Here is a 226,878-nt window from a genome sequence, read left to right as displayed (position 1 = left end):
GGATTACAACCACTATAATTGAGTGCCCACTGTATACCAGGCCCTGTACTGAATGCCTGACGCCCACTGGTTCATCAAATCCCACTCACCCCACCCCATCCCACCCAAGAAGTCAGTACCTCTCACTATCCCTGTCTTATCTTTCTACTTGGTTTAGGGTCACCGTCATAAAGATGATTTTTCTTTTTAAACCACCAAATCTGTCTTTTTCTTTTATGCCTAACTAAAGGATTTCTCTGCCTAAGGCCATATATTTGCTTTTCTATATTTTATTTTATTTTATTTATTTATTGCGGCTGGCCGGTAACAGGGTCTGAACTCCTGGCCTTGGTGTTATTGTCACCATGCTCCAACCTAGTGAGCTAACCGGCCAGCACTGTATTTCATTTTAATGAACACATATCTAGGTCTGTGGTTTGTGTGACTGGTGGCAGGGGAGAGGAAATTGTCTCCTCAGATATCAATCTTCTGTCCTTCCCCACTGGTGTGTGAGCCCACCTTTAGTTTAGACCTGGGAGTCTTACCAAGAGCAATTGTGTCCTCTGGAAAACTCTGGACATATTTTTGATCGCCACAACTGGGGGGTGGTGGGGAGGTCACGGATGCTGCTCAACACCCTGCAATGCACGCGAAAGACCCCAGAGCAGAGACGAATCCATCCCCAAATGTCATTAGGGCCGAGGCTGGGAAACCCTGTGTTAGACAAGTCTCATGTTCTTTGGGTCTTTCGAGGCCTCTGGATCTTCTCCAATGACCTGTTTGTGTATTCAGGGGGCGATGGCACGCTGTTGTCATTGCTGTCGCTTGATTAGACGACTTGGTGTCTGCGAGGCCTCCCTGTTTTTCTACGCCAGAGGAAACGGAAGCTCAGGGAGAGGTTTGCACAGCTCTGTTACCGGCGGCAGAGCCCCGCCCCCTACGTGCCCTGATTCGCTGAGCCGTGATGACGGACAGGCGCTGAAACCAATGAGGCAGCGGATCTCCCCAAGTCCCTAAACCCGTAGAGCCATTTGAAGAAACAACTTCTAGAAACTTAGAGACCGCCTTCCCCCCTCCCCTCCCTACCCACCCCAAAAACCCGGACCGCAGACATCAAAAGCAGCATCTCACCAGGATGGCGGCTAGGGATTTACTTAACTTTCTGCACACGTGCATATTCTGAAGCCTCATAGCACTGCTGGGAGATTGGGGTTATTCTCATTTTATAGTGGAAGAAACAGGTTCAGAGAAGCAACTCCAGAAGGCTGGGGTTGCACAGCGATCCCGAGCAAGGCTGGTCTCTCACTAAGTCACACATCACCCCCCGTCGGCCCCTTGAGAGCCTCACCCTCCCCCCTTCCCCGAGATTTTCCACCCGGGCCTCATGCAGAGCTCCAAGCCTCACACTTTACCCACATGACCTCATTGAACCCCTCCCATGACCCACTGAGGTAGAGAAAACTGAGGCTCAGGCAGATAAAATTACTGGTCCGAGGTCCCAAAGCCGGGAATCAGCAAACCTGGCTCTTTTTTGGTTTTTGGCAGCTGGCTGGTACAGGGATGGAACCCTGGATCTTGGTGTTAACAGCACCACGCTCTCACCCACTAAGCTAACCGGCCAGCCTGAACCCGGCTCTTGAGCTGGGCAGATACATTGCATGTACCTGAGGAAGCCTCTGTCCACCCCTCAGTGGAGGTCCAGTGTCTGGGAGATAAAAGTGGACTCTCTCCACATAGAAGCAGACTGCCAAACCACTGGAGCGTTCCAAAGCACCTTCTGGTTTCCCACTTGGCCTCCTCCCACGATGGGGAGCTCACTACCTTCCCAGGAGTACCATATTTAACAGCCTGAGGGGGGGATCTGCCCTGGTGCTCCCTTTGCACACGTACACATACACACACACACACACACACACACACACTCACACACAGCCCCTTCTGAAGCAAGAGACGAGGGCTGCTCTCAGCACGGGGCAGCTGGGACCTTTAAACACCTGATCTCTACCCAGGCTGGACAGCCAGTTCCCCAGCACTCAGCCACGAGCCTGGATGTCCTGGGGCCGCAGTTCTCGCTCGCCCTCGGCCAGGAAGACACGGAGGGCGCGGTGCAGCAGGTGCACCCCCAAGCGCTGCCGCCGAGCAGGTGACCATCCTGCCACTACTCCATAGCAGTGCCCTTGCTTCTGGTTGGTCAGTGTCTGGATCCCTGGAGAGATTGGGGGTGGGGTCACAGGGAAAGCTTTGGGGACCCCCCCGCAGCCAGAGTATGTGACAGCAAACCCACTGTGTATTGGCCTCAAGGGGATATAAAACAGTGGATCAAAATACATGCATGTGCAGGTACAGACTTGGTGCTCAATAATTGCTCACTGAACAAATGAACAGCACTGCTAGGGAAAGGGTGAGGGAATTGGTGGATCAAATGCCCCTTATGTGACAAGCACCCCACATGCCTGGCACCCACCTAGGGCATCCACAAGACACGCCTCTCGTGTATAAGCCTCCACAGCGACCACGTGCTGGAAGCAATGCAGGGAGATGACACCACGACCACTGGCCCAGATGTCCAAGATCCGTTGCACCTTGGGGCAGGCCTGGTGGGGCAAGGGCCAGGTCAGGGGTTGGCTCCCCAATCCCTCCTTCCTCTACCTGTGTATGGCCTGGTTGCCCCTGCCGGACCCTGACCCTTGTCCTCACACCTGTTTTGCTGGCTGCCCACGATAGCCAAGGGCCTCCCAGAGGTGGACGTATGGCCGGGCCCGTGTCCCCTTTCCCACGTAGAAGACAGCACGTACGAAAGTCTGAAGGCACTCAGCCAGGGTCAGTGAGAAGGCTCGGGCTGGCAGGTCCTGAGTCTCCCTGAATGAAGTGATGAGTGTCCTCAGAGGTAGTCCCCAAAGTCACAGAACAACCTGAACCCATGTCCAGTGGCCCTACTTCACAGGGCCTGACAGAGTGGCTGCTCCCCAGGGACACTCAGTAGCTTGAATTAGGTCCAACCACCTTTTGTAAAGAAGCTGATGACCAGAGAGGGCTAGTTTCTTTCCTAAGGACACACAGTGAATGAGAACCAACCCCCAATATTCTAGCTCTCACTTCTAGGTCTTCCCTGCCCTGAGTACCTGGGGTCCAGCAGCAGATACGTGAAGCTGGACTTTGCCACCCCCTCCCGCCACCTCCTGGCGGGATCCGGCTGCTCAAACTGCTGGGCGAGTGCATCCTCATCTGCCTGGGTGTCTGGGATGTGGCCTGTCTGCAGGGCCTTGGCCAGTTCTGTGCTGTGCCCTGAAAAGTCTGGGCCTGGGAAGGGAAACTGAGTCAAGGGAGACAGAGGAAGGGGTGCTTCTCAGGGATGAACAGAGACATGGGACTAAGAGCTAAAAGCTGTTTGGATGGTTCCTGGAGGCACCTTGCACTCCGATGCCCAGCAAAGACTAACCAGGAGCAGCCTGGGTTTCTTCCAGCCGTTGGAGGTAGTACCGCCGGGTAAAGGGCGTGATGGGGGCAGGGCTCTGGCCAAGCGCTCGTAGTTTCTGCAGCAGCTCCAGGTCAGACACAGCGGGGGCTTGCAGGTGACAGCAAGAGGGGACAGAGTCCCTGCCTCCTGTGTAGCTAGCCTCATCCTCCTGACGGAGAGCAGCTATGTCACTATCAAGGGAGGTCTGGTCATCTGCCAGGAAGCAGAAGTCAGAGGATCCAGGCGGTGATTTCTGTGGGTGGCTATGGGCTGGACTCCCATCCAGGAGGGACGGGGAGGAAGCAGAGGACTGGAAGCTGGCAGCATCTGGCGAGGTCAGAGTCAGGGCCTGCAGACAGGCATTTAGTTCTGCCTCGCTGCCCACCGTGATAGTTCCATGTGCCAGCTGTGCGGCACCCAGAGACCTACGTACACCAGGCAGAAGTCCCTGCCTGGTCTGGGGCCATGACCCAGCACAGGGGGAAGTGTCTGGGGCTGGGTCCTCAGCTCCAGAGACCTCAACTGCGGTGACAAAGGAGTCATCTGAGCAGCAGTCCCGGCACTCTAGAGGGGACGCTGGGCTTCCATCCTTGTTCACAGCCTCAAGGGAGGCAGGGAGGCCGGGGGGTCCCAGGCCAGCCTCCAGGCACATGTCCCTGCTATCACCTCTACCCAGCCGTGTTTGGAGTGCTGTGGATTCCAGCGTCACATCGGGAGTTCCAGAGAGGCCTGGGCCTGGAGATGAGATGGGGTCAGGGAGGAAAGGGGGAGGGAGTGAGAGGCAGAGACGGGAAGTGGGTCACACAGAGACACTGGAGCCACAGGGAGAAGGGAGAGTCCGAGGCAGAGCGAGCCATCCAGAGACAGTAGATGGGTGACAGTCAGAACCGGTGGGGGACGGTGGGTGCCAGAGACAATCAGAAACAGCTGGGAACAGAGGGAACACGCAGAGAGAGTCACTCCAATATGGTCCAGAAGTGAAGCCCCTGCAGCCGTGCAGGCACTACTCACGGGTAGCCTCAGTCCCCGGCTTCTGGGTCTCTGCCCCAGTCTGGGTCCAGGTCCGGCTCTGGGTCCGGGTCCGGGTCTTCGTCCGCGTGTCGAGCTTCCGCAGGACGGACGCACAGTCCCCGTGTCCCTGCTGCATGGCCAGGTCCAGCGGCCGAAGTCCGTCCTGAGGCGGAACGGTCAGCAGGGGGCGCCCGAGGCCCTCTCCCTCCCTGCCTCCCTCGGGAACCCCCCCCAACCTGGTCGCGCAGCTCGGGGTCCGCTCCTTGGCTCAGCAGCAGCTCCAGGCCGCAGCGACACCCCCAGGCGGCGGCCACGTGCAGCGGCGTCAGCGCCTCGTCAGATCTGGGGCCGGAGCGCAAGAAGGGTCACTAGGGACACCGCCCTCGGACAGGACCCACAGCCTCGGCTCTGAGCCCCCCATCTCCGCCCTCCGGCCTGGGACAGGGCCCTCGGTACTTCGATCCTGAGCCCTCCGGCCGAGACCCACACCTGTGCCATCCTACCCTAGAGTTCCCACCCCCAGATCCGAACCCTCGATCCCTACTTTGGTCCCAGAGCGACCCCATGCACCGCCTTGGGTCTGGTACACCAGCTCCTCCCTCAAACCTTAGCCCCAGTCCTTGGACGCTCAAGCTCCCTCTCCAAGACCCTCGAGCCCCACCCTCGGGCATCGAACCCCCGCCCTCGGCCCGTGGGGCGCCCTCTAGGGTTCCCACGCCCCGGCCTCGGAGACCCTGCCCCGTGCCCCGTGCCTCACCGAGCGTTGGGGTCCCCGCCTCCGCGCAACAGCGACCCGAGGCAGAGCAGGGCGCGAGGGCTCCGGGCTCCGGCCGCCAAGTGCACGGCCGCCGCGCCGTCCACTAGCACCAGGTTGGGGTCGGCGCCGCGGCTCAGCAGCTCCTCCACGGCCCTGCGAGCAGGGGGTCAGAGGGGACCGCAGCCATCGCCCCTGCCCCCGGCCCCTGCCCGCCCGCCCGGGGCACCGCGCTCACCGCGGCTCCTGATCCCGCAGCGCCCCCCTCAGCCGCAGCGCCAGGCCGGCCGCCGAGCCCGAGTCCGGGCCGTCCCGCAGCCCCATGGCCCGGCCCGCCGATTTCCAGCTTCCCGCGGCGACCTTGTGCGCACGCGCCGCCCCGCCCCTCGGCTCGGGTCCCCGCTCCCCGGCGCAGCGCAAGGTCCCCAGCAGGGTTGACCCGGGCCGCAGTGGCGTCCACATCGGGCTTCCGGAGCTTCGGTGTCCCTGGCCCCGCGACACCGAGTGGCGCTCAGGCAGGGCCTGGTCTCCCCGATAAGGGCCCGGGCGCGGGGAGACCGCCGGGCGTGCCATTATCTCATCCCAAAGCAGGGGACACGAACGCACCCCGCTGGAGGGGGTGGGGCGATGAGGTGCTCACAGGACATAAAGTCCCGTGGAACCCTCTGCCGATGGCCGATGGTCTCCATTAGCGCGCACAACCCTGTATTAGGAACGGCTTCAATCCTCAGCCACAGCCCGCCTCCAGCTGTGTCTGCAATCCAGCCGAGCTGGGAGTCCGTTACTTTGGAGGCTGGGCTTTTGAGGGCCTTGTTGTCCCCATCTGCAAAATGGAAGAATAATCCTAACGAGGCAGGTGTAAGGACTGAACAAGCGTTTCAGCACAGGGGCCTGACACACAGTAGGTGCCCAATGAATGCTCACAGGAAGGGAAAGCAGTCGCTCAATAAAACTATTTTCGTTTCATACGGATCTGAGATCTAGCTGGTAAACTTTTATTATTAACTTCTCGATATACATTATAGTTGGTTTTCATAACCCTTGACCCGTTCCTCTTCCCCCCTCCCTCACTCCCCTCCCCCCCACATCATATCTGTTCACTTGCCTTAGCAAGTTCAAGGAATTATTGTGATTGTGTCTTCTTCCCCTCTAGCTGGTAAACTTTTTTTCACAATTGCTCATTATCTGGAAAGATGGTTGAATGGTGGACCTCTTGTGTCTGCCTCCACTTCTCTGGGGGGCACCCACAGTGTTTCCTGATGGATCTGTTTATCGCCCCTCAGGGACAGGTGTGATCCAGGCTGGGCCAATCACAGTGTCCTATGAATGGCTCAACAGGAGACCATATGAACCAGACAGGTCCAATCATGTCAGGGTGCTGAGAGCACTCATTCCACCTGGCTTGGGGTTTGGGGAGTGGTCTGGAGCCTTCTCACCCCTTTCCATGGGTTGGGGGAAAAGCTGGACACACCGAACACCAAACCCAATGGCCATGTTGTCCAAGCACCTGGATACAGCCTGAAGCTGTGACCTTGACTTCTCATCCACAAGAAGCCATTCGCCTCTGTTTGATCAGAGGGGGAATTTTCTGTCACTTGCAACCAAGATGATCCCAATTAACACAAAGAGATTGTTGTGGCCTCGGGTTAGGGATTCTCAGATTTTTATTTTTATAACAAAAATTATACGAGGAAAAACAAAAATTGTAATTGACAAACTAGGAGTGAGTGTGGGCTGGAAAACACTGGAGATAGGTGCCCAGAGGTCCTGGGATGCCTCCTGGAATCCTGGGTTTCTTCCCAGGGCCCCCCAGGTGCCCTAGGTACACCTCCTGGAACCCCCAGCGGTCCCACAGAGACCAGTTTTGAGAACCAGTACTCTAGGCCAAGGGTTTCATTGTATGAGGAGTTTGAGATGTACAGGGATGGTTCAGACAGTGGCCTCAACCTCGGTGACTTCATCGTCCTCCTCCAGCAGGCTGTAGGAGGCATGGCTCTGGCAGGGCCGCTGCAGTGGGTGAGCCAACAGCTTTGCCATGCAGTTGTGTAATTCCAGGGCTGGCCCAGCCAGCGCCACCTCGTACTTGTAGCTGGTACCCTTGGTATCCAGGCTGCCCATGAAGGCAAACATATCCTGGGGGGCCAGTGAGGGGTTGTTCAAGCAAGGGTTACCCCAACAGGCTTTCCCTGTCCCTGGAGAGCTTCCCAGGAGTAGGGACGTCTAGGGTGGGTTCTAAAGGTTGAAGAGAGGTTTGCCAAGCAGAAAACATTCACACATGCAACAAACATTCCCTGCCACCCACCCAGTGTTGGGGACCCCAAGAGGTATCAGTCCTGGCCCTCTAGGGGCCCCCAGTGTGAAGAGACAGAGTCGGATTCAGACACATCCCCAGCCCCTCGCTGATCTTTCTTGAGAAGCAGGGAAGGCTTCCCAGAGGAGGGACTTTTGATTTGGGTATTGAGGTACGAGTAGAAGCTGGTCTCAACTCCCTTTGTGCATACTTGGGTAAACTGAGGCACAGAGAAGTAAAGGTCCCACAGCTAGTTGGGGGCTGGGATTTGAAGGTCAAGTAGAACCTAGGGAGGTTGGGAGGGAAGGGTGCTCCAGGCAGAGGCAGAGCAGGGCAAAAATGGAAAGAAAGAGGGGCAGGGTCACTGGGGATGAGATAGGCAGGACCCGACATGCTTCCTGGGCCACCGTCCCTACATCTCCTGCCTCATTCAGTCACCACTAGCTCACAGCAGCCATGTGGGAAATGGGTGTTGAATGACTGAACGGCCATGATCCACGTGGGCCAGGGCTCCAGGGCTTCCCAGTGGAGATGGAGACCCCCAGGCCCAGGGCAGGTGGGCTATGGGACATCCCATCTACACCCACTGGCCACCCACACCTGCTGCGGCCTCTCACCTTCCAGCTCATCTCCTCCTCCTTCTCATCCACGCCATTGTGGATGTAAACAACGTCAAAGAAGAAATATGGGCACTGGAACATTTTCTGCAGAAGAAAAGAACACCATCCTTGGGTCGCAGGACCATAACTTCCCAGCTTCTGCCTCAGACTCTGGGAATCTAGGCATCCCAGCCCCTGTGGCTGGGAAGTCCCTCCTGGTGTCTAATCACCACCCTGATGGCTGCAGGCATACCGCCCTCTCCCAGGCCTCACCCACCTTCATGGGCTCTGTCAGAGAGAACTGGGGCTGGCGAGGCGGACGGCTGTAGACAAGGATGGTGCGGACCACGTATGGGGGTGGAATTGTCTGCACGTTCTCCGTGATCGGCAGCTCAGTCTTCTGCTGGCTGCAGAGCCGGAAAGGGGAATGGGTCAGAGCACATTCTGGGGGTCTGCCCCTCTTGTCACTCTTGGAGATCCCAGCTCCTCACTGGGCATGGGAGGCCCTGCCTGACCCCTCCCAAGTTCCCTCTGCCCTGAGCACTTCCCAGCCTCGCCCCTCTGATTGGCTTCTTCTGCTTCACCAGGGAGGCTTCACTGGTCCTGAGGCTGGAACCTGCTCTGGCCACTCCCAGTGCCCTACGTACCCCTCATTACTGCCCTGAGTTAAACCTGTCTAGTGGCACACGCCTCCCCACCAGACCAGGAGCTCCTCAAACAGGAACCAGACCTCAAACGCTAAATCAGTGCCCACTTCCCCACAGCCACAGACAGGTCTCACAGGCAAAGGACACTGAGCAGACAGAAGTCTAATGTCCTTTTTTTTTTTTTTATTTTTATTTTTTAAAGATGACTGGTAAGGAGATCTTAACCCTTGACTTGGTGTTGTCAACACCACATTCTCCCAAGTGAGCTAACCAGCCATCCCTATATAGGGATTCAAACCCGTGGCCTTGGTGTTATCAGCACCACACTCTCCCAAGTGAACTACAGGCCGGCCCCTAATGTCCTTAATATGTAAAAAGCAAATTTGATCATCAACAAGAAAAAAGGTGACAGTCCCCACCCCCAACAAAAATAGGCAAAGGCCATGAATAGACAAATCACTGAATGAATGTTAAATGGGTTAAATATACACAAGAAGAGCCCTAAAGAAAAGCACAGGACAGGAATATTCAGTCTCTTCCCATGTTTTGGAAGGGCAGAGTTGTCAGCAGCACCATCAACCCCAGCGTCGGAAGAGGTAAACAGGGTTCATTTACTAGGAAAACGCAGTTGCTACATTTTTAAGTGGTTAAAAAAAATCAGAGGCTGACCAGTTAACTCAGTTGGTTAAAGCATGGTGCTGATAACACCACAGTCCAGGGTGAGATCCCTATACCAGCCAGCTGCCAAAAAAAAAGAATTCTATTTTGTGACACATGAAATAGGAAATTCAAATTTGTGTCCATAGTTTCATTGACACACAGCCAGGCCTATTTAACAGCAGAGTTTAGTGGCTAAGACAGAGACCACATGGCCCATGAAGCCGATAATATTTACTACATGGCCCTTTACAGAAACAGATTACCGATCCCTGGGTTATAACAATGAGGGTGGAGGACCACAGGGCAGTCACAGGACTAACGGGGAAGGCAAGATGCTGGGAATGATGTCTTTTGCAGAAAATGCTCCCAGACAGGGCCGGCCCGTGGCTCACTCGGGAGAGTGCGGTGCTGATAACACCAAGGCCCTGGGTTCGGATCCCATATATGGATGGCCGGTTCGCTCACTGGCTCAGCGTGGTGCTGACAACACCAAGCCAAGGGTTAAGATCCCCTTACCGGTCATCTTTAAAAAAAAAAAAAAAAAGAAAAAAAAAAGAAAATGCTCCCAGACAGATGAATGAGTAATTGTTATAGGAACAGGCTGGGAGCAAGGAGGCTATATGGCTCCCAAAATTATTTCCATGCTGTTTGGAGAGTCTACCCAGAAGGGGTCCTTCTCTTTGAAGGTAAACGAGCATTACTTACATGAGGCTGAAGAGACCTTCCAGATCTGGTGGGGATACTAAGGAGGGTACTGGCAGAACACAGGTGGGCAGAAGCAGGCAGCTTCCCTGATCCTGATGCCGGGAGAGCCCAGGCACCACTGGAGAAGTATTGTGTGACCATGGCTAAGTCGCTTGCCCTGAGCCTCAGTTTCCCTTCTGCACAAATCACAAAATAGGGTGCTGGCATTGGACACCTAAAGACGCTTGGTGATTCAAAGCTCCCCTCTCCCTCAGGGCTGGAGCCCCTCTCCTATGAAAGGGCCATGGTGTCCCTGTCCCCTCCCCCCAACACTGACCACTGTTTTCTTTTTAACTCAAAGAGATCATATTCTATTTACGTTCTGGGCCACCCATGAGCCTTTAATGTTCAAATTAGCATAAAATGTGCTATACCCAGGCTGAAGGGGTTGTAGGGGGCAATTGTGATTTTTCAAGCACACATTGCCTTTTATCGAGCACTGACTGTATGTCGGGCCCTGCACGAAGGATTCCCCACGTGGGTGCATTTGGACATCCTTTATTTTCATAGCAACCCTATGGGATAGGCAGTTTTGCACCTCCCATGTTACAGATGGGGAAACTGAGGCTCAGAGATATGACATGCCCAAGTCTGTCATGGCAGAGCTGGAATATGAACCTGAGCCAGCTCGAGCCAGCCCTCTCTATAGTTCAGGCTTCCCAGGCTCCGGGGACCACAGGGAGGGCCAGCCCTTCCATGGGGCACCCCTGCCAGGAAGGATACTGAAGGTGGAACAGGAGGCCGTCTCCAGGTCATAGAGGCAGCTGCAGAGCTCGCGGGGGTCAGAGGTCAGTCCGGACAGCTGCGGGGAAGCACAGACCTCAGCAGGGTTCTTCCCAGTCCCCTGGGACCTGAGAGCACCCAGTGCCTGCCCCAGCCTCACCCAGGCAGTGTCATCATTCACCACAACCAGGGCAAACTCGTGGCTCTTGTCAATCTTGTGTTTTGTCCGCACAAACATCTCGATCATCTTCTGGGAGACGTTCAGGGCATTGGTTTTGGAGCTGGGGGGGCACAGAGAGTGGGGGAGGGTGGTTAAGGCTCCTTCACTCACCCATCTCAGGATACTGCCCTGGAGGTGAAGGTCATACAGTAGGAGGTGGCAGAGCCCAGCCACACACCCAGCCCTGCCGTTCGCTGAGCTCTCGCCCTCTCCAAATGGGTCCCCTTGAGGCCCTGCTGGAACTTCCCCCAGCCATGGGCGGTCGTGGGTGCCAATGAGGGAAAGGAGGCCTCATCCTCAGCATCTCCCAGGAGCCCCTCTGGCCCTATCCAGGCTCTGCAGCTTGACCCCACAGAGACCCAGCTGCTGGGAGCACATGACTCCAGGCAAGGGCTTCAAGGTCAGCCAGGCCTGGGTCTGAATCCTGGCTCTGCTCAGTTGCCACGAGACCTTGGGCAAGTCACTTTGTTTCTCAAAGTCTTCAAGTCATTGCTGTGACACAGGCGGCGTGTGACAGCTCTAATGCACATGGAACAGAGTCTCAATGGGCCCCAGCTATGTCATTATCAACTACTGTTGCTACTCTGACACTGCCAGGCCCGAGGCCAAACCACGCTGGTGCGAGTCTCAGAGAGAGGGCCCATATTTTTTAGGGCTGGCCCCTCCCAGCCGTGGCTGCATGTTCAAACCTCAAAATGTCCTTCTCACCCGTTGAATGACTCCAGCTTTGGCAGCGACATTTCCTCCGACAGGTCCAGGCAGATGATCTGCAAGGAAATTGGAGGGTGGTGAGGGGCACTCTGATGTTAACACCGTACCCCACAGCACTCGGCAGGCCCTCTCCAAGCAGCCTGGTATGAAAAGGTGGCATAGTGACTGCCAATTCCCAGTGAAGCCATCCACTTTGGAAGGTGATGGCTCAGAGAAAAGAGCACTGGACTGGGAGTCCAGGTTGATGAGCAAATGAAGGAACCAGACAATATCTGACACAGAAACATGGAAAAGGGGGTATAGTGGGTTGAATTGTGGCCCCCAAAAGACATGTCCATCCGGAACCTTGGACTCTTATTTGGAATTAGGGTCTTTGCAGATGTAATTCAGGTTAAAGGTCTTGAGATAAGATTATCTAGGTCCAATGAGTGTCCTTAGAAGAGACAGAAGAGGAGGAGACAAAGAAAAAAATAAAAAATAATTAAAAAAAAAAAAGAGAGAGAGAAGACACAGAGACAGAGGGCAGGCCATGTGAGGATGAAGGCAGAGATCGGAGTGATGCAGCCACAAGCCAAGGAATGCATGAAGCCACCAGAAGCCGGAGAGGCCAGGAAGGATCCTCCCCTAGAGCCTGCAGAGAGGGCATGGCCCTGCTGCCACCTTGATTTGGGACTTCTGGGCTTCAGAACTGTGAGAGAATCAATTTCTGTTGTTGTAAGCCACCAAGTCTGTGTGGTAACTTGTGGCAGTCATAGAAAACTAAGACAAAGGAATGTCTGCAGAGTGAACTCCAAAGACAAGAATGTTTTGTATTTTTTTTTTAAAGATGACCGTAAGGGGATCTTTTTTTTTCTTTTCTTTTCTTTTTTGTGACCGGTAAGGGGAATGCATCCCTTGGCTTGGTGTCGCCCGCACTGCGCTCAGCCAGTGAGTGCACCAGCCATCCCTATATAGGATCTGAACCCGCGGCGGGAGTGCCACTGCACTCCCAGCACCGCACTCTCCCAAGTGAGCCACAGGGTCGGCCCCCATAAGGGGATCTTAACCCTTGGCTTGGTGTTGTCAGCACCACGCTCACCCAGTGAGCTAACTGGCCATCCCTATATGGGATCCGAACCTGTGGCCTTGGTGTTGTCAGCACCACACTCTCCCGAGTGAGCCACAGGCCAGCCCCCAAAGACAAGAATGTTTAACTCAAGTTTCCCAAGCACCTCACAGCCCCAGGCCAAGCCCCTACTTACCACTTTCTCTGGACAGTTGACCCTTGGTGTCCGAATCTGGATCTCAGGGTTTGGCTGGGGTACCTGCCAGGGCTTGGGGCCAGCTCCTGGAGGGTTGGGGGTCCCATTGTCAGCACTGGCGGCCTCACCCTCACCCTCGCTGCGGCTGCCCACACTGGCCTGTGTGCCCAGTGCCCGGTCCTCAGCCCCCTCAGGGTTGGAGCGTGTGCGAGGCCGGGGCTCAGCAGACTGCTCCTCTTCTTCCTCCTCCTCCTCAGTGGGGCTGCTGGGCTCGGCCACTTCCATGGCTCCTGTGTGGCTTGATGGAGCAGCGATGGGGGAAGCCAGGATCCTCCTCTTGGGGGTTTTAAAAACATTTGGTTTCTAAGAAGGAAGACAGGCCTTGGGCCACTTACTGATTATAAGTCCCTCCTCTCAGGGACTCAGTTTCCTCAGCTGTAGAATGGGTGACTTTTACACCTATCAGCCCAGCATCCACTCTGATGTAATAGTCTCCCATTTTTTTCTGTACAGCTAACCTCATCTCTCCTCCCCACTTGGCAAATGAACACATCCCGGCTCTCTGGCCACAAAAGCTCAGAGATAGGCACATGACACAATGCAGGACAACGAAGGGCAGATCAGGGACTTCCAATAGTGCCATTAGGGAAAAGAGACTCCTGTTTTGTTTTTTTTTTTTTAAAGATGACCGGTGAGGGGATCTTAACCCTTGATTTGGTGTTGTCAGCACTATGCTCACCCAGTGAGCTAACCGGCCATCCCTACATGGGATCCGAACCCATAGCCATGGTGTTATCAGCACCACAGTCTCCCAAGTGAGCCACGGGCCGGCCCCAAAAGAGACTCCCATTAGGGTTGCAGAGCTGGGACAGAAGTTGGGAGCTTCCAGGAGCGCCTTTTGCCTCTAAGAGGAGCAAGTGATACCCACCCAGAAAATGGCAGATCGACTTCTGAGCACCCGGATCCTGCTATGCCCGAATCTAGCCACAGGCTAGCCACTAACTTCCCTTCCTTGTTTAGGCCAGATCGGGTATTCTGTCACTTAAAACTGAAAAAATATTGGTGAATAAAGCGATTACGATCTCTGGGATGGTCCCTTAAGCTCCCTGGAGCCCCCACTCCTCTAAGGAAAACAGATTTAGCTGCAGCCAGAAGGATGGAGGCTACAGCACAGGAGAACTAGAGCTGAAGGCGGAAGTCCCAGGGAAGATGAGTGGCTGGACCTCTGGGGCAAGAGGAGCTGGCCTCTGGGGACGGGCCCCACACATTTTCACTACCCTACTTCTGCTCACCGTAGCCCGAGCCTCCCTCCAAATTAGCCTCCGACTCGCCAGGAAGCCGCCATCTTTACAGCCGAAAATGGTACGACACGGCCGCGACGCCTTCTGGGAAATGTAGTTCAGGAGTCCGCAGAACGAGGGGCGAGACCCACCAGGAGGAGTTGGAAGCTGATAGGCTGGGACTGTGCTAGGGGGTAGGATTTGGGCATGTGATGGACTCCCACCGTGATAAGCTGGGACGCGGCAGAGGGGCGGGGCTTGCAGTGCAATAGGCTCGGAGGCCTGAAGACCTAGTTTGCAGCGAGGTCGTCCGAGTGGAGCCGAGTTAGGCCGGATTTAGAAAAGGGGGAACTGATTGGTGATTGGTGGAGCTGGCCAAGGCCTCAATGTGAGCGGGTTTTCCCGGACAGAGGTGGGCGTGGTCTGGCTCCAAGGCTCCTCCCAATTTCTTAATTCTGCTTTGTATTTTACATATATTCGCATTAATCAAAATACTAAGCCAGAGCCATTTTAAACCTCCCTTTTTTTCTTTTTCTTTCTTTTTTTTTTTTTAAAAAGATGACCGGTAAGGGGATCTCAACCCTTGGCTTGGTGTTGTCAGCACCACGCTCAGCCAGTGAGCAAACCGGCCATCCCTATATAGGATCCGAACCCGTGGCCTTGGTGTTATCAGCACCGCACTCTACCGAGTGAGCCACGGGCCGGCCTAAACCTCCCTTTTTTTCATGCACATTTCTCCCCTGAGCCTCAGACCCTTTAAAAACCACCCTGAGCCTCCGTTTATTTGTAAAAGAGTCAGTCAGGCCTGTCCACATGAGGCAGGCTCTGATTTAAAGATAGACAGAACGAGATCAAGAATGAAGAATTTGCCAGAAAAACAAGAGGGGGAGAGGTATTCCAGGCAGAAGGAACCGCCTGGACAAAGGTTTGGAGGCTTGAATGAGCCTTAGAGTAGTCCTAGAGCCTCTAGCAGGTTAATAAGGCTGGAGGAGAGGCTCAGAGTAAGGAGTTAGATCACCCCAGGTACCCCCCAGGGAAAGAATTGCAACTTCTCTCCCCACCACCTTTGGCTTTTGCTCCCTGGGAGACACAGAGGCGGGTAGAGTCAGACTCCAGGCTCTGCACAATTTAAAACAAGTGCAAACAAGAAAGAAAAGGGTGTTTCAGGTAGAGGTTACAGCATGGCCAAAGGCCCCAGAAATGTGAGAAATTTGGGAACCTTCCACTGTCCATGGGGGAGATCATCGTGGCTAGATACCAGAGTATGCATGGGAGCGGGCAGCAGGAGGCTTGAATGCCAGGCTGAGGAGCTTAAAATGTCTGCCAAGGGCAATGGGGAGCCATGGAGGGTGTGTGAGCAGGGGAGAGGAACATTGAGATCTCTGTGGGTGGGGAAGGAAGTGGACGGAGGGCCAGAGAGCCCAAAGAGGGAAGTGAGCTGGCATCCTGGTGGGAGGAGAGATGCCTGGGCTGTGACTATAAATGGAGACAAGGAGGCCCATTAGCAGTGGGTGCAGGAAAAATGGACAGGATGTAGGAACCATCTAGACTCTGGGGGATGAAGCATTTATGGAGGAGAAACTGGAGCTGGCAGAGAAAGCAGAGATAGGGCAGTGAGAAAAGTCGTAGGGGAACAAGGAGGGTGTGTTATAATTTGGTTCACCAATGGTGCCCGGCCATGTGCTACCGCTTGTTAAAACCCTCGTGTCTAGAGCTCAGCCTTGTAACACCAAGGTCACAGGTTCGGATCCCTGCACGGGCCAGCCACACACACACACACACACACACACACACACACACACACACACACAAACCATGACATTGTGAGTAAAGTGTTATAATTACCCATATTTTATTTTTAAAATTTTTTTGGCAGCTGGAAGTACAGGGATCTGAACCTTTGACCTTGGTGTTACAACACCACGCTCTAACCAATCAAGCTAACTGGCCAGCCCCTACCCCTATTTTAGATACAGGGAAAATGAGGCTTGGGGTGGGGGACATCACCTGCTCAAGGTTACCGAACCAGATCTGTCTGTGACTGATGTGAATGATAACTGTGACATCACACTGAAGGGACAGGCAGAGGAGAAGCTCACAGGGGAGCCAAATGAAAAGTGTCAGCCCAGGGAAACATTCTGGCTCTTGAGAAATAAAATCCAGGGTCAGCCCATGGCTCACTTGGGAGAGTGTGGTGCTGATAACACCAAGGCCACGGGTTCAGATCCCTGTATAGGGATGGCCGGTTACCCCACTTGGGAGATCATGGTGCTGACAACACCAAGTCAAGGGTTAAGATCCCCTTACCAGTCATCTTTTAAAAAAAATAAAAATAAAAAAATAAAAGAAATAAAATCCAAGGGTTGGAGGTGGAGGAGCCATGGGCTTAGAGGCTGAGATGAGGAGGGGCTGATGTCTTGGAGCTACACATGCCTCCCACTGGGGCTGGAGGAAGCTGCTGTCCTAGAGGAGGAAACAGCACAATAACAAGTCACATGACCAGGGGAGGGGGCTTCCTGTTTCCCAACCCCTCCCAAGCCAGCCTTGGCCAGCCCAGACGTGAGAAGGCAGTGGCCAGAGTGACCCCAAGAATGTCCAGGGACTCAGGCCTCTGATCAAGGTACCACCAGAGGAATAGAGAGGAGGAGAGGAACCCTCAGGATTGGGGGCTTCTGATTCACGAGGGCCCTGGAAAGGAGAGGAGACTCTTGAGGTCCTCATCCCAGGCCCACGTACCAAAGGGAGGGGAGCACAGAAGTAATGAAAGTACAGGAGGCAGAGGAGAATGGGGAGGTCAGAGCAGCCTCAAGAGGTAGTGAGCTGCCTGTCAAGGGAGGCATTCAAAGATGCCAAATCAGCATTGACAACTCAAGATCCCTTCCAGGGGAGGATTCAAGGCCCCATTTCACAGAAGAGGAAGTTGAGGCTGTCCTGAGGCCCAGGACAACAACGGCAAGGGCTGAAAACAGACTGTGGTTTTAGGGGGTAAGGAAGGAGGAAGATTCACAGGGCACTGATTTCTGGACAGCAATGAGTGTCCGGGCCACGAGGCCCCGAAGCCGGCGAGGGAGGCATGCTCCACCTGTAAGTGTCCCCCACTCCCTTCCTCAACCAGCTCCATGGGACCCAGAGGTCCAGCCCTGCCTGGCTCAGAGCTGGGCCCTGGGGGTCACTTGCAGGGTGAACTGGACCCTGTGGCTGAGAGTTCAGAGGAGGCCGAAGCAGCCAGTGGGAGCTCCAAGCCCAGCCCTGTGCCGCCTCAGGAGAACTTTGGGCCAGAGCTGCTGGACCATGTGGCAGAGGCCAGTGGGCAGGCCCATGGGAGCAGGTAAGATCCATTTAGTCTGTGCCCTCCACTCCAGCCTGGGCACATCTTTACCTTGCAAACTCCAGCTCATTCTTCACCCTGCTTCCCCAGCCTCAGCCCCACTCCTAGACCACCATCCAGCCTCCTCCCTGGGCTCCCCGCCTCCCAGTGTCACCCTGGGACACCAGCCCCAGAACACACAGCCTTTGACAGCTGTCTGCCCTGCTCATACCTCCCAGGGTCCCCAGAATCCCCCGCCCAGCATTGGGTGGCTCAGGTTCCTGGGTTGGTATCCACAGGACTGACAAGGAGACTGATGGGGAATCCTGTGGGGGACTGGCCTCAGCCCCTGAGGGGCCCCACGAGCCTGCAGTGGAAGCCCATCCAGACCCAGAGGCAGCCCGACAGGACAGAGAGATTGTCCCCTTCTGGAATGGGGCTCCCAATGTGTTTCAGACCCTGCAGCATGCTCTGAGCTCCCTGGAGGCGGCTGCTGCTGCCTGGCGCTGCCGGCCCCCAAGCTGTCCTGGGCTGATGGAGGCAGAGGGCAGAAGCAAGGGGGGGCCAGGGCCAGGTGGGAAGCAGGAAGGGGCAGGGGGGTGCCAGCGGGAGGCAGCCCGCCTGGCCGAGAGGAATGCCTGGCTGCGGCTGGCCCTGGGCAGCCGTGAAGATGAGCTGGTCCACACGCAGGCCTCCCTGCAGGTCATGCAGGCTGAGAAGGAGACACTGCAGAGAAAGGTGAGTTGGGCAGTCCTGAACATGCCACCCTCTAGGGCACCCTGTCAGTGGAAGGGGGCAGGCAACATTCATTCATGTGTTTGTTCAAAAAATCTTTGGAGTATTGACTGCTGAGCTTAAAAACCAAACCAGACAAAGGTCCCTTGCAATATTAGTTAAGGAGATCAGAGAGGCCCAGCAGGGAGGAGACACTTGAATAAAGACCAGAGGGAGATGAGGGAGGAGCCATTGAAAGATCTGGGGGAAGAGCATTCCAGGCAGAGGGAACAGCATATGTGAGGGCCCCAAGGTGGGAGCAGGACTGGTGTGTTCAGGGAACAGCGAGGAGACCCGTGTGGCTAGAACAGAGTGAGTGAGAGGGATAGTGGGGGGAGATGAGTGCAGGGAAGCAACAGGAGCCGATTGTGCAAGGCTTTGTGGGCTGTGGGGAGGACTTGAGCTTTTGCTCTGAGATGGGAGCCATGGAGGGTTCTGAGCAGAGGAGGAGTGTGCCCCAATGCAGGTGTTCACAGGTGCCCTCTGGCTGCTGTGGGAGGGACAGTCTGTGGAGGTGACAGTGAAATCCTGGAGATCCTGGAGGTGACCTCAATAGTCCAAACATGGGATCAATGGTGGAAATCATGGAGATGGCGTGAAGTGGGCAGGTTCTGGGTGATGTTGAAGGTGGAGATGACAGGTGTGGGAATGAAAGCCAGAGAGAAGTCAAGGACAGATCCAGGGATTGGGGCCTGAGGAACTGGAAGAGTGAGACGGGGAGGATGGGGGAGGAGCAGGTTTGGCTGGGGAGGGACCAGGAGCTGTTTGGCACTGATGAGCTCAAGATGCCCATGAGACATCCTCATGGGGCCATCAAAGGGGCATTTTCCATCTAAGTCCTGAGCTCAGACATCAGGACATCCTCAGCATGTAAGTGGCCTTTAAAGCCATGTGGGTGAGAAAGATCATGGGAGGGAAGCCCTTGTGTTGGGCTGGCAGAGAGGCTTGGGGCTGTGGGAACCCAGCACAAGGAACGGGAAATCCATTTCCCTCCAGAATGGGGCCCATTTCTCTGCTGGGAAAGATAAGACTTGAGGAGCTGAGAGATATGCCCAGGGTTGTATAATGAGGGATCTGGTGGGGTGAGTTTCTGGGGCCCCTACCTTCCAGCTGGGGCTCTTGCCACTACCCCAGGAACAGGCCTTGAGGAGGTCTGGTGGGTGGTTGGAGCTCCCAGGCCTAACATTCCCCATCATCTCCCTCTCCAGGTCCAGGAGCTCCAGGACTCCCTGCTGAGGCAGGACCCCTTCCCACCTCCCTCCCACAGCCAAGCTGGTGGCTCAGGCAGTGGTTCCAGCAGTTCTGGGGCAGATGGGGAACCTTGGGGGACTCAGGTGTGTGTGAGAAGCTCAAACCCATGGTCCTGATGTCCTTAGCATTCAAGGGGCTGAGACTCAAATCCTGGTCATGGGATCCAGTAGCTTGTGGGATTGGAAAAGGTCTAAACTCATAATCCTGACCTCTTGGTGACTATCAGTATGAAGAAAGTCACCTTTTCCTGACAGGACTCCTTCTCCCTGGGTCACCCCCTGCTCCAGCATCTCAGGAGTGATTCCAGCACCCAGATCCTTGAATCTCTCTCCACCCATCCCCTTGCCCCTGAGATGCACATCATGGAAGTCCACAGGGAACAGCTCCAGGGGTAAGAGCCACAAATGCTGAGCTCTTAAGGGCACCAGTGCCTCCCCCAGGTGGGCTATAAACCCAGAAGTCTGGAACTGGAGTAGGGGGGTAGGAGGGAGGAAATTGGGCCCTGACTGCCCCAGGAGGCCTCTCACTTTCCTTTTTCTCCACCTTTGGAGGCAGAAACATTGAGAAGCTCAAATGCTTCAATCGTCTGTTGTCAGCTGTGCTCCAGGGTTACAAGGGCCACTGTGAGGGCCTCAGCATGCAGCTGGGCCAGCGGGAGGCTGAGACTACAGCACTACATCTGGCCTTGCAGTACAAGTCAGTGCACCCTGCAGATGATGTCACTGGGTGGGGAGGGAATGGGCTCTCCAAGGATGTCTCCGATCCACAGTGGGAGACAGGGCCCTTACAGAAGAGCACCTTCGGGGCCAGCCCGTGGCTCACTCGGGAGAGTGTGGTGATGATAACACCAAGGCCATGGGTTTGGATTCCATATAGGGATGGCCGGTTAGCTCATTGGGTGAGCATGGTGCTGACAACATCAAGTCAAGGGTTAAGATCCCCTTACTGGTCATCTTTAAAAAAAAAAAAAAAAAAAAAAAAAAAAGAAGAGCACCTTCCCCCACCACAGAAATTAATTTAAGGCAATTTTAGTCCAGGGGTGGTGAAGAAGTTGGCATGCTTCCAGGGCAGAGGGCAGGAGGAGAAGTTAGGTGTCCAAGAGCAAGTGGGGACTGGGACCTACAGTACAAATGGGGCTGGCTGTCCCGAAGTGCTCAGAACCAGTTTTCCACAGTGAGCAATGTGAGGAGGCATACAGGGCTCTGCTTGCTCTGTGGGAGGCCGACTCCAGAGCAGGGGATGAAGCCCCCATGGGTGACCTGGAGGCAGCGGAGAAGGAAGCATGGAGGCTGCTGACACAAGAGGCAGCTGCCATAGATGGAGGGACACTGCAGGATCCGCAGCCAAGGTACCCCTGGCAACCCTGGAAACTGTGCTGGTTAGTAAGTGAGGTCCTGATTGGGGAATGGAGCTCCCAGAGCTGTCCACATTTGGGGGTTTAGTGTGGCTGTGCCCAGTAAGGTTGGTATTGAACTGACTGACCATGATGGGTTGGCATGAGGCCTGACTGGTCTTGTCCTGTTGCTAGTTGGCAAGGCTGGCCTGGTTGACAGCAATTGGGATTGGCATGAAGATGGATGATGGTGACCATTGATTAGAACTGGCATGATAGAGGGCCAGCCCATCGCTCACTCAGGAGAGTGTGGTGCTGATAACACCAAGGCCATGGGTTCAGGTCCCTATATAGGGATGGCCGATTAGCTCACTTGGGAGAGCGTGGTGCTGACAACACCAAGTCAAGGGTTAAGATACCTTACCAGTCATCTTTAAAATAAATAAATAAATAAATTAATTAATTAATTAAAAAAAAAAACTGGCATGATGGTGCTTAATGGGGTTGGCCTGATGTTTGATGTTACCCACTAGAGTTGGCATAATGCTGCCAGAGTTGGCATAATGCTGCCAAACAGTTGGCAAACTGAGTGATGGTATCTATTGAGTTGACATGATGGTGCCCACCACATTGGCATGAGAAACGGTGCCCATTGTGTTGGTGTAATGGTGCCCACCATGTTGTCTTGATGGAGGATGGTATCCACTAGGATATCCACATTATGGTGCCCACCATGTTAGTGTGACAGGGCCCACCACAGATGACATAGAATCCATCATGGTCAGTGAGATGGAAGATGATGGAGCCTACCAGGGTTGGCATGAAGTTAGCACAACCATGCCTGCCAGTGTTGACATAGGCCCTTCTGTTTTCTGTAGCGCTGAGGGCAGAAGTGTGGATAAGCCCACACCACAGGAAATGGCTATCCAGCTCCGAGGCTATATCCAGCATCTCCGGGAGTGCCGTACTCTGGTGAAGATTCCCTCAGAGCCTGGCCCCACCTTGGCACCCATGCCCACTGTGCTCCATGCAGAAGCCATGATGCAAGCCATTCTGGGGACCCAGCCTGGCCCAGGACTGCCCCGGCTGGAGAAGACACAGATCCAGCAGGACCTGCTGGCCACACGGGTATGGATGGGCTATGGTCACTGTGTCAGTCTTTCCTGGTGGGACAAAACCCTTTGCTAAGGCTGAGGGGGATGTGATTGGGGGACCAAGGGGCAAGGGAGAGTTCTGCTGGGCTGGAGGCAGGCTTTTTGAAGGAAGGAGAATTGGAGCTGGGGTTTTGAGGGATGAATAGGAGTTTGTCCTATGGGATTCAGTTTCTCAATAGCTCCAAATCTAGTGTTCCAAAATGCCCTTCCTTAGTTAAAGATGGGAGCAGGGAACATATCTGGGGTTTGTAGCCTGTCATGAAAGACCTAAGGTTCTGGAGTTGGAGAAACTCCAGAGCTTTCACTGAGCTGCTACTTGACCTTGTCTAATATACTTGACCTCTTGGAAAAACTACTTCTACATACAGCTGTAGCTTTTATGGGTGGAAGGTATTTCTACCTGGCAAGATCATGGTAAAGATCAGAGCATTTTGTTTGTTTGTTTTGGTCGCTGGCTGGTACGGGGATCCAAACCCTTGACCTTGCTGTTATCAGCACCACCCTCTAAACAACTGATCTAACTGGCCAGCCCTAGGTCAGAGTTTTTGCCTAAGCAGCCCCCAGTCAGTGCCTCCTGGGGCCTCAGTTTCCCCAGCAGTTGACCCTAGAGGCACATATTCTCTGCCCTCTCCTCGATCCCTCAGGAGTCCCTGGTGGACCTGATGCTGCGACTGCAGCTGGTGCGGCAGGAGAAGCGGGACCTGGAGCTGCGGGAGGCTGCCCTCCGAGCCCAGGGCCCAGCCCACATGCTCCTGCTGGAGCAGCTGCAGTGGGAATGGGCACAACTCCAGGCTGGCAGGGCAAATAGCAGTGGCGGAGACAGCAGCGGAGGTGGGAGCAGTGGGGACGAGCAGGAGTGGTCCCAGGTGAGCAGCCCTGTCTGGACCTGGTAGGGACAGCAGTATACTACTGGCTTTGTGGCCCTGGTCAGTCACAGCCTCCTCTGAGCTTCATTTTCCAATTGTGCACAAGAAGCAAGGGGAATCATTAGGCTTCACATATCGAAATTTACACCTGCTATTTCCGGTTTCTTTGTTTGAGGGTATTGAGCCCAATAAATCTCGGGGGTTTAGCATCTTCCACTCAAAACTCCATTTTTTCTCACCCCCAGGCCTAGCATCCCCACTCTCCATCCCTCACAGCCCCAGCCAGAACGTCGTCTATTCCATGATTTTGGCTCCCGCCTCCTCCCTGAGGCCTTCCTTTCCTCCTTCCCTGTCTGATCATGTTTGTCCTCTGCATAAAGCCTTCAGTGGCTTCCAGAACCCTCCAAATCCAGGCTTCTTAATGCAGCTCTTGGAGTCATCTCTCCCACCTCCAAGGCTTTGTAGGTGCTCTGCCCTGCCAGGAACACTAGTCACTTCCGTCTCTGCATAATAAAGTCCTCAACCTCTTGGAGATCTGAGCTTAGACATCACCTCCTCAAGGAAGCCCTCTTGGACTGCCTTTAGATGAGGTTCCCTGTTATTTATTTCCCTTGTCAGGGAGTAATTTTACCCTCGTTGGGGTATCTCACCTGACTGGGGGCTCTGTGAGGGCAGAGACTGTGGCTCCCACTGTCTGGGTAGCTTTGGTATCCAGTCTGAGCTGAGCACACACAGGCGTAGGCAAATGTCACTCTCCTCTCTTCTTCTTCCCTTAGGGCTCTCCTGCTGTCCCTGGTGGCACCAGTGGCATTGATGGAGGCCAGGTTTGCAGAGTATGGGACTCAGAGAAGTTAGCCCAGGAACTGGCAGCGTCACTTACCCGGTGTGTGCCTGGGTCCTGGGCTGGGGGGTGGGTGGATTAGGGTGGGGGACATATGTGAGAGCCCATGAAGGTGTCATGTGCAGCAGAGGCCAAGATGTGCACCTGTGTACAGGTGTATTCACATGGAAACACCATGGGCAGGTAGGTGGGAGAAGGAAAGGGAGACAGGATTGGCTGAAGCCCCTCTCTCCCCACCCCTGTGCCAGGTCCCTGGACCTGCAGGAGCAGCTGCAGTCTCTGCGGCAAAAGCTGGAAAAGGTGGCTCAGAAGGGGCGAGCCAGACGGGCTCAGAGTGCTGAGCTGAACAACGATTTATGCAAGGCTCACAGGTGGGCCCCCCATCCTGTACCCTCACTGGTGATCTCAGAAGCAGCCCTGGCCCTCTCTGGGCCTCAGCTTCCCCCTGTAAGATAGGCAGCAACTTCAATCCATCCCACACCTCCTCGGCTGTCTAATGTGTGCCCAGCCCGGCTGAGAGATGCTGGGACCCCGGGAAGACCCAATTTCAAAGAGCTCCCAGTCCGGGAATGGGAATACATAGCCCCAGCCTTGGGCAGAGTGGGTGGCTGTTTCCTAGCTCAGCCACCCACCCCCTCCAGCGCCCTGGTCCTGGCCTTCCGAGGAGCCCACCGGAAGCAGGAAGAGCAACGGCGGAAGTTGGAGCAGCAGGTGGCACTAATCGAGGCCCGGCAGGCCGAGGAGCTAGCAGCCCTGGAAGCCACCGCCAGCGCCCTGGGAAGGCCCAGGCCTCCCTGCCCTCCTCCCTAGCTGGGGGAGACCATTCTTTAGGCTCCATACCTGGCCGTGTCTAGACGTGCCAGACAGTTGTAGCAGACTGTGTCATAAACTGTCCTGGAGTGATGTTATGTCATGTGGAGTGACTGCGTGTTGGGGCGTGTTTGGTGTAATGGGGGCTGATGAACCTGGGTGTCCAGGGCCTGTTGGGGGGTGGCTGGGCATTTGAGACTCAGTGTCTTTGGCGTGGCACTGTTTGGGGTATAAACTTGATAAGTCAGTAGGGTCGGGCCAGAAGCATCCTGGGCTGTGGGGACAGGGACAATTTGGGGTTTAGTGAGGTTGCATAGCCAAGGCTGAAGTTCCAACTCTCATTGGTTTCCAGATGCCCAGGGAGGTATCTGTGGGGACAGGACACACCTGCTCCTGCGCATCCCCTTCCAGGGAGATGCTGAGTTTGGCCTGGCAGATGATCACAGAGGCAGATGCCTGTATCCCAGAAGGGAGACTGAGGCTGGAATGGTTCAGGTTCAGGGTGTGGGATGTTAGCTGAAAGAGTGTTGCTCCCAGGCTGGAGGCGAGTGCAGGAAGAATTGGAGATGCCTTTGGAACTTGCATTCAAAGAAAGGGTTTCTGGATGGTGGCACTGCAAGGGTAAAAGCCTGGAATTTAGGGGCTTGAGGAAGTCAGAGTAGGTGCCGGTGGTAGGAAAGGAGGACTGGCTGGCCCAGTTCAGCGTGAGAAGTTCCAGCTTTCTCCTCCTGGGGACGGGAGCTGTGGGAGGTGTCTGTGCCAGGTTGATAGCAGGCATCTGGTTAGTATATCATTTGCATAGGCCACACCCCACTCATCTATTACAGGCTGGCTGGGTTGGGAAAGCGGGGCTAGGAACCACCCAGTACCTCTGGGATTAGGGGCCAGCTGTCCCCTCATGGGTGGTAGCTGAAACCCAAGACAGGGATTAGAAAGGTTTTCATCCCCAGCTGGGGGGCGGGTGCTCCAGGCCACACCTGTGCAGGTGTGTGCTGGTTGCTGTCTCTCCCAGAGAAGGGCCACACCTGCCTGAAGTCTTCAGTAGCCTGGACTCAAACTTGGTCCTTCCCACTCAAGAGGCAGAATAAGGGGTGGGGAACACAGACTCCTCTGGCAAGCGCTGGGGCTAATAACCTTCGGACCTGCGCCTGCTCTTTCTGACCCCAGGCCAGCTTTGAAGAAAGCAGGGAAACTGAGGTGGGCCACCTTGCCCTTGGGAGGACAAAGGAACTGATTTTCCTCCCTCGTGACCTCCCTCCCTCCTCTCCAAGAGTCTAGGAGTGACCTTAGCCCCTACGTCCTACCAGGTTGCCCCTGGGGTTGCAAAGGGAGCCAAGGTCACCTGTAGGAGGGGGAGCAGGGGCAGGTTCCCAGACTGCCGGAGCAGGCACTGGCTGTTCCCATGGACGCCACCGTGGCAGATGGGCCCAGGCCCCTTTGTCCCTGGTCCGCGGCCGCCACAAGGTCAAATGTCACCGCGGGGCTGCGGGCAGGGGTCAGGGGGCGGGACCAAAGCTTGATCCTTTCCCCAGGGGGCCCCAGGGGGCAAGGGGCGATGGGGCAACTGGGAGGGGGTGATGCTGGAACAACTGGAGGTTCTGGGATCTGGGGTGCCTCTTCATCTGTCTCCCACCCAGCCCCAGCCCCTTGCTTCTGTACCTTTCTCCAGACTTGTTTCCCTTAAACCCAGTTCCCTGTCCCCTACCCTCCCCATCTCACCCCACTCCCTTCCCTGAGCCTTTTCTCCCTTCTAACTCACCCTTTTTGATCCCTTTTTGGAACCCATCCTCAGTCTCCACCACCCCCAGCTAAGGATCCTGGCAGATCCAGGCCAGGGGCCTAGGGCCCCTGTCCTCACCCCACATAACCAGCCAGCGCCCTCACATTCCCACTCAGCCCCAGAACAAAAGGGTTCTCTCTGCCCACCCAGGTTCCCCTCCCTCAGAAAGGTTTGCATCAGGCTGCAGACAGAAGTCCACTGCAGACCCATGGGAAGTCCTTGCTCATGTCTAACCCTAGTCCTTCCTGCTTTCTGTATTTACTAAGGTATCTTCTACCTTGCACCCAGCCAGACCTTTTCTGGGAGTTGAGCGGCCCAGGGCTGGGCATGCCTGGCTCTCGCTGAACCTCAGCTTCTTTTTAAGTGTTGCATGATCTCCAAGCATCTTCCGGGTGCCCCCTCGAGTCTCATCTCGGGAGGGGGAGGCCTCTTCCCAAGCGGGGAGGCATTAGAGCAGGCAGAGGCGGAGAGACTGCTGTCCTGCCCACACCTCTCAGAGGCCTCCACATGCTCTTATGTCCAGCTCTGGGCCCAGGGCTGCAGGGGAGGGGGGCCGAGGGGGGAGAAAAGGCTGGGGGTGGCAGGAGTTGCCGGACTCCAAGGTGAAAGGTCACCCAAGGAAAGGCTTTTCCAGCCGGTTAAACCAGGTTAAACGTTAACAGGCCCAGAGCCAGAGGCTCAGACTTCCCCTGCTCAGAGGCCCGGCTTTGCATACTAAGGGTGCTTAATAAATGCTGATCGAGCCCCTGCCCAGGTTCTAGAGTGGGGTAAGGGGAGTTGCAGGCAGGGCGGCAGCTGGGAGGCTACAGGGAGCCTGGAAGAGACATCTGCAGTCCCGCCGGCCGCTGGGCCAAGCCCTTTCTGTAAAGCACAGAAGGAGGAAATTAAAGGGGAAAAGGACAGGCCCCGCAGAGGTGGAGGGCACTCCCGCCGCCTCCAGCCCCGCTGGGCGGGTGGGCGCCTGCCCAAGAGGCTTGAAATGCTGGAGACGGGGCCCCCTGACCTCGCGTCCCTGGCCAGCCGGCCTCAGACCCCGTCCTTTCCCCCTGGAGATTCCGGGCCCCAGGTGTTAACCCAAGCAGAGAAAGGGTGGGGTGGGGGTCGGACGCGGCGACTTTCTGGAAGAGGTACCAAACACAATCCATCAAGCAGCCGTGCAAGGCAATGCCCCAGGGTGTGTGTGTATGTTGCGCAGGGACGCGCCCCCGGGTGCAACTGGCCCCCCATTATTGCTTCTGCCGGGAATGAGTGTGTGGGGGGCTCCGAGGGGCGCCTCGAGGGCAGTCGAGCGACGCAACGTCCAAGGCCGGCGGTGGAGGGAGGACCTTGGAGAGACATCTCCTCGAGGCTTGAGGAAGGGTAGAGGGCGGCCGCGACTCCGGCCCTCGCCGCGGCCCGGCAGGGGTTAAGCTGGAGCCGCGCGAGGGCTGGGGTCTGGGTGGAGGGGGAAAGAGGGGGGGAGGGGGGAGGGCCGGCCCCGCGGCCCTGCGCCCCGCCCCGTCCCTCCCGCCGGCCGGGGCGCCGCGCACGGCCACCCATGCCCTTATAAGGGCGGCCGTCGCCCGGGCAACGAGCGCCCGCCCCCAGCCCGTGGCGCGCGCCCCCGCCCCGCCCGCGGATGGAACGCCGTGTGTCAAACCGGCCGCAGCGCGGGGCCGGCGCGCGGGGTCGGAGGCGGCGGCGGCGGGAGCGGGAGCAGTTTCGGGCCCAGGTGCAGGCCCAGGCCAGGCGGGCGCGGCCTCAGAGGGGGCGTCAGCTCGGGAGTCGCCGGCCCGCGGCCCTGCAGGCCCCGAGCGGCCGCCGCGGGCGCCTGGGGACGCGGGGGAGCCGGGGGGCGCGGCAACTGGCCCGGGCGCGCGCCCGCCGCCCCTCCCCCCCGCCACGGGCGGCCGCGCAACTTGCGGCCAAACTTTCCCCCCGGCTTCCAGCGCTCGGATGGCGGCCCTCTGAGTTGGCCGCAGCCCTCGGCCGAGCGGCGGCCAGGCCGGAGGGCGTCCCCTGCGCAGCCCGGTCCGGGCCATGGCCCGCACGCCCCCACCGGGGCCCCCGGGCGGTGGGGCGCGAGTCCTCGGGGTCCCGGGCCCGCGTCTCTAGCGCGCCTCCCCAGGGCCTGGGCCCGGCCCCGCGCACGCGTGGGAAAGTTGGCCTGGAACCGGCCCGACCAGTTCCGCCCGAGCGCGCGGACCGGCCGCAGGAAGTTGCTGCAAAACTTTTTTGGGGGGTGCAGCCTGTGCCCCCCGCGCGCCGGGCCCGGATGCGCGCCGGATAGCGTCCCCCGGGCCAAGAGGGCTGCCCGGAGGGAGGATCGCGGAAGGGGCGCCCCGGCCCCGCTGCCCTGGGGCTATGGCCATGGTGACCGGCGGCTGGGGCGGCCCCGGCGGCGACACGAATGGCGTGGACAAGGCGGGTGGCTACCCGCGCGCGGCCGAGGAAGACTCGGCCTCGCCCCCCGGCGCCGCCAGCGACGCCGAGCCGGGCGACGAGGAGCGATCGGGGCTGCAGGTGGACTGTGTGGTGTGCGGGGACAAGTCGAGCGGCAAGCACTACGGCGTCTTCACCTGCGAGGGCTGCAAGAGCTTTTTCAAGCGGAGCATCCGCCGCAACCTCAGCTACACCTGCCGGTGAGTCCCCCAGCAGCGCACCGCCGCTCTGCACCCCGGCCCGGCCTGGGACGGGCTCTGACCCGCTCGGTCACCTTGGGCCTGGTGCTGACCTTCCCTGGGCCTCCACTCCCCTTCCGAGATAGGGGCACAGCACACCCCTCCGTGCATTCCATTCCTGGGGTGTGTATGCAGTTGGCGCTGCATCGATGCACGTCCCCCCATCAGGTGATCCCTTGCGGCTTCCGCCCCAGATACTTCTTCCTCCTCCCTCCCTTCTCTCAGGGGTCATCTCCGTGAGGGGAGGGGTTGGGGGTGCTGTCGGGGTGCAGCTCTGACCCGAGGGCACCCCTTCTCTCGGGGATCGCGGCGTGCGGGATACTCCGCGGGAATCGGACGTGGAACTTAGGCCGTGCAGCTCGCAGCGTCCAGGGGCCATTGTCTGCGGCCGCGCGGATCGATACGGCGCGCCCTTGGGGTCAAATATCACTTCCAAAGTCGCTCTGGCTACCGAGGCGGCGGCGGCGGCGGGAGGGAGGCTGGCATGGCACAGGGCTGCCTCCTTCTCACGAGGGGCCCCGCGGTTGGGGGGGAGCTGGGCCTGCCCATCACGGAGGAACCCCCCTGGGCTCGCCCCGGGCCTTGGGTCACCGGAAGCCGCCACTGGAGGGGCGGTAGGGCCACCGGAATTGACCGCACCCCCTCCCCCTCATCCAGGGGAGGGTGCAGACCTGGAGCTCCTGGAAAATCCCTTAAACTTTGGGGCTGCACTGAGACGGGATGGGAGTGAAACGTTTCCAAGAAGGAGCCCTGGGCTGTCCCAGGTTGGAGTCTCTTGGGGCAGGGTGTGGCCTTGCTAATGATCCTGGTTGGTGTTGGGGGAAGGCCCCCTGGGAGTTGGGGTTGGGGTTGTCCCGCCCAAGGGCCCCTTTCCCACCACTCTTCCGAGAGCACCCTTTCCCTTCACTGACAAGCCCCGACTCTGCACCGCCCCCTCCTCCCCCGCCCCCAAACATGCATGGTCTCAGCAGAGCCAGAGCCAGAGGAGACAGTCCCATTTTCCAGATGCACAAAATTGAGGTCCAGAGATGTCCTGATGTCCTGGTGCCTGTCCCGGGTCACATATCGAGGGACCCAGCTCCAGTTAGCAGGGGTTTAGCAGGAGGAACTGTGGGGCCTGGAGGGTGGTGGCTGAGTCAGGGTTACGGCATCCCTGGGGAGAGCTGCAGTTGGAGGGTTTGTTGGCTAAGGCCATTGGGTGGGGCCCCAGGCACCTGAGGCTGGAGTTTGGCCCCAGGTCCTAGGTCTGGGCTTGCCTGGGGTGGCCATGTGTGGGAGAGCTGGCCTGCTAATTGTGCTAACTGGGCCACCAGACTTTGGCCTCATTCTTGCTGCTCAAATAACTGCCTGCTTTCTGGCCCTGTCTTTGGGGATGGCAGCAGAGAAGGGGGCTCAGGTAGTTTGGGGGTCCCAGAGGCTCCCTGAGGTTGGGGTCAGGGAGCACCAAGGGGCGGAAGTGTTTGGGGCTAGCAGGTTCTTCAGAAGCTCTATGCTATGTGTGTGTGTGACCTAGTGAAGTTGCTGTCCCTTTCTGAGCCTCAGATTGATTCAGCAGAATTCCCCTGGGGCCCAGCCTTGGTGGTTTAATGCCAGTCCCCCAGAGAGACCCCAGGCCCAAGCCCAGCCCTCAAGGAGCCCCCACTCTGTAGGAGACAGTGAGACACAGGTGCCCCAAGCCTGTGGGGTCTGGGGTCCCAGGGAGGGAGCACGGGGCTCTGCTTGGGGGTTAGAGAGGGCTGCCTGGAGGAGGGCCTTGAAGCGTGAGGGGTTTGGCAGGCAGAAGAGGGCAAAGGGCACTTCTGAGTGTGGCCCAGGCAAATGCTTAGTGGCACACTGGGGGAGCTGTGTTGTAAGATGAGACCACTCAGGCATGGCAGAAGTTAGAGCTAAATTGGCCTAAAACACTGTTCTGAGGTCAGTGGGGAGCCATGGCAGGTGTGTGAGCAGGGGAGGGCTGTGGTCCAATTAGAGTGGAGGCCGGAAGCCCAAGGAGGAGGCTGAATTGGGCCACAGGGGTGGGCAAGCTAGTACGCTTTAGGTGGGATAACAGGAAGAACTTACTGTTTTACTATCTTGGGCAGGGGGGACAGATCTGTCCTAATTCCACAGCTGGGGAAGTTGAGGCAGAAGATTCAGAGGTCAGGGGGCCCTGAACCAGGCCCCTGCCTGCCTGCCTGCCTGCCTCAGGCCTGGCTGTTTCCACCCGACTGCCCTGGATCCTCCCACCGCCTGTCGCTGGGCTTTGTTCTGGTTCTGCCTGAGCTTCCTCTGCCCTAGTGGGGCCTCTTCTTAGGGCCTCAGCGGCTGGTGCTGTGGGACCTGGGCAGTTGGAGAGGACCCCCAGAGCCTCAACCTTCCTAATCCTGCCATTGGGTTCCCCAGCTGAGACCTGGGTCTTTATGTCCTCCCCCAGAGCCCCTTAGACCCAGCACATCCCATATACGGTGATGTCTGGCATCCCATTTCCAGATGAGGAAACTGAGGCTCAGTGGGGAAGTCTCTGCCTGAGGTTCAGGATTGGGTGTCTGCAGCTGGGATGCATTTGGTTTATTCCCCTAAGTGTTTCAGTGTTTGTTTTGTTCTGAGACTGTGTCTGGGTGTCCTCTTGTGCCCAGCTGGGACCCCAGGGGTGTCTGGCCCCAGATCTTGGAGAGTCCCCAGCCCATGGTGGAGAGAGACCATGGGAGAAAAGGAACGTGGGCCAAGGGGAGAAGATTCTGGGGACATTTGAAGAACAAGGGCCTGAACGTTCCTGCTTGGGGCTGACCCTGGATGGGGAGCTCACTGCCTCTCGGGACAGGGCCATCTGGAAGAGACAACAGTAATCCCCAAGGATTGAGGAGAGGAAATACCTTTGGGGTTGGATGGTCTTCCCAGAGGAGGGGATGTGGGTATGGGGCCTTCAGGAGAGAACTGGAGTTCCTTCCTTCCTTCCTTCCTTGCTTCCTTCCTTCATTCCTTCATTCCTTCATTGGTGCTGGCCTTGTGCAGGCAGTAATGCTGAGGCCCCACAGTGCTGTGACCCTGTAGATGACTGGCTCCTGGCCTGGCCTTCAGTCCTTTAGTTAACTTCATAAAGGCCAGCTCCCTGACCATGTTCCCCTCTGCCTGACAGTGACCAAATAAAATGAAACATTTAGGCCTCCATATTTCACATTTCAAACCTCTTTCTTGTGCTGCACCCTCTGCCTGGAATTGCCTCTCCATTCACCTGGGGAACTCCTCTTCATCCTTCAAAACCCTTTCCCAATGTGCCCTCCCTGGTGTGCTCATCTACTTTTCCATAGGCTTATTTGTTTGTTTGTCCACCCTGATTGCCCTTTGCTCTTTGTAAGCCTGCAGGCTGAGTCCCTGCACCCCCTTGGGCCTACTTTCCCAGTCCGTGCCCTTTGCCCCACTTCCCACTGGTGTTTCTTAGGGGAAGCCTCTAAAGGTGGCTCATAGGGTGGGTCAGGGAGGATGATGTGGGTGTCATAGGGAGCCCTGGGCTCTGTGTATCCCCAGGTCCAACCGTGATTGCCAGATTGACCAGCATCATCGGAACCAGTGCCAGTATTGTCGCCTCAAGAAGTGCTTCCGGGTGGGCATGAGGAAGGAGGGTGAGTAGCTGCTGCGGGGCTCAGGCGGGGTAAACACACAGCCTCACCTTTCATTCCCTGTCTCTGGGGTCTGGCGCCTGCTAACCTCATTACCACCGATCCCTTGATCCCTTTGGCCGCCGTCTGGCCCTAGGCTGGAGGAATCCAATTATGATCTGTGGCCATAGGACGCCCTGACTTGGGCCCATCTTAAGACTTTCTCTAGCCCCCTCTTTCCCAGCACCTCCCTCCCCAGATCCCCCATGGCCCCAGAGGCTTGTTCCCTGGCCCTGACACCTTGGTGATCTCCTTGTGCCCTCACCTGGCTGCTGCTTTCTGAATAAGGATATATATTTCTGTTTGATTTGCTTTCCTTCTGCCCTCCACCCCCTGTTCTCTGTTTGCCCAAGGCAGGAACTTGGCCAGATTAAGGCAAAGGGCAGCTTACCCTTCCTCCTGACCCAGGGCAGTGGGAGCCAGAGGAAAGCCCAGCCTCCTGTTTCTGCCCAGGAGACTTGGGTGGATGGACACATGCTGGCCAGCTGGGCCTAGAACTCTGCCAAACACTTTCAAAATGGAAGTGGAACCCAGAGATTTCCATATGGAGCCCTGGGGTTCTAGGAGCAGAATCTGCCCTGTGGGATGAGAGCCCCCATGCTGGGCTTCGTGTCCTTGCCTGGACTGCATGATGGGCCAGGCTGGTGGTTCTTCCCAGCATCTAACCTGATTCTCTCCTGCTTTAAAGTTGCTTTCACTGGACATCTGTGGGAGAAGCTGGGAAAGGCTGATCAGAATCTTTCTCTTAAAACTGATCACTCCCTTCAGTCCTTTTAACTTTGGGAGTGACTCTCTTGTCCCTCCCCTCCACCTAAATTTTGCCTCCACTCGTGCATTTGACCTAAAATCCTGATATACATCAGATCTCCAGAGTCTCAGGGATGGAAATATTCATAATCACTAACATTCTAAAGCATAATCCTACCTCAGGGCCTTTGTACAGGCTGTCTCCTCTTCCTCCAGATATCTGTATGGCTCCCTGCTCACCTCCTTCAAGGTTTGCTCAAACATCAGGTCCTCAGAGAAGCCATCCTGATTACCCTCCCCGCACTTCACTTTTATTTCACATCATCTACCTCATTGTTCAGTTTACTTACTCTGCCACCAGGATGTCCATTCCCTTGGGGCAGGGATTTTGTCCTGTTCACTGATGTGTCCCCAGCACCTAGACAAGGGCCTGGTTTACAGTAGGCACTCAATAAATGATTCTTGGCTTCAACTGCCATCCATTTAGCCCTTCCTGTGTGGCAGGTACTATTCTAAGGGAGTTACAGAGATTTTCATTTAATTTAGTGGTTGGTCATCATCATCTGCATTTTATGGATGAGGAAACTGAGGCACATAGAACAGATCAGTAAGGTCATTTGCCAGGATCAGAGAACAATAGAATTGTGGTTGGGATTTGAACCTCCACAATCAGGGCTGAATGATGAGGAAGAAGAGCTGGGAAGGGGTTTGAGGAAGCGGGAACAGCATGTGCAAAGGTCCTGCAGTGGGACCACAGTTTGGTGAGAGGAATGGGGGTGGGGCTTACCACCCAGAGAGCACAGGAGGAGAAGGTCCTCCTGGGAGGGCCAGGGGCCGCTTTTGGGCCTTGTTCAGCTTCACCCATTTGAGTTGACCCTGAGACTCAGAGATCATGTGGAGCAGGCTCGACCGCAGGCCTGTGCTGCTCAGCCCGGCTCTGCTAGCCCTGGCCCCTGCCTGCACCCCCTCCTCCCTCTCTTCATCCGGGGTTAACCTGGAGTTGACAGAGGTGATGAGACAGGGTGTGCTGGCTCATTAAAGTTCATTAATTTGGGCCGGCCTGTGGCTCACTTTGGAGAGCGTGGTGCTGATAACACCAAGTCAAGGGTTAAGATCCCCTTACTGGTCTATCTTTAAAACAAAAATATTAATTCATCTCTGCCTGGCACCCAGCCCAGTGTGCCCCTCCACTCCACCCACCCTGGCAGAGGCCAGGCAGGCATGCAGCCAAATGACTTCCTCATTGTGCCTCAGTTTCCCTCTTCTTTCCCACCTGGTCACTGGGGACATGGGCCCAGGCCAGCAATGGGTCTTATCCCCTTCATAGACAAGGTTACTCATGGCAGCTAATGTTTATTGAGGACCACCTGCATGCTGGGACCCCCAACTCCGGCACCGGTGCCTCCACAGGGACCCTGACAGACAAGACCTGCCCAGGGAGCCCAGGTCTGGTAGGGAGAGGATAGAAGGTAGACAGATGATCCCATCTGCATAGGACAGAGCTGGGGATGGCTCTGAGCTGGGGTGTATTGATCGCTTGCTTTGTGGACCGGGCTGGCCAGGAATCCCAAGACTTCCTTGACTCCATCCTCAGCTCCTGGACCCCCGTGATTGACAGATGGTGACATGATTGACAGATAGAGCCTCCATGGCCTCTAAGCCGAGGTCATACAGTCCAGCAAGAGGGAGACAGGCATGAATTAAATTAGCCCTCATCCAGCTGTCCCGTTCCCATCCAGAGAACATGCTCCCGCCCCCAGGAGCTGGGATGGGGGCCCGAGAGGTGATTGGACATGGCTCAAGCTGGAGGAGACAGGGCAGAGCTGGGTGGGGATGGGGATCCTGGGGCCCTTGGAGGGGAGGGACTCAGTGACCCTCTGATGACTTTTGTCTCTGTCTCTCCTCCCTTTCATCCTCCGTCCCTCCCTGCCTCCATGTCTCCCTCTGGGAACCCTCTTTGGTCCTCTTCCCCTCCCCTCCTCCCATCTCCTGTCTCGCTGCCTCTTCCCCTCTCTGGTGTCCCCACGCCCCTCGGTCCCCTCCCTTTACCCTCCTGTCCACCTCCCCCCTGCAGCGGTGCAGCGAGGCCGCATCCCACCCTCGCTGCCCGGCGCTGCGGCCGCCCCCGCGGGTAGCCCTCCGGGCTCGGCGCTGGCGGCAGCGGCTGCGGCGGGCGGAGAGCTGTTCCCGGGGCAGCCGGTGTCGGAGCTGATCGCGCAGCTGCTGCGCGCTGAGCCCTACCCCGCGGCGGCCGGGCGCTTCGGCGCGGGCGGCGCAGCGGGCGCCGTGCTGGGCATCGACAACGTGTGCGAGCTGGCGGCGCGGCTGCTCTTCAGCACGGTGGAGTGGGCGCGCCACGCGCCCTTCTTCCCCGAGCTGCCGGTGGCCGACCAGGTGGCGCTGCTGCGCCTCAGCTGGAGCGAGCTGTTCGTGCTGAACGCGGCGCAGGCGGCGCTGCCCCTCCACACGGCGCCGCTGCTGGCCGCCGCCGGCCTGCATGCCGCGCCCATGGCCGCAGAGCGCGCCGTGGCCTTCATGGACCAGGTGCGCGCCTTCCAGGAGCAGGTGGACAAGCTGGGCCGCCTGCAGGTCGACTCAGCAGAGTATGGTTGCCTCAAGGCCATCGCGCTCTTCACGCCAGGTGAGTGCTGAATGAGGGGGAGGCCGGGACCCAGCCCCCGCTGCCCAGATCTGGCGCCCTGCACGGGCCCACCAGTGCTGGAGGGGAGGGGGCGAGGAGTGGGTGCAGGCAGTGTGATGCCCTGACGCCTCTGCTCCCCATCCCAGCACTCCCTGAGGACTCGGCGCCCAGCCTTCTAAACCGCAGGCTGGGCCTGGACCTGTCACTCAGGTCCCCGTGGCCTCTCTTCCGATTCCTAGGCACCCCGAGACCCCCACCGCCTCATCAAAGTGCCCTTCGTACCCAGCGAACACTGACAGCAGAATGGGATCGGGGAAGGAAGGGACGCGGGAGGGGCGGTCCCTGACACCTAGTTCTGGTCCCCTCGGTTCCTCCCTGCCTGATTCCTGGGCCCTAAGACCGCTGAACCAGGCCTCCAGGGCAATCTCCAGGTGGCCAGGACGGCACTGGATGGGGTAGGGGCGTGGCTCAGAGGCCTTCCCACTGGGGTGGGGCGGAGCCGGGTCTGAATACCTTCCTGATAACCCTCCAGCAGTCCTTTCCCCGCAGTATTCCAGTCGGCCAGCGACTGGCGGCGCAGCTAGTTCTGTTCTTTGGACAAGTCTCCCCAGCCTGTCCCCCGGGGGTTACTTCACCCACTGGAAGACTCCAGACCCCACCAGATGCGTCCTCAGGGCCAGGGCTGCTGGAACCAGACCCAGGCCCCCCTAGGAGGTGGCTTTCATTCGATAAATACAGCCTAGCCCCTCCCTTCTTTTTCCAGAAGACTTTCTCTGCCTCTCTCCTCCATGGGTCCCCCTCTAGACACTGTCACATTCAGTCACACCCCAGGCTCCTCTTGAGTTTCCATCTGGGCTCTGCCTCCCCAAATCCCCAGTCCCACCTTCCTGGTAAGCTTCATTAGAACTTGTCTCCCTAGGGGGCTGGCAAGCTCAATTGGGAGAGCATGGTGCAGGTAACACCAAGGTCAAAAGTTTGGATCCCCTTACTGGCCAGCCGCCAAAAAAAAAAAAAAAAACTTAAAAAAAGAACTTGTCTCCCTGTCACAGGCTTCAGTTGGGAGTCTCAGCTACCCTTGAAGCATCACTGCCTGCACCCTTGTCACTCTCCTCAGATGAGACCATCTCAGTTTCTCTTGAGAATCCACAGTGCTTTCAATAGCCCTGTTTGTGCCCCAGAGCCCCATCTTCTACCTGAGACCCCCTCAGTACCCACAGCCCTAAGTGGTGGCCCCCAGTCACCCTGTGGACCCTGAGTCTTCTTGCTGTGTCCCACCCCCATCTAACTCGCTCTTGTCCCTCCAGATGCCTGCGGCCTCTCAGACCCAGCCCATGTGGAGAGCCTGCAGGAGAAGGCGCAGGTGGCCCTCACCGAGTACGTGCGGGCCCAGTACCCATCCCAGCCCCAGCGCTTTGGGCGCCTGCTGCTGCGGCTGCCTGCCCTGCGTGCCGTGCCCGCCTCGCTCATCTCCCAGCTTTTCTTCATGCGCCTGGTGGGCAAGACGCCCATTGAGACACTGATCCGCGACATGCTGCTGTCGGGAAGTACCTTCAACTGGCCCTACGGCTCGGGCCAGTGACTGTTATGATGCTGAATGGCTATGGCCGGGTCTGCAGACCTCAAGGGACATGGATGCTGAGGCCTTGAGGGGGTGTCCCCCACCCCGGGCAGAGTACCCTGGCTTTTCTTCTCAGACTCCTAACTCCTCTGTTTTTTAAAGACTGTGAAATGTTTGTCTTTTTTCTGTTTTTTAAATGATCACAAAACCAAAAAGAGACGATCGCCCAGAACCTCTGGCCAGGTTGCGGGTGAGGGACGGAGGGTTGAATCCTGGGACAGCCTTGTCCCTCAGTGTCCCAAGCATGAACCCGTGGGACAGTGGGGTTGGCTTCTCTGACATGATGGACAAAGGCCTGGTGTCTGGACCAGAGGGGCAGGGGTAACGTGCACCAGGCGGTCCTCTGGACATGTGACCACGTTGGACACTACATGAATAAGTCAAGGCCAATAATAAAGATGTTTCCTACCTGCACAGCCTCCTTCGCCATCTTTTTGAGGGGAGGGGAGGGTGAAGACCCCCACCCACAACCACAATCTTTCACCTAACAACAGCCCAATTAACTGTGTGACTGTGTCTGTTTTTGAAGGACAGATGGAGAAACTGAGGCAGGTGGAGAAGGGGGCCTGAGATTAGCTAGTGAGTCTGCAGGATTTGAGCCCACAGATGGCTCTGGCTCAAGTTCAGGCTCTGGTCTGTGAAGGTAAACCTCATGGTTGTTAAGAGTCATACATATCCTGGACCAAACACCTTATTATTTTCTCTGGTCAGCTCTTAATCATGGTGTCTGGGCTCCAATGCCCTCGAGAAACATCTGGGGCTTGGCCACAGTGTTTGGTTCATGGACAGCATGTGACTCAAAGCTGGCTAGTGAGATTCGATAGCAGGATTTGGAACTGGGAGGATACAATTAAAGCAAGGCAGAGCTAAGAGAGGACTAATTTCCCAAGATGCCTTTGGAGCCCCTGGATCAAACCATACCTGAAGCCCTTTGGTATTTAAATACAATGAACCCAGATTTTCCCTTTTGTGCCTGAGCCAATTTGAGTTCAATTTTTTCTTACACATAATTTAAAAATTCCTGTTTATAGATTGGCACTTGGAAGGTGGGGATCTGTAAGGATAGACTTTGAAATGGGGATTTAATTGAGTTGACATGCAGTGGTACAGGGCACCAGGGACCGAGTCATCCTGGCCATGGGGGTTTGTGGCCCAGCTCTGGGTGGGAAAGGCACCTGTGGGGTTTAGCACCTGGGAGGTAGCTCTAGGAAACTGGCGGAAAAGGTCCGAATGGTGGTGGGGGTGGCGTCTCTCACTGAGGCCTGACAAACCCTCCATCAAAAATGCCCTTCTGGGGCCGGCCTGTGACTCACTCAGGAGAGTGTGGTGCTGATAACACCAAGGCCACAGGTTCGGATCCCGTATAGGGATGGCCGGTTCGCTCACTGGGTGAGCGTGGTGCTGCAAGTCAAGGGTTAAGATCCCCTTACCAGTCATCTTTTTTTAAAGAAAAGATGCTCTTCTGAAAACAGCAAGGGCCGAACTCAGGTCTCACCCTGCAGGCCAGGGCAGCCTGTCCTCCAAAATCCTCCCCACTGGCCTTTCCCGTGTCCATCTTGGAGGAAGCCTTCTGCCACTTATTGTGGAATAAATGAGGGCCTCTCATGTGCATGCCTTGTCCTCCGAAGGGGACGAGGTAGGAGTGGGAAGGGGAGGACATTGGGCCCCCACTGGAGGCTGAATTGGGCTCGGCCCTGGGTCAGGGTCTTTCATGATGTCCTGTAAATGGGTATATGTTCACTCCATACTGAGGGCTGGACAGCAACACCCCATTTCTCAGATTCACAGGATGATCAGAACTGTACAGGACCATGGCGTCTGTCCTGCTGTCTGGTGTCCAGGCCAGAGACTTGGATGTCCGTCCAGCCTGACCACTGAACTCCTACTTGCCCTACAAAACCCCACCCATATTGCCCCTACTGCAGGAAAACATCTCGAGCCTCCCTGGTTGTTAAGAATCTGCTATCCAGCCTTTTATTACTGGGCCCAGGGCCATCTTTCCCAGCCTAGGGGCTTCTTGAGGACTAATCCTGGTGGCCTGGTAGCTGACACTGTCTTCCCTGCCTGCATATGGCCTCCCTGTTGCTCCTGTCTCCTGTGGCTCCCCTGAGAGACCAGGACTCAGAGAGGGCAGCTTCTGGTCCATGGTCACAAGCCCCACAGGGAGCCTGGCCCTGCCTGTACCCCACGCACCTCACCCAGAGCCTGGCATGTGTCAGTCGGCATCAGAGGACCCTCTCCCCAGGCCATGTGTATGAAGTGTGCCCACACAGTGCCTGGCATAAATTGCTGTCCAGTCTCAAGTGCCCAGGGAGAAGTGGAAAGTGGAGGGACCCACTTGTCTGGGCTGGGGTCAGGGCCCCCTGCAGGGACCCTGGGCTGAGTCTGCTGCCTTCAAGTGGTCCCCAGCATCGCATCACGTGAATATTTCAGGAAGCTGCCCCGGCAAGACTCGGGTCCTCTGACAGTCTTGCCTCCATGAATGGACCTGCACAAGCTCCTGACCACAAGCCTGGCAGACAAGGTGAAGATGGATGTTGGCCCTCATCTGACGGCAAGGCCACTTCAAACTCTTGGAGGAGTGGGAGCCCCCTGGACAGATGAGGGTCAAACCCCATCCAGAGATCCTGGACAAGTCCCTTTGTAGTGGATGGAATTGTGTCTCCCCAAAACTCACTGAAGCTTGAATGGTGTCCCCCAAGTTTTACATATTAGAAACTTAGCCCCCACTGTGACTGTTAACAAGGTGGGAAATCCTATTATGATAATTGGAAGGTGGAGCCTTGAAGAGGTGATTGGATTGTAGGACCGTGCAGTAGTGAATAGATTAAAAATGGTGGTCAGGGGTGTGGTTCTGAGGGCTTTTAGAAGAAGAGGAGAGTCTATCTCTTGTTCTCTCTCTCTGCTTCCACCATCTTGCAATATGAGACCCCTGGGTCATGGTCACCACCACCAGATGGACTTTGGACCTCCCGGCCTCAGAAACTGGAAGCAATAAATTTTGTCTGCACCACACTCAGCCAGTGAGCGAACCGGCCATCCGTATATGGGATCCGAACCCGGGGCCTTGGTGTTATCAGCACCGCACCCTACCGAGTGAGCCACGGGCCGGCCCGTAAATTTTGTTTTCTTTGTAAATCACCCAGTTTCCATGTATTTTGTTGTAAGCAACAAAAACGGACTAATACACCCTTTTTTGGAAACTCATTTTTTTCCTCTGGAAAATGGAAAAACAACTTTTTGGTGACAACTGAGCGAAATCAGGAGTGTTCAGCTGTACACGGTAGGTGTTTAATACATGTTTATTCCACTGGGATGGAGAGCAGAACCTGCTCCCAGGGGACAGGTGGCGATCTGGAGTCCCCATGGAGCCAGGTCTGGGGGTCCTGGAGGGGGGCCTGGGAAGGCTTCCTGGAAGAGGGGCCATCACAGCCGAGGCCTCTGTGACCAGGGAAGCTACTCCAGGCTGGGGGAGGGGCACGAGAAGAGGCCTGCAGGTAGGAAGAGAAGCAAGGGGTCCCTACCCACACACGTCTGCCAGGCCGCTCAGAAGTACACAGAGCCCTCGCTGTCTCTTTGGTCGTCAAATTTCTGGATCTGGTTCTTGAGATGCCTCAGTTTACCCTTCAGGTAGTGACAACGCACCTGCTTGTCCAGGAAGCCAGGGTCCTGGACAGGGTAAGAGCCGGAGAAGTCCTTGTGGTAGTCTAGCCTATGGTCTCAAGTTGCTCGACCCTGTGCCTGTCCTCTCTGAGCCTCAGTATTCTCTTCTCGAAACTGGGCACAAGCATCCCTGCCTCATGGGAGTGTCCAGGTGCAAAGGCCAAGCAGTGGGACCCAAGGGTCACTACTCACTGTTCGCTTCTTCTCAAACTCCCTCCAGACACGGGCTGCAACTTTAGCTTCCTTCTGCAAAGAGAGGAGGAGGAAGGGGCTCAGGGAGAGCTGGACCCATGGAGTGAGGGGGAAACCGAGACTCAGATAGACAAAGTGGCCCATCCAGGGAGGACCTCAAGGGCTGACCTTGGTCATGTGTTGTGGCACCCATCTGGCCTAAAGGAGGAGCAGACCCAGAGATCTAGACCCAATGGAGGTCCCAGAGGCTTGGGTCAGGGCACCCAGAAAGGGATGTGGGGCAGGGATTTCTGGTCAGTGCTGACCTGGCTTTGGGGCCGGGGCAGCGAGCTCAGCAGGGCTTCCAGCTGTTGGAGCTTTGCCTGTGCGGATCCCACCTCCTGCTGGAGCTCCAGGAACTCTCCATATTGGTCCTGGAACACTGCGGCATAGCGGCTCCGTTCCCTCTCACTGCTCACTGGTGGGTATTTACTACCGGGTTCAAGGGGTCGGAGGGTGAGTATAAAGATCACTTCCTTTCCCCCAATCCGTATAATTTGTTTTTCTTTGCCTATACTGGGCTCCCTACCCCAAACGTGCTTTTTCTCTTTTTACTATTTGGTAAACTCTTATTCACCCGTCAAAGTCCCAGCCTCAGTGCCCCTTCCCTGTTCCCAGGCATCAAGAACCACACGGGGACACTCACAGCTCATAGTCAGGCACTGGGGGAGGCCTAGGCATATGCCCCCTGGGGACGGCTCCAGTAGGCTTCTTGGCGCCCACGAGGGCCTGGGAGGGCAGCTCATCCTCAAATACAATCTTCTTGGGCCTTGCCTTGTGGGCTCCCAGCAGGGGCTGGCACAGAGGGCGGGGGGCGCCGGTTTTGAGACCTCCTGCCACTGGTCGCTGCAGACACCGCAGGAATCACGGTTTAGGGTTCACGGGGGAGGGGGTGGTGGTTGGGAAACCGTATCCCTCATTCTGGGGGGACTGAATCCTCTGCCTAGGCCTGGCCTGGGCGCCCACCCCCGGTCACACTCACCGGGGACCCAGGGCCAGGAGGGCGGGTCTGCGGGTTTCCCCGGGAGCAGCGAGTCTTGGGAGGCTTCCGGGTGTGCATCGGACTCGGGGAGGCGCCACTTGGTGGTCCCTGGGCCGGTGGGCGGGCCCTGCGGGAGGTGTCGTGGCCCGCGCGTGGCGGGGATGGCCTGCGGGCGGCCTGAGGACATGGGGGCAGAACGCGCTGGAAACGGGGCAGGCGGGAGCGCGCGCGGGGAGGCGGGCCCAGGGCGGCCAACTCTCCACCTGCGCGCGCGCTCCACGGAGCGCCGCTATTTGCATAGACGCACGCGATTAGCCTTCAGAGCTCCCCAGACCCCGCCCCAGGAAGCGAAACCCGGAAAAAAGCTATGCAAACGAGCCATGACGTCACCCCACAGCCTGGGGCGGAGTCCAATTAACCCCCTTGCTGCCGGAGCCTCGCCCTCTAGGGGGCGGGGAGCCCACTGACACTGCCCCCGAGGAGCCCCCTAGGACCTCCGCCCCGCCCGAGGGCCTCACGGATTGCTCCCACCCCGGGTCACCTGTCCCAGCGTCCGGGGCTCCAAGCCTGGGTCTGCTGCCGCAGAGGCACCTGAGTCCCAGTTGTGTGTTAACTGCAAGCTGCACCCGACTGGAGAGGTCGATCTGCGGGACGGAGACGGGGCCTGGCGAGACGGGGCGGGGCCTGGCGGCCGAGGGGCGGGATCTGACCTGGCGGGCCGGGCTACCCACCCTAGCCACCCAGGTTCGACTCCGACCTGCTGTTTTGAGAACTGTGATCCTCAGTTTGTCTGAAAAGCGCGGTGGTTTTCGTGAACTTGCACGTGTTTATTTACTCTGCAGATATGTTTTTAAAATATTTCTTTAGGGCCCGTGGCTCACTTGGGAGAGTGTGGTGCTGATAACACCAAGGCCGCGGGTTCGGATCCCTATATAGGGATGGCCGGTTCGTTCACTTGGAGAGCGTGGTGCTGACAACACCAAGTCAAGGGTTGAGATCCCCTTACCGGTCATCTTTAAACAAAGAAAATTCAAACAATAGAAAAGGCGAATAGGACAAAAGTGAATTTCTCACCAAACCCCGTCCACAGGCTGCAGTTAATTGTGTCTCCTTCCAGAAAGATCCTAATTCGTGACAAACAAATATAAGTATTTTCCTCATTGCAAACGATACTGCAAAAATATGTAAAAATTTCTTGGGCTGGCTGGTTAGCTCAGTTGGCTGGAGTGTGGTACTGGTAACAACACCAAGGTGCAGGGGTCGATCCCTGTACCGGCCAGCCCTCCTTACCAAAAAAAAAGAAAAAAGAGGACCGACCCATGGGAGAGTGTGGTGCTGATAACACCAAGTCAAGGGTTAAGATCCCCTTACCGGTCATCTTTTTAAAAAAGTAATAAATAAAAACTAACTAAATAAAAGCTGCCACTAGAGCTTTAAAAATCTATACCAGGCGGTTTTGCACCTGTGTTGTTGGGGGTCCACGTGGGCATCTCTACGAGTGTCCCCACAGTGCCTACCCATGCTCCCGTGGGACAGATACTCCAAACACCTGTCACATGTTCACTCTCCCTCACTGAGCTCCCTTGGTCACCCCCCTTTCAGGTTATGCCCCCGACATCAGGAGTAGTGGTGAGCAGAGCCCAGGACCAATGTTGCCCCAGGATTCTCACTCGACGACCCCTGCCAGGGTCCCAACTCTAGTGGCCACCTAGATCTCCTCTGAAATGACCAGACTGTGACCTGGGGAAGGGCAGGGTCTCTGCTGAGCCCTGTACACGACCCACACGTTTATTGACTATGTGAAGGATCTGCAGTGTCCTGAGAACGGAGGCTGTGGCTGGGCAGAGCCCTGAATTATTGCCTTCAATCTCAGGGAAGGCCCAGCATCAATGCCCCCTCCCCCATGCTGAACTCCAGGCATGGCCCCATTTTTCCACCACCCTCCAGCCTCACCCTAACTCCACAGCACTGAAGGCACTGTGTTTGGCTCTGACTGACAGAGAGTTCCTGGGGAATCTTGAGGCCTGGCCTTGTCTAGCGTGGGGTGGGCACCAGGAGAGAATAGAGGGGCATCTGCTGAGTCACTGCCCCCAAAGCCTCCCTGTTCATGTACTCTCCGCAGCTCTCAGGAACCTCTCAAAGGGTACCCCTAGATAGGGGTGGGGGGCAGAGAACAGACAAGGTGAGTTGGGGTTGGTCTTTATTTGAGTTTGGGCATAATACGAATGAAGAGGATCATGCTAATGAAGATGAAGCAGACGATGATAAGCATGGCCCAGAGCAGCCAGTTGACTGACTTCTGTGTGTGCTGCTCCAGCCGCTCTGACTCTGTCTTCAGCTTCTCTAGGTTCTGGTCAGCCATCTTGAGGGAGTGCGACAGGGTCTGTGGGTGAGGAAGGGAGGGTGTCAACAGAACTGGGGCCAAGCCAGGCCTCTTCTTACCGCCCTGGGGCAGGCCTGCACCTCTTGGCCCTTGCTGGTGCTGTGTCTTCTGCTGGAAATGCCATCTTTGCTTTCTACCAAACTCCTATTCATCCACTAAAACCTCAGCCATAATGCCCCTCTGCTAGGAAGCCTTCTCTGATGCCCCAGGGCAGAGACTGGAGAGTTCCCAGAGTCCCCACACCTGATTGTCCTTCTTGATGACGCTCTGAGCAGCCAGCGTGTTGGTCTTGAGGCTCCGGGCCAGGCCTAGCATCTCCTCTGCCAGCTTTTCCTGGAGGTCTTGATGTCGCTGCAGGATGAAGTCTAACTCGGCTGCCGACTGCTTCTCGTCTGCTGGCCTGGACCCTCCCATCCCACTGATCCCACACATGGGTGGACAGGAGGGGATGAGAAATGGAGTGGGGGAGGGAAAGAGGCCATCACATTCCTAAGGAACCTAGAGGTCATGGCTCCAGTCATTGCCCTGCTTGAGGGGGCTCGGTTTCCCCTTCTCTGCTTTTACTTCTGAGAAGAGCATCTCCAGAAATGGCTTCAGATTAGTGGTTTAGACCGTTGTGGTGTCACTGCAGTGGCCCATGGTTTGTCCAGCACTGCCCCCCCAGCCAGCCTCCCCTGTCGCTCAAGGACTACAGACACTCACATTCTCTTCCTCACATCCAGCTCAGGCTCTGAAAGTGAAAGAGGCCAAGCAGGGAAAAGAGAGGATTGGTTTCCAGTTTCCAGCCTCCCAAATTGCCTGTGCTGTGTCCGCTACCCAGAATGTCATTTTCCCAATGTGTCTACTGTCTAGTGGGTTCCTGAGCATGCTTCAAAGCTCTACATTGGACACTGCCTCTCCTAGGAAGCTTTTCCTTCTCCTATCTGGGCTCCCCAAAGCCCCAGCTCCCGCTGTCTTGCCTAGCCTTAGCTCCATGGACTGGAGTACCCAGTTCTATCACCTCTGAGGGCCACTTCCTCTTTCCCAGCTCTGCCTCCAGGAATAATTCTGTGATGCCTCCTGGGTGACACGCTCCCTGAACTGGGGAAGACTCTGTGGGAGCCAGGCTGGACATGAGGGATGTGGGGCATGAGGGATGTGGGCAGCAGTTGTCTTGTCCCAGGCAACTGGCTCTCAAGTCCTGCTCTGTTCAGGGTGACTCACCTCCAGCAGAATCCTGTGGGAAGAAGGGAGAGGCATGAAGTCACCTACCCTGTCCTGTCCCCAAACCTGTCCCTTCTGCTCTCAGAACCTCCTCACCCTCAATCAGGGTCCCGGGAAAATGCTGTGACAGCTGAGCCTCAGTTTCCTCATCTATAAACTGATAAGGACAACAGCTCATATTGTGAGGGATTGAGATGATCCACGTAAAGGGTTCAGAAAGGCACCTGTCCTATTTCATGGATGGGGAAACTTACTCATCTTGTGGCAAGTGGCAAGCCAGGAACCAAACCCTGCTCTGGGGCCAACTCTGGGGAATAGCCAGACATGTACTATTTTTGCTTTGTGCCAAACTCCTATTTATCCAGTAAAGCCCTGACCACAATGCTCCTCTGTTTGGAGGCCTTGTCTGATGGCCCAAAGCAGAGGCTGTTGGGCCCCTTAGGGTCCCTGTACCTGACAGTATTGTAGTTCTGGCCTCTCCCTACTCTCCCAGCATTGAACCCCTGTTCCTGCACAAGGGGTTCCCAGGGACCAGGAAGCCTTACCGTGCCTAAGAGCTCACTCCGCATCTCGCTGGTGTATCGCGCCCGTGACTGCAGATGCACGGTTTTCGTGGCTGGTACTCGCTCTCTAGCTGTTGTCGGCACCCGGCCAGGGGCCAGGAACTGGTTGGCTAGTGCCTTCTCCGCGGAGGAGGTCTGCAGAAAAGTGGGGAGAGGGGTCACCGGAAGGGTGGGTCCTGGAGGCCCAAGATGAGCATGATGGGGGTTGAGAAGGCAGAGGCGCCCTTGCTCACTAGCTTCTCTGCCTGCAGCATCCCCTTCAGAAAATCCACTTTGCGGGAATATTCATTGATCACTTCAGAGGCCGGTTTGCTGGAAGAAAAGAAGAGGGAAAAAAAAACCCTGCCCATTGTCCCCAGCTCAGGAAAGGGTCCCAGCTGGGACTGGAGTCGAGGAGGCCTCAACAGAAACCCCACACCTTGGATTTGAAAACCCTGCAGCCGCCTGCACTCACCTAGCTTGGGCCTTCAGGGCTTGCAGCATGACCTCCAGGGCCCCCACGTACTGAGAAAGGAAAGCAGGCTGTCATACCTGTCCCTCCCAGGTCCTGCTCACAAGAGTCAGAGCCAGGGAGGGGGCGGGGGCAGGACGGGGCGGGGCTGGCAAAGAAGAGGCAAGTGGAAAGGAGGCGGGGACAGGGGGGGGGCGGAGCATCAGGGACGGGGGCGGAAACGGCAGGTGAACGCGGCGTAATGACCGGAAGGGGCGGGGCCAGTGGCCTATGGCGTGGGGGGTGTCGGGCCGAGTGGCCGCTAGCCCCGGGAACCACCCTCCGGGAGCCAGGCTCTCCGCGGCAGCGCGGGACCCCCTCACCTTCTCCAGACGCCACTCGTCTGGGTCCCTCTTCTCTGATGCCATAGCCTCGCAGCGGCACAGCAGGCGCACCAGGTTCAGCTCCAGCCTCGACGCCGCCATCATCGCTGCGCGGTACCCCGCCTCTTCCGCCGGCGCCATCTTAAGGGAGGGCGGAAGTGCTTTCGTCTGGCCTTCTTCCGGTCGGGCGCACCTCCTTCCCCGTGTTCGCCGGCCCATGGTAGTTTGGGGCGGATGTAGTAGCTTGTTTGAAAGAGAGGCGCCATCCTGTTCATGTGGGAGCAAGCGATAAATCGCTTACTTTTCCTCGCGAAAGTCTTAACCGTTCGGAAGGGGTTGCAAGGTCTGGGTCCTGTGGTGTCAGACCCATGTGCAGCGCGTCCTGTGCTTATTCCGTTTGCTCATAACTCGCACTCTTTCTTGGATTCTCCCCACGCTGAGCTCTTTCACATGCAGGCAGCCTTCCCTGATTTCTCTTGGGGAGAGGTCCTGACCTGGGACTTTGAAATCCAAGTCCCGATCTTTTATTCCCCCACCCTGATTTTATTATTTGTCAGAGGGGCTCGTCCATACTTCTGTGGTTATGAGCTTCTGGGTCCCACCTCTGACTCACTCCACCCTGGGCTGTGGTCTTGAACGAGTTTCTTAGCTTTTCGGGGCTTGTCTCCTCCTCTGGGAAATGGACAGTTTGACAGTGCCCGCCTCAAGGGAGACACGAGCCACTCTGGGAATGAGAGGTGGGGCCAGCTCACCCGTAACGCCTAAATCCCCATGGAGAGAACCCAATCCCAGCTCACTTGGGTCCCCAGGAAGCCGAGGTCCCCCCAAGCCTGCAGATCCACTCTCATGGAGTGGACAGGGTGAGAGTAGGGATTTCACAGGGACCAGGGCCTGTCATGCAGCCTTTATCTACCTCCCCACCCCTCAGGTCACCTGTGCCTTGATCACACCAGTGGGCCTGGTGTCGTTGCAAAATACCACAGAGGAGACCAAACCCAGGGCCCATAAAGGGGACCTCTAGAGGCTGACAGGGAAGAGTCGGAATCCCAGCCCTACCCGTTCCCAGCTGTGTGGTCTTGGACAAGCCCCCCAACCTCTCCGGCAGGTGTGGACTTGGGTTCCTCATGGTTCCCAACTCCACCTGCCAAACAGTTCCCACAAGTGCCTGTGCCATTGCAGCCTGGGAGCCCATCTGTATGTAGGGTGTTTGCTCCTGACTCTTGGGCCCACCAGGAACTGGCTCCTCTGCAGGGCATGTGGCTGCTGCAGCTGACATTTGAGCCCCAGCTGGGCAGAGGCTGGGTGCTGGAGCAGGGAGATAGGAGATGGCTCCCAGGACAGTAGGCTCTCCCCACTGAATGAGGCTCTTCTGGGGGCTCCTTGCTCCGCCAGCTTTCCCCGTCAATAAACAGGCACCTCCAGCAAGCCCATTTCCCTTGTATGAAGAGTCCATGTGAAATTCCAACAGCAGCGTTTGCTAGAGGATCAAGGCAGGTCCTCCCAGACCAGGGGTGCAACCCTTGCCCTGGACCCCTTTTGGCTGAGGCTGCAGGGCCGATGCCCACCCACCAGCCCTGCTCTTCCAACCTGAAACCAGTCGGAACAGGAATTCCATGCAAACACTTCTCAGGCACTTTTTCTTTATTTCACATGTTGTGCGGGTGCACCCATCATTCCAGACCTGTGACCATGTGTCCAAGTGTCTTGGGAGTGGGCTGAGCCTGAGAGACAAGAACCCCACTCTGGAGACACCCAGGCTGTTGCTGTTGACCTACAGGGACATACAAGTTCAAGGTTGCCCTCCCCACCTGTGAACAGTCCTGAGTCACTGGCTCCTGTTCTGTCACACAGGGCGGGTAGTGCCAAAGGTGGTGTCCTCCAGCCCCCAGTGTCCAGGGCACAGTGGACAGAAGAGTGATGACCACACTGAGGTCTCCCTGGAACGCTGCAAGGTCTGTGCTGACTCGGGGTGGAGGCTGTCCCCTGACTCATGTCCTGGCTCCAGCCAACAGCCTCGACCCCCCACGGAAGGCTCCAACGCTGTCTGCAATGCACCTCAATCAGGTGGCTGCCTGCTGGAGACACTCGTTGGAGACAGGCTTGGGCGGTCAGGTGCCCCACGTGTCCAAAACCCTTGTGCAAGGTCCCAGCCTGCTGACTGCCCTCCAAGTAGACTGCAGTCTGAGCTTCACAAGCCCGGTGGCCGAGCAGCCTCAACCCTGACGACTCATGTCCAGATTACAAGGGAGACGCACAGCGTTAATGTAAAAGTTTGTACATACACGTATAAAAAACAATTTGGTCTTCCGTTAAGGCTGTTACAGTTTAAAGTTATGTAAACCACGTACAAAGAGTTACTGTAAAAACGTACAAAAGGGGAGGGGGGGGCGCAAAGCCGCCTGCTGCGATTTGGCACTCTGGGCAGGCGTGTCAGTGACTTGGGGCTGGGCAGCAGGGTGGCCTGGCCCCAGCCAGCCTCTCCCTGCCTTGACTCTGTGCTTGGAGCCGGTGCCCACCCAACATCACTCTTGGAGCTTTTCATTGTGGATCCTTTGAGAGCTGAATGCCAGCTCTGCAGCTCTGGCGCCCAGCTCCAGCTCAGGCTGTCCTTGGACATGCAGACTGTGCCAGCCATGGGCTCTCAGCTGTTGGCCTGGCCCGAAGCTGAGGGCAGGCAGTATGTTGGGGGGTCCGAGTACCTCCGCTTGGCCCCAGGCAGCCGGTCATCCTCGTCTAGGGGCTCCAGAGTGCCCCGCACAGGCAGGTCTGCCCCGGGTGTGACGTACACGGAGTGTACCTGGTCCGTGCGGCGGGCAGGAGGCTCTCGGCGCCTCACTGGGGCAGCGGCCTCCTGGACTCTGGGTCCCCGGCCAGCCAGGTGAGAGGGCAGGCCAGGTGGGAGCTTGATGTTGGCTGTGGGCATGATGGGGGTCCGCCGGGGGGTCTTCACTCTGACCGTTATGAAGGAGGATGGCCTTCGTCGTGGAGGTGCAGCAACCCTGGGGAGGGGGCTCGGGGTGGGTGCGCCGGGGTAGGGGAGAGCAGGTGCGGGGGGCCCTTTTGAGAGACAGACGGCAGGGTTACTGCAGCTTTGGGGAGGCAAATGGACCCTTGTCCCAGGGCCTGCCGGGGATGAACGGGAAGGAGAAAAGCAGACGCTACCTTAATACTGACCTTCCAAGGCCCCCCGCCCGGCCCGCTCCTCCAGCAAGCTCTCAGTGCTGGCCGAAGTCTCTGAGTCCACATTCTCCTCGTCAGAGCCCCGAGGGTCCAGCTCCGGCAGCCGGTAGGTGATGTCCTCCCTGGGGAAGAGAGAATCAGGTGTCTGAGGCCACACCCATGGTGAAAGATCACCCCATGGAAAGTGCCAGGCCGGCACAGAACAGAGCAGCTAAAAGTGACTTCCTGTTTCCAACCTACCCCCTCCCCAAGCACACCTGGCCTGAAACACCCCTGGCCCTCTGAAGCTCATCAGAGGGTGTCAAACTGCTTCGGGAAGCCTGGGCATCTGGCCCTACACAGAGCTAGTGATGTGCTCCCGCCCGAGGGCCTTTGCACATGCTGTTCCCTCTGCCTGGAACACCCTCCCCTGGTCCCGAGACTAAGAGATACACCACTTCTTGTGGCATTAATTTTTTTGACAGCTGGCTGGTACAGGAAAACCCTTGACCTTGGTGTTACAATACCACGCTCTGACCAGCAGAGCTAACCGGCCAGGCTTCCTGCATTCATTTTTAACAGCTCCACCTTTCACACTCACACCTTGGCTGGATGATAAATTCGTCAGTCATCCTTGCTAAGACTGACTTCAAGACCAAGTTGGGCATCACCTCTGTCACCCCCCTTTCCCTGTGGGCCACTGTGGTCCCCTGGGGGAAAGCATGGGGTTTAAACAGAGCCCGCTATAGCATTCATGGTCAAGTTTCAGGACAGCAGTGTCCCACGAGGTGAGTATTGTCTGCCTGTATTAGGGACGATGGGACTGAGCCCAATGAGACCAAGCTAATCACCAGGGATTGAACCTGCTCAGTGGCCTCCTAATCCCATGCCCTTTGCTGCCCAAGGTGCCAGTGGATGGGGGCCGGACAGTGGAACCCAGGGAGAAAAGGGGACAGAGGGACACTTGCTTCTCCTCCTTGATAGATTGGATCCGCTCAATGAGGATCTCCTTCTCTCGGTCCTCATCGCCGCCGGCTGCCTCCTCCTCCGGCAGCACCTCCAGTTCCTCCAGGCTGCCATCCTGGCTCCCCCGGGCTTTGGGGCTCTTGTTCTGGAACACAAAAGCTGCAGGTCTGACTGGTGCCTGCAGGTGGGTGCAGGTTAGTGCTGGTGGCTGGTGAAAGGTTGGGGAGTTATGTGCAGTTCCTGGGGAGGTTAGTTCTGTGCACGTGCTGGGTTTTTAGTGAGACTTCTCCAGGAATGCTGCAGGGACAGAGTGGCTGGCACTCGGCTGATTGGTCGTCCTCAGCACAGATGGTGAGCAGGCAAGGGACCTCCCCCAGCATGCACTTCCGAAAGGTTAGGACATGCTCAGTCTATCCTACGAGAACCCCAGCATGCACTGCACCAGGGGACATGCACTGTGGGCCCACCGAATGTGTACATACCAGGACCCCCTCATTGGGAGATGAAAACCCCAGTTTGAGAGGCCAGGGCTGGGGGAGAGATGAACACAGGGTGAACACACAGGTCTTGACGCAGGTGTTGAGTTGGGGGCACATCTGATAGCCAGCACGAGGACAGGGGTTTCCTGGTTCCCACAGGAGCCCAGGACCCACTCACTCCCCACTCACACCCCCTACCCGCTTTGCTATGGGAATATTTCCCTGTGGGTGGGGCCCAAGTCAGCAAGGGTGGAAGCTGAATGGATGACCTGAACCACCACCAAGTGAGTGATGGGTCCAAAGTTGAGTGTGGACCTTGGTCTTTTGATCAAGGCAGGAAATCTGCTTTTACCTGTGAGGATGCGAGGTCCCAGGCCAGTCTGCCTGTTGCTGTGGTGTGCTGGGAGTGGGCATGGGCCCAGAGGAAGGGAGACTGGCCCCACTCCCCACAAGACCACACCCAACTCCTGCCACTGGATGTCCCGCCCACCTGCAGGCCCCTCCCACCCCAGGCCCCAAGGCTCCTCTCATACAAGGCCCCGCTGACCCACAAGACCACGACCCCGCTGCTCTGGAAGCTCACAGCATTTTGTCGCAGGAGCGACAGCCTGCGGAAGGCGATGCTCTCTGCGGCCTCTAGCTGGTTGATCTCTTCCATTTTGACTCTGTACTTCCTCATCTGCTCCTTGATCAGCATCTCCACGCACCTGCGGAGAAGGCCCACGGGAGGGGCGACTCAGTTACTTACCGGGAGGGAGGTGCTGGCTGGAGACCAGGGCAGGCGGCAGCTGGGGTGGAGAGCCCCAGAGACCAGGCAGAGCCTCGGACTCAGCTGTGGCCCCTGGCTCCTGTGCTGTGTGACTTCTGGCAGCTTACTTACGAGCCTGACTCCCCCGCCTCTGTAAGCCTCCTCGTTTGAGGAGGAAGTACATCGTGGTGGGTCACAGTGGACTGAAGCCTGTCACCAGCTGGTGGGGGTTATTCTGCCTCCCAGAGAAGTCCAGCTGCAGGGAGGCTGGGCAGTTTGTCCCAGGGCCAGCAGGCAGCCAGCCCCGAGTGCTCCAGAACGTGCTCTGACCCACCACCAGCCCAGAGTGGTCAATTCCAGGAGGAGGGGGAGGGGAGACAGGAAGTCAGACTGGACTGAGAGATGGTCCTGACTGAGGTTTCCCATGACCCTGACCACGTAAGGAAAAACCCAAAAAGTCTGCCAGAAGAGACTGGATGCAGATCTGTCACCACACCACCTGGGTGGTGTCAGGGCCTCCTGCTCCTTACTGCCTGTTACTCTCAATAGCGATGAGTGTGGCCTGGGGGACCCACTGTCAGGCGGTCCTCTTAGGCCCTCTTCATGTTTGCCTTGGGAAGCCACCTAGGGTGACAGGCTCTTATTTTCACAACTCTAGCCTAAAAAAGGCCTCTAATTATTGATGTCTGACTGTCTTCTTCTGAGTTCTTGTGAAGAACTTTCAGAGAATACTCCAGGGGAAGAAGAAACCTCTAGAAGATTGTTTACCAGGGAGTGGAAAACTTGGGTTTTACCATCTGCCTCTCCCCCTGCAATGAAGGATGAGGGATTCCTCCTTTTCTGTTTTCTCAGTCTCAAAAAAACTCAGAAGTAATACCCTCCCTGCTTGAGGAGAGACGCAAGGTCGTGTCTTTGCCTGGGTCTGGAGGTGCGTGAGCCCTGCCACCCGTGGTGCCACCTGCAGGGGGGCAGCTGCTCAGAAGGGAGAGGAGCCCCCACTGGGCACCATCCTGCATCCAGCCTTTGTTAAAACTCCCATTTTAGAACAAAAATGGTGTGCTCATCAGGGCACATTCGGAACAAAAGGAGGGTAAAGACACCAAACGAGGCTTAATTATTACCCCAGTCCCCCCCAACTTCCAGGGCCATTGCTAGCTGCGTACTGTCTTCCAGACTTTGTTTTGGTGGCTAGCTGGTATGCAGATCCAAACCCTGGACCTTGGAGTTATCAGCATTGCTCTAACGCACTGAGCTAACCAGCCAGCCTGACACACAGTTACATACAGCTGGGATGGAGCCGGCGTACATTCTCGATCGGATCGAGACCTGTTTCACTGTGGAACCCTGGCTGGGCTACCCTGGCTGGGCTGCCGCGGACACACATCCCTGGGTGGAGCCAGCCCCGGTGACACTCACGTGGTGATCTTGAGGACATCCTTCATGCTGGCCAGCGGGTCTGAGCTGTCAGGGCAGCGCAGGAGGCAGGGTGCAAAGATGATGGCCAGTGCGCCGGGTGACATGCGGTTCACGTCTTCGAGCAGGGCCACCCTGCACGGCCACCAGCAGTTAGGGAGTGGCCACAGCCAAGGGAGGGAGGTCTCAGGGAGCCCCAAGGCTGGAGTTTAGGGCCTTGGGGTGGCTGCTGGGAAAGGAGCGCTGCGGCCCGGAGGTGGGAGACACTCCGTAGCATGGAGAGCTTCCACAAGGACCCGGGCAGGCTGGGCCCCCTACCCGAACCCCCATCACTGGCTGTGTCCTGGTTCAAAACCATCAGAGAATGTCAGCCCAGGTCCCACAGGGAAATGCTGCCTTGGGGGTTCCTGATGGGGACCCCAGAGGGTGGGCGGGCACATCGGGAGGCACTTGCTTGACCAGATGGAAGATGAGCCGCTCCAGAGAGTTGTGGTTGGCCTCAGGCAGATGCTCCAGGGTGGCGTAGATGGCGGCCAGCTGCTCCTGCTTCTCTGGCAGCTCTAGGGAGGCCAAGGGTGTCAGCTCCCCAAGGACCCCCAAGAACACTGTCACCCGACATGCCCCAGCCACCCTCCATGTGGTGCTCAGCATTGGTGTGTGGCAAGGATGAAAGGTCACAGAGAGGTTCCAGCCCCACCCCAAATTGGGGACCCACGGCTGGATTGACTACTTTGGTTTCTCAGCTGTGAGCAGGTGGTGCCACCTCCCCTGGCTGGGCACAGCTCAAGGCTGTCTCCTGACCGTGGCCACCCAAGGCTGGCATTGCCCGTTGCTGCCCACACTGCTGTGGCGCTCACCGACGGCGCGGAGGAAGTCACCATACTGGGCGAAGGTCATGAGGGGCTCGGGCAGCTCCCGCAGCCACTGCTTCAGCACGCCGGTGATGGCGTGGATGGGGAAGTTCTCCAGCTTGACCGCCGTGGGGTCTGCGGGGAGGGCAGGGCAGGGCTGGTATGCATCTGATAGGGTGCCCACTGCCCACATCATCCACCCGCCCACAGTACCCACCTGTCTGCAGCGCCTGCCGGAGCTCCCTTGTGCGGTTGGCGGCTCCCGACTTCCGGTAGAGGCCCTCAGTGTATAGGCCATGCATCTCTACGTGTTCCAGAAGCTTCTCCAGCACAATGGGCACAGAGGCCTTGTCGCTGGTCAGGCTATCTACGCACACGCCAAAGTGGCCTGGCTCGGCGCCTGCCTCACTCTGCAGGGCGGGGGTGGGGAGTCAGGCCTGGACAGAGCTGTCCTCCCCACTGCACCTCGGGCTCCTCCCTCCTCCTCCATGAGGACCACCTTTGTGGGCTCCATCCCTCCCTTCCCCTTAGTCCCCTGGCACGGCTTCTGGGCTGCTGAGGTCAGCCTGATGGCCATTGGGCAGGGCTCCCTACATGGAGCACCCATGGGAATGGGGGTCCTTCCTGGGGAGAGGCCTACTCTCCAGCCACCCACAGCCCCCTCAAAGAAGTGGGTCCTGATTCCTGCTGCACCCGAGCACTTGGGATCCCCACCTTCTCACTCACAGAGTCAGGAGGCTTCCCTCTGCCTGGCCTGAGGCTCTCCCGGAAGGAGAGATGAGCAGGGCCAGGGTCTGAGAGGCACACACATGCCCTGCCCCTGCCTTGGGGGCCTCAGACACAGAACAAGGGGGTGAGGGTGTGTTCTGCTGCAGAATAAGAGGCTGTGGCCCCTCCTGCCAGCTCCCTGCACCTGCCTAACGTCCTTACTTAGTCCTCAAACCAAGCATGGCCTCCCTCAGGCAGCTGGCGCCCTGGGCAGTGTGTTGTTTGAGAAAGTTCCAGGCCTCGCACCACTCACCTTCCTCCCACACTTGTAGGTGCAGTAGTTCTGAATCTTGTGCACACACTTCTTGTGGCAGGTCATCTTGCACACTAGGAGGTGTGAGAGGTCACAGAAGGTGCATCAGGGACCCCATGTTCCCGGGGCTGCTCACCCCCCTGACCAGGGGCCCAATGACTGCCTTCTAAACTTGCATCACATGAATCCCTGCCCCAATTCCCACGACAGGAAGCCATGTAGGTAGGTTTTCATGCTTCACGGTGACCAGTGGTGGCCTCAGACCCAGCACGTCCAGTGGGGCAGAGAGGATGGGTTTGGAGGGAACTGAGACTTGAGCCAGGAGGTGGCCCTGGGCAACTGGTGCATTACAGGGGCATGAAGGATGCAGCTTTTCCCTCTTCCACCCACTCTGACCCCTGGACTCCCCAGCTGACAGCTTGGAGAGAGCAAATCAGCTATGCTAAAAAGAGGGAGACACCTGTCACCCTCCAAGGAGGGACAGAATTGGGTAAGGGGTTGGGCTAAGGTCAAGTTGTCCTGGGACAGTGACAACTGTCTGGTATTTAAATGGACGTGAGGTGGTGGGCTGCTCTTCACACAGGGACCACAGGGCAAGTGGAAACCCAGGGCCAAAAAGACCCAGGCGTGGCTGGTTCTGGCAGAAAAGTACGAGCATTAAAGGCCACCTGATCCTGCTGGGCCTCTGTGGCTGACTCGCTTGGCCACTCCCAGCTACATGACCATGGGCCAGCTTGGTCATTAAGGTCCACACATATCTCAGGGTCCCATGGGGACCGACTGGCCACACCTGTCTCTCAGGATTCCTGTGGGGACCTGTTGGCTGCACCTGGCACACAGGGGAGGGATCCAAGGAGGAAATAACATTCAGGCAGTGGGAGCAGCACATACAAAGGCCCAGAGGTGGGACACAGCATGACCTGCCCAGGTGTATGTAAAGAGGGCAGGTGCAGAGGTGGGTGGGGACCAGCCAGTGGGGGGCCTCAGGGCTGGCTAAGAATTGGGCTCTGCTGGGGGTTAGTGGTGGGTGGGAGGGTGGAGCATCTGAGCAGGTGAGATGTGGCTGGTGCAGCATTCCAGAAAGATTTGCCCTGAGGCTGGGCTGAGCAGTGAGAGGTAGGGGCTGGGGTGTGGTTGTGTGCGGGGTGTGGGGGCACTCACCACTGCACAGCAGGGCCTTATCCATGAGCCAGATGTAGGAGAGGCACTGCTCGCAAGACTGTGGGATGCTCACCTGGTAGCTGGCAAACACATGCCCGTTGTGCTCCTGGACCTGCAGGGGCGGCAGAGGGTGCTGAGGGGGCTCCAGCCCCCACAGGGTTGGGGTGCTCAGCATGGACAAGGGCATTTCGGGGAGGGTCACCCATTCATGCCCAGGGCTCCTTATGTGCTGAGGGGACACATACACATGCAGATGCGCACATGTAGCATACCCTGACACATGTGCACACAAGCACACAGGTGCACACAACCACAAACACATAGGCGCCTACTCACAGCACGTTCCTGCTTCCGCTTCTTCTTCTGAGCTTTGCTCTGCTGCCAGGGACACAAGGAGGAGGTGTATGTGGGGATGCCTGGTCTACTTGGTCCCCTGGGAACCCCCCCAGGTCCACGGCCACAGAGGCGTCAGGGCCCTGTGACCTCTCCCTCACCTGAAGCGGCACCCTCCACCCAAACGCCCTCCATCTGCCCTAGTTGGATACCCTAACCCAGAAGTGGAGCCCTGTGGAGTCCACCCCCACCACGGTCTGGGGGGAGGTGGGCATGGTGTGGCGGAGGTGGGTGTGGCCGGCATAGGCGGGCGTGGCTTGAAGGAATGGCTACCTACCTTTGTGGGTTCGAAGTCATTCTTGGTGTAGCCACGGGTGAACTCGTCCAGCAGCGACTGGAATAGGTTGAGGACCAGGTTGGTGTCCTTCTCGCCGCGCTCAGTGGCCAGGTTGCTGACGACGATCTGGTAGTTCTCCATCAGGTCCTTGTATCCGACGTGGATCTTCCCGTTCTGCAGGAATGCCAGGCATCACCCCATGCAACTGGGGGGGGAGCCCAAGCAGATACACGGGGACAGTCTGGGAGAGGGAACAGGAAACGCCGAGGGCTTGGGGCTGCCACCACCACGTACGGGGACAGAGTACATGGTTTTGATGTTGCTCCTGAACTTCTCAGTGGCTTCAATAAATAAGCTCTCGATGGGAGTCTTCTGGGAGCGCAGGTCATTTATCTGGAAAGAGAGAGGAGTTGACCCCATGTGGCCTCAGTCCTGGGGACCTGTGTGCCTGAGGAGGCTCTAAGCCATCACCTCTGCCCTCTCCCATGTCCTCCCCTGGGCTCACAGGGTAAAATTGGCCCCTCCAGCTAACCCTGGTCTCTCCGACCCCTTCAATGCAGTTAAAACTACTGACATGTGGGACTGGATCACCCTCTGCAGTGGAGACCATCCTGTGCCCTGTGGGGTGCTAACAGCATTCCTGGCCTCCACCCACCCAATGCCAGTGCCACCCCTGCCCTCAGTCGTGATACCGCAAGATGTCTCTAGACATTGCCAATGTCCCTGGAGGACAGAAATGCCCCTGCTGAGAACTGCAGATTTAGCCCAGACCCTTCCTGCTGCCCCACACAGGTGCTCAATGTCCGGCCATACCCCAGGATCAGGTTGCCTCAAAAAGCTTGGTTATTTAGGGCCGGCCCATGGCTCACTTTGGAGAGTGCAGTGCTGTTAACACCAAGGCCATGGGTTTGGATCCCTGTACAGGGATGGCTGGTTAGTTCACTTGGGAGAGTGTGGTGCTGACAACACCAAGTCAAGGGTTAAGATTCCCTTACTGGTCATCTTTAAAAAAAAAAAAAAAAAAAGCTTAGTTATTTCAAGATGGTTTTGCCCTTGGCAGGGTCTCTTGACCCTTTGGTGTCCCTGTCAGGCCACCACCCCGTTTGCTGTGGGATCGCCCCTAGCTGGGGCATGAACACTCCAAGTGCAAGCCACGGCTCATTCACCTCCACCTCTGCTGTACAAAGTTAGTGCTTAATCAATGTCTGCCGTGAGACTGCATGAATTTTGTAAAAGCGTAATCTAAATACAGTAGGAGTTCAGGCAGCAGCTGTGCAGTCAGACAAGGCCTGACTGTGGGACCAAGGGGTTGCCTGGGGGGTTAATCTGAAGCCTGGTGCTTCCGTTTCCTCATGTGTACAAGTGGGACAGTCGCCCCTACGGGGTGCCGTCGGACAACATGTGAAGTGTCTTCTAATAGCAGATTTTGAACTTCCTGGGCACAGGCCATAGGAAGAAAACTTGTGCTTGGCATCCAACCTGAGCACATGCACGAGACAACGTTGACCTCGCCATGTGGAAGGTGTTCTGACACATGCTGCAGCTCATCACCCAGAGCTCTCGGGGACAGGTGTCTCAGGATTCTGACTGCTTCAGATACAACGCAGCTTTCCACGTGTCCTGTGCACCCCATAGTAACATTCGCTAAGATCTTGCAGTGAAACATAAATATCTGTGCTGAGTGAGAAAAACGCAGACTACAATAGTTCCACATGGGCCCAGGCCAGGTTTTGCAGTAAACAAGGTGATGTCGGACCTAGGTTTCTGGAACCTTCTGTGTATCAGGACTGTGGACTTGGACTTCCTATTCCTGACCTGCTAAGGACTGTGGTGGGCAGTTCAGAAAACTGCCCAGTGGTGGCAGTTCCCCGGGGAGGCCCAGGTCTGACTCTTGCCATGTGTCCCACACCGGCCATCTCCGCCTGGCACCCCGGCCGGCTGCTGGGCTCACCTTGTTGAGCAGGAACTCATCCAGGTACTTGAGCTCATTGGCATTGGTGATCTTGCGGAACACCGACTCCCGCCACTTCTCCGACACCGTGATTTTGCCAATCTTGAGGTTTCGGTTCCTTTTCCCTTTGCCTCCTGGCTCCTTGGTGTGCTTCTCGCCCGCTGCGTGGCGCTGCTGGTGGCCGGAAGGAGCTGTGGGGAGGAAACAGCTGGTGAGGGTGGATTTCGCGTAGGACGCCTTGCCGGGCAGTCAGAAACCCCCTGAAGCTCTGTGCCCAGGGCTCTTGGGCCGACTCAAGGCCCTATTCAGGCTTGCTCAACATCCCTGGGGGCCCTGGTGGCTCTGCCGTCTGTCCCTGAGGCTGCAGGCAACCAACCTTCTAGACCCTTCTTCGTGGTGGTGGCTTCTAGCACAGTGTGCCCAGACACCGTGTTCTCCATCTCCTCCACGCCCTCCAGGCTGTATTTTTTATCCTTGGTTTTATGCAGGAAAAGTCTCTTAAATGTGGATCTGCAGGAGAAAGTAAGTGGTTTCATTTAAGCTTCAGAAAATGAAAATGGACACGAAGCCCAGCCTTCCTCTGACTGGGTACATGGTAAACACTCTGTAATTGCCTGATTAAAAATGGGTCTTATTATAAGGAGAGCCCTTTTCTTCATTATTGATGCTACTAATGCGAAAGTCTATTTGTATGAACTGACAGGGGAGTAATGGGAAAAAAGCAAGATGCTGAACCGAAGGCACAGTTTGATTCCGTTTTCACACTGAAAAAATAATAACACTCCTGTCCCCCTCATATGTTTTTATGGGCACAGGGTTAGAAAAATCAGGAAGAATTTGGTATTTGCCAAACCATGGACCATGGTTGCTGGGCTCAGGTGTAACCCTCAGGATCTGTGAGCATGACCTTACTTGGAAAAAGGGTCTTTGCAGACGTAATTAAGTGAAGAATCTTGGGAAAAGATCATGCTGGATTAACCAGGTTGGCCCTAAATACAATGTGTCCTTATAAGCGACAGAAGAGAAGACACACGCACGGGAGAGGGGACAGTCAAGGGAAGACAGAGGCAGGGACTGCAGTGATGCGGCCAAAAGCCAAGGATCGCCTGGAGCCCCCAGGAGCTGGACGAGGCAAGAAGGATCCTCCCCTAGAGCTCTGGAGGGACCACAACCCTGCTGACACATTGATTTCAGATTTGTGGGCTCCAGAACTGTGAGAACATAAATTTCTATGTTTTAAGTCACCCAGGTTGTGGTACTTTGTGCCATCAGTAGGTTCTCCCTGTAGTGGGGGGCTCTGTTCCCACACCCCAGCAGAGTCCACCCTGCACCTTCCTGCCCCTGCATCTGGATCAAAGCTCACCTGTCACACGGCCTGCTCTCCCTTCCCTGAGAAAGAGCCACCCGGAGCGTTTTCACAGGGGCTTTCTGGGGACAGAGTCTTGGCCCAGTTCTTCCTATCTGAGGACCCAGGAGGGGTTCCCAGAGGTAGGGGAGGGGGAGACAGGAGATGGTTTTGATTCCATAAAAAGTCAAATGGAAACTGTCTGTGGACCCAGAGGAGGAGGTGACCCAGACTGGCTTGAGGCTTCCGTGGGAATCACTGCACCCCGAGGTGGCCATCCTGGTGCTAGAGGAGGTCATGGACCTGGGCTTTGCGGGCCATGATTAAATACCTGCTTGACTGTGCTTCGTAAACGTGGTAGGTTTAGGACACTGAACTGCTACGAGGCCTTGGCAAGGACCCTGGAGTCCTCCAGTGGCCTGAGCCCTCCAACCCCTGAACTTACTTAGAGTCAGCCTGGGAGCCTGGGGACAGCCCTGCATCTGTGCCAGAGGCTGCATCGCCTGATTTCTTCTTCTGGACGGCTGGCTTCTTGGTGCTCGGTTCCCCATCTGTGGCTTCTGTTGAAGGCTGCAAGACAGTGGGGGTTAGGGGGGAGAAGAGTGAGCAAAGGCAGGTGGCCCATGCTGGGGGACACGGGGTCCCTGCAGTCGCTGTGCCCTCTCTCCACCAACATTGCCTCTCTCCTTGGGCAGGGCCAGGGTGGCCACGGCGGGAGTGAACTATGACCCTGAGGGGCGAGAGCCGCAGCCTGCAGCATAGGTTACCTGAGCCTTGGCCGGGAATGGGAGGAGCTTGGAGACATCGCTGGTGGATAAGGAGATGCGCCTCTCCCTGCGAGATCACAGAAGTGCAGCTGTTACTGACCACAGCAAGGGAGCAATATGCTCTTGGCATAATCTAGAAGTTCTCACTCGGGCCGAATCTGGCCCCCAGGGGACACTTGGCAATGTCTGGAGACATTTTTGGCTGCCACCACTGAGAGGAAGGAGGGAATGGGTGCTACTGGCTCCTAGTAGGTGGAGGCTAGGGATGCTGTTCAACACTCTACAGTGCCAGGACAGCCCCACCCCAGACAACGATCCAGCCCAGATCTTGATGTGCAGAGGGTGAAAAACCCTGCTTCAGGGATAGCCCGTGTTTCACTCAGGAGAGTGTGGTGCTGATAACACCAAGGCCATGGATTCAGATCCCATATAGGGATGGCCGGTTAGTTCATTGGGAGAGCGTGGTGCTGACAACACCAAGTCAAGGGTTAAGATCCCCTTACTGGTCTTCTTTAAAAAACAACAACAAAAAACCCTGATTCGGCATGAGAGAGACCCTGTCTGTCTGTATCTATCTCCCATCCATATCCACCATATCTACCTATCTTCTACCTATCCTCCACCCATCCACATCCATCCTTCCATCCAACCATCATTCGTCCGTCTGTCCATCCACCCACTCATAATCCACCTACCCATCAATCCATCCATCCATCTACCCATCCATCCTTCATTATGTATCATGCTACTGGCATCTGGTGGGTGGAGGCTGGGGTGCTGCTCAGCACCCTAGAATATCCAGGACAGCCCCCACCACAGAGAACAATCCAGCCCTAAATGTCAGCAGTGGGAGGCTGAGAAGCTCTGCTCTACCGGAATGCCTGTCTCTCCTCCGACTCTCCTTTCCTTTAGCCCCGCAGGCCCTAGAGAAGATGGGGCTGCAGATTCGCAGTCCCCGACATTTAGTGTATGAAGGGTCAGGCAGAGCGAGCCCTTACTCCTTCAACCCTGGGGGAGTGTAATGAGCCCCCTTCATTGATGAGGGAACTGAGGCCCAGGTTCACTGGGGAGCAGAGACCTTGCCCCGAGGGGCTGCCTCCACAAGGCTTTCTGTGTTAGCACAACTTGTGTTGGGGGACTCTCAGGGCATCCCTGGGCAGGTGCCTCATCTCTGATGAGCCTTCTCCCTGCCCCTTTGCCCTCCTTCCTTGGGGCTCCCATATGCCTGCTGGGCGTGACCGTTCACGTGTTTTGGGGATGCGTGGCCTTGCCAGCCCTGGCCTGGCAACCATGGTGCTTGCACAGAGGAGGGTGGGGGCTTACTCTGTGGGCATGAGGGTGGTCCCCACTGCCTGGTGCCTGTCACTGAGGTCCAGCGACTGGCTCAGCATGGTACTGGGGCCGGTGGCTGCCATCAGCTTCTTGCCCCGCCACAGCTCCACAGCAGTGGCCAGCCGCTCAGCATCCTGGTCGCGGTGCCGCTGGATCTGCGTGGGGCCTCCGGGGCTCTCGGGTCCGTCCTGACCCCTTGGAGTGCCACTCATCTTGTTCCTGTCCTTGGGGGTTTTGGGGGTGCTGCCGGGGGCTGGTGGGCCAACCCTGCTGTCCAGGGCCAGGCTTGTGGGCCGTTCCACATGGCCTGGCCTAGGGCTCCCACCCTGAGGCGCCTGCTCTGTTTCTCCGGAGATCAGGCTGGCCGCTATGGCCTGTTGTTGCTCTGTGGACTGCCTTTTAGAAGCCTCCTGGGCCTCTGTCCCTGCATCTGTAGGGGTTTCATCTCTGCTCTCCTTTTTGTCTTCTGGGAGGCTCTCCCCTTGTTCTGGGACAGCCCTTCTAGAAGGTTCTTTGAGGGCACTCTCTTCCTTACAGGACTGGCTATGTTTGTTCTGGAATTTCACGTGCTCCAGCCCTCTTTGTCGACGGGACTCACGTTTCTCCCGGCTGCTGGGGACTTTCTCGTGACTTTCGGCTGTCAAGTTTTTCTGGGATGGGGGCACCTTCTCTGGGCTCACCACCTCCTTCTCTGGGGTCAGTGCCTCCTTCTCAGGTAGGGAGATCCCCACCGGAGACTCATCACTTGGCCACGCTTCAGGCTCCAACACCAGGTGCTCGCTGTCCGACGTCTCCGGGCACTGCTCAGCCTCCTGCTCCCTGCTGGCCACCTGGCCCCACCGGCCCTCTGCGGTCTCCACCCTGGCGGCCTGCTGGGCTTCCCTCTCCTTCTCTCCTGCCTGCTGCTTCTCTGCGGCCATCTTGCTGAAGCTGGTGTGAGGAAAGAGTAGAGGGGGCTAGTTCACAAACGGATGTCCTCTCTGCCTCCAGAATCGACCCAGCTGGGTTCTGGGGTGACCCCCTACCATGCTGCCTGTGGGCTGTAGGCCAGGTTCTGCCTCTGCCTAGTGGCCCTTAGAGATGCTTCCAGAAAGGCAGAATCTCCTGAACCAGAGGTTCTGCCTTTCCTGGAGGATACAAGAGGTGCCCCCTTGTCGTCAGGCCACCCCTGCCCTAGGTATGCCTGGCTTGTTCATTCAGGGAGAGGACTCTCGCTGGGTCTGCTGTGGGTGGGTTCCATTATGAAATCCCTGAATTCCACTGGGATCCACCGGGAGGTCTCTCTGGGGCTCATTCTCTAGGAGGCTTTTGCATGTGTGGACAGTGCCTGAAAGGGACTTCTGTCCTGGGTGCTGGGACCCTGACTCCTGGCACAGGGCTGGGTCTGTGGGGTGGTCAGGAGGCCCACAGGGTGGGGAGGGGCTGGCCTTGCAGCCCCTAGATGCCCAAACAGCAGCAGGAGCCACTGATGTCCTCCTGGGGGTGGTGTCTCTGTCTGGTGGACACCAGGGCTCTGTGGATGAGTGTGGGGGAAGGGGACCACTTCGGGGTGGTCTGGTCAGCCCCTCCTTCAACCCAAGTGTTACATCGACTGGCCCAGGGTGGGCAGGTGCAGGAAGTCCCTGGTGGAGACCAAGTCCAGCCAATGGTAAAACTGGGGCTTCCTCCTTAAGTGTCCCCTGCCAGCTCTGGAGTATCTCTCTGGAGCCCGTGTGTCCAGACAGCTGGTTTTCTGCTAGCCCCTCCCTGTGTGCAGAATGACATCCCCAGAGCTCCACTGGCCAGACAGGCAGCTCTTTGATGAGTGACCCTCCTGGGCTTCCAGAACGTTCTGAGGAGCGGGCCCTGCAGTGCTCACCTCTTGCGCTGCAGATGCCCGCGGCAGAGGCTCTGCAGGCGGATGATGCCCTGTCTCTGGCGCTGGTAGGCAGTCCGCTGCCAGTAGCCCCTCCAGGCCGCCTGGAGGTACACGGCTGCCTGCGTCCTCTCCAACACCCGCCGGACCCGATAGGACCGCCAGCAGGCCTGGATGGTGACAGCTGCCCGCTTCATCTGTAGGAACTGCCGCCGTTCCAGCACCATCCGGAACCAGCTCTGCAGGAGCAGGATCTTGTGCACAACCTCCTGGTGCAGTGTCTCCTGAAGGGCCTGCCGCTCTGTCTCCTTCAGGAAGACCTGGCAGATGCGGAGTTGGGCTGGGTCAGCATGATGCACCCCCTGATTCCCACAAGCTGCCGGTGCCTGGGAGATCTGCATAGCCCATGCTGGGAGTGAGGTTTGGGCTGGTGTGCTGACTGACTGGGGCTTTTTTTGTTTTTAGCGTAAGCACATTCATAATGCTCTACTATCACCTCTATCTAGTGCCAGAACGTTTTCATCCCCCACAAAAAGAGATCCCCGTCCCCCTCAGCGGTCACTCCCCACTCCCCTTCCCCTGCCCTGGAGACCACTAATCTGCTGTCTGTCTCTGTGGATGTTCCTGTCCGGAACTTTCGTATCAATGGCGTCACACACTGTGGCTTTTGAGGTCTGGCTTCTCTCCCTGCGCATGTTCTCAAGGTTCATCCACATTGCAGCACGGGTGCTTTCTGACTCTTCATGGCTGTATACTATTCCACTATGTGGATGCACCACATTTTGTTAATCCACTCACTGACTGAGGGACACTGGGGTTGTTTCCACCTTTTGGCCACTGTGAAGAGTGCTGCCGTGAATGCGGGTATACACGTTTTTGACTGAACACCTGTTTTTCAATTCTTTTGGGAATATACCCAGGAATGGGACTGCTGAGTTATATGGTAACCCTATGATTAACATTGTTGAGGAACCATAAAGGGACCTTTTACAGCAGGAGGGGCCTTCCCAGGGAGCTGACCTTGGCACTTGTTAAACAAGAGTAGCCAAGTGGTGCCTGGAAAACGAGAAGCAACCCACACACACCCACAGGGTGGAGGCAATTTTGGAAAGGGAAGACAACTGCAGGAAACCTTCTCCCAGACACTACAAAGCTCACTGACTGGCCCCTAAGCGCTCTGATGGTCAGCACAATTGCCCTGTCCTGCCCATGAGAAAACAGTAAACGTGTTAGACCAAGCGACTCCCTGAGCCCTGCTGAAGAGCAGCTGGCGGAGGCTCGACAAGGCAGCGCCCCCAAGTCACTCTGCTCTGCCTGCTGGGAAGAAATAAAGTGCTGGGCCCCGAAAAACACACTTCCTCAGCAGAGCCCCTGTTTTTCAGAGCATGGCCCAGGGCGTCTGGGGACGTTGGGGGGGTGGGTGGGGATTGGGTTTGCAGCTGCCCCAGGGGGCAGGAACGCTGACCTTGGTCTTGCCGATCTGGTAGCTCCTCCTGTCTACGTTCATCTTCTCCAGCAGTGCGGAGATGACCTCCCTGCAAGGCTGGGTGTTTTTGGGCAGCAGCACCTGGAACTGCTCTGTGAAATCCTAGGTGATTTTGGCCAAGAAAGGAGAATCCATGTGAGCATTTCCTCTAGCAACAAAGAGACAGGGCTCCAGCGATTCCCTGGTCAAGACTAGTTTCTGAAGCTATAACTTGGTTTGATGGGAATGGTATTCACAAATCTAAAATTTAAAATTGTGGACGTTCCAAAATGGTCTCAAGCTTCAGAAAGACTACCCGAATAGAGTGCTGGGTCTTTTAGTCAGCCAGGGTGGTCGGGAGCTGGCAGGGCCAGCTCCTCTACGGCTCGTTAAAGGGCTGGGCCATAGCTGGAGCTATGTGCCTTATAAGTAAACAACAACTTTAAATATTTTAGAGCCAATGATTAGAAAAATACATCAGCATTTTCCCGCTTCTATAATTTTGCCTCTCCTATCTGCACAGGACCAGAAAGATACTATTTCCATTCTGCAGATAAGAAAAGTGAGGTATGCCACAGCTTAACCCCCGAGGCCACCCGGGGAAAGCCTGACTGGGGAGCAGGTGCCGTCACCTCTAGCTTTGGGCTCAGAGCCACACGGGTGCCAGCTTGCAGCTTGAGGTGCGGGGTCCTTACTGGGCCATGCTAACTACCAGGAACACTCAGGGATATCTGGAGCTATCTTGGGTTGTCAGAACTGGGGAGACTGGGGTTGCTACTGGCACTGAGCAGGTGGAGGCCAGAGATGCTTTCCAATATCCTACAATGCACAGGACAGCCCCCGAGGCACAATGAATGACCTGACCCCAAACATCAAAGGATCTAGAGAGATAGCCTTCACCAACTTAAGGTTACTAATGATCCTCATATTTCTAGACAGCCCAGGGAGCCCTCTCTGCAGTCACTGCCTGCCTGGGCCTAGGTTTCTGTACCAGGAAAATAAGAACATGGACCCTCTTGTGGGTGGTGGGTAGGATAAAGAGTTGGGTATAAAAGCATTGACTACACCGGCCGAGCCCGTGGCGCAGTCGGGAGAGTGCGGTGCTGGGAGCGCGGCGACGCTCCCACCGCAGGTTCGGATCCTATATAGGACTGGCCGGTGCGCTCACTGGCTGAGTGCCGGTCACGAAAAGGACTAAATAAATAAATAAATAAATAAATAAATAAATAAAAGCATTGACTACAGATGTTGCTTAGTGAAGCACAGGGCTCTGAATGTATCTGCTTGTGAAACTCCCTCTTCCTGGCTTGGTGTAACACTCTGTATCTTTCCAGGTGCTGTGGTTTGACTGTCCCCTCTAAAACTCATGTTGAAACTTGATCCCCAAAGTAACAATATTAAAAGGTGGGCTAATTAAGAAGTGATTGGGTCATGAATGGATTAATGGGTTAATGGGTTATGAAAGCTGGTTTGGCTCTCTGTGGGCCCCTTGCTGTGTGACACCCTGCGCTGCCTCAGGATTCTGCAAAGAGCCCCCACCAGCAAGAAAGTCCCCACCAGATATGCCCCTTAGCCTTGTACTTCCCGGTCTCCACAACTGCAAGAAATTCCTGTTCTTTGTAAATGACCCAGTCTCAGGTATTCAGTTACAGCAACAGAAAATGAACCAAAACACCAGGTTTGGTCATTTCTGCTGAGGAAAGTTGTCCCAGCTCCCCGCAACAGAGGATGATCCAGTCTAAATGCCAACAGTGCTGTGGTGCAGAAGCCAGTCTGGCCCTCTGCTGCAGCCCCAGCGAGCAGCCTGGTGTGCATGCATGCAGCCCACCTGAAAGGTATACTTGGCGCTGTAGCCCGACCTCCGGATACGCACGGTCTCCAGCATGCCCGTGTAGCGTAGCTGCTGCAGCACCAGCTCCTCGTCGAAGCACAGCTCTCTCTGAAAGAGGCAAGCAAGGGATCAGGCATGGGCCATGACCTGACTGATGCCCAAGCCTGGCAGGGGCTTGGAAAACTGTGAGACGAGGAGCCGATTCCCATGTGAATGTCGCCCCTCAGTATTCTGGACACAGACACAGTCAGGGCACACATGTCACCTGGAAATGTCCTCCAGCACAGCACCGGGAGCACCTGGAGAATCCATCTTTCCTTGCTCCTGATGTTCTTTTTGGAATGAGGACACAGAGCACTTAGTAGCAGTGCTCGCGGTGTCTGATTCCTCTAGAAAACTTGGCATCTGGTCTGTGCTATCCCCTGGAGTCCTGAAGATGGATGGTACGTCTTGCTGTCTAACGTATGTAATTTGCTGCAGAGTTTTTTTTCTTAAAAGGACCCAGACTCAAACCTTTGCAGAGCTCAGACTCTGTGCCAGAGTCTAACTGGGGTAAGTGGTGGGGATCTGGGGAAGAAGGGAATTCAGTCTGGGGGTGGGAGCTAGACACAGGTGTGACAAGGTGCTGCCCAGGCCCCCGTGAGAGGCATTCTAGGAGAGAAGGGACTCTGGGCTGCGTTCTGAGGAAAATGGGCAGGGGGCAGCAGGGTGACGGCCCAGGGAAGAAGGAAGTAGCTGAGGGGCCGATGGGGACATACGGAGTTGCTGACCACAGAGGGAGGGGAGGAGGGGCTGGAACCCAGGCTGCCTCCGGGGCTTTGAGCCAGAGCTCAGGGGCCTGGACTTCTCCCTGGTGACCAATAATTGAGGGATGATGCACAGTGTTACCTTAAGGAGGAACAGGAGGGAACAGCAGAGGGATGGGTTGTCATGACTGGGGTGGTGGAGGCTGGGGATGCTGCCCAACCCCTGTGGTGCCCAGGATGGCCCCAACACAGAGAATGCTCTGTGGGCATGGCCCATGCCCAGAGCACATGCCAATGGAGCATTTCCCGAGCTGGCCCGTGCTCGAGCAAGAATCCCAGCGTAAGAAGAGGGGCTGGATTCTGCTGCTGCGGGGATGGGGGTGGGAGACTGGCACAACCCCAGGTTTGTCCTTAGTGGGGAGGACAGAATTTGAAGCTCCCTGTGGGGAGGAGCTGGGCTCCGGATGTGAGTGGAGGTGCCCTAGGAGCAGGAAGAGCCAGGGAACCGTGACAAGCAGACGAAGGGGTGAGCCAGTGAGGGAGCGGATGGAGTTGCCAAGAAGCTCCTGCCCAGGCACCTAATCATACTGTGAGGGAGCCCAGGTCTCTGAGTGGCCTCTGGCAGACCCTGGGCTGTCCTCCCGGGGATGGAGTGGACCTCTCGGGGACGAGGGGGGCCCAGGACAAGGGCTGAGTCTGGGGCTGGAGACCCCTCTGGTGTTCTGACAGTCTTTCTAGAAAATCCCATGTGAGCAGTGGGCTCTTTGCTATTTTGAGACTCGTGGTCCTGCACCACCTCAGCCCCTGCCTTCCAGAATGTTCTCCACATTGGCCAGTCCTGGGGTATCTGAAGAGTATCTGTCCCTCTCTGGTCAAACCTTCTCTGGGGCCTTCCATGTTCTAGATGACATCCCTGCTCTCGACTGGCCATGGGGCCACCCTCGCTGCCTCCTGCTGACCCCACCCCAGCAGCCTCAGCACCTCCATGAATTCTCGGCTCCACAAGGCCTTTCCTGGCCCCTTCCCTGAGTTGGCTGGTACCGTCTCCCGTCCTCTGTGGAGGCAGGAACACCCGAGGGGTCCAGTAGGGGCTTTTGCCTCCCCGACACTCCAGGGCTACTGACCTTCTCAGCGTTGGAGCGGATGCAGCGGATGAAGAAGGGCTCTGCCTTCCCCAGGGTCTCCAGGAGCTTGTTCAGGGATGTCTGGGGAAAGAGGGAACATTCATGCTCAGCTGGGGACCCCAGGAGCATGTCGCTCAGTGGGAGGGGACCCGGGTCACCGACCAGCATTGGCAGGGGATAGGGGGTGTATGTCTGTGCTCCCAGGCAGTGGGACATGGGAGGCTGCAGCTGGACGTTCTGATCAGAGGCTGTGCTACCCTGGGAACCCTTGAGGGGGCTATGGGGTCTCCATGGTCCCAGGGCCACCCAGCTCCAGATAAACTCCTCCTGGAGATTTAAAACTCATGTCAGACTCAGAAAGGACCATGGACACAGTGGTTTTGGTGCCTGGCCTGCTATTCCCAAAAAGGATCTGTAGAAATTCTCTCATGAGGTAATTACAAAAAAAAGCTGAGATGGGAATGGAAGACTCAAATTGAGGAAAGAAGGAAAAACAAAAAAGCTAACTGTGAGGGTTAACAGCTGGTGGATCTCCTAAAGAAAAAAAATGTCCCCGAGCTTCCTGGCAGCCAGGGAAAAAAGGGAAACATGATTTAAGGACACAGCTCAGTGGTCAGGTTAACTAACACACTAACCCATGATTCTCTGAACTCAGTGGTTCTCAACCCAGGGTGATTTTTCTCACAAGGGGGCATAAGACAATGGTGGCTAACTTGAGAGCAGGATGGCGTGGTGCTACTAGCATCTGCTGGGCCAAGGCCAGAGATTCTGCTATAATACTCTACAGCACACAGGATAATCCCCCCAACAGAGAATGACCCAGCCCCAGATGTCCTTTGGGGGCCGAGGTTGGGAACCCCTGGAATGACTGATAAGCCTCTGTGTTGGGTTTGTTTTGGCCAAGCTTAGCTCTGCCTCCCGCCTCTCCTGGCCCATCGACCTGGAACTGGGCGCTGATGCTCGGTGGCTTCTTCTTCTTGTGCAGGTGCAGCAGGGACTTGGTGGTGCGGTCGTGCAGGGTCATGCTAATGATGAGTTTCAGGGACTTGGAGTCCAGCAGGTTCTAGAACAGACACATGGGGTCCGGCCTGCCCTCCCACAGCCCACATGGGCACCAGGAGGCATCAAAGATGCCCCTGGAGCTGGGGCAGGGCTTCACCCCTGTGGCGAGTGCTGGGGCAACAGTTCTCAGGCTCGGTCTCAGGACTGCTGGTGGCCGGGGCCGGTGAGCATGTTGGGCTCAACGTGGGCTGCACCGGGAGGGTTGGCAAGAGCCTCTTTAACAGCCAAGTGCCTACACCATCTCCTCCTCCTTTGGGACAGGCAAGGAAGCCAGTGCTACTGATGCCGCCTTCCCACCGCACAGCTCGATATGGTTTATGTTACTCGAGCCGAGGATACCGGGTTCTCTCTGTGCCTTCTGCATGAGCTCATGGGCAGGTCTGTCCCCATATGCTAACCAGGAGTATCAGCTGACAGGAGGGACTAGCCCTGTCCCATCTGCTGACTAGGCCAAGAGATCATTCTTATATAATCTTTTTTTTTTGGTGGCTGGCTGGTATGGGGATCTGAACCCTTGACCTTGGTGTTATTGGTACCATGTTCTATCAACTGAGCTAACCAGCCAGCCACCTGTTTTTGCAAACTTCATAAGCCATCTGCACACTGTATGTGGAAGCTAGACAGAGCGTCTGGGAGGTGCTTCATCCCATCCTGCCCTCTGCAGTGGGGTAAAGAGAAGGGTCAGGACCAGCTCTGTGGTGCTGTCGCCTCTCCAGTGCTTCCTGTGGGATGAGGCTGAGGCCAGACTTCAGCTGAGCCTACGTCCTGGCCCAGCTTCCCCCTCACCCCCTTAGCCTCTCCTGAGAGCCCCCTCAATGCACCACTTGTGCAAATACCCCCATCTTGGGCCCTGCTTCTAGGAGACCTAAACAGAGGCAGCTCCAAATCATCTCAACATGAGAACATTTGTTTTTTTGGAGGAAGGGGGAGATGGTGGGAAGGAGGAACGAAAGAAGCTGCGGAGGTTAACAATGCTTCTCTCCCCTCCCCGTTTTCTGAACAACAACTTGAGCCACCAGGCGGCTCCTAAGACAGGCAAAAGAGCAAGACATCTCGGGGCGTGTCGCGCGGGTTTTACCTTTGGAATGGTCTGCTTTTGTTTGATACCTCTACTTTTCCTGTCAAAATATTAAAAATGGATTTTGTGAACAGAAGGAACACAGTGTCTGGACTTGGGTTAGTTCAGCAAGCCACACCTTGCAGGTTAGACCGAGAGAGAGGAAGACTGCAGAGAGGACAGTGAACAGGCACAAATGCAGCATGGCCACCGCCACCACCGCCTCTCCCAAGGTCCGGTGGGCTCCCACCTGCATGTGCACAACTCATGTCAGCGACCGCACGCCTGCTGCACTGGCCAATGGCAGCTGGGCTCTGCAGTTGGTTGCCCCTAAAGTGATATGAGCATTTGATCTAGGGGTCATGTGCATATCTGAAGAACAGGGAGGGGCTGGCTAGTCATCTATAGGGCGGGACATGGATCGATGTGGGGCCTGCTACAGAGACGATGACATTATCTCAAAAAATGACGGGATGCCCTGAACCGGCATTGAGAGATCCTGGGTAGTCCCAATGCTGACCAGGTGACCGGCTCCATTTGCTAGGTGTTGGCAGACGCCAAGCAGGCCCGCAGAGCTGGCAGGGACATGTCCCCCAAAGAACTGAGATGGGGCCCGGATAGGAGCAGCTTTGGGGCTCACGCTGGTGGAAAGGAAACACGGGAGCTAATCTTTTGGCTGAAGGAGGGGGATGGCTCTCGTGTCCTTGGATACTTTATGAAATCTTACAGACCCAAGAGGAAAAAAAGATGTAGCAGCTGAGCTTTTTTTTTTTTTTTTTCTTTTGGCGGCTGACCACACAGGGATGAATGCCAGACCGACCGTGGTGTTAATCAGCACCACACTCTCACCAATGGCGCTAATGGGCTATTGGCTCTTTTTAAAAACAGCTAAGGAAAGGATGCCCCATAGATCTGTGAGATGCTAGGCCCTGAGGCTCTATTTGTACGAGGGTTCATCTTAATCCCTGGGGGTAAACTAAGGCACAAAAGATGAAGTTTGAAACTGGCTTTGTGGTGGGCACAAGCTTCGCTCTCAGCTGGCCCAAGCCGTGAATGGCTGCTGAAGGTTGGATGCAGTCAACACAGATGCCACTTTGGCTAAGGCTGCCACCTGCCCAGAGCTGGGTGAGCACTGTGTGGGTCAGAGTCACCAGCCTGTTCTGCAGATGGAGGCTGAAGGCCGAGAGTACTCAGGCCGTGTGGTGAGTTAGTGGGTGGGGGTTGGGATCCAAACCCAGTGTGCGTGCCTTCTGGGCTGCTCGTGGGAAATCACTCGCCCTACTCCAGGAGCTGCTCTGTCAGCTCATGGTGGCAGAGGCAGGGGGGCAAGCTTGGCTCAGCAAGCTGGGCAGGCGGGCGCAGGCACGTTTGGGGGCAGGAAATTAGATGCCTTGGGGAGGAGCGTTCCTGTGGAGCTGCACTGGGGAGCCGGCAGCGGGTACGTGGGCCACAGCGCACACACCAGGGCAAGGGCGTTAACGATGGCCATTTAGCGACAGCTGGGGTGAGAATGAAACCACAAGATAGAACAGCATTTTTTAGTGGCCGATTTGACTTAGGAAGACAGGCCCGCCGGGGTCCGGGAGCAGGAAGGGGGAGGTGGCCGTTGCACTTGTGGGAGGGCCTTGGGGGACTCACAGGATGAAGGTGCGGGGTTTCTGAAGCCGACTGAGGGACTGGAGAAGACTACGGGGGTCCTCGCCCTGCCAGGGCAGTCCTTTGATGCTCTTGATGATTTGGTTATGCAAATCGCTGAGGGGAGTCGGGGAGGCACAGTGACAGAGAGAAGATGGAGTTAGAGCCGCAGGCCCACCACCTCGGGGTCCCCAGTGCCATCGGGACGTCCCCAGGCCACTGGAGCCAAAACATGCAGCTGGGGCAGCTACCTCTGCCTCCTGCTCCAAGAAGGAGGACCAGGCCAGGAGCGCCGCCTTCCCCGAGCCCTGGTGCAGATGGAACTTTGGGGCAAATGGACTCTCAGATCACTGAAAAAGGTCTCATATTTAAGACCCTTTTGGGACCTTTAAAAAGCAGCCAGGGGATACTGAAAAAAGGAGGCCACAGGGTCCCTGTGGGAGGAACAGATTAGTTTTGTTCGAGGATTTGATGGCCAGAAGTCCACCTCCTTGTTGGCTTCATTAAGGCATTGGGAGGAATGGATTCCAGTACACAGGCCATGAGTTTCACATGGTGGTTCTCAACCAGGGGCATTTGTTGATGTCTGGAGACATTTGTGGCTGTCATGACTGGGGGATGCTCCTGGCATCTGGTGGGTGGAGGCCAGGGACACTGCTCAACACCCTACAGTGCATAGGACAGACTGCACCCCAGAGAATGCTCTAGCATAGTGCCGAGGTTGAGAAACCCTAGTTTAAGGGGACAGATACCCCCCAAGAACACAATCTTGTTGGCTTCACTGATCACAGTGGGCTCGGGTGTGAGAAGACGTTCCAGGCCCAAACTTTGGCACTAACACGAAAGCCCGAGAGTGACTTAGAGATGAAAACCAATTGCTTTGAAAATGAACACTAGTGAAGAATGTCTAAATGACAAATGTCTGAATGTCTGTGACAGAACTCCTGGAAGGAAGATTCTGTTTTATGGTTTTTTTTTTTTTTTTTTTTAAATTCCTCATTCCAATTATTCTGTTTTTATCTATTTATTTTTTGGTGGCTGGCCAGTCTGGGGATCTGAACCCTAGCCAACTGGGCTGACCGGATAGCCTCCAATTATTCTAAATACATGTTTTAAACTCTGGGCAGGTGGCCTGGAAGGGCCCCGATCGGCAGGCCCCGGTCTGTGTCCATGCACATGCGGAGTGCCTGGACAGGCCCACTTACCTGCACTCCCTCACCCTCCAGGGAGGCACAGAGCAAAGAATGGGAGTCATGTTTCACCTTTACGCTCCAGTCACCTCCACGCCCAGGGCGGTCAGCGCGGCGGCCACAGCTGGGAACAAGGCCTATGGCTCTGGCCCACCCCCCTGCATGGCCGATCCCCTCTCTCCTTGCCCTGGACGCCATGCTGAGTGCCCTGGGCGGGTGGTTAGTCTTGGCGTGCATCCCTGGTCTCAGGTTCGAAGGCCCTCCTTCTACTTACTTCTTGCTCTCATAGAAAGCAATGATGTCCTCAAAAGCGTTAATATCGAACTCCTCAGAGCCGTCAAATGAGAAATCTAGCATTGAGCAGCTGGAAGGGAGAATCTGTATAAACTTAATGTGCTCCCAGGGCGGACCCGCAGCCCCGGGGCCAAGCTCTGGGGATACTGAAGCCACTTCAGCGACTGCGGGTCAGAGGCCACTTTTGGTCTTTGTAGGGGGAAAAGAAAAAAACAAAAGCAAAAAAACAAGCAGAGGGATGCAGTTTGCTCTGTTTTACCCCCTTTGGGGTGAAAAAGTTGATTTAAAAACACACCTTTTTAAAAGCAAGAGAAACAATACACCGTGCTTCCGGACAAACCACACATGACCACTTACCTAGGTGCTAGCTCTCCCGCCACTCACACACTTTTATGAATCTCCTCAAGTAGTTTTGGTTATGAAGTGCTCCAAAATAAAATGACTTTTTCAGTCAAAAAATTTAGGGACTAGCTCCTCAGGAATTTGGGTCTTGAAAAAGCAGTCAGGGACCAGGCTGACCCAGGGCCTTTGCACGGGATGCCCTCCTTGTCTGGCTCAACGGGTCCCTTTCTTAATGTGGCCTGAGTGTCTCTCCCAGAGGCATCTCTCCCTGGCTTTGTCCTTGCCTTGGACATCAGTCCGGTGTGGCCTTTCTGACCCCATCTGCTTGGGAACAGATGTTGCATCACTCACTTTTATACCCTGGCACCAGCACATACTGGGGCAGGTAGACGGCCCATGGGTACTGCTAGGGACTACAAAGTACTCCGTGTCATCTCACGTGCAGACACAAGGCATGTGCATTTCTGCCTGTGCATGAAGTAACTTAGCAGAACTACTTCCGGGACACCCAGCCAGGATAAGGCATCAAGCCTGTCGCTCAGCAGTCTCTTGGCTCCGCCCACCAATGCCCACCATGGGACATGAAAAGAATCCTTTGTGAGCTCAGCTGTCCCACTTCTCTCTAAGGCACATGATGCACTGAGGCCGGCCATTATGAGCACAGAAAAGCAGCAACCACATGCCATTTGGTTCTGGGTCTTTCTCAGATCAGACAGCTGCTCTGACTTATTCAGAGCAACCTTGACCTGAGTTTAGGGTGGAGGGTTTTGTCTTAACATCAGACAACTTTGGTTTGGACAAACCAAGGTCTCGCTCACCGGTAAAGTTTTTCCGAGGGGGTGTTGGTTCCTCTTGGTGGCTCTCCCAGGTGGCTTTGGGCACCAGGGCTGCCCAGACCTGCTGGGGACACAGAGTGGATGTGCCGGGGAGGGTCTCTTGCAGCCCAACAGCCCTTGTGTTTTCTGGGGTGGCTGCGATCCTTACTTTTACCCAGTTTAAAAAACAGCTCATTACCTAAGTTCAGGCAGAGCGGGGGGCAGTGGAGCGTCTGATCCCCAGAAAAGAGCACAGCTCTTTCCCTACTTCTCATAAAGACTTTATCCTTCCTCCTTTTAACCAATGCCCTTTAAGAGATGGGGTCCTGAGACTTGGGTGGGCTACTCAACAGCATGGGCCTCAGGTTCCTTCCAGGAAAAACGAAGACATGCCTTTCTGCCTTCTGAGGCTGACATGAGGGTTAAATCATACTCCCTGGGATGGCTTCTGTTTGGGATGAGGAAAAACACTATGACTAGACAGAGGTGGCATTCATATGACATAATGAATGTACTAATTGTCACCGACTTGCTCACTTAGTTAAATGGACTCTGAATGTCCCGGTCTCGATGGTGACCCCTCCTACCTGCAGCCTTCTCAGCCCTCTCGGCACGCAGGCGCCCAGCCTCCCGGAGCACGGCCATGGCCCGGATGGCAGCGCGGAGCACGGCCCAGCGGAACACAGCCACAGGGTCCATGCCGATGAGCTCACGCACATAGGAGCTGTCGCTGCCCCGCAGCAGGGCCACGATGTCGGGCCGCATGTAGTCCATGTTCTTCTCCCGGAAGTCCTGGCAGGGGAGGGTTGCGGGCAGTCACTCGAGGGTCGTCCCTCGCAGGCGCCCATCCCAGCAACAGATGGCAGCTCCTGGCTATGGGGCCCTGGACATGAGCCGGGGATTCGGGGCCGAGCACCCTGAGACTTTGCCCAGCGCCAGGCAGGGAAAAGGCAACAAACTGAGCAAGTGCCAGAGGGAAGGAAGGGCCTGCTGTGTGTCCCGTGCCCGCTTTTCGGGCCTATGGTGGCTGCATTGACAACCCCGGCGGTGGTGGTGGCAGCAGACACATACCTTGATCTGGTACTTAACTTTCCCAGCGAAGTGCTGGATGATGAAGGCTGGCTCCATGACCGGGGTACCTAGGAAGTACTTGTTGTATTCGTGCTGCTGCTTGAACTTGGCCAGCAGGGTCTGGCTTGTGGCGTGCGGGAAGCTGGCAAGAGAATTCAGGACCTTGAGGATCGCCGACAGTAGTCGACAACCTGCTTGGCATTTCATGTCGCAGACCCTCCACATACGGGGTGTGTGGGTGCTCGGGGTGCCCTGGGCAGTGAAACGATGGGCAAACCAACATGGAAAGGAGAGCGCCACCTGATGAACCCGCTGCCTGCAGCAGTGGCTGTGCCCGCAGTGGGTATGAGCAGGCGGAGGATGAAGGGCCGTGCTTGGGGCTGCAGACAGAATGTGGAGCAGCCCAATGCCTGGTCCAATCAGCCTAGTCCCTACTCCCCCAATATGGCTATTTGCTGGGGGGCTGCAGAGGCTGCTGGCTGGGCTTGGTGGCGTTGGTGGACTTTTGGCTTAAGTGAGGCCTGGGCCTGAGAAAATCCCAGGTTGGGCTGACATCTGTCTCGGATCCATGTGCACCTGGATGCTGGGCCTTGGATGGGGGTCTTGTCCCTGCTCCCCGGTAGGAGGGAGAGGCTGGGAGATGGGGATGAAGCAGGGCTCTGTTCTGTCCCGGGGTGGGGTGGGGGGTACGAAGCAGAATAAGGGACTCCTTGTACCTGGTGATTTCTGCCTCCCAGCAGGGAAATGCTGCTGTTGGCTTTGGCACATCCTGCCTGTGCCTGGCTGCACTACAAATAGAGGCTGTGGCATTTGCACCCAAATCTCCAACACTGGGGCTCCACGGCTTAACGAAGGGGGGCGGGGGGATGATGAGAGGGGGGAGTCTGTAGCTACAAAATACATCATGTCCAGGGTTGCATTAAGGGTGTGCAGAGCAGGGTATCTGCTTCTGGCACCAAAAAAAACCTCAGGCTTGATAAATAACATTTTAGTGCACTATTTTAGAAAATCTGAATCAACGTGTAAAAAGAAAATTTATGAATGAAAATAGCAAGATTTTAAGTAAAGAGAGATTAGAGTCTGCTTGACCAAGCCCTGCCCCACGGGTCTCCCCTGATCCAGCCCTGGGGGTTTCCTGGTTGCAATGACATAGCTCCTCCTAGCACCCTGCCCCTCTCTTACGTGATCATTCTCTACTTGGATCCTGGCCACAGCCACGAGGTGGATGTATCTGTCTCTGTCCTGGATGGGGACTTGTAAGAGGGGCCAATAAAGAGTTGTTGATAAAAAGATATGGCCATGTCTTAACCCCTGGAACCTGTAAACGTGACCTTATTTGGAAACGGTCTTTGCAGATGTAACTAGTTAAGATGAAGCGATTAGGTTGGGCCCTAGTCCAGTATGACTAGTGTCCTCTTAAGAGGAGGAGATGAGACAGAGATAGAGACACACAGGGGAGAAGGCCATGTGACGATGCAGGCAGGACCTGGAGTGACACGGCCACAATCCAAGGAACTCCTGGAGCCCCAGAAGCTGGAAGAGGCCAGGAGGGATCTCCCCCATAAGCTCTAGAAGTATTGTGGCCCTGCTGACACCTGACTTTAGACTTCTGAATTCCAGAACTATAAAAGAATAAATTCCTATTGTTTTAAGTGACGTGGTTTGTGGTAATTCATTAAGCAACCACAGGAAGCAAATTCAGTGAGTGTCACCTGACTTCAGTGACTGCAGCTGGGTGACCGGGAGTCACATTATAGATGCCCCTTCCAGCCTTCACCATGCCCTGCAGACAAGCGGGACAAGGGGAGGGAGGCCCAGCGGTGAGTCCAGAGAAGTCCAGTGGAGTCTGGACCCTGACTTCCACGTGTTGGACTGCCCTTTGCAGGAACATGCCCACCTTGTCCCTAGTGTTTAGACAGAGGCCCACAATCCTTTACCAAAACCCCTGGGGCAGATGTGTTTCCGAGTGCACAGACTAATCACATTGGTTAACACTTCCACACTGAACTGTATGTGCATTTGGCAAATGTGAGCTCAGGATTGGTGGCCAAAGGCATGTGAGAAACCAAGGAGTCCTTGGGAGGGTCTGGATTCGGGGTGAGGCTCTGAAAGCTGCAGAACCCGACCCAGAGCCTGTGTCTGCAGATGTGTGGGGTCAGCTGCCTGCGGGGCAGATGGGGCAGTGGACACTCACTTGCTCTCCTCGTCCAGCAGGTAGAAGAGGCCAGTGGGCTTCTTGCTGATGAGGTGGATGCAGCCGACATTGTCCGTGTAGTCGATGTTGTGCCACGTGATCCCTTCACTCTGATACTCTTCCTGCGGGGTTAGAGTGGGTGCCAGTAAGTCCTTATTTCACAGCTACGTTAATATTCATAAAACCACGCTTTGCAAATAAACATATTTATGTATCAACAGGCATGTTTATATATAAATGTATGAATAACAAAATATATGTTGATTTACTAACATGAAGGCGTTAATAATGACATAAAGTTATAATATAAGTTAGTAATTATCAACAGAAAACAAGAATGCATGTTCTGTATGTGACACCAAAAAATTCATAAAAAAAAAAAAAATTCAATTTAATTGTCCATTACTAGTTTACAGAAATACAATTAAATTGTGCATAGGGATCTGCAATTCACTTATAGGTTTTAGCAACTTTTTTTTTTTTTTTTTTGCAGATTCCATAGCATTTTCTATGCAGAAGATCATGTCATCTGCAAATATGTAGTTTTACTTTCTCCTTTCCAAAAAAAAAAAAAAAAAAATTCATGATTTCAAATATGGATCAGAGCACAGTGCTTAAAATCACATTTAAAATCACCCTTGATTGGCAAACTTTTTCTGTGGTGTCTGTTGTGACTACTTGTAGTGTGAGAGCAGCCAGAGACATGTAACCAGATGGCTCTGTGTCAATAAAGCTTTATTTATAAAAACAGTTTACAGGGCCAGTCTGGACCCACAGGCTATGGCTTGCTGGCCCCTGCTTTAGAACTATGCTGTCCAGAAGGAATATATGAGGGTACTTCAAAAAGTTCTCAAAAAAATAGAATTAAAAAGATAATACAAATCTTTCCACAAACTTTTCGAAGTACTCTGATAATATGAATGACCTGTTAAAATCCAAAAAATGACCTTATATATCCAAAAAATGGTCATGTCGACATGTAATCAATATAAAAGAATAACTGAGACACTTCGTGTTTTTTCCTCCTGCACTAAGTCTCTGCAATGTGGTGTATATCTCACTGTCCCAACAAGGTTCAGTTTGGACTAGGCTTGTTCCAAGTGCTCAACAGCCAGAAGGCTTAATAGTAAAATCAGTTAAATATTTATATAAACCTGCCAGTTTTTTTTCCATCAGAGTCATCAATGTGAAGGATAATAACGTGAGTAAAGATGGCTATTTAGTGGACAAAAGACATATGAGACAGATTATCACTATCGCTGACCAAAGCACCCCCTTAAAAGGCAACTCTTTCTCTCCCACTGAAAGAACTTTCACATCTGGGCAGAGAAAATCCAAAAAGGCCCTATGGCTCAAAACATCTCTGATATCTGCCTCATCCGGGGCTGGGTGGGATTTTCCAGGACTTTCCCTCTGGCAGAGAAAAATTCTGGGGCAGATTTACCAACAAACTGGGCCCCAAGGGAGATTCCAGGACTAGCTCATTCCACTGTCCCTTGGGCTGGGTGGGCAACAAAATGATATTTCTGTAAAATGGTGCAACTGCTGTGGAAAACAATCCGGTGGTTCCTCAAAATATTAAACACAGAATTACCATGTGATCCAAAGGTGGAGGCGACCCAAGTGTCCATCAGTAGATGATCGGATACACACAACTTATGTCCATGCAATAGAATATTACCGAGTCTTTAAAAGGAATACAATTCCGACACACGCTACAAAACGGATAACCTTGAGGACGCTATGCTCAGTGAAATGAGCCAGTCAGAAAAACAAATACGGTGCGATTCCACTTATACGAAGTCCCGGAGTTGTCAGATTCACAGAGACAGAAAGCAGAATGGTGGGCGCCAAGGCTGGAGTTTAATGGGGATGGAGTTTCTGTCTGGGGAGATGAAGAGCTTTGCAGATGGGTGGTGGTGATGGCTGCATGACAGTGTGAACGTGCTTAAACCTCACCAGACTCTACACTTAAACATGGTTAAGGTGGTAAATTCTGTTGTGTATTTTACCAAATAAAAAAACTTGAAAAACAAACAAACCCATGGTATTTCCTTACCTGCTCTAGTTTGAAAATGTGCTGATTAAAGTAATACTGAAGCTGCTCGTTGGCATAGTTGATGCAGAACTGTTCAAAACTGTTCCTCTCAAAGTCTTCAAACCCAAAGATGTCGAGGACCCCGATGGACAAGCACTGGGGGAGACAGAGCAAATGGTTTTTTTTTTTTTTTTTTTTGTCTTTTTCGTGACCGGCACTCAACCAGTGAGTGCAGCGGCCATTCCCATATAGGATCCGAACCCGCGGCGGGAGCGTCGCTGCGCTCCCAGCGCTGCACTCTCCTGAGTGCGCCACGGGCTCGGCCCGCAAATGGTTATTGACAGTGGCTTTTCCCGCAGGAGTGGACCTTCCTGAGAGGGTCGGGCTTCATGGGCGGGGACCCATTTGGTCTTGAGGGCCCACACTCAGCTGAACACTATTGTCACTGGTTTGGCATCTCTAATTTTTGAACAAGGGGCCCCATGTTTTCATTCTGTGCTGGACCCTCAAATTGTGTAGCCTGTCCTGTTCCCTGGGTCTGGCTGTGGGAGTAACCAGCTTCTCGCCCAATACTGCCTGCAGACACCTTGGCTCCCCGTGGCATGGGTCATCCACCAAGAATGTCTGGCGCCAACAGCATGGCCTCCCCAGTCCTGGATTGGCAGATTCAGCAGGGGGCACTCACCGAGACTGCCTCTTCCATATCCTTCTTGTTGAGGAGGGCATGGTTGATCCGCAGCACAATCCAGTCGAACAGGGCGCTGTACAGTGACTTTGCCATGGAGTCGCGGGCAGTTATGGCCTGCGGACAGAGGGGCAGCTCACCTTGGGCAGCGCAGGCCCTGTGTTGTGTTGCCCCTTGGAGGCATTAACGGACCCAGTGGCCTGTGGGTCAGCCAAGTCCTTTCCACACGCCAGCACTCTCCTCAGGGTAATCCAGGTTAATGCTGAGCATGGCAGAGGGCCTGGTGTGCCCTTGTGGTAGAACCAGCGAGGAGGCCAAGCAGAGTGCAGACCTAGACCCCTTGTTCTTCAGGGGACACCATGTGGCTGCCATTGTGTGCATAAAAACAGCATGGCCTATTTTTAAAAAGGCTCATTAAGGTCCAATCTACATACAATAAATGCACTCTTTTTATGTGCTTGGCTGTCAGTAGTGACAGATGTGCTTAGCTACCATCAAGATCTGGAATACGTCCCTCTGGTTTTGCCTCTCCTGGATGTTGTGGACACAGAGCCACATGGGATGCAGGCCCTGCTTGTCATCTCTGGCTCAGCATGGTGCCTCTGGGGGACCCTGTGCTACAGGGTCCTGGGTATCCTACAGCAACTTCCCCATAACATCACATGCTGCCCAGGCTCATGTGGGCTCAGAATGTCCATGGTGACAATTTAAAATGCCCAAGCAGCTTCCCATCAGGTGAGGGGCTAAAAACCCCCTGTAATTAGGTACTTTCCTACTGCTATCCAAGCTGCAAGCTGCAAGTCACAATGCTCTTGAGATGTAAAAAAGGCAAGAGAAACACACCAGAAAGAAAGCATCCGGATTGGGGCAAAGGCCAGAGGGAGGCGTCTCATCAAGAGTCAGGGTCACAGGCCTGAGACCCACAGGTGGAGGGTCACCTAATGGTCATAAAGGTCATGCTCCAGCCCAGGGGTGGGTGAAGTTTTTCTGGAAAGGGCCAAAAAGTCAATACACTAGGCTTTGTGGGCCTGAAGGTCTCCATCGCAACCACTCAGCTCTGCTGCTGTAGCACAAAAGCAGCTGTAGACCGTATGTGGATGAATGGGCATGGCAGCACGCAAATAAAACTTTATTTACAAAACCAAGTGGAGGGCTGGATTTGGTCAACCTCTGCTGATGAGAACCAGCCTGTGCACTGAGCATATAGAAACGCAGAGGCAAACATCCAGGGCTTAAGTTCTGGCCCGAGGGCTACAGTTTGCTGTATAAGTTGGTTGTGCCACACCTGCGCTTGCATGACAGCCACAGGCACTGCCAGGGCTCTGCTTGTATCCCTTGAGACAGGAAAAGACCAGCCACACTGGCTCTTTCTGAAGGACCCCATCACTGTGTTCTGGGGACTGGCACCCCTCAAGTGCCAGGTGGTGCTCACCTCACTGAGACTGTAGGGGAGAATGAGCTTGTCGTTGACAGTCACTGTTTTTCTTTTGGTCAGGACTTCCACCAAGATTTCTCGCTTCACCTGTTTCAAGGTCAAGGAGGAAGAGAAGGAAAGGGAGGTGAAGAGCTTGCCAGCATGTCCGCATGTCACTGAAGAAAGCCCTGGGGCCCGAGGAAGATGGGAGACAAGACCCCCGGTGGCTGGCCTGGGAAGCAGGTCCCGAAGCCCACCCTCAGGCTGCCAACCGTGATGTGTCTACCCTCAGCAGGTTCCAGAATTCACACACAGGTTTGACAGTTCCCAGTGAGTCATCAAATCGGCCTGGGTGTCAGTCAGTATAAGCTGCAGGCCCAGGAGGCACCTGGTCGTCACCTGCACTCAGAGCCGTTGCTATTGGAGCTGGTTTCATACAGAGGCTGGGCTTGGGGCTCAGATCTCGCCCGGAGACCCGATGAGTTCCTCCGTCACAACACCAAGCCCCATCCCCAAGCTGGTGGTCTCTTCCTGCCAGTAGTAAGAGTAGAGGCAGGGGGACCTTCCCTTAAACTCCCAGCAGGCTCACGCATCCCCATGAACTCAGCAAAAGCAGAGGCTCCCACTGCCTTCTTTAGGAAAAGCCGCAGCCGGAATGCATGCTTAGAAAACAGAAGGGCCAGGGCAGGGCTCCTCAGCCCTGCCACAGTTTGCACTGGGGGCTATCTTGTGCATTGCAGGGTACTGAGCAGAATCCCTGGACCCCACCCACCAAATGCCTGGAGCACCTCCTAATTGGACAACCAGTGTCCCATGAGGGGCAGAATCATTCCTAGCTGAGAACCGGTGGACAACTGGCAAGTCCAGTGAAAAATGACCTCGCTGGTCAAACTACGGTTTAAAAGAGCCTGTCGCATAAAGGGTTGAAGTGGGAGGAGTCCCTGCCCAGAGAGGTCATCAGAAATGAGGAAGGGACACTGTGGAGATGACAGGGAAGGAAGCTAGTACACAGGCCTGCATTTACAAAACCTCAGCTGAAGGAGGAAGTTCTGGGCACTTGTCCTCTGTATCAAGAGGTGGCCTGGCCAGTCTCCTGTGGCTGAGGGCAGGGAGAAGTACCTTTAGAAGCTGGGACAGTGTGTCCAGCACCTCAGGGGGCCCAACCTCCAGGCCTTCCTCGCGGCCCATGGCTCTCTTCTTGTAACTGACATTGCCCAGGTACAGGATGGCTGAGAGAACAGAAAAAATCCTGGGAAAGAAGAGGAGCTTACATGAGAGCAGTTTCTACATTTGTAAGATGACAAAAACTTCCAGGAAACGGGCTGAAACTTGTAAAATCAGCAATCATATGAAGTTAGAAAAACGCTTACTGCCTCTGTCAAGGTCTCCCTCTGTGGAATGTGACTTTGCAGACAGCTATCTTGATCTTTTTTTTTAAGGGAATTTTTTTTTTTTTTAGGGAAGTTTTTAAACAATATACATTTTTCTGGAGGTGTAACGTGTACAAAAAAGCACACAATTCCCAAGTGTAGAGCTTGATGAATTGTCAAAGTAACCAGCTCCCAGACCAAGGAATGCATCATTCTAGGCCACAGTATCCCCCAACCCCCCCGAGTAACCACTATCCTGATGTCTAACACTGTCCATGAACTTGACGTTGATGAAAATGTATGTACACATGTCTGCTTGGTCACTGAGACACTGGGATGGGGGAGTGTGCCCCATGCATGATACTGCACATGGCAGTGGCTTGTTTGTTCTGAGCGCTGCAGATCAGAGTTCCTCAGCCTCAGCACTGCTAACCCGTGGGGCTAGATCCTTCTTTGCCTCAGGGGGCTGCCCTGTGCATTGCAGGGTGTGAAGCAGCATGTGGGGTCTCTACCCACTAGATGCCAGTAGCACCCTCTACTCCCCCTGCCCTATCCCAGTTGTGACAATCCAAAATGTCTCCAAACAGCCATCACCGATTGTCCCCTGTGGACAGAATCGACCCTGGGTGAACACAGCAGCTATGGAGGAAACAGGGGTCGGCAAACTGTACTCCACATATGGCCCGTTTTTGTGTAGCCCCTGAGCTAAAAATGATTCTAAGTTTTTCAAGGGTTGTTAAAAACAAAACAAAATGAAACACAGACCATCTGGCCCACTAAGTCTGAAATTCTGTCTGGCCCTTTATAGAATGTTTGCCAACCCCTGCTTGGAAACATTGCAATTTATTTATTTAATCTCCTGATGGCGGGCAATTTGCAGGGGGTGGGGGCTCTGGTTTTTTTTTTTTTTTGCTTTTATTTATTTATTTATTTATTTATTTATTTTTATATTTATTTTTTTTTTAAATTTTATTTTGTCGATATACATTGTAGCTGATTATTGCTCCCCATCACCAAAACCTCCCTCCCTTCTCCCTCCCCCCCCCAACAATGTCCTTTCTGTTTGCTTGTTGTATCAACTTCAAATAATCGTGGTTGTTATATCTTCCCCCCCCCCCCCCCGGTTTGTGTGTGTGTGTGTGTATGTGTGAATTTATATATTAATTTTTAGCTCCCTCCAATAAGTGAGAACATGTGGTATTTCTCTTTCTGTGCCTGACTTGTTTCACTTAATATAATTCTCTCAAGGTCCATCCATGTTGTTGCAAATGGCAGTATTTCATTCGTTTTTATAGGGGGCTCTGGTTTTTTGGCTGTTATACACAAGGATGCTGTGGGCATTTGCATGCGTGTCCGCCTGTGAACAAATGTACGAGTTTTGTGCATATGCAGCTGTAGCAGAAGCTGCCAAATGGTTTTCCAAAGCGGCTGCTCTGGTTTGCACTCTCCCAGCAGGGTGTGAGCGTCTGCGACAGGTGCACAGACCATCTATCCAGGCAGGCAGTGGAGGGTACCCCATGTGGTTTTTAACTTAAAAGAAATTCTTTTGGGGCCAGCCCATGGCTCACTTGGGAGAGTGTGGTGATGATAACACCAAGGCCATGGGTTTGGATCCCTATATAGGAATGGCCGGTTAGCTCCCATGGGAGAGCGTGGTGCTGACACCACCAAGTCAAGGGTTAAGATCCCCTTACCAGTCATCTTTTAATAAAAATAGGTAAATAAATAAATAAATAAATTTCTTAAAATTGTGGTAAAATATGCATACCATAAAATTTACCATCTTCACCGTTTTTAAGTGTATTGTTCAGTAGTGTTAAGTATATTCTCACTGGTTTTAATCGGCGTCTCCCAGTGACAAATGGCTGGAGCCCCTTTTCATGTGCCCATTGTCACTGGGCTCTCCTCCTCAGGGTGGCTCTGTTCAGGACTCCTGCCCATTTTCTATGGGGTTGGGGGTCAGATCTTGGAGTGACTGGTAACAGCCAAGAGCTCCCCCTGCAGGCTGGGACAGAACGGCCCCAGGTCTGCTCACTTACTGTTTCTTGGTGGCAGGGAGGAAGCCCACCATCTCCATGGCCTGCTTGAGTCTTTCAAAGTCGTGCTTCAGGTCTTCTCCATCTTCGATCTTCAAGTTATGCTGAAAAACAAAGGCGTCGGCACTCTGGGCAGTTCTGGGCTGGCAAGGGTGGCGTATGAGTGATTCTGGCCGGAACCCACAGGGCAGGGCCCAGGACGTGGGGAATGAATGGGTTCCTTTATGCTGCCTCCTTGGGTCTGGTTTGGGGGTGAGGAGGGCCAGGCAGGTGGCCTCTGACCTCCCTCCAGCTGCATGTAAACAGCCTGCAGGGGAACAGAGGTGGCGTTTGTGGCTGGGGCTCCAGGCTGTTTACCTGGTTGAGGTAGAAATAATCTTCAGGCTGCTTGAGCTGAAATTCTTGGCGTTCTTCCTCACTGACACCGAGTAGCAAATAATAAAACACGTGGTAGTTCCTGCAGGTCAAAATTGGAGGAAAAAGAGTCGTTTCTGGAGGCCAAGCAACAGCTGCTCTTCAAACCACTGCTAATATTGCACTGGAGACCATACGGGGGAAGAAAAAGCACTTCCAAAACACACAAATTTAAAACAATAAGTTGATTATTATGTCTTAAAAGGAAACGACATAAACTTTACCAGTAAGTAGATTTCTGGGGGTGGGGGTGGTACAAAGAAAATATCACTCCTCAAACAGCAGTGTTTCTCAGCTCACTGCATTTTGGGTGGACATCTGAGCACCTACTGCGGATAAAACCCTTGAGGAGGCACAAAAATGAGCACAAAGAGGTAGTTTGGGAGGTAAGAGCGCAAAGCTGGAGGCCATGGGAGTGAACCTGGGGAAGAACTTGGCTGGGCAAGCCCCCTCCTGGGAGATCCACTACGGCCTGCCTGAAAGTTCCTCAGGCCACAGGACATTGGCCTCTCCCCTTTGTAGGGACAAAAGCAGATGCAGAGTGACAAAGACCCCAGAGAAAACATCCTCCTACCTTTCATCCTTCTCCTGAGAGACCAGGCGAGACTTTTCAAGCAGATATTTTTCGACAACAGCTCTGTCATTAAAAGAAAAAAGAAAACATAAATTGTTGTTATTTTTTTTTTGGCAGTTGGTGGGTATGGGGAACAGAACCCTTGACCTTGGTACTTACAAGGATGTGCTCTAACCAACTGAGCTAACCGGTCAGACTCCAAATGTTACCTTTTAATATTGTTTTCTTGAAGAACTATAGTTTTGTGTAGTGTTTGGTACCGTGGTATGGGCAGCTATAGATTAACTTCCTTTGGCACAATGTAAATATCCGCCAGGTAGCCACGGAGAATGCTGGTTTGCCCTATGACTATGATCTATAAAAATAAGGAACTGGGGCTGGCCACTTCTACTCCCCCGACCAGATTTGGGCCGTTGCGAGGACACAGAAATACAACGTGGTATTTTGTCATGAGAGACCTACCCCGAGGACGGGAGTGAGTGTACCCATCTGTTTATAGAAGGTTACTTCCACTCCTGTAATCTCCCCAGCAATTAAATGTTTCTCCACTTGAAAAAAAATTTTTTGGAGGTTGAGGACTCAGTTTTATTTGTTTGCTTGTGCAGATGCCAACCGGAAATTAAAAGATAATGTACAGCCCAGTTAGGCATGTATAATCAACAATAATTTACTGCACGTTATCAAATGGCTAGAAGACAGGAGATTGAATGTTCTTATCATAAAGAAATGATAAAGTTTTGCAATGATGAATATGCTAATTATCCTGATTTGGTCAAAACATGTTGAATACATGTACTGATACTCAACTTTGTACCCCACAAATATGTATAATAAATTTGCAAATAAAACCTATGCAAAAAATAAAAAAAAAGAAAAAGAAAACAGATTAACTTTTGTATTCTTGTTTATAGCTTTATTGATCATGACATACAATAAACTGCACAAAATTAAAGCCTACAATGTGATGGGTTTTGAAATGTGTAAACACCTGGAAACCCACTACCGTGATCAACAAAGAGAACATATCCATCAGCCCAAAAAGTCTCCCAGGGCCCCGTGTCATCTCGCCCCACACACCCTCCCCCGAGCAGCTGCCAATCAGCTTTTTGCCACTAGACAATGGTTTGCCTTTCCTATAAGTTTAAAGAAATAGAATCATGCAGTGTGTACACTGTGTCCTGCTCTTACATTCAATATGATTTGGAGATCCAACCATGCTGTTGTACATATCAGAACTTCCTTCCTCTTTATGGTTAAATAATGTTCCACTGCACAGACAGATCTCATTTCGTTCATCCACCCACCTGCTGAGGGACATGTGGGTAGTTTCCAGTTTTTGGCTATTCTGAACAATTCTGCTGTGGACATTTGTGTACAAGTCTTTGTGTGGACACAGGTTTCCATTTCTTCTGGGCCAATACTTAGGAGCAGAATTGTTGGGTCATAAAGTAATACTGTGTTCGAGTTTTTTTTTTTTTGTGTGTGTGTGTGTGTGTGTGTTTGAGTTTTTGAGAAACTGTCAAACAGTTTTCCAAGACAGCTGCACTATTTGACGTTACCACCAGCAGTATATGAGGGCTCCAATGTCTCCACATCCTTGCCAACATTTGTCTTTTTGATTCTAGCCATCCTGGGGGATGGGGAGTGAAGTGGTATCTCACTATGGTTTTATTTATTTATTAAAAAAAATTTTTTTTAAAAGATGACCAGTAAGGGGATCTTAACACTTGACTTGGTGTTTGTCAGCACCATGCTCACCCAAGTGAGCTAACCGGCCATACCTATATGGGATCCAAACCCATGGCCTTGGTTTTATCAGCACCACACTCTCCCAAGTGAGCCACAGGCCGGCCCTCACTATGGTTTTAATTGAAATTTCCTTGATGACCAATGGTGTTCAACATCTTATTTATTTATTTGTTTATTCATTCATTCATTCATTCATTCGTTCAATTAATTAATTAATTTATTTATTTATTTATTTTTCGGTGGCTGGCTGGTACAGGGATCCAAACCCTTTATTTGGTATTATCAGCACCATGCTCTCCCAGGTGAGCTAAGCGGCTAGCCTGTATCCTATCATTGAGCTATAAACGTTCTTTATATATTTTAGACACAGTCTTTGGCTGGATCAGTGATTTGCAGGCTACCTTCTCTGGGTCTGGGGCCTGCTTTTGTGTTTATGTCATACTGTCTTTGAAAAGCAGGGGGTTTCTAACACACACCACCATTCGGTTGTATTTGTACAGTCTGGTGTTTGGTTGTTTACCACATTTTCTTTGTGTCAGGTAGTTACTGTGTTTCCTCCGAATTAAGTTCTCATGGGCTGCACAGGAGGTGGGTGGTGTCACACAGGACCTTGAGGCTGTGATGCTGTAAGGATGTCAGAGCAAGGATGGGGGCATCTCTGCAGCCACTCTCTTAATGTTAATAGTAGCAATGGCAAACATTTCTTGAGGACTTACTATGTTCTAGGCAAAAGTTCAAAGCATTTCTCAGGGACTCCTTCCACCCACTGGGGTGGGCACTGTGGTTCCCATGATGCACAAGGAGCTAAGGCTTAGAGCAGCTGCTCAGAACCCCATAGGAGGAAGGTGGCCTGGTGGGCTCCTTCTACACCCACCAGGGCTGGCATGGGTCTGGAGAGGCTGGTCTCGCTCAGATTCCACCATGGCAAGCTGGCTGGTTAGTTCGGTTGGTCAGAGCACAGCCTTGTAACACCAAGGTCAAGGGTTCAGATCCCCATACGCCGGCTGCCATAAAAAAAAAAAAAAAAAAAAGATTCCACCATGGCCAGGTGTATGAGCTGTGCGGGGTCTGCAGACCACCCAAGCCCATCCCATTTTACAGGAGACACAGCATGTGCCTGTGGGGTGGCAGGGTCAGGGGACAGCACAAAGAACCAGGTCCAGGGCTTGCCAGACGCTGCCTGCCTCTCTCTCCAGGACAGCAGTCTTTTGTCTACAGGCTCGTATGGGGACACCCGATGTTCACCAGTGGGTTTCCAATGGCCCGGCCCATGTCCTCTCTTCTTTCAAAATAGAAGAAAAAATGTTTTCTTGGGTCCCTCCCCCTGGCTAGTAATCATTCAGTTTGGGTACCTTTCCCCAATCTGTTTTCCTGGGGAGGGAGGCCACATCTCAATCAGATTCACGGATCTAGAATCAGACTCATGTTTGAATCTCACCCTGTGGCCAATTCCCTTTGCTGTGTCTGCACATATGAGGACGTGACACAATGCTGAAGGGATGACAGGCTGGCACCGAGCTTTCACTTGACCAAAGACAGACTCTTCCCAGTCTCAATCATTTCCAAGACTCAGTCCCCTAATAAACGGGTCTGTAGGGATCCAGGACTCCCCTGGCACTGAGTCCTTGAACACCAAGGAAAACAAAGACTCACAAATTGGGGTACTGGGGGACAGGCTCAGACTGCCCCTGACCCTTGGCTACGGTGGGAAATGGCATCAAGAAGTGTCACTTGCCCAAAAGAGCACAAAAGCAGAACTGAGTCTGAGCCTCATGAGGTGGCCACGGCCACTCCAGGGACAGGAAATGTGCCTCCTTCCCCAGGGCGAGGAGAAGCCGTGGTCCTGGGTCAGGGCGGAAATTCCCTTCCTGAATCCAAGGCCACAGAAGCTGGTCTGTGAGATCCTGCCGCTGAAGGAAACTGGCCCCAAACCTGATGGGAGCCTGTGGCAGGCAGGGCAGGCTGGACCACTCAGTGGAGGGCCAGCCCTTGCCGGTATGCTGGGTCCAGTGGTGTCCCCAGAAGACACATCACCTTGAATCTGTGAATGGGACCTTAGTTGGAAAAAGGGTCTTAGCAGATGTAATTAAGGATCTTGAGATCATCCTTGGTGATCCAGGTGGATCTTAAATCCATTGATAAGTGTCCTCAGAAGAGAAGGGGAAAGAGACAGAGACACAGACCACATGGAGACAGAAGCAGGGACTGGAGGGACGCAGCCACAAGCCAAGGATCTCCTGGGAAGCTGGAAGAGACAGGAAGGATCCTCTCCTAGAGCCTCCAGGCGGCACATGGCCCCGTAGACACCTTGACTTCAGACTTCTGGCCCCGAGAACCATGAGAGCATAAATTCCTGCTATTTAAGCCATGTAGCTCATGGTTCTGTTATAGCAGCCCCAGGACACTCTTACGGAGACCACGTGGAGAAGCGGGGAGCAGCACCCACTGGGAGGCTGAGGGTAGTGTCGGGCCCAAGGCCTGTTAAGCCAGCTCGGCACCCAGGAAAACAAGGCAGTCTCTCTGCTTCTCCCTGGGGACCCCAGAACTGCAGGAGCAGTGTGCTCCCCTGTTATTTGCACAATAAGATACCCTGGGCACTTCCTGCTGGTCAAAATCTCTGCAATGTGGCAGATTCAACTGTGCAAAATATGGAGCCGCGGAAGAAAAAACAAATAAAAAATAAGTGGTGGGGACCCTTGGGCATGGCTGGGGGAACGTAAAATGGTACAGCCGCTACAGAACGCAGCATGGCAGCTCCTGAAAAAATTAAACAGAATTACCACGTGATCCAGCAATTCCACTTCTGGGTATTAATCCAAAAGAATCGAGGCAGTGTCTTGATGAGATATTTGTACACCCATGTTCATATCAGCGGTATTCACAATAGCCAAAAGGTGGAAGCAACCCAAGTGTCCATCAACGGATGAATGATGCACTCAATGTGGTCTATCCATACAACGGAATATCTGTCAGCCTTAAAAAAGAAGGAAATTCTGATACATGCTACAACACGGATGAACCTCCAGGACATTACATTCAGTAAAATAAGCCAGTCACAGAAAGACAAATATTGTATAACTCTTTTTACATGAGGTCCTTGGATGAGTCAAATTCACAGTCAGAAAGTAGAATGGTGGATGCCAAGGGCTGAGGGAGGGGGATGGGGAGTGAGTGTTTAATGGGGACAGAGTTTCAGTTTTACAAGGTGAAAAGAGTCCTGGAGATGGATGATGGTGATGGTGGCATGACATTGTGGATGTATTTAATGCCAGTGAACTGTGCACTTAGAAATGGCTGAGATCCTCACGGTAACCATAATACAAAAACTTATGGGACACACACTAAAAAAAAATATCAAGAAATCAAAATAAGTCAGGCACAGAAAGACAAATACCATATGGTCTCTTGTAGAAAGTAGATAGTAGAATAATGGTTACCAGAGGCTGGGAGGGGAGAGGGTGCGTAGGGGAGGAGAAAGTTTGGACTAATGGGTACAAAGCTGTGCTGTCCACTCTAAGTGAATCATTCTGCAGTCTATGCATATATTGAAACAACACACTGTACCCCACAAAAATAAACATAAATGAAATTGGAAAAAACATGGCTAAGACAGTAAATTTTATAATGTGTATTTTAACACAAAAAAAAGGCAGGGGGGGAAGAGGTGGGTGTCTATGGAGAAAAGTCTGAGACCTGAACAGCTGGGACAGGTGGCTGGCTCCAGGTGTCTCTGATGAATCGGGGCACACCCTGTGGCGAGTGGCAGTGCCCAGCAGCGTATAGCCATGTGAGAGCTGAGGCTGAGGAGAGAATCACCAGGCTTCTAGTGACCCGAAGGCCGAGGGGTGAGAAGACCCTGATATTTGTCAAGGGACTCTCACCCACACCACTGCCCATTGGAGCCTGGGTAGTGGGAAGAAGGAAAGGACCAGAGGCCAAAGGACTCAGGAGAACACCACGTCTGTTTATGTCCTGAATATGAACTGTCAGTTGAAATGAACATTCATCAGGTTTAGAAGGACGGAAGAATCTAGATTTTGAGAACTTTACAAATCCTACTGTCACCAAAGACCCTCACACCAGAACCTGCAGTTGGGGGGAAGATTACTGTGAGTAGCCAGGCAACGGACCCTGCCAGAACGCCATCTGCGTACCCACCCCCACCCCCACCCCCACCCATTCATCCATCAATGGATCCGTGGGTCTACTGATCAACCCAACCATCCACCCATGAATCCATCCATCCATCTGCCCACCCAGGAACCGACCCATTCATTTATCCACTTACCCATGAATCTATCCATCCACCCATCCATCTATACACCCATGAATCCATTCATCTATCCATCCAACCACCCATCCATCCACCCATCCATCCATCCATTCACCCACCCACCCACCCACCTATCCATCCATCCACCCACCCACCTTTCCATCCATCCATCCATCCATCCATCCATCCATCCACGTATCCACCCACCCATCCATCCACCCATCTACCTTTCCACCCTCCCACCTATCCACCCATCCATCCATAAATCTACCCATTTATTCAGCCACCTACGCATCGATGTACCCATCTACCAATGAATCCATCCACCCATCCATCCATATACCCATGAATCTATTCATCCATCTAACCACCAACCCATCCACTCATCTGTCATCCACCCACCCACCTGCCCTTCAGTCTTCCCTGAACAAGTGCTTCACGTCGCTACCCAAAATCATGTCTCCTTCTGGCTAATGGAGCAAGTTTGGCAAATGCCAAAGTCCATATCCACCCTGCCCCTGAGACCCCCACCCCTACAAAATCAGAAACCTTATCACAACCAGGAAACAGGCTGGGCCATCCTTGCCTGCTGCTGGGACACCCCATCAGACTGTTCTACAGCCTGTTATGTGCACTTGCTTTAGCGGCACTCCCCCCGTCCCCATCCACGTTTCTTACCTCAACCCGTGGCTCAGACCTTCAATCACAGACTTGAAACCATACTCACTTCCCCATGACTTCAGCCCTGTGCACCTACCCGTGGGGACACCCAGGATGCCGACTCACCCTCTCACAATGCCGCTCTCCAGGTAGTTGACTTGGATGAACTTCCCAAATCGACTGGAGTTGTTGTTGTGGGCCGTTTTGGCATTTCCGAAAGCCTGCAAGGAAAACAAAAGCAGGTTTTCAGATCCCGAGGATGGAGTTTCTACCGGCCTCCACGCTGCTTCCTCTGGGTGACAGGGACACTTGCTCATCCCCAAGAGCTGGCTCTAAGTCACTCAGAGGCCCAGATAAGAAGCAGAAAACACTGAGGGTGTGCGGCCAGGCTCAGTCTGACATATTCCTCTTTATCTCTGTGTCTGGGCTTGTGTGAGGTCCTCAAGTTTTAAGTCCTTGACACTAAAAATGCCAACCATTAAAAAAACAAAAATTGGGGGCTCGCCGGTTAGCTCAGTTGGTCAGAGCGTGGTGCTGATAACACGAAGGTCAAGGGTTCAGATCCCCATACACCAGCTGGCAAAAAAAAAGCCAATCATCATAATTCTTTTTCAGTTACAACCATCCAGATGATATAACAAACTATGGCCCGCAGGCCAAATCCTGTCTGCTGCCTGTTTTTGTACTGCCCAAGAGTTAAGAATGGTTTTTACATTTGTAAATGTTTTTTTTTTTTTAAAAAACCAAAACCCAAAGAAGAATATTTTCTGACACGTGAAAATCCCATTTGCATTTTGGTGTCCATAAGTGAAGTTTTATTGGCACATAACCAGGCCCATTCAGGTACCCAGGTGCCCCCTTCCTATGAAGGACCCACAGCCCCAGAAGGGTTAAGACACAGGGACAAGATACGATGGAGCCTAGGGGGGAGCCTAGGGCAGGACAGAGAAGCCAGAAGTGGAAGTGGGGTAGGGGGTGATTTCCCTGTACCAGGGAGAGAAGGAGACCAGGTGAGGCTGGCGGGGTGGGGGGCATGGGGCCCAGCAGGTGAGGGGAGAGGAGGCAGAGCTAGGCCTGGGGTCTGGTGGTCAGTTGTCCAAGCCCTTGTGGCCCCAGGAGCCAGGGAAGGGGTGACGTAAGGGAGGGATGACACCTGGAAGCACGCACAGAAAGAGAAGCTTGGTGACTGTGATGCTCCTGTTTGAGCCATACGGGGGAGACCGGGAGGAAGCAGGTATGCAGTGGGGAGGAGTGGCAAGGCCATCGCCAAGGTCCCATTGTGGAGGGTGGGGGTGGAGTGACAGGGCTGGGGTTGGGGAGGTGGCCAAGCACACAGGGGAATCAGAAGCTGGGAGGCACTAAGAGGAGACAGGATGTTCTGGAAGGCCTTGTTCCACAGTGGGACGGGCACCAGTTGTTATGAACTCAATGTTTGTCTCTTCCCAAACTTATGTTGAGATCCTGACCTCCAAGGTGATGGTATCAGGAGGTGGGGCTTTGGGAACTGATTAGGTCATGAGAGTTGAGCCCTCATGAGTGGGATTAGTGCCCTTATACAAGGGACCCCAGAGAGCTCCCTTGCCCCTTTGGCCATGTGAGAACACAGCAAGAAGACGCCCTCTATAAATCAGGACAAGAACCCTCACTAGACACCGAATCTGCCAGAATTTTGTTCTTGGATGTCCGGACCCCATAACTGTGAGAAATATACATTGTTTATAGGCTACCCAGTCTACAGTATTTTCTGATAAGAGTTTGAACGGACTCAGACACTGGTGGGTCACCCACTGCAGGATTTTGTGTGGCAGCCTGAAGGGAGAAGTCCCATAAAAGGCATCTGAGCCGGGGACTGACTCCTGGCCAGTGGCCATTCTGCCAGCCGCTGTCCACCCTTTGTGCGACCCACTCCCTGAGTGTCTGTGGAGCCCAGCGTGGTGTCCTTGGACTCACGGAGCTGCGTTTCTGGCTCGGAGCAAAGCCTGTGAGTGCCTGAGCCACCGGCACCTCATTTCCCTGGAGGCTCCTGAGACCTCGCGGAGCCGTGGCCAGGAGCTCCTGCAGGAAACCGTGCCTTGTCCCGGCACCTTCTCCCTGCTCCATGAAGGACCCAGCACGAGGCCTGGCCCTTTGTGCTGAGACTCGAGGAAGCCACCTGCATGGCCTGACGACCAGGCTTGGGCTCCCCATCAGCCTCACCTCAGAGAGGTTTGTGAAGTGGGCCCCAAATAACCCCTCCCCCACCCTAACTACAAGCAGATGGTGAAGGATGCCTGTCCCCACAGTGGGGCTCTCTCTGTCGGAGGCACTGGGGTGTCTGCAGCACGAGACAGGCCTCTGTCTGGGCTGGAGTCCCCGCAGTGCCCTGTTCCAGAGAGAGGATGCCCCAGAAACACACATCTGCACTCCAAAGAGCCACAGTGCTCACTTTTAAACTCAGGTGACAAGTCTCCCTGTGGACTTCTAACATAACAGCCAAGCTTGGTGGCCTGGGGACATACAACAGGGAGCACCTTTGGGATGTGAGGGGCAGTGGGGCCTTGGGGGCACCCTCCCCTCCTCCACCGGGTGCCCACCCCAGGCTGGGTTTCTGGTTCTGCGATTACCAGGCCTGGTGACCTCATGCGTCTGGTATGCAGTCTCAGCACACTGCGACTTTTCAAAGCCTATCTAAAAATATCCGGTTGGTGCTATTATACATCCGAGGAGGAAATGCAGCCTGGCGCACGCAGCGAGGGGTGCTATTCTGTTGCTGCTTGGCTGGCCTGGCTGGGGGCTCACATGGTCCCAAAGCACAAGGGCCGTTGGTGTGCCTGGCAGATCACGTGGGGCCGGGGGTGGACGGGAGGGAGGGAGGAAGTGGGACCCGGGTACTGGCACTGATGCGATGTAATCTGGCTCAGAGACTGCAAAGGCTATATACTAATGCCTTCATCCCCCAGCCAGAGAACCCACAGCCCTGGCAAAAGCAGTGTGAGTGGGGCCTCTGCTTTCACCAGGACACATTTTTTTTCTCTTTTATAATATAAAAGACATGTTTATAATATAAGTTGTACACTTTGGAAAAAAAAAGATAACCTCACTAGATCCGGCAATCACACTGCTGGGTATATATCCAAAGGACAGGAAAATATGAAATCAGTATGTTGAAGAGATACCTGCATCTCCATGTTCACTGTGGCACTATTCAAAATAGCCAAGATATGGAATCGACCCGTGTCCATCAACAGATGAGTGGATAAAGGAAATGTGGTATATGTACACAATGGGATACTACTTAGCCATGAAAAGGAAAATTCTGTCATTTGCAACACGGATGAACCTGGAGGACATACGTTAAGTGAAATAAGCCAGGCAGAGAAAGACGAATACTGCACCGTCTCACTTACAGGAGGAATTTTAAAAAGCTGAACTCGGCTGGCTGGTTAGCTCAGTTGGTTAAAGTACAACCTTCTAACACTAAGGTCATAGGTTCGGATCCCTCTGCTGGCCAGCTGCCAAAAAGGAAAAAGATGAACTCCCAGAAGCAGAGACTGAAATGGCGGTTATCAGAGGCTGGGGGTAGAGGCAGAGAACGGGGAGATGTTGGTCAGAGGGTACGAAATTTCATTTCGACCGGAGGAGTAAGTTCAAGAGATTATCATACAAGATAACGACCACAGTCATCACAATGTCTCTTATGCTTGAAAAATGCTGAGAATAGATTAATGGTAAGCATGTGAGGTCATGTATATGTTAACCAGGTTGACGCAGCTGTTCCACAAAGTATATATATTTCAAAATGACATGCTGTACATGATAAATATATACGATTTTTATGTCAATTAAAAAAACTAAAAAAAAAAAAAATATATATATATATATATATACAACTTCATCTAAAGTTTATACAAAAGAAGAAGGAAAAAAAAAAACCCATAAAGCAATCACCCCATAAATCAACCCTCCCAATCACAGTTTTTAGGTAAAACTACTGAAAAAGCAGCCCCACCCCTTCCTGTGACAGGGTGGACCAGGCCTGGGGCGCTGAGAGACGCTGTGTGCCTGCCAGGGGTGCTGAGAGCCAGAGGACTTCCAGCCGTCTTCCAACTGTCTTTGAGGTTCTTCTTCTGGGTGATTTAAGATGGTTTCTTGAACTTGTTAGAGCAGTAAGGAAAACTTTATTCAGAGCCACTGGGACAGGTATAGGGACCACTGCAATGGGGTCTTGCAGTGGGGGAGAGTGACTGGGCTCACCTCCAAATACAGCACGGGCAAGTGGGAATTTATAGCCAAGTAGCAAGGTGGGGTCAGTGGATGGAAAATTACTAAAAGGAAGCATCAGGGGTAAGGGGGATTGTGGCTAAACTGACCTGACAGGATTCTTGCTGAAGACAGGCCAGGGTGATCAGACGTCACCCGGGGTGGGGGTGGGGGAGGATGAACCTGATCGGATCTCCAGGATGATCAGATATCAAGGATGGAGGGTACCTGCTAAACTGACTTGGCAGGGCCTTTGCTAAGACAGGATTTTACAAATAAGTCCACAGATGGGCCTGGCAGAAGGTTCAGGAGCCTGACTACAGTTTGGTCGAGTGAGCATCTTTGTCAGGAGACATTACAGGGTTGACCATCCCACGAAGGCAAAAATTATAGAAGTACATTTTCTATCTAAAAGGATGGCTCTTTTCTCGGTTGAAATGCTTGCCAAAATTTTAGGAATAATGGTGACAATACCACATCATGACCTGTGGTGGGTGCCAGCCCACTCTGGGCACATGCTGTGGGATTTGAGACTCTCATTAGCTTGCATTCCTCTAACAGACAGTCTTGCCATCTCTATTTCAGACGAGGGAACTGAGGCACTGAGAGGTGAGCCGACCTCCCTGAAGTCCTGGAGCAGGTGGTGGATGCGGCCTTGGGCCCCGACTCTCAGGCTGTGTGGCTGCTCACATTTCCTGCTGCCCACTGGTGGCACGGACTCCTCAGTCGCCTTCTCAGTGTTGGGAGCCAGTAACTCCATCATTGGTCTCCTTTGTCCCAGACTCATCTGTGTATCTGCCTGCAGTAGGCGTGCTCCCAACCTGGAGCTGCACCTGCCCAGGTGGAAGGGCGAAGACTGCTCACCCAGACACCAGGAGCCAGTCAGATTCCCATGACCTCTCTGAATTCACATCCAGTCTCTCGCACATCCCAGAAGAAAACTGATCAGGGCTCGAGCCGGGCTGCATGCAGCAGACAGCCTTTTGCTTTCAGATTTCAAAAGCCTGAGAGCCCTGGGGAACAATTTCAAAGTGGCAGACATGCTCGACTGTCTCCTGTGTGGACATGTGAGTCCCGAGTCAGGTTTCCCCATGAAGTCCCCCAGCCTTCCTGCACCAGGCGGATGTCCTCCCAGCGAGGCTGAAGTAGCTCAACCTGGGGTAACTTCATTGACCCAGATTGACCTGTGGTTATCCTTTCTGAGGAAAGTTCTAGTGGCTTTGATTGGTTGTCCATTATGCTCACCAAGTGGCGTGGAGGACATGGGGGTGTCCTCCTCTGTTTTGCTGACTGTCTAGCCACAGGGACCTCAGTTCCCATGTGTTCAAGGTGTGTTTGCTCACACAGTCTCACTCACTCATTCATTCATTCATTCATTCATGTGACAACCAAGGTTATTGATCCGTTGCTGTGTGCTGGGCACTGCTGTGGCCTCAGAGCACCTCCTCCCTGGTAGGGCTCTGCCGGGAATGCCAACAATCCACCTCAGCCATGGCTTGGGTGTCACCATCTCAGGAGCCTCCCTGAATCCCACCCACCCCCCACCCCAGGCAGGGTGGGCCGCCCACCTCCTCTGGCCTTGATGCTCTTCCTCCCTCTGAGACGCCACATCCTGGTGAAGCCTATGACCCCCTTCCCTACTGACCATGAGCCATGCAGGATTTCTGGGTCCCCTGTGTCCGGCCAAGGTGAAGCACTGAGATGGAGTGAGCGGTATCACCAAAAGAGGCTGTGGTTGGTAGAAGAATGTCAGCAGATATTAGGCCACGACAGAGCCTAAAGGAAGGGGCTGAAAGAAAGAGACTGTGCCCTACTTCCTGCAGGAGCCCTCTCCTTCCAGCAGGGTTGAACAGAGACCACCACATGACACTGGAAAGGATCTAGCCACTGGGGCTGGCAGAGTTGACCCCACCATTTGGAACCCACATTATTTCTCTCCTCAGTATTCTCCAAGTTCCCAGAGAAGGGAACTTTCTACCTGAAACAGTGCTTAGCCCACGGCCACCAAGCAGGTAGTGCTCATTTGGGGACACGGAGATCGGGTAGATTGGGCTAAGGGCTGCGGCTCTGAGCACACGGTGGCTCGAGCCATCAGGAAGAGGGCTTGCCCCGAGGCTGTGCTGTGCCCCCGCGGACACAGGAGCCCCACGGACAGTGCTCCATCCCAGGCGACGCAAGGAGGAGCCAGGAGGGTCTGCTGTGCTAGGATGGCCAAGCAAACAGCCCTGGAATGTCCACTGTGAGCTGGGACTTTGCTTTGTGGAAATGTCAGGGAAATACACTCCCAGGGCTTGGTCAGGTCTTGGGCTATTTCTGCTGAGGAGCCCAGGGCAGCACTTTGAGTCTGTGGGGGACGCCAGGGGGCCCTGGTGGCCTAGGGGAGGGTTGGAGTCCCAAGGCTATCGCTTGTTGGATGTGCCAATTTGGGCAAATCAGTTCATGGCTCTTGGGTTTCAGATTCCTCTCCCATAATGTGAAGTTTCAGGAAACGCTTGCCTTACTGGGTTGCTTGAGGATTAAATGAAAGACTGTGTGAACCAAAGGCTGGCAAACTTGTCCTGTGAAGGGCCAGGTGATGAATATTTTGGCTCTATTTGTTGTCACCACTCACCTCTGCTGTTGCAGCAAGAAAGCAGCCACAGGCCCTATGTACACACACAGGTGTGGCAGCGTTGGGGACACCCTCTTGATGCCCAGGGGTGGAGTGGGGTGCACTTGGCCACTGACCCTACCAGGGGTCGGCAAATTACGGCCAGCCACCTGTTTCTGTCTAGCCTATGAGCTAAGAATGGTTTTTGCATTATTTAAATGCTCAGGGATTTTTTAAAAAGTCAAAAGAAGAATATTTCATGACATGTGAAAATGATATGAAATTCAACTTTCAGTGTCCACAAATAAAGTTTTATTGGCACATGGCCACATGGTTTAGGGGTAGTTGCTCTCATGCCACAATAGCAATACCAAGTCACTGTGACAGAGACCATGTGGCCCAGCAGAGCTGAAAATACGGCCTTTTATGGGAAAAGTGTGGTGGCCACTGCTCTGGACACGCAGTTAAACATGCCCTCCTCTGGAGGGCAGGGCAGATGCCAGGCTGGGAGAAGTCTCTGTCATAATAGGTCAAAAGGAAGTGGTGACCTGTGGCACAGCAGGGACACAGCAGAGACACAGAGAAGCAGGCCTGGGAAACATCAAGGGTGGGATGGGGCCTGCAGGATCATGTGCCCAAGAGGGGCCAAGGGAGGGGAGACAGAGAAACCTACTCCCTGGGGGGTTGGGAGCAGAGCGAGGCCAGGCTGCAGGGCTGGAGCGGGGGAAGGAGAAAGCGGGCCATTCAGCTGATGCACCTTCAACAGAGCTATGGTGAAGAGAGGGGTTAAGGGGACATGGAGGCTGGGAGGGGGAGACCAGAGCCATGTTCGGGGAAAGATGCCATTCGAGGACAAGGAGGATGATGGGATGATGGTGGCAGCGACGGAGGCAAGAGGAGGCAGCTGTAGAGTGGGAGACAGGACCCCCCACCCCCAAGCCCGTGCAGGTGGCAGCTGCAGGCTCAGGCGGCCTGCGGGTGTGGTGGTAGGAAGTGGAGGAGTCACCCCGACCCCATGGCTCCCCGAATCATGGATGAGGAAGTGGAGGCTCTCCAAGGCCTGGCCCACACCCAGCCTCCTTCAGGTTGTCTTCTTCCAGTTGCCCAAGGGACTTGGGGCACCCAGTGGACTCTGGATAGCCAGTTGCTAGACAGATAGATGGATGGACAGACAGACAGCAGGGATGTGCAGAGAGCTGAGTGACACTCCCCCCACCTCTGTACCCGTTCACAAGAGGCACCAACTGTCAGCCACAGGCGCAGATGGAAGCCCAGAAAACACTGAAAATGCAGAGAGGATTCCTGGGGCCAGGATGAGGTCCTTTAATATGGACAGACTCCTACCCAGGGCATGGTCTTCCAGCAAACCCTATAGAGGTGGGAGTGGGGTAGGGATCTTAAAAACAACAACAAACCCATCCAAGTAGGAAACAAATTATTGTAGCCTATAACCAAATATGAAACAATTTATTGAAATCTTATATATTTCACTAAATTTTGGCTTAGGCTATCACAAAACCATGTGCTAGATCTCAGCAAGAAAAAAGGAATGAGTCAGGAGTTGATGGGGAGGGTCCTGCTTGGCTCTCAGGGCTGTGAAAACATCTGAGGAATTTGTCAAATTTCCCTGAGGGCTCGTTTTATACATGTGTCGCCCAAGTCATTCTCCTTGGGGTTTCTTTTTTTTCTTTTTCTCAGTTTCTGTGAGTTGGGACATTAATCCATTGACTTCCCTTCCTCCACAGTTATGCGTATAAAGTGTTTAGGGCATCTGCACTGTCCTCTTATCGCTGCTTTAAATATATCCCATGGATTCTGAGAACATATGGGGTTTGTTATTGAGTTTTAGGGGACCTGTAATTTTGGTCTGTTCATCCCTCTTCATCCAAGACTCTTTTAATACAAGTTTACATTAAAAAAAAATTCTTTTTTCATGGGAAAGAAAGGGCCTTTGAAAATTAATTTCTAGTTTTGTTGCATTGTTTTATGAATAGTTTTACTTTTGGAACTTCTACATGCTTTCTTAGTGACCTGATAGAGGAATGAATTTTGAGAATGTTCCACATATAGTTAAGGAGTTTATTCTCTCAAATGAGTGAAGGGTCTGCGATAGGGCCATGAGGTCTGCCTGATGCATGTGGTTTGGGTGTTTAACATCCTTGTCTTTTTTTTTCTGTCCTCTCAATAAATCCTGTGCTCTGTGTGTGTGTGTGTGTGTCTGTTTCTCCTGCTATCTTTCATAATTTCTGCTTTGTAAAGGCAGCAACTGTGTTGTTTGGTGCATAGAGGTTCACAACTATTATACCTTCACTGTAAATTGAGGCTTTTAACATACCCTTCTTTGTCGCATGTAATGTTCAGAGGCCTGAATTCTACCTTCTTGGTCAGAATTACAGCTCTGCCATCTCCTGTTTCTATCTAACCACTGCACCTGTGCTTGTCTTCTATTTTTAACTTCCTGAACCCCTTTAGTTTAGGTGTGTCTTGTGTACAAAGCAGAAAGCTGAACTTAAATTTAGCAGCATGATGACCTCACTCCCTTCCAATTCTCAGGTCACCATCCTCCATCCTCTTCCTCACCTGATAACCTCTACCTGCCTCTCTCACTGGCTGTTTAGGTGTGTGGCTGAGAGTGGGACAATTCTCCAGGTCCCTCTAGGTGACTTCCTGAAATCCTACACCTTTTGCAAGAGTCTCAACCTCATTTTGCACCAATTTGCATTGCATTTACATGGTGGGAGGAGCCAGCCTTAAGCCATGCAGGGCGGGGAGTTAATCATTCTGCAAGTGGTCAGTTCACTCAGCTCATTAAGAAAGGTATTGTCTTGTGATGATGTCCACTTTCCTACACAATTCCCACACTGCATGGACGTGGATGCTGATGACGAGAAGGGCAAGGATTTCTGGTAATTTCTGTGCAGCAGAACTCAGCATCTGCACATGCAAGGAAAGGCGAGCTCCTTGGGGTGGGCTGGAGGGAGAGTCTGTAGCCTCCAGAGCACCCACCGCCCTCTGTGCAGATGCTGCTGCCTCTCTCCACATACTTGGCACGGCGGCTGCCTCTTCAAGTCCCCACGCTCCTCTTGGGCCTGCTCTCCAAACCTTGGATCAGCAACCTGTCATCCTGGGGCTCCCATGCTTACGGCAGTGGGGAAGAAGAGTCAGAATTGCCAAGATTTCAGTCTGCCCCCACCTCCCTACCCCCAGTATGTGACTGATGGGCTGGGGTGAGGGAGAGAAAAGGTTGAAGATCCAAGATTAGGCTGTGGGGGCTTGTTAAAAACAGTCTTGGGCTCTGTCCCAGACCTGTGGAATTTCCAGAAAGGCTGAGGAATCTAAATTCTTAAACAAGAGTCCTAAGGGATTCCTCTGATTCCTAGAATGCTTAGAAATACCGCTCTAGGGTTTATGATGAGGACAAGGTAGCTCTGGGGAGAAATAAAGCAAGAGGACGTTTACCTATACCCTGTCCCTTCTTCTTAAACACTTGTAATTCAAAGTTGGGAGAGTCAAGGGCAGAGTGGACCAAGATGTGTTGTTCTTGTTATATGCAGTTTAATCAGACTGCTTTCCTAACACTGAGCCCCGAGAGGGGAAACAGATATTCCAGGGCTCACCTACATCGGCAGCTCCCCACCTACACCCTAGCTCCAGGTGGGTCCAATCCCCACCCTGCCTGCCCCTTGACTGTCTTGTTCTGGCAGGTGCAGGAAAGTCAAGAGCTGAGGGAGGAGAGACCAGGCCCAGTGCCTGGGAGGAGAAATTCTCATTGAGAGCTGTCACCTCCTTGATTTGAATCCTCACAGACCTGAGAAGCAAGGGCTTGTCTCCCCACTGGACAGGTGGGGAAACTGAGCTCAGCATGGAGCCAGTGGCTTGGCCCAAATCAACCTTCCCTAAAGCGAGGTGCAGTGCTGTGTTCCGATGGGGCCTGGCTGGGAAGCTGATGCTCCAGATACCACCTTGAGCTGCCAATGGAGAAAAGTGCCAGAGATTGCTCAAGATGGCGCTGCCCACTGAAATGGGGAAGTGGGGAAGGTCGGTGGGGTGTGAGGTCAACGTTCAGGTTGATGTGACCTTACCTGTCTGGGACTTGCTTTGAATGCCTTATGTAGGCAGAGGGAGCTTCTAAGCAGGGGGTCCACTAACTATACCCTACGGGCCAAATCTGGCCTGCTGCCTTTTTTTAAAACAGTAAACTTTTAACTTTTAGAATAGTTTTGGATTTATGGGAAAGTGGTAAGCATATTACGGTTTCTGTGTGCCCCGCATCCAGTGTTCCTTATTGTTAACATTAGAGTGGTTACGTTTGTCAGAACTAAAGAACCAATACCAATCTATTATTATTTGCTACTGTCCACACTTTAATCCTATTTCCTCAGTTTCCCCATGTCCCTTTTCTGTCTCAGGATCTGCATTACACCTAGTTGTCACATCTCCAAAGGTTCTTCTAGACTGTGATGGTTTCTCAAACTTTCCTTGTCTTTGAGAGTTGATGGGTTTTAAAAAATTTAACAGCTTTACTGAGGTATAACTGACAAAAATTGTATACATGTAAGATGCATAACTTCATATTTTAATATATGTGGGGTCTTCAAAAAGTTCAGGGAAAGATTTGTATTATCTTTTAATCCCATTTTTCCACAAACCTTTTAAAGTACCCTTATATGTATACATCACGAGATAATTACCACAATCAAGCTAATGAACACATCCGTTACCTAGCATAGTTAGTTACCATTTCCTGTATATGTGTGTGTGTGGTGAGAATACCTAAGATCTCCCCTCTGAGCAAATTTCAAGTACACAATACACTAACTACAGTTACAATGCTGTATCTTAGATCTCCAGAACTAGAACTCTGTACCCTTAAACCAGCATCTCCCCATTTCCCATTCCCCTCTGCCCCAGCAACCATCATTCAACTCTCTGCTTCTATGAGTCTATTGCAGATTCCACATGTAGGCGAGAATGCAGTATGTGTCTTTCTGTGCCTGGCTTATTTCACTTAGCACTGTGTCCTCCAGGTATATCCATGTTGTTGCAAATGGCAGGATTTCCTTCTTTTTAAAGGCTGAACAATATGCCATTGTCTGTCCGTCTGTCTCTATACCATATTTTCTTTATCCATTCATCTGGAGACCTTGATGGTTTTGAGAACTAGCTGGGTATTCTTTAGAATGTCTTTCAGTTTGGGATTATCTGATACTTCTCTGCCACCGCTTGTTTTTTGTAAATAAAGTTTTATTGGCACGCAGCCGCATTCATTCATTTACATGTTGTCTGGGGGGTGTTTGCTCCACAAGAGCAAGTTGAATAGTTGCAAGAGACACTGTCATGGCTCTTAAAGTCAAAAGTATTGACTACCTGACCCTTTCCAGAAACAGTGTGCAGACCCCTGGTCCAAGCTACCCCATGAGGGCAGTTGCTTAATCTGGACTACATACTCCAGGAGTGGCCACAACAAACCCACTCTGGCCAATTTTATCATTGCTCAACATGAGGAGTGTGAAGAATCAGCATAACGAATGTTCAAAGTGGGCTTCCATGAACGGACAAGGTGATGTTCAAGACAAGGGCGATGGGTAAACCATTTCTAAGACACTTGCTGTCCTTTTTTGAGAAATTCCATCTAAGTCCCGTGGCCTGTTCCTTACAGATGGGGTTCAGATCAGAACGCAGAGATCGGCCTGTGGCTCACCTGGGAGAGTGTGGTGCTGATAACACCAAGGCCATAGGTTCAGATCCCGTATAGGGATGGCCGGTTCACTCACTTCGGAGAGCATGGTGCCGACAACACCAAGTCAAGAGTTAAGATCCCCTTACCGGTCATCTTTAAAAATAAAATAAAATAAAAATAACCCGAACCAGTTCCAGGTCCCAGGTCCCACTGCTGGAACAAGGGCTTGTGTGGGGCTCCCGAAGAACCTCAGGTGTGCCTGGGGCTACCAAAGAGGCCAGAGCTGACAGCACTGGCTCTCGGGTGGTCGGGCTCCTGTCCGCTGACAAGTCTTATCTGCCAGCGCAACTGCCAGCATTCGGTCTGGGACTTGCTTTCATTCTAACCTGCCCCTCTCTGGCTACAGACAGCACCAGGGTGTGAGATCGGTGGGAAGGAACCCCAAAGGTGGATGTGGCAGGACCCTTCAGGGGTGTTTCAGAGATGCGGAGCCCACTCTGTGCTCATTTTAATGGTGGTAAAATTCACGTGACATAAAATGCACCATTTGCTGGCCAACAGATATATGAAAAAATGCTCAACATCACTCAGCATTCGGGAAATTCAAATCAAAACCACACTGAGATACCATCTCACCCCAGTTAGGATGGCTAAAATCCAAAAGACTCTGAACGACAAATGCTGGCGAGGTTGCGGAGAAAAAGGAACTCTCATACATTGTCGGTGGGACTGCAAAATGGTGCAGCCTCTATGGAAAATGGTATGGAGGTTCCTCAAACAATTGCAGATAGATCTACCATATGACCCAGCTATCCCACTGCTGGGAATATACCCAGAGGAATGGAAATCATCAAGTCGAAGGTATACCTGTTCCCCAATGTTCATCGCAGCATTCTTTACAATAGCCAAGAGTTGGAACCAGCCCAAATGTCCATCATTGGATGAGTGGATACGGAAAATGTGGTATATCTACACGATGGAATATTACTCAGCTATAAAAACAAATGAAATACTGCCATTTGCAACGACATGGATGGACCTAGAGAGAATTATATTAAGTGAAACAAGTCAGGCACAGAAAGAGAAATACCACATGTTCTCACTTATTGGTGGGAGCTAAAAATAAATAAATAAATTCACACACACAAAAAAAACCGGGGGGGAAGAAGACACAACAATTACAATTCCTCGAAGTTGATATGACAAGCGAACAGAAAGGACATTGTTGGGAGGGAGGGGGGAGAGGGAGGGGGAGGGAGGTTTCGGTAACGGGCCACAATAATCAACCACTTTGTATATCGACCAAAAAAAAAAAAAAAAAAAAAAAAAAAAAAGCACCATTTGCGTGTACAATTGAGTGGCATTTAGCACATTCACAATGTTGTGCAACCATTGCCTCTATCTAGTTCCAGAACATTCTCATCACCCCAAGAGGTGACCCCGTCCCCATCAGCCGTCACTCCCCCTTCTCCTGCCCCCAGCCCCCTGCAACCACTAATCTGCTTTCTGCCTTGATGGATTCACCTGTTCTGGACGTTTCATACAGATTCTCCTCAATGTACAATGGACTGTAAGTCAAAAATACCATAAGCAGAAAATGCATCTAATACGCCTAACCTACATCATAGCTTAGCCTAGTCTCGCAAATGGGCTCAGAACACTTACATTAGCCACAGCTGGGCCAAATCATCCAACACAAAGCCTATTTTGTGCTAAAGTGCTGAGTATCTCGTGCAATGTATTGAATAGTGGACTGAAAGCGAAAAACAGAATGGTTGGGTGGGCAAAAATAAGGTTTCTATCGAATGTGTATCGCTTTTGCGTCATCATAAAGTTGAAAAATCATAAAACCATAAGTTGAACCATGTTAAGTCAAGGACCATCTGTAAACAGAACCACACGCTATGTGGTCTTTTGTGGAAAAATGGGATTAAAAGATAATACAAATCTTTCTCTGAACTTTTTGAAGACATCTTTGGCATGATGTTTTCAAGGTGCATCCCTGCTGTAGCAAGTGTGGGAGCTTTGTTCTTTTTTATGGCTGCATGATATTCCACTGAATCCACCTGCTCTGAAAGGGGCAGGAGCACTGAAGGCCCAGCCTGACGTGGGGGTCACTCTGACGTTGAACAATAGATTGAGTTGAATCTCCCTTGGGTCTGGGGAAGCCACAGCTGGCACTGCCCTAAGCCTGGGACGATCCCTGGATACAAAGGCCGTCTGATGTCCCCAATCACCTCTTTTCTGGGTGACTTGATCCAGCCTTTGACTTCCCATCTCAGGTCTGCTTCTCACCCTGGCTTCTCTCTGGGGCTCTAGCTGGGGCCCCTCCTTGGCATTTGATCCCCATCTCAGCGCTCACTCACTCCCCGCTCTTCCACAGCCATGCCTAGGGCTGCTGAGCTAGACTAGCCCACTGTGAGAAACACATAGTCCCCTCAGAGCCTCAGGGGACGGGGCAGTGGAAGCCACACCATGGGCTCACCCTGTAGTAGTGACACCCTGGATCTGTCCTTTGGCTCTTCCAGCAGTGTTGTGAGCTGGCACTGAAAGGACAAGGAGGCTTTGAGGTTGGACTCAGCTAGGTGACGGTGGCAAGAGAATTCCAGACGGAGGGTACAGCACGTGCAAAGGCCCTGGGGTGGGAGAGATCAGGAGGCAGTGCAGAGAGGTTGAGTGACTGTGCAGGTCACACAGCATGCGGCAGCTGAGCCTGCACTCAAACCTCTGGGCTGCCTGGTCCCACACCTGCCTGGCTTCCTAGACATCACCCTGAGCTCCTGCAGGCAGCAAATTTGGAGGTGAAGGGGCATGGGAAGTGGTCCAGGCACTTTTGCAGAACTAGAGATGTTCCCTCAGGAGGGCCTGAACTGATAGACTCCTCGGGTGTTGGGTGTCCTTGTCATGTCTTTCTCCTCCCTATGATCTCACCAACATTCACACCTTTGGCAAGCAGCTCTACCCAGGAGGTGGCTCCCAAATCTCCACCACTGCTTACAGGTTTTCAACTGAACATCCTGAAGACCCCTAAACTAGTGCAGGTTTCTCAGCCTTGGCACTGCTGACATTTGAGGCCAGGTCATGTTTTGTGGAGGGGGCTGTCTTGTGCACTGTAGGGCATTTAGTACACTGGCCTCCACCTACCAGATGCCAGTAAAACCTCTTCCACCTCTGTTGTGACAACCAAAAATGTCTCCAGGTGTTGCCAAACATCCCCTGGAGGAAGAAATAGCCACAGGTGAGAACCACAGCTTTGGATTCTGTTCACAAATCAGCTAACTAGAGTCCTGTATATTGCATTTACAAGGCCCAGATTTTTGTACAGTGGCCCCCCTGCCCCATCTGCGGTTTCATTTACCCATAGTCAACCATGGCCTGAAAATATTACATGGAAAATTCCAGAAACAACCACTTCGTAAGTTTTAAACCATGCACCATTCTGCATAGCGTGATGAGATCTTGCGCCTCCATCCTGCTGGGACATGAGTCATCCCTGTGTCCAGTGGGTCCATGCTGTCTATGCCACCCACCCGTTAGTCACCTCGTAGCCCTCTTGCTGATCAGCTCCACTGTCCCGGGACTGCAGTGCTCGTGATCAGGTCACCCTTATCTTACTGCATAATGATCCCAAAGCGCAAGAGCAGTGATGCCGGCCATTCACATGTGCTGAAGAGAAGCCACAAAAGGTTTCAAGTGAAAAGGTGAAAGAAAAAAAAATCTTTTTTTTTAATGCTGAGGTTGTTAAGATGCATGGTGAGAATGGATCTTCTATCCGTGTAACTATAAAGAAGGAAGAAAAAATTCATGCTGGTTTTGCTGTTGTGCCTCAGACTGCAAAAATTATGGCTACAGTGTGTGATAAGCAATTAGTTAAGATGGAAAAGGTGTGAAATCTGCAGATGGAAGACACACACACATGTGCTGACGATGGCAACCGGGTTCAGTACTAAGCACAGTTTCAGGCATCCATAGGGGTCTTGCAGTGCATCCCCCACGGACACTTCACCTCCCTTAAAGGAATGATGTTACCATCTGGCATTTCCCCAGAGCCCATCCATGGAAGGCTTTGGGTCCGGGTGCCTGACCACTGCCAAACTCCACCTGACCCAGGAGGAGTGGTCAGAAGCCATGTGCCAAGATCCTAGAGCTGGTTGGCAGGTGCCTCTGGGGCCCCAAGGAACTGGGGTCTCCAGGGGCTTGGCTCAGGAGCTGGCTCTGGCCAGCAGCAGCTGAGTCACACACAAGGACATTTCAGGGGGCAGCTCTGCAGGGACTTGGCAACTGGGCCACCCAAGGCGGGGCCCACCGGAGGCGGCTTCGGCTGCTGCTCCGGCTGCTGCTCCATCTGGATAATTACTAGGAAACAAATTAGCTGTCAGGCTCTGTAGTCAATTGATGCCTGGTGGTGCTGGTGCCCCAAACAGCAAGACAGATGTCGCGGATAGATGGAGGGGTCCCCTGTCACCATAACCCTCGTGCAGCAGGACCCCCAGAACATTGAGAAAGGTGCTGGCCGTGGCAGGGGTGTCCTAGACCTGTTCTTCGGCTTTTAATCAACTTTCTCCAAATTCTAAGGAGACGTTCTTTTGATGCTTAAAATATACTCCATAATTTCACTGTTCTCTTACATGCAACATTCCCCAAAATATAACTTCCCCTTTTGTCTAAAATAGCTTTAGATCATTCCAAAGTGTCGTGGCTCTGCCCTTTGACGCAGCGGGCCAGAAAGGCAGCCTTGGAGGTCTGCAGGCACTGGAGGGACAGAGTCCCCGGGGGCCTCCACGATCCCCCCAGTGCTCCCACAGGCCTCTCTGTTAAAGGCCTTGGCTGTCAGGCACCCCCATCCCCTCCATACCCACCATGGACACCCTTCTGCTCTAGTGTGGCCCCCATTTTTCATCCTGGCAGGGTCTCCTGGCTGTTTGTTCCTTCCTTGCCATCCAGACTGCCCCTCGGGTCTGCTCCCACTGATCTCTGTGGCTTGCAATGTCCTTGTGGCAGCTGGGCACACCCAGGCCTGTCAGTCTGTCTCAGGTGCTGGGAAGATGGCACTAGGGCTGAGAATGCTGCCCCATCCCACTAGCCACCAACTCCTCCCCGGCTGCCATTCCCCACCCCAGGAAGCCTGTGCTCATGCTTGTCTCTTTGGCTAAATTCTCTCTCCAAGCTCCTGGGCACACATCTGACACCCCGGACGCCAGCTTTCTTTTCGGGTGTTCATGGCCCTGAGCATGCACTTCCAGTCTAGTCCCATCAGCTTCAATGCCTTCATGCTGAAGTGGCTCAGGGAGGATCCCCAGCACTGGGCACTGGGTACGGGGGCTGTGGAAGCCCAGGACAATGCTGGGCTCTCGCTCGGCACCCCTGGGCCTGGGCAGTCCACAGTCCTCTTCCCACTATGTTCCTGGCAGACTGTGTCCACAGCAGGCAGGATTCAGGCAACCTCAGGGCCCAGGATGCAGTTAAACACCCTCTGAGAGCTGGGGCATGGTGAGGTTCAGCCCATGAGGGTGCAAGACAGGAGGGGACCCTACTTAGTTCCTGCTGCCCACAGACAGAGCCCAAACACACAGGCTGTAAACCACCCCCAGCTGCCTGTGGGGTACACGGAGCCAGTGAGCTGGCCCTGCCAACCCTCATGGGATGTCTATAGCCACACCCTCCCTCCCTGGCACCCTCCAACCTGCTTTACAAATAGATGCATCTATGCATGGCATGTATACAAATGGCGACACAGATCCCATCTAGAAACAAAACCTGGTTTGTTATGTTTGGGGAAGGGGGAGCTGAGCAGAAGATGAGAAGAGCATATGCAGAAGGCATCTGGACAATGTTCACCATGGGCTTCTAGAACGTTCTATGTGCATGCAGATGAAGCAAAGGTCAGCAAACCTTTCCTGTAAAGGTCCAGGTGCCTCTGTCACAATTACTCAGCTCTGCCATCACAGGTGACATGTAAAGGAGTAAGCATGGCTGTTTGACAATAAAACTTTATTTGTAGAAACAGGCACTGGCAGATTTAACCCATGGGCTGAAGTTTGCCAAGCTCTGGTATGTACGAAAAGAAATGAAACCTCGAATGAGGAAAAGACACTAAAAACAAATGAAGTGTTCTATGAAAAGAAGCAGAAAAAAGCAAGGAAAAGCACCTGGGGGAACCAAAATTAATAATAAAACGTGTCATGACTTTGCCAAAGTGGGGCTCTCTGGACTGTGACGATGCGACACGTGTCCTGGTTTGTTTCCTGTTGGGGAGATGGTTGACGGAGGAGAATCAAACCACAGCCACCACCTGGCATAAGTTCAGAAAGTCACCCCGAAGAGGACAAGCATGGAGCAGATGATCAAATCTGGTGCACCTGAACCAGCACTAACGTATCAGGAAACTGCTAAGGCGCTTGGATTACATGCATTTGAAGAGCGTGTCACTTCTCAGCCCTGGATGTCCTAAAATTGGTGACTGGTTTTTGGCGCTGAGGAACAACTCTTAAAATAACATTCTAAGATGTTGCTCAACGTCCACCTGGACAACCATACTCTTGTGTGGAAAACCAAATCCTCACACCCAGGTGTGCATCATTGTAGGCGACACGAGGACATTTCTGGTCGTGCTCGCTCGGCTCTGCTGGCCTTGGGTGTGAAGCCATACCAGACACCTCCTCCTGGGGATAAATGAGAACACGAGCCCAAAACTGCTTCCCCACCTATGGCAGCCACCCCACGATGGCGCTGATTATCATTGGGTTGATGTGTAATTCCAATGGCTCAATGTTACACGCCCCCTCCCCAAGTCTGAAAATATTTAGGCAGACAACATCTGTAACACTGAAATTGTTCTTTGCATGCAGTTGGCCTAAAACAGCAGTTCTCAGCTGGGGAGATTCTGTTCCTCAGGGGACACTTGTCCACATCCAGAGAAGTTTTGGTTGTCACGACTAGGGATGAGGGTGCTACTGGCGTCTGGTGTGCAGGGACCGGGGATGCTGCTCAGCACCTTGCAGTGCACAGGGCAGCCCTCACCACAGTGAATGATCCTGCCCCGATCCTGGGTTAGAACAGGAAGTACTGCCTCTGTCCACAACACTTATTCCACTTTCTTGTCCCCTGTGGGATCTGTCCACCCCATCTCCCTCCTGTCCTGTTCAAGCCCCTACCCTTCTTTGGGCTGCTCTGCTGATCTAGGGCTCCCCAAAGTGCTTACCCCCACCTGCCTGCAAACTTCCTAGGGAGGCCACATGGGGCAGAGAAGCAGCCAGAGATTCTGTGGCTGCTTCCCATGGCCGCCCAGGGTGGGCCCATCTCGCTTGGGGGCTCTCGGCCTCGCTGTATCTTCTTATTCTGTCTTTTTGCTATCATAGCTCCCACCCACACCTGGGGCCCTCACCCCTGCCTCCCCTCCTCCTCCCCCTCCCCCATGAACTGGTGACCCTGGTGTTTGCATCAATGACTGTCTGGTAGCTCAGTATTGCACATGGCCTGGGCCAGCCTGAACCTTGGCCACTGGTGGGTGGGGTAGGAAAGGACTGCTGAGAGTCCTGATTCTGTCCCTCTTCTACCACCATGGCCTGCCCGGCTGGTCCTGCTCACCTGGACCCAGCCCTGGACATGTCTGGACTCCAAACCTCCTCCTAGAGTGTTCCACACTGCAGCCCCAGACCCTCCTGTGCCCAAGCCCTATCCCCATCAGCTGCCTGTGATGTGCTGATCTTCTGTCCCCTCAGCTGAGTGAAAGGACGGCACTTTCAGGGACCCTTACCCCAAAACACCTCTGTGCTCTGTAAAGTAGACACAAGCCAGGACTTTGGGGTATTTGGGGACCTAGGAGACAGGCAGACAGACAGGCACAGGATGAAGGCTCCCTGGCTACCTTGCCCAGCCGCTGGGGTGCCAGCTGTAGATGTGACACCGGGGACTTCTGCATCTTGGGGCCGGGCGTCGTCTCTGACCTGATCCTGAGCCTCCTCCCGTCTGCAGCCTAGGCCCTGAGAGGGTCCCCAGAGGCCTGTTCTGGGGTATGTGCCTCCCTCTCAATGCTCCAGGCACACTCACCGCCCCCACCTGTGCCCCAGTGGCTAATAGGCAAGAGGCAGGGTTGAGTGCCCAGACAGGAGGTGCCCCGGCTTGCTGTCTGCCCCCTGCCCCTCTCTGAGTGCATTGTGCGACCTCTAAGACCCAACCAATGCTGGGGTCATGATGCTGCTGGCACTAATTCTACCCTGCAGCCATCTCTGACACCCCTCCTTCTCCCCTGACACCTGCCCTCCCTGGGACATCAGCCTTGGCTCTGGATCAGCCACAAGGCTGGGGCTGCTCCCAGGACTCTGTCTGTTTGCTCTGATACTTCCTATGTGCAGATGCTCCTGTCTGCTTTCCGGGGCCCCTGCAGGCCTGCCTCCTCGGCTCCCCAAGCCCAGCCTACTAGCAGGGGCAGGGTGGGCACACCTAGTTGTGTCTGCCTGCCCCATCTAGCCCCTCACTGGGCTCCTCTCGCCCCAGCCCCTGTTCCCATCTGATGACCCCTGGCAGCTCCAGCCCTCAATTCACCCAAGCAGGTTGCTGGAGAGGACTCTGCTCTCCTTCTGCCCCAGGCTTCACTCAGTCAACTCCATGAGAGTCTCCAGGGGCTTTGTCTCTACCTATGCCAACCCCCTGCCCCTCAACCCCTGGCTCTGGAATAGTCACTGATGGGAGGATGTTGGCCTGGCCGGGGCCCAGAACAAACCCAAGCACACACTCCGCAAACAAAGGAATGAAATGCTGATATGACTGGTGAGTGGAGAAATAAGATGTGGAGCATCCACACAGTGGAATATCACGCAGCCATGAAAAGGAATGATGCACTGACACACGCTACAACGTGGATGGGGCTGGCTGGTTGGCTCAGCTGATTAGAGCCCAGCTTTAGAACACAAAGGTCAAGGGTTTGGATCCCCATACTGGCCAGTTGCCAAAAAAAAAAAAAAAAAGTGGATGAACCTTGAAAACATGATGCTGAGTGAAAGAAGCCAGACACAAAAGGACACACGGTGTGTGATTCCATTGATATGAAATGGTCAGAACAGGCACATCCACAGAGACAGAAAGCAGACTGGTCGTTGCTGGGGGATGGGAGCGACCACTGATGGGGACAGGGTTTCCTTTTGGGATGATGAGAATGTTCTGGAACTAGACACAGATGGTCCTGGCTGACGATAGTTCACCTTGTCATTTTTCAACTTTATGCTGGTGTGAGAGCAATATGCAGTCAGTAGAAACCATACTTCCAGCACGCACACAAACATTCTGCTTTTCACTTTCAGTACAGCACTCAATAAATTATGTGAGACATTCACCACTTCATATAAAATAGGCTGTATTTGATGATTCTGCCCACCATAGGGTAAGGTAAGTGTTCTGAGCACATTTAAGGTAGGCTAGGCTGAGCTGTGATCTTTGGTGGGTTAGGTGTATTAAAATGCATTTTGGACTTATGACATTGTCAACCTTTGTCGGGTTTATCGGGACGCAGCCCCACTGTAAGCCGAGGAGCCTCTGCAGAGGTGGTGGCCACACAACAGTGTGGATGTACTGAATGCTGATGAACCATGCACTTTCAATAGGTGAATTACATATCAATTAAGCTCTTAAACAAAAACCCCAACTGCACAGGCCCAGACATGGGAGTTGGCACACAGCAGGTTCTAGAACCTTCTATCTTTGCCACCCTGGCAGAGTGGCTTTGCCTGTGTGCCTCAGTTTCCTGCGTGAGATGGGGGTGTTCAGTCTGCCCACATCGGGAGGCAGGGAGGATGCCCCCAATGCACGGCAAAGGCTGGCCCTGCAGATGTGGCCTGGGCAGGCGTCCCTGAGGGCAAAGATCAAGGTCGATAGTAACGCTGTGGTCTGGGTGACCTGCCCAGTTGGGCCTGGCCTGGTGCTGACTGCAGGTGGCGGGAACAGGGCCAACGGCCTGGCTGGTGGAGGAGGGGCTGGGAGGAGGCGGGATCTCCTCCCATGAGACTGGCTTTGTGGGGCCCCTGAGGAGGCTGGGCTCAGGTAGGCACAGATGATAGTCTCACAACAGGCTCATTCAGTCCTCTTCCGCCAGGAGGGTCCAGGGCAGCAGTAAGCTCCAGGACCCTTCCTTGGTCCCTCACTGAACTGTCCTGGGCATGGGTGCTCCTGCAGGTTGGCCTGGCTCCGCCCTGCTGGGGGTGTCACTGTCACCATCCCTCAGCCTCCTCTCTTGGCATGGGCCAGGCCACTGAGGTCAAATGGAGACCTGAGACCCTTGGGAAAACAGCCCGATGAGCAAGGATCCTTATTTCATTTCTGCTTTCAAAATTAAAACCCCGCGCATGCCAATGGATGCCAGTAGTGCTTGCTCTGGTTCAGGGAAGATAGAGAACTGCCCATCAGCACCCCAGTCTTGACCTGCTCTTACAGGGGCAATGTCACCAGTGTCCAGTGGATTCCGAGGTCTGCGGGTAAAGGGAGAGGGGCATATTCTGGGAGTGATTTGGGGTGAGCCCAGTGGCTGGTGCCATGGGCTGCTCCACCCAGAGCCACCAGGTCTTCAAGGGGCGCCTGTGATGGCACAGGAATGAGGACCCCGCTTTCTGCCTCTTCAGTATTTCTGAGCTGAGACAACAAACAGTCCTTCACAAATGTCGTGTTTCTGGGGGTGGTGAGGAGGACCTGCTGACTCCTGGCTGGGCTAAATGACAACTGAGGCTCCTGCAGCCCCTCGTCCCGGGAAACAGTGACAGCAACAGTTAACTGCAGTGGGTGGCAGATCAGCTGACTGGAACTGGCTTTCCACAGCACTCCCTTCCTGTTTTCTGGTCAGAATTGCACAGCAAGGCCCAAACCTCAAAACAAGACAACTTCTCCTTTTGGGGAGCTGAGGAAAATTCCTGAACGCTACAGGCTGTGCTGATCTTCGGCCTTTCATGGCCCGGGCCAGGTGACAGAGGAGATCTTTCATGAAGTTGCGAGAGGTGGCATGAGTGGAGGGCATAAGCTCAGGCTGGGTTCAAAGCCTGGTATGGCTGTGGCTGTCTGCAGTGTGGCCTGAGGAATCCACTGGTAATAGGCTGACTTGAAGCCCCAGAAAGATATATCCAAGTCCTCACCCCTGGGACCTATAACCATGACATTATTTGGAACCAGGGTCTTCGCAGGTGTAATTAAGATAAGGATCTCGAGATGAGGTCATCCTGGATTTAGAGTGAACCTCAAGTCCAATGACAAGCGTCCTTATAAGAGAAAGGAGGGGAGATGACACACACAGAAGCACTCTCATAGGGCAGGCCATGTGGTGATGGAGGCAGAGACTGAAGTTATGTGGTCACAAGCCAAGCAACGTCAAGGATTGCTGGAGCCACCAGAAGCCAGCAGAGAGGCCCAGGGCAGACTGTCCCATAAAGCCTCCAGAGCGAGCACAGCCCTGCTGCCACTGATTTAGGACTTCTGGCCTCCAGAACTGTGAGAGAATAAAGTCCTGTTTGCTTTAAATCACCCAGTTTGTGGGACTTTGTTAAGACTGCCTCAGGAAACTCACACATTAATGTGTTTCTCTGAGACTTGGTTTTCCCATCTTTAAAATAGGCAGAGCTGTGGTAAGGACCCAGAGAAATGATGGACGAAAACTGGGAAGTCCAAACCTGACAACCACTGGGCCCAACTGCGCGAAAACTAACTGTTCCTGTTATTAGAAAACAACTCTTAGGTTAGGTCAGAATGGTTAGAACTTATGGACAATCTCTAAATGCTCAGCACCTGAAATGAACAGTGACCGGGTTCTATGGGACGACTCAAAGGCAGCAGTGCAATTCTGTCTTCAGGGGACATCGGCAATGTCTGGGGACATTTTTGGTTGTCACACCTCAGAAGTGGGTGCTCCTGGCATCTGGTGGGTGGAGGCCAGGGATGCTCCTCTACACCTCTTGATGCACAGGACAGCCCTACCCTGGCAGGTGATGCAGCCCCAGACATCGGCAGGCTGAGGTGGAGAGAAAACCGGCTCTGAGCTAAGACAGCCTATCCCTTTGCAAACAGTCGCCCCAGGAAGCACGTTTACTGCCATGACGTGGGTTTGGCTTAAGCCCATTTTGGAAGCTGGTGTGGGCACCACCCTCGAGCAGATTATAAATGCTGGGGAAAATTGGCCTTGCTGGCTCACACTGCTGAGGCCCAAACGAGGCAGCCTGGTGCGATGAGGCATCTGACTCACGAGGGTGAATAATGGTCATCGGCGGAATCCAGGAGAATGTGCCAGAATCTCTAAGGGCCACAGGAGTGGAGGCTGGCAGGAGCTTCTCTAGCAGCAGGGGAGGAATGATGGGCCCCAGGGTGCCTGCTGAGCTGGGGAGCTTCTCCTCTATGGGGGCTGACTTGTGTTTCCCCAAAAGTTATGTCCGCATCACCCCCGGAGCCTATGAACATGACCTTATTTGGAAATGGGGTCTCTGCAGCTGTAATTAGTTAAGATGAGGTCATATTGCAGTAGGATGGGCCTGAAATCCAATGAGGGGCATGGCGTCCTTACTATACAAAGGCTTGGTAAAGACACAAACAGGAGGAACACTGTGACAACCGAGGCAGAGCCTGGAGAGATGTGGCCACAAGCCAAGGAACACTGGGAGCCACCAGAAGCTTGAGAAGGCCAGGATGGATCCTCCCCTAGAGCCTCCAGAGGAAGTATGGCCCTGTAGACGCCTTGATTTTAGACTTCTTGCCTCCAGAACTGAGAGAGAATATATTCCTGTTGTCTGAAGCCCCCCAGTCTGCGGTACTCCTGCCTCTACACTGGCTGTGCCTCCTGCCCGGATGTACCTCTCACCTCCTGGCCCCTCCCCCTGGCCCGCCTGCTGTTCTCACTGCTCTTAGCACTCACGTACCAGCCTTGCTGCTGGTTTTACTGTCTGCCCCTGCATCACCGGGGTGACAGCTCCACGTGGGCAGGCCTTTGTGCGGATTCTGGCCACCACACAGCCCTGAGCTTAGATCAGCACCGTGTGATGAACGAATTGCTGGATAGTCAGGCTAACACCCATGGGGTGATCTATACTCACAAGGAAAACATACACCCTGTGGCCAGACCACCCAGAAGTTTTTAATAAGTTGATGCAAAACATGACAATGTATCCTTATATTCATATTACTTGTACAGGTGGAAACAGAAACAAGCTACACGTTTAGTCACAGGTCTAAGCTATATGACCCTAGTTAATTTCTTGCTGATGACATTCATGAAGAGGAACTGGAATATACTCCGCAACCACTGCCTAGATGTGATGCCAGTGACTTTGCATGGCAGGCTTCAGCTTGGAGGAGACTGGGGAAAGGTCAGAGGTCATGCTCTAGGGAGGGTGGGGTCACCCCACACTCAAACCCCTCCCTCCACCAATGGGGAGGGTGTCTCAGGATCTTGTGGATGAACAAACTGTGGTATATGCATATAATGGAATACTATTCAGCAATAAGAAAAGAGCTCTCAAGCCATGAAAGACATGGAGGAAACTTAGATGCATATTGCTAGGTGAAAAAAGCCGATGTGAAAAGGCTACACTGTGAGATTCCAACTACAGGACATCGTGGAAAAGGCAAAACTATAGACCATGAAAAGACCAGTGGTTGCCAGAGGCTCGGGGGAGGGAGGGATGAATAGGCAGAGCACAGGCGATCTCTAGAGCAGAGAAACTACTCTGTCCAATACTACAATGTGGGATACACATCTTACACATGTGTACAAATCCAGAGAATGTACAACATCAACAGCAAACCCTAATGTAAACTATGGACCTCAGTTATTAACAACACGAGGGTACTTCAAAAAGTTCATGGAAAAATAGAATTAAAAGGTAATACGAATCTTTCCATGACTTTTTAAGTACGCTCACATGTCAATTTTGGCTTAAATCAATTGTAACAAATACAGCAGGCTAATAATGCAAGATACAAAGGGGAGGGAAATTGTGGGAGACAGGAGGGTGCATGCAGAAACTCTGAACTGTCTGCTCAGTATCACTATAAACCTAAAACTGATGTAAAAAATAAAGTCAATTAAAAAAAGTAGAACCCTGGGCCCTCAAGGCTGCAGACCCCTGAGCCCATACATTGCCCCTGCCCCTCACTAGGCAACAATTGTCATGTTGTGTTCTGAGACTCATGGATGCATCTTGTCCTAAGACTCCTAGAGTGAGGGACGTTGTGTTGTCATATCCGCCACCCTGTGTCCAGACCTGCAGCCAGAAGCCTCACCCCCAGCAACACATTGATGGCTCCCATGGGGCTTGGCCAACAAGGACATCAGACAGTAAACAGCTCTGCCAGGCAGTCCCCTCCCCTCGTCCACCTTATAGCATCATCTCACCAGCCCCCCAGTCCCCTGGGGGTCTGCTGTTTGCCTTGCAGTCTTCCATCTACCTCGCCACCCCTCCCAGAAACACGTCATTGTGAAGTACCCCTCAAATCATCTGATTTGAGCACAGCAGCCTTTTCTTTCTGGGACCTGGAGGACAGACAGCTGTCCTCCAGATGTCAAGGGTGTATGAACCAGACCTTTTTATTTTCTGTATTTCTGATGCTCTGATATCTGGGGCCTGGCTGACCCTGGAGGGGCGGCCCCACCCAGGGCTAGCCAATTCCTAGAGACAGTCAAGGGCTTGCCTGTGGGAGCGCATTCCCTGTGCAAATCACCCAATCCAGAGCCCACACCCAGCCACCTGTTCTATCCAGCCTTTACACTCCAGGCCACTATTCACCTGCCCTGATTACCCCACACCCCCGGCTCCAGATAACCAGGGGCAACTCCTACCCCCAGAGCTTGCTGAAATGATTCAAGCCAGCCAATCCTAAGCCAGCTTGCCCTTCCTTCCAGGGAAAGCCACAAGCAAGGCTCCTGCCTGCATCTCCCTCTCTCACTGCCTCTTGACCCAGCCTGGTGCTTTCCCGTGTGGCCCTGCCGTGGCGTCATTCCCCCTCCTCCTGGGACCTGTGAGTGATAACTCTTTCTCCAAGGGCAGCTGTCTCCTGACCTGTTGGCTTCATTCTACCTGAACAACAACAATAAAACCCATACTTTCAGAGTGAAGGCCCCCTGCCCGCCACCAGGCTCAGCTCACCTCCAGCACGGGGCCAGCGCCCAGGATGGTCCTCTCGACACCACTGGCGTACCCCTTCTGGCTGAGGGCTGTGAGGCAGTGGATCAGGAAGTTGGTGCTCTGCGTCTTGCCGGAGCCACTCTCGCCCGAGATCACGATGCACTGGTTGACGTGCTTCCTGAGCATGGCGTAGTAGGCCACATCAGCCAGCGCGAAGACGTGCGGCTCCAGCTTGCCCAGCTGCTGGTTCTCGTACATCTTCACGTACTTGGGGTTGTAGATGGGGAGGAATTTGAAGGGGTTGATGGCCACCAGGATGCTCCCTGCGTACGTGTAGATCTTCTGCTGCAGGAAGCGGTGCTTGAGGTTCTTCAGGAGGTTGTCCTCAGTCAGCTCAGGGAGGTTGCACAGGTCGTCAAAATCCGCTTGCTGCCGCGGCAGGAGGCCACGCTCCACCAGGCGCCGGGTGGCTGTGGCCTGGGTCACCAGCTGCATGTGCATGTACTTGATGGTCCCATCAGCATTGCGCTCCTGCAGCAGGAAGTAGTAGCCATCCTCCTGTGGGTGCTCGTCCTGTGCCCGCCGGGGCCAAAGCAGCACACGGTGCACGGGTGAGTCGTTGGCATCCAGCACCCATTCCTCGCCGCCTGACTCCTTGACCTCCACCAGCACGTAGCACTTGGTGCCATCGAGACGCAGGCTGGTGATGGCATCCTTGATGACATCGGACGTGGTGCTGTCCTTGGTGGCGATCACACGGCAGGAGGCCTGGCTCTCGGTGGTGGACAGCCGGGGGTAGATATGCAGGTGGTAGGCCGCCTGCTCCCGGTGGCCGGAGCTGCCCGCCTCGTGCAAACTCATTCTGCCGGCTGCCCGGCTTCAGCATGCCTCCCGGGCTCAGGGCACGCGTCCTGGAGCTGGAAGGCAGGGCAGAGATGGGCACAGTCAGAGTGGCATGTGGGAGAGGGGTGGTGAAGGGGGATGCTGATGCCCGACCCGGAAAAGACAGCACCAGACTCTTGGCTGGAAACCCCTGTCCCTGACCAGGCTGGAATCAAGCAGCTGCAGCTCCCCAGGGAAGGTGGAAAAGCCCCTGTATGTCCTTAAATGTGACCTCTGACCTGAGGATCATGGCTCATATGAGTGACATTGTCAGATACCTATAAGACGAACCCTCCACCCGGGCTTCTTCCATCCAAAGCCCTGTCCCACCTGGCCCAGAGTCAGCCTCTCAACCCTCCCGTGCAAAGGCCATGACCATATCTCAGCTAAGCCTTTCCTAGCCCACATCCTTCCTGGCCTCATGTCTCTGATAAAACCTCCCCCAGCAGCTCCCCAAGCGGATGAAGACGCAGCCCACAGGCCTTGGTTATGTCTTTGCCACACAATAAGCAGGACTGAACCTGCTCTGAAACCCAGGGTCCCCAAAGCCCAGCCAAGAAGGATGACGTCAGGGTAAGTCACCAGACACTCAGGAGAATGGCTCAGAGTGCACTTGCTTGTAGAACCCATGACTCCAGTCTACTGGGGAGAAGAACATCAGATGGGCCCAGACTGGGGGCAACCTGCGGGACAACTGGCCAATTCTCCCAAGACTGCCAAGGTCATGAGCAACTGGGAAAGACTGAGGGAGCCTGTCCCAGACTGAAGCAGTCTCTATGTGCAATGGAGTACCCTGGATGCAATCCTTCGACCAGAGAGAGGACATGAGTGGAAGAGGTGGCGACATCTGAATAACGTCAGGAGGTTGGTTCATTGCAATGTACTGACGCCGATTTCTCAGTTATGACAAATGTGCCCTGATAATGTAAGGTGTTCCTATTTGGGAAAACTTAGAGAGGGGCATAGGGGATCTTCTGCACTATCTTTGTAATTTTTCTCTAAATCTCAAATTATTCCAACAGAAAAAAGTTTATTTAAGAAAAAAAAAATCACATTTGCTACTGAAGGTTGCCGGAAAAAGAAATGAGGGCTGATGCTGGTGACAGCCCAGCTGGCATCTTGGAGCAAGAGGCACAAATGCAGCGTGGGTCATGTGTGCGGGCCACCAGAGGATGGCTGAGGGTCTGAAGATGAATCAGACCTTGGCTCAAAGCCCAGCAGGAGAGGCTGGTGTGCAAACAGACTATGAGGTATAGTAGTAAATGACGCACACTGAGTGATTATCCTGGAGGGCCAGAGAAGCCTTCAGGGGAGTGGCAACATCTAAGAGGGGTTCTGAAGGATGAAGAGGAGTTCGTTCACCAGGCAGGCAAAAGGAGGGAGGAGGGCATGGTGGGCCCACCACCTGTTTTTGTGAATAAAGTTTTATTGGGAGGGAGCCTTGCCCACTCATTTACATACTGTCTGTGGCTGCTTTTGCTATGAAAGCAGAGTGGAATAATTACAGCAGAGACTGTAACTTGAAGGCCTGGAAAGCCTGCAATATTTACTGTCCAGCTTTACAGAAGAGGTTTGCTGACCCCTGCCCTAGCCAGAAGCATGACTCAGTACCACAGGCGTGAGGGGCCAGGGCCACCCCAGGCTGAGATGATTCAGGCTCTGGGAGGATGAGTTCTGCAGAAGTGTTAGAAAAGCAGAGGAGGGGTGAGGCCAAAAGAAACCATTAAGTACGAGGTCACAGCAATAGTTCACACGGGGTAGGTAGTGACAATAGGTAAGAAGGTCGGGGGAGATGGAATGTTTAATTTTTAAAACTGTCCCTCAAATTATCAAGCCAATGTAGAATATTTTTTTCCAGTTGAATAGATATAGGCTATATACGTGCTCTGATAAAATTTAGGTCATACTATACACTAGTTGTAGATCCTAATTCTTTACTTGATACATTAGTACATGTGACCATTTCTGAGCCAAGAAATAGGCTTTGACAGTGTGGTTTCCAACGATCGTCGTTGGATACACATCTTTGCAGGCATCTCTGAGCATTTCCTCAGGATCAACTCTTCCGTGCGGAATTAGATAAATGGATATGAACATTGCTGTCTCTTGATTCAAAGAATCATATTACCCCTCACAGAAACTGTCTGAAATGAGGTAGTTTGTGCACTTTCAAAGACATTTTGGCAGTTTCTTTAAACACTAAATATATACCCAGCAGTGACCCAGCAATTCCACTCCCAGGAGTTATCTAGAGAAATGAAGCACATGTCCATACAGAGACTTGTACACAAATGTTCGCAGCAGCGTTATTTCTAAGAGCTCCTAACTGGAAACCTCCACAATATCCAGCCATCAGTGAAGGGATAAAGAAACTGGACGCACAGTGGAAAACCACTCGGCAATGAGAAGAAACCAACCTCTGATACTCACACGGAACAAACTCAGTATCATTGTGATGAGTGAAGGAAGCTGACAAAAGAGTACATACCAACCCAGCAGTTCTGCTCCTAGGTATATGCCCCAAGAACTGAAAACAGGGGCTCAAATCGTTGTACATCAACATTCACAGCAGCACAATTCATAATTGCCAGGAGGTGGAAACAACCCAAATGTCCATCAGCAGATGAATGATAAACAAAACGTGGTCCATCCATACAATGGAATATTATTCAGCCATAAAAGAAAGAATGGCATACTGATCCATGCTACAGGTGGACGAACCTTGAGAACATCATGCTGAGTTAAAAGAAACCAGACACAAGGACACATTGTATGATTCCATTTACATGAAATGTTCAGAAAAGGCAAATCCAGAGAAAGACAGCAGATAGTGGTTCACAGGCTGGGGGAGGCGGAGGGGGAGTGGGGAGCAACTGCTGATGGGGACCAGGGTTTCCTTTCAGGGGGATGAAAATGCTCTGAAATCAGATAGAGCTGGTGGTTGAACAACATAATGAATATACAAAGGGCCACTGAATTGTGCACTTTAAAATGGTGAATTTTATGTTATGTGATTTCACATCAATACAATTTTTGGAAGAGTCCATATATAAAATGCAAACTAATCTATAAACACGGAAAATGCAAACTAATCTATAAACACAGAAAATGCAAATTAACCAATAAACACGGAAAGAGAATCAGTGGCTGCTTGGGAGTGGGGAGGGATGACAAGAGGCTGGGGAGACTTTTCAGGTGATGGGTGTGTTTGCTGCGTCAGTCGTGGTGGGGGATACGTGGCTGTCTGTATACGCCGTAACCCCGCAAAACACACGCTCTCAGTAAGCGCACTTTACTGTGCACTAATAACACCTCAATGAAATCATTTATAAGGCTGTGGGTTATGAAAGGACCTGTTTCCCCAGGAGTCGACCCTTTTGAAACTTCCGGCTCTATTTTCTACATTTCACCCTTTGGGTCCAAGCACAGAGTTCGTCGGACACCAGAGCAAGCACACGGCTGATTGGCGTCAGGAGTTCGGAAGGGCCAGGTGGCACTGCTCAGCTGGCCATCCCAGGACAGGACCAGAGTTTATCACAGAACCTTTCTGGACAGCACCACATCGCCACAGAAGGCGGGCAGAGGGTCATGTGCTTTCGAGACAGGTGAGGAATCATAGATATGTGCCTTAATCATAGCCACACGAATGCCCGTACATGTGCGCACACAACACTCATACAAACACACCCACACTTGTGCACGTTTTCACACAGCACAAAGACACACGTGTGCATACGAACACACAGCCACACACCTGCTTGTACACACGCCCACATGCTTGTGTGCACACACGCACACAAGGCATGAACAGACATGTGCCGAAGTGTGCACACACAGACATGCGTGGGCACAAGTGTGCACATCACACACATGCGGGCACACTAAACCCACGCCTATGTACACACACACACCCACACCCACACGCACAGAGCTGGGCTTCAGGCAGAGTGGGCCTCTCCTGTGACTCGGCACTTGTGGCTTCTAGGGGCTCAGTCCAGCTCTCAGCTCACGGGTCCTGGACTGTCTTACGCCTGCGCAGACAGCGGGAAGATCTCACGAATGCACCTACTTCCTCCTTCCAAGTAGAGACCAACTCTGAGCGAGAAGCCAGTAGAGCCCAAGGATGGGACCTTTCTTCTGCTTCCTGCAGCCTCAGCCACCTGCCCTAACCAGGGGCTGGCTGACACTCGCTCATCGTGTGCAGAGCCAGCTGCGGTCTGGGCCACTGAGCAAGCATTAGCGCCCTCTGAGCCCTGCTGGGAACAGAGGCCTGTGGGGGTGTCTGCAGCTCTCGGCCCCTTGGTGGGAGAAGCAGAATGACAAATGCTCAGGAAACCCCACTCTCAGAGACCAGGGGCCGTGGGGATGGGCACAGAACCAGCCCATGCATGCCCAGCCCCCAGGTCAGGAGGAAGTAGACAAGGCTTGCTCAAGGTGCTGCTGACCAGCCTGGCTGCAGGGAGGGAGGCGACCAGCGGTATGGGGCAGAAGCCAGCTGGGGCCACCTGCAGGAGTCCCTGCAGGGGCTCACCTGATCAGCCCAGCTACAGCTACCCACCTAAGCTCATGACATCCAGGAAAATTCTTCCATGTGGACCTGCCTGGAGGGTTCCACCTGGTCCTCCTCTCCAGGGAGCCTGCACTTGCCTCCCAGACTCCAGAGAAGGGGGCTGCCAAGGGCTTCCCTGAGCTTCTCCCATTCTGAGGATGAAGCCCAGATTGAACCAGGGGGTGGAGGTGGGACCCTCCTGCCAACAGCTTATGTGCCCCCTGACTTAAAACCACACACAGAAAAATCCTCTCGCTCCACCCCCAGCCCAGGGTGGAATCCCTGCCCAACCTGGAGCCTTCCCTTTCCAGCTCCCACCCTCCCTGCAGACCACTGCGTCCTCCACAGTGTGGAAAGCACCACCCCTCCGACCAGAAGATGCCACAACTGAGCTCCTGCTGGTCACAACTGCTGGCTGGACGCCTCCTCTGGCCACATTGGTCCTGCTCACGGGCTCTGCTGCCCTGGAGTCGGCAGTGTCACCTGTACCTGCCCCTGTGCAGGGGCCCCTCCTGCCCTGCCCTGGGCTTCTTCACTCTGCTGCATCTGCTCAGGAGACCAGGGACACCGACACACCAGCCTACCACCACCTCTCCTGGCCCTGCCCCCAACACCTGGGGGACTTATTTCCTGTGCCTCCTGTGACCTAGTCCTGTTCGCTGTCACCACATCCCGAGACAGTCAGGGTGGACCCCCCCCACCTCTATCCTCTGTGCCGCTGTGTGGGTGCCCCCAAAGCACCTAAAGGTGGGTGTCTCAACACAAAGCCCCTCGGGGGCGCCCCAGCCCAACCCTCTAAGTCCAGCCCTCAGAGCTGCTGGCTGTCCAGCCTGATACAGCATGGCCACCCATTGGGCACCACACAGGCTGACTGCACATGCTCAGGCCACTCCCAATCAGGTAGGCCAGACCCTGCTGGGGCCTCCTGGACAGCCAACCAGCCCAGAGAGAAGCTGTCCCCAAGTCCCCAATGCACCTCAGGGCATCCAGTTCCCCTGGGACTGGGCTATAACCTCAGGAGACACCGACCAGGCTTTCAATACAGGCTGGCACTGCCCTCCCCTCCAAACGTCCCAGTTTGCTTGTAGAACCCAGTGTGGAAGGTGAAAGGGACTCAAATGATTGTCTTCAATTCGAGAAGCAACTGTTTTAACACCTTCATTGAAGAATCCTTCTCTCCAGTTTGGGGAGCTCTCTTTGCTAAGCATTGGACTTTGATATATTTTACACACACGGTCTGCCTCTGGGCTGCTTGGAAGGTGTCATACTATTTCGGTTACCGCAGTTTCAGAGATGTTCTCAAACAATGGCATCTTTCTTGGAGGTGCTCAGCGTTTTGGTTTTTTTCCAGCATGCCTTTCTCATTAAGTCTTAACGGAGCCTTGGACCTGGAAGTTAGTCACACTGTGGCTTAAGATCCTTGTCATAAATGGATGTGAAACCTGTACCTGGAGAATCCCCTGGCTGTGCCCAGAATGAAAGAAAGCAGGTCTGGGACTGAGGAACTGGGGGTTCCTGTGAGGGATGGCACGGCCAAGTGACAATCACAGGCAGCGGTACTGTGTTGGGGTGTAAGGTGCTGAAAACCTGTATGTCCTTCCTTCATCCAAAGTGTTCTGTCCTCCAACTAACACCCATCTCAAGCATATACAACATGAACAGGACAAAACACATCCCCAAGATGAGAGGATAGTTCCAACAAGGACGCGTTTAAGAATGATCCCTTGTCGCCAAGTGAAAATCAAACTGGCCATCAAAGGATGAATGGATACACAAAATACGTCCATCCACACAAAAGTATATTACTCAGCCATAAAAAGGAATGAAGCTCCCATATATGCCACAAGGTGGATGAACCTCAAAAACATGGTGCTCAGTGAGAGAAGCCAGACACAGAAGGCCACATGGTGTATGATGCCATTTATATGAAACGTCCAGAACAGGCACATCCATAGAGACAGACAGCGGACTGGTCATTGCCAGGGGCTGGGGGAGGGGAATGGGGAATGACAGCTAATGGGGACAGGGCTTCCTTTTGGGGTGATGAGAATGTTCTGGAACTAGATAGAGGTGATGGTTGCACAACATTGTGAATGCAATAAATGTTCCTAATGATGAACTTTGTTATGTGCATGTTACCACAACAAAAATGAACATTCCTGCTGAAAAACCTGAACCGTGAAAAATTAAAAGGCTTTTGCAAAAGCAACACTGCTATACCTCATGCACGCTAAGAAGATGTGAACCTTGACTCAGGGCCTTTTTCTCATGCTCTAATAAAAAGGAGGCCGAAGGAAAAGGGGAAGCAACCAAAACTTAGGCCCTGGAGGGGGGCGGATAAGTGGATAAATATGAATTAGTTGCTCTCAAGGCCTCAACAAAGCCTTGTGCCCAAAAAGCAGGGTTCTGACTATCAGTCTGGCGGATGGTTTGGAATTTACTGGAAAATAAGGCATCCGGACGGTGCCTCCAGAAAGTGTAGTGTAGCCGTTTCGTTTATATAAGGCCATAATTTGAAGCCACATGTTTATTGGATGAAATCACTCTCAGGCTAAAAGGAGAAAGACTACCATTACAGCAGAATCATTTAGGAAGCACCATGTAGGATTCAGTGCGTTTCTACTTTTCGCATACGTTTCCTTGAGAGTTTTTTTGGAAGACATGACTGCGTGAAGTTATGGGAAAGCTGGACACACATGCTGATGACTATAAAATCAGCCTATCTGTCAGTCATGGTGACTCAGGCTGGGAAGAGTTGCCCCCTCCCCATTTCTCTCCACCTCGAATCCGAATGTAGGATGTCCCTGCTCTTGGCCAGGGTCAGGGGGTGGGGCATAGTCCATGGCTCAGTGTGGGTGACAGAGGGAGGGGCTAAGCTCTCTTTGGGTGTTTCCAAAAGTGGAGATGGCTACATGAATCCACAGCAGGGTTGATTGGGCTCAGGCCAAGGTCCGGTATGGGATGTCACGGGCACTGGTGTGGGTGACTAGTGGCCCAGTTGAGGGGCCATGTCCCAGGAGGCCAGCCACAGGGGTCGGACAGAGCAGGGATCGCTGACTCCTGGCTGATAGGAGCAGCTGGGTGAGCTGGCAATGCTACAAAACAGCGTAGGTCGTGTAAAATCATAGAGTGCTGTAGTGTGTTGATTAACGTCCCCCCCAAATTCACATCCACCCAGGATCTCCGAATGTGACCTTGTTTGGAAATACGATTTCTGCAGATGTAATCAGTTAAGGTTGTACTGGATTAGGGTGGGCCCTAAATCCAATGACTGGAGTCCTTAAAAGAGAAGAGACATAGACACACACAAAGGGAATATGGCATGTGACAACGGAGTGATGTGGTCACAATCAAGGAACACCCAAAGCCACCAGAAGCTGGAAGAGGCCAGGAAAGATCCTCCCCTAAAGCCTCCAAATGGAACCAACCCTGCTGACCCCTTGATCTGGGACTTCTGGCCTCCAGGACCATGAGAAAACCAATTCCTGTTGTTTTAAACCACCCTGTGTGGGTATTTGGATACAGTAGCCCCAGGACACAAATCCAGGTGCCCAGTGCAGAAGACACTGATGTTCCCCTCCAGGCCATTCTGAGGAAGGTGCCAGGCCAGCCCTTCGGTTGTTATAGCCTTTCTGCTGCCTTATTTCAATATCCCCAGAAGTACAACCGAAACACCCCGCATGACTGTTGCCAATGCCATGTCCACGGGGCTTCTGAACGTGCCCGTCTGAATTCGTCTTTTTTTCTCTAAAACGTCCCCTGGACCTTCCACTTGGCCTGACTGGTCTGAGTCCAGCCTGATGTCCTGGAGAAAGCACCTCCCCCAGGTATGTACCAGGGCCACCTCTTGCAGCACGTTCTGGCCACCTGACTTTTGACACAAAGCACTCTTTGCCACCCGCCATATCATCTGCCTGTGAAGCCAATCCCCTTCCCTAGGGTCTGCCTATGTCCCCAGTCCCCTAGGAGGCTGTCTTCTTTCAACATCCCATCAGTAATCATTCCTCCAATGTCTGCCCCGAGCTGGGCCGCTGCTGGATGCAGGACAGTGAGAAGGTGTTGGTGAAGGGGCAGGCGGGGCCTGGCCTCCAGGGATCTTGGGTTCCAGGGAAGGAGAGAGACAACCAACCAACTAGCAAGCAAAGAGGCATTGCCAACAGCAGTAACGGCTTTGGGGAGGAAATTCCAGCATAATGTGCTAGCCAGGGGCAATTCTGCCACCCGGGGGGCATCTGACAATGTCTGGAGACAATTTTGGCCGTCACCACGGGGGGATGGGGAATGGGATGCTACTGGCATCTCGTGAGTGCAGGCCAGGGATGCTGTTCAATGTCTTACAGGGTACAGGATGGCCCCAGACATCAGCGGTGCTGACGTGGAGAAGCAGGGGTAGCAACTCACAAGGGCAGGGGGTCATTTTGGATTGGGAGGCAGGGAAGTGCTCAGAGTGGACAGTCACTGAGGCCTGAGCAATGAGAGAGATCTGGACGTGCTGAGAGCTTGGGGATATCAGTCCAGGCGAGCAATGAGAGGGCAGGGGAGGTTGGGGCTGGTCTGGGAACAAGGAGTCCAGTGTGGCCAACGGGCTGAGGCGAGAGACGGGGAGGGATGGAGGACGGGGCTGAGAGAAGGTCAGATCCCATAGGGCCCTGCAAACATGGGACAGAGTTTAGATTATCGCGCAAGTCCAATGGGGGGCCCAGGGTGGTGTGAGATGGGGGGGCACCAGGAACTGAGTGACATTAGGAAGATGTCACCAGGCTGTGTGGCACATGGACTGCAGGGGGCCTGGGTGGAAGCGGGGTCTGGAGGGAGCTGGTGATGGCTTGGGTCAGGCCTGTGACAAGCAGGTGGGTTCTGGTCACAGGTGGAAGGCCGACCTGCAAAGCCCCTTGGGCCGGGCTCTGGGTGACCGATGGGTTCATAAATGAAGGTGGGGAATACCACCGGGAAAATGGTCTGGGTAAGCAGAGGAAAACCCTTTGCAACCTCTTCTCCAAATCACACAGCCCACCTGTCATCACGCCCAGGTGGAAAGCCACCTGGAGAGTTGCAGCAGTGACAATGCACAAAAGCCCTGCTGGGAACCAAATGCCGGCAGTGCAGACAGTCGAGTCCTGTTACGGCCGAGCAGTCCCCGGGGGAACGCAAGAAGCAGCATTTGAGCCCCACTCTGGCTCTCAGTGACCACCGAAGAAGGGAGCAGACCCCATGGGGATGTGGAAGAACCGCTGCCTTAAGGCAGTGACATTTTGTGGCTGGTGTCATAGAGGGGCCTGGAGCTGGTCGGATCATTGTGGACCTTGGGCCAGCTCCGAGGGGCTTCTGTGCCAGCCAAGGCACTGGGGGACAGAGCCTCAGTGCTCAGCCTGTGTCAGCTGATCTGGTCTGTGGGAACGCCCCAGGGATGTGTCCCCATGGACATTCTCTGTCACAGGCCTCAGGGACCCCTTGCTTGGGGCACAGGTCCACCTCACAGGTTGCCGTAAGGGATTCCAGGAAAGTAAAGAGCCGCTCAGTAAACATTGCCCTCTCCTCACCTCTCAGCAAATGAGCTGTCATCATTGAAAATCCGCTTGTCACCTCCCACCGAGCCCCCCCCGCCCCAGCTTCCCATTTTCTCCAATAACACCCCCTTTGACTCATGATCCCATCTGTGCGGCCCACAGGCCCACTGGTTTTAACTTCAAAAACCGTTGTTTTGTTTTAAACAAAACTCACTCTTTCTTTTAATACAGTCATGCACTGCATGATGATGTTTTAGTCAGAGATGGACGACATACATACGAGGATTGTCCCGTAGATGACAATGGCTACAACATACAGCTTAGGTGTGCAGAGGCTATGCCATATAGGTTTACCTAAGTACACACTATGACCTTCACATGATGACAAAATTGCCTAATGACACATTCCTAAGAACGTGTCCTCCCATCGCTAAGCGACATATGACTACATATCCTTACTGAGACATGAGACTACGTAACTCACCTGTTTAAAGTGTACCAGGCAGTGGTTTCCAGTACATTCACGAATATATGCAACCACCACCACAATTTTATTTTATTATTATTCTTTTCAATTATTCTCCAAGCTTTAATTCTAAAGTGATTTTTTTTTTTTTTTTGGTGGCTGGCGCAGGGATCTGAATCCTTGACCTTGGTGTTATGACACCGCACTCTCACCAAATCAGCTAACCGGCCAGCCCATCCACAATTTTAGAACATTTTCATCATCTCAGAAAGAAACTCTACACCCTTTAGCTATCATCCCTCCCATGGACCCTCCAACAAGACCCCTGCATCCATTCCCATTCTCCCCTTCCGCCAACCTGCCTGAATTGTCACCCTGTACCCCGCCTGCCCAATGCTTCCAGCTTCCATGTGGGGTGCTCTCTGTCCACCAGAACCACCCCCTGCCACCCACCTGTGACCCCGGCCCTTGTGACCACCAAAGGGGCAAGGGTTCCTCCTCCTCCTGGCCATGAAGCCCACCCTCTGCTGGGTTCCTAGGTAATGTCATCGGGACCTGGTTCCACTTTACACACCCAACACAATCTCCTGTGACCAAAGAGCACAGTTCTAACAAGGGGGGCTGATGGCCCCAGGATTTTCCTCTGTCAGTGCCCTTGGTGACACCCACTGCCTGGCTCCCCTCGCAGCCTGTCCACATGCCATGGCCAACCACAGATGTGGATGGTAAAGGAATCCCCACAGGCCAGCCACAGGCTTGACGTGAAGTGTCTCGACCCCTGGGAACTTTGCCATTCTCTTACACCAGCAGCAGTTCTTGCCAGGGGCCAATTCTGCCCCCCCCCCCCAGGGACACTTGGCAATGTCCAGAGACATTTTTGGTTGTCACTACCACAGGGGTGGGGTGAGGGGATGCTGCCCAACATCCTACACTACACAGGACAGCCCCCACCTCAGAGAAAGATCCTGCCCCAAATGTCAGCAGTGCCGAGGGTGAGAAACCCCACATTAATAATTTGGAAAAAATTTGAGTTAGATCGCTAGCTCAAACTACACACCAGAATAAATCCCGAATGGGTTAGGTGGTATTAAGCAGGATGATCCCCCCAGCTTCTGTGACGGACCTCCTGTTTCCCCCTCCCTGCTCAGTCTGTGTACTGAATGTGTGTGGTGTCCTGGGACTCCAGCTGGTCAGGTAATTACAGAAGTAAAGCCTGTTAGTGTCCACAGAGCCCCAGCCTAGTGTCTCCCACCTTGAGGTGTCTATTCTTCCAGGAGCCACTTGTCAATGTCTGGAGACATTTTTGGGTGTCAGGACTGGGTGGTGGTGGGATGTTACTGGCGTCTGCGGGGTGGAGGACAGGGTACAGGGCACAAGATGCCCCACTACAGAACACAGTCTGGCCCCAGGTATCACCAATGCCAAGGCGAGAAACTGCGCTTTAGGTAAATAAGAAAAGCAACCTCTGCGCACTTTAGGGTCTGCTGGGTACACGAGACGTGAGCATGACTCCAACCCCAGTCAAATGGCTGCACAATCTTTAGAGCGAGACGGCAAGCCTGCTGTGTGGGGTGACTACCCCAGCTGCCAGGACCCGCCAATACCTGCCCCATTCCAGGACACCTGTCCCCTACTTTGTCCACCTTCATCTCCCCCTGTCCCTGCTAAACCATGAGCCGGCTTCCAGGGAACCACCAGGGAAGGGACTGGCTCTGCTACTGCTCATTCTTTGTCTCTCCCATTTTTGCACCCATCCCTGTTAAACAACATCTCCATGTGACAGCTGAGGGCCCTGGTGATCTTCCCAAGCAGTGGCCAGGGACCCAGGCACACACACCAGGAAATGAAAGCCCAGGTGGGTCCCAGAGTCCTGAGAATTGACATCTCAAACATCACCTCTCAGCCCCCTGGTTTCGCCTGCCCTAGAATGAATGGGATGGAGGAGATGGTGCCTCCACTTGGGGATACCCTGGGCAATGAGCCCATGGCAAAGCCCTGAGTGTCCTGTTGCTGGTGCACTGCTGTGACTCTACTCAGGAGGAGGCAGTGGCACCCGCCTCACAGGCACATGGCCCACATCTCGGATGGCCCGGGACATGTTCAGGTCTCCCAAGCTCGCCCACTGCTGGGTGCCTTTGTAGTTCTTACTAGGCTGCTCATCTGACTTCCACGCGGGTGGCTCCCAGCCTAACAGACAGGGCTGTCCTGCTCCCTTGCATCCCTGAGGGCCAGCTCTGAGTCTGGCTCCCAGCCAACACTTCCTTTATGCTGAAGGATTTTAAGATCTCCCAGAAACTTCTCTTGTCCAATCACCTGAGGCAGCAGATATTTGGTCCGAGGTCATTTGGTCCACTGATGCAGTTGCTTGGGGATGCTCCCTCCCCAGACCCCCCCCCCCTGTTTGTAAATTTCAGCTGGCTCCCCCACGGGGCACACAGGCCTCCTAGGCCTGGCTCTAAATACACCCGCTTGTAAAATCTCACAGGATCACTCCTCCCTGGGCTGGGTCCTCATCTCTTTACAGTCTCCCTCAGACATATGAGCGCAAGATCCAGAAAATTCCCTAACAGGAAGCTTCCAAAGTTGACGTAGCCAGCCAACCTGCCCACCCCTTAAAGTGTTTATTTAAGTGACTGAGACGAAACAAGATGAACTTACTCTCTACTTGTATGACTGTTTTCCCCAAATTCCTTAACTATCTAAAAATGGAATTGTCTGTTGCCCAGTGCTGTAGGCTGAATTTTGTCCCCTGAAAATAGTCATATGTTGAAGTCCTAACCCCAATGCTTCAGAATGTGACTGCATTTGGAGACAAGGTCTTCACAGTGATAATTAAGTTAAAATAAGGTCATTCAGGTGGGCCCTCGTCCCTGTGACTGGTGGCCTCAGAGGGAATTTGGACACAGAGACAGGCACAGAAGGAAGTCAATGTGGAGACACAGGCAAAAGGTGCCCTGCCCTGTACAAGCCAAGCAGACAGGCCTGGAACGGGTTCTCAGGCCCCTGAGAAGGAACCAAACCTGCCAGCACTTTGATCCTGGACGTCCAGCTTCCACAACTGACAGCCAGTATGTTCCTGTTGTTAGACCACCCAGACCACAGTACTCTGTTACAGCAACGATGGTAATGAGACACCCACAGCTGGCTCCCTCTCTCGCACCCACGGCCCTGTGATGTATGGCCGAGCTGGGACATCCATGGATGAGTCACACGAAGATGGCTTATTCATTGCTCCGACGAGCTCACAGGCTGAACCTTTGAATCACCACTTTATTTATCACTGGGCTTGGGCTCAGAGTCTTGACTAGGAAGTGAGTAGAACCCAGACTCATCAGCTGCATTTCTGAAACATGCCTAATCGCGGAGGCTCTTTCCCGGCCAAGATGAAAACTGCCAGGAGGCGAAGGAATGGGGCTCCCAGCCGCCACTGTGGCGGCAGTGGTGGCGGGTTGGTGTGGAGACAGAGCCCTTTGTTCTGCCACGCCAGGGACAGCAAGGGCAGAAGAGAAGGGCCTGTCTTGCTCAGTGGGGAGGCTGCCTGGGGCCGAGCAGGGGCTGCCTGGCACAATGGGGTTGGGGACACTGGACGCACAAAAGCTGGTGGGGGGGCATGGGGGTAGCACCCAGAATGTGCTGTCTCCTCCCATGGAGGTAAAGCAGGAATGTCATGGCCGGTGGGACACGCATAGGAGGGGTCCGCGAGGGAGGGATGCACCAAGACAAAAATTAAACATTGTGTACTTGGGAGCGGACGGGTGTCTTCAGGCAGAAGGACAAACAGGAGGAGATAATGTGGCTTACAAAAGCCACATTTATCTGTGGCTACCTCCAAAGTAGCTCTTGAGAATCTAATACCTCTAATCTCAGAAGAACAGCAACAGTTCGCTCCGAGACGAAGATGGTTCCTCCGGAAATCTAGGTCAGTCACACAAAGAAGAGAAAGACAATGGCACTCACTGTCCCTGCAAGTTCCTCCTCGCTTGTCCATCCTCAGGGCACATTGCCTGCCTGCTCCCCCTCGGTCCCTTTTTAATCGAGATCCCCTCCCTCCAGATTAGGAATTGACTGGATGGCAGAACTCAGTTGCTGGTCTGTGACTCCCGCCCCCCATCCTCCAGAAGCTCAGCAAATACCAAAGACCTATGGAGGCAATGCTGGGTCCAGGGGGGAGCCAGATTTTACTACAGAGTGACAGTTCTCCTGCCTGGGGGCAATTCTGCCCGGCAGAATACTACCGGCATCTCATGAGTGCAGGCCAGGGATGCTGCTCAGCACCCTACAGTGCACAGAACAGCCCTCAAAGCAAAGAAAGACCCAGCCCCACATGTCAGTGGCAGCATGGTTCAGAAACTCTGCTCTAGAGATTTTGGCTTCACCAATTTAAGGTTACTAATGACCCGTCACGTTTCCAGAAAGCCCAGGGAGCCATCTCTGAAGTTATCACCTGTCTGCACCTGTTTCTGTATCAGGAAAATAGGAACAAGGACCCTCCTGCTGGTGGCTGGCAGAAGAGATGGGATGTATACAAGCATTTACCACAGAAGATGCTTAGCAAAAGACAGGTATCTGCTTGCACAGTCCCTCTGCCTGGCCTGGTTTAACACTCCAAAGCTTTCCAGGTTTGGCGTGGGGCCAACAAACTCTTACGAAGAAGATGCTGGAATCCCCCTTGTCCCACAGCTTGCATTGATCATCCCTAATTCTGCCCGCACGATATCCTGTGTCACCTCTGTCTCCACACCCACTGCCTGATCAGAATTTCATTATCTCTGTGCGTGTGTGTGTGTGTGGGGGGGGGGGATTCCCGCTAGAACATCCCTTCTCCAGAGTCTGAGGGCTTATCTCTGTCCCTGAGACCCAGCTCACTGCCTGGCACAAGGAGCCCTCGCTTAACTGAACTCCGGGTCACCTACGACATAACACTTTGCAGAGATGAGGAAAGGGAAACAGTAAGCTCACGAGCCCCGCTACGGCCACACAGAAAGGGGGGATTCCCAAGTCCCCACCTGCTCCATGGAGTCACCAGGCTGGACCTGAGGGAAAGTCTTGTCCAGGGATTCCCAACCAAAAGGTCACAACCAAAGCTTTGGGAACAGGTGCCTTGTGCAAAAGCATGTCGGACATGGCAGTTTTCTACTCAGAAGATGGAGAAACAGCAAAAAATCATTTTGGATATAGACTGTAGAGTGGAAAGCTGAACAAAAGTAGGATCACTGTCATGGGGAACTGAGAGATGGGGGCTGCACAAAACCCAAGGGAGGATGTGTCCTGGAGACACAACAGTACACACTGGTGTGAAGGGTAACAACAGGGGCTGGTTTTCAAAGTTGAAAAGCCCTGATGGAGGCCAATCCATTCATTCTGCAGGTGAAGAAATGGGCAAAGAGACCTGACCAAGGCCAGGACTCCCAACACGGTATATACTTGCATGGTATATACAAAGCTCCCTCCATGACACCCCACCTGACCACACTCCTGGTGCAGGGAGAAGGCAACAGCAGGGCCATGGGATCAGGAGATTCTGGTCGTGTTCGTCAGGGTGCCTTGGCTAGGGCAAGCCCATGGCCAGTGTCTGCAGGAGGCACGACTGTGGGCTGTAATCATATTTCCTGGGGCAAGAAAGGCTGAAACCCACCTCCCATAAAAGCTGGAACATTCTGGAAGTGAAGGGGGTGGTTATGTCTCCGTGGCCCTCTTTATATTCAAACTTTCCAGATTCAACTCCTGAACAATCGATAAACCAGTTACAAACCCAGGCTCCCTGACCCTTCTTGCAGATCCCAGATAAGAATCCCTGCAATCGGGAAAGGACAAAAATAGATGCCAATCAAAACCACCCTGGTCCAAGAACCTCGTCAGAGCCAACGCCAGAACCCAGCCTGTGAGATGGTAAGATAACTTTCCCAGGTCACCTCCAGCAGCTCCTGGACACCTTAAGATTCTAGAGACTCAGAAAATGACCTCGGGAAGGCAGGAGCTGGGACCCTCTGCCTGCAAGGCCCAATGTCCTCACCAACTCCCATCTCAAACAAAGAGGCACAGAGAAGCCTTCCCTTAGAGACCCCTGGCCTACAGGGCGCCCAGGGAAGACGGGAGGGCACGCGGCAGCCCTGCCTCTCCAGGGCTGATCTCACAGCCGCCTGGGGGACAGATTTCCTGTATGTCGTTTTACCCATTTAAGTCCAAGGATGCTACTCCGCGGAGGTGGCGACAGCCCTGCACATGCGGGTGCTTGCACACCCGCCTCCCTCCCTTCTGAAACACAGTTCCGGCCCCACCGAGGCCTAAGGCTCCTTTCTTGCTCCCAGGGACCCCCAGAATCAGCTAGTCCTGTCTTATAAGGAGAGTGGTGCGATTCCTGAGATTCCCAGGACCAGGAGACGGAGCCCATAGGGTCCTGAGACTTGCCCCAAGTCACCCAGCTGTTGGGTGTGAAATCAGGAAGGAGATGAATCAAGAGGGGAAGGAAAGGCCCGAATCTCCAAGGGCTGCACCCCAACATCTGCACGGGCCACTCTAGCTCTTTCCTTCTCTGCCCTCCTCCCTGGATCCACCCTCAATTCTTGTCACGGCTTCTACCCCCTTTCATAGCTCCTCTTCCAGCTCCCTTTTCCCCGCTTCCCAACAGCGGGCTGCCACCTCAGTGGGTTCAGAACTCGCACTTATTAAGCGCTCACTGGGTACCAGCGCCGCCCTCCCGCAGACACCCTTTCCCAGGCTTCGATCGCGCGGGCAGACGCCCCAGGCCGGTCCCGCACCCCTTCCCCCGCCACCGCATCCAGGCTGTCCCCGCAGAGCCTTGCACCCGCCCCCAACTTGGGCCTCTCGTCTCCGCCTCCCTGCCTCCCCCTTCCCAGCCCAGTTTCCTGCGACCCCCAATTACCACTTAAGCCACGTCCTCTTCGGAGAAGCTGCTCAAAGCCACAAGACTCACCCCCCACACCAGCACACCCCTTCACCAGCCCCAGTCGCAGCCCCAGCGCCTTTCTCCTCAGTCGTCTCGCTTCCACCCTGTCCCCGCCCCCTCCCCACGACCCCCAGGCTCACTCCCGCCCCCTCCAACTCTGCCGTTGCATCCCCCACGAGCCCTCAGCTCCGTCTCTCTTCTCGGCAGCTCCCCCAAGTCGCACTCCGAGCTCAAGTCCCCACACCGTGGCCGCTTGGAACTCACCTGGGCCTCGGCCACCGCACGCCGCCCGTACCGGGCCGGCTCCCCGCCCGGACGCCCGCCGCTCCTCGGGCCGCTCCGCCCCGCCGCGCCCGCCGCTCCCCCGCGCGCTCCCGCTTCCGGGTTCCGGAGAGGCGGGGCCAGGGCGTGACGCCCGAGCGCGGCGGGGGCGGTGCGTCTCCAATCCCCGCCCCCAGCGCAGACAGGGCCCGCCCCTCCGTAGCCACCTCCTGGAGCAGGCGGCCGAGACCAACAGCGAGGCAAGATGGGGGAGGCGCGCGCGCAGGGCACTCCCCTTCCGCACTCAGCCGGCGCGCCGCCGACGCGCGGCCACCCCTCTCAGTATGGGCCGACCCGCGACGAACGGGCGGGCCCGGCTGAGAAGAGCCGGCCTTTGAGTGGAAAGCGGGAAAATGGCGGATGCTTCGGGGCGCGGCGCCGGGTGAGTTGAAGAGCCGCGGGTGTGGGTTTCTGGGTGCCAGAGGGACGGCTGTGGCTGAGACTGGGGCGCACAGGCAGCAGACTGTAGGCTCTCAAGCGATCCTGGAGCCAACCCCTCGAGGGAACGCCCTGGACGTGCAGGCCCCGGAGACCCCGCGGCGAGCGGCCTCTACGGTGACCCTGGGCGGGTGGCGCAACCTCTCTGGGCCTCGCCCTCCGCTGCGAGATGGGGCTGGTGAAGCTGCTCAACCGCGTAGGCGTCGTGTGAGGCTTCAAGGCTGTAAGGACAGTGCCTGGCTGTTCACTGTGAGCTGCTGCTCCTCTCAGTGTCATTGTCACTGCGCATTGGGCGAGAGGTGGGCCACCGGAGGATCTCCGCTAATGCTCCCACCTGCTTTATGAGGTGCATCCCATTTACAGTGGGGATGATGAGAGTCGAACTCTTAGTGGGTGCCGGGAGTGATCTGAGGCTGTGCCGCTGTAGCTTGTGCATTTGGCCAGTTTACTGTGCCAGGTGCACACTGCAAAGAAACAGGCCAGCGGAGGAATCACTCACGGTTCCTCCCCGCCGCTTGCCCTGACGGTGAGATTGATAGTAGCGTCTCCCAGGTACAGGTGAGCTACCTGAGGCCCAACCCCCCAACCCCCCCAGTTCTGAGCAGGTCTGGCCTGGATCCCATTCAGTTTGACTCTAGAGCCTTGCTCAGACCCCACAGGGAGTACGTCCTTTTGGCTGTGAGACTCTGAGGGTGGTGGGGAGTGATAGAGGATAAAGCAGGTGAACAGGCAGGAATCTGTAGGGTTGGGAGGATCCCAAGAAGAGCTCCCCACGGTGGCCTGGAGGTGCCCCAGCATGGCCTGGGCCTCTGTCCTGGGAGCCCGCGCAGAGCAAGCAGGTGGCTGCAGTGACAGTGGGGCTGCGCCTGGTGACGGCAGCAAAAGTCCCAGTGCCCGGCCTCCCCTGCCCCTTCACTTGCTCCCGAGAGTTGCTGGTCTCTGTCCCTGGTTTGCCCCTCCTCCTGCTCTCCCAGACTGAAACCTGGGAGTCATCCCGACCCTCCCCAGCACCCCACAGCTGATTCGTCAGCGACTCCCTGTCTGTGCTCTACTGGGATGCCAGGCTCCAGTTATTATGTCTTTACATTGAGGTGAAGTGCAGGTAGCATAAAACTAACCCTTTAGTGACACTGAACACATTCACGATTTGTAAAATCACCATCTCTATCTAATTCCAGAATATTTTTGGCACTCCAAAAGGAAGCCCTGTCCCCATCAGCAGTCACTCCCCGTTTCCCTCCCTTCAGCCCTGGTAACCACCAGTCTCTCCTTTCTGTCTCCCTGGGTTTACCTGTCCTGGACATTTTATATAATCAGGTCGCATGCTGTATGGTCTTGTGTTTCTGGCCTCTTTGACTCAGGATGTTTCTGAGGTTATCCGTGTTGTAGCAAGTGTCAGGACTTCATTCATTCCTTTTTAGGGCTGAATGATATTGAGGCTTTGTTACTTCTTGATAAGAGTTTTACAGCACCTTCTGAATGCTGCGTGTCTCCAGTCCCCTGCTTCCATTCACCTGTTCCTCATGCCCGGGGCTCTTAACATCGAGACTAGCGACATCTGGGGCTGGATTGTTCTCTGTGGTGGGCCATCCTGTGCACTGCAGGGCGTTGAACAGCTTTCCTGGCCTCCACCCAGTATACCAGTAGCACCTCCTGTGTTGTGACGGTCAATAATGTCTTCAGATCCGATAGGATTAATGTCCTTCTAGGAAGAGACACCAGACAGCTGTGCACTCACACTCTCTCCACAAACCCACAAAGGGGAGTTCGTGTGAGCACATGCTGAATGGTGGGCACCCACAGGCCAAGAGAAGAGGCCTGAGAATGAAGCCCTTCTTGCCAGCAGCCCGAGCAAATGCACAGTCCCTAGGGCACAGTGAGGAGCAACAGCAGGCTGGTCCCTGTCCTTCTAGAACTTTAGAGCCTGTCTTCTCATTGTCTGCCGGTGGTGTTCATGAAACACAGCTGTGACATTGTGCATCTCCTGCTCCAAACCCTTCCCCATCTCCCTGTTGCCCACAGCAGGGCTCGACCTTCTACAGGCTGCATGTGAAGCCAGAACGCCCCTTTTTTTGTACAGCTGGCAAGCTCAGAATGATACGTACATTTTTTAATGGTTGTTAAAAAGAAAAAAAAAGATTATTCCATGACTTATGAAAATCACATGATGTTCTGATGTCACTGTTTGTGAATAAAGTTGTATTGGAACACAGCTCACCCTTTTCATTCTATATCTTCCAAGGTCTCTTCCCACTAGAATGGCAGAGTTGAGTAGTTGTGACACCAACCGTATGACTCACAAAGAGGAAAATATGTACTCTCTGACCGTTTATGGAAAATATACTCTAAACTCAGCATTCAGAGCCCTTCCAGCCTGGCCCAACCCTCTGTCTTTCCCGACTCCTTATCCCTGTTCATCTTGTGTAACTAAATGATAGGGCTGATCAGTTATATTTCTGTGTCCCATCATTCTCTCCTGTCCCCATGCCCGGCCCTTGTTGAACCCTGGTCTCCAATGTCCTCTGTCACAACCTGGGCCAAGTGTGCTTTGTTACACCCTTCCCACCTCCACTGTTTCTGCCTGGGCCACCTGTCAAGCTTGTCTGACAAGGAAAATGCTGATCTTCTCTCTCCTGGAAGGAGCTCCCTGTTTTGTTCACCGCTGTGTCCCAGTGGCAGGGAGTAGGTACAAGAACGTTAGATGAGTGAACAAACCCCTGGCTGATTTGAGATCTTCCCTGCGTGGTGCCCTTCCACAGAGCTCTTGTCATGCTCGTCCCTTCTCAGATCAGGCGTTTGGCTCTGCTGTGTTGCTGGTGGCTCTCTGTGTCTCTCTTGTTGAGGTGGCCCAGCCTCGCTGAGATTGTCTTTGGGCAGCGTGAGGAACAGCTGGCGGAGGCCCCTCACTGGCTTCCCTGAGCTTGTGTTGCAATGAGATAAACAAGAGCTCTCTACCCTCTCGTAGGAAGCCTTCTGCAGCCGGTCCCAACACGCCTAGCGGTGCCAAGACGAAAGGGAAAAGAGTACAAGGTGAGCAACATCAGAGTCTGTGTAAATAAAAAGTGATTTTTTTTTTTCTCTCATTAAGGACAAAAACAGGCCAGGGAAGGGGGCTGTGGCTCTACTTCCTTGTAGTCAAATGTCTTTGGGGATTCTAGGTCTGATCATCTAGTCCCATGGCCAGGGATGTAGCAGGGGATGGTGTTGGTCCTCGTGGGCACTGAGGGTCACTTCCAGCCATGGGGGTCATGGGCTGTGTCCAGAACCCCTCCCTTGGATGCATGGGTGTGGAGATCATAGCTGAGTGCATTATCTAAAGTCAAAGTCTCCGTTCCCACTGTGAAAGTGCGTCAGCCTAGTGGGGTGCCCACATGTCCTATTTCCACCTGTGCTGCTGGCGTCCCTTATTAACTCCCTCTCCCCGCAATGACTCTCAGCAGTGCCCAGCTTGACCTTGGATTCTAGGGTCTCCCAAGTTGGAGGTCAAGCCTATGATACAATGAAGTATTTTCCATGCGTGCCATGTGTTAGTGCCAATTCAGAGAACTTAGAGCAGAATTTTAGTTCCAAATGAATCAAGGTGTATATGTTACAGAAGTGCTTGTTAATTTCACATATGAAATCTATTATATATGGTTTTGTTTTGTTTTGTTTTTGTTGGCTGGCTGGTACGGTGATCCGAACCCTTGACCTTGGTGTTATGACACACCATCTGTTATAGTTATGTGTCACCTAGTTCTTGATCACAAACTATATCCTTCATTGTAACGTTGCTTCTGTGAAAAAATCCTCCACCGTTTAAAACAAATGGCTGTTTTCTAGCTTTCCTAAAGCAAACAGGTGTGTTCTAGTTTTCCAAAAACTTGAAACCGCTTTTCTTCCCCACTGTCCCTCAAGCCTCAGATCCTTCCTGGTTGAGCAAAGCCTTTTGCTGATGGTTTTAGAAAGACCCAACACAGGATGATCTCCCCTGCTTGGAACTGGCAGTGTCCTTCTCCCTGACCCCTCGCTCGCTGTCTGGCAGCAGACCCTCGGTGTGTCTTGGTTCTTTACTGTGGACCCTGCTCGGTCCTGACCTTGACCCTTAGGTGCCTGCACCATTAAAGTGGCCTCCTGATTGTCCCTAGCATCAGGGCACCCACCTGCCCTGTCCACTGAGCTCACTGGCTCTACAGACACAGCGCGTCCTTGCTCTGGGGATGCTCAGATTGATGGCCCTGCTCCTTGGCTCTCTCGGGTTCCCTGTTAACTGTGGATGTGCCTCCTTTCGTGTCTGGGTTGCAGCTGCAACCCCAGTCCCCAGCGGAAGAATCAAATCCGGGCTTGAAGCTACGGTTTCAGTCAACATCTTGCTTAAGTGAGCTGTCGAGCTGTGTGACACTAACCACATCACTCTCCCTGGCTCTCCAGTAGTCAGGGAAACCTGAGCTCTACAGGCAGCTATACAAAGTGCAGAATTATTCACTTGACATATTCCTGAGCACTTAGCACTTAACTCTGTGCCTGGAGGTGGAATGTAGCAGAAAGTAAAAGGGACAAGAATCCTGGGCTCTCAGGGGGCTTGCCTTCTAGGGAGAGTAGACTCAGGGTGTTCCACAATGATGGATGCTGTGGGGGAACTAGCAGGATGCAGGTAGGGCCAGCCCTGCCTGGTGTGAGCTGAGCTGAGCCAAGCTGAGCCCTGACTGAGGGCGCTATGGAGCGAGCCAGCTGGTTGGAGGCATAGAGAGGGGGTTGGGATGACAGAAACGGAGTGAGGAGGTGACAAGGGCAGAGGCAGGGGCTGGTGGTGCAGGACTGGGAAGGAAGGTTCTGGGAGGCATTCAGGCCTCACAATGGCAAGTGCAGCCTGGAGGCCGAATGAAGGATGTTTTGGGGAGGAGGGAGTGAGCGATCACTGCAGCCAGGGCTACTGATGGCTCAGAGGACCAGGACTGGGAATGGGCCAGTGGGCCTAGCAGCAGGGTGGTTTCAGTGCAGTGGTGCATCTGGAGGCCAGATTGGAGCGGGACTGGGATTCAGGGAAGAATGGAGGAGAGGCAGAGGAGCCACGAGGACAGAACGCTTGGGGTGTTCGCTATAAAGGGGAGCAGAAAAATGAGGGGTTCAACAGAGGGGGTGGAGTTAACACTGCAATGTGTGGAGAGAGGAACCTGAGGGGTGCAGGACAAGGGTGTCCTCATGGAGGTGAGGGGTCAGCTGTAGCCCTGGAATGGAAGGTTCACTTTATCCCAGAGCACAGAGGTCAGTCCACATGTGCAGCCTGTGTGGGGTGGGGATGGAGGCAGGATAGGGGACTGAGATTGGGAGGGTGCTGGATGCAATGGTGGAAGGGTCTTCTGGGGCTGCTCTGTCCTCTCAGTGAAACAGGAAACAAATCATCAGCTGAGACTGGGGGATAGAGCAGCATAGGACCTGGGAGTAGAAGGGAGGGGGTGGGGGACAGAGCAGAGGACTGTGCATATAGGATCGCTGGGCAGCATGGAGACCCCCACACCTGGAGGCTGGGGTGACAGTCCGGCTTTGCTCCATCACGTTCCATCTTTCAGGAACAGGTGTGGAAGGGGACCTGGGGCTGGGCTGCCACCCAGGGATTTGTCTGTGTCTGAAGATGGCCAGGATGAGCCCAAAACCCAGAAGGGCAAGCATTAAATCTTACATGTACCTTGACTCCATGTTCAAAGTCCTCTACATGCTGGTGCGAGGGTAGGGTCCCTAAGACCTCAGACAACTCTGCTCCTGTGGCTTTTCTGGTCTGAGGCCATACTTTGGCTCTCTCAGGCTGGCGTTCCACTCTGGTAGCTCTACAAGTTTGGGATCTCCAAAGCAGTCCTGCTCTCACGGCTCTACTAGACATGGCCTTGGTGGGCTTTCTCTGCTGCAACTCAGACCCCACATTTCTTCTTGGCGTTGCTCTAGCAAACTGTAGTGAATCCGCCCCTGGGACAGATCTCTTCCTAAGCCATCAGGCTTTTCCATACATCTTTTGAAATCAGGGTGGCGGTTCCCAGGCCTTCATAGCTCTGGCATTCTGTGAGCCTGCAGACCTAACACCACACGGATGCTGCTGACGCTTCCTGCTTGTATCTTCCAGAGCTGGGGGTCCAGCCACACCTGGGGCCAATTTAGCCAAAGCAGCCAAAGCAGCCGGGGTGCTGGTGTGAGGCTGTGGTGCTGGTGTGAGGAGTAGCACCCTGAAGTGGCCCTGGGCAGCGAGCCCATGGAGGGTGCCTTGGGCTTGTTCCTGAAGAGCATTCTGTCTCCCCAGGCCTGTGGGCCTGTGTTGTGGGGTGGCCCTGGAGGCTTCTGCAATGCCTTCAGGACCTTTTTCTCTTCTCTTGATAATCCATTTCTTCTATGCTAATCTCTTTAGCAAAGGGTTGCTGGGCTACACCATTAATTTCCTCCCTTAGAGACACCTTTTCACTCACTATGTGGCCAGGCTGAGAGTTTTTCAATTTTTCACTCTGCTTCCTTGTTAATTAGAAATTTCTGTTTTACCTCATGTTTTTTTCTGCCATAACTCAGTGTAGGCTGTTGCAAGTAGCCATGTTGCTTCCTGAATGCTTTGACCAGGTGCCCTGGGTCAGCACCTTCAAGTATCACATTCCATAAAGCTCTTGGGCAAGAACAGAATGCAGTCAAGTTCCTTGCCAGTTCATAGCAACGGTGACCTTTGCCTCAGTTTCCAATAAGCTCCTTCTCATTCACATCTGAGATCTCCTCAGTGTGGCCTTTACTGTTTATATTTCTGTTAGCATTCTGCTCACTACTGTTTAACCATCTCTGAAATGTTCCAAACTCTCCTCACCAGCATCTAGGCTTTTCTTTGTCTGTTCCTCCAAATTCTTGCAGGCTCTGCCCAGTAACAATTTCCAAAGCTGCTTCCACATTTTCAGGTATTTGTTATGAGAAAGACCCCACTTCTCTGGGACAAATTTTCTGTCTTAGTCCACCTTTGTTGCTTAAATATCTGAAACTGAGTAAATTGTAAGGAAACAATATTTATTGCTTACAGTTTTGGAGGCTGGGAAGTCCAAAGTCCAGGGAACACATCTAGTGAGGGCCTTCTTGGTGGTGACTTCAGCAACGCAGGGTATCATGTTGCAACAATGGCAGAAGCAGGAGAGAGAGAGAGAGAGCTTCTCACATGTTCTCCTTTTAATGTCCTCAGAATCATGCCCATGACCACCATTAAACCATCAACTTATTAATCCATTCACTATGGCATGTTCCTCACAATCTAATCACCTCTTCAAGACCCCACTTTTCAATTATTGTAATAAGATTTCCCACCCTCTTACACTGTCACAGTAGGGGTTAAGTTTCTAATACATGGACTTTGGGGACACAATTCAACCCGCAGCAGGCATATTCCTTAATCTTTCTTGATCCTAGCTTCTCTGGAACTCTGTGACCCCACCTCTGGTCTAGGGATTTGCATACAGTAGGTGTCCCATAAATGTTCTTGCATATAGCAGGTATTCCATACATGCTTGAGATACTGAGAAACAAGATCAGAGAGGAGCAGGGGGAGCCACTGCTGCTGTTCCTGTTGAGCAGGGAGGGCCATAGTGCCTGGCTCTCTGGGATATGGGGTCTGTTGGGGGGGTGGTCTTATAGTCCATCAACGTAGTTTTGTAAAACTAAAAATGTGTCCCCCACAGGTGGAAGAGTGGTTGAATCTCGATACTTGCAGTATGAGAAGAAAACAACCAAAAAGGTAATACTTGATTTACATTTGAAATGGTTCTGAACTTCAGTCATGGTAAGTTGGAATTCTGAGCCTAGTCATGCAGGCTGCTTATAGCCTGGTCTTGAGTGAAGCACTTCAGGATATCTGCTCTGGTGCCTTTGAAATTGTGTGCCCTTCATGCTTTATCTGTCACCAGCAGCTGATTGCTTTGAGAATCCCTCTTGCAAAACCATGTCCTCTTTTGAAACATAAAATTGTAATAAAATTGTTTTTTCATCAAAAACCCTAATAATTCACTTTCCACATTCTGAAACAGTTCTGTCCAGTGTCCAGCACACAGTCCTTGGTGCGTGACTGGCATTTAAAAAAATACCTGCAGATTTTTAGAAAAAATCTATGGGCAAAAACAACATGCTTGAATCACCCAATATCAGAGGAAGAGTTTAGTAAACTACCATGCAGCCACACCATGAAATATCTTGAAACCATTGAACATAATGGCATGAGCAATACTTAACCATGAGAGAACTTGCTTTGTGTGAGGTTTAGAGTGAAAACAATCCATATATGATCCAATTGTGTATTTTGTTTCTATTTGTACCTGCTGAGGATATGGTCCAGCCAAGGATTTCCAAATCTCAGTTTATGATAAACAAAATTGAGTTAAATCTTCATTTCTGCTCCCTATCTTATACCCTGGATAGGGAAGGTGGCAGATTCTTGAGAATGTGGTTTATGATCCAACCTAAGGAAAAAGGATGCCTTTGTACAAACTTTGATAAGGCTTCTTGGAGTGATCTTCAACAAAGGCTCACAGTTTGTGCTCCACATGCCGTAATTTTAATGGTGCCATGCAAGCTTGGTTACAGCACCCCCGTGTGTCTGCGTCCTGTAATATTTTAGGTCTTTAAGACCTTTTCTTTTTTTCTTTTTTTTCATTTTTTAAATCAGGGTGTAATTTACATAGAGTCAACTCACCCTTTCCAAGGTTCAGCCAGTTTTGACAAATGCAAACAGCCCTGGAGCCACCTCCACAATCAAGATACAGAACAGTTCACCTCTGAATCCCCTTGTGTTCCAATGGAGCCAGCCCCCTTCTCACCCCCAGGCAACCACAGATCACTTTTGGTCCCCACAGCTTTGCCTTTTCCAGAAGGTCATATCAGTGGTGTCACACAGTAGGTAGCATCTTGCCTCTGGCTCCTAACACTTAACAGAGTGCATTTCAGTTTCTTGCACCTTGTTCCATACAATTTTTGGGTCCTTTGTATGGTTGAATAACATTCCATTGAATGGATGGACCACAGTGTGTTCATTTCTTCCAGGAGTGGGATTTCTGGCTCATAGAGTAAATGCATGCTTAACTCTGCCCAACTGTTATCCAGAGTGGCTGCGCCATTTTTTCATTCCTCCCAGGCACACAGAGTTCAGGCCATCCTAGTGGGTATGAAGTGGTATCTCATTATGGTTTTAACTTGCATTTCTGTAGCAATTAATGATATAAGGCATCTGTTCCTATGCTTATTTGCTATTCCTATATCTTTAGTGATGTCTGTTCAGATCTTTTGCCCATTTTTAAACTGGGATATTTGTTTTCTTATTACTGAGTTTGGAGAGTTCTTTCTTTGTTGTTGTTGTGTGTGTTTTGTTTTGTTTTGGGCAGCTGGCTGGTACAGGAAACCGAACCCTTGACCTTAGTGTCACAAGGCCACACTCCAACCAACTGAGCTAACTGGCAATTCTTGAGAATTCCTTCTTTATTCTGAATACCAGCTCTTTATGGTGCTTTGCAAATACTTTTTCCAAGTCTGTGGTTTGTTTTTTCATTCTATTAAGTGTCTTTAAGGAGCAGAAGTTCTTGATTTTGATGAAGTCCTATTTATCAATTTCTGCATTTATGGATTGTGCTTTTGGCGTCTTATCTAAGATATCTCTGCCTAACCCAAGACCCTATGTTTTCTCCTGTGTTTTCTTATAGTAGTTTTATAGTTTAGATTTTATATTTAGGTCTGTGATCCATTCAAAGTTACTTTTTGCGTATGGTGTGATGTTGGAATTGAAGGGATTTTTTTTTGTAGTCTATGGACGTCTTGTTCTACCACTTTGTTGAACTGTTTCCTTTCCCCATTGTATTCTCTCGTCACCTCTGTTGAAAACCAGTTGACCATATGTGTGTACATCATGTCTGGACTCTATTCTTTTCTACTGTTCATGTGTCTATTCTTATGCTAGTTCCCTGCTGACAAGATTACTGTAGCTTTGTACTAAGTCTTGAAACCAGGTAGCAGGAGGCCTTCCCCTCTGTTCTTTTCCAAAACTGTCTAGTCTCTTTTAGTTCCTTTGCGTTTCCATGGAAATTTTAGAATTAGCTTATAATTTTCCAGCAAAACTCTTGCTGGGATTTTGATTGTATTGAATCCATGGATCAGTATGGGGAGAATGCCATCGTAACACCAAGTCTTTCAATCCATGAACATGGTATACTTCTTCATTTATTTAGATCTCCTTGGATTTCTTTCAACTTTGTTTTGTAGTTTCCAGACTATAGATCTTACATATATTTGTTGGGTTTATACCTAAGTATTTGGTGTTGTTTAGTGCTATTGTACATAGTACTGTCTTTTAATTTCAACTTCCAAACTTGTTCATTGCCACTGCATTGCTAGAAATATGATTTTTTAATATTGACCCTGTGTCCGGCAACCTTCCTATATTAGTTAAGATTCTCCAGAGAAACAGAACCATTAAGAGATGTGTGTGTGTGTGTGTGTGTGTGTGTGTGTGTGTGTGTGTGTGTGTATAAATACATATGTGGATGTAAATATATAAAAGGAGATTTATTATGAGGAATTGGCTTGTGTGATTATGAAGGCTGAGAAGTCCCATAGTCTGCCATCTGCAAACTGGAGACCCAGGAAAGCTGGTGGTGTCATCTCAGAAGGCCTGAGAACCAGGGAAATCAGTTGTGTAAATCCCAGTCTGAGAGCAGAAGACATAAGATGACCCAGCCCAACCAGGCAGGCAGGAAGCAAAAAGGGGTGAATTCCTCCTTGCTATACCTTTTTGTTCCGTTCAGGCCCTCAAGAGTTATTAGATCGTGCCATCCACATTGGGTAGGGTGATCCACTGAGTCTGCCAATTCACATGCTAATCTCATTCATAAACACCTTCATAGACACCCTCAGAAATAATGTTTAATCTGGGTACCTTGTGGCCAGTCAGGTTGACACACAAAATTAACCTTCAGACTTGCTAAACTTACTTTTTAGTTTTAGTAGCGGTTTTGGTGCTTGCTTCGGCAGCACATATACTATATAACAGTAGCGGTTTTGAAGATGTTTTGGGATATTCTGTGTGAAGAATCAAATCTGCAAGGAGAAGTTTATTTTTTCCTTTCCAGGCTATTTGCCTTTTGTTTCTTATTCTAGGACGTCCTGTATGATGTTCAGTAGGAATGATGTCTGTACATTTTGTTTCTTATTCTAGACCTCCTGCACAATGTTGAGTAGGAATGGTATCCGTACATTGTAATATTCTTGCTCTTTAAAGGATTTTCTTTTTTGTTTTAGTTGTTATAATTGTAAGGGCAATGCTCCATGTGTTGCTTGGTTCTTTGTAAGTTTTGACAATTAATACCTGTATAAAGGCTTTGTTTTCCTGATGACCAAAGTAATATGTTCTCTCTAGAAAACTAGCAAATATTGAAAAGTATCCAGAAAATCACTCACCTTAATCTACCATATCAGAGATAATCACCAACAAACATTTTGGTGGCATCATATGTTCTATGCATGTGTGTGTCTACTTCTGACAAAATCTGTTTGTTCTGTATATATGAGATAAATTTTCAAAACTTTTAAAATCTCTCCCTTGCCTCAAAGTAAGAGCAGGAACAAATGGCATGGACCATGTTGGGGTCCCTTCTCACGAAGGGAAGGTGTCTTGTCCTCTGAATGTCACATGTTCCTGTAATAGGCTCCTGTAGAAGATACAGTGAAGACCAGTGGGAAGATGCCTGAAAGTGGAAGGAAATCCAACCTACTCCAGAAAAGCAAAGGTGCGTGGGATCCCTGACCCTCAGGAAGTGATGACATGGTGGTAAATTTTGTTCTGAGTATGCTACATTAATGCTCTCTCTTTCTGGGAAGGGTCAGAAGGAGGAGGTAGGCAAAGAGTTTGGGTGTAAGGACAGATTGAGGGCACATGAGTGGTGAGATGAGGGAGGATGGTGGGGAAGTAAGGGGAGGTCACTTCTGTCCTGTGCAGCTCCAGAGGAAAATTGCATTGCCACATGCCACTTGTCAGTTCCCTTTTTATGTGACCATTTCCCCACCCACACTCTGAGAGCAGGATTTTCAGAAAGGACTTGAGGACTCACCCTCCCGCCTTTCACGGCCTTGGGTTGGCCTTCCTTGTCTGCTGTTACCTGCTGTGCCAGCAGCTTTCATGGTCTTTCCCAACCCCTCCTTCTAGAAGCTGTCTCTAACGATACAAAAAACTTTTTTGTATGTTATGGATGTGACATGTATTCATTATAAAAAAATGGAAAATGAGGACCAGTTGGGGAATCTCACTCATGATCTGCCCTCTCCGACAGTCACTGTTAGTGTATTTGGTGTTCAGTGCTCATCAGTGTGCTCATTCTAGGTGAAGTCCATTAAAACCCCTCCCCAGCACAACACTGTACCCTGGCTCTTTGTCCAACTCCTCACATGCCTGCCTCTCCAGTAGTAGTGGGCAGCTCTTCTTTTGCATGAAGGCAATTTGAAAAAAAGCATAACTGTTTCTCACCCCATACCCCCCGATTCAGAATGGCAACATCTTTGAGTCCCATGAGAAAAAATCAAGTATGTTCTTTTATAACTTTGATTTCTTGCTTTACTGTTCAGGTGAAGGGTCAGCAACCCGTTTCTGAGCCAGAGAGTAAATATTTTAGGCTTTGCAGGCCAGACAGTCTGTCACAAAGATTCAACTCTGTGTTTTGAGTGTCACGACACCCATGGCCTATACGTACATGAATGGGTGTGACTTGTGCCAGTAAAACTTTACTGACAAAGGAGGCAGGGTGAGTTTGGCCCATGAGCTACTGTTGGCTGATCCTGGTGTAGATGTTCGTCAGAGTTTGTAGTGCTGCTCTCTCAGGCGTGTTTGAGAAGCAGGCACATGGAGCCAGCCTACTAGTCTTTTCTCCTATAATTGGGTTGAACTCCGTACATGAAGCTGGGGAAGCTGGTATGGTCAGGGAGGGAGTCAGAGATTGGTCCTGCTGCATCTTAAAACCAGGCTTCTCACCCAATGGTCACTCCAACTCCCAGGGAACACTTGGCAATGTATGGAGACATTTTTGGTTGTTGTAATTGAGGGCAAAGGTGCTACTGGCATGTAGTGGGTGGAGGCAGGGACGCTGCTCAACATCCTCCAGTGCTCAGGACAGTCCCCACAGCAAGGAATGGTCCCGCCCCAAACGTCAACAGTTCCATGGCTGAGAAACCTTCATTTAAACCAAACCACGAGAATCTCAAAGGACTGCTCATTTGAGTTTCATCGTCTGGCTTTTTAGAAAGTTTATCTTCTAATTGCAAGGGCTATTCATCCTGATGACACAACATTTAACCAAGGCAAAAGTGAGAGCAATAAAAAGTTCCCACCTCCCCGTCTCAGGTTCCCCAGCCCCCCACCCTACAGGCAGCTGCTCTCAGTAGATTTTTGTTTATCTTTCCGCATTTTAAAAAAATTTCAGCACAAGTGGTACCATACTTTACACGTTACTGTGACCTTGCTCTTTTCATTTTCATGTCATTCATTTCTCAACCACACAGTTGTTCATCAAACACTTTTATGTTTAGTTCCTAACACAACATAGTGTATTGTACATACTGTCTTGATGCTTGCTGTAATCTGGAGCTTTTGTGTAATTATAGCATGCTGTACACCAATCCCCATTTTAGACGGTATAAGGCACAGTTTCATAGTTTTGAATATAGGCTAAAAGATGAAGAGGACTCCCAGGGAAGGTAACCAGTCTAGAAGCTGCAGGAAAAAGATCAGAGGCCAGAACAAGTCCAGGCTGAGTATCCCTAATCCGAAAATTAGAAATCTGAAATGCTCCTAAATCCGAAACTTTGAGCACTGACACGACGCTCAAAGGAAATATTCATTGGAATGTTTTGGATTTTCAGATTAGGGATGTTCAGCTGGTATGTATCCTGCAAATATTCCAAAATCTGAAAAAACGTAAAATCTGAAACACTTCTTGTCCTAAGCATTTTTTTTTTTTTTTTCTAAGATGACTGGTAAGAGGATCTTAACCCTTGACTTGGTGTTGTCAGCACCACGCTCTCCCAAGTGAGCTAACCGGCCATCCCTATATAGTGATCCAAACCTGTGGCCTTGGTGTTATCAGCACCACACTCTCCCAAGTGAGCCACAGGCTGGCCCTAAAAGTTGAGTTTTTGAAAGTAAGCGATATTTATGAAAAAGTTTCCTATGTTTTCTGGCTTAAATGCAGAGTGTCTCACTGACTGGCTGTGCTGACTTTTGGGATTTCTTGTCTGGTTTGCAGATAGCAGTGTGGTTGGAAAGGGTGACCTGCAGTCCACGCTGCTGGAAGGGCACGGCACAGCCCCGCCTGACCTGGACCTCTCTGCCATAAATGGTAATTGTTCATCTCCTGTCGCTAGCTGGGGGCTGTGATAGATCTCAGTGGGCTTCCAAAGTCCAGATGCTCTTCAACTTACAATGGGGCTATATAACAGTAAACCCATTGTAAAGTCAGAAAATTGTAAGTCAAACCATCATTAGGTCCAGATGCTCTTCACCTTACAGTAAGGATACTTCCTGATAAACCTAATATGGAATTGAAAAATTGTTAAGTGGAACCATCATAAATCAGGACCATCTGTGTGTGCCTCATACCATTAAAATGCTCTTCTTTATCTTAGACAAAAGTACTGTCAGAAAGACTCCCCACTTAGAAAAAACGATGTCAAAGAAAACCGAGTCGACGTCATTTTCTGCCCCGCGGAAAAAGAGCCCAGTAAGTGCCTGAATCAAAAGGGCAGCCAGCCACTAGCTGTTTGTGTAAATCTGGTTTAGCTCCTGCCCTGTGCCAGGTGCCACCCAAGGCCCTGGGGCCCCAAGAACGAACAAGACAAAAATCAAGACCTCAAACGTTCCTAGATCATTCGTAGAGTTTAAGTTTCTCTAAGTACACACACAGTAGAAGATACCAGTGCAGGATCTTGTAAAAAAAAAAAAAAATGGGGTTGGGTCTTCTCTGTGTTGGTGCTACGCTAGGGAAGGCAGAAGGCTATGCCCAGTTCTAGGTGGGTGGTCGGCGGGGCTGTGGTCTCACTGGGGTGAGGACCACATTCTGGTGCAGCATTGACTCAGTGGGTACCCCCATCCGCCTCTTCATCTGCCCAGTGTGAGACCTCCCTCTTCCTTCTCATAGAGTGCCAGAAAAGACTAAATAAACAAGAAAATAGAAGCAGCTGGTCCACGAGTGGTAGAGAATTATCGAATCATTACATTGAATACAGAAAGCATGTACAGGTTAGGGTTCTGCCCCTCTCTGGGGAGAGAGCTGGATTTATATGAGTTCGTTGGGAACTAAAAAGATCTTTTTCTTTTTCTTAAGGACTTAGCGGAAGAGATAGAAATGATGGAATCCCAGACATTATTGCTGAGTCTGCTGACTGTCAAGGTGAAAGTTTCTCGCTCATGTGGCCTCGGTTAACCACAGGGATGGAGTTCCCTCCGGCCTGAGCTTTTGTCTCGCACTTAACAGATGGAGAAGGGTCTTGCGCAGTTTGAAGAAAAGGCTGAGAAGAATTTATTAATCATGTGCAAAGAGAAGGAGAAGCTAGAGAAAGAGGCCCATGAGCTGAAGTGCAGACTCCTCCTCTCTCAAAGGAAGCGGGAGCTGGCAGATGTCCTCAACGCCCAGGTCAGTGGGGAGCTACCCTTCAGGACTGCAGGTTCTAAGCAGACTGTTCTCTGCAGAGTCATCTTGGTGGAGACATTTGGCATGTTATGGGAGGGAGCAGTCCTATCACCCAGTGTATGAGTGTCCTGTGGCTGCCGTAACAAAGTGCCACAACCTGGGCGGCCTAAACAACTGAAATACAGTCTCTCACAGCCTGATCACCTCATTTTAACTTGATGACCTGTGTAAAAGCCCCATGTCCAAATAAGGACATATTCCAAGGTACTAGGAGTGGAGATGTCGTGGATGAGTTTGGGGGGACACAGTTCAGCCTGTATCACTGAGAACCCCTACAATCAGATCCTGGGTGAGGACAGGGTCCCTGTCCTTATGGAGACCACAGTGGAAGGAAAAGACAAGACAAGGAAACACATATATCATTGCAAACCTCACGAAGACTGAGCCATGTGTGCAGAGAAGTGGGGTGGGTTGGCAGGCCGGGTGGCCTGTGGGGGGCAGGTGTCTCAGCTGAGCGCTCCAGGGCAGGGGGCCAGGCCTGGAATGCACTGGGAGGTGGGCACATACTCACAGTGAGGAGCCTGGGCCACCTCGCTGCATCTTCTGTGCTGGTTGGGGGTGGCAGGGAGCAAGGGGAGAGCTCACTGCACCCTAGGAAGCTTCCTGGGGATCAGGACTCGGCCGCCCTGTCAGGGAGCCCCTAGGAGCTGGTGTAGCAACAGCGGGGTTTCTTAACCCTGTACATGGCCTGGGACCTCAGGTGCGCATCTCACAGCCCCCTCCTTCCTGCTTGCAGATCGAGATGCTCAGTCCCTTTGAGGCAGTGGCCGAACGCTTTAAGGAGCAATATAAGACATTCGCCACGGCCCTGGACACCACCAGGCATGAGCTGCCTGTGAGAGCGATCCATGTGGAAGGCGACGGGCAGCAGTTGTTAGGTAGGAAACGGGATGTCCCAGCCATGCTGTGCAGTGTGCGGGGTGTGGAGCACGTGTGCTTCTCAGGTGTGCCTTCACCCCAAACTTCCTGTGACAAGCCTCCTCTCTCCCCACAATGGCAGAGCATGCTGGGGCCACCCAGGCTGTGCTTCCTCCAGGGTCTCACCCTAAGTGGCTGTGCTGGGGTTTGAACCCAGGGCTGTGGGAGTCACAGTGAACTCCTGTGCTGCTGAAAGGATTCTTAGGGGGTGGCATGCAGTCCCCTGAGCCCTGCAAATGTGCCTCAGTAGTTGTGGGGGAGACAGGGCCACTGATCCCACCCTGGATTGCCCTCTAGGCAGAGCGGTGAGGTCTCTATTGTGCAGAGGGTTCCCACCTAATGCTTCTCTTGAAGACCTTGGCAGCTGTGAAGATTGCTATGCCTGATTTCAGAATCCTCTTCTGATCAGGTATCTTCTCAAAGCAAGTTTTCAGCTGGCCTGGAGTTGGGGTGTTTCTAAGAAGAGCTCTCATGAGTCATCTCAATGTTTTGGGTTTTTTTGGCGCTGGCCAGTACAGGCATCTGAACCCTTGACCTTGGTGTTATCAGCACCATGCTCTACCAGCTGAACTAACCGGCCAGCCTTTTTAAAAAAAATCAGTATGTTTTTCTGAGGCTGTTGTAGTAGAGGATCGCCACCTAAAATCAAAAGGTAGTGGGCTGGCTGGTTAGCTCAGTTGGTTAGAGCATGGTGTTCTAACACCAAGGTCAAGCGTTCAGTCCCTGTGCCGGCCAGCTGCCAAAAAATCAAAAAGTATAATCAAAAGGTGGATTTTCCCTCCAAAGCTCTCCCGTCACTTCATCTGGAGCAGAATAAAAGTGCAGGCGGGGATCCCAGAGAGTGTTGCTGTGTTGACAGCCTTGGATGAAATAAGTTTTAATGGAATCGAGTCTTTTCCAGTGTGAAATAATATAGGCATGACATCGAACTTTGGAAAATGAGGCAGGATTTAAAGAAAATGTCAAAATTGTGGGTAATCTCATGGTTCCAAGATGAGCACTGTTTGCCTGTTGACATGTTTCTTTCCATCTTTTCTTTCTCCGCAGTGTGATGCATATTTAAACAGACTTGATATCAAGCTATGCATATATACATGTATGTACACGCAGTGGTCCCCCTTTGTCTGTGATTTCACTTGGGTTATAGTTACAGTCAACTGCAGTTGAAAATATTAAGATATTTTGAGAGAGAGAGAGCACATTCACATAACTTTTATTACAGGATATTGTTATAATTGTTTTATCTTGTTATTATTGTTGTTATTCTCTTGCTGTGCCTAATTTATAAATTGAGCTTTGTCAGAGTATGCATGTATAGGAAAAAACATAGTGTACACAGGGTTAGATACTCTCTGTGGTTGTAGGTATCCTCTGGGGGTCATGGAACGCATCATAGATGAGGGGGGACTGCTGTACATACACCATGTCTTATTCTGCCTTTCCACCTGTTTCATGAGCATTTCTGTGTTGGAAATGGTTATTGGAAAGGCGTGATGACTACATGATCCATTGTAGAGGTACATGTCCTTTAGCCCTTCCTTGTCAGACGATCATCAGTGTCTGGGACTCTGATGTTGCAATGGTTGCAGCCACCCGCACATCTCTAACTCTTGGGCTCCACTTCTGATATGTTCCTTAGGTTACCACAAGGAGTTGGACTGGGGCCTGTATGAGTGTCCTGTGGCTGCCTTAACAAATGTCCACAGACTGGGTGGCTTAAAACAACAGAAGTATATTCCTTCATAGTTCAGGAGGCCAGAAGTCTGGTCAAGGTGTTGACAGGATCCGTTCCCTGCAGAGGCTCTAGGGAGAGTCTGTCCCCTGTCTCTCTCATGGCTTCTGGTGTTGCCAGCAGTCCTTGGCCTTCCGTGTCCTGTGACTGCATCACTCCAGTCTCTGCGTCTGCACATGCCCTTCTCCCTGAGCATTTCTATCTAAATTTCCCTCTTCTTTTAAGGACTACAGTTATTGGGTTAGGGCCCACCCTGTTGACCTCATCTTAACTCAGTCACATCCACAAAGACCCTATTTCCAGTTAAGGTCCCATTTGTAGGTACTGGAGATGATGACTGGAATGTATCTTTTTGGGAGGACACAATTCAGTCTACAACAGGAGGTAGAAGAGGCTGTTTGTTTGTAAGGGTCTTACAAGGTTCCCAAAATGTGATCAGAAGGAACAGTTGGTCTTGATGTGACGTGTGTCAGAGGGGAGAGAGGCCAGTCGTCTTAGTGCAGGTGGCATACGTAGCACAGTTGCAGGCATCCCTCTGCATGGGGTGCAGAGATGCTGGGAACAGGGAATATGGATGGGCTTTTTTTTTGAGTTGCTCATGGTCTGGCTGGGAGATGCTGGGCAAAGGCATGTCACAGTACAGCCTTGGTGGCATGTGCACTGGTTTCTGTTGAGGACACTAGTGGCATTCCACGTCTGTTCCAGTGACCACCTGCAGTGGTCATGCCTGTGATCATGGTGGCAGTGGACATGGTGACACAGCCTGCATGTAGGTTCACAGGGCACCCAGCTCGCTGTCCTCAGAGAGGAGCATGCTCTTCAGCCCTCCCTGAGATTCCCCACAGGCACCATCCTGATTGAAATACCACTGGCTGGCGCCAGCGTAGATATATGGAATCAAGCCTTTTCCAGCGTGAAATAATATAGGCATGACATTGAACTTTGGAAAATGAGGCAAGTTTTAAGGAAAAAGTCAAAATTGTGGGTAATCTCGTGGTTTCTGTTATATACCGGATATCTCATAGTTTCTGATATATACCAGATCTCAGGCCAAGGGACAAAGAAGGGACCAATGCACAAATGTCTTCCTTCTCTTATTTTTCTTGTCTTTGAGCTCCTCATGACTACAGCGTCACAGTGGAGCATTGCAAGGAAATGAAGAAAACCTAGTCAGCCTCTCGCCCCTGCGTCTGCTGCCTCTGGCACCTTGCAATCCATCGCTAACGACCCCTTTCACCTCCAGATGCTCTGCAGTCTGAACTGACGACCACCAGCCATCTACTGGGAGAACTTGGCCTTGGCAGTTCAGAAGAAAATGCACAGGTGCTGGACTTAGTGAGCGAACTCAAGGACACAACCATGAAAAAAGACCTTGAGCTCCGAAGGTATTTCAAAAAAACATTTTAAGACGGTCTTAATAACACCAAGGTCAAAGGTTCAGATCCCTGTACCAGCCAGCCCCCCCCCCCCCAAAAAAGATGGTTCCCCGTGCAGGCAGGGCTTAGGCCATTGGCACCTGCGCTGTTTGGAAGGGTGCTGAGTGCCCAGGGCAGACGGCAGAGGCCTGTGCAGGGCCGAGGGGGGTTCCCGTTAGGGTTCAGCGCCCTGAGCCACCTGCGCTCTTCCCTAACACTGTGAGATAAGGGACCAGCCAGGAGGTGTCATTGTCCTCCCTTTTTTGGGAACAGAATCTCCATCCAGGAGCATCTACGATAATCATCTTGTTTCCCTTGCCCACTTTGGAGTCAATTCTGAGATACTGAGGATGCTGGGTGCAACAGGAATCAGTGATGGGACAAGAGGGGCTCAAGATTCATACAGTGACAAATAGAGCAAAGCAGGAAGAGGGAGCGAGCAAGAGAACCTGCCCCCAACTCTGGAGGACCTGCGTGTGTTCTCCAGCAGCCAGAGCAGAAGGGGTCTCCCCAACCCGCCCCCGTCCTCAGAATGACCCGGCAGTTCAGCGAGGAGCCTTAGGCTGTACCATATGGCCCAGGTGTGTAGCAGGCTATGCCTTCTGGGTTTAGGGAAGTGCACTCTGATGCTCACACAGCAATGCACCTAACAATGCCTTTCTCTCAGAATGTGTTCCCATCATTAAGTGGCACATGACTATTTCCTGAGATGCCTAAAATAGTTGAAAAGCTCCCATGAGAAACAACTGCCACCTACAGTGGCATTCCTTCCTTCTAAATGTGGCCCTGGGTGAATTCAGGACACACTAAAGGTTTACAGACGGTGAGGGTCTCAGGTTTGAATGGTTAAACACTCAGGTTCAGTACAGCTTCTCCACTACTGTATAAGTGGAGTGAGGATGGGGACTTTAATAATGTGACTTGTACCACCTGTTCCTAGGACTGTGCCCGACAGTGTTGATGCTTCCTAAGTGGTTGTTGAACAATTGAATCTTTTTTCACGCCTGTCTGGTACTGTTCTTGGGGGGGCTTCCCTGATTGAGTCTTTTCAGATGAAACCTGTGTACTGTGATGTGTGAATCTGCCTCCCCGCCCCCACTGCAGCCCCCTGCTCACTGTACAGGGGCTCTGGTATACTCTAGCGCTTGGCTGCAGAGGGTGAAAGCCTTCATCTCTTCTCTCATATTTGCAGGACCTTCACCCAGGTGCTGGAACTTTCTGCGGAGGTGAGTAAAGAGGCAGCCTTGATCAACCAGGAAGTTTGGGAAGAGGCCCAGGGCACGGCAAGTGCCAGCCAGTGGTATTTCAATCAGGATGGCACTTGTGGGGAATCTCAGGGCAGACTGAAGAGTACGCTCCTCTCAGAGGACAGAGAGCCGCGTGCCCCATGAACCCACATGCAGGCTGTGTCACCAGCCCACATGAAGAACTCCCTTCATAGCGAGGAAGAAAACTCGCCCCATGCCTCTCATTCAGGGGGTTTGCTTCGACTTCTGTGTGATACTCAGGACACTTGAGCACTTTAGACACTACCTTAGCAGTGTAGCTATTCTTGTGTGATAATCCTGTTTGATATTTAAAAAATAAAACTTTTGCATTTGAAGCCTCAGTTTTCCACAGAGGGGACAGTGGGAAGATCCGTGTTGTCTCAAGTTCTTCTGAGCCTTGGGAGCTTCTAGACAGTAGAACTATTCCGCCTACAAGAATATTTCATGTCCTTCAGTCCCAGGAGTGGTTTTGATGAATGTTTGGTATGAGTTAGGAATGGCTCTCAGACAGAAATTTCTTAGCCCGGAGTCAGAGTTCTTGTCTGTGGGAGGCGCTCACAGCTTTTGCAGTGAGCCTAGTCTAACCAGCTGTCTGGCTGTACACGATGGCTGCATGGCCTTCTGGTCCCTTTTCACATTTCCAATCACTGTTGCTTGAAGGGTGGATTTATATGCCTCTGTCTTACATCACCAGGCAGGGGAGACGGAGCCCAGTCAACACAGTACCCATTCCTGTTGTGTATTCAGGTAAAGACACAACTGCTTTACTGAAGCTTGTTCACATACCAGTTTTGGTCCAAACTTTTGTCTTATGTCACCAACTTTAGCCTCCACAAGGACTTCATCAACAGGTTCTGGTCTTACAGAAGTAGATCAGGAAAGTGTTGTTCTGGCCATCCTAATATCCACTCCCATAAAACGTTCAGGTAAAGGAGACATGAGCCCTTCACATAAAGCCTGTTTAAACATTCCAGTTTTCATCCCATCTTCCATCCCATCCCATTGTCTTAGTCCGTTCAGGCTGCTGTCACAAAATGGTATAGACCGGGTGGCTTGTACACAACAGAAATGTATTTCCCACAGTTCTGCAGGCTGGGAAGTCCAAGTTCAAGGTGCCGGCAAGTTTGGTGTCTGGTGAGGACCCACTTCCTTCATAGACAGCCGTCTTCTTCCTGTGTCCTCATAAGGCGGAAGGGTTGAACGAGACCCCTCAGGCCTCTTTCGTAAGGACACTCATTCATGAAGCTTCCACCCCCATGACCTGGTCACCTCCCAAAGGCCTTACCTCTTAATATCATCGTCTTTGTGGTTACGGTTTCAACATTGGAATACTTGGGGTGAGGGAGACATTCAGACACAGCACCCACCAACCCTGCATTTCTATCATCTTGGTCTAACTGAAGCCCACAGGGGCTTGTTAAATGCTGCTGCACCAAGGAGTCATGGAAATGTCTGTACCCCTGACTTCTTTTTCCCACTTGTGTGCAGAAAGCTGTGTGTCCGCAGCAGGGGGCTGAGCCAAGTACCCTTGCCCTTTTGTCATTCTTTATCTTCATTAATTGGCATAATTGTTTCCCACAGTGATTCCATCTTGGTTTTGACATTGTAATCTCTGCCTTCTAACTTTGAAAATTTCTCCAAACGGGTAAATATAGTAGATTTGTCTGGGGCTTTTTAATATTTAGGTGACTGGTTCCTTGGGTGTGACCAACCTTCCATAGTCCTGACCCTCATTTCAACCCTATGAATGTCCATTCCAAGAGTTTTAGGAACCCTGTGCCAGGAACCCTGGACAAAGACGAAAAATACTTTTTATTATACCACCAAGTGACATCCTTAAACCCACATCAGTGCATAAAACAGGATGTGTTCATAACGCTTTTCTGAGGTCCCAAAATGTTATCCTAATGAGCATTTGTCCTAGATGTAGTGCATCCAAAAAAAGCAATTTCAAGTTTCTAGATAATTAGAATACACCCATGTGTTTTAAACTGGAGGACCTTCTAAAGAAGAAATGTTAAAGCGAAGGATATAGTTTGTGTTTCAGAACTAGGCAGCAAGTAAATATAATGTGTTGACGCAAGATTATAAACGATTCATTTGGAACTAAAATTCTCTAAGTTCTCTGAATCGGTCACTGCTACGTGCACACAGGGAGAAAAATACTTCATCGTGTCATAGGTTTGACCTCCAACTCGGGAGACTCTAGAGTCTACTGTCCAATCTGGGCATGGCTGAGAATCAATACGGGGGTGGGGGGATGTTAACAGGGACCCCAGCCCCACAGGTAGAAATGGGATTATGAGCACCCACATAAGGCTCAAGTTCTTTCAGAGAGAATGATGGAGACTTTGATTTTAGGTAGTGAACTCAGCTACGGTCTCCATACCCACAACTCCAATGGACAGGTCCTGGACACAGCTGTTGACCCCCATGGCTGGGAGGGTCCCCAGTGCCCAAGGGGATGATCACCATCTCCTGACACATCCCTGGCTACAGGACTAGATGACCAGACCCAAAATCCCCAAAGGTGCTTGACTACAAGGAAGTAGAGCCATCTGGTCTGTGTTTTACCTGCCTACTTCCCCATTGTAGCATGAAAGCAACCATGGAAGACCGAAGAATGTGTGGGCTGTGTTCCAATAAAACTTTATTGATAAACAGTGACGTTTGAATTTCATACAATTTTCATATGTCATGAAATATTTTTCTTTTGTTTTTTTAAACATTTATAAATGTACATATTCTGAGCTTGCCAGCTGTACAGAAGGGGCATTCTGGCTTCACATGCAGCCTGTAGATGGTCGAGCTCTGCTGTGGGCAACAGGGAGATGGGGAAGGGTTTGGAGCAGAAGATGCACAATGTCACAGCTGTGTTTCATGAATACCACCGGCAGACAGTGAGAAGACAGGCTCTAAAGTTCTAGAAGGACAGGGACCAGCCTGCTGTTGCTCCTCACTGTGCCCTAGGGACTGTGCGTTTGCTCGGGCTGCTAGCAAGAAGGGCTTCATTCTCAGGCCTCTTCTCTTGGCCTGTGGGTGCCCACCATTCAGCATGTGCTCACACGAACTCCCCTTTGTGGGCTTGTGGAGAGAGTGTGAGTGCACAGCTGTCTGGCGTCTCTTCCTAGAAGGACACTAATCCTATCGGATCTGAAGACATTATTGACCGTCACAACAGGAGGTGCTACTGGTATACTGGGTGGAGGCCAAGGATGCTGTTCTACGCCCTACAGTGCACAGGATGGCCCACCACAGAGAACGATCCAGCCCCAGATGTCACTAGTCTCAAGGTTGAGAGCCCCTGGCATGAGGAATGGGTGACTGGAAGCAGGGGACTAGAGACATGGAGCAATCGGAAGGTGCTGTGAAACTCTTATCAAGAAATAAGGAAGCCTTGGGCTGACCCGTGGCTCACTTGGGAGAGTGTGGTGCTGATAACACCAAGGCCACGGGTTCGGATCCCTATATAGGGATGGCCGGTCAGCTCACTAGGGAGAGTGTGGTGCTGACAACACCAAGTCAAGGGTTAAGATCCCCTTACCGGTCATCTTTATAAAGTAAATAAATAATAAAACCCCCCAAACAATGAAAATGAGTGGTGTCCTCTTTTTGGTGTCCTCCCATTTCAGTGATTGGCTGCTCCTCCCCCTGACCCATTCAAGATGCCCTCAGATAAGAGACACATTGAAAAGAAACCAATAAAAGAATTCACTTTAAGATTCTTCAAGTTTTGAAGACATTAATGGGAATAGCACTTAACTGAAAGGAAGGAAATGTTAAAGACACTGGAGGCCGCAGAGAACAGTTAAGGAAAGGACAGCTTGACTGGAAGAAGAGGTCCTGGAGGCTCTGAAGTCCCACCGGGTGAAGGCACATGAGTCCGCTGGTAACGCACAAAAACCAGCATGAAAACACCAGCGCAGCTACACTTTACTGACGTCTATTTTCCTCCAAATCACATCATGTCTTCCAATCACAATAGAAACAAGAATCAAAATTTTCACCATATAAGAGGATAACAGAGACAAAATTTAAGCCTATCGTTAATTTTCTGAAGCTCCTTAGTACGATTTTCTGAGGTTTTTGCCTTGCTTTGCTTTGACAACAATTTTGCCCTATTGAAAATGAAAATAGTTGTTTCCCAGACAAACATTTGATGGAGTCAGAGAAAGTGCTGTGTGGTACGTGCGGGAGGAGACTGAGATTCAATATTCTCTCTGGATACAAAAAGGAGCAGAGAAGGAAACATTAAATCGCTTTGTTGTTTTCTCTTAGCAGACTCACGTTTTGGCTCGTCTGTATCTATTTCCTCTTTCTTCTTCTCTTTAAACTCATACTTACTCTTCACACCTCTCTTTCAAAACTCATCAAACCAAGAGAATCCTGTTCTTTCAAATTTAAATGTGATTCAGTATTCTCACGATATTCCCTTTAAAATACGCCTTTTACAATGGGCCTATTAAATTTTTCTTAGAGTTTATGACATTGATTCGTATTAAAGTTGAAAACACTTTAATGAATTGTTCTGGAACTTCCAGTAGGAAACTACTTTTGGTGACACGCCTCACTGGATTTTCTACCACTTCAAGTTGTGCTGTCGTGAGGCTCCAGGGTTTAAAGGCAAATTTATTTGAGAATCATGACTCTACTGTTTGACTTACAGAGCTTTTGAGGGTATGTCTTAGCTATGTAATTTCTACAGAAACACATAGGACATTTGCGGGGAACAAGCAAATGATTTGCTCACTGTGATTAGTCATTTAAATCTCCAGATCAGTGGATCAGAGGATGACCTGTAAAGAATTTCTGAATGACACACAGGGAAGCAAACACGAATGAAATGATTAGAAAGAGAATTTAAAAACATACAATGATCAGCTATGAAGGACTGGCCAGATGACATACAGTAAAATGATCACACTTATAGAAAGAGTCTGTATTTCTGGCTCTTAAAACCAGTAAGTGTATAGTTTTAGGAAATATTTCACCTATTGTATTGTTTTCCAGCCCAGACAAAAGGGATACAGACAAAGAGAACAATAGTAGGAGATAGGTAACAAAGTCATTAAATAAGCTAGTATTTTCAATGCATTTTTCTTAAGAAAATTATTTGTTTTTCTCTAGTCAAAAGACACCAGCTTAAAATCATGCAATTTATTTATTAAAAACAAAATATATGCTTCCTTAACTTTGAGAAAAACATAAGCTTGATTTTATAAACACTCAAACATCTCAGAGTTAATGAAGAGCAAAGACTTTCATTAGAAATAACTCATCAATGTAAAGTTGACTTGAGGTATTAAATGGTATGACTACAGTCTTCAGTAAACGGTGCTGGGAAAACTGGATATCCATGTGTAGAAGAATGAAACTAGACCCATACCTCTTGCCATATGCTAAAACCAACTCAAAATGGATTAAAGACTTAAGTACAAGACCTGAAACTATGAAACTTATAGAAGAAAATATAGGGGAAACACTTGAGGATGTAGAATGGGACAAAGACTTTATGAATAAGACCACAAAAGCAGAGGCAACAACAACAGAATAAACAAATGACATTATATCAAGCTACAAAGCTTCTGCACAGCGAAGGAAACAATCAACAGAGTTGAAAGGACAACCTACTGAATGGGAGAAAATACATGCAAACCATATATATCCAACAAGGGATTCATATCCAGAATATACAAGGAACTCAAACAACTTCATAGTGAAAAAAATAATCCAATTAAAAACTGGGCAAAGTAGCCGAATAGACATTTTTCAAAGGAATACATACAAATGGCCAACAGGTACAATAAAAAATGCTCAACATCTCTAATGATCAGGGAAATGCAAATCAAAAGCACACTGAGATATAATCTCACTTCTGTTAGACTGGCTATAATCAAAAAGACAGAGAATTACAAATTCTGGCGAGAATGCAGAGAAAAGAAAATCCTTCTATGGTGTTGATGGGACTGTAAATTAGTGCAGCCATACTACGAGATCATCTCGGGTACAAGATCATGTAGGGCCAGTTGGGCTGGCTGGTTAACCCAGTGGTTAGAGCGTGGTATTGTTAACAACAAGGTCCAGGGTTCAATCCCTCTACTGGCCAGTCAACCAGGAAAAAAAAAAAATCAAATAGGGTGAGTCAACAGAATCTCTTGGATCAGGTTGATGGTAGACTTAGCTGGGACGGTCAGGGAAGGTCATTCTGACATTCTGCAGTGAAAATTAAGCTATGACCTTGTATTAGTCTGTTTGTGTTGCTTATAATGGAATACCTGCAACTGGGTAACTTATTAAGAAATAAAAGTTATTTCTTACAGCTTGGAGGCCGGGCAGTCCAAGATCCAGGAAACACATCTAGTGAGGGCCTTTTTCTTGGTGGTGACTCTACAGCAACGCAGGGTTGCTCACTTGCTCACTGGCCCTTGTCATAAAGCCATCAGAACCATGCTCTTGACTCCATGGATGGGTCGATCTATTCACGAGGGCTCAGTCCTCACAAACCCACCCTCTCGATGCTGTTGCAGTGGGGGTCAGGTTTCCAACACATGAACATTTGGGAGTCACCCTTAACCCACAGCAGAGCTACATGCGTGAGGTGGCACTTATGGGACACTCAGGGGATGAGTGTCTGAGGCAGTTCACTGCACGTGCAAAGGGCCTGAGGTAGAAAGGAACCTGCCCTGGCAAAGGGTGATTAAGGAAGGACAGTGGAGCTGGGACAAAATGACCACTGGCCTGGATCACAAGCTCCAGACCACCCCTCAGGACTCGGACACGGTGGCCTGGCCACACCCAGCTGGTGGATCCCTCATGCCTGCCCCACCCTTGGGACTGCCTTTCCCTGAGCCTCAGTTTCCCCAGCTGTAGAATGGGGACTTACACCTAATGGTGTCTGGGAATTTCAGCTTGGTGGTGGTCTGGCTGGGTGTCCAGCTGGCCACCACCTCTCCCTGGCCCCCAAAGCCTACCTGAGCAATGGGCGGATGGTCTATGGGGGGGTTGGCTACTGAATGGACCTCCCCCTCCTGAGAGCTTGGCAGCTTCTGGTAAGTGCTGCCTCACCTCCCCCCCCACCCTGACATTCAAGTCACAGGCTTGGGGTCTCAGGGAGAGGAGAGCTTTGGGTGAGGTGAAGACAGGTTCCCAGGGGCCTCACTGGTTAGGACCCCTGCCAGAGCTCCCTGGGCTCCCATGAGGCTTCCCACCTGCCTTTCCACTTCTGGAGCATTTCCCCAGCTCTCCAGAGACATTGGGGAGGAGTTGCCCATTTCACAGATGGGCCCACCAAGGCCCAATGTAGGTACAGACCCCAGAGCTGGGGGGAAAGCCAGGTGTCCTGAGCGAGTTCCAGCCCAGCACATGTGACAGTGCCCCCTCTCTCATGGCCTCACCCCAAGCACTCATTCATTGCTCATTCATTCATTCATTCATCAGTTTCTGGTGCCCACAGTGTGCCCAGCAGATGTTTGTCCTGGAGACCCATCTCTGCCTGTGGGGATCCCCCAGCCTGGAGGGAGACCTAGATGTTCGTCAACCCTTCCTCGCCTGGTGCTGGGCTCATGGGAGGCTGGGAATCCAGCCTCTCTACATGGAGGTGATGCCGAGGACATTTACCTGGAATGGAGTGGGGCCGAGCTAGGCATGTACAAAGGTCCTGGGCCTGGAGAACCGAGGGAAGCCCCAGGCTGCGCTGGGACAAGGCAGAGCCATGGAAGGGATTTCATGCTCTTTGTTTTAAATGGAATTAGGGAAATTCATGAAAACAACTTTTTCACATACTTCTTAATTGTGGTAAAATACCCATAACATAAAATGCCTCATCTTAACCATGTTTAAGTGCACGGCTCAGTGACATTAAGCACATTCACACTGCTGTGCAGCCATCACCATCATCATCTCCAGAACATTCTCATCTTCCAAACTGAAACTCTGTCCCCATTGAACCCTCACTCCCTCGATAGTTTTGAGGGGTACTGGCTATGTATTTTATGGAATGTTCTTCAATCTGGTTTCGTCTGATGTTTTCTTTGTGGTGATGGGTTTGGGGGAGGAAGATCACCCAGGTGAAGCACCTTTCTCATCACATTATAGCAGGGTTCCAATGTCCCCACCATCAACATGACTTGTCACTGCGGAGGTTGACCTTGGTCACCTGGCTGAGGTGTGCTTGCCCTTTCTCTATGGTAAACTGATCCTCCCTCCCCTTCCTTCTATACTGTTGAAGGAAGTCAGAGCCCACCTTTAAGGGGTGGAGAGTTATTCTCCATCTCCTGAAGGGTGGAGTATCCACATCGATTATTTGTTTTAAAGCTGAGACATGATAGGATGTGATTACATTATTAATCACTTGATTTGTGGCTGGCCAGTATGGGGATCTGAACCCTTGACCTTGGTGTTAACACAGTGCTTTGACCAATTTAGCTAAACAGCCAGCCCTGATTACATTATTGGAAGTCTACTGTGATTGCTAGGGGGAAGAATTCACAGCATTCTTCCATGCAAGAACCAGAGTCTTTTTCTTTCTTCCTTTCTTTCTTTTTTTTTCGGTGGCTGGCTGGTATGGGAATCAAAACCCTCGCCTTTGTTGTGACAAGGCTGCACTCTAACCAACTGAGCTAACCAGCTGGCCCCCAGAGTCACCTTTAAAAAAATGGAAACAGCACAGCAATAATCCACAAGAGAGGCAGAGGGCGCTTAGACAGGCTGGTGGCAGTCTAGAGGGAAGGAGGATATATTTTGAACACAGATCTATTCAGCTTGCTGGTGGGCTGAAGGTTCGGAGCAGGAGAAGAGAGCGAGTTCAAGGGAATCAGCCAGCAGTACAGCTTAGTGATTAAGCACAAAGAGTCAGGGTCAGATAGACGTGGGTCTGGAAATGACACAACACCTGAGCAACCACGGGCAAGCCACTTAACATTTCTAGGACTCAGTTTCCACATCTTTAACATGAGGCTCCTACCTCATAGGATTGCTGTGACAGTTGTATGAGACAAAGCCTGTAAAATAATTAAGAGTAGCTGGCATATTGCAGGCCAACAACATTAGCCATTATTATTAGGGAGATAGAATACTGGAGGGGTTGAGAGCAGGCTGCTTGGAGTCAGGGGTCAGGTTGCCTGGGTTTGAATCCAAGCTTTCACAGAAAAGAGTTGTGTGATTTTGCTCAAATGACTTAACCCCTCTGAGCCTCGGTTTACTCATCTGCAAATTGGGAAGATCGCCATACTGATTATCTATTGCTGCATAACAGTCTTACCACAAACTTAGTTGCTTAAAAACACACATTTAGTATGTCAGTTTCTGTGGGTCAAGAGTCTCAGTAAAGGTTAGATGGATCCTCTGCCTAGGATCTCACAAAGCTGCAATACGAGTGTCAGCTAGGATTGCAGTCTCATCTGGGGCTCAATGGAGGAAGGATCCACTTGCAAGCTCACACAGTTGGTGGCAGAATTCAGTTCCTTGCAGTTGTAGGACTAAAGGTCTCAGTTTATTGTTGCCTATTGACCAGAGATCACCCTCAACTCTGAGAAGCCACTCAGTTCCTTGTCACGTGGTTGCTTGCTTCACCAAAGCCAGCGAGGCTGGAGGTCACAATCCTATGTGATTAATCATGAAAGTGACATCCCATCACCCTTGCCATACATAGTTTATTGGTTAAAAGCAAGCCACAGGGTGCTGCCCACACTCAGGGAAAGGAGAGGGTATGAGGTTATGAACACCAGGAGGCAGAGATCTTGGGACCACCCGAGAGTCTGTCTGCCACATTCCTCCAGCACAGTTATTGCTAGAGACTCAGCAAACACATTCATGCAGAGTTGAGCACATAGTAAATCCTCTGTAACGTCAGCTATTATTTTCATCACATCCCTGTAAACATCACCAGTCCTAGGCATGTACTACCTGGCATGCCACAGGTACTCAATAGACACCTGTTTAATGAGCCATCAATGTATGGTTATGCACCTACTATGTGCTAGGTGGTACATAGGGAAATGAAACAATGTCCTCAAAGAGCTCATAGTTCATTTATGAAAAAAATATGCACACAGAGGGGAAAATAACTCAGACATATACTTGAATGAGCATTTGCAAATGTCGTTCCTGGTGCCAGGGACATTCTTCCATTCTTGCCATGGGTTAAAGGTTAACAAAACCTTCTCAGCTTCTCTATGAGAAGTTGACTGTGTTACACTTTTTAGTTTTGTTGTCCTGGTAATGGAAGAACATGAAACTGTCTTCTAATGTTTCTAGGCAACACTGTGTATGATAAAATGGCACCTGGTTTGAAAATGCATGAGAACATGGAGGGACAGTAAATGAATTATAAATATCGGACCAGGACTGCCACAGCTTTGGGTTTTTCCAATGTGGTCAGGTCCCTCTGACCTGACCCACTTCTAGGGGCCTCATTGCCTGCTCTGCTGGTAAAGGTGCCGTGCCGCTGTGGGTACCCTGCTGCTAATGGCCCACCTGGCCTTGCCTGGCCTGGCTAAGGCCCCCTTGGCTTGGCCTGGCCTAGCACTAAGAGTCGCCCCTGGCCTAACCTGGCCTGATCTGTCACGAGGGCTCCCCTCACCTGACCTGGCCTGAACTGTCAGTAGAGATGCACCTGCCCAATGCTCTTGGCTTAGCCTGCTGTTAAGGATAGATACCCTACTGTTTTGCCTAAAACCTAGCCTAGGTCTTTAGGTCTTGCCTAAAAGACTTAGCCAATATGGTAAGGGACCGCACCTGTCTCTCCCCATTAGCCAGGGTTTCTTTTTTCTTTTTTAAATTTTGCTTCTTTTTTCCTTTTCTTTCTTTTTTATTCTTATTCTTTTGCATATAGATGTTGCAACGGCTCGATGCTCTCAACATAATGATTAGGAAAAACCAGAGAAACTGCAAAAATCCTATTTTTGAGGCCATAACAAAGTTGTGGAAGCAATAAATAGATGAGTTGGAATTTCAGAGAGGGACTTCCAGGGCAGGGTTTTTGCTAATTCTCAGCAGGGACTGACAATCACGCTTGGCCCACATTGGGGACAGAGAAACCAGGGAAGTATTGGTTGGTCATTTGGGGCTGGTGCTGGTGTGAGAAATCACACAGCTCAAAAAGCAGCGACAGGGTCAGTGTTTTCCACAGGACATTCTCTGTTTTCTGGGGATGAACGTGGAGGATTGAGGAGCCAGGCCAAGGGTTCCTAAAAGTCAGAGTAAAATCTGCCTGAATCTCAAAGTGCTGGGGAGATTATGTTGCCCCTGAGGGACAGGGCCTGCTGATTGGTCCATCAAGATTTTGGCCATATTAGAAAGCTGCACAGTGTAGGCACCAAAGCAGCAAGCTGAAACCTCCAAAGGTCACAAGTGCATTTGCCACAGTCTTTCATGTTTGACCAGTGACCCACTAGAATTTCCATCCAAATCCCGGATGGGCCTTCCCTGAGAAAGAGAGAAGAAGCAGAGATGGATGAGCCTCTTTACAACTGTATATGTGTAATTGGACTCAGAGGGGGACAGAGAAGGGAGAGGAGGGGGCAGAAGCCATCACCGAAGGTATAATGGCCAAGGATTTTCCAAAATGGATATACTACATCAATCCACAGATCAAAGAACCCCAATTAGATTGGCAAACCCCAACTGGGAATAAAAAAGAAAAGAGGAGAAAATCATACTAAAGTCCATCACCGTCAAATTGCTAAAACGAAGCAGATAAAGTCAAATTTCCTTTCTAAAGCAAAGTCACACCCTTATATGTCATTATTAAGCAGTAAATATCAAAATATTCTAAAACTACTTATTCATCATAAGGAGGTAAGAAAATAATAACAAACCTAAGATCCACAGGAGAATGGATATACACACACACACAAAAATGAAATCAAATTGTCAGGCGAGGGAGAAATGACAGAATTACAGAACAATAAATCTGCAAGCTGTTTATGTGAATAATAAAAACCCAACAAAAACCATGTAATCACTTTCAGTGTTTAGTTTAATTAAATAAATTTGATTCAAATATAAATACCCAAATTTGGGAGTGGAAAAAAGCATAAATGTAGATTCTGAAGAACCTACATTTCTGGGACCGGGAGGGGGCAGAGCCCTGGGCCCCACATCTCAGATGTGCAGGGTCTTTATATCTCCATACTTTCCTGCTTGATAAAACAATGGGAAGCAGGGCTTGTTGCTGAAGCCTTCACCCTCCTGGCATTTCTGTACATCCTGTGGCAGCTGCGTGGTCAGAGGGAAGAGAGCAATGAATACTCACAGGACTGCGGTGCACGACTCCGGGGTCACCTGTCCCCCAGGCCAGAGCTCCCTCTGTCCTGGCTCTGGCACCCCCACTGCCCAGAGGCTGGGGCCCGTCTCCTAGCCCTTCCCAGATGGGGCAGAGATTCCCATCTCCTTCAGGTCTCCCAGCTACTCCTGCAGCTGGCCCAGCTTCTCGGCAAGCTGTGTCTTTACATGCTGCCCTGACTGCAGCTCACTGCTGACCTCCATGTTCTAACTGGTCTGGATGGAGAGAAGCAATTGGTGACCACCTGATGCAGCTGGAGACCCACAGCACAGGGAAGGGGGCACTGGGCACTGGCTCACAGCTGCCCTCCCAGATACCATTTTGTGTGACGTCTCCACCACCCCATTTTACAAGTGGGGAAACAGAGGCCCAGGGGGAGGGAGTGGAGGGCAAGCCAGCAGGGCAGGTGGAGCACCAGCCTGACAAAGCCAGCCTGCAGCTCAGCCAGCAGCTCCTGGAGATCATTGGCCTGGGACCACATGTGGCTGGCGGTGGCACGGTGGTGCTGCATGCCCTCCAGCACCTGCCTGCACTACTTGCCCCAAAGCTCAGCAGCCTGCCCCAGCTCCAGTGGCCACTCTTCCTGCTCCCGGTTCAGGTGCCTCAGACCCTCATTGTCCTTTACTTGAGCCTGGAGCTGACCCACCGGGCTCTCCGGCTGCTTCTGCAGTTGCTTAGCCTCCACATGCAGCTGCTGTTCTTTCTGGGAGGATCCTGCTGGGGGATCTGGGTGTGGAGGCTCAGCTGAGAAATGAAGTGAATTGTAAGGGCCTCTGGCTTCTGGAGTTGCAAAAAACCCTCTTCTTGGCACACAGCTCCTAATTCAGGCTCCTTGCCTCAGACCATGGCTTCCTGGATAATCATTCCTCACACCCAGATGATGGTCAATTGTTCAAACCACTTTCAAATAGAGTTCTTTACATTCTTGTGCTCAAGACAACTGTGGGTGGCTGACAACGGGCACTCTACCTCTCTCTGCGGATGGGGACACTGAGGCTCAGGTGACAAGACCTGCCATCTGCTGGTGCAAACCTCTTTCTCTTCCCCCTGCCTGCTCCCAGGCCACCCCAGCCCCAGCTAACCTGTCTGCCTGCTCATGTCAGCCAAGCAGGTCTTAGCCTCCTGGACCTGATTCGGCCCATGCTTGTCCATCAAAGTGTGAACCTGCCAAGAGCACAAGGCATGAGCCATGGAGGGGGTGGCTGCAGGAGGGACAGGCTGCCACCTTCCTCTCTACACCCACCCCCATAAAACCAAAACCCTGGGCTTCTGCCACTCACTTGTTGTGGCAGGAGCTTAGATTTGGTGATCTTTTTTATGTGGAGCTGCAAGGCTGCCTTCTCCATTTCCAGGACCTGCAGCTTCCCCTTCAGTAGGGACTGGTGGTGGTTGAGGCTCTCATAGTTGTTCCTATGGCCAGAGGTAGTGGAGAATGGAAAGAATGAGGAACAGAAAGGACCACTTTTGTGATCGACGCACTGACATTGACACACAACCGGAGGACCATGGCATGGGAAGGGGGCCCCAGGAATCAACAGTCACAAGTGGCAGTCCAAAGAGGGGACATGAATTGCCTGAGGCCACACATGAGTCATTGGCACAGCTAGGACCAGAGCTTGGCTCTGCACACATCCAGACCTGTGCATCCACCTCATCGTGCTCACCTGTCCCCTCCCACCTCCCACCACATCGCCTGCGCTGAGACCCCCAGACCTGCCATCTACCTTCCCCCTCCTACTTGTTGCACTCCAGCTGCAGGTGCAGAGCCTCTCTCTCTTTCTTCAGGTCATGGCAGAACTACAAATACAGAAAGGCGAAGTCAGGATTCGGCAGGGAGAAGACGTAGTTGGGGCACACTAACACTGACAGTAACCATTCAGCAGTGACATTTCCTCCCCCTGAATCACACTTGACATCTTTTTCAAGGCATTTCCAAGTTCTCAGTTGGTTTGACTAAGAACTCAGTAATAGTGGAAGAGGCAGGGAAAGAGATCTGATGTTCAGCTGGCTGACAGAGGCCCAGGGATATCGGGTCATGTTGCCATTGTCATGACTGTCATCACCATCGTTTGACTCTGTATTGAGCACATCACCAGGTGCCATGCTGACAGTCCATCGAATCCTCACAACCACCATAGGAGGCAGTTACTGTTATTATCTCCATTTTGTAGATGAAGTAAAAAGTATTAGAGGTTAAGTGCTGACATCACTTACAGCTGGGATGTGAGCATCCAGGTCTCTCTGAGTCTCTAAGGCCATTTTCCCCTGGGGCTGGAGGCACAAGCATGAGGGCAGGTGCTGGGCTCACCCTCTCGGCCTCCGTCTGCCGTGAGGAGAGGTCAGACAGGCTCTGCTGCAGCTCTTTTAGCAGCTGTTCACGGGAGCGCAGGCAGCTTGCCAGATGCTCACACTCCCCTGGAATGACAGGGGTTGAGATGGGCCCAAAGGACTCCCCCAAAGGCCCACCAAGGCACCAGGTTGAGGGAGGGAGGGTGTCCAGATTCACACCTGCTTTTTGCAAGACCGCACAGTTAGCGTTCACCAGCAGGCCATGTAACTGCACCTTTTCAAATATCAAGGCATCAGCCGTCCAGATCTGAGCCTTGGGGAGAAAAGCCAAACAGGTGCTGAGAGAGGGAAAGGAAGGTTCTCTAGGGGACGTGAGGGATGCCATACAGTCCACTCACCTGCAGTTGTTCGTGCAGGAATTCCATCTGCTGACATCTACTCTCCTGCTATGGGAAGAGGAAAGAAACACCTCTTACTGGGGAAGCAGAGATGCAACAGCAAGGGACAGGCCCCCAGAATGCCACCAGTGGCCCAGGAGAAGCCCAGCAGTGAGCACAGATTCTCAGGGACCTTGTGGGGCTGAGAGTGGGGTGCAGGGGGGAGCCTTCTCCAGGTCGGGAGTGGGCAAGACGAGCCTGGGGCCTCTCCACCTGAGTCTTTCCCCAAACCCATCAGCCATGGAATGAGGGAACAAAGAAACCATGTTCCTCTTTCCACTTGGTCCAGAGTTTCCTGGTACCATGTCCTCCATGTGGATAGGCACAGGAAGGTGACTGAGGTTGTCCCTCTCAGCTCCATTCCCCAGACTGGGAAGCGGTAGGCAGGTGCCAGGAATGGATTCTCAAGGAAGAGCTCTCAGACCCTATGGGGACACAAATTGACAAACTCTCCTCGAACCAGCAAGGAAAGAGAACTTGGGTGTTTGTTGCTTTTCACTCACAGCTATACAGCTGAACATCTGAATCTGGATTCTCTTTAAAGGCCACCACAGAAACCTCTAGAAATGGAGGCTGAGAAAAGAAAGACTACCCTTCTTCCAGCGTGCGATTCAGAAGGGTGCGTGCATTCACCACGAACCACACACTACAGGACAGGGACTGTTCTTCATAGCAGGGATCCAGGAATGAAAGGGACAGGCAAGATCCCTGTCTCCTTGACATCTCATGTGCGCCTAGAAATCTTTCATTCTCAGAGCTAAAAGGGACTTTTGCCACCCTCTAATTCTATCTCACGACACTCAAGCCCAGGCAGGAGAGAGGGCTTGTCCAAACCAAAGACAGAGAAAAGCAGGAACTAAGTCGGGGTGGGAACACATGGCTCCTGACAACAGTCAGCCTAGTGTTTCCAGCAGGGGGACAGCCCAGGGCACGTGTGGCGAGGACTCGAGCAGGAGTGTCTGGAGAAGAGAGAGCGGGCAGACAGGATAGCAACAGAAAGAGCCATGCTCCGTGGTCTGGGGTCCCTCCCGCTGAGACCCAGGCCCCCCAGCACCCCATTCTCCCTTGGCTCCAGGGGCCCCCAGCCACTTTCTTCAGAGCCCCAAGGGGAAATTGGAGCCCAGGATTGGCAGAATGGAATCAGGGGACCCCACGGGACTCTTACCAATTCCTGCATCACACTCCTCAGGTGTTTATTGTGGACGAAGATGGAGTACCGGGCTTCTGCCAGGTCTAGGCACCGGTCCTGAGGCGCATGAGGAGAGGAGGAGTTGGAGGAGGGTTTTGGGGACAGATCGAGCAATCATTAGGGGTCGGGGTGGGCGCTCAGCTGGCAGCGGGGCATCCAGCCCCCAGCATGGGAGGTGGTCGGGGGACTGGCCTGCAGGGGCACTTACCTCCAGCTCCCTCACATAAGCTGCTGATGTGAGGTCCTCCCCATTGGGGTATGATGTGGGCTAGGAGAGATGAGAGCGCACATGGGGACGCTCTGTCCCCCTCCATGACTAAGCCCTCTGATGTCCTTTCTTCCCCGTCAACTGGCAAAAGTCTCTTTCCTGCCTCACCTGGACCAGGCTCTCCTCCTGTAGCCCCTCTGTGCCCACTTCTCAAGGTCTCTCTCCCCCATCATCCCTCCCTCCCGAGCAGCTGTTATGCTGTAGGTTTTTTTGTTTGTTTGTCTTGTTGGGGTCTTTTTGGTGGTGGCCAGTAGATGGATTGAGCCCTGAGCCTTGGTGTTATCAGCATCATCCAGTGCTTTCTGCAGCAGGACCCAATGGGGTAGCCAAGCTCGTGGTCCATCCTTCATGTGTACAGCATCAAGGGAGAAGCTCAGAGGGGACGAGCCCAGCACGACCCAGTGAGAAGTCTGGTCCAAGATCTTCTCTCTCTCCTATAAATCCCTGCCTCAGTTTCCTTCTATCCTACTTCCCTTCCCCCTCTGTCCCCTTCTGGGCCCCAATTTCTGGGGTACCTCAGACACAAAACCATTCAACCACCTCTTGATCCTCTGTTCCCAGGAGCCTGACCAGCCAAGACTCACCTCCTGAGGTGACTGGAAACCACCATGTGTGGTTGACTCAGAGCTGCCAGATTTTAGTTTGTTATTGGCTCTGGGACCAGCAGGGCTGTTCCGTTCTTGGTACTCCCTTAACTGTGAAAAGGAAAAGCGGTAATATTCAGAGCTCTATAAGCCCCTGTATTCTCATCCTACTTTACAGTGTTTACAAAATATTCTTATTTCTCCCATCTTGTTTAATGCTGCCAGCATCCCTACATGGTGTTGCAATGATCACCAAGTAGCTGAAGAAATGGACTGATAATATGACTAAAAAAAAGGCAATAATGAAATTTAACTTCAGTCTTCTGGGTTTTTGTCATGAATCAGCAGCTGCCAGGGAGCAAAATACAAATCAGACATCTGGGTCCTCTCTTAAAGAGCTGGGCAGCTGCACACCAGTACTTCTCCAACGTTTATGTCAATGATTCCTAATGGCAGGAGTCAGTGAGGACACACCCCTAGGGATCTGGGGACCCAACAGAAAGAGGACAACCCAAGCATCATTTCAGAGAGAAGTCCATTAAGATCTTACAAATCTCACCCCTAAGATTAGGTGAATGTCACCCCTAAGTACATTAATAGGTTTTTTCTCTCTCAAAAGAATCAAGAAAATCTGATTCTTCAGAAAGGTGCCCCCTCTGAGTCCTGTGGCCCCCCAGATTGACATGATGTGGGCAAGAGTCAAGCTGTGAAGCTCAGTTGCCCAGGACCTGTTCCACAGGAGATAAGCACATCTCCCTCCACAGAGCACAGACTGAAAGGCACTCTGATCCCGGAATCCTAGGGAATTGGAAAGTCAGATACAGACTCAGAAATAAATTGTAAAGTGTGTCTAGAGAGCAGAAACCCAGGAGAAAATCAGACCAAACCCTTTCTCCCAATTGTCACCCAGAGATATTGTCAACACTTTGAGTTCCCTGGTGAAGTGTAGGCTTCTCAGATCGTCAATGTCTAGGTGAAGGGAGTAGGGAGCCAGAAACCTCTCGGTCCTGGGTCCCCTAGTCCCCAGTATCCTTGCAAGTGGAAATTTGTGTCATGACCAGAAAGCCAGAAAGGGGGTGAAAACACTTAGAGGCCAGGGCCAAACCCAGGGTGGGGAACCCCAGGAGTCACCCTACCAGCCCAAAGTCACCCAGGAGCACCTGGCAAGGGCAGAGGCTCGGCTGCTGAGGGGGCAGGGATAGCTGAGAAGACTTTGGTGGGGGGAGTCAAGAGGCACAGAGGGGCAAGCCCCGTGTGCCTCAGAAGTGACACAGACTCTGGTTGTTGTAGACCTCTCTGAATTGCTGTCAAGATTTTGGGGCCCCAAACACGTGCGGTCAGGTCAGCAGCTTCCTTCCACACTGCGCACCAGGGCGGAGTGTGGGCGCGGCCTTCATCTCCAGCGCTACAAACCGTGCCAGGCATGTGTCCTGGGTGAATGAATAAGGAAAGAACGGGTGAGTCTCTCTCCATCCCCGCTGACGCTGTTTAGTCAAGGCCTCGGCTTCTCTAACCTAACTGGTCTCCCTACCACCAGCCCTGTCCTCTCCATACTACACTGCTGCTAGAATGGTCTTCTAAAGTGTAAATGCGGTAATGTTACCTTCCAGGAGGAATCCCTATACTACGCCCCTGTTTAAGCCCTTGGAAAGCTTCCCACTGCCTACGATGCATTCCAAACTCCCTTCCAGGAAAGCCTCAGCCCGCCTCTTGGACTCACCTTTCACCACCCTCTCCAAACCCTACCCTCTGGTCCTATTAAACAACCTGCATCCTTCCATGGTGCAAGATGGTCTTCAGTGTCTGTGCTTTATTCCATGCCATTCCCTGCACCTCGCCTGTCACAGCCCTGCCAGCCCGGTGGCCCCATTGCGAAGAAGTCCACGCCCAGTGGAAGCACTGTGTCCTCTCACTGTGTAGAGCCAGGAGCTCATCCTTGCTTCTCCCACAGGCTCCAACGCGGTTCAAAAGAGGCCACTGGAAGGTTTAACTGGCGTCCTGGAACTGGCCACTAGAGGGCAGTGGAGTATAGGCCAGCGTACAGCAGCCTAAGACTCCGGGTCCCCCTCTGTCCTCACAGACACCTCCTGACCTCACTGCCGAATGGTGCTCAGCCCCTTTGCAGGTCTCTTGGCCTTTGCCACACCATCTGTGCTCGTTTATGCACAGGGATGCCCCATCTATCTTCCTAAACCATTATTTCCTCTTCCCCACCCCACTCTTCCTCAGGAACATTCAGTGATTCCTCATGATTTCCATATTAACCTCAAACTTCTCATTTAGGTTTCTGTTTATTAAACAGTGCTACAACTTCAATAACAACAACATGTGAAATAAAACATGGTTTATAAGCCCACCCATGACTTTCTAATGTTTTGTTCTCTCTCTGTATGTGCATACACACACACACACACACACACGTGGTTGTGGTCAGAGCATAGATACAGTTGGGAATCTGATTGTTTGGGCCTATTTTGAAATCATAGGCATTTTTCAAGTTATTATTCTGGCTATGTTAACTTGGGTTTCAACACCTGCCCATCCAACCATCTACCACCCTCCCACCCCCACACATTCTGCTGCTCCTTTGAGGCCAGAATACTGGCCAGTCCTCACCTGGCGTCCACACCCACCAGTCTCTCTCTGAAAACACCTTCCCCTTGCTCCTCTGCTAAGCCGCAACGTGGATCCCTCCAGACCATGCTCATACCTGCCCTGTACCTGAGTGAGCAGGCTTCCCGGGGGCAGCCGGCCTTGGCCCCCACTGCCCACCCCCATGTCCTTGATGCTGCTGCTGTTTCCCTCAGGAGGCTGAGTGTCTGTCCGTTTCCTGTGGCTGCTGCAACAAATGACCACAAACTTGGTGGCTTAAAACAACAGAAGTTTATTCCTTCACAGTTCTGGAAGCCAGAAGTCTGAAATCAAGGTGTCAGCAGGGCTGCACTCCCTACAGGAGCTCTAGGGGAGAATCAGTTCCCGGCCTCTTCCAGCTTCTGGGGGCTGTCAGTATTTCTTGGCTTGTGGCTGCATCACTCCAACCTCTATCTCCATCTTCATATGGCCATCTCCTATGAGTCTGTGTCAAATCTCCTTCTGTTTCATTCTTATGAGGAAATTTGTCATTGGATTTAGGGCCCACTTGGACAATCCAATACTCATTTCAAGATCCTTAATTTAATTACACCTACAAAGATCATTTTCCAAATCATGAAACGTTCACAGGTTCTGGGGATTAGGACACAGACACATCTTCTTGGGGTCACCACTCAACCCACTACAATCTCCATTATTGTTCAGAGCTGGTCCCAGGATCAGTGTGGAACAAAGTGGGGGTTCCCAAACCCGGCTGATCATCAAAATTACAGGCATGTGGGTGGGACTTGGGAAACCGCCTCAGCTCTGCTCCCACGGTGATTCAGGTCAGGAGGTCTGGAATGGTGCCTGGGTCCCAATTGGGACTGGACGGGTTATGCAACAGTAACAAACAAGCCCAACTTGGTGACTTGACACAACAAAAGTCATGATCACCTTGGGTTGGTTGGGACTCTCCTCTGCATTGTCTCCTGACAGAGTGACCACCTTCTGGAGTGGTTTACAAACTTCAGATGCCAATTCCACTCAGAAGTGACACTCATCGCTTCTGCTCACATTTCTTTGGCCACCATACATTCCACGGTGAGAACTGCAGGTCAAAACTGCATCCCTGGAAGAAGCACTGGTGCCTGGGTATCTATATTTTTCAGAATGCAGGTTTGGGAAGCATTGGACCAGATAGCTGCAGAGGAAGATTCCAGTGACATCCTTTAGCACAGTGTCACCTCGTCTCTGACTGGGGTCTCCTTACTAACCAGGCTGCTGTTAAAAAACACAATTTCAGCAAATTTAGTTTGAAGATCTAATTGGCTTTTATTAGTGATTCATGAATTGGGAAGCAACCCATCCAAAAGAGAGGGCACTCCATTGGGTGTGGCAGAACAGTCAGCTTTTGTGAGGTGGCTTGAGCAGGAACAAGGAAACAATAATTTTTAAAAAGTGGACTGGTTAACATCAGGTTACTTCAGGGTACATTCCTTGTAAGATTAAGGCAGAGAGGACTTCCTTATCTAACGCCAGCTCAGGTTGACCGGGCCCTTTCCAACTGGTTGTTGTGAATCTACTGTTTTAGGAAAGACTGGTCTGTTGGGGGATTTTCCTGCTTCCTCAAAGTTTCAGTTTGATTATGTGGCACGTAGCACAAGGGGGTCCGTTTTGGTTCGGTCTGTTGGGGCCTAGTGTGGCAGCTCAGTCCAAAACAATGGCCTCCCATAGATTTTATTTAACTGCACCACGGAGCGGGACAGTGAGCACTAGTGGCAAAGCCTGACACCCTGCGGTTGCACCTGTGAATGCTCTTGCTGCAAGCAGCAGGAGCTCACTGGCAAGCTCAGGCTAGGAACAAATGATGGGAAAGGACATTGGATGGCTCATGGGATTGATAAGTGCCTGGCAAACCAGGTTCAAGAAAACAGGCAGAGAGCACCTAAGCGAGGCCAGTTCCCAGGTGACTGAGAACCCCGTCACTGCTACTCAGTCTGGCAGGCGCCTGTGTTGGGGCTGCTTCCAGTTGCCACTGATTGCTGCACCCTTGACTCTGTGTCGTGTGTCATCTCTCCCTTGAGAGTCAAAGCCCAGAGCAGGAGCATCCCATGGGCTGGGCCTGGTCACACATGGACCCTGGAGGACTGCCTGCTCCCCACCAAGATCATGTCCTGCTGGACTCGCCCACAGAGGAAGGTGCTCAAATGTGGGCAGATGTCCTCTACTGACATTCACCTGCTCCCCTTTCCAAACGAGGCCCTCAGGAGCCACTTGATTATCCGAGGAGCCCCTGTGCTGCTTTTTGGGGGTGAGGAGAGTGAAGAGAATGAGGTGTGGCACTTGCCCCATCATGTCTCACGTTGGTCCCCCAGAGGCCACCAGTATCTACCAGCAGAACCACGATGAGTGGTTGGATGTGATCACTCGTCTGTTCACCCCAAAGGGAACGGGATGGGGAGGAGGAGGAGGAAGCAGAGCGAGCGCAGCTTTATAAGGTGCCTTCACAGCACCGGCAGCAGCATTCACACTCTCCAGCTTCTCTGACACCTGGGGACAAGTAACAGAGGCATTTGGAATGGAGCCAAGGGCCAGCGGGGAGCGGGGGTCTGGGGGCACTGTCTGGATGGCAGAGGAGCACCTGGGACACCTTGGGGCTCATCAAGCTGGGAGAGACCTGCAGAGGGAATGTGTGGGCTCCCTGTTACAGTGCGCCACAAGGACGGGACGGCCGCACTAGGTTTGGGGGAAAGCAGACCCTGGAGAAGCCTTTGAATTTGGGGGCTTCCTCAGAGAAGCCCTAGGGGAGCCTCAGAGGTAGGCTGTGACTCTGCTAGTACTGACGCTGTGGTAGAACAGTCCAGAGATCTCCTCTGCCTGAGCCCAGCAGCCTCTGTGCAGGTCCTCTCTGGGCCTGAAAGGGCCTTGGGGGCTGGGGAGAAGTCCAGACTCATGGTGCTTAGTCTTTGGTGAGTCACTCATCTCACTGAGAAGCTCATGTCCCCAGAAAAAATGTACACGATGCTGAAGATTGATTGAATTGTGTTCCCTAAGTTTCATGTACTGGAAGCTTAATTTCCACTGTAACTGTTAAGGGTGGGAAATCCTATTATGGTCATGGAAAGGTGAGGCCTTGAAGGGGTGATTAGATTGTAAGACCCTGCAGAAATGAATGGGTTAAAGTGGTGGTCAGGGCGTGGTTCTGAGGGCTTTAGAAGCAGAGCGCATAAGGAGGTTAGGCTCTCTCTGTTCCTCCATTCTCGCCACGTGACACCCCAGGCTGCTGTGGAATCACCTCACCAGATGCGTTCCCTGGACTTTGGACTTCCCGGCCTCCAAAACTGTAAGCAATAAATTTCATTTTCTTTATAAATCACCCAGTTCCAGGTATTTTGTTGTAAGCAACAGAAACAGACTGATACATATGATAACACACAAAATTTCCTAATTTTCACTGCCCCCCTGAAGCAATTGACAGAACCCTCGGGGACCTATGGAACCCAGGTCAAGACTCTGCCCTGGTCTGTCTACATGTGGAGGAATAGACACAGCCATTGGAAAGGCTGCTGGCACCGTGGCCTGCCCTGCTTGCCCACAAATGCTGTTGCTCCTGGTGTTTCTCAAGGCGGGGGGTGGGCAGCCTGCAGGCAGCCGGCAGCTCATGCACTGGCCAGGGAAAGGGACTACAGTTAAGAATCAGGCAGGAATGTGAGGAAAGTGTAACCATGGCTTGCAAATTAGGAAATAACGTGTTTGAAGAGATTAATTAAAGGCTTTTCATAATGGGCTGAATGAGAGCTGGCAGCTTCCTCTTCTTGGGAAAAAGGGCAAGTGAAGCCTCTTTAACTGGGCTCGTGTGTCCTGCAGCCTGGAAGCTGCTAGACGTGTATGGTTTGGCCAAGGCTGCTGGAGCCTGGGCACCAGATGATCCTGTGGTTTTTAATCCATTCACATGCTTTTCATACATCTAGTCTTGTCCATTGTGCTAACAGCTTTCCTACCTCCGCATCCTGCAACTGGCATTTCTGCTACCAACTACAAGACTCTTCTTGGGAAAACATGACCAGGCTGAGGGGCTTTTTAATTCCCCTGGACCCAGAGAAAACAAGCCCTAGACATTTGAATGAAACCCCTACACACACACACACACACACACACACACACACACACACACACACACACACACACACACACACACACTTGAGAATGAGCAATGAAAATCAGAAAACCGTTATTTAAAATAAAATTATATTGGCAATATTTAGTAAATTAAAATTTAACCTACTTTACAAATGCACTGGATTACCAGGGCCAGGTGCTGGACACAGAAGGTAGGTGTGATAGACACACCACACCTTGTCCCTTAAGAGTTTATAGTCTTGGGAAGACAAATCCACAGAAGCTGAACACAGAGGAGAAAGGCAGGGGAACATTTAAATCGTGATCTCTGGGTCATGGGGAAAATGCTGGAGAGATTCAAACTTTGGCAAAAGCCTCTGTAGTTCTTTAGGACTTCTTTATCAACAGGTTTCTAAAATGCACACTTCCATTCTTCCAATGTCTTGCAATGTTTCCCATGATTAGAGCCCATCCCCACACCCAAGAGACAGAGGGGCAAATTCCTTGATTTGGCTGTGAGAGGGCCACTCCCTCATCCAGGAGGTCCCAGATAACTCTTTTTGTGGCATTACTGTAATCCATTCCTTCACCGACCTGAATGATTCCAAGGCTGTGTGACCCAAGGGTGAGCTAGAATTGGATCTGGCCTCCTAGGACCACTCCAGCCAGAGGCAGGTCTCAGCCAGGTACTAAGCCAGCCCTGCTACATGTCCCCAGGCACTAGCTCAGCCTTCTGAGAAGGAAGCCGTCTCCTCCTGCTATGCCAGGACGGGCTGGGATGCCCCATCCGGAACTGGGTGTTGGAAGGTGAGAGGCACCATGAGTAGTCAGGGCTACACTGGCATTAGGAGATGAATGAGCCTTTTTGAATAACAAATGTAGCTTCAGCCAACTGTTGGCAATTAGTCAGTGCAAAGCCATGCTGTGCTCCAGCGTGGATCTGTCAGCTGGGCCCTCCAAAGCAGCACAACAGCATGGAGAGCTAGAACGGAAAGGAAAGAGTGGAAATCCCCTTCCCATGTCTGCAGTGACCTGAGCTAAGCCTTCTCATAGCCGTATCAATCTGATGTCACTTCCAGAGACACAGAAGGCACTGAGGGGCCTTACAGGGTCATCTTGTCTCCCACCCGGTCTCCACTCAGGACCACGCACAGTGCCTCTCCAAGTTTAATCTGTATACGGGTCACCTTGAGTCCTTGCCCCCAGGTGATGGCTGATGCTGCTGATCCAGGGACCACTTTGAGTAGCAAGGCCCATGGCATTGAGAGAGACACAGAGAGAGCATGCTTTGGAGTTCAATATTTATTTTATCAAGTTCTTAGTGTTTATAATTCATCATTTACTTCTTCATTCATTCAACAGTGTGTGCGCTGTGCTAGGCAGCTGGATTCACATGCATTGGTACAGAGAGGAGTGAAAATAGCTGGAGTAACCTGAGAGATTCCCTTGGGATGTGGGGAGAAGACTGGGGGAAGCTGCGTGGGTGCAGGGCTGGGTCCCAGCAGGGTGGGCTGTTGTGGGCTAGAAGAGCTAAAGGATCCTGCTGCCACCTGTCCTTCTGGGCAGGCCTGTCTAGGCTGCAGTGACCACATGCCAGCAGCCAAGGCGGGCAGGGGCAGAGAGAAGTCATGTTCACATCATCTGCTCTTTAAGAAAGAAAATGCATCTTAAAAGCAGAGGGAGCTGATTTGCTCTTCTATAATCAATCACCCAGTACAGAATAAAAAAACACACTCCAGCAAGCCTGAAATCGCTGAGAGGAGACACAGGCAAGGGACTCGGCAGAGAGGAGGTTCTTCTCTTTATGGGTTTAATAAATGAATCGTAAGGACATGTTGCTTATCTGTGCATGTATGGGTGTGTGTGTGAGGATGTGTATGTCAGGGGTCCTGTTAAAAGTGGTGCCAATCGTCTCCCAGCTTCCAAGCAGTCTCATCCCCTGTCCTGCCTTTTTTCTGATCCGTATGTGGGCAGTGGGGACTATAACTGCAGTGAAGGCTTCTCTGTACTCCTACTTCTAGAAAAGGAACAACCTCCACCTGCCACCCTGCAAACAGAGGCTTAGATTCACCTCTGCCTTTGTGCTCACCCCTGCCTAGCTTCTGTTCCCTGCTGAGCCTCAGTTTCTCTCTCTGTAGAATGGGGAGATTCTCACTCTCCCTTCTCTGTCCCCCACCATTGGAGGAGGAAAAGCGACAACAACATCACTGAAACTGGCATGAGATGAACTCCGGAGGAACCTGCTGCTCTGGCTATTTCCAGCTGGGTCTCGGGCTTGGGGTTGGAACAGCCTGAGCTCGTCTTCAGGGCTCGCTGTGGGAAAAGCGCCCTCTCGGGAGCAGCACGTGGCACAGCTGCTGTTTCCAGCGCTCCTTTCCTGCAGCTCAGCGCTGTGCCCCCAACCGCCTGCCTTTCTGCTGTGCTCTCTTTCCTCCTGTCTTTTCTCTCTTCCTCTCCTTTCTCTCTGACTCTTTCCTTGGCCCCTGGTGGTGCAGGAATCTCCAATCCCTCTGCCCTATCCTGTGCAGGTTGTGAGTCAGGTAATCAAAAGAAGACCCTGGCAGCTTTCAGCAAGGTAGACATACTTTATTCTTCAGATACGAGCTTCACAGACATGCTTTACCCTGAGACATGAGCTCAGGCTCTACTCCGCTGGCCCTCCATGCTCTGCCGACCTTCCAGACTCTGCTGATGAGCAGTTCAGAGCAGGTGTCTCTGTACCCTTAGTGCACAACAGCGGCCACAAGCCAAGCATCACATAATTACAACAATCATGCTGAATCAGTAAAGGGGCGCACATGCGCAGTTACACTACTTTTATAACTTGTTTCTAGTGAATGTGCTGAATCTTGCCCATGTTTAAAAGATGTGAGGGGAGAGATCCTGACTAAACTTTTCTTACTTTCTTTACACCCCCGTATCTATATTTTAATAAATAAAAATTGACCATATTTCACTAATCAGAAATCAGGGCCCCCCCTGACAGTGGGTTGGAGTATTTGAAATATGGACATTTATGGGCATTCTGGGATGTGGGTTCACACTAAACACCCCATCCAATGGGGTGCTTCCTTCTGAGTCCTACATTTGCACTGGGCTATGTCCGTCCATGGCCAGTTGGGGTCCAGGCGATGCCAAATATCCAGATGTTTAGAAATGTCCAGATGGCAGATTGAATGTTTGCAGCTGTGTTTATTCTGGGTGTCCTGTGGACACAACCAGTAAAAACAGAGGGATGAAAACCTCTACAAAGGGAACCTCTGTAACCCAAGCATGAGCTGTGCAGCATCTTGTGTTCAAAGCAAGTGGTCGAGAGATTGGGGCTTTTTCCTTCCTGCTGGCATTATTTTGAGAATACGCTGTGGAGACTTCACATAAGCCATCTCTGACCATACTCTCTGGGTACCCTCCAAGGAAGAGACTCTTCCGTGGAAAGAACACCACGGCTTGGTTTTCTGGAGCCACACAGTCTGTGTAATAGTGAGAGGAGTCCCTGGTCCAAATCCCCACCACATCATCCTCACACCCCCACACTTTCTCACCTGTCCACCTGCTTGTCCGTCTTCCTCCCTCTGTCCCTCCCTCCCTCTCTCCTTTCCTCCTGTCCTTACAAACTCACATGTCTCCTACGTACCCTGCACTGTGCTAGACACTGACTCTTGCCTGCTAGGACTCATATTTATTGGGTGAGATGGATGTGCACACACTGTTAACGAGCAGCTGTAGAACATGTTTAAGTGCATTTCTGCCCCAGATCCATCGCTGGATAGTCTCACCTTCCCTTCCTGGCTTCACATTTCTCGCCCAACCCCAGGGTGGGAGCATTGTCTCGTGGAGTTCAAAGAATCCTGGAGAAGGGCTGCCCCTTTGTGGTAGGCAGGTCTCCTCCCCAAACAAGTTTAGGTGGCTGGAAGAGAGATTATCCATAAAAGTTTGAAGGGTGTCCTTTTCTCCTCTCTCACTCTAGAACCCTTAATGTCCCTCCTCCCACCACGGAGAGCAGCGAACCTCAGGTGAGGTGGGGGACATCTCTTCCCTCAGAATGTCCCCCCCCCTCGCACCCCCAGGTGGGAGCAGAAGGACAGGGAGGCAGAGCCACATGGTTATGTCAGTTCTGGCTGGTGTCCAGCCTGGTGGGAGAATGTAACCAAGAAGACGGGGCTCATGGCTTTTGGAGCTTAATTAAACATATTTACACAGTCCAGGCCCTGTGAGCTGGGGAGACACAGTGAGATGGAGGCTGGTACTGCATTAGAAGATGAACACACCCATTAAACAACGACTGCAGGGGCCTGGTGGCCCCATCGGAGCAGGAGGCGAGTTTGACAGCTGCTCTTTTCTGATGATTGCCACAAATTTCAGAAGAAAAGACTTCCTGGGCTCCCCACATTCCATGAGAGGATACCCCAAGCTGTTGTCCTGTCTAATCACTTACACTGCTAGTCGAGTTGTTTTCCAAGCCTATAGGTTGGATGTCATGTTTAGTCATCTGGGAGAAAAGGAAAACAAAGGCTATTTCTTCCCCTCTACTTCTAAATGACAGTAACAAAAAAAGCCAGTGTGAGATCATTTATATTTCCTTGGGATGCACCATTCCTGGGTGCAGTGGGGTAGGGAAGGCAGGAGAATTCTGGGACCCCCAACAGAAAATCTGCAGAAGAGCCTCGCTGGCATGGACCCATCTCCCGCTGAATGACAGTCTTCTCGTCTGCCTGTGTCCGCCCTCTGTAGCGTTAGCTCACCCCTCCACAGCTCTGGATCTCTCAGAATCAAACCTCTGTTTGGAGTTTTGCATGAGTTACATCAGATTGAAATGACTCCTCCTCCCCATCGTCTGGGGCATCATTAGTAAAAACAGGCCCGTATGCAAAGCCCAGTGAAGACCCTCTGTTCAGCAAGAAAATAAGCACCCTCCTCCTGGTGTGGCAGTGAGGAGTGAGATCTCACACCTCTTATCTCAAGACCCCCCTCAGGCATGCCCTCTCCCATCTGCTCCTGGGCCAGGGCCCAAAGGCTTCTGCTTGAAACCAGGAGTGAGGCTGGGGACGGCCAGATCCCTGTGTGATGGGCTGTGTCAGTGAGGAACCCCCACCTTCAGAGCTATCCAAAAGCATAGAAAGAAGCATGTGTTAGGGCATCCTACCCTGGCTCGGCTGTGCCAGCCCTGGGAGCTTGAGGGCCTGGTGTTGTATCAGCTGCCTTGGCTTGGTTCTCACAACTGTCCAACTGCTCTCACTGGGAAGTTGGGAACGCTGAGGGGGCCAGCCAAGTTTCAGAAAAGGCTCTGGGGATTTCAATGGCTTCATTTGCAAAAAAAAAAAAAAAAAAAAAAAAAAAAAGCGGGGGTATATTAATAAAATCAATTCTGTCCAACTTATAAAATTGGCAGAGAAGGAAGGGGCATAACATATCTGCAGAGTTCGAGATAAACATGACTATTTGTAGTTAATCAGGCAGTGCCTTAATTCCTTTCTGAAACAAAATAGGGAATTAATGATCAGACTCACCTAGGACTTAGCAGTTGTGATCTTGGTAACTTGAAACTCTCAGAGCTTCATTTAAATGGGAGTGATAAGGCTTGAGGTCAAAAGTGTGGTCTTTGGCATCATGATCAGGCTTTTAAACTTGGAAGATTTATCAGAACCGCATTCTTCTCATCTGCAAAATGAGGATGATAGTAGTGCCTACCTCATAGGATTATTGTAGGGAGTAAGACCACTCTTGTAAAGTCTCCAGCTCAGTGTCTGGTACGCAGTAAATGCCAGGTATAATAATAATAACCGCATATATTCATCATCTTGATTTTTCTTATTAATGAATGAGATTATGCATATAAAGCATCCTGCACAGTATCTAGCACATGGCAGATGTTCAATAAATAGAGGTTCTGCCTCTTCTCCTTCCTGAATGAATGGACCAGTTCTTACAGTCAAAACCTGGCCCTGGGTTTCCCTGGAAGGGCTGTTGTAACATAGAGTGGATAGAGCCTGGGGATGTCACACACCTTTGAAAACTGGTCCCCGGGATCATTGCTGTTATCCAGGAGAAAAAATGTCTGCAAGGAACGAGGTGGGAGGTGATACAGGAGGTGCTCAGTTTCCCTGGGTGCCCATTTCAGGACATGCCTCTAGGTTTCCAGCCACTCCCTGAGGTCTCAGGCCCCCTCCTCTGATCTCTCCCCTGCAGGAAAGTTACTGTTGCCAGTTAGACCTATTTTTAGGACCAACAGGGGAAAATGAGACCACAGGGGGCTGACTTTTGCAAATCCAGTGGCTGGGTATGGTCAATAGAGAGCACCGGATATTCTTGAATATGCCTGGTGCATATAACTGGGAAGCACCCCCTTAAGTGAATATTCATTAGAGAAACTATAAACGCAGAATCCCACCCAAAGGCAGGGCTGTTGCTCAGATGCCTGGAGGCAGGCGCACTTCCTAGCTGAGTTGTGTATCCTTTACCTTGTATAAAGCTGGCTGTCAGCAAGCAGCTGCTCACACTCTTGAGCCAGCCTGCCCTTTGTACTGAACTTTAAGTGTTTCTCTGGCTTTTGTGTTAGACTTGATGTCTGTGCAGACCCTGCTTTTGTGTTGGACTTGGTGTGGGCCGTGCTCAGTCTCTGGAGCTAGGCCACGCTCTCTGTGGAACCTGCATTTCTCATCTGTTACACTGAAGTCCTCACCATCTACTGCGACTCTGCCCTTGGATTCTTTTGGTGGCAGAGTCAAGAACTGGGAAAGAGGACTGAGTAGTTGAGGCCGACTGTGGGGTCCCTGGATCCTACCTCTGACTTCATAAGAACAAGGCTAGAAGTCACGACTCCGCAGGAAGCCCAGGGCTGGCCTCTGCCACCGGGACAGTCCCAGGCTGCAGGCTCCCAGGCAGTGCCCTTCAGCTTTGCCACTGCCTCTGAAAGCATCCTGGACGTCTACCAGCTCCTCACACATTTTTAAGTTGACATCTGAAATTTCCTCCGTACATAGAAATCATTCCAAAGAATGAAATTTCAGGGTAGTATAAATATTGCCTCTTTAAAATAAAACCATTATCACTTGTTAAAAATATTCAACAGAATCTAAGTACCATAGTGATTTGATATTAATCATTATCCACTTAAAAACTATTTGAAGAAAATGTTTCTTTAACATTGGGAAACTTTATTTTATTTATTGACCTTCTTAAATTTGTCTTTCTATTGTATCTCCCACAAAATTGTATTATAATTTAGTATGTTTTTATGCTTGTCTTTTATTGATTACCTGAAATGCATCTCTAAAATAACATTATCTATCTAATTAGAAATCTTTTAAAAATTAATATTAATTGTGGTGAAAAACATAACATAAAATTTATCATTGCAACCATTTTTTTTTTTTTTTTTTAAAGATGACCGGTAAGGGGATCTTAACCCTTGGCTTGGTGTTGTCAGCACCACGCTCAACCATTGAGCTGACCGGTCATCCCTATCTGGATCAGAACCTGTAAGAACCCAAATGCCCCAAGGGATCACACCCTGATCACATAAGCCCTTCTCGGCCGCACCCCATCATGGCGCTGGTTGCCCTTCTCTTCGCATTCTCCTTCCCTCTGGCGCGAATCTCACGCCAATCAGCTCCCCTCCAAGCCCCATGCGGTTTGCTAAATAGGGATTGTACTTTAAACCAATCAGCTTTCCCTTAAAGCCCTGTATATATGTGTGTGTGCTGCCTAATAAACGAGCTCTCTCCGGTGGATCTCAACTGGTGTTGACTCGTCCTTTTCAGAACCCCTGGCCTTGGTGTTATCAGCACCGCACTCTCCCACGTGAGCCACAGGCCGGCCCCCTCATCGCAACCATTTTAAGTGTACAGTCATGTTATATACATTCATATTGTATGTGATTAGAAATTTAAATGTTAATATATTTCCATGAGTAATCGTTATAATTATTATCAGTGTACAAATGAACAGAATAACATAAATATAACATGAATTTTGTCACTGCTATATTAAACAAATAGTAAAAATTTATCAAGACTATCTTTCTTAATGAGATTAATATGATTCCCCAATGAGACAATAAATATTACTAGAATAAAAAAGGTACTGCATCAATTTTATTCTTTATTGAAAATTTGTTCTTTTTCTATAGATGTGCGCACTGACAAATCTTGCTTACATGAATAAATTGATGGGAACAGAAGGTGTTTTATTATGGCAACTTCATCAATTATTTGGTTTCAAATACCCCAGATCACACAGTAACCCATCATCAGAAAATATTTTCTATTTTAACTTTCTTGAAAGAGAAAAAGACTTCCTAAGGTATTTGTTACCTATACATAGAACCATTCACTTTCTCAATTTCTGAGAAGATCCAAAAAGACTTCCAAAATGTAATTCAATAACTATTAATGACATCTGTTATTTTTTCCACTCAGAGGTAACTTGTCTCATCTAATGTATTAAGAAAGGATTGGAAAATTAAAACGTAAAGTTTAATACACTTTTCCCAATACAATTTAAAAAAAATAAAATGCACTTATTTTATTACATGCTTTAAGTATCTTTTTGTCAAAACCTTAGAGCTCAGATTTAGCTCATTTAATTTATGGAAAATGCCTTGCACATAATCTATTTAGCAAAGTCAGTCTTCCTTGTCAAACCATTCTGCAAATCGGACTTAACTTAGCATAAGAAAAAGTCTAACTTAAATTTTTATTTCAAATCAACATTACAATATATATGTTTTGAGGAATATTATAAAAACCACTGTAGGAAGGGTTACTTCTAATCTTGTAAAACAGACTACTAAAAGCAGTCAAGATTAAAATCATGAAGGATATAATTAATCTATTGAATGGTAAATTATGAAAACAAGAATTAAGCAACATGCTGCTTCTCTTTCTTAGTTTGTCACAATGAAATGTAGTATGCAGCCACAACTGTAAGGTATTTATGAGACAAAAAACATAATAACCACTACCTTTTGTAGTAAACGTGCATGCATGCACGTGTGTACTGAACTTCAGGGTTGGCTTTTGGGAATAATTGAATAAGAATCTTGTATAAAGTCCACGCCTTTGATTTCATTAGACATTGAGACAAATTCTCCAACTAATTTAATGAGAGAGAAAGGTATATATTACTAAAAATGAGTTGGTCCAATAGCTAGCAATTAGTTTTATTTTTGGATTAATAGGAGAGGCATAGGAGGAACAAATTTTAAATACTTTGTAAGATGAAACAGTCTCAGGATTGTAATTGGAATACATATCTCATTACAATATCTGACAAAACAGATTTTACCTACTGAATAACGCACCCTGCATTCAAAAGAAATCACATAAATTTTTTATCTGTGGGTTTTATCCAGTACAACTTGTAAACTTTAGTAGCCCTTGGAAACGCTTTACTTGTGTGTTAAAAGAATCAATGTTACAAACCTGTGCTAGTTTGGCTGTTCAGAGATTCTTTCTCTTCTCCCCAGCCCCCTTCCATCCATCCATCCATTCATTCATTCATTCACGCATGCCCGCCCATCCTATGGCTGGTGTTGAGAACAGTCGAAAGGGGTGCTTATGTTTAATATCGGGGGGAGCCACTTTTAGCTTGTATTATTCCTTACCGTGTATTTGTCTTTTTTTTCCTCCCCACGGATTCTGTCAAAAGGAACGCATTCTTTGATAAGACCTGAGGGATGCAGACAAAAGGTCTTTAACCCCGAATTGCCAGCACTCCCACTGGCCATATTCTGTCACAGATCTGATTGGAGACCATTTCCACAAGGGCCAGTGACAAGGCTGTGGTTTGCTCTTGACTCAAGAACATGGAAATCAGGGAAGGACTGGAAGCCCTGAGGCGCTTTCTGTGTCCTAATTCATCAATAAGGAGACCCGCCCCCAAATAATATTTTTAACTGTCCTTTTGTTGGTGCCCTGAAGTATTTTACGCTCTGGAGAGTACCCCATGGTAAGGTTGGGAATGGGTGAGGGGAACACCATTCTTTGTAAAGTGGGAGAGGGGCCACTGGGCAGTTAGAAGGGGGGGATAGTGTAAGTTACTGCGAGGCCCTGCAGTGGGTCAATTCCCGTATCTGCACACGTTGGCAAGTCCTCACGCACGGAGTGTCTCTCTCCACCACACTCACACACACACTCACAACCTCTCACTCACTGTCTGCCCCAAACCCTCCCAAACCACTGCCCCACACCGCCACACTTACAACACTGAGACTCACATACACACTCACACACACACACACCCTCACACACATCACACACAACTCTCAGACACCTTCACACTCACACACTGAGACACACGCTTCCATCCACACACATCATGCACACCCACCCACTCATGCCCACGCTCACACATTGCAGAGACTGACGGAAGGCTCTGAGAAGTCTTTCATTGCTCCACTGTGTCCCCCAGTCTGAAGACCACTGCTCCAGGACACTGTCTACAGCTCCCTCCTAAGACCCCCAAGGGTCTTGCTTTCCCTCTAGGAGACTGGCAGTCAGCTAACGTTTGGTTGAGATGTTCAGACCCTTCCTTTGCTAGGAAGCTAGGGCTCTAGGCCCTGGCAGGTCCACAGGAGTACCCAGGCTTTCTGCTGCAACGTCAGCAAACCTCAGCCTGCCCTGGGAATCAGCAGTATTTCTCTCTGAGTCAGCCCAGCCGGGCAGACCCGTCCTAACAGAAATGAAAGCCCAGACTGCTGAGCTCTGGGAGACGAGTCCAGTCCACATGAGGGTGCCGCACGTGTACGGTACATGCCACATTTTGGAGACTTAGTATGAAAAAGAATGAAAATATCTCATTAGTATATTTTACATTGATTACATGTTGAAGTGATAACCTTTGGATAGATTAAGGTATAAAACATTGCAAATGATAAGATCACCTGTTTCTTTCCTTTCTTTCCCTGCAGCTGCTAGAAAACATAAGATTGCGTGTGTGGCCCCCGACCTATGTCCACTAGCCAGCACCGCTCTGTGTGATGAGAAGGGTCTGTGTAGAGCTCAGACGCAGGCAAGAGTTTGGTGAGTTTGGGGAACCGGAAGGGATTTTTAATTGCTGAGCTTGGGGCTTGGGCGAGGACTGATGAAAACTGAGACTGGAGAGGTCATGGGGCAGCATCATGCAGGGTCCCAGCAAGCACTTTAGAGAAGCCTAACTGTATGCAAAGGTAACAAGAAAGATTTTAAGCAGGAATGTGACCTGAGCAGATTAATGTGCTCTAGAAAGCTTTCTCTGACTTCTTCATGGAAAGTGGAATGAGGAGTTAGGGTAAAACTGGACGCAGGAAGACCAGGCAGAAGGCTCTAGCAGCGGTCCAGGTGAGAGCCGACCATGCCAGGGCCTGCGTGTTCTCAGTGTGGATGCAGAAACATGAACTATTAGTAAGAGCACATTTATTACAGACACCCAGGAATGACTTCAGCAAGGAACCCTACAAGAACCAAAGTCTGCAGCGTTAGATCTGATGCTCACGGAATCCTCAAACCATGGATGCGTAGGGCGGAAGGTAGCGTGGAAGGTATCTGGACCATCTTCTTCAGGGCTTCTGATAGAACAGGGCCATTTAATGCCACACCTAAAGAATTCTGAAACGGGAAGGTGCTTTGCTTCCTGGGCCGGAGAGAGGAGATTGTCTACCCCGCAGAAGCTCATCAAAGCAGCAGCAGCTGGGGTGTATCCTGGGATGCAGGCCACTAAGCCCACTGAGTGTGTCTTATGTGCCCTCTCTAACAGATGGCTCTGGACGCTGTTGTCGCACAGAACATCTGGGCCATCAGCTTTAGGTTCTCTTTCTACAGGGGCCCGTCCTTTGGAAGATGCTTGGGGAACAATGGGATGCCTGTCAAGGCTGGCTTCCTGGTGCTGCCCACTTTTCCAGCCCATGTCTAATAGCCTCTGGCATTTGATGCACCTGACTTGGACAATCAGACACCGCTTGTCAGCTGCTCTTAAAACCATCTCCCAACTGCTCCCCCCATTGCTGGTCTTGGTCACTGCCGCCAACCTCTCATGCTAAGTCTAGTTCACTTTCCTCCCCTTTGTCATGCTAAATCTAGTCACTTTCATCCCCTGCCTGAAAATCCTCCAAGATGCCACAGGTACCACAGACTGATGCCCAGCACTCCTTAAACGGGGAGTTCACGACTCTTTACAATCTGGTCCTCTCCCTCTCCGACCTCATCTCCCATCCTTCTGTCCAAGTCTCTAACCCTTTCACGATGCCTGACCACCTGCTAGTCTCAGAACATACACCTTGACTCATGCTGTTTTCAACCTGCTATCGGCTTTCCACTTTCTCTCCCTAGATGTAATCTATGCATGTTCCAAGGCCTGGGTATAACTAGTACCTTCTTCTCCTTCTGTACTGTCTCTCACTGAGATGCATCCCAACCTCCTCTGCCTTCCACATATACCTCTGTTACAGCAGTTGTCCTGGCCAGCCTTGTGTTATCCTTTCTTGTTTACAGGCTTTCCTTCCCCACTGTGCTCTGAGCACCTTACATGCAGGGGTCCTATCTGCTTTGTGTTTGTAACCAAGGGATACCCAATAAATATTGGTGGAGTGGCTGAGTGATATTATGGAGGCCTTGGGACTGACAGTGTACTGCATTAGTCTTGTGTGGAGACCTGGCACATTCGTGGCAATCTGAGCAGGAGGCGGGACTGGGATGAGGTGAGGTGAGCGAGGGTTCCAGGGTACTACATGGAAGCAGGCGCTCACTCCCAGGTGCTGACTCTGTGCTCCCCTGACCCTGACAGTGAGTACCTCCTGGGTCCTCACCTGCCTTACCCTAGTCCCAGCCCTGGCAGGAGGGAGGGATTGGAGAAGTCTTGGTACCTGGGATGAGTCCATCCACAAGGAATCTACAGGGAGAGGCTAGGCTCCAGAGAGTCGTTTCTTCTCTCATACTGACACATGGAGCTATCTGGACTAATCCAAGGGACACATCAGACCCAGCATAATTTCAGAACCCATTTCAGGCACCAGGAGAGTGTCAGGGTCCCAACAGGTGAAGAGGCCTAGGCAATCTAGAACAGCAAACATTTGGAACACTCTGGAGACAGGCAGAAGGAGAGCCCTCACACACAATCGCTCCAAGGGAACAAGCCACCAGCCTGTGTGCTGGGGCACAGAGCCAGATAACAGTCTTAGGATATAGTGCTAATAAAAGCATGGAGACCAGCAGGACCCCTAGCTATTGACTGTGGTCTAGGAAAAGAACCGGTCATACAGGGACCTGAGGTACTAGGCACTTACGAGCGGGGTCATGTTTCCATGACCTGGCCTCAGTGGGGCTGGATGGGGTGGAAGGAACAGAAAGAGTTCTGTCCTAGGAAGCAGTGTAGACATTTAGCCAATTTCAGAGGGGCACTGTGTCTTGGGTCTGATGGCATCAAAGGAGAGTGGGGGAGACACATGGGGCCCAGCACTCAGCTCTGGGGCTCTGGATCCCATCTCTGAGGGTGTAAAAGACACCAGGTCCACCTGAAGGAAGGAGAGAGAAAGGGAGGGAGGGTGAAGCGGAGGCTATTGTAATATGGCCCAAGACATATCAGGACTGGGTTGAGGATGAGCCAGTGCTGTGTTCATGGAGAGCAACCAACAGGCCCAGTTATGAGGCTCTAGCAATGGTCCTCTATTGCTGGGTCACAGACTGGCCAAGTTAGAATACCCAGGGAATCCTGTGAAATGTACAGGTTCATAACCTTTAAGCCTTGCAGAATCTGGCACAGTAGTTCTTGAGTCATTTTACATGAGCTCTCAGGGAGATATGCAGTCTGCTCTGGGAGCCACTAAGGGGGGCAGAGTTAAAGGAGGTGAACAGGCTTGCAGTTCGTTTGGAGTTAGTCCCATGTTTTCTATTAGGCCCCACTTGAGGCATGAAGGATCCCAATGGGAAGTACCACTGAAACACAGGCGGACTATTAAGGACAAATTTCTAAGGCACACTAAATGTTTCCAGTGGCTTTACTTCCCTCTCTTCTGCATCATTCCTTTCAAATGTCCTAGAGCTCATTTTCCTGCTTTAGCACTGTGGTTCTCAAACTTTTGCATGCAAAAGAATCACCAAGAGGACTTGATTAAACAGAGTTTATGGATGACTAGGTCTGGGCTGGAGTGGGGCTGAGAATTTGCATTTCTAACAAAGTCCCAAGTGATATTGATGCTGCCGGTGCAGGGACTACACTTTGAGAACCATTGATCAGGTGGGACAAAAGGTATGACACATGCATAATTGGAATATCAGAAGGAGAGGAAAGGAAGAAAGGAACAGAAGAAATATTAAAGTACTAATGGCCAAGAATTTTCTAAACTTAGTGACATACACCAAATCACAGACCTAGGAAGCTCAGAGAATACAAAGCAGGAAAAATACCAAAAAGTTTACACCTATGCATATCATATTCAAACTGCAGAAAACCAAAGACAAAGAAAAAATCTTAAAAGATGCCAGAGGTGGGAAAAACCTTACTTACAGAGGAAAAAGGGTAAGAATTACAGGGGACTTGTCAGGAATCATGACAGCAAGAAGAGAAAAGAGTAAAATATTTGAAATGTTGAAAGGAAAACCATCAACCTAGAATTGTGTATCCAGTTAATTCAGAAGTGAGGAAGAGATAAAGTCTTTCTCAGATAAATGAAAACTGAATTTATCGCCAGTGGACTTGCCCTTTAAGAAATGTTAAAAGCAAGAAGCAGGAGCATGACCGGTGACCAGGGACGCAGGCAGAAACCTTGGGCAGCCCTCCTCCTGCCAGAACAGAAGGCACCAAGAACATACATTGGGGAAAAGACCGCCTCTTCAATAAATGGTGCTGGGAAAATCAGACGTACATATGCAGAAGAATGAAACTACATCTCTCGCTGTATGCCAAAATCAACTCAAAATGGACTAAAGACTTAAGTGTAAGACGTGATAGAGTATAAGATGTGACAGTGTCGTCCCCTCCAAAACTCATGTGAAAATTTGATCCCCAATGTGGCAGTGTTGGAAACTGAGTCATGGGGGCAGATCCCTCGTGAATGGATTAATCTCTCCCTGGGGGAGGGGGAATTAATGAGTGAGTTCTCACTCTATTACTTCCTGCCAGAGTTGGTTGTTTAAAAGACCCTGGCACCTCCTCTCGCTCTCTCTCTCTCTCTCTCTTGCTTCCTCTCATCATGTGATCTGCTTGTACCTGTCAGCTGCCTGCCACTTTCCACCACGAACAGAGGCAGCCTGAGGTCCATGCCAGATGCAGCTGTCCCAGAATCGTAGGCCAAATAAATCTGTTTTTTTATAAATTAACCAGTCTCATGTATTCTGTTATAGCAACACAAAATGGACTAAAACAGAAAATTGGTACTGGAGAAGTGGGGTGCTATTATACAGATACCTGAAAATGTGGATGCAGCTTTAGAACTGGGTAATAGGCAAAGGTTGGAGGAGTTTGGAGGACTTAGAAGAAGACAAAAAGATAAGGGAAAGTTTGGAACATTTTAGAAATTGTTTAAATGGTTGTGACCAGAATGTTGACAGAAACATTGGCTGTAAAGACCATGGTGATGATGAGGTCTCAGATAGAAATAAGGAACTTATTGGAAATTGGACAAAAGATAACCCTTGCTACACCATAGCAAGCAATTTGGCTGCATTGTGTCCATGCCCTTGGACTTTGTGGAAGGTGGGACTTAAGAGTTGTGAACCAGAATTTTTGGCAGAAGAAATTTCTGCCAAAAAAAGCATTAAGCATTTAATGCTTAATTAAATTAAGCAGCAAAGCATTAAGGAAGCTGCATGGCTACTTGCAACAGCTATGCTGAGTTATGGCAGCAAAGGCACAACATAAAGCCAGAATTTAAAAGGTAAGCAGAGTGTAAAGATTTGGAAAATTTGCAGCCTGGCCACGTGGTAGAGAAGTAGAGAGCCAGAGAAAGACACAAAGGTGAAGCAGATAAACTGTTTGCTAAAGACATTAGTTTGGTGATGAGGCAGCCAGATGCTAAGAACCAAGACAATGAGAGAAAAGCCCTAAAGGCATTTGAGAAGTCTGGGAGGGTGCACCACCCATCAGAGGCCCCGAGGCCTAAAAGGACTGAGTTGTCCTGGAGGACAGACCTGGGGCGCAGCTGCCCTCAGGATCCAGCTCCCAGCATCCCAGCTGCTCTGGCTGGAGCAGGCCTGCCTCGGGTGGCCCCAAGTGTGGTTGGTGCAGCAGCTCTGGAGAGTAGAAGACTGAAATCTTGATGGAGTCCACGGTGTTAAGCCTGCAGGCGGGCAGGACCTGAGAGCAGTGGAGGTGTGGCAGCCTCCACCCAAATTCCAGAGGATGTATGGAAAAACCTGGGAGCCCAGGCAGAGACCTGCTGCAGGGGCAGAGTCACTGCAGAAGATGTCTACTAGAGCAGTGCTGAGCAGGAATGTGGGGTCAGAGCCCCCGCAGAGAGCCCCCACCAGGGAAATGTCTAATAGAGCCAAGGCAGCAGGGCTGCTGCCAGGACTCCAGATCCGTAAGGCCACTGGTAATGTACAACACCAGCCTGGAAAAGCCACAGGCACAAGTGCTGCCCACTGGGCTGTGCCTGGCAGAGATGTGGAAGCGAGGCTGCCCAAGGTTTGGTGGCCCAGATGCCCCATTGTGCCCAGGATGCAGGACCTAGAGTCAAAGAAGATTATTTTGGAGCTTTAAGACATAATGTCTGCCCTGATGGATTTCAGACTTGTTTGGGGCCTATTTCTCCTTTCTTTTGGCCTATTCCTCCCTTTTGGAATGGGAATGTGTACCCAATGTCTGTTCCACCATTGTATCTTGGCAGTAGATAAATTTGTCTTTGAATTTTACAGGTTCACAGTAGAAGGAGTTTAGCCTTTGGTCTCAGATGAGACTTTGGACTTTGGACTCTTAGGTTGGTGCTGGAACAAGCTAAGACTTTTGGGATGGAATGATTGTATTTTGTATGTGTGAGTGACATGAGTTTTGGGGGGCCAGGGGTGGAATGATAGAGTTTGGATGTGTTGTCCCTGACAAACCTCATGTGGAAATTTGATCCCCAATGTGGCAGTGCTGGAAACCAATCGAGTCATGGAGACTGATCCCTCATCAATGGATTAATGCTCTCCCTGGGGGTGGGGGGATTAATGAGTGAGTTCTCACTCTATTAGTTCCCGTGAGAGCTGGTTGTTTAAAAAGATCCTGGCACGTCCTCTCTCTCTCTCTTGCTTCCTCTCACCATGTGATCTGCTTGTATCCACCGGCTGCCTGCCGCTTTCCGCCACGAACAGAAGCAGCCTAAGGCTTATGCCAGATGCAGCTGTCACAGAATCATAAGCCAAATAAATCTCCATTTTTAAAATAAATTTCCCAGTCTCAGGTATTCTGTTATAGCAATACAAAATGGACTAAAACAGAAAATTGGTACCGAAGAGTGGGGTGTTGCTAAACAGATGCCTGAAAATGTGGAAGCAGATTTGCAACTGGGTAATGGGCAAAGGTTGGAGGAGTTTGTAGGACTTAGAAGAAGACAAAAAGATGAGAGAATGTTTGGAACATTTTAGAGATTGGTTAAATGGTGGTGGTGAGCAGAATGCTGATAGAAATATAGATAGTAAAGACCATTCTAAGGAGGTCTTAGGTAGAAACAGAAGGAGTTTATTGGAAACTGGGGCACCGATCACCCTTGCTGTGAACTGGCAAAGAATTTGGCTGCATTGTGTCCATGCCCTAGGACTTTGTGGAAGTTGGAACTTAGGAGTTGTGAACCAGAGTATCTGGCAGAAGAAATTTCTAAGCAGCAAAGCATTAAGGAAGCTGCATGGTTGCTTTTAAGAACCTACTCTGAGTTATGGCAGCAAAATCAAGATTAAAGCCAGAATTTAAAAGGGAAGCAGAATGTAAAACTTTAGAAAATTTGCAGCCTGGCCATGTGGTAGAGAAGCAGAGAGCATGCAATGGTGCAGCCCAGCAACCATTAGCTAAGAAGATTAATACAAAGAAAAGGGAGTATCGAGAGAAGGGGGAAAGGGCCCTGAAGGCATTGCAGAAGCCTCTGGGGCCAACCCTTCCATATCAGGCCCAAAGATCTAGAGAGGCAAAACGGTCTTGGGGAACAGGCCTGAGGCACCCTCCACAGGCTCACTGCTCAGGACCACCTTGGGAAGCTGCTTCCAGCACCAGCACCCCAGCTGCTTTGGCTGTTGCAGCCATTGCTAAATTGGCCCCAGGTGTGGCTGGACCCACATGTTTAGAAGAGACAAGCTGGAAGCCTTGGAGGCATCCACCTGGTGTTAGGTCTGCAGGCTTGCGGAATGCTAGAGCTGTGGAGGCTTGGGAACCTCCACCCTGATTTCAGAGGATGTATGGAAAAGTCTGGGGGCCCAGGAAGAGATCTGTCACAGGGGCGGAGTCACCACAGACAGCCTTCACTAGAGCAATGCCGATCAGAAATGTGGGGTCAGAGTTGCAGCAGAGAAACCCCAACAGCGCCGTGCCTAGTGGAGCCATGAGAGTGGGACAGCCATGGAGACCCCAGACCTGTGGAGCTACCAGAGTGGAACACCAGCCTGGGAGAGGTGAAGTGTGGCCTGAGACCAGGAAAGCCATAGGAGTGGAGCTGCCCAAGGACTTGGAGACCCAACCCCCACACCAGTGTGCAGAGGCAGTCGAACATGGAGTCAAGGTACCTGATTTGCCAGCCTTGAGATTTAATGCCTGCTCTGCTGCGTTTCGGACTTGTTTGGGACCTGTTTTTCCTTTCTTTTGGCGTATTCCTCCCTTTTGGAATGGGAATGTGTACCCAACGTCTGTTCCACCACTGTATCTTGGCAGTAGATAAATTTGGTTTTGTTTTTCAGGTTCACAGCTGGAAGGACTTTTGCTTTTCATCTCAGATGAGACTTTGGACTTTGGACTTTTAAGTTGGTGCTGGAGCAAGCTAAGACTTTTGAGACTGTTGGGATAGAATGATTGTATTTTGCATGTGTGAGTGACATGAGTTTTGGGGGGCCAGGGGTGGAATGATGGAGTTTGGATGTGTTTTCCCCCAAAAACTCATGTCGAAATTTGATATCCAATGTGGTAGTGTTGGAAACTGATTGAGTCATGGGGGCGGTTCCCTCATGAATGGATTAATGCTCTCCCTGGGGGAGGAGGGATAAATGAGTGAGTTCTCGCTCTATTAGTTCCTGTGAGAGCTGATTGTTTAAAGGACTCTAGCACCTCCTCTCTCTCTCTTGCTTCCTCTCACCATGTGATCTGCTTGTACCTGTCAGCTGCCTGCCACTTTCTGCCATGAGTAGAAGCAGTCTGAGGCCTGTGCCAGATGCAGCTGTCCCAGAATCATAAGCCAAATAAACCTCTCTTCTTTATAGATTACCCAGTCTCAGGTATTTCTGTTATAGCAACACAAAATGGACTAATACAGGTGGTGCAACCGAGCTGGGAAGCCTGTGTCACACAGATGCTGGACAGCATGATCAAGAAGCCACGGCCTCCCCGGGCACAGGACAGTGATATGCCAGTGCAGTCCTGGATGGAGCCGACTGCATCACGCTGTCTGGAGAAACAGCCAAAGGGGACTACCCTCTGGAGGCTGTTCCGTGCAGCACCTGATTGCCTGTGAGGAAGAGGCCACCCTCTACCACTTGCAATTATTTGAGGAGCTCTGCCGTCTGGCACCCATTACCAGAGACCCCACAGAAGCCGCCGCCATGGGCACCGTGGAGGCTCCTTCAAGTGCTGCAGTGGGGCCATAATCATCCTCATCAAGTCTGGTGGGTCTGCTCACCAGGTAGCCAGATACTGCCCACATGCCCCCATCATTGCTGTGACATGGAATCACCAGACAGCACTCCAGGCCCACTTGTACCACGGCATCTTCCCTGTGGTGTGTAAGGACCCGGTTCAGGAGGCCTGGGCTGAAGATGTGGACCTCCGGGTGAATTTGGCCATGAATGTTGGCAAGGCCTGAGGATTCTTCAAGAAGGGAGATGTGGTCATTGTGCTGACCAGGTGGCGCCCTGGCTCTGGTTTCACCAACACCATGCGTGCAGTGTCTGTGCTGTGATGGACCCGGAGCCCCTCCTCCAGCCCGTCCCATCCTCTCCCCTCAACCCATGCATTAGGCCAGCAATGCTTGTAGTGCTCACTCTGGGCTGTAGTGTGGCACTGGTGGGCTGGGACACCAGGGGACAAGATGAACATCTCTATAAAAATGGCTGTTTTTAGACCCTGCTCAGGTGGGGCAGCCCAGAGGCTGGCTGCCCATCATGTGGTCCCACCCAAGCAAGGGACTAAGGAGGAATGAGTCCTCCAGAGCTTAGTGCAAGAGGGCAACAGCTCCCCCTCCTTTGTGTATTCTATTCAGATCCTGTCAAAAATGGAACTCCCAGCGCTGGCCTGGGGTCAGGAGTCAGCCAGCAAGAGCAGTGGCCCTGGCCCTTCCTCGCTTCCACACCCCCTCACCTGTTGCACCTTCTACCATGCTGTGTGCACTGTGCTCTTCTGTTTTTGCACTCCACTCACCTGCAGCAGCAAACACTCCACCCTCCACCTTCCATTTTCCCCACTACTATAGCTGCCTCCAGACCTGTTGCTATAGAGTCTACCTGTATGTCAATAAATAACAGCTGGAAAAAAAAACACAAATAGAAAACATAGGGGAATCACTTCAGGAGGTTTGATTTTCGTGTCCCTTTACCCATTCCTCCTTTTCCTCCCTCCCTCACCCCTTCTGTCCCCCCAACATCATATCTGTTCACTTAACAAGTTCAAGGAATTGTTGTGATTGTGTCTTCTCCCCCACCCCATTCATTTGCATATTGACTTATTTATTTATTTTTAGCTCCCATAAATAAGTGAGAACATGTGGTATTTCTCTCTTTCTGTGCCTGGCCCAAAGCTGATATTCTTAATGGAGATTTTGACTGGTTGTCATCGAAGATGAATCACTTTTGAAGTGGTTTTGTGGGAAGGTGAATGAACAGAATGGGTTGTCTGAAAAAGAATTGGAAGCTTTTAGCAGTCTTCAAAAATCAGGCAAACCCATCCTAGAGGGGCAGCATTGGACGAAGCCCTGAAAACCTGTAAAACTTCTGATTTAACTCCACCTAGACTGGATAACAAAGAGCTGGTGAAATTAGAGGATGAAGTCCAAACTCTGCAGAAGTTGGAGAACCTAAAAATTCAGCAACATAATAAATGCCAGTTGATGGCTTCAGGAACTAGCACAAATCTCTGAGATTAAATGCTAGAGAAGCAGCCGCCACTTAAAAGCTGAAGCAGAGTCAAGGATTCTAAAAGCTCTGAATACTAAGATCAGCAGTGAACTTCAGGCTCTTACTGTTGGAGTTCAAAATTGATGATGTTCTTCAAACATTCTAATTTAGGTCAAGGAACAAATCCACTGGTATTTTTATCTCATTTTTCCTTGGAAAAATATCTAAGCCAGGAAGAGCAAAGCACAGCAGCATTCACCTTATATACCCAAAACCAGTTCTTTCCGGGTGTACATGAAGTAGCTGAAAGTTCAAACGAAGACAATTTTCAGCTTTTAGATATACGGACACCATCTATGCCTGATAATCAAGAAATCTTTGAGGAGAGACAACTAGAAATGGCTAGGCTGCAGCCAGCATATATTTGTGCTCAACGTCAGTGAATTCACTTGAGAGCAAGTAATTTGAGCATGAAATCAAGTATAAAATGGTCAGAGGAGAATCTTCACAGCCTAACCAGCAAGGCTGTTGGCAAAGAAAATTTGGATGCTAAAATTTCTAGCCTGAACAGTGAGATTCTGGAACATGAAGAACAAATCATATAAAAGACTAAAGTTTGCCTGCTGGGCTAAGAGAGAATGCCCAGTTATCAAAAATGCCATTTGGAAAGGGAGATTTTGAGATGCAGGTTGCTAAATGAGATTATTATACGGAAAGACAAGAGTTAGTTTTAAATCAGTGTTTCCACTTCCCCAGGCCTACCTGAGAAATGGGTTTTCCAACAGAGCTGCATTCTGAAGGCCAGGATGTTGCTTTCTGCTTACATCCCTGAAAGCCTCCCAGGTGGGCCGGGGGAGAACCTTCCTGTGTGGAGCACTCGGAGCTGAGTCCGCAGTGACAAGCGCCGAGGAGCAACTGGCTGCTGGATGGAGAAACCTCGGCGAGTCATTTTGCTTTCGGGTTGTTGGAGCTGTTTCTGAGTAGGGCACCTCTCCAAGGCAGCAGCAACTAGAGGGAAAAGAGAACATTTAACGAGTTGTTCTGTCACATCGGATATTAAACATCTGATTGATATTTTGGGCAGCACTTCTCAGGTGTTGGGCATTCTGGAGTTTTAGCAGGTGGGTGTCTGCATTTTTGTATGAAGCATACAGGTTTCATGATATATTGAAAGATGCCCCATGTGTCTGTGCTTGAAGTGTGTGTGTGTGGTGGCACGGGAGTGTGGGGAACCCAGGTTCTGAGATGCAAGTTCAACAAAGGGAACAGGTGTTCTCATTAGGAACCTTCAATATGGGCAAATGTGCAACAGGAACCTAAATGGTCAACGTGGGCAACTGTGCTGTGCTGTGCAGTATTTCCCAATCTCATTTGAACAGGGGCTCCTTTTGAAAAATATGGAATACCTATATTGTGGTCAAATTCCCTCTAAGGTGTTGCTTAAACAAATAAGATTTTTTGTTGTTTTTTCTTTTTTTCAGGTGAAAGACATATGAAAGTAGGTAGTCCAGGTGGCTGTGACCCCATGATATGACCTGGGACCCAAGTCCCTTTTATGTCTCTGCTCTAATATCCTTAGTTCATTGCTTCCGTCCTCAAAGTCACCACATAGCTCCAGACAGCTAGTGCTGTGCTGGTTATCACACCCTTATTCTAGGCAGAAAATTAGAGAAAGGGGTGGAGGGTGTAAGTGTGCCCCCCTTGGTGAGCACCTCTCTTAAGGAAATTTCCTGGAAGCCGCATCCCATGACTTCTACTTGCATCTCATTGGTCCCATGTAGCTGCCATTGGGGCTAGAAAATGTAGACCCAGAGCCGAGTGCCTTGCTGCTCTGAATTAAATCCAAGTTTTATAAGCGAAGAGGAATGAAAGAATGCTGAATGTGCAGATAGTCTCCACACGAACATCCAGCTGAATGAAACGGTCTGGTTTGGTCTCTGTATCTCTGTGTACTTTTGTCTTTCTCGCACACACGTACACAGAAATACATATACACATGTATGTCTTAGATTATTCATAGAATATGAAATACATAGGATGTTAGGGCAGGATGAAATTTTAGATATTGTGTACCTCAGTGGCTCTCAACCATGCTTGTACATTAGAATCACCTGGGGGAAATGACAAACCATATCCATGCCTGAGCCCTACCAGTTTTAATTGAAATTTGGGAATAATGCCCAGATATTCATTTAAAAAATTTTTTCTAAAAGTTTCCCAGATAATTCTAATCTATAGCCAGGATTGAAAGCGCCTAATCTAGACCAATTTTATCATTTTATAGGGCAATTTTCTGCAAAATTATTTCTTTCATGTCTGTTTTCCCCATGAAATTGTCACCCCATAAAAACAGGAATGGTCTCTGTTATGACTACATCCATCCCCACTGCACAAGGCTGGCACAAAGTTGAATGAATAGCTGAATGAAAGAATGAGTAAACTAAGGCCCAGAGAGGGTAAGGCACTTAGGCAAGGTCACACAGCAAATACACACAGCAGAACCAGGATTAAAACCTTTGTCTCTTGACTCTGCTCGCTCAGCTATTCCAGGACTTCCAGGGTTGAAGTCCCGACCCGATCGATGTGCTCTTGAGTTTCTGTAGGGAGTATTGCATGCTGTTGTGATTATTTGTGAATCCTAGGCTTGGAACTACATTTTATTTCTTCAAGCATCTCCAGCCACCCACCACACCTGGCTCACCACAAATGACTGATGATAATAGCTCAGAGGAGGTGTTGGAGGGCAAGGGGGCAGGGAGAGGAGGAAGCCCCTCCTTGGGAACACTGTACCTTCCTTTCAGGGCCTCTCTTGCCAAAGGCCACTTCGTTGTGCTTCAACACTCCCCTCTTGTGCCCTAAACCCGATTCTACCTCTTCTTCAGCCATTCGCTCAATGTTAATGACCTGTCTGGTTGAGAAGTCCTGAAAACTAATTGGCAACAAGGTAGTAATGATTGATAAGGTTTGATGGATCTTCCTGGGATCTTTGCATATCAACCAGGTATAGTGTCCTGATTCAAAATAAAGTCTCACTGAAAATGTTAAGTAGAAGAAAACAGAACTCATGAGGGGCAAATCAGGGTGTAAGCAGAGTGGCTACTATCAAATGAATCAGAGGAAAGCTGGTAGGTGTTCATCCTCCACGAAGTCATCTGGAAGGGCACCCTGGGGGCACAAGCCTCACGTCTGTCTGGGGGTTGTCACTCAGCCCTATCACCAGTGGCGTAAGAGACCAGCAGCTTCCCTGGGATTCTGGGGGATCGAAGGAGGTGGGACTTGGCCACAGAGGCTCAGACCCATAATGGTCAAGGAGGAAGGAAACATATCAGTGTCTGAAGCAGAGCTCTTAATAAATGTTGACTCTCTTTCTTATCTCAGCAGGGATTGCTCAGCCAGCAGCCCCACAGGGAACAATTAGGTTGTTTATCCAAACCTCAGCCACTTTGCTATGTAATTGATTTTTCATTAAGTGTATTTAGAAAATGGTTATTTGCATGAATACAGGCTCACCAGGGAGATGGCAGCATCTGATCCAAGGAAGTGGGAGAGGACCTAGATCACAGGGGTTTGCTGGAGGAGGGACAGGAAAAGGGAGGGCGGGCTCTCGAGGCGGACAACCTAGGCTGAGGTTCTGACTCTGCCACGGACTTTATGTATTTGGAAAAATTATTAACCCTCTGAACCCTGATGTCCTCATTTAAAAAGGTGGTAAAATTTACCTTCTAGTAGGGTTGCAATGAGAAACTAAACAGGGCTCCAAAATACTAAGAGCTAGGGCCGGCCCGTGGCTCACTCGGGAGAGTGTGGTGCTGATAACAACAAGGCCACGGGTTCGGATCCCTATATAGGGATGGCCGGTTAGATCACTTGGGAGAGCGTGGTGCTGACAACACCAAGTCAAGGGTTAAGATCCCCTTACCGGTCATCTTAAAAAAAAAAAAAAAAAAAAGAATTCGAGTCCAGGACAGGCTGATCTTAACCTCAGCTACCTCAGCTGCCCCTGACCTCGCTGCCCCAGGCCCTTCTCTTGGGTGGGCAGAAAATGAGTAGGGGTCCCTTTCGATTTTTAAAATTCAGATGCTGCCCAACCTCTGCTGGACAGGACACACAGGGGAACATGGTATTCACTTAATGAACGTAAATGGTTGGGATTTTGAGGATGGTTCTTCTGGGAGGCTCAGGGCTGGGAAGGGTTAAGAACGGGTTCGAAGGGGGTGGCCAAGGGAAAAGAGAGGACTTGGTGGGTACCTCCCCCAGGAGGCCAACTTTAGCCTCCTAATTACAGGTGACATGAGTGTCCCTTTCTCAAAATAGGGCTGCTGGACACTGGCAGGGACTAGGGGTTGAGTGGGCACATGGGGGGAAGGTTAGCACAAGGTGGGCTCAGGGGTCGGGGGTTTCCCTGGCCACATAGCAGAGGACAGTGGGGCCTTTTTGATCAGAAGGTAGAATCAAGGGTGAACTGCTATTAAAGGAGATGTATGATGGTGTTATTCTCAATCACCTTCTCCAATTCGAAGAACTGGGGAAACTGAGGCACGGAGGGACTCCCAGGGATGTGTGTGCAGGTCCTTTCTCCCGACCTTCTGGATTTTCCAGCCTCCTCCCCCCGTCCGCCCTCCTACCTGGCGTCCCTCGCAGGCTCTGAGTGCCTCCTCCAACTCCCGACGGACACCCTCGGCCAGGTCCAGCTGCCCGGCCAGGGCTTCCTCGCGTTGGGCAGCCTCTGCCAGCCGGCGCTGCAGCTCTTCGACCTCGGGCGCCGGGTCCCAGGGCGCCGCCGTGGCGTTGGCCCCCAGCTCCGGACAGCGAGGCCGCCGGGCTGTCGAGGCAGCCAGATTCCAGGCCACCAGCGCCCCGCCGGCCGCCGCCGCCGCCAGGAACACGGCGGCCCCGCACAGGGCGAGCACCCTCCACACGCGCCCCGGCTCCGGCGCTGGCTCGGCCATGCCGCAGTCCAAGATCTGGCCCCAGACGGCCACGAGCATCTAATTGGCACCTTGGAGCGCCGGAGACGCCCACGGTTCCGCCCCGCCCGGCCGTGGCTTCCCGAGTCCGTCGGGAGGGGTCGGACCCCCTCCAAGGGCCAGCCTGTCACGCCGAGCCCGAGAAAGCACTGGGGGTCCTGGGTGCCAGTCCTGCCTCTGCACCCCACGTGCTGCCCTGCGAGCCTCAGTTTCCCCCTCTGAAATGGGGAGAGTCGTAGCTTCTGCTCGGTAGGAATCAGGGGAGCACATCCGCGCGCGAAGGGGGCGCTCGGCGAGGGTTTGGGCCCCATTCTGTTGTCCCCATTCTGTTGGCGGGGAAACTGAGGCTGGGAGATGGGAGGCCACTGCATTGACTAAGGTCGGCCTGGCTTAGGCTGCTACACCTGCTGTGAAGAGGGCTGTTGGGTAGACACGAGGATGGACCGGCCCGGCCTCCCCGCCCGTCTCGACTGCGCCGCCAGGGGGCGATCTTACAGCGTGAATCAGATCCAGGCTTGTTGACAGCCTGCCCCTTCTGATCAGTTCCCAACGCCCTGCTGCCATTTACCTTGATGATGTGATGGATTCCGGCCGCCTCCCCCATCAGACTGGGTGGGCGCCTAAAAAGCCAAGTTCCCACCTGCTTGTTCGCACCGCAATCACACGGGCCTGGCACACAGTAGGTGGCAGGAAATGTGAGCTGAGCGTGACCGACTCTCTACTCCCCCTGCCCCCATTCTGGATGAAGAAACCAGAGCCCAGAGAGGCTGAGTCTCAGGCCAGGGACACACAGCGGCCGCTGGTCACTGCCGGATTCTGGCTGGGGCTGGTACCCGCTGGGGCCTGCAGAACCTCCCACCCTCTCAGGCTCCTCTACCAATAGGTGGGTCACAGCCACGGAGTCAGGTCTCACCAGAAGAGGACAAAATAGCCAGGAAAGAGAATTTTTAGGATGAGAAGTTTATACTAGGGCCATTGTAGGGGGGTTCGGGGGTTTAATCTGTCGTATTGGGCAAACCTTTTCCCTTCATCAGCAAAACACAGCCCAGGCTTGGTAGGGGGAGGAGCAGCACTGTTTTGGGAATTTCCCTTGGCCCAAAGGGGGGTCATAGGACCGAGGTCATGTGGGGAGAATTTGTTTCCTGCAGAAAAAGAAATGTGGAGGGTTAACTGCCCAACTTGTTAACCCTGAGCAAGTCCAGTAACTTCCCTGGACCTCAGCTGCCTCACCTAGATGGAGCTGTTGTGGGAGCTGAAATGACTTAGTCATTGTGAAGTGGCTCCGAGAGCTCCTTCTGAGCCCTCCTACAAGTCGAGGACATGGAAGTGAAGGGGACAGACAGAGCCTCACCCTGTAGAGCAGAAGGTCTCATTGGAGGCAATTCTGCCCCCAAGGGGACATTTGGCAATGTCTGAGGGCATTTCTTTATTATCACAGCCTGGGGTGGGAGTGTGTGCTACTGGCGTCTATTAGGTAGAGGCCAGGGATGCTGCTAAATGTCCTACAATACACAAAATGGTCCCCACCACAGAGAATGATCCAGCCCCAAATGTGAACAGTGCTGAGGCTGAGACCCTGCCCTTGACCTTGGGAGTGAGAACAGGTTCTCCAGGCAGCAGGTAGAGCATGGGCAAAGGCCCTGAGGCAGGAAGGAGCTTGGCAAGGTTGATGCACAGAGAAAAGGTCAAGGAGGGTGGAGTGTGGTGATTAAGGAGAAATGGGGGGACAAGAGCAGCAGGGGGACTGTGGCAGGGGCAGTGTTTGGGGATCCCCAGGAGACAAGCGGGAGCCATGGAGGGAGAGGCCTTTCTCATCTCACTGACCATGTGGGCTGGGGATCATGGGACCTGAAGACAGCACATAAATCTGGGACACAGGACTCCTGGCCCCAGTGCCATGCACAGGAAGTTGCACAGACAATAGTTGGGATTCCAGAAGAGCTTTGAGGAAGGAAGATAACAGAGGAGGAAAGGAATATGAGGGATGGGAGGATCCAAGAAGGTGGGCGAAGGGTCTATTGGGATTATAGCCCTCAATTTTGGAGAAGCAGGGGGACTCTCTGGAAGAGAAGTTCCCAGAGCTGGGTATCACAGCATGAATAAGAAATTGGGGGGTGGAGGAAGGGAGAACATTCTGACAAAGGCCTGGTCTGTATGTGTCTGCAGATCCTGGAATAAATCCCAGCTCAGCACTTTCTGTGGGAGGGAAGTGCTGTGGTTTGAACATGTCTCCCAAAGCTCATGGGCTGGAAACTTAATCCTCAATACAACAGTGCTGACAGGGGTGCCTAACGGAAAGGTTTAGGTCGTTATTAATGGATTCATGTCATTATTGTGGGAGTGCATTTGTTATAAAAGTGAGTTCAGCCTCCTCCTTGCCCTCTCTCACTTTCTCTTGCCCATGTTACAACACATCAAGAAGACTTCCTTGAGGCAGCACCTTGATCTTGGACTTCCTAGCCCTCAGAACTGTCAGCCAAATAAATTTCTGTTCATTATAAATGACTTCATCTGTGGTATTCTGTTATAAACGCAGCAAAAAAAAGAATAAGACAGAAAATTGGTACCAAGAAATAGGGCTACAACAAGTACCTGAAAAAGCTTAAGTGGCTTTGGAACTGGGTAATGGGTAGAGGCTGAAAGAATTTGGAGGAGCAGGCTAGAAAAAGCCTAGACTGCTGTGAATGGAGCATCCAGGGCGATTCTGGTGAGGGCTCAGAAAAAGACAACATCTGTAGGGAGGGCCTAAATCTTCTTAGGGATTACTTATGTGGTCATGATCAGAATGTTGGTAGAAATATGGACAGTACGGTCTCATCAGGCCATTCTGATGAGGTGTCAGATGTAAGTGAGCAATAAAATATTGAAAATGGGAGTAAAGACCATCCTTGTTATACAGTTGCAAAAAACCTCCTGGCTTTGTAAATAATAAAAAAGCATGTTCAGGAGAGAATGCTAAGTGGCATTTGCTAAACCGATTAATATGGATAGAAGGAAGCCAGGTTCTATTTATCAAGACAATGGGAGAAAGACCCCAAAGGCATTTTAAAGATCTTTGAGGCAAGCTAGGACCCTGAGGGCAAGGTTTCCAGAGAGGTACCTCTGGGACCTCAGCATTCACTGCTCAGGGCTCCTTGGTACTTGTAAGAACCCAAATGCCCCAAGGGATCACACCGAGGAATGTAAGAACCCAAATGCCCCAAGGGATTACATCCTGATCACATAAGTCCTTCTCGGCCACACCCCATCATGGCGCTGGTTGCCCTTCTCTTCCGTACTGTCCTTCCCGCCGGCGCGAATCGCACACCAATCAGCTCACACCAAGCCCCATGCGGTATGCTAAGTAGGGATTGTATTTTAAGCCAATCAGCCTTCCCTAAAAGCCCTATATATATGTGTGTGTGCCGCCTAATAAACGAGCTCTCTCTGGTGGATCGTCAACTGGTGTCAACTAGTCCTTTTAGTACTCTGCTCCCCAAATTCTGGTGCAGTGCCCCTTGGCTGCCCCAGCTGTGGCTCAATCCAACACTCTGGGAGATACAAGTTATAAAACTTGGCAGCATCCATGTGATGCTAATTCTGCAGGTATACAGAAGGCAAGAGCTGTGGAGCTCCGTTGGCTTCCAGCTAGATTTCAAAGGATGTCACAGACAGCCTGGAGGCCCAGGCAGAAACTTGTCACAGGGCAGAGCCACTGCACACAGCCCCCACTTAGGGCAATGCTCAGTGGAGCCATAGGAGTGGGGCAGCCCCTGTGACTCCAGAACTGTAGGGCCACCAGCACGTAACTCCAGCCTGGCAAAGCCGCAGGCATTAGACTCAAAGCCATGAGAGCTGCCAGGTGGACTAAGCCCAGCAAAGCCATGTGGGTAGGGCTGCCTGAGGCCCTTAGGGCTCCACCCCCACCCCAGTGTGCCCAGGATGAGGGACATGGACTCAAAGGAGATTATTCTCCAGCTTGAAGACTTAATGTTGTTTTCTCTGTTGGGTTTTGGACTTACTTGGGACCAGTTATCCTTTCTTCTTGCCTATTTCTTCCTTTTGGAATGGAAGTGTCTATCCTATGCCTGTTCTATCAATATGTTTTGATACTAGATAACTTGTTTGACTTCACAAGCTCACAGCTGGAAAAGACTGCCTCAGGATGAATTGTGCCTTAAGTCTTATCCATATCTGATTTAGATAAGACTTTGGGCTTTGGAGTTGGTGCTGAAAAGAGTCAAGACTTTTGGGACTATTGGAATGGAATGAATGTATTTTGCATTGCGAGAAGGACATGAATTTGGGGGGCCAAGGGTGAATGCTATGGTTTGCATGTGTCCCCCAAAGTTCATATGTTGGAAACTTAACCCCAGTGCAACAGTGTTGGGAGGTGTTTAGGTCACGAGAACTGCACCCTCTTGAATGGATTAATGTTATTGTGGGAGTGGGTTTGTTATGAAAGTGAATTTGGCCCGTCTTGACCCTCTCACTCTCTCTTGTGCATGTGATGCCTTCTGCCATGTTAGGAGCAGCAAGAAGGTCCTCGCCAGACAAGTCCCCTCAGTCCTGGACTTCCCAGTTTCCAGAACCGTGAGCCAAATAGATTTCTGTTCTTTATAAATTTCTCAGCCTGTGGGATTCTGTTGTAGCAACTCAAAACGGACTAAGGTGGGGAGGGGGGAGCAGGACAAGGTGACCTTCATCACAACCTCAGTGTCCTCATTGGAACCACAGGAATCAGGAGGGGATCCAGTAGGAGATGAGAATACAGCCCTGGGCAGACAGTGAGCTGTGATGGGGTGCAGAGTCCTTACAATGATCCGAGCAGCGAGGCGGGCCAGGGAGGCACTGGGATGGTGGCTGCCCAGACCCTGGGGGTTCCTGAAAACATTCCTGAATCAGGGAAGGCTAGGTGCAGATATCAACAGGTGTCCACCCTTACCTGCAGGGGAGTCCCCAGATGCTTAGCGATGACACAATGACACTCCAGAAACTTGAGAGTAAGTCTGTCCCTCCCAAAGGGATGTTTATTTTTTGGAGCTCAAAGATTCCCGAATGAAAGCTACCCACCCCCTCAAACCATGACAGCAAGAAGCAGGTGCCCCCCCCCATGCCCAAGCCCAGGAGGAGGAGGGGAGAGGAGGAGCAGGGAGGGGGAGGGGGCCTCATTCTGCACCCGGCTCTGGGGGAGGCAGCCCCCCGCCAATCCAGCGGCTGCTCCATGGGTCCCCACTGCAACCCCGCGTCCCTCCTCAACCGTGATGTCCGTGTCCCTTTCAGAAAGGGCCAGGTCAAGGGAACGTCGGAGCGGCCACAGCGGAACCAGACCAGTCCAGGCTGTGGCCTAAGAGACAAGGTAAGAGGGACTCGGGGCACACTCCAGGCACACAGAACAGGGGTCCCTCCCCTCCCGGGCCCCACCCTTCCTCTCCCTCCCCCGCAGCCCCTCTCCCAGGCCCTGACCCGTCCGAGTCCCTGACTCCCCGCCACCCCTCCCAGCCTTCGTCTCCCCGGGGCTGCCCCCTCCTCACCGGGGACTTCCCTGGATCTCAGAGCAGCAGAACGCGGAGGCCCAGGAGCGAGAGCGCGGGGGCCACCGTGAGGCTGGAGGCGGCGCTGGTGGGCGAGCGCTCGTGCTCTCTCGAGGCCTCCTTCTCTCTTTTGGGAGAGATCGGGCAGTTCAGGCAGCTGCTGGACGGGCTCCTGCAGATCTGCTTGATCGACCCCAGAATCTAATCCACCCCCATCCAAGTCACGGGGGAGGGGAGTGGGCAGCGGTCACCCAGGGCTCTGAGACCCTAGGGACAAGGTTGTCCCTCTCTGGGACTCAGACTTTACCCCCTGGAGCAATGGGGCTCGTGCGTCTTGGGTAAGGAGGTGGGAGTGGGAAGGGCATGGTCTGGGGGAGGGATGTCTCTGACCTCAGTCGTTCCACCTCCGCCAGAGTGTTTTGCAGCCTCAGGTTCAATTTCGTGATCTCTCCTGGGGGCGGGACAGAATCAGGGGGCGTGTCGGCTCGTGGCCACGCCCCTACCCGGCTCCACCCTAGGACAGGACCCCGCCCCTCTCCCCGATCCCCAAGCCTGGGTCCCCGACGCGGCCCCTCCTTCAATACCTAACGCACCCCTCCTCAGCCCCCTCCCTGGAACTCTGGGCTTCGTCCTTTCTCACCCTGAAGCTCCTCCACCTGCGCCTGCTGCTTCAGGCCCTGAGCCGTCTTCTCCTCCAGGGAAGCCAGCAGGGTCACCTGGGACAGAACAGAGCGTCAGCAACTGGGGTTCTGGCCCGGGAGAGGGTTGGCTGCTGGGGTGGGCCCGGGACCCCCTCCCCAGCCCTGGAGACAGAAGGGCTGAGGTGCAAACCCCTTTCGCGTTCTCCTGCAACCCTCTCTGCACCTCAGTCTCCAACCTCAAAAATCGCCACAACCACACACCTTCCCAGGGCTGCCAGTAAGTGTGCAATCCTCAGAATGGATGTTTTGAGTGCGCACCCCCCACACACAGGAATTTGGAGACTCCATACGAAAATTCTGGTAGAAATTCCCAGATGCCCTGGGATATTGCCCAAGAAGATTTAGAGGGCGCCTCCCAAACTCAGAACACAGGAGGGTCTCCAAGTCAAGCTATATGTCCAGTGAGAATTTCAAGGTTCCCCATATCTGGAGCCAGGTGAAAATGTCAGTGTTTCAGGGGTGCAGTGGAAGTTTGAAGAGCCCCTTCTTCAGGGCCTGGTGAGGTCCCCATCCAACCCCTACTAGGGATTCCTGCTCCCCTAAAACTGGTGCCCATGGGAATTTCAAGCTCCCCTGCACCAGTGCTCAGGAAAGAGTTTGGAGATTCCCCCAAGTCCTAGTGGGGGATGCTAAGGCCCCTGATTTGGGCGCTGATATGGATTGAGGACTTGTCCCCTCCAGAGCTTATGTGGAAGCTTGATTCCCAACATGGCGGTGTCAAAAGATGGGGCCTTTAAGAGGGCATTGGATGGTGAGGGCTATGTTCTCATGGAAGAATCAATGCATTCATGAAGTAATGGGTTAAAATGGCTCATCACCGCTATGGACTGGTGGCTTTCTAAGGAGATCGAGTGAGCATGTTAACAGGCATTCTCCTCGCCATGGGATACCTGTGTCGCCATGGGACTCTGTAGTGTCCCCCCCAAGAAGAAGGCCCTCACCAGATGTGCCCCCGGGGCCTTGGACTTCCCAGCCTCCAAAACTGTAAGAAATAAATTTCCTTTTCTTATAAGTTACCTATTTTCAGGTATTCTGTTACAAGCAAGAGAAATCAGAGTAAAACAGGTGCTATGGGACGTTTTCAGGCCTCATCCCACACCAAATCCCTGGAGGGAGTTTAGAGGTCCCCAAACTCTGGTGGGGAAATCCAGGCCTCCTGATATGGGGCCCAGGGGCAGTTTCAAGGCCTCCCCCACCTCCTCCCAGACCCTACGGGTGGGGATTTCTCAGGAGAGTTTCTAGGCCTCCCCAAGCACTAGGCCCTCCACTGGCATTTCGGTGGCTTACCATAGTGTGGTTGCAGGTGGCAGCCCGTGTCTCAGCCTGCAGGAAGCCCTCTTGGGCCTGGGTCAGCTGGTGCTGCAGGAGGTGAGTGACATTGCGGTGCTCCATTTCTGCCTGGAGGCCGTCCTGGCAGGCCTTGCTGTTGGCCTTGAGAGCGAAGATGATCAGGGGCACCCCCAGACCCACAACCACCACCAGGAGCACAGAGATCCCTATCAACAGCAGCAGCTTGTGGGGTCCCTGTCCTTCCTCCTTCAATTGGTCATCCATGGGCACTGGCCTATAGTGGTAAAAAGTTGGTGACATCCAAATCTAAAAGCTGCAGAGAGTTTGAAGAGGAGTTCGGGAGGTTGCTGAAACCTTCTACCGGCCATCCCCTTATTAGCATAGGAGCTGTCCTGACAAATAGCAAGTTCCAGGAAGTCCCCTGACCTGCAGTTTTTGAAGCCCTTGGCTGGGGCATTGGCAGGCAGGAGACAGCCTAGACTTTCAGTTTCAGTTTCTTGCAAAGGAGAGGGGGTTTTTTGCTCTCACATTACAGTTTTGGCCACTCCTGCCTGGGTGCCGGCCAGTGGATCCTGCGGGAGGGACACGGGAGCTGCCATTTCAGGTCCCTGCACCTCTCCTGCGTGCTGCTGAGCGCTTAGTGAGTGACAGCGTAGCGTTCATCTGTACCATGACCTGAAGAGGCAGAGGACGTCATCATAGCCCAGACCACAGCTAGGGAAAATGAAGCTACAAGGTTGAGTGGTGGAGTGGGGGCAGGGCCTGGGACTGACCTAAGAGGCTAGGTTTTGTGTTTACAGATTCCGTGGTGACCCAGCAGGGGTTCGCCCGGTGCCCCCGCCTCCACCTAGGAGACCATGGGGAGCCATGGCGGGTGTGTGAGCAGGGGCAGGACTGGGGTTCAGGAGAAGGTGGTAGACAGGACAGACCCACTGTGGCCCAGATTGCAGTTCCTGGCTTGGCCACGAGGGGATGCCCCCACCCACAAAAAAGTTCTCCCCAGCGCCTGTCACTGCGCAAGCAGGGAACTGGCTGCTTTCCAGAATCTGTGCTGACTCCAAGTAAACCCTGGGACTGTTTCCTCATCAGCAAAGTGGACACAGGACTAGCCTCTCTAGGAGGGGCCAGTGAGGAGATGCAAGTAGGGTGCTCCAGTATCCAGTAGGTGCTCAATGGATGTGCAGACCACCTGTGCGGCTTGTAGCTCAGGACAGATGGACAGGCACACGATGCTGAAACATGGCCACGGACAGAGGAGTGTATTTCGAGGAAAGATCGTCAGGTCCATTTGGGACATGCTGAACCCAAAGGGCCTGGGGGACATCCAGAGCAGAGGCCCGGGAGGGGGCTGGACCCTGGGGCGGGGGGCAGAGCAGTGTCCTCAGGCTACACGGACTTCCTCTTTGTGTGTCTAAGGAAGCCAGAGCTTCCTGTGTGGAACTGGCCCAATTACAGGCATCCAGCTGTCCGGATGTGACAGCGGAAGGGGGCTGTGTGCTTTTCCAGTGGCTTCTTCAGCCACGGCCTGACCACAACCTAGATTCTGTTGGGTCAGCCATTTCCAAGTGTTTATGTTTGTGTGGGCCAGACGGCAGGCGGGGGCCAAGGCCAGGGGCCCAGGCTTCCCAGAAGGTCTGGCGAAGCACCTCTAGGCCCCCAGTTGGACATCCCTCTGCCCAGAAGCCCCCCAGTAAAGCCACTTAGAACCAAGTAACAAGGGATGGGGCATAATCTTGCTGAAAAGACGCAAGGGGACCTGTGTGTCCCGAGGAAGGGCCTGCCACCCTGCTTGGAACCCCAGGTGCAAAGACACAACCCTTGGCAAAGTTGACTTGTTTGAGCTGTGCTGTTCTGGCCTGCAAACCTTACAGTCAGCTTGGGGCCAGGGCGGTGGCCACAGTTACAGATCAGAGGTCAGGATTGCTGGTGAACAGCCCCGCCTCCCATGGGACTCTGGGTAAATGACTTTCCTCTCAGCCTCTGTTTCCCCAGGTGTAAAATGGCGATAATAATAGAACTGTTTGATGTGCCCCTAAATTTTGCAAGTGTCATTTGCTGCATCCTTGTCCGGGCTCTGCAAACAGGAATTTTGTGGATTTTCCCTTTAAAATTCCAAATAGCAACTGTTAAGCACCGTTTTTCTGATTTTGGCTTTGTTTTTTAAAAAAGAAACATTTAATTTTAGAAGAGTTGTAGATGTGAGGAAAAATAGGACAGTACAAAAACATTCCCATATACCCACACAGGGTTTTCACTCTAACGTCTTACATTAGGATGGCACATTTGTCACAATGAATGAACCAATATGGATATATTATCATTGACTAAAGTCCATACTTTATCCAGATTTCCTTCATTTTCTCTAATGTCCTTTTCACGTCCCAGGATCCCACATGACATCTAGTTGTCCCATCTCCTTAGGCTCCTCTAGACTGAGACAGTTTCTCAGACTTTCCTTGTTTTGATGACCTTGACAGTTCTGAGGAGTGTTGGTCAGGTGTTCTGTAGAATGTCCCTCCACTGGCATTTGTCTGGGTTTTTTCTCAGGGTTAGACAGGGTTGATGGGTTTGGGGAGGAAGACCACAGAGGTGACATGTCCTTCCCATCACATCGTATCAAAGGTACGTACTGTCAGCGCGACTTATCTCTGCCGGTGTTGACGTCGATCCTTTGGCTAAGGTATTATTTCTTAGGGTTTCCCACCGTAAAGTTCCACCTTCCTCTGGCTTTCCGTCCTGTACCCTCTGGAAGGAAGTCGTTATTTGCAGCCGGTGCCTGGGCGGTGCGGAGTTCCGCCCGCCTCCTCAAGGGGGCAGCACCTGCATAAATTACCTGGAATTCCTCTGATGGGAGATTGGTCTCCATTCATTTATGCGATCACTTATTTGTATCAATATGGACTCCTGGATATTTATTTTATTCATCAGGTTATGTGTTTTGGTGTTCAAATTGTTCCAGCTTTTTATTTTTTTTGTAACAATCGTTAGTTTTGACAAACAGCTCCACAAACAAGTTCTGGAGTGTTCTTTGGAGATACATGGAAGGAAGCCAAGTGCTAATCCTGGGTTGGATTAGGAAGCCGCCCTCACATCCAGGGGCAGGCAGGGAAGAGACTCTGTTTTGGAAGCAAAGAGCATGTACAGGGGATTTAAAAAAATAGTTAATATTGAGATAATAATGTTGGGTCATTAAAGAAAATTGCTTCAAGGAGCAAGGTCTGCCACGATCCTACACCGTCACTCAGCTGTCTTACTTCTGTCCGTCACACCGTGTGTTCATTTCACAGCAGTGACAGATGCTTACCTGGGGATGTGGAGGGGGTTCCAGTTCTGCGCCACCCTGTACGGGACACAGAGGATGTCTCGGTGCCTGTAGGAAGGGGCTGGCCCAGGGGTGCTCACCAGGGCGATTCTGTCCCAGGGAACGTTTTCGTTGTCACGACTGGTGGGGGTGGGTGGAGTCCAGGGATGCTGCTCGACACCCCGCAATGCGCGGGACAGGCCCCCACCGCAGAGAATAACCCAGCCCCAAGCTGCCCAGGGTGACAAGCCCCACCCTGGGGGGCCTCGGAGGGTGTCTGCAGTCAGACCCGGGTCCACATTCCATCTCGGCTCCAGCCCGGCTCCTCAGCTCGCAGACTCTGCTTTCGTGCGGCCTGGTGTGATGACAGCTCCTTCCCAGGTCATCATGGGGATTAATTAAAGCAGCATGTGGCAGCGCCTGGCTCGGAGCGTGGTACATTCCAGCTGCCCCATCAGAGCTGGTCCCTGTCATCGGTCAGTAAGTTTTGGATTCCATCGCATTCTTTCCCTAGACTGAACTCCCGGAGTGGGGCTACCGGGTCCGTCCAAGGGGATGCCCACCTCTCTGGCTCTCGCTGTCTCTAAAGAGGAATGCAGAATGTCACCTGTCACCTGTCGCCTGCCGCTGCTGTGAGTGGTGCTGGTCTGCCTCAGTGCATCACAGACACTCTTGTTTTCCTTCCAGCTCCTTCCCCGGGCAAGGTCCAGCAGCCCCTGGTCCTTAGGCAGCAGAGGTCGTCCCTCTCCTCTAAGACACGCTGGCTCCACGATGTCCTCCACCTGCTGCAGACACTTCCCTGGGTTCACGGTTCAGTCCGTGCCACCTTCTGTCCTGGTGTCCCAGCTGTCGCTGCGAGCCTGTTTCTCTGCGCCGGTGAGAGCGACGGGCACCTCAGGGGGTGCCCACAGTCTGTTCTTATTATGTCTCATGCTGGGTCAGCTTTTCCAGAGACTTTTCTGTGTGTCCACAGGTCTCCAAATGGTTTGGCAACAAAAGAATCTGGTATAAAATGAACATGGGCAAGTTTCAGGAAGAGGCCATCATTTACACAGGCAACACGGCCACAGAAGCCACCGAAGCTGGGGTCCCGGGGAACCCAGACAACCGCCCGCTAATGCCCAGCTCTGGAGAGTGAGGCTAGCCTGGCCCACGGACAGTTGTCACCCATGCATAGTGAGGACCACTGATGGACATCTGGGGAGGTGCTGCTGGGAACGCACCTCCCCTCCTGGCTGGTCACTGCCTGCCCCTCTGTCCTTTGTTTAAACCGGGAGATTTCTGTCCTCGTTGGCTGTGATGCCAACTGACGGCTGCCCGTGGGCCTTGCAGGTAAGAAAGGTCGTGAGCGGTGTGGGGAGGAGTCCCTGCTTGCCTCCTGCCTGGCATCTTCCCCAACACAGGGCAGTTGCAGGGGCCACTTCTTTGGCCAAGGCGGCTCAGCCTGTCACTCGTCTTTACCCCTGCCACCTCTTCCAGGTTCCTCTGGCCCCTTCCCACTGACCAGTGCCAGGGACACATTTCTGGCATTATGGACACTGGCCTGTCTTGGGCCCCCTCTGGGGGAGCCAGCCTGCAGGCTCAGGTGAGTCCCCAGGAGCAGAACGGGCCATCTTGACAGCCCCTCTCGCCTCCACGTGGCTCCCCAGAGGTCCCGCACCTGCATGGTCCATGTCGTGGTGACTGGGTCGGCTGAGCGTCTGCAGGGCGCAGCTCTGTGGGGCCCAGTCTGCGAGGACGGTGCCCTTCACCTCCTCTTCTGCCCGGCGCAGGGTGAGGCCCCAAAGGAGGGCTCAGGTGGTGGACGGGAGGAGCCCTCCCTCCCGGGAAGTGTGGGGAGCAGGAGGTTCTGTCCCGGGAGGGGGTGGCAGGGTTGAGAGGAGGCCTGCTGGGCTCAGATCCACCACATGCACGCACGGCGCCATCAGGCTAGGCCAGGAGGGAGGGTCTGGTGCTGGCAGCGCATTGGCTGCTCTGAGCAGAGGCTGCAGGTGCCCGGCGTGGCCATTGCGAAGGTCCATTTGGGTGAGTGGGAAGGAAATGAGCCAGGGATCTCGAGCACCCAACGTACCCTCTGGAACCTTCTCAGGGTGTAGAGCAGCATGCCCATCTCCCTACCCAGTCTCCCCTGATGGTCATGGGCCTGAACCCACTTGCCAGGGAGGCTGGGGGTGGGGCTGGTGGGACCCCCATGTGGGGACTGTCCTGTGAGTAGGCACAGAAGTGACATACCCGCCTCCTGTGAGGCTGTGCAGCTGAGCCAGGGCCGTGAATGCCCACGCCATCCCGCAGGGCAGCTGCCCTCCCATCACCACGGCAACCCCAGCAAGGGCACAGGTGATGGGGCTCGTCGTGCTCTTTGTCCTGGGCTGTCCTGTGCCTCGGGTGTACTAGGGGCGAGTGTGTGCAGGGGGAGTTAGGGCGGGAGGGGCAGCCTGGACCCACAAGGCTGGGTCCTGCCACCCCCTGGAGTAAGCAGGGAATAGCAGGATCCCGCTGTGACGCCTCAGCTTGCTGGTCCCCTGCCTGTGCCCGCCGTGCCCCATCTGGCACGCCGCAGTCCCCTACCCTCCTCTCTCCTGCGAGTACCTGTCCCTGTTCTCAGCCACCTTCTCCCATGCCCCACACAGCCTGGCAGACACAGGGGCTCTGTCACAGAGCTCGGAGCCAGCCCTCGCCCTGCCACCTCCCCGCCCCCTGCCCTCCCTCCTCGTGACCAATGGCTGCTGTCACATGTGCACCTGAGGCAGGGCACCAGCCATGCTGCTCTCACATGGACAGGCACAGTGGCCTGGCCTCCTTCCTAGTGGGGCCACCACTGTCGTTGGCGGGGGGTGGGGGTTCCTGTAGACAAACGTCCTAAAGTCAGGTGGGTCCAACACTGTCCCTGCACTGCAGATGGAGCCTCCAACCCTACGTGGCCAAGACAGTGTCCCAGCAGGTGTCCAAACCTCTTTCCTCCAGCCAGGTCTCACCGTGACATTTCAGGCATGTCACCAGCTCCAGGCCTGACCTCATCTGCCTCCCCCAGTGTGTAGAGACCTCAGCTGCACACTGGTGCCATGTCAGCTTTTGCCAAAGCCCTACGGACACCCACTGGAGGCCAGTTTTCCTGCTGGTGGAGCTCGTCCACATCAGGGGT

At 52.2% G+C, this 226,878-nt stretch overlaps 10 protein-coding genes and 1 pseudogene across 15 annotated transcripts; 4 read left to right on the top strand and 7 right to left on the bottom strand.

Moving 5' to 3' along the window:
- Positions 1-2,012: 2,012 nt before the first annotated feature.
- ANKLE1 (ankyrin repeat and LEM domain containing 1) lies at positions 2,013-5,774 on the bottom strand. The gene is made up of 9 exons (XM_063110069.1): positions 5,440-5,774; positions 5,205-5,357; positions 4,684-4,789; positions 4,448-4,610; positions 3,419-4,171; positions 3,102-3,279; positions 2,677-2,838; positions 2,444-2,604; positions 2,013-2,185 (listed from the first exon to the last, which is right to left on the bottom strand). Exons 1-9 carry the CDS (start codon positions 5,772-5,774, stop codon positions 2,013-2,015), a joined length of 2,184 nt encoding a protein of 727 aa, XP_062966139.1.
- A 1,057-nt stretch (positions 5,775-6,831) lies between these two features.
- Positions 6,832-14,411, bottom strand: BABAM1 (BRISC and BRCA1 A complex member 1). 2 transcript variants are annotated; one of them, XM_063111351.1, is made up of 9 exons: positions 14,329-14,411; positions 13,037-13,399; positions 11,793-11,851; positions 11,025-11,145; positions 10,865-10,943; positions 10,103-10,127; positions 8,368-8,497; positions 8,109-8,195; positions 6,832-7,334 (listed from the first exon to the last, which is right to left on the bottom strand). In XM_063111351.1, the coding sequence occupies exons 2-9, from the start codon at positions 13,319-13,321 to the stop codon at positions 7,131-7,133; spliced, it is 990 nt and encodes a 329-aa protein (XP_062967421.1). In that variant the 5' UTR covers positions 13,322-13,399; positions 14,329-14,411; the 3' UTR covers positions 6,832-7,130. The 2 variants fall into 2 exon arrangements, with proteins under 2 accessions (XP_062967421.1, XP_062967422.1); XM_063111352.1 differs by having other exon boundaries at positions 13,037-13,372.
- Positions 14,412-16,862: 2,451 nt separating this feature from the next.
- Positions 16,863-24,714, top strand: USHBP1 (USH1 protein network component harmonin binding protein 1). Of its 4 annotated transcripts, none has more exons than XM_063112182.1 (13): positions 16,863-16,936; positions 17,201-17,400; positions 17,496-17,644; positions 17,923-18,361; positions 19,606-19,731; positions 19,903-20,039; positions 20,204-20,344; positions 20,823-20,996; positions 21,860-22,109; positions 22,780-23,001; positions 23,778-23,884; positions 24,091-24,213; positions 24,484-24,714. In XM_063112182.1, exons 2-13 carry the CDS (start codon positions 17,347-17,349, stop codon positions 24,650-24,652), a joined length of 2,091 nt encoding a protein of 696 aa, XP_062968252.1. In that variant the 5' UTR covers positions 16,863-16,936; positions 17,201-17,346; the 3' UTR covers positions 24,653-24,714. The 4 variants fall into 4 exon arrangements, with proteins under 4 accessions (XP_062968252.1, XP_062968253.1, XP_062968254.1 ...); XM_063112183.1 differs by having other exon boundaries at positions 24,467-24,646; XM_063112184.1 differs by having other exon boundaries at positions 23,778-23,825; positions 24,484-24,568.
- Positions 24,715-28,275: 3,561 nt separating this feature from the next.
- Positions 28,276-38,147, top strand: NR2F6 (nuclear receptor subfamily 2 group F member 6). Its single transcript, XM_063111605.1, has 4 exons — positions 28,276-29,053; positions 32,597-32,691; positions 35,549-36,115; positions 37,420-38,147. Exons 1-4 carry the CDS (start codon positions 28,776-28,778, stop codon positions 37,692-37,694), a joined length of 1,215 nt encoding a protein of 404 aa, XP_062967675.1. The 5' UTR covers positions 28,276-28,775; the 3' UTR covers positions 37,695-38,147.
- A 2,987-nt stretch (positions 38,148-41,134) lies between these two features.
- On the bottom strand, positions 41,135-44,130 carry OCEL1 (occludin/ELL domain containing 1). Its single transcript, XM_063110067.1, has 7 exons — positions 44,072-44,130; positions 43,151-43,253; positions 42,610-42,786; positions 42,274-42,473; positions 41,894-42,059; positions 41,589-41,642; positions 41,135-41,402 (listed from the first exon to the last, which is right to left on the bottom strand). Exons 1-7 carry the CDS (start codon positions 44,128-44,130, stop codon positions 41,280-41,282), a joined length of 882 nt encoding a protein of 293 aa, XP_062966137.1. The 3' UTR covers positions 41,135-41,279.
- A 662-nt stretch (positions 44,131-44,792) lies between these two features.
- Positions 44,793-47,712, bottom strand: USE1 (unconventional SNARE in the ER 1). The gene is made up of 8 exons (XM_063112576.1): positions 47,572-47,712; positions 47,213-47,262; positions 46,992-47,070; positions 46,741-46,893; positions 46,196-46,208; positions 45,695-45,722; positions 45,236-45,410; positions 44,793-44,992 (listed from the first exon to the last, which is right to left on the bottom strand). The coding sequence occupies exons 1-8, from the start codon at positions 47,710-47,712 to the stop codon at positions 44,810-44,812; spliced, it is 822 nt and encodes a 273-aa protein (XP_062968646.1). The 3' UTR covers positions 44,793-44,809.
- A 1,493-nt stretch (positions 47,713-49,205) lies between these two features.
- Positions 49,206-141,578, bottom strand: MYO9B (myosin IXB). 2 transcript variants are annotated; one of them, XM_063110559.1, is made up of 40 exons: positions 141,499-141,578; positions 122,945-123,840; positions 95,455-95,549; positions 88,647-88,709; positions 88,016-88,115; positions 87,662-87,762; positions 85,372-85,501; positions 84,271-84,360; positions 82,839-82,955; positions 82,175-82,309; positions 80,116-80,237; positions 77,922-78,063; positions 77,438-77,642; positions 76,854-76,932; positions 74,213-74,326; positions 72,596-72,635; positions 71,396-71,518; positions 70,456-70,536; positions 68,583-68,693; positions 66,755-66,877; positions 65,293-65,609; positions 63,426-64,364; positions 62,103-62,169; positions 61,781-61,905; positions 60,367-60,500; positions 59,991-60,181; positions 58,334-58,432; positions 58,040-58,213; positions 57,706-57,747; positions 57,370-57,481; positions 56,209-56,282; positions 55,405-55,597; positions 55,194-55,322; positions 54,791-54,896; positions 54,340-54,471; positions 52,759-52,882; positions 52,179-52,226; positions 51,695-51,841; positions 50,746-50,869; positions 49,206-50,628 (listed from the first exon to the last, which is right to left on the bottom strand). In XM_063110559.1, exons 2-40 carry the CDS (start codon positions 123,782-123,784, stop codon positions 50,213-50,215), a joined length of 6,504 nt encoding a protein of 2,167 aa, XP_062966629.1. In that variant the 5' UTR covers positions 123,785-123,840; positions 141,499-141,578; the 3' UTR covers positions 49,206-50,212. The 2 variants fall into 2 exon arrangements, with proteins under 2 accessions (XP_062966629.1, XP_062966628.1); XM_063110558.1 differs by lacking the exons at positions 49,206-50,628; positions 50,746-50,869; positions 51,695-51,841; ... (1 more) ...; positions 52,759-52,882; positions 54,340-54,471 and having other exon boundaries at positions 54,483-54,896; positions 76,854-76,935.
- Positions 141,579-141,875: 297 nt separating this feature from the next.
- On the top strand, positions 141,876-163,350 carry HAUS8 (HAUS augmin like complex subunit 8). Its single transcript, XM_063112187.1, has 11 exons — positions 141,876-141,937; positions 144,959-145,023; positions 149,661-149,716; positions 153,665-153,746; positions 156,252-156,344; positions 156,631-156,725; positions 157,329-157,394; positions 157,479-157,637; positions 158,431-158,572; positions 161,588-161,729; positions 162,952-163,350. The coding sequence occupies exons 1-11, from the start codon at positions 141,909-141,911 to the stop codon at positions 163,148-163,150; spliced, it is 1,128 nt and encodes a 375-aa protein (XP_062968257.1). The 5' UTR covers positions 141,876-141,908; the 3' UTR covers positions 163,151-163,350.
- A 44,294-nt stretch (positions 163,351-207,644) lies between these two features.
- On the top strand, positions 207,645-208,730 carry LOC134387668 (HAUS augmin-like complex subunit 3; annotated as a pseudogene).
- A 2,345-nt stretch (positions 208,731-211,075) lies between these two features.
- LOC134387667 (coiled-coil domain-containing protein 194-like) lies at positions 211,076-212,913 on the bottom strand. Its single transcript, XM_063110066.1, has 2 exons — positions 212,590-212,913; positions 211,076-211,129 (listed from the first exon to the last, which is right to left on the bottom strand). The coding sequence occupies exons 1-2, from the start codon at positions 212,911-212,913 to the stop codon at positions 211,076-211,078; spliced, it is 378 nt and encodes a 125-aa protein (XP_062966136.1).
- A 5,547-nt stretch (positions 212,914-218,460) lies between these two features.
- Positions 218,461-220,800, bottom strand: LOC134389682 (bone marrow stromal antigen 2-like). The gene is made up of 4 exons (XM_063113258.1): positions 220,433-220,800; positions 219,085-219,160; positions 218,835-218,895; positions 218,461-218,571 (listed from the first exon to the last, which is right to left on the bottom strand). The coding sequence occupies exons 1-4, from the start codon at positions 220,733-220,735 to the stop codon at positions 218,463-218,465; spliced, it is 549 nt and encodes a 182-aa protein (XP_062969328.1). The 5' UTR covers positions 220,736-220,800; the 3' UTR covers positions 218,461-218,462.
- Positions 220,801-226,878: the final 6,078 nt, after the last annotated feature.

The sequence above is a fragment of the Cynocephalus volans genome, chromosome 10 (genome assembly GCF_027409185.1).
Source record: "Cynocephalus volans isolate mCynVol1 chromosome 10, mCynVol1.pri, whole genome shotgun sequence".
In the NCBI taxonomy this organism is placed as follows: Eukaryota; Metazoa; Chordata; class Mammalia; order Dermoptera; family Cynocephalidae; genus Cynocephalus; species Cynocephalus volans.
This window is presented reverse-complemented; position numbering and strand designations above follow the sequence as displayed.

What these genes read in the sequence shown, in the direction of transcription:
- MYO9B (XM_063110559.1), bottom strand. Translation starts at nt 123,784, where the DNA reads ATGAGTTTGCACGAGGCGGGCAGCTCCGGCCACCGGGAGCAGGCGGCC. An exon ending in CACTGTCCCAGCTTCTAAAG is followed by an intron (nt 84,361 to 85,371) that starts GTACTTCTCCCT and finishes ACCTTGAAACAG; the next exon opens with GTGAAGCGAGAAATCTTGGT. An exon ending in GGCTCCCAGGCTGACTCTAA is followed by an intron (nt 60,501 to 61,780) that starts GTAAGTTCAGGG and finishes TTTCTCCTGCAG; the next exon opens with ATCCACATTTAAGAGACTTT.
- NR2F6 (XM_063111605.1), top strand. Translation starts at nt 28,776, where the DNA reads ATGGCCATGGTGACCGGCGGCTGGGGCGGCCCCGGCGGCGACACGAAT. An exon ending in AACCTCAGCTACACCTGCCG is followed by an intron (nt 29,054 to 32,596) that starts GTGAGTCCCCCA and finishes GTGTATCCCCAG; the next exon opens with GTCCAACCGTGATTGCCAGA. An exon ending in GGTGGGCATGAGGAAGGAGG is followed by an intron (nt 32,692 to 35,548) that starts GTGAGTAGCTGC and finishes TCCCCCCTGCAG; the next exon opens with CGGTGCAGCGAGGCCGCATC.
- BABAM1 (XM_063111351.1), bottom strand. Translation starts at nt 13,321, where the DNA reads ATGGAAGTGGCCGAGCCCAGCAGCCCCACTGAGGAGGAGGAGGAAGAA. An exon ending in AAGCTGGAGTCATTCAACGG is followed by an intron (nt 11,146 to 11,792) that starts GTGAGAAGGACA and finishes GTGCCCCCCCAG; the next exon opens with CTCCAAAACCAATGCCCTGA. An exon ending in AGGAGGAGATGAGCTGGAAG is followed by an intron (nt 7,335 to 8,108) that starts GTGAGAGGCCGC and finishes CTGGCCCCCCAG; the next exon opens with GATATGTTTGCCTTCATGGG.
- USHBP1 (XM_063112182.1), top strand. Translation starts at nt 17,347, where the DNA reads ATGAGTGTCCGGGCCACGAGGCCCCGAAGCCGGCGAGGGAGGCATGCT. An exon ending in GGGAACCTTGGGGGACTCAG is followed by an intron (nt 19,732 to 19,902) that starts GTGTGTGTGAGA and finishes TTTTCCTGACAG; the next exon opens with GACTCCTTCTCCCTGGGTCA. An exon ending in CACAGGGAACAGCTCCAGGG is followed by an intron (nt 20,040 to 20,203) that starts GTAAGAGCCACA and finishes CTTTGGAGGCAG; the next exon opens with AAACATTGAGAAGCTCAAAT.
- LOC134387667 (XM_063110066.1), bottom strand. Translation starts at nt 212,913, where the DNA reads ATGGCCGAGCCAGCGCCGGAGCCGGGGCGCGTGTGGAGGGTGCTCGCC. An exon ending in GAGCCTGCGAGGGACGCCAG is followed by an intron (nt 211,130 to 212,589) that starts GTAGGAGGGCGG and finishes TTGTGCCCCCAG; the next exon opens with GGTGCCCTTCCAGATGACTT.
- HAUS8 (XM_063112187.1), top strand. Translation starts at nt 141,909, where the DNA reads ATGGCGGATGCTTCGGGGCGCGGCGCCGG. An exon ending in GCTTCGGGGCGCGGCGCCGG is followed by an intron (nt 141,938 to 144,958) that starts GTGAGTTGAAGA and finishes ACCCTCTCGTAG; the next exon opens with GAAGCCTTCTGCAGCCGGTC. An exon ending in CAGATGTCCTCAACGCCCAG is followed by an intron (nt 157,638 to 158,430) that starts GTCAGTGGGGAG and finishes TCCTGCTTGCAG; the next exon opens with ATCGAGATGCTCAGTCCCTT.
- ANKLE1 (XM_063110069.1), bottom strand. Translation starts at nt 5,774, where the DNA reads ATGGCACGCCCGGCGGTCTCCCCGCGCCCGGGCCCTTATCGGGGAGAC. An exon ending in AGAAACCCAGGCTGCTCCTG is followed by an intron (nt 3,280 to 3,418) that starts GTTAGTCTTTGC and finishes TTCCCTTCCCAG; the next exon opens with GCCCAGACTTTTCAGGGCAC. An exon ending in GTGTCTTGTGGATGCCCTAG is followed by an intron (nt 2,186 to 2,443) that starts GTGGGTGCCAGG and finishes CAATCTCTCCAG; the next exon opens with GGATCCAGACACTGACCAAC.
- USE1 (XM_063112576.1), bottom strand. Translation starts at nt 47,712, where the DNA reads ATGGCGCCGGCGGAAGAGGCGGGGTACCGCGCAGCGATGATGGCGGCG. An exon ending in ACGAGTGGCGTCTGGAGAAG is followed by an intron (nt 47,263 to 47,571) that starts GTGAGGGGGTCC and finishes TTCCTTTCTCAG; the next exon opens with TACGTGGGGGCCCTGGAGGT. An exon ending in CTGGATGTGAGGAAGAGAAT is followed by an intron (nt 45,411 to 45,694) that starts GTGAGTGTCTGT and finishes GTGTGGGATCAG; the next exon opens with TGGGATGGGAGGGTCCAGGC.
- OCEL1 (XM_063110067.1), bottom strand. Translation starts at nt 44,130, where the DNA reads ATGGGTAGGCACTGTGGGGACACTCGTAGAGATGCCCACGTGGACCCC. An exon ending in GTGGACCCCCAACAACACAG is followed by an intron (nt 43,254 to 44,071) that starts GTGCAAAACCGC and finishes TCCGTCCCGCAG; the next exon opens with ATCGACCTCTCCAGTCGGGT. An exon ending in CTCCTGGCCCTGGGTCCCCG is followed by an intron (nt 42,474 to 42,609) that starts GTGAGTGTGACC and finishes CGGTGTCTGCAG; the next exon opens with CGACCAGTGGCAGGAGGTCT.
- LOC134389682 (XM_063113258.1), bottom strand. Translation starts at nt 220,735, where the DNA reads ATGTCACCAACTTTTTACCACTATAGGCCAGTGCCCATGGATGACCAA. An exon ending in GCAGGTGGAGGAGCTTCAGG is followed by an intron (nt 218,896 to 219,084) that starts GTGAGAAAGGAC and finishes TCCCGCCCCCAG; the next exon opens with GAGAGATCACGAAATTGAAC. An exon ending in GCGGAGGTGGAACGACTGAG is followed by an intron (nt 218,572 to 218,834) that starts GTCAGAGACATC and finishes CTCTCCCAAAAG; the next exon opens with AGAGAAGGAGGCCTCGAGAG.